Genomic DNA, 267054 nt, shown 5'->3' with positions numbered 1-267054 from the left:
CAGATGTTGGGCGGTGAAGGCTGGCCAGAACTGCCATCAATCAGGTCAGAGAATATGCCGTAATTTGTCATATAAATTCTCTCTTATTTTGTTTTTGTTTTTTTTTTAGTTTTTTTTAGTATGTTTTTATTGATTTGAGAGAGAGAGGAAGGAAGAAATATAGAGAGATAGAAACATGGATGAGAGAGAGAAACATCGACCAGCTGCCTCCTGCACACCCCCTACTGGGCCTCAAGCCTGAAACCTGACCAGGAATTGAACTAGTGACCTCTTGGTTTATGGGTCAACACTCAACCACTGAGCCATACCGGCCAGCTGGTATGTTTCCTAGTTTTCTAACAAGAATGACTCTAATAAGTTGAGAGCATTATGCTAAGTGAAATAAGCCAGTCAATGAAAGAAAAATACCACATGATCTCACTCATTTATGGATAATAAAGAACATTATAAACTGATGAACAAAAAGAGATACAGAGGCAGTAAAGCATCAAACAGACTGTCAAATTACAGCGGGAAGGTTGGGGAGAGGTGGGGGAGATAAGAGATCAAGGGAAGGACTTGTATGCATGCATATAAGCATAACCAATGGACGCAAGACACTGGGGGGTGAGGGCATGTATGGGAGTGGGGTGGGGCGGGGCAATGGGAAGATATGTACACATGTAATACCTTAATCAATAAAAAATGAAAAAAAGAAAAAAAAAAGGTGAGCAACTTCTGTAGGGTCCGTTGATGTTCTCGTCTAGAGGGCGTGGCTGTTGCCATGGTTATTTGTCAATTGAAGAGTGATTGTAAAAGCCACGCCTGAAGGCAGGGCTCCCCTTGTTCTGCACCCGTTTGCACTGCACAAGGAAAGGAGCAGCCTAGTGTCGCTCTGGTTTAGAGCAAACTTCCAGAGCCCGTCCAAGGACAAGTCTCCTGTTAATCAAGGGCTCCACGGCCTTTGGATTAAAGATCTAACAGCTGTGGCGATACAAAAGAAAATACTTTTTGCCTAATGTGCCTAATGTAAGAGCCTCTGTAACATCTGTGCAAAGAGGCCTATTGCCAGCGTGCACTGCATGTTTAGCAAGGCGCCGAGAATTTCAAACTGGAACATGCCGGGCACCAGGCTAAGGCAGCATATTTAATGCCATCCTGAGCTTTCTCCAAGCAGCTGATTGTTTCTAATGTGTGAGAGATATTCCTTCAACCCTTTCTGCTTGTCATTTTTGATGTTTTGATTCTGGCTACCAACTTAGCAATTTGGCCACCAAAGAAGGCCCTGCTATTGCTGTGGTCTCACTTCATTTTGGCTTGCCTGTTCTCAACATTGCTACCCCTCAATTGCTGGGTAGAAAACTGTGGGGTTTCCCCTGGGCTAGACAATGACCAAATGTGCAATCATTGCTCACGCGTCCTCCTCACGTACAATGTTTATTGCTGCCCCGGTGGTACAACCCAGCCTGTTTCTGCCATTGCTTATTCTGAAAATCGTCAGAACCTTCACATTTCCAAGAGGAATGCGCCCTCTTGTGGTACATGCTGAAAACTGCAGTCCTAGCTCCCCCAGGAGAGCTCTGAAACACCACAGCCTCCTGCAAATAGACCTGCGAGGATGCTAGGAGCTCCAGTCTGCCCCGAGTGCTCAAAGCTTTGAGCCTCTTGCTATGAGAGCTAAATCCTCTCTAATTATATCAGGCTTTCAGATATAGTTTGAACCATATAAAATTGCTGATAGGCAAACATTCTTGACCTATAAAATGGCAATTTTATATAGTTCAATGTAATATATAAAGATAAACCAGGGAAACTTCTTCCAGCCCCTATGTTTTAGCTGAGCCCTTGAGCTACCAGCCAAGAATGAAAATCCATTCTATTCTAGTAACTACAGTGAGGAGTTTTAAACACAATAAATAAATATTTTCAAGTCCTAAATACTAGATACTTTTTGTCAAGCTCTGAACATAAACTTCTCATGTTTCTTAATTAATTATAAAGATCAGACTTACAAAGGTGGACACCCCTAGATCTTTCATTTATTTGTTAAAGAGCATTTGCCAAATAAATGACAAAACTACCTCTACCCTAGCACAAGTAGCTGGTGCTCTGAGCAGACTTCTTCCTCTGAAACAAGGCAAATAGAGTAATGCTAAATGGGATGCTCTAATTCTCTCATAGATGTAATCATTGTTGTAAGTGCCGTACATATTTGTTTTTAATATGAGAAATTGGTGTGTGATGAATTATGTTAGACAATCTTTTTCAACAATGTTAATTCATTATATGTTCATAAAATTATAAAATAAAATATTATGTTTAATTATTCAACATTAACTATCATTGACATCAAATGGGGAGATAAATCTGTAACCTCATATCAGAGACTCATTATAATAAATAAAGAGCTTTAGCCCTCGCTGGTTTGGCTCAATGGATAGAGCATCAGCCTGCGGACTGAAGGGTCCTAGGTTCGATTCCAATCAGGGCACATGCCCGGTTTACAGGCTCGACCCCCAGTAGGGGGCGTGTGGGAGACAGCCGATCAATAATTCTCTCATCGTTGATGTTTTTCTTTCTCTTTCTCCTTCTCCCTTCCTCTCTGAAATCAATAAAAATATATTTTTTAAAGAGCTCTAAGAAATTAATAAGAAAAAAAATCAACAACTCAGTATGACAAGGAATGTGATCAGATAATTAATATATTCTGAACCCTATTCATGCACAAATGAAAAGAAGCCCAACTTCACTAAAACTTAGATCAATGAAAATTAAACCTACATTGAGATATTTTTATCTCTCACATGGGCAAAAATTTTTGAAAACTTTGTTGACATACTCCTAACAAGGTTCTGAAGAAACAGACACTCATAACATTTCTAGAGTATGTTTAAATTGGGACATGCTTCCTAGAAAGGACAATTTTGTCAAAACTATCAACATCACACATATATATACTCCAGACCCTGGCAAATGTCATGTCAGGTAATGTAGCTTACAGGTATGCTTAAACACATTTAATATGACATATATTAAATGTTATCAATTGCAGAATTACTTTTAATAGCACAAAATGACAAACAACCTAAAAGTCAATCAAGAAGAATACAGTACAGCCATATAATGAAATATCATAAAGCTGTTAAGAAAAAAAGTAGGACGTTCTCCATGAATCAATATAGAGCAAGATAAATTACTTGGAGGAAAAAGTACAGAAGTGCACAAAACATGCCACTTAATAATTACAGAAAAGCATATTTACATTCTTGCTTTATAAACATAAAGAAACTCTAGAAGGATATCCCCCAAAGAAGTAATAACTGGTTCATTGAAGAAGCAGATTGTGGGAAGAAAACATTTCACTGTATTCTTATGTAAGTGGGAAGATACAGGAAGGTATAAAAAAAAAACACCTCTTTTATCTTCAACAAACTTAATAAATTGTGTGTTGGCAGAGTGTAAGTAAAACTGCTAAAGGGCCATATAATGCTTAATCCTAACTGATAAACCCCTTGTGTGACCTCAACAAGCTAAGGATGCTGCTTTTCAGCACACTAACAGTAACAGAATTTGAAGCCCACTAGAGCACCTGATCCCAAGATAAGAGCATTGTTGGGGGCCTGAGCTTTTTTCAAACCACTTTTAGCATCATGAGCAGATGTCCAACAGCCAGCACATGAGTCAGTGCCACCTGTTTCTGTGTGAAATGAGTTTAATACAGTACTTAGATACTTTCAAAGACAAACGGTTCTCAGTCCTACTGAGCCCTACTCTTCCTGCAGCTGCTTTCATTCAGAGTTAGGGACACCTACTACACTTGGACAGCTCATCAGTACCCCAAAAATGCATCAGCTTCAACAGTATACATCCAAGGGTCAAGACTGAACCCCAGGGCCAGCTCGCTCCTTGTTCTTGACCTCCGAGAAGTCAGAAGTTAGTTATTATAAGCCCACCTACAAACCCAGAAAGAAATCAGGTTTAAGAGGAAGACATTATAAGAAGATTGTTGAGCTCGGCAACATTATAAATGGTCCTTGTGTCTTTTTGTCCCTAAAAAAAAAGTGGATTTTTAAAAAGTAAATGCATGCATATAGGCCACTGACTAGCTGTGTTACCAGGCAGTCATTTTCACTCTGACTTTCCTCATCTGTTCCCTGAACAATGAAGGATATTGAGTTAGAACAGTGCTGCTCAGCCTTTGATCATTATCACCCCTTCAGGGTGATTGGGAAATAAAAGAGGTTTTTTTCCCAATCACCCTCCATCATAAAATGTTAATACCAGTTACACTGCATATTGTGTATGTACTGTATGTATATCTGCGCTTTACATGTAAAGAATACTTTTTGGCCCCGGTGATGGTTAATTTTATGTGTCAGCTTGACTAGGCTAAGGAAAACCCCCAAATAGCTGGTAAGACATTATTTGGGGTGTATCTGTGAGGGTGTTTCTGGAAGAAATTAGCATTTGAAGCCACAGACTGAGTGAAGAAGATGCCCTCACCAGTGCAGGTGAGCATCATGCAACCTGCTAAGGGTCAGAATAGAACCAGAAGCAGAAGGGTGAGTGTGTTCCCCTTCAGTGACATACAGCGGGACGTGCATCTTCTCTGGCCTCATGCACCATACATCAGCGTTCCTGGTTCTCAGGAGTTCAGACAAAACTACACCACTGGCTCTTCTGTGTCTCCAGTGTGCAGACAGCAGATGTTGGGACTCCTCGGCCTCCACAGTCACCTGGGCCAATTCTTACACTAAGTCTCCTCTTATACCAGCTCTCTATCTGGTTGGTTCTATTTCTCTGAAGAACCTGAGTAGTATACTCCCCAAGAATTATTCCCCTATAAAATGCATGAATTACATCCACAAGAATGATCCAGAAGATTCCTTCTAGTTTTAAAATGTGTGTAGGCACCAGATGTACTTGAGTCCAATCCTGACTCTACCACTTGCTATCACATGACCTTGAATAAGTTCTTGAACACATGCTCATGCATAAAACAGGTGTCATAATACCTCTCACAGGGTTGTCACAAACAAAAGGAAGGCAAAGTGGGCAAAACCCCTGGCCCTGGCCCACTGTGAACAATCAATAATTAGCAACTTTCATTTGCTTAATTTAAAACAAATCTATAACTTACATGTGTATATCTGAAAATGAAACACTGATGATAGTAACATAAGCAATAATTATAACCAATGACTCTATGACCCATCCTGTGCTTTTATTTGTGCCTGGAATGTAGGCTCACCCCAAATGCTAGTTCCTATTGTGACTTCAAAATTCTACCCAACTTTCAAGGCCATGATAAAAAAATGTCACCCCTTTCAATGAAACTTTTTCTAGTTTACCAAATGTAATTCTCCCCATCTTTACAATCCCCATACACCATTAGGGTGTCAAACACATTCTGCTTTATAAATTACATGGATTTTAAGTACCTTAAGGATGGGAATTCTGTTACATTCCTCTGTGTTTTACATATGTGCACACACACTCAATGTAATAGATTTTCAGTAAATATTTGTTGGATAAATGAACTAATAATGCTGCAAAGTGGGATCACAAAGATCAAATGTAACATTAGCAAACAAAAGAAAATAGGTAGTCTCAAATTCATATCTATCTATCTACATAAAACCCTAATATGCAAATCGACCAAACAACGGAATGACCAGTCGCTATGATGTGCACTGACCACCAGGGGGCAGATGCTCAGTGCAGGAGCTGCCCCCAGCCCGCAGGCCCTGACAGGTGGTGGCAGTGGGAGCAGGGCTGGTGAGTGGGCGGTGTCAGGCCAGCCAAGGCAGGTGCGAGCAGGGGCCCCCCCCAATTGCCACACTGGTCGCCCCACAGATCGGCCCTGATTGCCAGTCAGGCCTAGGGACCCTACCCATGCACGAATTTTGTGCACCGAGCCTCTAGTGTAAACATAGTGACCTGGAAAAGTAACTAAAATATAGATAGAACTGAGTTTGTTTTGTCATCATTTATCCCTAAAGTCCTAGACATGAATCCCAAGTCACAGCTCATCTTTTTGATTGTAGAGATTGATGAAAAGTCCTGGTAACAGCCAATTTATGAGGCAGAATTTTTTTAAAGAAGCTATTCCAGAGAGGGTTAAGCTGCCTCTTAATATGTCTCAAACTTGAGTTCTATTAAAAGTGTACAGAGTATCTGTGTAACAATCAGAACCGTTTTCTGGGTGTCCTATTCTGTTACTATTATCTGTGGCTGTTCTTTGTGGTACCCCTGCTTTGGCTGGGGGCAAGTTCTGGGATACAAGAAATACATACATTAAATGGAATAGCAGAAAGCAAGGAGAAGCCAGAAAGAGAGAGCGACTATATGAAGCATTTGTTTTTTAGACCCTATGATGTTTTAAACATACACCTAATGCTTTTTGCACATGCTGAATAAGCAGGCTAATTAAAAAGCCCATACAGTTCTTGTTAAAATCTGTTCAAGTTTTTTGGAGCACCTGTTATAACAGAATGCCCACAGACTTGATAGTTTAGAGCCAAGACACCTGCTACCTTATGTCTCACAGTATGTTCAGTTTTATACTGTTAGCAAAAAAATAAACACTTTTGACATTTAGCAATCTTATACAAGTGATATGAAATAATCAGGAAAGATATTTAACCCTTCTTGTGCTGCTGTGGGAAGCCACACCCTTTCCTGTCTAGGAAATGGATTGCAACATTTTCCCATGAAGTTACTTAGGGTTTCTTTAATAATCCCCAATCACACAAGGTTTTCTAAAGAGTCCAGGCATCTTCTTGGGAGCAGCAAATTTTCTAGTTAAAGAGACCTTCAAAAAGCACATTACTGTTTTGACTTTGTCAAATGTTTATGACATTCCCAAACAGGTTTGATGGTATTACTGCTGATGAGATTTTTACCAGAACATTATTTGAAAATACATTTTAAAAGAGAAATATTATAATAGTTTTACAGTTAAGAAATTTTCATAGTCCAGACATGCACATAGGTACATTGAGATTCAATTTTATGGCTGATAAATCTTACGAGGATAATGTGAGAATGTTTTTTAAAATACATCATTTTAAAACAGTTGCCATTTAATCTACTGTATTTAAGTCCATTTAGGTCTGGATCCATGTATTATTTGACTGTTAGGCCAGAGTTGGACAATAGAGTGAACAAATAGTTCACCATGGTGAAAAACTTGTTCAAATTTGTGTTGTTAATTTAAAATTTAATTCGTGCTCATGACATTTCTCCTAAGAATAATCTGCTTTTGATCTAGCAATTCCACCTGTAGAATTATGTCCTACAGTCAAGTCACACATATATAGGAAAACTTAAATATAAAATATCACTTATGGATTGTCCATACAGCAAAATATTTGAAACAACATAAATGTCCATTGATAGAGAATCAGTTAAATAAATTATGATATATCAATACAATAGAATACTATGTAGTTGTCAAGTGAATAAAGCAGCTCTGTATACAGTGATATGAAATCTTCTCCCAGACATATTAAGTGAAAAACAAAGTGTAAAAGCAAACAAATAACCAAGAACACACATGCATGCATGCACACACACACACACGTGCATTTGAAAATTTAATAGAATATCTTTGGAAGGCAGCACAATAAACCGACATCAGTGGTTACCTCTGAGGAAAAATTTGAGCTTTAGGAGACAGGCATAGGATGGCTATTTACTTGTCACTAAAAAATCCTTTGGTAGCTTTTGTACTACATATACATCTTACCTATTCAAAATATTTTAAAATGCAAGTTGAGCCGGGCCAGTGTGCCTCAGTGGTTGAGCATCAACCTCTGAACCAGGAGGTCATGGTTCGATTCCCAGTCAGGGACATGCTGGGGTTGCGTGCTCGATCCCCAGTGTGGGGTGTGCAGGAGACGGCCGATCATCATTGTTGTTTCTATCTCTCCCTCTCCCTTCCTCTCTGAAATCAATAAAAAAAAATTAAAGCAAGTTGAAATGATCCATTAAATTTGGGAAATAACAAGACAGTGTAATATATTATGGGCTATCTTTACTCTAACATAATATCTTAAAGTATTTCTAAAATTCCAGACTGTTACTTTGTTAACTCCAAATCAGTATTTAACAATATAAATCACAATTTAATGTCTAATTATCATGATGAAAACAGCTTTTGAATGTTGAATGTGTATAGCTGTATTCAAATACAAGCTGTTTTGACTTTTAACCAACAGCAGAACTGGGAGTGATTATGTATAATTAGAAAACAACCTAGAATATATTTTTCTAAGATGCTTTTAAAGATAATGGAAAGCATTTTTAAATGTTCATGAGAAAAGATGTCTTAGTTTCTCTATCAAAAGAGAAAGCAGGATTCTGTTTGTCCTGGCGACCAGAAAATCTATTCACCCGTGTCATTCTGTGCAGGAATCATCCCAAACCTGGGGCCACAGAGGCCTATTCCTTAAAATGGACAAGAACAGATCCCAGGACTACTGGAGGCCTTGCAACTGTAGAGCCATACATGGTGCAGAGCCCTATAAATGCCCACACCGGTGGTCAGGACGCACCCTGGACAATATGTTGAAGCGGACGACATACCTTCAGACATCCTGGACCGGGGCTTTAGTCTTTCAATGAACAATGTTTCCACCCTCAAGAGCTCTGCACCAACCAGCTCTCCCAAACCATCAGATGAGCACACTAAAGTTAGAGTATACTTAACGTTCACTTGCATTTTTTAAATGAATATAAAATTATTGGGAATTAGCATAAGTTTATTTCTGATAAAGAAATGAAAGGCTCTATAGGACAGATTAAGGAAGATGCATGAGGGAAGACAGCCTGAGACCAATAATCTCACCAAGTGAGCCATCTGGCCTCCTTGGCCAAGGCTGGATTGACTATAAGGACTCACATGACCACCTCATGCAAGTAGTAATGTCACATTAGTCATGTTAAATGCTCACTAAATATTTCTGGCCCCTGGTAGGATTCTATTCTGTGGCTCTTTTGTGGGGTGGAGCCAGGTGCCCATTCCTGGCCAGTGTGTTGTGAGAAGGGATGATGTGTGATACTTACGGTCAGAGCATCTCACTTGCTTTAGTCAACGGGAGACCCTGCAGAGTTCTCTCTCCCTCTGCCATGGAGACCAGCAATCTTCCAAATAACAGGTATTCTGTCACCTGGGTCCTGGAGATGAAAACAAACCTATGTAGCAAAAAAGTAAACCTTTGTTGTTTTTAAGCCACTAATATTTGGGGGTTGTTACCACAATATATCCCAGCCTCTCTGTACTAACACATATGGGCAGACTCAGTAAACATGCACAAAATGACTCAGAACAGCTTCAGGTTTACAAAGGTAGTAATAACTGCTGAGCTATCACACTGTACATTTGATTTCCCCTCCCCTTAATTTTATAAAATGTGTTTTACTTGATCATTATGGCCTTTTTCCAAACACAGATTTTGATTATATCCCTGGAAGGTGTTAGAATTACCCAATTTAGAAACTAAGAAAATGAGACTCACACAGTGCCTTTTTCTCTTCCTTTCTCCCTCCCTACTATAGTTTGGTGAGAAATTCTCCTTGAAAGAAAAAAAATTAAAAGTTGACATATAACCAATTAGCACAGCTATATACTTTATTAAAGTGTTATGTACAAAATTACCTATCAAGGGAAAAGTTTGTATAATTTCATGGCACTCTAAACTTCTTAGTTTGACCCGTTAACCACATGAAGGACAAGAGGTCAAACAGTTCTGGAATAAACTGTGACAGGCAGAGAAAGTCTTGGGAAAAGCATAATCGGATTCTAAGGATGTCACCATCCCACATTTATAGAGCTCTTTGCAATCTGGAGAGTACGTCTCTTTACTGAGGCCTTTACTGGGCTCTTTATCTTGCATGTGTCTTCTCTTGGTTTATATACATCCATGCAACAATATTGCATTTTCCAGGTTAAGTCCTTTTCATTTCACATTATTGGCATGGAAGTTGAAGTTCAGTTAGTCTGAGTGATTAACTTGTCCAAGACTTCATAAGCAATAAATGACAGAATCAAGATTCAAAATGAGATTTTCCCACTAGGTCCAAGGATCTTCCCATTGTCCTAATCTGCTCCATGGAGATAGGGACAATGGAGAGAAAAATCCAGAGAAGCTTAGCTTATGGTCAGGGAAAGCTTCCTGGAAGAAGTGATATCTGTGCCTGTCCCTGCCCCAGCCCTGCCAGGTGCCTCCCTTCCCACTAGTTCTTGTTACCTTTATCTTCAGCATGGAGCTTTAATATTTGTTGAATAAATGAGCAAATGTATTGAATGAGAAAAGATGTTCTGTTTAGATGTACAAGGAACTTTCATTCTTAAGAAAATGCACTTTTAATTTCTCAACTCAGCATCCCAGGTCTTGACCTCAGACTCACCCCCACATCTGCAGGACCCGGAGCACAGTACACAAGGGGTCCCACATGCCGTACAGCCAGTTACTTTAAAACCAGAAAGCACGTTAGCAAGCACTTAGCTAAAGCATGCTCTGTTTGCCTACCTTGACAAGTTCATCTTCATAATGATAACACATATTTAAAGTATGCGTCAAGCTATAATTTTTACATAACTGAAATGTGGCAAAATACAAAAATGACTGAGTTAATTTTTATCATGTATATCTGTTGGTAGGCCACTGATGTTTGAATGAGAAATGAAATAGAGACATATATAATTTTTAAATGATTGTATATTTGTCCCATAAAATTTTTCTTGCTTGCTTTAACTTCAGTAGAACATGAATACTGTTGCTATAATGAAAATTTCACATTATTTGTGTCTTATTGACAGTAATGCCAAATTAGACAATCTGACTTGAGTCATTGTCGTTTGTAAGTAGATTTTTGTTAGTTCTAGTTTGAAAAAAATTTGCTCTGATGAGACATTAGCAACAGGAATTTTCAAATTATTAATGCAATAGATTTGGAAATTAATAAGATATGCATAACTATTCAGACATTATAATAGAGTCATATGTGATAAATGGTTATTATTATAGAAAATACTACAAAATATTTTTAATTTCATCATATGTATAGCCATTGCTTATATTACAATTTTTATCATCTCTTTTTTATCAATATTCTTTACGTGCTTTGTGCATTTTAAGTTTATACCTACATACATAAACACTTGAGTAATTTGAATTATTTAATACCACATAATTTCTATAGCCTTGCGCAACTGTTTCAAATATTGCACCAATTTATGAGTACTTCTGGAACCATGAACTGGAAGAAGAAGTGAAGCAAGAAAATAGACTCTCGATGCTACTGGGAAACTTCATCATAGAAGAGTCTATTTCATTCATGCTAATTAAGAGGAAGAATTTGACAAGTTAAGACATTTACATTTTTCACTGACCCAAGCATTCCCACTCCTTAAATTACTCCTTGGACTCTGTAGTGTTATCTCCAATATCGATGGTGACTCAACCTACACACCTTCATTTCATTTGAACAGTTGACTTTTGTTTTGAAGACATTAAGCAGATTTTAGAGAAGTGCTTCTCTGGGGCCTAAATTGTGTTTATTCATGAGAATGAGTGTTTAGCATCACCAGGTGGTGGAGGCACCCATGTGTTTTTAATGGCCTTACTTTATGTGTAATACACAGTGCCCTCTCAAATGTGGGACCTGGGCAGAGGCCCCTTTTGTCTGGGCTAAGAGCTATATTGCTCAAGATCCATTGCAGGGATGCCGAGGGACATTTCAAAAGGGATTAAGCCACTTCTGTAAATTCTTCAGGAGAGATTTCACCAGTCCCCTTTCACTTTACCTATTCATCATCAATTATTCATGGTTAGGCTATGAAAGAAGAATAAAACAGTAACAGTACTATTTAGCATATGTATTCTCAAGCATCTATACAAGCATTTTATACACATTATCACATCTAATCCTGACAACAACCAATGAGGTAAATAATTTTACTATCCCTCTTCTTATAAATTAGAAAATTGAGACACATAAAGGTTAAGTAACCTGCCTGCGGTCACAGAGCTGGCAAAGCAAAGCTAGTAGTATTTAAAATAATGAAGCCTGCCTCCACAGCCTTCACTCATAGGACATAAATTAGTCATGACCATTTTATCCCATGACTTCCTCCTTCTTCAGTTCTTAATTTTAGTTTGCTTTTGATTACTTAAAGTAATTATCCAAAAAAAAAGGACATGTGGATAGGCTTGTAGATAGTGTTGATAGTGCTTGGGTTCAAATCCTAGCTCTCTACCACTTACCAACTGCATGAACTTGAAAGTCACACTCTGTGCCCTAACCGGTTTGGCTCAGTGGATAGAGCGTCGGCCTGTGGACTCAAGGGTCCCAGATTCGATTCCGGTCAAGGGCATGTACCCTGGTTGCAGGCACATCCCCTGTAGGGGGTGTGCAAGAGGCAGCTGATCGATGTTTCTCTCTCATCGATGTTTCTAACTCTCTATCCCTCTCCCTTCCTCTCTGTGAAGAAATCAATAAAATATATTTTTTAAAAAAAGAAAGTCACACTCTGCAAAGCAGAGATAGTCATAGTATGGACCTTATAGGGTTAGCATAAGGAATAAATAAGTTATTCATGTAAAGCACTCATAATCGTAGTGCCATGTAAATATTTGCTTTTGTTGGTGTTATATATGGCTTATTTTCTGAGTTCTCCAGTAACAATAAAAATAGTACCTTTCAGAGGTTTGTTGACTATTAGATGAGTGGAAATATGGATGGTACTTAGAACAATGCTTGACACGGAAGAAATGCTGTGTTTGCTAATTAAATGATGATCATTATTTATTATTATTATTTGCGGTGTATTTTCTGAGCCTTCCAACACATGAAAAATTTTTTTTCATTTCCTTAACTCTTGAATGAAAATTCAACTCAATATAACTAATGGGGTCATTGCTTTTAGTATATGACCAAAACTTTTTACCAGTATGTCAATGGTACTCATCTCAACCTTTTCTTTTTCTTTCTTCCCCCACCACTGAGGCATGGGCACACTCCCAGCATTACAGAAACTATTGAGATATTTTGAGACTATTTAAATAGTGAGCAAAAAGAACAAATAAGGGAAAAGAGAGAAGAGAGGGAGAAATAAACCTAAGAAAAGAAAGAAGAATAAAAAGAGTGAGGCCTTAAAGGAACTGTAAGGAATGGGATTCCAAGCAGTTATTAAGGAATTAACCTGAGGAAGGAAGAGGAGCGCATCTACATTTATAACATGAGGTAACAAAGAAGAGATTGTAAAAATGCAGAGTTTACAGGTTTGTTGATGGACTGGGGAAATTTCTCTATGGTGACCACAACGTTCCCTACAAAACAGGAAGTGAAGTCATCTGCTGGTAATGAGGGTGGAAGTGGGGATATCTGGGTTTTGAAGAAGGGAATAGAGGAAGTTTTAAACAGTAGTTGTGGAAATGGGGAGAGATGATGGGCAGTGTTGAGGGCCTAAATGATTTTCCTATGGCTCAGCAGATGTAGTGTGGTTATGTGGTGTCCTTCAGCAGTGTTCATAAAGATAGTACAGATTTGAATATAGTATTTCAGAAGTTAGAAATTCTGGATCATGACAACATCGCGGTGCCTCCTGGGAGAAGAGGAGAGTGCACTAAAAAGGAACAAAAGTAAAGGTCATAGCGATGAGAAAATAAAGAAACAGAGTCCAGGCAATTGGGTGGTGTACTTGTTTGCTAGGGCTGCTCTAACAGAGTGCCACAGGCTGGGTGGCTAAAACAACAGAAATGTTTTCCTCGTTGTTCTGGAGGCTAGAAATCCAAGACCAAGGTGCCAGGAAGATTGATTTCCTTTGAGGCCTCTCCCCTCCACTTGTAGATGGCCATCTTCTCCCTGTGCCTTCACATCGTATTTCTTCTGTGCGTGTCTGTGTCCTAATCTCCTATTCCTATAAGGACACCAGCCGTTGGATTCCCCACCTCAATGATCTCATTTTACTCTTGGCAGACCCTATCTGAGAGTCCTATGCTGAGATACCAGAGGTTAAAACTTCAATGTGTGAATTATGGAAAGACACAATTCAGCCCATAACGGATGGGTCACCCTAGACAAGGCTGAAGGCACTCAGAATGAGGGTGAATAAGGGTGAATGAGGGACTAAACGCTTCAGTGATTAAGGCGATCGACTAATCAGCTTTCTGCTGTTTCCTTGAGACCATGTCTTCTATTTGAGATTCCAACCCATTTCTTTTTGCAGTATTTTTTCATAGACCCATAATCCATGTTAACTTTTTGTTGCAAAGTTAGTTTTCGTCTTTTACCAAAAGACAGGCGGGTGGCTTGCACAACCCTACCCACTTCAGCATCGGTGTGATCCCCTCATTGGCTGTATAACTGGAGACCTGGCTGATGTGAAGGGTTCCTGGCCGTGACCATTATGTGACAAACATACATCTTATGTGACAATACAAAACTAAAATAGAAGCCTCTTTTATCCCATGGCTAGATTCTCTGATACACTGAAAATAAAACACAGCTAATTCTAACACACACACACACACACACACACACACACACACACACTGCTAGAACTGTTAGAACTTTCCAATTTTCTTCTCTTCTTAGTCATTATGAAAATAATACCCATCGTTTATTGAACAGAGCATTGTACCAGACCCTATGCTTTGAGCTCTACATTCATTATCTCATTTAATACTTATAGCAATCCCAGATGATGAAATTAATTAAAAGGGTAAATAACCTACCCAAAATCACCCAGCTGATAAGTCTGTCTTGTTTTCAAGTACTGTACTCAACAACAATGCTTTATTTATGGGGACCAAGTCTCCCCAGATACCTGGCTTACCACCATCCCATTTCCTGCCAGGATGTTTATAAATCGATGTAGAAAGTGGGAAAGAATATGCCTCACAGAGTACTTTTTATGCTTTTCCTTTTTTCCCCAATTGTTTTAAACCCTAGATCAATTCACCAGGGGTCAATAGAGAAATACACAGAATTTTTTCTTACCTTCTTTCAGCTTAGCTAGCCGGTTCTATTTCAGGAGGCAAGGATTAGTTAGGTCACAAATTGTTTTCTCAATCTACTTTTATTTGGTTTGTGGTAATGGGCAAATTCTTCACAGGTTTTAGCAATAGATTATCTGTCAGTTTTAGTTTTCAGCATGAGGTAATGTGAGGTTTTGTCCTTTTTGAATGTTTCATAGTGTGAGATTGAGAGAAACTGAATCTAGGGCTAATATTTTCATGCCATTTTATCATAGAATTTTTACCCTTTGTGATTTGGGAGGTTTTTAAAACCTCTTTCTTTATTAAACATTCTATCGTCTCAGAAAATCATTGACAATTTGGTGTTTGAAGATGCTGAGCTAATGCTGGGAAGGATGTTCGTGTTAAAACATAAGAATCTACCTATTCACAAATTAAGTAGGTTTTTCCTCTTTGTAAACACTTTAGACTTTGGGAATTGGGGATGGAAGAATTCAGACAGACTACAGAGGACAATTTCCTGCCATGGAAATTTGCCTTCACAACACCCTATCTGTTTGACTTGGGCTCAAGTTAATAGTCAAAATCGTAAAACAAAAACTTCACCCATCTCCCAATTTACTTTGTTTTAAGAAAGATCAGAACAACTGACAGCACAGGACATAATGAAGATGAGTGGACACACACACACACACACACTCACACTCTCTCTCACACACACACACACACACACAGCTAGAGGAAGGCACCAGTTCTGGGGCATCTTCAGCTTTTACACCTCACTAGTCATTCAGCCCCCTCAGGGGTTCAGGACTCATGCCCGTTCTCTAGTACAGCTGCATCTCATCAATACAGGTTACTTGTTACTTGATAAATAACTCGGGCATTTATCTGAGGTGCTTGGCTGGTATGTTGCAGGATTATCCTTTATTTTGGATTGGGCATAGGGAAACTCCTAATGAGTTTCATTGAGTTGTGCTGCAAGAAGGATAGACTGAGGAAGACGAGACTCTGGGTGGAGAGCACACGATGCAATAAATATACAGATGACGTATTATAGAATTGTACACTTAAAAATTATATATGTCACCCCAATGAATTTAATATTTTAAAAGACCAATACACAAAGCCTCAAGCACCCTGATGCTACCAAGCCCAGAGACCTATATAAACCCTTTCTTTGAGCCTGCAATGCCAACTATAAAAACAGGTTTCCACTCCCCTAAGTTCACTAACTTTACAGGGAGTATTTTTTATTTTTCAGAAGACAAGTGCACCTTTAAAAAAAAAAAGGGGGGGGGGGAAGGAGAATTTCAATTTCTGAAAGTCCTTTTTCTTTTATAAAATTAACAAATATTGGCTCTCTAACCCAAAACATGTTTCATCCTAATCAGTGTTCTATCAGATAAACATCCAGAAAAGCAATAATTAGATTAAGGTTTGAGGAATTCCAATTGATCAGAAAACCGTATCAAAAATCAGATACACACATTCATTGATAACTCATTTTTGCTGTTTCTCTACTCTTATGCAAAGAAAGATATTGCCTAGGACGTAAATACTTTTTATTTCTATATGTATGTACCATATTTGGGTATGTGCAAAGAACATTATATTGTTTAGTCCATAAAGCATATAATACCTTTCTTTTATATCTTCTTGTCTTCAACCATCTGTTACAGTTATTTATCCTGAAAAAAAATAATAAAAGTTATCCATATATAAAAATACATATATATAAATATATATGTAACCTACATTTAAAATAATTCTTGGGGAAAACTTTATTATGCCTTTAAAATCTTTATTATTTTGACACAATTTATTGCTAAATAAATAAACTGTTTTAATTTAAGCTAAGAAAACTAATTGGTATCAGATACTAAAAGTTCCTGTATGTTGTTGAAAGTGTTAGTTCTGGGAATGGCATTTTTATATTTTTGTTATTGATTTGCCTTTGAGACAAACTGCAACCAGAAAACAGGTGATAAGCCTCCAGGAGAAAATGCTGTAGCTACAGACTACTGTTGATAAACAGATTTTGAATTAATTAGTTCTGCATAATTATGTGAGTCATCAAACCTCTTAAACCAAATACAACTAGTCTTATATTGCTTTATATGTAAAGAAAAGAAAATAAAACTTATTGTTTATAACTTACCTCTTTTTAAGTACAGTTTTAATTTTTTTAAAGCAATGACAGAAATTTTTAAATGGCATGTGTTCAGGCATATTAAATTTTATTTTTAGATTTATAAAATGAGATAAGAAGGGATTCACTTTTTATAAATTGTTATCATTAGTGACAGAACTGGGACTCAGAGTGCATTACTATTCCTGCCTCATACTTAGTAGGAATCATATTTTGTTACCAGAAAATGTGAAAAGTGAACATCTTAAGAAAAATAACCTGACAACTAAAGGACAGTGCTCTCTCTAGGTGCTTTTAAGAATCTTGCCCACATATCTGCAATAGCAACAAAAAAAATTTTAAAGGAAAATGCTTAAAAATAATAAGCAGAAAAAAACTTTAAATATTTCTGACATAAAAGAAGCCTCAATAAATGGAGAGATAACACAAGGAAATAACATAAAGATGTTCAATGTTTTAGAGATATTAATTATTATCAATTCAGTATATGCATTTAATACAATTTAATAAAAAAATAGTTTTTAGAATTTTGGCCAAGTTTTAAATTATCTGAGATAAAAACGTAAGGATTTGAATGAGATAACTTGCTCTATTAGAAATTGACATCTTATGTAATAAAAGCGTAACATGCAAATCGACCGAATGGCCGAACAGCAGAACGACCATATCGATGACCATCCAGGACTACACTATGACACCCACTGGTGCCAGGCCAGCCAAGGTGGATGCAGTGCGATTGGTCGGCCTGGCCATCGCCCCATAATTGCCCTGCAACCAGCCAGCAGCCAGGGGAAGGAAGGCCTACTCTTGTATGAATCTCGTGCATTGGGCCTCTAGTATATTATAAACTATAATACTTTTTTTTAAGTGAGACTGACTAATCTGAGAATAGACAGAAAAATCAATGAAGCAAATTAGATGGCCCAAAGACAGATTAGCATAAGTTAAAATTTACCCTAAGGACATAATCCAAGCTTTGTACCCCCAAAAATATGTTTTAACATTTCCTTAAATAGCAAAAATCTTAAGAAACCCCTAACATAGCCTGCCAAAGAAAGTGATTAAACAATGATGGCACATTTACCTGGGAGATGGAGTATTATATAATCATTTAAAAGCACAGTTTTGACAAATAAATAATTGCATGAGAATATGTTCATGAAAAATTATTAAATGAAAAACATGATTCAAGGTTAAGTATATACTTATATATTTTATATGACCATATATAAATATAAATAAATATATATTCATTTATATTATATATATTTAATTTTTAAAAGATTTAAAGGGAACACATCAATGTATTAAAATTAGTTGTGTATAATAAATTATGTTACTTTTTACTTTCCTTTTTATATTTGTTTGTATTTTTCAAATTTACTGCAATTGTTGGCATCTAGGAAACTTATTCTACCTCTACCTCAATAAAAAAAATGAGACATAAAATATTTTAAAAGCTATTTTATTATATTTTGTTTTCATACTTAGGTTATGGCTTATCAAACTCTGTTGATAATGACTTTAGCAACTTAAAGTGCAAAGTCTGGTTTCTCTATTGAAACATTTCCCCCCCAAATCAAATGCTATGTTTTCATTAGGGTACAACATTGACTACCACACAACCCAACAAGAGCGTATAAATAAGATACATGTCACTGTAAGGCAATAATAATTTGCCATTTCAGATCCTACCATTATACAATTATATTAAGTCCAATGTTATAATTCTCAGTAAAACAAAGCCTACTTCTTTATATCAGGATAATAATTCTCAGTAGAACAAGACCTATTTATAATTCATCTTTGAGTCATTTCATATGTTTTGGCTGCAGTAATAGAGATTCCTAACTCAGATTTATTTGAGCAATGAGGAAATGTATTATCCCACATAAGAAGTCTGGAGCTTGGGTAGCTCCAAGTGTCATGGTCAATGTCTCAGTTATGCCAAAAGAGGTCCAAGAGGCAGCCAATTACCCAGAAATTAGAGGATAATTTGAGTTCGTGGTTTAGGCAACCAAATGGTGACTGGTACTTTATACCGAGATGGGGAACTCAGAGAGTAAAAACAAGTAAGGGGAAAGATTAAGTTTAATTTGGGACATAAGATGTCTCATGCTTATGAGACATCTAAGTGGTAATGTGCAATAGATAATACTGTGTGGTTAGGTTTTTTATTATTGTACCAATATTGTTTAATTACTATTAAATATCTCCATGAAAATTTCATCAAATAATATTAGTAACTGCCAGATTACCCAGGCATTTTTTTTCTTTCTAGCTCTGACATGATTTGAGTGATACGATGAGAAAAAGTCATAGCAAATGTTTTACATGCTGACAATTTAAACTAATAGGTATTTTTAGATGTGTAAGAAAAAGAGCTCTGGGCTAAAAATGATGCTGACATTTAAAGACTCTCTGTAAACTTCGGAAAGGTGTAGCCTGAGACACCAAGGCCAGTAGCTCAGAAATAATGCTTAGCATCTAAACTTAATGCTTTTCTAACTTTGCTTCCTGTTCTGGGCTCAGATGTCCTCTCTACCCCATGCACTTTTAAGATGTTTAAGAGACTCACATATTGGGTTCAAACCTATATTTCTGGCATATCTGTCCTTTGCAATAAAATTTTTTGTCGCTCTTTCAAATCTCTCTGGATGGCAGAAAGTCCCCATTTGAGACAAATGTTCCTCTGTCTAAAGAACATGGATATAAATATTTTTGAAGGTTTGTCTAAACTATGGTTTCAATTATATTTTTGTCTTACATATTTATGTTATGCAGGTTCATGGTAGAAATTTAGAAAATATCAAAAAGTATAAAATAAGTAAAATTTAATCATAATGGTACCACCCAGAGATAACAATGGTTAATGTTTTGTCATCTATCTTTATAATCTTCTTTCTATGTCTGTATATAGCATAAATATATTGTTTTCTTACAAATTGGGATTATGTACTACATAATATTTTGTAAACCCGATTTTTATTTACCATTCATCATGACCATCTTTCAATACCTTAAAATAAGCTTCAGGAACATGACTTTTAAAATGGCTGATCATATTATATATTTCATCATATTATATGATAGAAACAGTATGTTACCAAGCAATCCCACTTCTGTGGACATTTAGGCAATCTCCAAATTTTTATAATATAAGTAAATATTGGGTGAACATATATGACCATATGTTTTTGTGACTTTCTCTGGTTTTTAGGAAAATTCCAAAAAAAAAAAAAATGAATTACTGTGAACATTTTTAAAGCTTTTGGTACATATTGCAAAATGCTTATTTCCAGTAAGTCTGTACAAAACTGTACTCACACCACTAGTTTATAAAACCATTTAGTTATGAGTGAATTACTTATGTTTTTCCCTCTCTAACAAATACCATATGGGCAAGTCTCCTCTGATATTTTCATAGGTCCTAATCAGCTTTCTTAAAACTGTGAGATTGACCAGTGAGGTTCTTCATTTCATTCTGAAACTACAACAACGTGGGAGGATGAAAGAGCCATGATTTGGGACTAGAAATCCAGGTTCTAATCTTAGTTCTTTTATAAACTCAGTGTTGAGTCTAGCACCTGAACTTCCTTGGGCTTTGGTTTTCTTTGCTCAAATGACAAGATTGGCGGGGAGCCAATTTGAGCATGTGATAATTACAAGAGTTTCATCAAAACTTGGGGGCTCAACAAGGGCTGAGTCACATATGTAATTACCTGTTGGAACGGCTAGAAAGGCACTTCCCCCAAACCTGAATAGGATGATTGTCTACTGCCAGACAGCTCAAGGCATCTTAATCTACATGTTATTGCCTCCTGTTGGCCAAACACCTGAACAGCTGTAGGTTATTCCCCAATCTGACAATGCTTCTGTAAACCCTACCCTTTGAAGTGTATTATCTCCACCTTGCCTTAGGACAAATTGTGTTAATAAAAAGTAAGGGTCCTGAGTCAAGGAGAGATCTTTAGCTCCTTTAGCTGAAGCTCCTCTGACCCCCCAGTGCCTTTCAAAACTATCTTTTGTCTTTGAGTTCCTACTTCATCTACGCACAGCCTTTCTCCAGATTGCTGCACCCTTCTTAATACTGGGACAAGAACCCCGGCATCTCTAGTCCCTTTCAACTAAGTAGAAAAACAATAACAACAAAATGCTTATCAATGGAACAAGAATTTTGCAAACAGATAAATGGTCCCAGTAAGTGATGTTGTGGAATCTGACCTATGAACATAGCATAATGGTGTTCTCCAAGTAAATTTTTCTCTTTTTGACAAGCTAGTATCCTTCTTCTACAAGCAGATTCTGAAGCCTAGACAGAGCTAAACTTGGAAGTAGTGGGATGATCAGCCACTTAGGTGATGTGATATGGATAAAGCCACAAATCTCCACTCCACCTCATTTATTCCACCATTACAGCTTTACTCCTTTCATCTTTAATAAAAATAATCCTGGGAGAAAATTCATAACCATGGCCTTCAAGAGGCTTGGCCTCTATTGGGACTAGGAAACCTGGGTCCATTTAAACTCACCTGTAATGGTAGCCAGTGATATAAAAATAACACCAAAATCCCTCAGAAATTATTACATGACAATGTCTATAAACTTCCAAGAGGATTTGATAGTACACCAAAAATCACTTGATTCCATTTCTTCCTTTTTTCTACATCATCACCCATGGGCAACCAAAAGTCTTTTCCAGCCATTTTTATTCTTGCCAGATTTTCAAAGCTTTTAGCTCATCCATATTCAAATCATAAGAGGCAATATATCTGTTGAACAAAATATTTCAGTTATGTTTGGTTGACAGATTTTTTAATAAGTAATTTTTCTAGAAAAAGAAAAGCAAAGCATTAACAACACACAAAAAAAATAACCCAAATGATTCAATGAAGTATCAAGTAATCTTATAGGTAATAGAGTACCAGAGCTATCTTTGGTTCCTAAGAACTTCTGCTTTGCCCATCATTTACTTATGGTAAGCAAGGAGATATGCAATCGCCAAGTGTCTTGTGACTCAAGTGAGAGAACAAAGGATTACAGCAAGAGTTTGAGGTGAAGAGCAGTCAAGCATCATCATGCCGAGCCTCACCAGACTGGACCACAGAGAGAACTAGACCTAGAGTTGTTACTAAATCTCAAACATGCATTGCTCAACTCATAAATCTTGGTAACCATTGAACCACCAAATACTGGTCCAAAGTTAAAAACAACTTTTATAGGCGATTCTTTCTCTCTTTTTTTAAGATTTTTTTATTGATTTCAGAGAGGAAGGGAGAGGGAGAGGGAGATAAAAACATCAATGATGAGAGAGAATCATTGATGGGCTGCCTCCTGCATGCCCCACACTGGGGATCAAGTCCACAATCCAGGCATGTGCCCTGACCGGGAATTGAACCGTGACCTCCTAGTTCATAGGTCAATGCTCAACCACTGAGCCATGCCAGCCTGGCAAAAATCATTTTTTTTTACCTTCTTGGAGAAGGTAATATTCAATGTTTTTACCTACATAGACTCAGTGAAGGTTTTAACAGTGGTTTTCAACCTTAGCTGGCCATTAGAATCACCTGAAAAACTTTTATATCTCTCAAACCTGTGCTGCACTCCTAATCAGTTACATCAACATTTCTAACAGTGGGACCCAGGCATCAGTATTTTTAGAGCTTACCAGTTGATTCTAAGATAGTACGTAGCCAAGGCTGAGACCCAGTAATATAAGATTTACCTCAAGTAATTATGCTATGCATTTGAACCTATTGTGTTTGATTAATATAGAGCCAGAAATTATGGGAATAATTAATGACGTGACTCCCCACACCCAAACTACTTTTGGCTCTTACCTTTGTCATCGGACATCATCAGCTGTGGTGTTTGTCATATCCCAACCTAAATCCTCAATCCCCTGCTTGGGACTCCTGAGGTTATTCCTGCCTGACACACCTTATAATAACGTCTTTTGTCTTTTTCTCAGCCTACTCCCAAACCACCTAGCTCAGAATTCCTGAGTGGGCCAGAATGACCTCTGCCTCTGAGATGCCTAAGTCAGTTAAGGTGGATGAATGTGAAATCTTATGGGCTCTTTATATTTATGAAGCCTTTGGAAAAGCCTAGAACACAACAGCTTCTCGGAATGATTGGGGGAGAGGGGAGGATGAGGAAGAATCTCTAGACTCTCCTTAATTTTCACCCTCTATTCCTTGATCTGGACAGCTTACATTTTCTCTACATCTTATATATCTTTAAAAAGGTGTCATAAGAATACAGCTTCAAAGCTCTAGAATGATTCCCTTGGCAAAAGACAAGCACCCACTCAACCTCTCCATTTAGTCACCTATGCTCTCTTCTTGGGTGTACATAGGTGTCACAGTGCCAAAAAAAATGGTATAGTTTAATTATCCTGTTAGAATTTTTCTCATGATCGTATTATAAATACTCACTATGATTGATTTCTGTAAAATTGGCCTTCCAAACTCAAGGCCAGAATTTTTAAATGTTCTGGGTTATTTTTTAACTTGGAATGACTACATTTACACCTACACATTTAGGAAATAGATAAATGTTGTTTGTGTGCTGCAATTGTGATGAGCATATTAAATATAATGATTTTCATGTGCAATTTCAGAAAGACTCTAAAATGTGACCATATACAATCATGCCTTTCTTAATGAGTTATGGCAAAGCAGGTCATTTTAAAATTGGGTTTAGTCCTGTCTCTTTATCTCAGACAATAAAAATCTTCTTAGCAAAAATCTGTTTTGCTTAACAAATAGCTTCAGTTTCCTCGGAGAGTCGCTGAACCCAGATTTGTAATTCAAACACAGCAGTTCTCTAATTGTCTAGCCTTTGCTTTTCCTAGCTTTGTTTGCAGGCTGAGGTTGCTGTAATCATGTCTTCTCGCTTATCCTTTAGCTCTATACATTGAACATACTCTAATTCATCTGACAATAAAAGGCGAGTTACTCCAGTTTCTGACAATTTACCTATTATGTCTCTGTGATAGATTTCATTATCTCTGGGACTGCATTGTGCTTCTATGATTATGGCTTAATAAAATTACAGCTCAGTTCAGATCTCAACAATATGGAAATAGGTTTGCAGGGTTTGTTTACAAGTAAGGAGGCCATATGCTCCTCTAAGAAAAAACAATATGCTAATTACCAAGAAAGAAATGAGATAAGAAAACATAGAATTGCTGCAGACCTACTAAGTAAACAAGCAAGATACTTTCTGTGCAATGGGAATAAATACGGTGAATCCGCCCTCTCGTGTTATCTTGTTTTGTTGAATATACACGGAAAAGGTTAAAGAGCAAGAAAAGCCACTTTCTAGTGGTTATGTAGTATTGACATATTTCATATTTTAAGGCCAAATTGCCTCACATCCTTGTTTTGATCCTGGTAAAGTTAAATAAAAGTAAGATATTGAATCTAAAAGTCTGTGTAAAGAACTGCCTGAACTGAGTAATTACAAATGGCCAAAACAAAGTATGTTTTTCTCCCCTACTTTGTGTTACTTGAACTTGCTGTTCTTTAAGGTTTTGGTTCACACTAGAACTAGTTGCTGAGGGAAAATGTTAAGTTCAGCCAACGACTGGTCTGCAAAATAGCTGCTAGTGTTTGAATTCAGCTCTTTAGGTGTTTTTTGTTTTTTGTTTTTTCTTTCCTTCACCTGGTTTGGGATTTGTTTAAGGCTTAGGCAAGGCTTTGTTTAAGGGGAGGAGGGGGAAAGAAAGAAGCTACACAACTTTTTTACTCAACAGCACAGTGGCAGAAAATTCTGCACGGTGAGCTATGCCTTCAAGCAGTTTTCCTCCGTGCTATATGCACTCACCACATCTCTCTCTTCAAATACAGATGTCCACAGAAAACTTCCTCCAGAAGAAAACTCAGGCATTGTGACTAATAACCACTTACAACTTGGTATCCCCACAAGTTTAGGATCTTCACTGGCAATTTATAAGAAGGGCCAGCCCTCAGCAATTTTGTAAAGTGGGTACATAAGCATGTTGGTTTTGTCCTATTTACTGACAGAACTAAAATAAGAAAAATACAGGCAAGCTGTCAGCAAGTGGCCCCTTAATGAGGCAAAAACTTCTGGGGCTAACTCTACAACCAATCAGTTTAGTCTAATATCATAAGAATTCCAAAGGGACAAACACCTAATATTGAGCTATGGGGTTCCCAGGAGGCACAAAGCTCTCCATTTCCTAAGCTCTCAATATTCTATCCACCATGGAGTCAGAAAGACATACAACCTTGGAACCACACAAACCCGAGTTCAAGTCCTCTAAGCTGAGTAGCACAGATAAGTCTCAGCCTCAGTTTCCTCATCTTCAAAATAAAGATGATAATTTTGCAGTAGCAACATGAGTATTTGTGGGATATTTTCTCACCACTTATTTGCCTCTGCCCAGAGAGAGGATATAACACCCACCACACTTTCTATCTCCAACTAGAGGGTGAGTGTTGGCTGGAACAAATATTATCTTCCTGTTTGCAGATTCAACAATAGCATATGGGGTCTCCTGCATGGAAATTTTCAGTAGGCTCAGTGATAACGTAAAAAATAAAACACAAAAGTGGATAACTGGCAGAGCAAGACTAGGTTTTGTATGGGAATAGAGTGCAGCCTTAAATGCTGTCATGAGGTTATTCCTCAACGCCATGCTAAATTGGGACAGAGAACCCGCAGTTCGGGGCTACTTTGTCTTTACTCTGCCCAGACTACTGAGACCACCAAACCATCTGTTTGCTTGTTAGATAATAAAACAAAGCAAACGTGACTTTCAGCAAGTCCAAGTCATCATTCTTGATAATGCTCAAATCTGGCTGGATTTTGTGGGTGGGAGTCACTCTCCAAGAAATTCTCTGTCCCAGTAGCCAATGAAGTGGCTTTATGACGGTCCCTTTTACACATGAAAAAAATGAGGTCCAAGGGAGATTTGATGCTCACTTCTTCTTTAAGGATAAGAACCATGTATTTTTCTATGTATACCACAGTGCCTGGACATCATAGGTGTTCAATAAATAGTTTTCAAAGAATGACCTAATGATTGAATGAACAAACTGTCGTGGCTTTTTCTCTTCTAATCTTGGGTATGGTGAGTACCAGTAGCATCACAACTAGAGTCTCAGGAGAGGACACTGGGCATCCCTGGTTCCACATTTCTTTTTTTTTTTTTCAATTTGGATACCTAATGCCTCAAAAATGATGTGGCGTTTTCTGTAAAGTAAATTGTATACCCATCCCATGGCCCAGCGATTTCACTCCTAGGTATTCAGCCAAGATAAATGAAAACATGTATCCACAAAAACACTTGTATTCGAATATTCATAGCAGTTTTGTGCAAAATGTTTATTTAAAATAACCAAAAACTGGAAATAAGCCAAATGTTCATCAACAGGTAAATGGATATACATATTGTGATATGTTTATTCAAAGGAATACTACTCAGCAATCAAAAGGAGCATACCTCTGTTATATGCAATACAATTCACTTTATATAAATGAAATAATGAAGTGTGTACTCTGGCTTCTTTTGCTCTACATAATGATTTTGACATATGTCAAGGGACCACTAGAGTCGGTTTGGAACAGTCAGGACAGCTAACTGTGTACATCTCTTCCCAAAGCTACACTCAGTATTGTCATATTAGTAGTTTAAAATTGCCAATGGTGGGACCATCTTGTAAAGAAAATGGACAAATGCTATGCAAACCTGGGTTGGTTTTGGGGGTGGTTTTTGTTGGTATTTTTTTTTTTTTAGAACCAGAAAAAAACTAACTCTTTATTTCAATCTTTTTAAGTCAAAAAGAAAAATGATTCAGAAGTCCTGAAATCTTCCCTCTAGCTCATCCTCTGATGTTTGCACATTCAAACCATCTCTGAAAATACAGCACCTCACTTGGGAACCAGTGAGCACTAAGGTACTCTTAGGTGCCTTTTGCATGTGGACTTACAGTGTATACAAACTCAGCTCAGCCAAGCTGCCATTGGGATGAGTGCCTGGTCTACAACACCATGCTCCCAAAGACACCGAAAAACCTAGAGACACAGATGCTTCAGACACTCGTTCCTATTTGTATGAGCCAGTCCCCTCTAGAAGCAGCTTTTGTGTTATGCCATTGGGACTAGCATCTTGGTGATAAAGGAAATCATCTTCCCCGCTGCTTTGCCTTGTCAGCTTTCACTTTGATTTCTTCTTACCTTGGTGCTCAAATCCGTGATTCCATAACTTCAACCTGACACACACTCTATTCTCAGACTTGGTGCTTCCCCTAGCCGTCAGTCCTTTGTTTCTGGAGTTTGGCTCTCTATAGACAGCTGTGACTTAGCTCACACCAGGTATCCACCTGTGGAGAGAGCTTTCTTTTTCTCTTGAATAATTCACTCAATAAATCATATAATGAGGCACAGTACAACTTTCTACACTATTGCTCTAAATAATAACAAAAACTTCCATTTGTATGATTCCTAAGGCATTGTTTTTATTAATAATCAATAGTAAAATGTCATTTCACAGCTTACAGAATGCTTTAATATTTATCTCTTTTAGCCCTCATAGCAACCCAGAGAAATAAGTATTATTATTATTCTCACTTAACAAGTGAGAAAACTGAGGCTGGAAAAAAACCACACCCTCTCAGAATCATTTAACCAGTAGGAGGTAGATCTGTGAGCAAGGCACTCAATATACTTTCCTTCTACTTACCATGTATCTGATCTTGAAGAAGGTATGGTAGCTTTGACCTTGTGATTTTAAAGTATCCCCTAGGCTTAAAGGCACCTGAATAATTAAGATCACCTGATGACTGGTTACATACATTGCTATGTCTAAACTTTATTGAAATGGAATTGTGGAGAGGTGGTGGATACATTCCTTGTTCCTTTACTCAACATTTTTTATTATAAAAATAATGTATATGTATCATTATAAATTTTATAGAACTTTCTACTTCAGTTCTCTTTCTGTGCATCCTTCCAGAAAATGTATTGGCAGTTATAAGCGTATATGTAAGAAGACTGTGTCACTGGCCAGCTTATCAAAATTCATGGGCTGGGCTTTCCCTTCCTGACTCCCTGGGTCCTTCTGGACATCATTTGCACTACAGCTCTAGGAGGGAGGAAACCACATGAGGCAATCAGATGGGGCTGGACAAAGTATCAGGTAACAGCTAGGGGCACAACTGCTGAACAATTCACAAGTCATGTGCAGGCAACTATCCATGCAAGACCCTCACCAGAATGATAATACAGAAGCAGCCAAACAAGTCTTCAGCACATGCTATGGGTGGTGTTCTCTGGATGGTGACAGATGGTCTGCACTGTCTGGCTCCCACGGGAGTCCTTTGCTGCCTGTGACTGACAGTACTCAGCTGTCTGACGATGGTGACTGCTATTCTCTATGATTCCCAAAAGTCCGGCTGTCTCACCTTGGGTCCCACCATCTTATATTAAAGTCCTTTCCACCTACTTTTCTCCCATCTCTACCATCCCTGGTAACTCTCCTCAGCTCATATCCATTGCCTAGTTTTATACTGAGCACATTTCTCTTATTGACTTGTAAACATTCTTTGTATATTAAAGAATTAGTTCCTGCTTTGCCACATTTGCTCAAGCTATTTTTTCCCAGTATTTGTCTGTTAATTTTTTTAATAGTGTGGGCTTTTTCTATTCAGAAGTCTTAAATGTATGCCTTTTCCTCTATGATTTCTAGATTTTGTGTCATGCTTAGGAAAGCCTTCCCTGCTCCAAGATTTTTTAGTTGCCCATGTTTTTGTCCAGTGGCTTTATAATTTCAACTTTTACATTCAGTATTTTATTTGCCTGCAATTTATTTTAGCTATGAAATAAGTCAGTAATACAAATTTACATTTTTTAAGTAACTAGCCAGAACCCCAACATTTTTTAAGAATAATGGATATTTGCTCCTCTAATTTGAAATACCAACATACTAAATTCCTTACACACTTGGGTTCATGTCAGGACTCTCCTTTCTATTCCACTTGTCTGTCTAGTTTCAGAGTTTTTAAATTGCTGTAACCTTACAACATAATTTTGGTGTGTCTGTTCTCCATTCCTGGCCCCACCCTCATTACTACTCTTTTGTTTCACAATTTGCCTGGTTCTTTCCCTACCCCAACCACAAGATGAACTTTAGTATCATTTTGCATGATGTCTGACCTCAGGAATGCAGCACAAAATGGAAAATGAGAGGCTAATGCTGCTAGTGAGACTAGCGATTTTCAACCTTTTTCATCTCATGGCACACAGAAACTAATTACTAAAATTCTGCAGCACACCAAAAAATATATTTTTGCCAATGTGACAAAAAATAGGTATAATTTTTATTCCTTCACACTGGACAGCTCTTGTTGTGTTGGCTGTTGTCACTTTTTTATTTGGCAATCTGGAACAAAAAGAGGTCAGTGGCCCTGACTAAATAGTCAGGTATTGCATGTTTTAAAAATTCTTGCAGCACACCCAGTCGATGGTGTAGGCCATAGACTTTCACCTCGGACTCTAATTAGTTTCTTTTATTTTTATAGTTTCTGTAGACTAGCAGGACTTGCTATGTGTTTACTCAAAATTGAACCTGGCCAGTTATTCACTGGCCAGTCCAACCATGTGATTAATTGCTCTTCCAATTGCTGGCATGCAAGAAGGCTATATTGAAATCAGCTCTTAGCTGGACTACAGGTGGCAAGTAAGTCTGGGTAAATTGTTTGCGCCACTGCAATGCTGGTGGGAAACAGTGGGCATGAGAGGGGATAGGCAATGAAGAACACATTTGCCATTTAAACACCATAGAGTTAAGGGAAACTTATGTTTCTCTTCTTACCACCAACATAAAGAACCAAAGTTACTGCCTTGCTTCCTACAGCAAAGAACAATGGATGGGCCATCCAATGAATTCAGAATGGTATAAACCAAGTTTGAGTTGCCAGAAGTGGAGATTTTGACTTGCACACTACTGTGTAGGTCTGGTGTACATTTTCTAGGACTTGCAACCATGCTAGAAAGTCACCTCATTTCCTGCTATGGTAGTACATATTTACAATAACCAGAGTAATACAGGTCTTACTTCCAAAACTTTTAGAAAAAAATGAAAGTATCAAAAAAATGTTTTAGTATAGTTGGAAAACCACATTGAATTTAATTCTGCAAATTGTAATCGAAAGAAAAAAATTAGAGTAGGAGCAAATGACACATCTGTGTAGTGGAAGCAACAATACCTTCCGCAGGCTATAGGTTTCATCTGTGACACTGAAGCCTCCCGTCACTGTTACTGTTTTGAGCTACCAGAACTAGGGCTGCGGCCCCCGCCCTGAGTTACGTTTTATTTAGGTTTTCTCATCACAGTGAAACAGAAGTTTTAAGTCTATTTTTCTTTTACTCCCTGACACATACAACACTAAACAATACCCAAATAATACCTCACAACTTCCAGGCCTCGATGAAGATGGATATTTTGCAGTCTAAGGACCCCCCCCTCCCCCTGGACTGCCCCTCGGCCTTAGGAATGGCTGCCATTCCTAAGGGAAACATTTGACTTCAGACTACAGTCAAGCTCCAAAGGGCGAGTGGGCAATTGCTTCAAATGGTAAAACATTCTGTCCCCTTTTATCATCTCCACTGAAGCAGAAATTTGGAGACTGCAGGGGTCTTATGTTACTTAAGCCAAGATCTAAAGTGATCTCAATCTCAAATTTCTAGATTTATTTAATACACTGAAAGGAAAGTTCCACCTTATTCTCTAATGGAAACATTAGCACATAAACAAGCATACTTTTTGATAGTGAGGGACTTTACATGATCCTTGTACAAACATTACATGATCCCTTCCCTTGCTGCCATATGTATAATTTATATTTTGGGAAGAGACTCACAGATTCATCCCAGGTACCTCACACTTCTGGTCACAGCTTATGAACCCCAAAACATGTCAGGCCTCTTTAAAATGTACATGCCCTTAGACTATTTTATCCAAAGTACAAAATTATTGTCAAAATAAACAAAAACAATTAAATGTATCAAAAATTCTTTCTAATAAAATTGAAAATAACTAATATCCTCAATAGCTGTTTATCCATATGATAAAATATTATGTAACTAATAAAGATCCTATTTTCAATAGTTAATGATATAGAGATATGTACAGAAATTAATATAGAGTATTAAAATATGTACAGAGTTTTTTAAAATGTATACAATGTGACACTCAGTTACACTGGAGATGACATAAAATTCTTCAACCTGCCCCCCAGAGCAACCATTTTAAATAACTCTTCTGTTCAATTCTAGAATGGAAATTGCATTTAACTGCTAAAGTTCTTTCAGAGCATAGCTCTCTCCCTCCCTACATACCAACGTCTCACATCTCTGCTCAGCTCTCCTCTTGGAACATTGCTGTTCCTTCAAGCCCCACTTAACCCATTACATTCACACAGATTTATCTCGCTGAATTCAGGCCATACCCACCCACTCACCCTGATCTCCACCTTGGGAACGTCAAGCTGTTATCTTCCCTCATAGAATTAAATTTCAGTGGGACATTTTTGAAGACTTGAAGAAATCATTTCTGAATAGTTAAACCATAGAGATGGAAAGAATAAGAAATTAAAATATTTGGAAGGAATAGGATTCTCCCAGTAACTCTTAAAGCATGCCATAAGTAACACCTCACTAACTATAACTCTGTTTAGGAGCATGTGTACAAAGAGAAATCAATTAAAGCAAACTTTTTTTAAAAGAGTAGGCACCAGTACTCTGGAAATATTACAAAACTGTAAAATATTTTTTCTATCTTTTCCCCTTCTTGCCTATCTTTTCATCTATCTTTCTACCCCTAGAATACTCAGTATCTGAACATCACATAGAAGGCAAAAATTATTGTAAAACACACACACAATCAAGTATTAGACACATTTACCATTTATCAGTATTTACAAACACAAAAGCACCATCTTCACTTTTTCAGGGGAGAAACAATATGGTTCATAATGTGAAATTTTACCTGTAATTTCCACCAAATGACTTCGTTGAAATAGAAATGTGTATTTATTTAAGCATATTTATCAACATCACTCTGAATAGGGATACTGACATCCTGTATGACTCGTTTACATCTTCATGAGAATCCAGCCCAGACTGAGGTTTCACTGACCTTTAACGTGATCATTTGGTGGGCAGGAAGGAAGTGAGGAGAAAGACTGATAGGAAAGAACATGGTTCTATTTCACTTCTCATTTTACATTAAGGTTCCAAAATGTTTTCTTTTTTTCTCACCTACCCATTTTCAAGAATGCTTTCCTCTCAGTAACTCATTTTCTTGTCCAATTGTTCTCCTGATATTACAGTTCTTTAAAACTTCACAATGTAATTTCTTAGTCATTTGACCTGACATAGTTCTTCTTCCTTCGCTTTTCTTCTTTCTCCCCTGAGAATCACAGATTACAGTGATTCCTGGCAGCTATTCCGCATCTCTCCTTGCAAAGACTGAGACAAAAATTAGATGGGTCTGGGCGGGCAGGCGCCACGGGGGCCTACGAGCAGGTCCAAAAGGGGCCCTTGAAGCTGAAAGGCGTCACAGAGCTCGGCGTGACCAAGCGGAAGAAGAAAAAGAAGGACAAAGACAAGGCGAGCCTCCTGGAAGCCAGGGGAACGAGCAAAAAGAACGAGGAGGAGAAGCGGCGCGGCCTGGACAAGCGGACCCGGGCCCAGGCGGCCTTCGAGAAGATGCAGGAAAAGCGGCAAATGGAAAGGATCCTGGAGAAAGCCTCCAAAACCCACAAGCAGAGCGTGGAGGACTTGAGCAGACACCTGGATACACTCACAGAGCTCTATGACATTCCCAAAGTCAGCTGGGCCAAGTAGCCTCCCCACCGAGTGTGGGTTGGCACCGAGGGGAAACAGAAGGCCAGGTTGGGGTTAGGGTTAGGGTTATGTTTGGTGCCTTTGGTGTTTTCTAGAACACTCTTACATACACACCGCGCCTTCTGCTGAGACAGTGCTTTTCAAAGCAGTGTGCCCTCATTCTGGAACTTGATTAAAGTAAGACTATCCTTTTACTCTATTTTAGTTTCTCAAGCACATTGAAGATGAAGCTTTTTAGTTCGGACTGGAAATTATTGAGAGTTTACCCAGAGATTAAGGTGATTTTTGTGGAAGTGTTTTTGCACCCAAGTTGCATCTAACTCATATTGATAGTTCACCAGCTGTCTCTGCCTGGAAGAAACTGCCCCCAGAGGAGAAGAAGCTGCAAGTGCAGACCCTCATGGGGCCCTGCCTGTGCTGCCCTTCCAAGTTTCCTCTAGCTTGGGGCTTATGCTCTTCCATCCAGGGCCTGGGGAAGCCATTTGCAGCTGTAGCCTTCAGACTGCCTCCTCAGCCCAGCTGGCCAGGGAGAATAACTGCCCAAGGCAAGGATGGAATGAACGCCTTGCCCCTTTCTGAGCTGAGCTAGTGGCTGGCATGCAGCCTGTTCCCATTCCAGACATGTCAGGTGGGTGTTGTCATGGCACACATTGCTAGTCAAGTACCACGTTCTTTGTAATGGAACCCAGACACTGCCTCCTACCTCACTACCTTCACCACTGAGCTCCAGGCAGCCCCCAATGTTTGTTCAGAGTTGGCACATTCATGGAACTGTTTGGCATTCCCGGCCTAAGGACGCCTCAGGGTAATGGGACCCGGGCAGTGACCCACACAGGCAGACATGGGTGCAGTCCCAGGGGAGGACCCAGGTTCCAGTGCTGCAGAGCCAGAGTCTTTGAGGGCCTGCATGTCCCCCCGCATGAGGATCGGACTGCATATGCTACTGGAAGAAATGGTCTCTGTTGATATACATCTGAAAAAACAACAAATTCAGAAGAAAAAAATCTAAGTGTTGGGTTTGGGGCTGTCATATGTGAACTGCAGAATAAAGCAAAACCAGTTATTAAAAAAAAAAATTTAGTTAGGTCTGATACATTTCTTGGTCAAATTACCTTGAGATTTTTACTTATAACTACTATTTCATTTATAATATACAAACTTTTATTTATGTCCCCATTTCCAGCTTCCATTTTCCTGACCTAGACTATCATTTATGAAACACAATAGATAACTAAAACATAGGTAGATTGTTTACTTATTTTTTTTAAAGAAAGAGATGAGGAAGAGAAGGAAGAGGAGAAACGTACTTGATGTGTTTGTAGACATAGTTTTTTAAAAATATATATTTTTACTTATTTGAGAGAGGAAGGGAAATGGAAAGATAGAAACATCAATGATGAGAGAGAATCTTCGATCGGCTGCCTCCTGCACGCCCCACATTGGGATCAAGTCCACAACCCGGTCATGTGCCCTGACATAGAATCGATCTGTATCCTCCTAGTTCATAGGTAGACGCTCAACCACTGAGCCACACCAGGCCAGGCTAGACATAGCTTTTTATAATCCACTAGAGGTGCAGTGCACGAAATTCATGCACGGGGGGGGGGGGGACCTCAGCCCAGCCTGCACCCTCTCCAATCTGGGACCCCTCGGGCGATGTCCAACTGCTGGTTTAGGCCCAATCCCTGTGGACCTAAACTGGCAGTCAGACATCCCTCTCACAATCTGGGATATCTGGCTCCCAACCACTCGCCTGCCTGCCAGCCTGATCACCCCCTAACCACTCCCTGCCAACCTGATCGATGCCTAACTGCTCCCCTGCCAGCCCGATTGCCCCCAACTGCCCTCCCCTGCTGGCCTGGTCACCCCTAACTGCCTTCCCCTGCTGGCCTGATTGTCCACAACTACCCTCCCCTGCCAGCCATCTTTTGGTGGCCATCTTTGACCACATGGGGGTGGCCATCTTGTGTGAGGGCATGAGGGTCAATTTGCATATTACCTCTTTATTATATAAGATGACCCTTTATACATTCCAGGTCTTATACCTTTTTGACTTTCTTAATTAAAAGTTATTATAATGTTTGCATCCATACCAATAAATTCCCTTTATATGTTGATCTAGGTGACTGTGCTAAAATCATCAGTGTCTAGAAAATATTTTTAAAAGATCCTTTCTTTGTTGGAGTCTATTTTTAGCATAAGTTGTCATACTAGGTCACCACCAAGATTTTATTGAACTAGGAACCCTTTCTTTATAGCAAATGGCACATCAAAATGAAGTGGTTGATGCTAATGAAACATTTTTTGCTTTAATAGAGCCCACTTGTATTGTCTCCCCAAAAAGAGAATAGTCCCCACAGATGTGAGGACAGCAGAACTACAGAGAGCTGAGACACGAAATAAGGCTGAATTATTGAAGTGGTGGGCTCCCTCCTAAAGCAGAAAGCATGATTGCTATCTGTTTTGTAATGGGGAGGAAGAGCATTCTTGATGTAAATTTTACAAATCTGTGAACTGATAATAAATAATTAACCAGGGCTACTAGTAAGAGATTTTCTTTAGAGGTTTTTTGTTTTTTGGGGTTTTTTTTGTTGTTGTTGTTAAGGTAAGCTCTATGAAACCATGAATACAGAACATATAGAGAGAAGTTAGTTGCTACTGCCATCTGGAAGGCAGACTAGGGAGGTCAAAGACGTCTAAGGCCTGCAGAAACTGAGATAGGCCAATAAGATGAAAAGTTGCTCCTTTTGAGAAAGTTGTTGATTTTTCTCAACAACCAGCAATTCTAGAGGTTTTTATTAGATGCTTTGTTAATTATTGTTATAGCAGCATGCCATGAAAGAATGTGAAAAATGCAGACAGGTCTTGAATAGTGAATTGCAGGGGAAAAGTGTCAAATTTAAAAAATAAATCTGACCTAGCTGGTGTGGCTCAGTGGTTGAGCGTCGACCCAGAAACCAAGAGGTCACCGGTTTGATTCCCAATCAGGGCACATGTCCCGGTTGTGGACTGGATTCCCAGTGGCAGGCATGCAGGAGGCAGCCAATCAATGATGTTTCTTTCACCCATGCTTCTTCATAAAAATAAATCTGAATTGGGAACATAAATGGGATAACCCATTTTGACATCCAAAACTAATTTCACATTATAAAACAAAATTCACATTTGATTCATGTAATAAATGCTGCCCAGATTTGCATGGCCTTAATACAATAAGATTAAGAATATTCTCTCGTTGTTTATCCTTTGTAATCAGTTGTTTATCCTGTGTTAAACAAATATTGTGGGAAGAATACATGGGAACAGGCTCCAAAGTATTCCTTGGATACTCATCAACAGAAACAGAGAGACAGCAGAGCTCAGAACTTGGACAGATAAAATCCAACAGGAAAACCAAAAGAAAACTGACTAGAATTTTAAATCTTTAACAATGAATAGAGTAGTGGGATTGCCAGTATAAATGCAAACCTGATGCTGCAGAAAATAACTTTGGATTTTTTACTCCAAAAAATAAATATATCAACTTGCCTTTCCAAGGAGATCCTTAATGATACATGTGCCAGGGCAATGTATGCATGTATGTGTATATATATATGTATATGTATATATATGTGTATGTATATATATATATATATGTATATATATATATATATATATTGTGTGTGTGTGTGTGTGTGTTATATATATAGTGTGTGTGTGTGTGTGTGTGTGTGTGTGTGTGTTATATATATAGTCTTTTATGAAAAAAGCAAGATGGGGAAAAAAGCATGAAGAACATATAACATATGGCATTCCCTATCGCCTCAGCTGGTGTTTGCCATTTCCTGCTTGTAACTTTCTTAATTTTACATTTTCTCCTCAATTTCAATATACTAGACATTTTAATCAGATTTGCAGTTTGGCCTTCCCGGTTTCCCCATTTGCTGCTCCTTGTTCTTATTAATCTTTTCAGTTATATGTCTAAGTCTATTTGATTTGAAGAAAAACTAATAATTATAATGCCTAGGGTGTCTTCATGAATAATCAATAATATGCTCATTATGATGTGGCTGTCTGGGTAAGCTATGCTTAGATGCAAGAGGCAATAACATAAAAACATATTCTAATATTTTAATCAGATTTTATAGTATTGCCATACATAATGTTAAAGAGAATAAAAATCAGTGAGGGACATGGAGGCAACTTATGAATCAGAAGTATGTAACTTACTTCGAGTAGCTCAAGCATCACCCCTCAAAATCGGGCCTCAATTGCATTAACTTCTAGCCCTGGCCAAAACTAGGCTACATAATAAAGCAGTTCTGAGAAATACAGGGCTATACAACTGGTTGTTTACCCTCAAGCAAATGGGTTGAATATCAGCTGCCTCAAAGCAACTGACAAGGATATCAGGCCATTCAGACCCAGTCCATGGCAAAACCTTCCTCCCCACTTCCAAGGTCAAAAGTGAAAGCAAACCAAAACAAAACAAAAAGTGAAAGACATTCCACAGATTCTAAAATAAATGCCCAGTTTTTCTCAACTAGAAATCAGAGTTCCTGGGAAGTGTTAACAACTCACGGTGATCCCCATTTCCAAGCTTCTTACTGAAGACCTAATAACATTATAGTTCTCAGAGTCCTTGTAGTTTGCTTTAGCAATTAACTCTGTACCCGTAGACACCCCAAGGACCATGGCTGGCAAATGTAAAGAGTAGTAACCCACCCAAAACACATCTTTCACACTCTGGCAGCAATTCCTAAGATTAGACAATATCAGTGAAAGGAATTACTGTGACCAGCCAGGGCTCAATGTTAACATCTTAGGTGCTATGGTTTTCCTGATGGATCCTGAGCTAATTTCCTAAAAGCATATGTACATAGGCATGGATTCCGTCACATTTCCTCAGCTTCACTAATCAGGGTGGTTAGTGGGGAGCTGGGACTTCACATTATCCTAAATTTCCCAGCACATGTGATTACAAACTCACCCCAGCCCCTTCCTTTTATACCTCCTCACAAGGTTGTCTAATGGTTACCTTGTCACAGGTCCTTCTCCCCATGAGAATGGTCAGGTTTTAATGAAACTCTTAAAGACACTTGTAGAGGAATCTATAAAATGTGGGTAGATAAGAGGAGTGGGAGATAAGAGAAAAAAAGTACACTCCCTAGGCAACAAGTTTTGATGTGGTACTATCAATAGTCACTTCCCATTTATTATCTAACTCTTTTTTAAAATATATTTTTATTGATTTCAGAGAGGAAGGGAGAGAGAGATAGAAACATCAATGATGAGAGAGAATCATTGATCAGTTGCCTCCTGCACGCCCCCTACTGGGGATCAAGCCCACAACCCAAGCATATGCCCTTGACTGGAATCGAACCTGGGACCCTCCAGTCCACAGGCTGACGCTCTAACCCAGGGGTGGGCAAACTTTTTGACTCGAGGGTCACAATGGGTTCTTAAACTGGACCGGAGGGCCGGAACAAAAGCATGGATGGAGTGTTTGTGTGAACTAACATAAATTCAAAGTAAACATCATTACATAAAAGGGTACGGTCTTTTTTTTTTATTTCAATAGTTTTATTCATTTCAAACATTTTAACAAGAAGAATGTAAACACTAATTATTATAATTTGAAACTTCAAAAAATGGAGGAATCATAGCACAATAACATACCTTATATTGAAGATGGCAAAGGCAAAATAAAATTGCCTAACAAAGGAAAGGTACAAAAGCCTTTCAAATTAAACTTAAATATAATAAAATAATTAAAAACTAAAACAAATAGAAAAGAACAAAATGTGTAAACAGTAAATTAAACATTTTCTTTAGTGCAACTTCCAAATTATGCCCGGGACGTAGATGTAGATGGCAATGTAGACTGGGTTGAAAGGTTTTTCGTCTTTAAAACATCAACTTCAGTGGGAACAGTGTTGTTGGTCTCCTTTTTAGCTAATGCTCTCCAGGGGCGTGTCTCCCTACATCACCACGATAACATGTCTACGCATTTCCAGGGTGATGTCGGGGGACACGTCCGCGGGCATTACAAGGAGCCTCTGGAAGATTGAGAGGTTGTTCCTTCTACTGAATGGGCGGTTATAAATCCGCCCACTTAGAAGAAGGAGCTGCGGCTGTGTTTCCCGTCGTTGCCATGTTAACACTGCTGCTGGCGAAGGAGCGGAGGGGAGAGCAAGAGAACCCTCCGCTCTTTCGGCTCCGCGGGCCGGATAGAACAGCCGAACGGGCCGGATCCGACCCTCGGGCCGTAGTTTGCCCACGGCTGCTCTAACCACTAAGTCAAACCAGCTAGGGCTATTATCTAATTCTTGATATAAAAAGTTCATAAACCAACCTGTAAGTCTACAAACAGAGAACCAGGACATAAAACAGTATAGACATACTTCCTCAGTTATAGAAAATAAAACTTTTTTGATCATAAATACCCAGTTTCGAATTTTAAATTTTTTCATAAAAATAGCCTTCATTACCTCATATCAATGTAAAGTTAATTTTTCTACCAAACAAAATCAACAGATAAACTCAAAATTAAAACATCTCAGAATCTCATATTTACTAGTAAAAAAAACAACCTCCAAAACTGGCAGCTGTAATTAAGATAGAAGTGTCAGAATGAAATTTTAAGGCAAGAAAATCTTTGAATCTGTAAGAAATGATGTCTAAATAATGGTAGGTATAAGAATTTACATTAACAAGTGAAATAGGCACAAGGGTAAAAATTACACAGTTGAGGAAGGCCAAAACTTAGCCTGTCCTCACATAAAATATAACATTTCTATTTCTTACCCACATGCCCTACTCTAGCCTACAGAATTCAAAGGAATCTAAGACCTAAGGCAATTAGGTACAACCATTGGTAAATCATCCAGGAAATGATTGAAAGTATAGTATCAAAAGACTGACAAGAAAAATTCTTATGATGAGAATTTACAGCTTTTAGGGGGGAAAAAGGGCAGTGAAGCCAGATGTCAAAATATGTATTTAGTGATTCATAAAATTTCATTGCCCCAAAGTGAAAAAAATAAAACACTTAGGCAACATTTGTAGCTGATGCCCCTAAAATACTTCTAACTTTAAAACAGTTCTTTACACCTTCTTGAAGTGTTTTGTATTCATTGACATTTCTCTTATTTTATTGAGATTTTCTGATTATTGTACTTCAGGATTAGGAGTGGATCCATGAGCAGAAAATAAAGATAAACTAAATGTCAGGTTCCCCATACTCTGCTTATCCACATTTAGCTCAAACTTGTACCAAGTATGGAGTCTAGCCAGACGGGGAAAAGCTGGGGGATAAAATGAGAGAAGGAAATGGATCCATTTAAATCATATTCCTCTCTTCCATCTTTGCAAAAGGCAATCTATAAGACATATCTCTCATATTTAATGTTTTAACATTGTTTTAAAAACCTCAAAAGGAAAATAGTACTGAGTATTTCACACCAGAGAAACTGAAGAAAACTTCAGGCATGAGAAGAATTTCCCCAAATCCCTCAATCCCAGAAGACTTTATACTCGGGTAAAATTATAGACCCAAGGGCCAAATATGTCCATAGATGTGTTTTGTTACTAAAGTGGCCTGAGTGCCTTTCAAAAGAACTTCACTCTCCAATTTGCCACAATCCCCACCACTACCTATTATATTTCACAGAGACACTTCACACATCCACCTTACCAATTAGTCCCTGGATACGTTTCAGATTTTGACCCCTGCAAATGAAGATTTATCTTCATACACTCATATAAACTCAATATCTGTGGGGCCTTAAAGTCCACCTTCTAAAACAGTCTTTCATTGGATAATTAGATCCTTCAATACATTTTTGCCTAGCTTTTTGCACATCAGAAACAGCAGAAAAACATCTTACAAATATAGATGCCTGAGCCCCATCTCTGACCTATTGAATTAAAATATCCAAGGGTGGAAGTGGGGTTGGGGGTAGAGGAGTCCTAAACATCTGTGCAGGTGAATCTGATGAACAGTTAGGGTTATAAATGATTTCTTTTTTTGTATCCAGTAAGAATTCACTGCCTCCCAACATTTTTTTGGGGGGGTAACAATGTAAGAAAGTTCTTTCCTCAGGCAAGTCTTAGTGTTCAAACTAGAGACAGAGAAGTGTTACCTGCCTCTCAGCCCTGGGGTAGTTTGACAGTATATCAGAGAGCCTTGTCAAAACTTGCAGAGGTTTGTTATAGAAACTAGTCTTCACTTCTTCCACTTCCTGCCATATGTTTCATTCCCTGCTGTCTCCATTCCGAGAAATTTTTCCATCCTGATATCCATGTGAAAGCTAAAGCTACCTATTCAGGTGTTACAGCTGTCACCAACAATATCCTGGTGATGGATGAAATAGATTTTGCTTCAGGAACTATAAAAAAAAAATTGGTGCAGAGAAATGACACGTTATGAAATGATGAAATACAACATCTGGCTCAAAAGTGAGTCATACAGGTGTCATTAACAAGACAAACAGGAAGCTTCTTTGTTAAATACCAAAGTTAAATTTCCAGGCTATTTTAGACTTTCTCTTTAATCAATTCAGTCAAAATAACATTACAGTGGATTTGACCAAATGTTTGACTGAATTAGGTAAAATGGCTGGTTATTATAATACTAGAGGCCCGGTGCACAAAATTCATGCAGGGGGGGGTGGGGGGTGACCCTCAGCCCAGCCTGCACCCTCTCCAATCTGGGACTGCTGGCTCCCAACTGCTCGCCTGCCTGCCTTCCTGATTGCCCCTAACCGCTTCTGCCTGCCAGCCTGATCACCCCCTAACCACTCCCCTGCCAGTCTGATTGATGCCTAACTGCTCCCCTGCCAGCCTGTTTTCCCCTAACTGCCCTCCCCTGCAGCCTGGTCACCCCTAACTGCCCTCCCCTGCAGGCCTGGGTCCCTCCCAACTGCCTTTCCCTGCAGGCCTGGTCGCTCCCAACTTCCCTCCTCTGCCGGCTTGGTCACCCCTAACTGCCCTCCCTTGCAGGCTTGATCGCCCACAAATGCCTGCCCCTGCTGGCCTGATTGCCCACAAATACCCTCCCTTGCAGGCCTGGTCCCTCCCAACTGCCCTCCCCTGCTGGCCATTTTGTGGTGGCCTTCTTGTGTCCACATGGAGGCAGGATCTTTGACCAATGGGGGCAGCCATCTTGTGTGTTGGAGTGATGGTCAATCTGCATATTACTCTTTTATTAGATAGGATAGAGGCCTGGTGCATGGGTGGGGGCCAGCTGGTTTGCCCTGAAGGGTGTCCTGGATCAGGGTGGGGGTTCCCTTGGGGTGTGGGGCGGCCTGGGTGAGGGGCCTGTGGTGGTTTGCAGGCCGGCCACGCCCCCTGGTGACCCAAGCGGAGGCCCTGGTATCTGGCGTTTATTTATCTTCTACAATTGAAACTTTGTAGCCTGGAGTGGAGCCAAGCCTTCTGCTTGCTCCATGGCGGCAGCCATTTTTGGGGGGATTTATGTATCTTCTATAATTGAAACTTTGTAGCCTTAAGCGGAGGCCTGGGCCAGCCAGGGTGTGTGGAAAGCTTGGCTTCCTCCATCACCGAGGGCAACCCCAGCCTCCTGCTCTTTCCAGCTCTGTGGCTGCCGCCATTTCTGTTTGCGTTTATGTATCTTCTATCATTGAAACTTTGTAGCTTTGAGTGGAGGCCTAGGCCAGCAAGGGCAGGCGGAAAGCTTGGCTTTCTCCATTGCTGAGGAAACCCAAGCTTCCCTCCTGCTCTCTGTGGCCGTAGCAATTTGGTTGGGTTTATTTGCATATTTGCTCCTGATTGGCTGGTGGGCGTGGCATGTGGGCATGGCTTGTGGGTGTAGCGGAGTGATGGTTAATTTGCATATTACTCTCTTATTAGATAGGACTAGAGGCCCAGTGCACAAAATTCGTGCATGGGGAAGGTCCCTAGGCCTGGCCAGAGATCGGGGCCTTCCTTCCCCTGGCTGCCAGCTGGGGCCTTCCTTTGTTCTGCACCACCCCCTGGTGGTCAGCGCATGTCATAGCGAGTGGTCAAACTCCCGGTCAGTCGAACTCTCGGGACAATTTGCATATTAACCTTTTATTATGTAGGATAACGAAGAGTCATCCACATAATTGCCAACTGAAATTTGATAGCTGTAGGTCAAAAAATACATCACTATAATACCAAGTTAAAACTGTACACACTTATACCTTTCAAAGCACTTGCTCACAAATTACCTCTTTGAAATATTTAAAAAAAAAATCCTTTTGTTAGGTGATAATGATATCATTGTTTTAGCTAGTTATTAATAACTAGAGGCCTGGTGCACAAAATTCATGCACTGGGGGGCTGTCCCTCAGCCCAGCCTGTAACCTCTCCAATCTGGGACCCCCCGGGGGATGTCCGATTGCAGGGATTAGGCCTAAACTGGCAGTCAGACATCCCTCTCACAATCCGGGACTGCTGGCTCCTAAACACTCGCCTGCCTGGTTGCCTGATTGTCCCTAACCACTCTGCCTGCCAGCCTGATAGCTCCCTAACTGCTCCCCTGCCAACCTGATTGACACCTAACTGCTCCCCTGCCGGCCCGATCACCCCCAACTGCCCTCTCCTGCAGGCCTGGTCCCCCCTCCAACTGCCCTCCCCTGCAGGCCTGGTCCCCCCCCCCAATTGCCCTCCCCTGCAGGCCTGGTTGCCCACAACTGCCCTCCCCTGCAGGCCTGGTTGCCCACAACTGCCCTCCCATGCCAGCCATCTTGTGACAATGTGGGGGCAGCCATCTTGTGATGACGTTGGGGCAGCCATCTTATGATGACATGGGGGCAGCTATCTTGTGGTGGCCATCTTGTGATGACATGGGGTAGCCATCTTATGATGACATGGGGTAGCCATCTTGTGACAATATGGGGTGGCCATCTTGTGACAATGTGGGGGCTGGCCATCTTGTGATGTGAGGGTCAATTTGCATATTACCTCTTTATTATATAGGATAGGAAAGAAGCAAAGGGAAGACCAAATATTATAGGCATGGTCATTTGGGCAACTTCACCAGGAAGCTGCAACTTTGCACTCCCCAGGAAATCACCTGCCCATTCCCCACAGATTACTGGGCAAAGGGGTCCAACAAAGAGGAGATGGATGCATGTGCAGTGAAGTTGGAGTGACTAGGAAAGGTGCTTGTCAGTGACACCTAGAGGCAGAGGTGGCTGGCCAGAATGGGTGGGGCTGCTGCAAGCCCACAAAAATTTGTGAACACATAATCCCCTAAACAAAGAAATTTGCTCGTGGGACTCTCTTGTTTCTGCTTCCTTGCACTTGCCCAGGTTTCCTCCATAGCCATGTGGACCCCACATGCATGGACTGATGGACTACAGTGGGGAACACAAACTATGCTAGCCTGATGCTGGACTGACTCTGCTCCAACATGGGAAGGAAACTCTGGACACTGGCTCTGATTTTAACTCTGCTGAAACCCTGGCTGCACTTCTTCTATGACTGGACAAAGGAAAACGGGACTTTGGAAACTCGGGGGTTTAATTCCACAGAAATAAAACTTTCTACAATATCTCATTCTCCCATGCAAGTCTCAGAAAATTCTCTTTCTTGGGATATTTCAAGAATTCCACTCCCAGAGCAACAGATAGGGATGAGGACATTTCCCCACCAGTAACAATAATAACTCATATAATAGATGAAGAAATAGAGGCTTCTGTCAAAGGACTTATCCAAATTTGCTTAGTTAGATAAGAGGTTGCACATATCCCAGATTCTCGGAATCCAAAACCATGCTCAAATTCTGAGGACTTTCAGGTTTTTAGATTACAAGAAGAAGCTTAAAAATAAATAAGTAATGATAGATAAATAGATAGATAGATAGCCAACATACACCTAACCATAATTCTAAAAACCACATGACTGACCAGGAAGAATTGCAGTAAAAAAGAGAATGTGTGAGAAACATCTATCCCTGGCTGCCAAGGGGATATGTCAGTTTTCAAACTGAGCCCAAAATTCAAAATAATAAAATATGAGCCCTACGGGACTGCTGGTGACATAAACATCTGCAATTGATTCCAAGGCTCACTGGGAACCAGCTGTCAAAGGCACAGAAATAGAGCAGAGAACAGAAGAATGCCACCACCTTATGATTCTGAAAAACTGTATATGCTATGCAGAAGAGATGAGACCCATTTCCCTGCCAGGTAAATCCTGGCTGTGGAATATTGGGCACAGGCACTTTGACGGGAAGAACATGTGAAGTGCAGCTGAACAAACTTGTTGAACTTCAGCCATGACAATGCCTTCTGCTGGTTAACCATGATAAGGGGTGAAACTGAGGTCCAAGACAGTAAACAAATAACTATGAAAATATAGTTTATTATGTGTGGTTTGATTCTGTCATATTTGGTTCAACATGCAAAGTTAAGTCATGGTGAAATGTTAAATATTAAGATCTTAAAGCCCTACATGATGAAGCCCCTGGATCATTAGTTGACAAGAAGTTGACAGTGAAAACAGTAGGGCCCTAGGGCCCTCTGTATTAAAATATACGGGAGAGAAATTAAATGTGGATAATTCTTTGCCGTTTATGACATTTTATTAGAACACTGCTATGAAATTGTTAGCAGATTGAAATTTCTTATGGATGTGGTTTAATTTCTTTTTACTCTCCAAATATTGTTTTCAGTGTTGACTTTAAAGATGGAGGAACTAACTCAAAATGTTATGTGTTGGAGACCGGGTGTAAGTTGACACGGTCCTTGCACCTGAAGGGACTAGCAAGGCTGTCCCCTACCCACACAGTTTTCCCAGGCTTGTTTGGATGGAGGTTATCAGTAGAATGAGAGCAACCTTTCATAGCTTACCAAGAAGTCTGTAACTATTTACTGAGATTTGCTGTACTGAGAATTTGTCCTTCTGCTCTGTCTCTCCCTTAGAGATTAAGAGGAACAAAGAATACATTCCTCTTGACAGACCTCCTATTCAGTGTTTTGTGTATAAAAGGCATTACGCAGTTAATAAACTTGCTGCAGTCTCTCGATGACCTGTAGTCCTCCCGATCCCACTCTCCTGTCTTTCTTTCTTTTCTCAATTTCCACCTCCCTGCTTCAGCCCGGTTCAACCTGTCAGGCTGGCCCTGGCAGTTATGTATCTCTATACTAATTTTTTAAAATCTTTATTGTTGAAAGTATTACATATGTCCCTCTTTTCCTCCCCATTGACTCCTTCTAGCCTGCCCTTGCCCCCCAGGCCTTCACCACACTAATTTCTGTGTCCATGAGTTATGCATATCTATATATATAAAACCCTAAGCAACCATTACAACTGGTCAACTGTTCGACCGGTCACTATGATGCGCACTGACTCACAATTAACCTCCTGCAGTCCCTTCTTCTGGCCGGCCAACCTCCCGTGATCCCTCCCCTCAACCAGCCAGCCCTGATTAGGACTGCACAAGAGGGCGCCGACTGGACCCAATTGCTGGCCAGGCCAAGGGACTCCACCCATGCACGCATTTGTGCACTGGGCCTCTAGTATGTATATATGCATATACAAGTTTTTTGGTTGATCTCTTCCCACCCACCCATCCACCCCCATCTTCCCTCTGAGATTTGACAGTCTGTTCTCTGCTTCTATGTCTCTGGATCTGTTTTGTTCCTCAGTTTATTTTGTTCATTAGATTCCACATATGAATGAGATGATATACTTGTCTTTCTCTGACTGGCTTATTTCACTTAGCATAATACTCTCCAGGCCTATACTAATTTTTCTTAATGGGATATATATCTGTTTTAGGAAAAGCCAATTTAATTATATACATATATATTTCAACTTAAGAAAAAGCCAATGTAACAAAATTCAAAATAATAAAATAGGAGAGATTATTTGCTTTCATTATATTTATTAGGTACATATCTTATTTCAGACACTATGTTAGATATAAGGATGCAAAGATGAGTAATAGAGCAAGACAGGACTCTGCCTTCAAGTGCTTTACTAAAGGCAAAGCAATTCAATATTAAAAGAAAGGAAAAACAAAGTTATTCAGGGTATGGTAGAGACACAAACCAGTAATCAAAACTCAGACGTTAAGCAACCTTATAGTCTACTGTGAGAAATCTAGACTTTTTATTGTAGGCAAGGAGAGCCATTGAAAAGTTTAAAAAGTAATTGTCAAAATCATGTTTTTTAAACAGCAACACTCCGGAAATGGAACATAGGGTAGCTGGAAAGGATCAAGACCAAAGATGGTACAACTAAATAGAAGACTGTGTGGGGGTTCACATTAAAAAAAATAAAAATGTTATGGACTTCAACTAGAATCATACCAGGGATAATGGAAGTTAAGCAGGGTGGGGGTGAGGGGTGGTAGGAGAACAGGAAATGAGTGTCATAAGGTACCCTATTGAATATTATTTTCCAAGAACTAGAGTGCAGGAGAGATAAAATAATTAACAATTGGAGTTTCCTGGACCAGGAAAGGGGGACTTCTTCCACAGGGTGTGAGGCGATAGATGCCAGCAAAAAGGAGAAAAGGAAAATGGGCAAAGGACTGGAATAAATAGACATTTTTCCAAAAAAGTTATGCAAATGACCAACATGCATATGAAAAGATGTGCAGTAGCACTAATCATCAGAGAAATGCAAATCAAGGCCACAATGAGATATTGCCTCACAACCATTAGGATGGCTACTTTAAAAAAAAAGAAAGAAAGAAAGAAAGAAAGAACAGAAAAGAGTAAGTGTTGGAAAGAATGTGGAGAAATTGGAACTTTTGTGCATTATTGGTTTGATTATAAAATAGTGCAAATTGTTATGGAAAACAATCCAGAAGTTCCTCAAAAATTAAAAATAGAACTACCATATGATCCAGCAACCCTTCTTCTGGGTATATATCCAAAAGAATCGAAAGAAGTTTCAAAGAGACATTTTACATCCATGTTCTTAGCAGCACTATCCACAATAGCTAAGACGTGGAATCAACCCAAATGTGCAACACAGATGAATGGATAAACAAAATGTGGACTGTCACACAGTAGCAGATTATCCAGCCTTAAAAAGGAAGGAAATCCTGTCACATACTATGACCTGGATGAACTTTGAGAACATTATGCTAAGTAACATAAGCCAGTCACAGAAAGATACTTCCCTTTATGTGAGGTAACTGGAGTTGTCAAATTTATAGAGGCAGAAAGTAGAATGGTGGCTGCTAGATGGTTGGGGGACAGGAAAAGGGAGTTGTGGTTTTGTGGGTACATAGTTGCCAATTTGCAAGATGAAAAACATCGGTAGCTCTATTAACACTACTGAACTGGGCTGCGCGCAGTGTGGTGGTGGCTGTGCCTCGGCCTGCGTGGCCTCCTCGTGGGGCTGGCGAAGGCCCCGAGCCCGGTGGAGCCGCTGGAGCAGAGGCGGCCGTACGCGGTGCTGCGGGGGCAGAACCTGGTGTTGATGGGAACCATTTTCAGCATTCGGCTGGTGACCATGATCCTTATGGCATTTTGTGTCTACAAACCCATTCGGCGTCTATGACAGCCGAGCAAGCGCTTCCAGGAGTATTTGGGAACAGAATAAGTTGTTTTGCATATGAGTCAGTGGAGAAGTTGGAACCCGAACTTTCATGCTTGGAAATGACCTTTGGTCTGGACAATTGGTAAATGCTGAGTTAGAAAAAACATCTAGCAGTTTTTTTGTAACACTGTAATGCAAATAATTGGCCACTGAGTCTGCTTCTAATATTTCTTTTTATATGTGGCTTACTTGTTAAAAGTAAGACCTAAAGCTCAGCGTAAAGTTCTGTGTAAAAATGGAGTGCTCATGAGAAAGGAAACATGGTAACCTTGCGAGTGATATAAAACCACATTGGGAAGGACTAATCATTAACGTCTGAAAAGATTAACAAGACTTAACATGTAGACAGACATTCAGTACTTAAGAACCACTTGGTGACAATAGGTTAAGAATCATAAACATTTGTAATTACAGAGTTGGCCTAGAGCAGTGGTCACCAAACTCATTAGTCAACAGAGCGGCAAACCGAGGCTCACTGGCCTGGAGTACTCTGGTTGCAAAGCAGTGTCCACTGTGGGGAGCTTGCACCGTCATAACTCATGCAGCATCAGCTCTGCACTCCCACTGAAGTCAGGGTCACATCAGGTGGGCTATGCTCATGTGTACGCTTGGGCTGGCAGGCTCTGGGGTTGTACAGAAAATGTTTCTAGTTGACCCATCTGAAAAATAACTCCTTCCTGCTCAAACGTGCGGATCTCCCTGGTACTGCACTTAAATCTTTCCAGCCCTTGGCCTGAAACTTGTGGCAGCTTTTCAGATTTGGACTCTAAGAGACTTAGCAGGAACTCTTTTCCGCCCTGGGTGGGAAAGACTCCCTCACTGTACTAGGCAGAGTGGTGAGTGCATATGTGTTTACACTAATTTAATTTCAGCTTTGGAAATACTGCTGCTTGTTTGCACTGTTTGTGAACTTGATTTCCCCTTATTGAAATGATACTTTTGTACTTACAATGTGGTCATCAGTATTTATTTTATTTTTTTATGTTTCTTTTTTTTTAGTTTAATAAATCTTTATTGTTCAGATTATTACAGTTGTTCCTCTTTTTCCCCCCATAGCTCCCCTCCACCCAGTTCCCACCCCACCCTCTGCCCTTACCAACCCCACTGTCCTCATCTATAGGTGTACGCTTTTTGTCCAGTCCCTTCCCGCAACCCCCATACCCCTTTCCCCCCGAGAATTGTCAGTCCACTCCCTTTCTATGCCCCTGATTCTATTATATTAGCCAGTTTATTCTGTTCATCAGATTTTTTATTCACTTGATTTTTAGATTCACTTGTTGATAAACGTGTATTTGTTGTTCATAATTTTTATCTTTACCTTTTTCTTCTTCTTCCTCTTCTTAAAGAATACCTTTCAGCATTTCATATAATACTGGTATGGTGTTGATGAACTCCTTTAGCTTTTTCTTATCTGTGAAGCTCTTTATCTGACCTTCAATTCTGAATGATAGCTTTGCTGGGTAGAGTAATCTTGGTTGTAGGTTCTTGCTGTTCATCACTTTGAATATTTCTTGCCACTCCCATCTGGCCTGCATAGTTTCTGTTGAGAAATCCTCTGAGAGTTGTATGGGTGCTCCCTTGTAGGTAATTAAGTGTTTTTCTCTTGCTGCTTTTAAGATTCTCTCTTTGTCTTTTGCTCTTGGCATTTTAATTATGATGTGTCTTGGTGTGGTCCTCTTTGGATTCCTTTTGTTTGGGGTTCTGTGTGCTTCCTGGACTTATAAGTCTATTTCTTTCACCAGGTGGGGGAAGTTTTTGGTCATTATTTCTTCAAATAGGTTTTCAGTATCTTGCTCTCTCTCTTCTTCTGGCACCCTCATAATTTGGATGTTTGTACTCTTGAGGTTGTCCCAGAGGCTTCTTACGCTATCTTCATCTTTTTGCATTCTTTTTTCTTTTTGCTTTTCCGGCTGAGTGTTTTTTGCTTCTTTGTTTTTTAACTCTTTGACTTGATTCTTGCGTTCCTCTAGTCTGCTGTTAGGTCTCTGTATAATATTTTTTATTTCAGTCAGTGTATGTTTAATTTCTAGTTGGTTCTTTTTCATATCTTCGAGGGTCTTGCTAAATTTATCGGCCTTTTCTAGGAAATTCTTGAAAAACCTTATAACCGTGGTTTTGAACTCTATATTCAGTCATTTGCTTTCCTCCATTTCTTTCATTTGTGATCTGTTTCTTTGTCTCCGCATTTTTGCTGCTTCCCTGAGTTGATAGAGTAGCTTTGTGTGGTAGGTGTCCTATAGGGCCCAGTGGCTCAACCTCCCCAGTTACCTGAGGTGGACACTCTTGGTGCACCGCTTTGTGGACTGTGTGTACAGCCTTGTTGTAGTTAATTCTTGATTGTTGTTGGTATCACTGGGAGGAATTGACCTCCAGGCCAATTGGCTGTGAGGATCAGCTGTGTCTACGCTGGGGGAACTTCTGTGTTGGAGACACTCTTATGAGACAAGACTTGCAAAATTGCAAAAGCCTCTGTGCTCAGCTTGGATGGGGTGGAGTTTCAGGGCGGAGCAGACAGCCTTGGTTTCCCGTCAGCCCTGCCTTATGAGGCCCCTGTGTCTCAGTGTCCTGTGGTAATCGCTGCAAGCACCTCTGAGAGAAAGCTGCCCTCGAGTTTCGCCCGCTGCCAGACAGTCCAGTTTCTCCCTGAATGAGTCTTGGTTCCCAGAAACTTGCCCCGAACTGGAGTTCAGCGCAGTCGGGATCTTCTGTCTCCCTCCCGCTTTAAAAAGCCAGCCGCGCACTCAGCCTCCCATGCATTCAGCAGTCAGTCCTCTCTGCGCGCGCGCATGCCTCCTGACCTCTGCCTTCCACAGCTCCTAAATCTCAGTGTGCTTTCTCTTTTCCTGACAGTCCAGTTTCCCCCCGAATGAGTCTGGTTTCCCAGCATCTTGCCCGGGTCTGGAGTTCAGTGCAGTCAGGAGCTTCCTTCTCCCTCCCGCTTTAGAAAGCCAGCCATGCACTCAGCCACCCGTGCACACAGCCTCCCGTCCTCTCCGCGTGCAAGTCTCCATGCCTCAGCCTTTTGCAGCTCCTATGAGTCTCAATGTGCTTTCCTCTTTTCTTCTAGTTGTAGAATTTCCACTCAGCCAGCTTTCCTGTGGTTCTGGATGGTGTCTGTTTTGTCTTTTAGTTGTAGTTTTGATATTGCTGTGTGAAACAGCAGATTAGGTGTTTACCTATGCCGTCATCTTGGTTTCCTTGTCATTGATGTTTCTATCTCTCGCTCCCTCTCCCTTCCTCTCTTAGTCTGGCATTTCCAATGACAGGAGAAGCTGCAGACTGCAAGAGGGCAAGACACAGAAAGAAAGTTTAGCCGCAAGGTACCAGTATTTATTTTATTTTAAAGGTGCTAAGTTTAATTGTGTTGTTAAATTGAAATGCATATCTTCTGCTCCTAATTTTTTTTTAAACCTGCACTTAATGTGAAATAACCGATGTGGGATCCTGTAACTCTTTGACTTAAGGATTTTGTTTGTAACCTTAACAATGAGGCATTCAAATGTTAACTGTTCTGTGCTTTTCAGCAAATGTCAATTAAAATTAAAGTAAAATCTTAAAAAAAAAAAAACACTACTGAGCTGTATAGTTCAAAAAATAGTGAAATAGTTAAGATAGTTAAAAACAAAGAGGAAGAAGAGGAAGAGGAGGAGGAGGAAGAGGAGGAGGATAGCTTCCACTTCCCCTTACCTCCTCAGGGTTAAGCTTTAACATGAGCTGTGTAGTAGAAATACTCAGATTGGTTGAGGAGAGCAGTTTCCCAGAGCAGGAATATTTCTCCTGGACAGGCTATAAGCCTCTCAGAGAAGCCCCACTATCACACAGGACCTTGCCAAACCAACAGGGCACCTGAGCAACAAAGGAGAAGCAGCTGGGCAAAGGGCCTGACCAGATGGCCTAGGAGAATTCCTTTGCCCCAGGCCCTGCCTGTGTCTGAGGTGGTCACAGAAACTGTTCAGGCTGTCAAGCTCCTAAGATGTTCACCAAGATCATGGGTGAGGAGACTGTAGTGGATCACAGCCAGAAACCAGAGGTTTTTCTCACCAAAACTAAGGTGAGGGTCAAGTCAACAAAGAAAGGCATTACACCATAATTACGGGGGCCAAGGGCATGTCAGCAGCTCGTTCAGCAAGAATCCAGAGTGCGGCATAAGGGCAGACATTCCGAGGGAAACCAAGATGGTGGCATAGGTAAGCATCTAAACTGCTGCCTCGCACAACAATTTCAAAACTACAACTAGAAGACAAAACAGACATCATCCAGAACCACAGGAAGGCTGGCTGAGTGGAAATTCTACAACTAGAAGGAAAGAGAAAAGCTCACAAAGAATCAGAGAAGCGGCAAAGGGCTGAGGTACGGAGACACGCATGCAGAGAGGAAGGGTGGCTGAGTGCTTGGCTGACTTTCTCTGGCTGGAGGGGGAAGAAAACCCCTGACTGCACTGAACCCCAGTTCCGACTGCACTGAACCCCAGTTCCGGGCGAAACCCCGTGGACCCAGGCTCATACAGGGGGAGTCTGGACTGGCAGGTAGAGAGAAAGGCACACGGAGACTCAGAGACTAGGGGGAGCCGCAGCTGGCAGGGGTCTGGAGGTGCGCGCACACGTGAGTGCTCGCAGAGAAGACTAAATGCGGAGGTTGCCGCAGGCTTTCCCTAGTGGAAGGGAGTCGGAAGCTCCTGACTGCACTGAACCCCAGTTCCGGGCAAACCCCTGGGGACCCACACTCTTACGGGGGGGAATCTGGACTGTCAGGTGGAAACTCAGGGGATCCGCGGAAGGCAGAGGTATGGAGGCGCGCGTGCAAGGTCAGGCTGACAGTAGGCCAAGACTGTCTGCTCCGCCAAGACTCCGCCCCATCCAAGCTGAGCACAGAGGCTTTTGCAATTTTGCAAGTCTGATCCTATAAGGCTGTCTCCAACACCGAACTTCTCCCAACAGAGACACAGCTGATCCACACAGCCAATTAGCCTGGAGGTCAATTCCTCCCAGTGATACCAACAACAATCAAGACTTAACTACAACAAGGCTGTACACACAGTCCACAAAGCGGTGCACCAAGAGTGTCCACCTCAGGTAACTGGGGAGGTTGAGCCACTGGGCCCTATAGGACACCTACCACACAAAGCTACCCTACCAACTCAGGGAAACAACGAAAATGTGGAGACAAAGAAACAGATCACAAATGAAAGAAATGGAGAAAAACAAATGACTGGATATAGAATTCAAAACCACGGTTATAAGGCTTTTCAAGAAAATCCTAGAAAAGGCCGATAAATTTAGCGAGACCCTCGAAGATATGAAAAAGAACCAACTAGAAATTAAACATACACTGACTGAAATAAAAAATATTATACAGAGACCTAACAGCAGACTAGAGGAACGCAAGAATCAAGTCAAAGAGTTAAAAAACAAAGAAGCAAAAAACACTCAGCCGGAAAAGCAAAAAGAAAAAAGAATGCAAAAAGATGAAGATAGCGTAAGAAGCCTCTGGGACAACCTCAAGAGTACAAACATCCAAATTATGAGGGTGCCAGAAGAAGAGAGAGAGCAAGATACTGAAAACCTATTTGAAGAAATAATGACCAAAAACTTCCCCCACCTGGTGAAAGAAATAGACTTATAAGTCCAGGAAGCACACAGAACCCCAAACAAAAGGAATCCAAAGAGGACCACACCAAGACACATCATAATTAAAATGCCAAGAGCAAAAGACAAAGAGAGAATCTTAAAAGCAGCAAGAGAAAAACACTTAATTACCTACAAGGGAGCACCCATACAACTCTCAGAGGATTTCTCAACAGAAACTATGCAGGCCAGATGGGAGTGGCAAGAAATATTCAAAGTGATGAACAGCAAGAACCTACAACCAAGATTACTCTACCCAGCAAAGCTATCATTCAGAATTGAAGGTCAGATAAAGAGCTTCACAGATAAGAAAAAGCTAAAGGAGTTCATCAACACCATACCAGTATTATATGAAATGCTGAAAGGTATTCTTTAAGAAGAGGAAGAAGAAGAAAAAGGTAAAGATAAAAATTATGAACAACAAATACACGTTTATCAACAAGTGAATCTAAAAATCAAGTGAATAAAAAATCTGATGAACAGAATAAACTGGCTAATATAATAGAATCAGGGGCATAGAAAGGGAGTGGACTGACAATTCTCGGGGGGAAAGGTGTATGTGGGGTGCGGGAAGGGACTGGACAAAAAGCGTACACCTATAGATGAGGACAGTGGGGGGCGGGGAGGTAAGGGCAGAGGGTGGGGCGGGAACCGGGTGGAGGGGAGCTATGGGGGGGGGGAAGGAGAAACAATTGTAATAATCTGAACAATAAAGATTTATTAAATTTTTTAAAAAAGGGCAGACATTCCTCTCCATTGCCAGCATTTCCTCTCACCTACATATTATCTTGAGAAGAAGAAAGGGAAAGAGTAGACACTTGAGAAGGGGAAGAGAGGGGCAAATCCAGATTTTGCAGTGCCTGAAGCTTATACAATTTAAGGACTCATCTTCAGGAAAAAAAATTATAAATAGAAAATTGCTAGGGTACCTCCCAGGAACTTTTAAGAGTCACAGGAAAGTTAGGAGCCCTGAAGCATAAGCTACCTTTAATTCACCTCTGGGAGGAGGCCCTGGAAACCTGAGTAATTGCCCAAACAGACTGTTTTGAACCTGCAGAAATGAAGGTATATGTTACTGACATGGCCCGTGTGCTTTGCTCTCATTTGGGAATGGGATCTCCAGAGTACCGTGAAATCAATTGTAGCAAATAAAGTGAAAATATAAGTCTTGATGTGTAAATTTCTACCACTTGCCACATTTTCTATGTTCAGAGATCCAAAAGTCATTTTGTAAATTACTCAAAAAGAAATAAGCTGCTGGAAGTCAGATTTGAGTTTTATTGCTATCTGAGTTTAACCCCATGCCTACCCATAACAATGAGGGATGCAATCCCCTTGCAACTAATAAATGTGAGGATGATAAGATCACCAGATATCTATGTACCAGGAATAGTTTTCGCCTTTCCTAGCACTGTAGTATAGACAAACTGAGATAAAAACCACTCGGTGCCAGAGGGCTCTCAGAGGATGCAGGAGGTCCTCCTTTTTCCAACTACAAAGCTGTGTGTGGCTGGAGTTTTTAAAATATACCCTTCAAGCAAAACAACATTTCACAACAGATTGAATGCAGGAGCAGACATGTGAATCCAGCTGTCTTCTATTCAGCCAAAAAAAAAGGTGGAGATTTGCAAATATGTAAAACAATGTCACTTTCTTCATTAATTTTTTTGTTTGAAAAATAATTTTAAAATATATATGTGAATGTATAATATAGAATATAAATCATGTTAACAATAATAAACTCATCACATGTTATTTTTAAATTCATACATTTATTTTTAAGCTAATAAATGTTTAAACTTTGCTAATTACTAATATTAATATAATATTAATATAATCCACATAACCCAAAGCTCTTTGGGATCCTCAACAATTGTTAAGAGTATAAAGGGAGGCTGAGAACCACTCAGCCACCTTGGTCTATGAAAACCAAGATGTGGGTTGTATAGCAAGCTTTATTCCAAAGAAATCAATAATGAAATATTGTTCTACTTTTATAGCACAAGGGAACCAGTACAGATTAGGGAACACATAAATAACATGTATTATATTAATAGTGTCTTTAGATCTCAGCTTCAATGCCACTTCACTCTCTTAGAAAAGTCTTTTCTGAGCACCTTGTCCAAAGGGGCCTCTCCCAGTTTCTGTGTGTGTGTGTGTGTGTGTGTGCCCATTCATATCCTATTTCCTTCAGAACATGTTATAAAAATCTCTCATTATCTTATTTCTTTTTTTGGCTTTCTATGTGTTTATTTCCTGAGTCTCCCACTCTTTTCTTGCTTATTATCTGTCTCTCCCCTGGAATATCAGTTTCTTGAAGACCTTGGATGTCTTATTCAATGCTCTCTCCCCTACACCTGCATAAAGATCTGACACACAGTAGAAGTTTAACTAATATTTGTTGACTGACTGAACAAACTGATGAGAAGGCTAAACCCTATCTTGTAAAACTACTGTTTGAAATTCTCTGCTATTTTTTAGACAGCCCCTTAATCTGAAAAAATAACATTGCTTTCTAGCCTGTTTGAATAATAAGGAAGATTAAACTTAGCTGTCTGACCTTGCAGGCCAGAGACTAGATACACCCATACTCTCATGCCATGCCAGATGTATTTTTTTAATTGGATAGAACTGTGTTGTTTTCAAGGCCACAAGCTCCCGGCGAGATAACCACTAAGCACACATAGGGCTGGCTCTTTAATAAAAAGGAAATTTCTGCTTGTGGCTCTGCTTAGAATTTGAATTCATTTTTCTCTAAGCCCACCGGTGTATATTAAAGTGTGACTCCAAACTCTCTAAGTGTTGCTTGATTTTTTCCAGTTTTCTGCAACACTGGCATCTATTAAATATTTGCTTCCAGAGCTATGCAATGAAAAGAACTGAGAAGTCTAGAGAGCATCTTTTAAAGAGCATTTTAAAATGTGATCCTAGCTCTTCTTTTCTGAAATAGTACATTTTTCTTAACTATTAAAGGAGCTTCTGTCCTCCTTATACTAGTAGTTTTTCTTGTGAAGCAAGGTTTTGTCAATAGCCCAGTCTATGGGGACTTTCAACTAGGAATGTTTCCATTAGTGCAAACCCCGAGAAAACCTGCCAGAGTGCATCTAAGATTGACAGAACATTGGTACATATTTATCTCTGACCAGATTTACTGCTGCTTTTTGTCCTAATAACAGTAGCCCAGGTTGGACCAGCATATCAAAAAGTCCCACACCTAAACACACACACACGCGCGCACATGTGCACGGGGGCACACCTGAACTCAGGCTATCATAAACATACTAAAGGCCCTGGTGCATGAAAATTCATGCACTGGAGAGGGGGTCCCTCAGCCCAGCATGCCCCCTCTCACAGTCCAGGAGCCTTCAGGGGTGGGAGGCAACCCAGCGATCAGGGGAAGGCGACGCCCCCATCACACCTCTGCTGCTGCCACTGCTGGCAGCACAAGCCTCGGACCGGCCCTGGTTACCTGTGCCTCAGGCCAGCCCTGGGCAGCTGGGCAGCTGCCATCCGAGGATTGTCTGCAACTTTGGCTGGCCATGGGAGGCTGGGAAGCCGCCATCCGAGGCTTAACTGCACCTCGGGCTGGCCCTGGGTGGCTGGGGGGCCAAGGGGACTGGGGGACTCTGGAGGCAGGCACGCAGAGCAGCTGGACCCACCTGGGGGCGGGCCAGCTGTGCTGCGCGCCTGCCGCCCCCCACGGGGCTGAGGTGAATGGGCGCCACCATCTTTTAGGGTGTGGCAGTCAATTAGCATATTTCCTCCTTATTGGCTTGTGGGCACCACCATCTTTGTGAGGGCATGATGGTCAATTAACATATTCCCTCTTTATTAGATAGGATATTTCTATCAAAAGAACAACTTTGTGCTATCTAGAGAAAGGCCTTTAAGTGTTTTCACTCGTGCTAAGGACACCTACTATATTACAGAGACGCATCACTACGCATTTCCTAAGCAGAGGTTCTGATCTTTGCCCACAGTTGCCTTATAGATAATGCTGGTCAGGTCATTACATTTCATCCTGGTCTGGGTCTGCATGGATCTGAACAGTGTAGCTGTCTGGGTCTGCCCGGGCTAACAGTGCGACCTTGCTCAATCACTAAACCCTGTTCCTATTTGTAAAACACAGATAATAATACCTGTCCCAGGCACTCATCCTATCAGGGTGCGTAAAGATAGGTAAGATTAGTGATGGTAACGCTCTTTGTTTGAAAGGTGCTATTTAAATCGCAAGTACTATTATTAGGGCTCTCTGCAATTTCTCAGCTAATGGACTATGCAACAGATGGGGCCCAGAAGACGTTTGATATTACTGATATCTCCCTTGAATTTTTTCCTCTTTTCACTCCTCTTGTTTATTGTTTATTAAAATTCTAGCTCTGAACTACATAATAATAAGAGAAAAAAAAACACAGAAGGCTTCTGTGTTTGGGGTGAATTTGTGAAGATCACCTTATCCAGACAGTTTAAAATGTATTACTCCTGTCATTTGTAAATGCGTGGAGGCCTTACCAGCAGGAACAACTGACACAGTTGGATTAAGCAGTTACAAATGTGTTAGGATTTAATGCAGGCAGGCGAGTGGATGGATTGTGAGTTCTTTTTCTTTCTTTGATAACATTCTTTTTTTATGTTTGATGTTTGGGAAATAAAAATTGATGGGGGAAAAATTTAAAGCCCTACCTATATTAAAAATGTTTGTCTGGGAGGTCTAATGTGAACACTATACTAGGAAACTAAACTAATAGGATAGCATTAACTACTGACCAGAGATACACCCGTCATTTACAATTCCACAAACAAGGGCGATCAGGAAGGCTCAATAATGGGGGCACTGGCCACTCAGAGCCAGGAGAGGAGGGGGAGGTAGAGGGTTAGAGCTGGCAGGTGGAGGTGAGACAGTTAAGAATATAAAAGGTTTCAAAAAACAGCCTGATTCATAGACCTGTCATAATCACAATCTCATGCCCAGCAGCCTCCACCACCAGCTTGCTTTCCGCTTAAAATCACCTCTGGCCAAATCAATTCCATTTTTAGTGTGTGTTTTAGTCTGCCTTTTAATACAAATTATTTCAACAATTAACTCATGGTTAAGATGCAACTTTAAGCTGAAACATACATCTAAGATTTGAGAGGGAGATGCCTAGTAAGACACTGTATTTGACCCAATGTGGCTTAACCAGTCACCTAAAGGCTGCTGCTGCTGCTGCTGCTGCTGCTGCTGCTAAAGTGTGTCTTCAGTGAGCAGGCAGTGCCGGCGGCGGCTGCTGGGCAGAATAAGAGAGAAAGGAACAGGCTGTGCCTGTTTATTGCTGCTTGGTGTTGTTCCCAAATAAATGGATGCTAATTGAGAGGGAGTGTGGCTTCAGATTTTATGACACCCTGGGTATGTATTAGGAAGTCTCAGGAGGGCTGCTTTAAATTAAAGCTAATGTTAAACTGCTTAATTAGCATTGCAATGGTGAATTTCACTTTTCCCTGTTAGGAGAAAAATGTGCTATGTTACAGTTTTCCTATTGCAAAATACTAAACTATATGATGGAGGTAAAGAAGTGATTTTGGAACTGAATGACTGGCTGGCAAGGGAGAACCAGACAGGATGGCATTTTACTAATTAAGATGAGTGGTGTGCTATTCCGATGGGAGGAATACAGAGTGGAACAATGGAATGAAATCCTCAGGATGACACCATTATTTTGGAAACTATTATATATATCAGATGGGGTTGGGGACCTATAAGCAATTCTCAGTAAAAAAAAATGAGCCAGTCACTCTTGAACAGTCTTTGGTAAAAAGCATTAAAGATGCTGAGGACTAAAAGTCCTGAATTCCATGTAAATCATTCGTACCTGATGAGAGTATGATAGAAACAGCAGAGGTGGGAATAGTCTCTACTTTTGCCAAATATCACTACCAGTCAGCACACCGACGGCTCTGTCTTCGACTTTTCTTAATCTCATCTCTGACACTGGCTTTAGCTTTGTTCCCATTTACACATACGCTGTGCAGCCTTTGTGCATTAGTTCAAGTTCCTTCCTTGAGTGCCACAGCAAGTCCCCCAATCTCTGGTGATTTCATCTGCAGCAAATGTGGAAGGTGGAAGTATCAGATGGGTTGTTTGTGGGCTGGCCATCAGTCACTAAGCTCTGGCCATTGTGTAAGGTATAACCACACCAAAGGGGCTTTCACAGACTGATATAGTAAGAAGCTTCCCAGAAAAAAGTAACCCAAACCATAAAAATGGTTTCCTAAGTGAACTGTCCTGCTCACTGTCTCAGGAGAAAAATTCTGAGCATGCCCACCACTCAGTCTGCCAAAAGGACTATTGTCATCCGAGAATAAAGAGATGATTATTTGGCTCTCTTATGCAAGTCAAAACACATCTCCTGCTCACAAGGAGCCAGCATGAAATGGGTACCGAGCTGGGAGAACAGGTGTGTTTGCACTTGTAGGAAGCAGTAGGGATATGAAAATGACTTAGCAGCTGGTGAAAAAGAAGATTGAAGTTGTGCCAGGAAAAAGGGTGTCTTTCCCCTAATTATGCAAAAGCCTTAATTTTATTGATCATGTTGTTCTCTTCTTTCTCCATCGAAATAATATGAAGTCTGTGCAACAGCTCATTTGGGAAGTCAAAATCATGGCAAGGGATGCTTATTAAGGGAATGAGGGTCAAAAAACACTCTTTAGTAGATAACCTTGCTATTTTCACAGGGTTTATGAACCATAGAAGCTTAATTAGAAAAAAATAAAAGATGTAATAAAATGAGATGCAGTCATTAGAGCTGACAAAAATGGCATGAAGAAAGTGACCTCAGAAAACAAAACCGAGGAAACCTGAAAGGCTCTTTTTTTTTTTTTATTTGCACTGTTTCTTAATTGTTGGTGTTTATCGCTTCACTCATTTGACAAAACTTTATGAGACATGTATTTAGTGCCAGGCACTGAGCTACACTTTTAGGATACAAAGATGAAAAATGTGTTTTCTGCCTTCTGCAATGGTTCACAATCCCAGGGGGTGAAAAAATGTTTCACCCTAATTCCGGCGAGGTGGTTGTTGGGTCAGCTACTTCGCCAGAACTTTAATTAAGAAGATTAGTGTGACCTTTCATGTCAGGTGCAGATTCCATTTTTAAAAGTTGAATCTTAGTTGAATTCTTCAGATGATTTGTGAGAAACTTAGCAAATGATTTGCATTGAGGGCAAGAACCTCACTCACCCATATATGACCATGCAACTCAGAAGGCCCATGTTTCCCCCTTGACTTGCTCTGTGATCCTATAAGTGATCCCACATGAGCATGTAACCCAGATATGATCATCTTTTCTAAATGCAAATAAAGTAAAAGACTAAAAACAGCAAAATAAAATAAAAAACACCCCAACATTCACCAAAAAGGAACAACTCTTTGAAAATGTGTTAGTGACATCACTGCCCTTTGCTTCCAATCTCCCCAACTCAAGGAAGCAACGTGTGCCAAGCGACCAAGAAGCTGAGGCAACTTTCCGACTCTACAGCTTGTGGTTGTGAACCAACATTGCACATCTCTCCACACTGTCAGAAACTGTATCAGCAGTCCTCAGAGCTGGAAACAGCAGTCACGGTGTGAGGTTCCGTGTCTCTCTGTTTCACTTACAAAGTGTCAATCATTGTGTGGTCTCAGATACATTGACTTGCTCACTGTTTGGTAACATTGCAATGACAATGTGTTTTAAATATATGCTGGAAGGACAATTTAAACACTTGACAGAAGTGAGAGTCAAGACAGACCATATTTTCCTTTCTGAATCTAGTATGCAAGAGAAGCTGCACATACTGCCAGTGTTTTATTGTCATTTACATAGTCTTCAAGTGTAAAAGTGTTGGCTAAGCAGGCATTTGCTGGATGGTTTTACCTTGAGAGCCTAGTAGAAGGGGGAAACGTTGCTAGTTAAAGAGAACAAAGAGGTCAGGAGCCTAAGGCACCAGCCTCCAAGTTTCCTATTCATTCTCTGGATTCGGCACCTTTTCCCTTAAACTCACACTTATCCCCAGACTACTATCCCGGAACTTACACACTTACAATGGTCCATGCAACACTCTGAAAATGGTCATCCACTTTTACTAGGGGAAAGAATCTAAGGAGAATGTAAGAGAGAAAAGATATAAAACAGTGTGGCAGGATGATTCATTGAGATATTAAATCATGCTTTATTCTTAAACTAGAGGCCTGGTGCATAAAAATTCATGCACTCAGGGAGGTCCCTCAGCCCATCCTGTGCCCTCTCACAGTCTGGGACCCCACAGGGGATGTCCACCTGCCAGCTTAGGCTCACTGCCCGGGGGATCAGGCTTAATCTGGCAGTCAGACCTCCCTATGGCAGCCTAGGAGCCCTCGGGGGATGTCAACTGATGGCTTAGGCCCAATTTCTGCCTAAGCCATCAGTCAGGCATCCTTAGCACTGCTGAGGAGGCAGGAGAGGCTTCTGCCACCACTGCTGCACTTGCAGCTGTCAACCCAGCTTGTGGCTGAGCAGAGCTCCCCTGGTGAGAGTGCACTGACCACCAGGGCGCAGCTCCTGCATTGAGCATCTGCCCCCTGGTGGTCAGTGCGCATCATAGCGACCAGTTGTTCCGGTCATTCTGCCATTAGGGTCAATTTGCATATTACCCTTTTATTATATAGGATTACTTTTCCCTCTTCAGTTCCTTTCCAGGAAAAAGAGCCATGCCCTTTGGACTCGGTTGCCCCAGGGGTCCAAATATATTCCTCCTGCCTTTGTTTTCCAAACATTGTGAGCATTGAAGATATTATGTTATGAGGATGATGAGAAAAGTGTTGGCCTGACAGAGAGAAGGTACACCTTGTCTGTAAACAGAGTGAGGAGCCTGCAACCTGCACCTTCCTCCCCAGGTTGGGCTTCAGCAGAGATGCCTATGGTTGTGGGGAGCACAGGAGACTTGGTTGGAAAGTTGTAAGGAGGAAATTCCGACCTAGCAGAGTTGGCTGAAGGCAACAACCCCTAATTGTTCCTTGACCTTTCCCAACAAGTCTGTGTAGGTGGGGACCCTCGGTGTTTACCAGAGTCTTTATGCTTAATCTTTAGACGTCCTTGCTTAAAGGACACTGCAGACACATGTGTCCTCCCAAGAATGCTTACGCCATTGATTGTCTCTAAAAGTTAAACTTTATCTCAAATTGCTGTTACAATAAAAGCCTGAAGAGGCAGGCAAATGAGGCTGTCTAGTTCCTATAGCCAGGCAGTCCCTTAGCCCTCTCTTTCACAGCAATCATGTGTCAGAGTAATCATTCATCCATCACTCAGAGTCTGCTGGTCAGGTCATCACAGAAGGAGCAGGGTTAGCTGCTTCCAGGGGACTTCACTTGCTCAGACAAAGAGCCTATCAGTGGTGACCATAATGGATCATCCTGGCTCTTCCCCATGTTCTGGGCAAAATTTAATCCCCTGGAAGGAAGGAAAGGGAGCACAATAATGGCAAAATTTGGGTTTCCTACCACTTTAGTAACTTACAGAAAATAAAGTAATATGACATTTCTTTTTTTTTTTTTTAGTTTTTTTTTTTAAATATATTTTATTGATTTTTTACAGAGAGGAAGGAAGAGTGATAGATAGTCAGAAACATGGATGAGAGAGAAACATCGACCAGCTGCCTCCTGCACACCTCCCACTGGGGATGTGCCTGCAACCAAGGTACCTGCCCTTGACCGGAATCGAACCCGGGACCTTTCAGTCCGCAGGCCGACGCTCTATCCACTGAGCCAAACCGGTTTTGGCAATATGACATTTCTTGATCACACAAATTTATGACTCCAAATTCAACAGTTTCAGATACAAGCAAAGTAGACTAATCACATTTGCTCGCAGTTCGTTCTGCTAGGTGTCTTTTTCTCCCAGGGAATGTGTGGCTGCTGTTATTTCTTCTTTGGCTACCCTTTGCAGAAAAGTGCTGACTTCTCCAAGAGCCATAAATTATGGTCAGAAGCCCTAGAATCTGTTATTTGGCTTTTTATTCTACTCCATAATTTTTAACTGAATACCATTTTGTGGTTGTCAAGAACTGTTAATTTTATCGTATTGACTAGGTAACAAGTTAGCCTGCCACAGTTTCATGGATGTTGGCTGATAACTCTTGGGTTAAAGACAAAGGACTTTATTACTCATGACACAGCAAGTAGCATATTGTCGTCTGTTCTTCCTTGTCTTCAAGTCCTACAGAGGCAACACAAATGGACCCATATGGATGCCTGCACATGCAGTGGTTTGCATTTCAGGAAAAGAACCTTGAACTTAGGGAACTTGAATCTTGTTAACTGGGTAGCATGCCTATCTTTTGCTCTGGAGGGAAATACTATCTCAAAATGGTTTGCTATACTAATCTCCTTGAAAAGACAATCCAGGGCAAAGGACAGTCCATGTCTCTGCTCCCAAGATAGGCAGAAATGTGAGAAATACATGGAAAATTACCTCTGAGCAGTGCTAAGCCTCCCATAGCACTTATAAAGGCTAAAGAAACATGGCCTCAACCCCCAGAGACTCCAGTGAAAAAGATCAATTAGCAGGTGTGGGACGATAAGCAGAGAAATCCAGTCTCCAGTGCTTCTCTTTCTGTGATTATAAAATAGGAATGAAATCTTCCCACTCACTGCTTATTTTGAGAAATAAAGGAAAAAGAACAGTCTGACAAATGCTTGAGCTTCATGATGGACACTCTAAAATAGAAGACATCATATAAAAAACATACTGGGTTCTAATCACACTTTTATTCTCTGATGCCTTTGGAGGAAGTGTGATAAACAGGGATATTTATTCTGATAGAGATACTGATTTCTTTAAATGGCAAATATAAATTTAAGCCCTTAGTTTCATCAAACTATAAAGCTGACTAGATATATTTAAATACTCTGTTCTTATTAAAATCACTATTTAGATTTCTTAAGAAATCAAGTAAGTTTGCTGTCTCTTGATCACATCACTTTCTAGCTGGAAAAGAATATTGATGTGTGATTCCACAGTCCTCCTTAGAATGTCTTCCCCTTACCTCTCATCATCTCTCTCTCTCTCTCTCTCTCTCTCTCACACACACACACACACACACACACACACACACACACACACACACACACAGTTGGCAGGACTGCCTCCCTATCTATCTCCCAGCTCAGGGGTAGCTGATTTCCTCTTCATTCTCCCTGTCTTCACTCCCTCTCTGCTGCCTAGTGAGTTCTGACATAAAGCCAAAACTAGACTTAATACTTACAGATACAAGAATCATTAGACTATGCAGGCTGTATTTAAAAGTTTACCTATGCCTGGCTGGCATGGCTCAGTGGTTGAACATCAACCTATGAACTAGGAGGTCAGGGTTCAATTCCCTTTCAGGGCACATGCCCAGGTTGCAAGCTCGATCTCCAGTGTAGGGTGTGCAGGAGGCAACAGATCAATAATTCTCTCTCATCATTGATATTTCTCTCTCTCTCTCTCTCCCTCTCCCTTTCTCTCTGATATCAATAAATATATTTTGGGGGGGTGGGAATAAAAGTTTACTTAGGAGGAAAAACCAAGATGGCGGCATAGGTAAACACCTAAACTGCTGCCTCGCACAACAATTTCAAAACTACAACTAAAAGACAGAATGGACACCATCCAGAACCACAGGAAAGCTGGCTGAGTGAAAATTCTACAACTAGAAGGAAGCAGAAAAGCTCACAGAGAATTGGAGGTACGGCAAAGGGGCTTTGTGCGCGCAGAGAGGAAGGGCGGCTGAGAGCCTGGCTGACTTCCTCTGGCGGAAGGGGGAAGAAAGCCTCCGACCGCACTGAACCCCAGTTCTGACTGCACTGAACCCCAGTTCCGGGCGAACCCCTGGGGACCCACGCTCTTACGGGGGGGAGTCTGGACTCTCGGGCGGAGACTCGAGCTGGGAAAGGCAGAAGTCTGAAGGTGCACGCGGGCCAGTGCGCACAAAGGCTGCGGAGGTTGCCATAGGCTTTCCCTAGTGGAGGGGAGTCAGAGGATTCTGACTGCACTGAGCCCCAGTTCTGACTGCAGTGAACCCCGGTTCCAGGCGAGCCCCTGGGGACCCACGCTCTTGTGGGGGGAGTCTGGACTCTCGGGCGGAGACTCGGGAGCCGGGGAAGGCGGAGGACTGAAAGCGCGCCCGCGCCGGTGCGCACAAGGGCTGCGCACAAGGGCTGCGGAGGTTGCCGCGGGCTTTCCCTGGTGGAGGGGAGTCAGAGGCTCCTGACGGCACTGTGCCCCAGTTCTGACTGCAGTGAACCCCGGTTCCAGGCGAGCCCCTGGGGGCCCACGCTCTTGTGGGGGGAGTCTGGACTCTCAGGCGGAGACTCGAGCTGGGGAAGGCGGAGGACTGAAAGCGCATGTGCGCACAGGGGCGGGGCTGACAGGAAGCCAAGACTGAGGCTCCACCCCATCCAAGCTGAGCACAGAGGCTATTGCAATTTGGCAAGTCTAATCCTATAAGGCTGTCTCCAGCACCGAACTTCTCCCAGCATAGACACAGTTGATCCTTACAGCCAACTGGCCCGGAGGTCAATTCTTCCCAGTGATACCAACAACAATAAAGACTTAATTACAACAAGGCTGTACACACAGTCCACAAAGGGGTGCACCAAGAGTGTCCACCTCAGGTTAACTGGGGAAGCAGACCCACTGGACCATATTGGAAACCTAGCACAAATATCTACCTTACCAACTCAGGAAATCAGTGAAAATGCGGGGTCAAAGAATCAGATCACAAACGAAAGAAATGGAGGAAAACAAACGACTGGATATAGAATTCAAAACCACGGTTATAAGACTTTTTAAGAATATCCTAGAAAAGGCCGATAAATATAACGAGACCCTCGAAGATATGAAAAAGGACCAACTAGAAATTAAACATACACTGACTGAAATAAAAAATATTATACAGAGACCCAGAAACAGAATAGAGGAACACAAGAATCAAGTCAAAGAATTGAAATACAAAGAAGCAAAAAACACTCAACCGAAAAAGCAAAAAACAAAAAAAAAAAATCCAAAAAGTTGAAGATAATGTAAGAAGACTCTGGGACAACTTCAAGCGTACCAACATCAGAATTATGGGGGTGCCAGAAGAAGAGAGAGAGCAAGATACTGAAAACCTATTTGAAGAAATAATGACCGAAAACTTCCCCCACCTGGTGAAAGAAATAGACTTACAAGTCCAGGAAGCCCACAGAACCCCAAACAAAAGGAATCCAAAGAGGACCACACCAAGACACATCATAATTAAAATGCCAAGAGCAAAAGACAAAGAGAGAATATTAAAAGCAGCAAGAGAAAAACAGTTAATTACCTACAAGGGAGCACCCATACGACTGTCAGCTGACTTCTCAACAGAAACTATGCAGGCCAGACGGGAGTGGCAAGAAATTTTCAATGTGATGAATAGCAAGAACCTACAACCAAGATTACTCTACCCAGCAAAGCTATCATTCAGAATTGAAGGGCAGATAAAGAGCTTCACAGATAAGAAAAAGCTGAAGGAGTTCATTACCACCAAACCAGTATTATATGAAATGCTGAAAGGTATTCTTAAAGAAGAGGAAGAAGAAAAAAGTAAAGATAAAAATTATGAACAACAAATACATATCTATCAACAAGCGAACCTAAAAATCAAGTGAATTAAAAACCTGAGGAGCAGAATAATCTGGTGAATATAATAGAATCAGGGGCATAGAAAGGGAGTGGACTGATAATTCTCAGGGGGAAAGGGGTATGGGGGGTTCATGAAGAGAATGGACAAAAATCATACACCTATGGATGAGGACAGTGGGGGGGAGGTAAGGGCAGAAGGTGGGGTGGGAAAGGGGTGGAGGGGAGCTATGGGGGGAAAAGGAGAAATAATTGTAATAATCTGAATAAAGATTTATTAAAAAAAAAAAAAAGTTTACTTAAATTTAATTATAAAACCTCCAGCATTCTATGGTTAATTCTACAACAATTGTGTTAAAATATGTCCTAGCCCCAGGCTGGGTGGCTCAGTAGGTTGGGCACATACCTGGGTTTCCAGCTCAATCCCCAGTTGGTGCACCTACAGGAGGAAACTGACCTATGTTTCTCTCTCACATCCATGTTTTATTTCTTTTTCTCTCTCACATATGTGGAATTTAATGAACAAATGGAACTATCAGGCAGAAGCTCGGAGTGGAAGGTAGGGTGTTGGGGGAGGGGGGGTTGGAGGGATTGAGCCAAAAAGAAAAAAAATAGAGAGAACTCATGGACATGGGCAACAGTGTGGTGATTGTGGGGAGGGAGGGGGGTGGGAGGGCTGAGTGGTAGAGGTGGAAGATGGTATAGAGGGGATAAATGGTGTTGGAAAAAAATAAATTTAATTAAAAAATAAAATCAATAAACAAATAAACATATCCTGAGGTGAGGATTAAAAAAAAAAAAAAAAGATGTCCTAAATTTTCCTGAAGACAGTGTTTATCATATATATGCTCTATAACCCTTACAAAAGAATGCCTAGTCCTACACTCCAGAACTAGTTAATCAGAACATCTGAGGACAGAGCCCAGAAATTTGCATTTAACAAGTACCACAGGTGATCCTCATAGCCACTAAATTTTAAGAACTACTTCTTTACTATAATCACCAATAGGATTTCAATAATTACATTTATCTTCTAAATTTACAATATAAGACAAAAGAAGAGGCCATTACTTGAAAGGTAAAAAAAGGCAAGAAACAACAACAAAAATGGTTTTAATTAAATAGAATGATTTCTAAAGACCAAATGCTTTCTAAAGACCAGACTTAATTATATACATAAATAGCCCCATTTCCTTTATTAAAAGGCAAAGAATCTGAATAGATTAACTATCCAACAATAAGAAAATAATGAACTAAAATATAGCACATCTACTCAATGGAATATTCTGCAGTTGTTATAAATGGTTATTATGAAAACTATTAAGCAATATAGAAATCTTCAAGAAAACAAACAATAATGTAGAGCACAAAATTGCAACTGAATTGCATTTGGAAAAAAACTAAGAGAGAAAAAGTCAGATTATGGGTGAGTCCGCTCCCTTCATTTTTCATGGGGGTTTTTCAAAAATACATTTAATGTTGTATTTTCCTAATATTTTAAATAACATTTAGATGGTGATAGAGGTGGGACTCCAAATGCAGCCTCTGACAAGTCTATCAAGTAGATTAACACTAACTTGGCAAGGGTTATGAAACAATAGGTGAACACTTTTCAGTGTCACATATTAAGATCTTTTTATTTCCTATCATCTTCCTGCTAATTGCCAACTGCTTATCATCAAGACTCCTTAACTCACTTCTCAATCTAGAAATCAAGTAACTCTGCTCCTCCCTCCCATAATGGCTTCAGGGCCTGCATCTGCTCACTGTCTTGAGGGGGAGCACAAAGACCCTCCCTCCAGAAAGCACCTACATTTCCCCTGTAGAAATCCATGGGTCATCTGGCCAAACTTAGAATTCATAATAAATTTTGCTCTGCAGTACAAAAGCCACTGACCTGTTAAAATTAGACACATTTGGTTTTTTATTGCAGTTGTTTTTCTTAGAGTTTCAATTTAGGAAGAGAGAATATTTTTCCCTCTGCTTACAAGTTGAAAATGATATTGAGAATCTCAAGATGAAATACTCTTTGAAAAGTGTAAGCAATAAAATAATACAAATAAAATAAAATCTTATGTCAGGGATGTCATGAAAGGTGTTTCAGGAGGGGCACTGCACAGGGCTCAGGCAAGAGGTTGAGTGGCAGCCAATATCCAGCTGGAACTTGGCTCACCAGCTCTGTTCTTTTGTTGATGCAACACCCAGAAGAGAGTGTCCATTTCTTTCGTGGGAGAAGAAATCGGCTATATGTTTATTTTTAAAACTGTTTGATTCCATGATTTTCACCCCATCAAATACACCTGCCCAGGAAAATATAACAGACAACCTGTGAACACAGAATTGTTCCCTTTATTAGTGCTTATATTTTTCTTGCTCTTTTAACTATACTGAGACACAAAGGATCTGGATCAGATGCTACCAAGTCTACTCCTAATGCTCAATTTTTTCTGGGCACACAGACTCCTGAACAGAGCTTGACTTGTACATAAGAGGGAAATCCTCAACTCTAGCATCTGTCCCATCCAAGTACAATTCCAGAGAAGCTCAATAATAATGATGCTGGTGTCCCTGGAAATGGCCTAGCTCCTTTAGGATGTAGAGTAAAAGATGTAAACCGGCACTCTGTGCCTACCCTAAGTCCTCTTTATTTATGAGTTTTTAACTTCACAGCTAATGTATACAAGTGCCTAACACAATACCTAGGATAGTTGTGTACCTAATGAATCACAGTATTATTAACATGATTATTGTTTCTCTCATCTAAACTCTGAATGAAGAGGAAATCAGTCAAACATTAAATTGGAGGTGGGGAGATCCCACAGTCATGCACTGGGTAAGTTTCAGACCAGTTATACAACTGCATTTTCCACTTAGCTAACTAACCGTTACCCAGCCTAGTGAATGCTCACATCATGCTTCGTAGTGAAACTGTAACTGTGACAGTCATGTGCCCATACAGCTGCCCTAATCCACCACAAGTCTGTTCTTATCACGAAACCCATCTTACAACTGTTATTAATTTTTAGTCGCTGTTATTAATTTTTAGTCACTGGTGGTTTTTTGTGTTGTTTTTTTTTTTTTTTTACAGAATTGCTCATTTTTAACACTTTCTAATCCAACAATTTCAAATCCAACAAAAAATACAGCTTTCTTGGGGGGGTTGGGAGGGTGGTAATGGGAGGATGAGGACACATATGTAACACCTTAATCAATAAAGAAATTTTTAAAAATACAGCTTTCATTTTCATGATTCAACATTGTGTCCATTTGTAGAGTTATTATCAAAAAAGTTTCCCCATGAGCCCAGCCTTCGTGATTCAGTCTGAAATGCATCAAATTGTAGAGAAGAAGCAGCCTCAGAATTAACCTTTGAAAACAGCCTGTTTTATTCAGTCGCATCAATAATTCAGAAATTCACAGGGGCTCAGAAACCCATAATGTTAACTACTGAGTGTTAAGCCTGAACTACTCTCTAAATTAGAGTGTTTGAGGCCACAAATCTTCCCCAGTTCCGCCTGGCTCTACCTCAAATCAAGGCTCAAACACCATGCTTGGACCAATCTGATCCTCTACCTAAACTTACAGACTACCAGGCCACAATCAGCAGCTACAGAATGTAGAGAGAAGCTGGGAGTTCGGCTGACATTTGGCTCTTTAGCTCCTCAGGGAAAGAAGAAACATATAGGATAGGGATAGTCAAAGATTCACCAAAAAAGAGAATGAAGGGAGGTGATGAAAAGTGAGGGGAGCCAGGTCACAGCCCACTCACACGATGTAAAACAGAGCTATACACATCTACCTAGTATGTTTCACATGCAAAACAATTGCTGAATCTTAAAGAAATAATTGTCAGCCATCTTGCATGTGTAGAAAATATCTTTATGGATATAAATAAACATGATCTAACAGGCCCTCTGCCCTCTGGGGAACACAGCATGTGTGCCATACAAAGACCCTAGACTCTGGACACAGACATTCCTGAGATCAAATCCTGATCTGCCATTTATTAACGTACAAGTTACTTAATCTCTCTGAGCTTGTTTTATCCCCCGAAAAATATCTAATTTACAAGGTAGTTGTCAAAATGAAATGAGAAAACCTAGCTCGGCACAGAATAGGCACCCAGTGAGAGTTAGCTTCTTGCTCCTTATCTTCATAAGAATTTGCAAACTAGGCGTTAAGGTAATAAAAAGAATCTCCTTGTTTCCAAGATTAGCCTTTTGTGGAGCTGCTCCACTTCCAGACAGTCTAATTAACACCCAGTCTTCACCTTCACCCACACCTTCATCAGTTTCAAGAACAGTTAATGGCTAGCAAGAAGTCACAGAACAGAACCAGCCTCCCAATTCTTAATCCCAATGGATACTTCTGAGAATCTTCTTGTGACAAAAATATTAAATAAAATTAAAACAGAATATTTTATTTGTAGTTTAAAATACATATACAGATCTTCAAATTCATCCTATCATCCTTCAAGGTTCTGACACAATAAAAAGATATTTCTAATTAAATGTTTACTTTAGTTTTTATATGACTTTGTATAGCAGATATTTATGCTGTAATATAGCTACTTTGTATATATATCTTTTTATTTCAGAGAGGAAGGGAGAGGGAGAGAGAAATGGAAACTTCAATGATGAGAGAGAATCATTGATTGACTGCCTCCTGTATGCTCCACGTTGGGGATGGAGCCTACAACCCCAGCATGTGCCCTGACTGGGAATTGAACTGTTGATGTTCAACCACTGAGCCACGCTGGCTGGGCTACCGCTGCGTTTTTATGGAGTGTAAATACTTATTATTCTCTCTGCAGATCTTTATTTTAAAGTTCTATAAAGAAATAAAATATTACAGACTTTGCAATGCTGTTTGCACATAACTAGGGAAATTTTTTAAATACTGAAGCTTGGGACAAACCTCAGACCAATTAAATCAGAATCTCTAGGGTAGTTCCAGGCACTGGAGGGTGTCCAAGGCTCCCCAGATGATTTTAATGAGCAGCCTGAGGGAAGTGGGATGGAGTAGACATGACTATTTCTCTCCCCCTTTGTTTATTACACCTCAGAGCCCTGCTCCCCACTAATTAATCTCTGAGTGCCAACTCTAGCCAAGGCACTGGTTGGGATTTTAGAAGAGCCACATCATCTCTCCCAGGAAGAAGTCCCATGAGCTGGCAGTGACTTTCCAGGCCCAGCCTGGAAGCATTTCTTATGATGCAGCTGTTCCTTGCAACCCTCCAGATGACTTGGCCTGGTCCTGTGTCACCCCTGCACTGGGCTTATGCCCCCATCTCGTGGTTATAATAGACTTTGTTCTGTCTGCTAGTCCTCCTGGTCTGGTTTCCTGGAGAGAACTAGAAGCATCTGGGGATCTTACTAAAATGCAGATTCATTAGATTCAGGTTGAGAAATGCAAAGGCAGGGCCCTGGTATTCTGCATTTCTAATAATCTAATGGTGCTGATGCTGCTGATCTTCCAACCACATTTAGGTAGCAAAGTCATAGGTGGTCTATTTCATCTCTAAGTTCTGAAGCAGGTACAATTCTTTTGTTTCAAGGCCTTTTTTTCTTCTGTGAGACATTCTTTGTTTGCCATTTCTGGTAAATTTGATGCTGGAAATACATCGCACAATGAAAACATTCCTCATCTGGAAAAGCACAATCCATTTTATGAAAACCCAATTTTACATTCAGCTCACAGGAAGCTCCATGGTGAAGAGTGAGAATTTCCTGTATAAATAAATTGATAAGTAGTTATACATCTGGAGCAATATGTGTTGAGTATCAAATGAAGGCACAGACCTGAAATGGCAAATACACAACAATCACAAGTATGTCCCATTGTCTTCCCTCTGGAGTCTTTGGCAGATATCAATGACCATTCATAACATTCTTTTCTTCCTTTGAGATCATAGTTAGCCTTAGAATCCTTCCCAAAACAGAGACCTACCCAATAGCCAATATTGGCAATATTGGCATCCCTGATATGGATATGATGAGAGCTCAGAGAAAGAAACAATTGACTCCAAGTAGGAGCACTTCCCTAAGGGAATTGATTTTGATTTAGTCTGCCGAGACAATGTTCTTTCTTTGTGAAGCCGAACCTGCCAGTGAAAATAAACTAGAATGTTTAAGTGTTCATACACTTAAAATAACATTAAATATTCATCTTATTTGTAACTATGTAATTATAATGTGTGCTTTACTGATACTTCTCACGAAATCCTTGATTTTCATCTTCCTGATATATTATTAATACTAACAAAACAACAATTTCAAATGGTTCCCAGAAGTAGCACTGATAGAAAATCCATAGGCAACACTTACTTACGTTGGGCTCAGCTCCTGCTGCTGGCTTGGAGAACTGCATCTGGAATTTGCTGCCACTTTTGCTCCACAATCTGTTTGCCACTATCCAAAGAACATGCTCCCTTCCTGATTAGGTTATCTGTGTCTTTGTCAGTTGGTATATCACTGTATAATGAGTGACTTACATCAGAACTTCAAAAATATTTGCTGAGGAAATGAACTGGCTCTTTTGAAACTAGGTTGAAAACTAGTATCTGCTAAATCATCCCTGCACATATCCTGTTTTTTGTGCTCTGTGCAGTAGACACCCAGCCGTCCCTGGAAGGCCAGTTTCTATTTCCATGTGTTACACTTCAGCTTCCCTCTTCTACCTGTTGGTCCATATTGGCCTATCAAGGCCAACCAGTGTTAATCCTATCTCCTATCTATTGAGGAAATGCCAGGCTCTAGTCAAAAAGAACTTTTCCTTTTTTTCAGTTATTGTAGAATATCTGATTTCCCCCTAGTTGCCACACACTGCTTTACACTGTACGAGCTGCATTAATGAACCCATTTATGAGCAGCACACACAGTGTAATTACGTAGAAAAGGAACAAATTTCTGAGTCTGTCAGGATTTAATTCTGCCACCATTTTTAGGAAGTTGTGGTAGCTTTGAAAAGAAGGCAAAACTATGTTTCTCCCATGTTTTAAAAGTGACTTCAATAAAGGTAAAGATTAAACTGAAAAAAAGACTTTGTAGTTAAAGATGCATTAACTTTTGAAATCTTTATCAATCATAGAGCAGTGGAAGCAGTGGCAGAATCCTTCCTTCTGAGTCATGGCAATGGGACAAATCATAGCAAATTCAAGGTCATAGACACCAGAACCCAACAAGGGAGAAGCAGAAATCCAGACAGGTGGCAAATTCAGGGCTGGAAATATGAGCATTGAAATCAAGAGTAAAGCTGCCAGGCTTCCTTCTACAACAGGTATGGGTCACACTCTCACTGTCTCCCTTTCTGCCATCATCTAGGTTCTGCGTTCCCTGCACAAAGAACCCGGGGAAACCACAGAAATCGCCCCTGCTACAGAGCAGGAGTTGCCACAGCCCCAGGCTGAAACAGAGTCTGGAACAGAATCGGACAGTGGTGAATCAGTACCAGAACTGGAGGAACACCACACAGGCAACCACACAACAAGCCCAGCTGGCAGCAGCTGCTGAAATTGATGAACAAGTCAGTAAAGCAAAGAGAGCCAGAGTGAAAGGAAGGCACCGTAAACTGGGTCCTAACAGGTTTCAGAGGTTACTAGGGTCACTATCTAGAAATCTAAGAATGTCCTCTTTATCATCACAAAACCAAATGTCCACAAGAGCCCTGTTTCAGATACCTACATAATTTGGGGAGAAGCCAAAATGTAAGATTCATCTCAGCAAACACAGCTAGCAGCTGATGAGAAATTCAAAGTTCAAGGTGAAGCTGTCACAACATTCAAGAAAACACACAGACCCCAACTATACAGGAGGAGAGTGAAGAGGAAGGGGTTGGTTAAACTTGTTGAGTTCTGGTGTCTGTGGCCTTGAATTTCCTATGATTTGTCCCATTGTCATGACTCAGTGGAAGTTAAAGACATAGACTTGGTCATGTCACAAGCAAATGTGCTGAAATCAAAAGCAGTCCAAGCCCTGAGAAACAACAATGACATTGTAAATATAACCATCTAAAAATGAGGAGTGTGTGTGTGTGTGTTCAATTCCTGGTCGGGGCACATGCCCTGATTGCAGGCTCAGTCCTCAGTGGGGGGTGTGCAGGAGGCAGCTGATCCATGATTCTCTCTGATCATTGATGTTTCTATCTCTCTCCCTCTTCCTTCCTCTCTGAAATCAATAAAAATATTTTTTAAAAGAGTAACTGCAGCTTTGTTTGAAATCTGTACTCTTTCTATCATTAATAAACTTATGGCTTCTTGTGGGATGAAGGAAAAAGAAGAAATCAAGAACAAAGCAGAAATAGCACAGAAACACAGGCTGTTGGAGTTTAGTGATCATGCCAAAATCAGCAATACAGTAGATCAGAACTAAGTCTTTATTTGAGGAGCATTAACACAGAAGACCAGAGATAAGTGAATGCTAAGTGAAGTGCCTTATTCAGAGATTCTGGGAAAGTAGGCTAAAGAGATCTGTCTCTGGGGAATCTCTTCCTTTGTCATCTCCAGCCTACAAAATAACTCCCATTTGCTCTGTCTATCCATTTGCCTGTCCCAAGAAACCACCTGGAAAGAAGGATGAAAGTCTCTGAGACTAATTTTACACACCAAACTGGTCCAACCATATTGACTGAAGCAATACCTTGAGAAAACAAGTCTATAAATTAAGTCATATAATTCTGTCTATAGATAAAGCCTGGATCTAAATGTGCTTAAATTGTCTCAATAGTGAAATTACTGATATATATAGCACTATAAGTAGACTTGTTCCTGTTGCCTCTGGTTTTCATCTGAAGCCCCAGAGTAAAGAACAGTGATAAATTATCCATAAAATTGCTCAAGGGTTACCCAAAAAGATAATCCAGAAACTCAATCTGGAGAGAGTAATCAAAGCAGATGGCATTTTTCTCTATCCATCTCATTGTAGAATTTGGGAGAATATTCATAAGCATATAATGCATCCAGCCAGGTGAGAGGGAGAGGGAGCTTGGATATGTCCACTGACATTGGTTGGGTAGAAACTCAAGCAATAGGCTGGCCTGGTCCTACCTTTGAAGACAGAGCAAGGAAAGAGGTTTGTTGCAGAAGTAGCCCACACTTCTACAATTGAGCAGAGAAATGTCACAGGTTTTCTGGTGGACACTAGAGGAGAGAATCAAGTCTAAGTCAAGGTCCCAAAACAAAGAGTCTGTGTAGGATATACTGTTGAAGCAGAGGCTGATGGGCAATAGTAAGAAATCAGAGATTACATTGTTCATGCCAGGGACAAGTCAAATGACTCACAAACAATTGGTATTAGGGCTACACAGAGGACTTCTAAGTCAGATTAACACTCCAGCAATAGATCTTCTGTCCTTTCATTCTCACAACCTCACACCCATGTCTGGAATACACAGAGTTTCTGTCTGCTGGTCCTGAAGGCCCTGGTGTTCTGGAAAGAGCAACAATCACCTGGGCATCTTGTTAAAATGCAGATTCATCAGATTCAGGTTGAGAAATGCAGAGGCAGGGCCCTGATATTCCGCATTTCTGATGGTGCTGATGCTGCTGACCTGCCAACCACACTGAGGTAGCAAAGTCATAGTTGATATCACAGTGAGATGGGAATTGGGGACTGTCAGAGTAAGTTAGAAGAGTGAAGAGGCCTACCATTCCTTCTTAATGCCCCTTTCCTCACTGTAGATTCTGAGTCCAAGTCAGGCCCAAGTTGGGAAAAAAATTAGTACTTATTTAGATGGAACAAGACTTTTTATTTATTTATTTATTTATTTATTTATTTAATTTTATTGTTTGAAGTATTACAAATAGTAGTACATATGTCTCCTTTGTTTTTTCCCCATTGACCTCCCCGCCGGCCTCCCCTACCCCCCAGTACATGCCTTTACCTGCCCCCACCACCAGTGTCTTGTATCCATTGGTTATGCTTATATGCATGCGTACAAGTCCTTCGGTTGATCTCTTACAGCACCCACCCCCCCAACCTCCCCTGCCTTCCCGCTGTAGTTTGACAGTCTGTTCAATGCTTCTTTGCCTCTGTATCTCTTTTTTCCCCATTTCTTTCCTTTAAAAAATCTTGCCTCTGCAGACTAGAAATAAACATATAATAACAAAAAATGTTTGAGTACCAATTTCAATGTCCAACAGTTCTGAGTCCCCGTTTCAATGTCAAACAGTTCCTTATGTGTACATGCCAGCAATGATATCTGGATGGTGGGCACATGGTGGCAATGCAGGTCCAACCCTCTCTGGTTTGGTCCTAGGCAACCTGCTGCGACGCACAGCTGCTGACTGCTAGCATGGCAAGGCGTCGTCAGTGTCTTCCATCTCTGGACTGTTTCTCCTCTTGTCTTCATGGTTGGAGCAGACCTGTCAATTCCTCTCTGTTGCAGGAATCCACATGGTCTTGGAGTTGTTTTCTGAAAATATACAAACATATTCTCGACCAAAAGTTAATAAAGGAATCTTTTCTATATAATTGATTTAGGATCCTTTTTATTTTTGCCCAAACGATTTTCCTTTGTCTTATTTAGACATCATGTGTGTTTTTCACGGGTGTCTTGCTGTTAGCATTCCAAGTGAAAATTAATTGGAACAAGACTTTTTAAAGTGGCGATAAAAGTAATTAAGTTGCTTTCTGTTTGTCCCATGCCAAGTTCAGTTCTTATAATGTTATGGGCTAAATTGTGTTGCACCAAAATCTTCCATTGAAGCTCTAACCCCTAATTCCTAAGAATGTGACTATATTTGCAGATAGGGCCTTAAAAAGGTGATTAGGGGGGAATAAGGACACATATGTAACACTTTAATCAATAAAGAAATTAAAAAAAGAGATAATCACTAAAAAAAAAAATAAATAAATAAATAAATAGGTGAGTAAGTTAAGATGAGGTTGTTAGGGTAAGCCCCAATCCAACCTGACTGGTATCCTTATAAAAAGAAGAAACATTGCCTAGCTGGTGTGCTCTCAGTGGTTGAACCAGGAGATCAGGTTTTGATTCCAAAAGGGCACATGCCCAGGTTGTGGGCTCCATCCCCAGTGTGGGGCATGCAGGAGGCAGCTGATCAATGATTCTCTCTCATCATTGATGTTTCTATCTCTCTCTCCCTTTCCCTTCCTCTCTGAAATCAATAAAAATATTTTTTAAAAAAGAAGAAAAGTGGACACACTAAGAACTACCAGGGAGACATGTCTGCACAGAGAGACCACCATGTGAAAAGGCAGCAGGGGAGCAGCCATCTGCAAGCAAAAGAGAAAGGTCTGAAACAGTTTCCTCTGCCCAGGGGTCCCCAGAGGAAACCATCTATGCCCGCACCTTGATCTTGGTCTTCCAGGTTTTTGGCAGAACTATCAGAAAATAAATGTCTGTCATTTAAGCCACCTAGCCTGTGGTGCTTTGTTATGGCAACCCTAGCAAACTAATACCTCTAGTAAACCAGTTAATAGAGGGAACGTTTCTTCTGCTTATTAACTTCAATGCTACACATCTTATAGCTTCAGAAAACTTCTGAAGCATACCTCTATTATATTTAAAATCAACCTAAAAAATCAAGTTAGAATTCAATCAGTATCTTTTTAGTAAGCTTACCATCTTCTTTGTCTTCAAATCTTCTAATACATAATGTCTGAAATATTGTAGCCTCATACTGTATCTTATCACATATCAGGAAAATAAACTATTTTCCCCCTACATGAAATAAGTAAACTTTCCTCATTAACATACTAGTACACATATGTTTAAAGAGGAGTACTACCTTCAAGGCTTTAGTCATGTTTCTATAGCTAGAAAAGAAGGGAATATTTGAGAGCAGCTTGATGCCATTTGTTTAAAAGTTTCAAAAGGGACTGGTGATTAAGATTCAGAGCTTCAGTTAAAGTCTTCTCCTCAGACCCTCGTAGGATTTACCATCCTAACAGTTTATGGATGAATTGAAGTCTGATAGACCTCATGCCCAACTACTTGCTCAATACGTGAATGCTTTACCAGCTCCTGAATATCAACTTGTATAAAAATGAACATCTGTCTTCCACTAACATGGTCCTGTTTTCTCTAGATCCTTTCTTCCAGGTTCTAATGTGGTTGGAAAGATTCAGTGAAGTGACATCTTTGTGTGCAGCAGCTGGAATGGTGCCTGGCACCACAGTGACTCTCACAATCACTGGATTAGGGCTTACCTTAATAAACCAACTTTCCGGTCACACAGTTAGAAACCCAGGAGCTTCTTCAACAACTTCCTTTCCTTGGTTTCCCTTATTTAATCAGTCCCATGTTTTGCCAATTTTATAGCAAATATATATTCCTAACTGATCTCCCTGTCTCTAATCTTTCTCCTCTTCATTTGATTATAATGTTTTCTTCCTCTCTGTATCCCACATAGTAGTTCAAAGTAATTTATTCTACTCGACTAGAGTTTTCAGCTATTAAAGAACCATTTCCTCTGAAACCTCAGAAAGGTATGTATATACAAAAGGTGTCTCCTCTAGTTCACAGAAGCCAAACATAAAAATGTAATGAGAAACCCCAAGAAATAAATATTTCATGTACTTCTATCTTCAAACATTTCCCAGGCTCCAAAGCTCTCGCAGCTGTGGTGCCACCTATTTCCAGACCATGCCCCACCTTTGAAAAGGAGCACCCTTGCCCTAGCCGGCTTGGCTCAGTGGATAGAGCGTCGGCCTGCGGACTGAAGGGTCCCAGGTTCAATTCCGATCAAGGGCACATGCCTGGGTTGCGGGTTTGATCCCCAGTAGGGGGCATGCGGGAGGCAGCCAATCAATGATTCTCTTTCATCATTGCAGTTTCTATCTCTCTCTCCCTTCCTCTCTGAAATCAATAAAAATATATTTATTAGAAAGAAAGAAAAGGAGCACCCCACTGGAGAAAATCTTCACCAGCATCCCCCCTCCTTGCTGGGCCACCACTGGACTAAAACTGTTTCCTGTCTAGGCAGCTTTCTAACTAGCCGCCACTCCACTCTAGTTAATTTCATTCAAAGTTACAAACTCAAGCTCCATGAAAAATTTCCCCACTTTTAGAGGAAACTCAGGTCATGGGCCTAAACTAAGTAAGTGAATTTTTCACTCATTCTGATTATTGTAAATTTTCTTCTTAAGCGAGACTGTGTCGTGTGGTAGAAAAAGCATGGGCTTCAGAGTTAGATAGGCCTCAATTCAAATCCTGGTTCCACATTAGAAGCGGTGTGATCCTTCTCTCCTGTTTTCTCACCTATAGAATGAGAATTCAATCTACTTCCTAGTGTGGTTGAGATGATTCAGTAAGGTGATGTATTTGTATGTAACAACTAGCATGGTGCCTGGCACAATAAAGTTACTTGATAAATATGTCTCTTTATCTTCTTTATTCATTTAATTTCTCTCTCTAGTTTTCCAGCAATACTTGTATAAATTCACATTATGATTTCACAGAGACAGTGAATAAAAATATACCAGGGAATAAAGAACAATAACAAAAAACTTACATAGCCTCACCATGTGCTCAGCATTTTATGTTTTACATATAGTAATTCATTCATTCTATGCTCAAACTACCATAAGAGTTAGGCAAAGAATTACTCAAGAATGGAGTCAGGATTTGGAACGTATGGCTCCACCATATGTGTGCCTAACCTTCTGAGAGACTGCCTCTTAACAAAGAGGTGATGTTAATTCCTCTGATGTGCTACAAAGTGCTTGGTTCTATGGCACCCTCTGCGCAGAGGTGATCAACCTAGAGCAACTGATAAATAAATGGATGACATGGGAAATACTAGTAGGTGTTCCTAGAGAGGTTTTTTCCCATTCAAACAATATTTTAAAATATGAAACCCAGTGAAAAGGGATGAGATGGCATTTCCCCAGTAATCAGAAAAAGTTCTCCAATCACACCCCACTCAGCTTCCAAACCTTAACAGCATCCTCAAATTATAAAGTCAGAGCTGACTGAGTATTTTGGAGGCAGGATCTCTAATGCCAGTGGAAATTTCTCAACACCATTAATCAGCTATTTGATATTGAGAAAATCTCTTTGATTCCTGCACTTCTAGCACTGCTTCAATTTTCCCCTTCAAACAATCGCTTGTGATTTTACTTGAAACCCATGTTTATTGAATCTCTCATCATGTCACTGGCATTCCCCAAATACTTTAAAAGGAAACTTAACTCATAAGTCAAAGAATAAAGAACAGAAGGAATCTTGAAATCTCTCTGCGAGCTTCAGCTACTCAGTCTTCCCAACCTCCTCCTGGAGTCAAGCTAAACGGTTTTCAAAGGTCAGATCTTTTTGGAAGTCTGACTTATTAAAGTCACAGATAAACTCAGACTTTATGGATTATCTTTTCTGTCTCTCCCTCTTTTTTCTTCTCTCTAATTTCTCGCTGTTATTGCTATGCATAAGCTCTCATGTTTTTTATCTCCTCATTTATAGAGAATTACAAGTATGAACTATTAATCCTATTAATATTAGAAACTGAATCAGAACTAAATTACTGTATTGTGTGTGCTCACATAGAAAATTATTGATGACCTTAAGCATCTCACAGCCATTGCAATTTCATGAATTTGTAAATCCAAAAGAAATATGTTTTAAGTAATGCAAATTTGTTTTCCAACCATTTATAAATTCTGGATCTCTATGAGGGAGCCAAGTAATTTCTATTTTCTTTATTCTAATATCTGAACCACTTTTCTGGGTTTCTCAATATAGAAAGAAAATGTCTGTGAGACTCATTCTTTTGGGTGGTGGTTCTCATTAACCTTATATAGGAGGAATCTCAGTACATAGATCAAAATAAAAGGGCCATTTGGCAATAAACTAAATGTATTGCTACCTTGACCACTAAAACAGAAAGAAGAATGTGTAATACCTGAAGCAGACCTTTCTATGGAGAGGTGCCTTCACTCCCTGATGAAATTCTGTCAACTCACAGAAATTTTTTATGGAGCTTTAGATAGTTCACCTGGTACCCTGAAGAAAGTATCATGGATTTTTTATGAGACTTACTAAGCTATATATAACAGATTGGAAAGGAAAAATTGAAGGATAAGTAAATCTGCAGAAACAAATTGTGCGCTGTCATCATCCTTAACTAATGGCATTGACTCTGCTCCAAGGCTGCCTGATTTTCCTAAATTGGCATTTGAGAAATAGCAGCAAGTCTAGTTCCCTTTTCCATTTCTCAGCAAAGGTCCCACTTCTGCATCACTCTTCTTTTCTTTTCCCATCCTCTTGCTGTCTCCAATTATATTATCTTTTCATGCCCATTCTAATACCACACTGGTAGATATTGAACTGACATTAGAGATGGCACACTCTCAGTTCATTAACTTCTTGTCAGGTTGGAAGCTTTCAAAATTGGGCATAAGAAGGAATAAAAAGTGGTCAGGTAAACATTTGAGTTTCTTTTCACCTCCTCTAAAATTCCATGCTACCAGCAAATAAGGGACTCTGTATTTGATAAAGCGTGCTATAATGAACATCCCAGCTGCACTACAGTAAAGTTGTCAAGAGTATGGACTCTGGAGACAGATACCTGGGCTCCCACTTACTAGCTACAAGTACTTGGTTAAGTTAATTAACTTCTTTATGCCTTAGTTTTATTTCTATAAAAGAGCACCTTCCTTATAGGGTACTTGTAAGGATTAAATGAAGAGGTACATGTGAAGTATTTAGAATCATGCCAGGACCAGAGTAAATGCTATATTAGTCATTATGATCTCGCGTGAGATGTTAATACCCTTTCAACATTCCCAAGAAGTGGTCCTTTATCTTATGCTTGATTTTCCCCAAGAACAGAGAACTCATTATCTCCCATGATGATTTACTATTATTTTTACTATTGGAATGTTGATCTCTCTGTAGTGTGAGATCAACATTTTCCTTTTAGCTCCTACTTACTAGTCTGAGGACCATGTTGGAGTGATATAAAAAAAGATAATATTTGAATTGATATTTTTCCTCATTTACTCTAAGTTAAATATCCTCCATTCCTGCAATCACACACATATATTATGGATAAGTATTTAATAACTAGTTTGTCCATGGTTTTCTTAAAGACTGGTACCCAGAAAAAGGGTCTGAAAGCACAGTTTCCTTCATTCTAGAAGAACTTCTAAGCATGGCGCGTCTAAGTTCATTTTGGAATTTTTTTAACATCCTCATAACATTACCTCATGTAAAACTCTTAAGTCATTTTTGGTCGATGCTTAACCACTAAGCCATGCCAGCCAGGCAATTAAGTCATTTTTGTATGACTACTACTAAATTGCATTTCATCATCACCTTTCTGGGCTAGTGCAATTTTTTCCTGTATTTTTGTTGGATGGTGGATGGTGTGGCATGGTTGTAGGATGGTGTAGGGCAAGCATGTCAAACTCAAAGGCTTACACGGGCCAAATAAACAAGGCATGCGGCCCACGGGCCGCGAGTTTGACATGCTTGGTGTAGTGCTGTAGTTGGTAAACTGCGGCTCGCGAGCCACATGTGGCTCTTTGGCCCCTTGAATGTGGCTCTTCCACAAAATACCATGGCCTGGGCAAGTCTATTTTGAAGAAGTGGCGTTAGAAGAAGTTTAAAAAATTTGGCTCTCAAAAGAAATTTCAATCATTGTACTATTGATATTTGGCTCTGTTGACTAATGAGTTTGCCGTCCACTGGTATAGTGTATAAGATGGGAGTAGTAACTAGACAACCTTATAATTACTCTTGTTAAATTTCGTGCTGGCACCCACCTATAACCTGAATTTGTTAAGATATTTTTGGATTTTAGTTTGATTAACCTTCTTTTCATCATACATAACTAAGTGTCCTCTTTCTTTTGATAACCAAAAACATGTAGCCATCTATAATAATAAAAGCATAATATGCTTTTGGGTCAATGAAAGACATCCTTCTGGACGAAGCCAGGGCTGCGAGGGAAGCCTGGGTCCCCGGTGCCAGAGGGAAGCCGGTGGCAGCAGGTGGGAGGAGGGGGGCGGGCAGGAGGGGAGAGTCCTACTCTTGCACGAATTTTGTGCATCGGGCCTCTAGTCATACAATAAGGATGAGAGAGTGCTGAGAAAACCTGGGTCTTACTTTTATTCCTAGTCTCAAAAATAATAGGCCTGAGGTACTTCTTAAATGCTCAGGATATCTGTGTACCTCACGGATTTGTTGTTGTTGTTTTGAAATTAAATCTTTATTGCTGACAGTATTACATATGTCCCCTCCCGCTCCCATTGACCCCTTCTAGCCCGCCCCCTCCCCTACCCCAGGCCTTCATCATTCTATTGTCTTTGTCAATGGGTTATAAATATATGCATATAAGTTCTTTGGTTGATCTCTTCCCATCCACCTACCCTCCCCCGCCTTCCCTCTGAGATTCAGCAGTCTGTTCCATGTTTCTATGTCTGTGTAACTATTTTGTTCATCAGTTTATTTTGTTCATTAGATTCCACACATGAGTACTCACAGATTTGTTTACCTCTAAAGGTTAAAAAGCAAACTAAGGTTTTTAGAAAAACTTTACTTATTAAGTTATAGAAATGAGCAAAACGCCACAAGGTTAGCCTACAAAATCATAGGGAACTTACTGAGACTATGGGGGAAAGTATCAAACTTTATCCCTAGATCCTTTTTGCTTGTTCAGTTCCTGGATGTCCATGCTTCTCTTGATGAGTCACTCTAGCTGAGAACTGCCTCTCCCCCCACACAGCACCTTGCACATATCTCTGCTCTGAATCCCAGCCAGCAATTAAGAGCCCTTGCTTTCTTGCCCTCCACTGTCCCTAGGTAAGACTTCGCTTTCCAGGAATTCTTAGGGAGGCCTTTCTCCCGGACCTGCCCTGAGAATCCTGTTGCTCATGGTAGTGATCTCTTCATCCTTTGATAAGCTACCCTTTGGCCATTCCCCTCAGCTTAAATGGGAACCTGACTTTTGCCTTCCATCCTCTCATTTGGGCTTGAAGCACCCCAAGTCCCCTCTCATTTGTACCCTAACCCTTGCCAATTGTGGCTTAGTGCCAGTTTGCTCCTTTCTCCCCTACAGAAATCTGCATTTCTATCTGCCCAGGTTACATAGCTTATGACTCTGAGAGGAAAAAAGGAGGGGAAGGGAGTAGAAAAAGGAACCACTAGAAACAACAAAGATAAAAAGTTCCATCTGCCTCACATGTTTTGCCAAAAGCCAGAACTGCTTGGTGGCATAGGTTTTAAATTCCATTCACTCAGACAGAATTTCCTCAAAAAGATCTCTAACTATAGCTTCTCTGTCTTGGCCTCAGGACCCTCTTACAAGCAGTGCCCCTCCAGGTTGAAGCCAAATAGCCAGGACTGGCACTTCCGCTGGAGCTTGGGCACCAGCCAAGCTCACAGGCCAAAGTGAATAGAAGAGGAAAGGGGCACAGATGGAGAAATCAAAGGGGGCATTTCCCAGTTAAAATGTCAGCACTGTTTTGTGTTTTGTTTTAAAAAGTCTTGTTTTTAACATCCTGTTAATTCAAAATGTAAATTCTTGAGAAGCATGCTTTCCTTCCACCAGTGGCTCACTTTTTTCTTTTTCTACATTTGCAGTAATAGTTAGGTTTTATTTTTCCATTGCACACAAGAAAGCTCAATGTTTGATATCAGTAAGGTGGTTATAAAACACAAGGCACTGAAGGAAATTAATTCTTCATTCTATGTCAGATGAGTAAATGGAACATGTTAAATCATAAGCCTATTCATCATTTTAGATACTTTCAAAATTATTTCCTTTTTATAGAATAATTTCATCATGAAGTAGAAATATCTCAGGCTTATTTAGCATCTAATTTAACAGAGGGCAGCGTTTTCAAGTGGACAGGCCACTAGACTGAGAATCAGAAGTTCTAAATTCTAACCCTTTTACTGATGGAGGAACTTTGGGTAAGGTCTCAGACTCCTTATCTGAAAAATGTAGGAACTGAACCAGGAGACTCTCAGTCTTTTTGTGGTTACAGTCTTTTTCCTAGTTAGTAACTTGAGATGCTGACAGTATAGGACTGTAAAAAAAAAAAAAAGAAAAAAGAAAGAAATGCACTCGGATTCAAAAGATTCATATTTTCATCTGAGTTTTGCCTCTGACTTACTTTGTGACTTTGAGCATTTATCCTTTCCTGTTTCCTTGTCTGAATAAAAAGGAATAGAACAGATGGTGTCTAAGGACATTCCCAGCTCTAAAATTTTACAACAAAGAAAAATGTCAGTGGTGCCTATGCTGCCTTCCATGTGCATGTTTTACTCCAAATAGCCCGAGAAGATGGAACATACACCCCTCCACATGCACCTTAGTTCCCAAGGAAAAAAGCTGTCTTAAGAGCCTCTTCACTTCCCCTCTCTTCTAAGTACCTGAGGTCAGGCTCTGGAATCCAGCATAAACATTATTATTACCAGGCTTCATCCAACTGACCCCTGTTAACCATAAAGCAAAGCCAACTAGTCTTTGCCTTCTGCTTATAAATATACTACTTAGGGGGAGAGTGACTTCTTAGAAGCTAAAAACAAAACAAAACAAAAAACGCTGTCAAATAAACTTATTTTTTAAATTTTCTTACATGGAAATCTGCTTAAACCTAAAATATTTGTGTTTATAATTTCTGGATTTTTCTTAAAATGCCCTAACTATTCAAGTAAAGAGTCTTTGCTTCAAAAGGAAGTCAGAGCTACAGTCACGGGTGGTTTACAGAACAATTTCTGGTAGTCTTTGCTTCATTTCAATATGTTGCCATGATTGGCCGTTGATAGCTACAAATAAGGAAGTTTTCAAGTCAGGGGATTTCTCAGTGGAAGTTCCCAGTTCAACACAAGGGAGAGCTCAGGGAGGTTTGGGCAGCATTCTAGAGCCTGTGTATAAAGCTTTCAGACTCTGTAACTGCCCACATCTTTAAAGAGGAATAGTTTGTGAAGGAAGACTTTTAATCTGAAGAAGAGGTGACCAAAAACTTCAGTAGTTCCCATTGATTCTCAACCTAAGTAAGGTGGCCAGAATGTCTTAAACTGAAGTGTGGCTGACTTGTTCTCCTCTTGCTTCTGCTAAGTGAGTAATTTATGACATGATTCAATAATACCTTTGTATTTATTGTCATAGTTAGAAATTTGATGTTTACAAAATAAGGTCCTTAGCTAAAACTAAAGGAAAATTTAAAATACTGTGATTTTTTTTACATTTTCCCAAAATTTAAAATAGAATTCATGTCTATTTGAAATGATTATTTTTTTCATTTATATCTGGAGCATACACCTTCTCTGAGTTGTTTTTATAACAATGTAAGACTTAAAAGATATGTAGTTAGCATAAGTTAAGTTGCATATAGCTTACTAGGTCGAAAAGTACACTAATACTGTATATAGTCATGCTTCTTTTGGGTTAAAATTTTAAAGATCAATTCCGGTCTCATCCAGTGTATTCATTCAAACATTAAAGTTTATATTTTTCCATTTTCTAAGAAATACATGTTAATGAATATATCTTTACAATAAAGTATTAACCTTATAGAAAACTTTCCATTTCCTATCTTAAAACATTTAAACTTACATAATTAGAGTAATCTAGTCTTCTTCTATTACCAATTGACTTTCATGTTCATAAACAAAGATGAATACTAAAGATTGTATAGTATTTTTTAAAATATTTTCTTAATGATAATCCTAGGAAATGTTGATAGTTCAAAAAGATTAAACATCAAGAATCATTATCACTATTGTTATATTAATAGCTGCCATTTATTGTCTCCTGGAGGAAAACAATCACAAGATCTTCCAGCTCAGGGCAGAACCAGGGCTTAAACATGATCTCATATCACTTTTTCCATGGCTCTCTGTTTCCACTGCCCTGCCTTCTTACAACATTAAAACAATATTTTGAGATGTTTTATCTGAACTGCAAAATGATGGGGGAGAAAGGAAGATGACCTAGCCAAGGGTCCAGAGCAGCCAAGTCATTCATTGAAGCTTAGGAGTTATTTCCAGGTCTTCCTTCTCTTCACTCATCCACCCCATTTCCTCACTCCCTCCAGGGTGGACTTTTACCTGTTCAAAGGCACACACGGTGTCTATCTCCATGCAGGAGGGATGTGGGCTGTATATCAAGTCCAAACCTGACTGAGGTTCCTGCTAGCAAGTGACCAGGGCCCTAAAGGAATGTCCGGTTACTTCTTTTAAACACTTGTGACAATAAAAGAGATGGCCAACTGGAAGATTTAAAACAAATCTGTTAAATTCCTCCCAAAAAGTTCTAGTTGGAATTTCATAAAACATATACTTATTTGATGAAAAGAATCATCCTTACAGTGGAAAACTTGCCTGTCTGCAAACATTCTTTCTCTCCGTGTACTTAAGGCCTCTGGAAACATATAGGTTTTTGTTTATAGTAAACTGTATTTCAGCATGTTTTATTTTCTTTGTGTGGGGTAGTGATTTTAAAAAGTTCTTGATTTTATAATTTTATCTTGCATTTAGCCGTTATATCAATCCTTTATTCTAAATTATTTTGGGCAATTTACATGTGATGTCTAGATAAGAAAAATATAATTTTGTACCCTTTTTTCTTCTTCTCACCACATTGTCCAGAACTTCTAAAACAGTGTTTAATAACAGAAGAGATAGCAACCACCCTTGTCTCATTCTGATCTCAGTGGGAATTTCCCTAGTGGTTAACATTAAGAATGACGTTGGCTATTGGTTTGAAGTAAATAAGCTTGTTATAAAAACGAAATAACTACCCAATACACTTCTAACCCAAGTTTGCTAAAGGTGTATCAAGACTTCATGTAAAACCATATTCAACGTCTTTTTTATATCATTAGAGACAACTGTATAGTTTTCTATATAGTTTTAAACTATATAGAACTGTGCTGTTACACAATACAATAATTTCATTTTTTAAAAAATTCTGTGATATCAAAAATCATGGCCCCAGTATAAAGTTAGATTTATAGTTATAAAGTATATATATTTTTGCTCTGGTTAAAATAATAAGTTGATCAAAACCAACCATACCTACACATTTCCTCATTTTCTCTTCAATCCACATTGCTTAGACGCCTCTCCCCTATTATTTTGGCTTCACAATTTAGTTCACAACTCAGATTAACAGAAAAGAATGAAAACAATGTGGCATAGCCAAAGAGCCCTCTCCCAGCAGAGCAACTGTTCCTGCGTTTTGTGCAAAAAGCTTTCTGCCTATTATGACAGCGCTAGTTGCAGACCACAATTCAGTTACAACCAACAGTGGTATGCAAAATGTGTCCAAATTCACTGATCTTACACCAATGTATGCTGAATAAGAAATGTCTGTAATTTACTGAGAAATTTTGCTTTCATATTCTTAAATGAAATTAATCTGTATTTTTTATTTTCTGGTAAAAAAATACTAGTTTACCATGCTCTCAAAAAGTTTAATGGGCTTTATTTGCTCTTTGAAATGTTTAAAGAGCAAACCTTAACACTATTTATCCTTGGCACCCACTTTTGGTTGTTTTGTTCATGTGATTTTTTTTAATCAAATTTTTCAAATGTATTGGCATACTCATGTATTCTTTTGAACTTTTTAAAAATCATCTCTACAACTATATGGATAATCCTTTTTCATTACTTATTTTGACCATTTATGTTTTCTCTCTCTTTTTTTTTTCCTGATTGGACATGTCAAAGAGTTAATCTCCTGGATGTATCACTTTTATGGTTTTCATTTTTTAATAATTAGTTTTTTTATATTTATTAATATTTCTTAATGCTTTATTTTAGAATATTTTACTTTTACTTTTCTGTTCTTGAGTTGAATGATTAGATCTTTTTTTTTTCTTTCTTGTTTTGTAATGAAAATATTTAAGGCTAGGAATTTTCTTTAAGTACCATTTTAACTACATCTCACTTTTATGTCACTTTCACATGGCCATTATTTTATGTTTTTTCATTGCAGTTTTATTTCCTCCTTCATCCAAAAATTACTTAGGATAAAAAAGGGGGTTATTTTAGTTAACAAGCTTGTTAGAATAACTTTAAATTCAGAGAAAAATTGAGCAAACATTACGGAGTTTCCATATACCCCATCACACACAGTTTCCTCTGTTATTAACATCTTACATTAGTATGGTACATTTGTTACACTTAAGGAACCAATATTGATACATTTTTACTAACTCAATCCATAGTTCATTTAGACTTCCTTAATTTTTCCTTTTTTCCCCCTTTAAAAAAATTGAGGTAAAATTTACATTCATAAAATTATTTTGAATACTATTGTAAATAGAACTATTGTAAATAGAATTATTTCCTTAATTTCATTTTTGGATTGCTCATTGGTGATGCATAAAAACACAACTGATTTTTGAGTGTTGATCTTATATTCAGCAACTGTGGTAAAATCATTTGTCCATTCTTATAGATTCTTTGGGATTTTTTTTATATATAGGACTAGATGCCCGGTGCACGAAATTCGTGCATGGGTAGGATACCCAGGCCTGGCGGGTGATCAGAGCCAATCAGAGCCTTTCAGCTGCCAGCTGGGGCCTTCTTTCGCTCCACGCCACCTCCTGGTGGTCAGCGCATGTCACAGCGAGTGATCGAACTCCCGGTCTCCTGGTTGAACTCCCGAGGGGACACTTTGCATATTAGCCTTTTATATATATAGATAATATCTGCAAACAGATATTTTCATTTATTCCTTTCTAATTTGGATGCTTTTTATTTCTTTTTCTTGTTTAAATGCTTTGGCTAGAACTTCAGGACAATGTTGAACTGCAGTGGCCTTGTTCCTGGTTTCAGTTTTTCACCATTGAGTAATATGTTAGCTATGGAATTCTCATAAATTCTCTTTATCATATTGAGGAAGTTCCCTTCCATTTCTAGTTGTCTGCATCTTTTTATTTAAATCATGAAAGGGTATTGGATTTTGTCAAATGTCTTTTCTGCATCAACGGAGATAATCATGTGGGGTGTTTTATTTTCTTTATTCTGTCATGTGGTATGCCACATTGAATGATTTTCTTTTGTTTAACCACCCTTGCATTCCAGGGATAAATCACGTTTGGTCGTAATGTAAAGTCTACTTAATATGCTATTAGTTTAGTTTACTAGTATTTTATGGAGAATTTTTGCATCTTTATCCATTAGTGATTTTGGTGGTTGTTTTTTATCAGTTCGTTAATAGTTATAAATATATTACAGAAGTGAAAAGGGTTTATAATTCATTTACAAGTGCAGTCTGTTACACCATTAAATGATACTTAACCTGTTGTATAAAGTAAGTAATGCATGAGAATTAGTACTGAAACTGTTTGCTGAAGTTCTATTTCCAAACCAGTGGATTAAAAACACAACTGTGAATGGTACAAAGACATAAAAACTCATATTATGATAAAAATCAATTGCAAAAATAGAGAATCCTCATCCTACCCAGATAATATAAGAACTCAGCAGTTTTCCTCAACTTAAACATGAGCTTCACACAGAAAATATTAAAGATGTCTTTCAACGTGATGCAACCGTATAAAGCTAAAATAAGATCATTAGATGATCAATGTATCAAAAGTCAACAGAATTTAGAAAATACATCTAATTCTAAAGTAAGCATAAGTAAAAAGTACTTTACAAAGAATTATAACTGCTCTCCATCATCAGAGTCCAAATCATATTTCCTTCTTCGATAGTTTTCTTTTCCAGCTTTGGAAAGTTTGTTCCAAATTTCTTTTGGCTCTGAAATGGTGGCTCCCTTAAATTCGCATTGTAATGAAGAATATCAGAACAACCAAGCCTCCATTCTAAAGTTTCTGTGGTGAAGTCATCTGTATTTTCTAGGCCAGTAAGTCAAACACATAATCTTGTGTTTTTCCATCTTTTACCAATGCCAGTGTGGGAATGATTTTGATCCTCAGTCTCTCAAAAAAGGAAAGGTGCTTTTCTACATACAGCTTCAAAAATGTGGTCTCCAGATGTTTCTTGGACAATATTACCAAGTGAATGTCTAGCATTTTACACCTGAATGTGGAGTCTCTGTAGAAATGGCAAACCACTTTTTTACTCTAACTTTTTGAAAAAAGTCTCTCTCACTGGGTATTTCTCTGTATTCCCCAGGTCCTTTTTGAAAGTCATCCTCGTTTCTGCTGTTGAGCTTTTCTTAGTGCCTCAAATCTCTTTTCTTTGAGGTGTTCCAATTCATCCTCATCCATCTAATCCAGTTTCTGAATTTCAGCATCCAAATGTTCTTCCACTAGTTTGGTAGTTTGAAGCAACTGATTCTCCAGGACTTTTAAAAACATCTCAACAGATGCTTTCGCTTCCATTCTTTATAGTTCAGCCTTGCTCTCGGCGATACCTGAGAAATGACGGACTAGTGGCTCCAGAAGAACAGTCCACTCTGGCTTCAGCCTCACAACAACTGCTACTGGCTATGAACCGGCTGTCACTTTTACCTCCAGATTGGCAGGGGTCCTTCTATATCTTACAGCCTGTGACACTGAGGAATTGAGAGGGGAGAGGAATATTGGTTTTTAGTTTTCTTTTATTTCAGTGCTTTGTCTGGCTTTGGTATCACAGTAATCCTGGCTTCATAGAATGAGTTAGGAAGTATTTCCTCCTCCTCTATATTTTTTAAGAGTTTGAGAAGGACTGGTGTTAATTCTTCTTTACACATTTGATAGAATTCACCAGTGAAACCAACTGGTCCTGGACCTTCCTTTCTTAGGAGGTTTTTGATTACTGATTAGATCTCTTTGTTATAAGTATGTTTATGTTTTCTATTTCTAGACTCAGTTTTAGTAATTTGTGTGTTTCTGGGAATTTGTACATTATTAGGTAATCTAATTTGTTGGCATATAATTATTCATAGTATTCTTTTATTATCCTTGTTATTTCTGTTTAGTTGGTGGTAATTTCCACACTTTCCTTTCTGATTTTAATTATTTGTTGTTCTCTCCCATTTTCTTATAAGACTAGCTAAAGATTTTTTTGTCAAGCTTTTTAAAAACTGATTTTGACTTCATTGACTCTATTGTTTTTCCATTCTCTATTTCATTTATCTCTGCTCTGATCTCTATTGTTTTTCTTCTGCTAGCTTTGTTTCTTTTTCTAGTTCTTTGGCATGTCAAATTAGGTTATTGATTTCAGACTTTTCTCTTTTTAAAAAATATAGATGTTTACAGCTATTAATTTCCCTCAGAGCACTGTTTTCATTGCATCCCATGAGTTTTGGCATGGTGCGATCTATTTCTAAGTAAATCTAATTTCCCTTGTGATTTCCTATTGAGCCATTGGTTAAGAATGTGTTGTTTAATTTGCACATATTTATGAATTTTCCAGTTTTCCTTATTTTATTGATTTCTAGCTTCATTTCATTTTGGTTGGAGAAGATATTTTGTATGATTTCAATATTTTTAAATATATTGAGAGTTTTTGTGGCCTAACATTTAATCTATCATGGAGAAGTTTTCATATCCACTTGAGAAGAATGTGTATTCTACTGTTGTTGGGTAGATTGTTCTATATATATCTGTTAGGTCTAGTTCTTTATACTATTCTTCAAGTCCTCTATTTCCTTTTGAGCTTTGTTTTTTCTATCATTTATTAAAAGTGGTATCTCCTTGCCCTAGCCGGTTTGGCTCAGTTGATAGAGCGTCGACCTGCGGACTGAAGGGTCCCAGGTTTGATTCCGGCCAAGGGCACATGTCCGGGTTGTGGGCTCAATCCCCTCTCTCTTCCTCTCTGAAATCAATAAAGAAATACATTTTAAAAAATAATAATAAAAGTGGTATCTCCAACTATTACTCTCTACTGTCTATTTCTCCCTTCAGTTCTATCAATATTTGCTTCATGTATGTGCAGGGACAGGGGGCATTTGTTTGATATGTACATCTGTATAATTGTTATATCTTCTTGATACATGACTTTTATCACTATATAATGCCCTTCTTCATTCTTACAACAGTTTTTTACGTAAAAGCTAATTTATCTGATATTAGTGTAGCTGCTCCATCTCTCTTTTTCTAACTATTTGCATGGAGAATTTTTTCATGCTTTTATGTTTAACTTATTTATGCCTTTTTATCTAAAGTAAGTCTATATTAAACAACATATAGTTTGATCATGTTGCATTATCCATGCTGCCAAGCTCTGCCTTTTGGTTTGGGAGGTTAATCTACTTATATTTAAAGTAATTACTGATAAGAAAGACTTACTTCTGCAATTTTGCTATTTGATTTCTGTATGCCTTACACCATTTTTCTGTTCCTCACTTACTTCCCCCATTACTGCCTTCTTATGTATTTCATTAACTCTTTGCTATATACCATTTTATTCCATTCTCATTTGCTTTTATATGTTTTTTAAGATACTGTCTTAGTGGTTACTATGAGGATTAAAATTAGCAACTTAAATTTATAACAATCTAATTTTAATTAATACTAACTGAACTTCAATAATATACAAACATTCTACTCATATACAGCTTGATTCCCTCCCTTATGTTGTTGTAATCACAAATTTTATCTTTATACATTGTGTGCTCATTAACATAGGTTTATAATTATTTTTAAGCATTTGTCTTTTAAATTATGTTGGAAATAAAAATAAGAGCTCAAACAAAAATACAGTCATGCTGGATTTTATATTTACCTATGTAGTTGTCTTCACCACGGTTAATTTTTTGGTATGGATTTAAATTATTGTCTAGTAGACTTTTATTTGAGCCTAAAGGACTCTATTTATCATTTCTCATAGGGTAAGTCTACTAACAACTACACCTTTACCTTTATTTTTATCTCAGACTATTTCAATTTCTCCTTACTTTTGAAGAACAGTTTTGCCAGACATAGAATTCATGGTTGAGACTTCTTTTTTCCAGCACTTTAAATATGTCATTCCATTGCTTTCTTTCCCTCATAATTTCAAAGTGAAATTGTTTGTATTCTTACTGAGGATCCTTTGTTCACAATGAGTTATTTCTTTCTTACTACTTTCAAGATTCTTTCATCTTGGGCTCTCAACAGTTTGATTATAATGTACCTAAGTATGAATCTCTTTGTGCTTATCCTACTGTCATTTATTGAGCTTCTTGAATGTGCAGATTCAGTCTTTCATCAAACTGGGAAATTTGGGGCCATTATATCCTCAAAATATTTTTTTCTGTTCCTTTTCTCTCACTTCTCCTTCAGAACTTCCATAATGCATGTGTTGGTCCACTGGATGTTGTCTCACATGTCTTTAGGCTCTTTTTTCTTTATTCTTTTTTATGATGGTCCTCCAACTAGATAATTTCCATTGTATTATCATCATATTCGCTGGCTCTTCTGCCTCCTCAAATCAGCTACCAAGCCCCTCTAGTAAATGTTTTGTTTTACTTATAGTATTGTTCAGCTCCAAATTTCTATTTTGTTCCTTTTAATAGTTTCTATCTCTTTATTAATATTCTCATTTTTTCCATTTATCATTTTCCTGATTTTCTTTGGTTCTTTGTCCATGGTTTTCTTTAGCTCTTTGGGCATATTTAAGATAGTTGATTTAAAGATTTTTTTTCTTGTAAGTCGTGTCTAGGTTTTCTCGGGAAGAGCTTTTAAAGACATTTTAAATGACAATTACAACCACTTATTTAAATCAAAAATAACTACATGTAGAACCACATACTTAAATTATAGAAATTATCTTTTATTAATATTATTGAGTTTCTTCTGTATACCGGGCCCTGTTTATATATTATCTCATTGTACATACACACAAACTTTGAGGCAAGTACTACTATAATCTGCATTTGACAGATGAAGAAATTAAGGCATAGGGCTAATAAAGTCATATTGTAAATAAATGGCAATGCCAACATATGAATGAAACAATTTTAGCTCAGAATTCTTACTTATTACCAATATGAATTACCTATCTTAGTTTGAGTTTGGTTTTGGGGGGGAAGCAGACTGGTGTTTGCAGATATCCTTAATATCATTATAATAACCATCCTAACTTCAAAAACATCTATATGTGCATATTGGAATTTTAAGTGTGGAGCATATCATAGAGTGGAAAGGACAGTGAAATAGGGATCTATAGCTGAGCCCATAGTTCTAACCTGGAAGGGGAGTCAAGTGAGGTTCTGCTTAAAATCAGTCCAGTTAGCTGAGGCCTAACAGACCAAGTAAAACATGAGGGAAACATGTTCTGGAATTAGAAAAACACATTAGGAAACACCTGAAAAAGACAGAACAGGGAGTATTTGAAGTATTGAAAAAAGCCCCAAATCAGCAAGAGGAAGAGAGAAGATATGAATCTAGAGAAGTAAGAAGAAGCTTCAAGCTTAGAGTTTGGATTTTATTCTAAGGGTGATATGAAACCAGTGAGTGATTTTAGGTGATAGAGGAACATAACATTTAGAAATTGACAAGACTAAAAGGGAGGAAAGCAGTGAGAAGGCAGATATGGTAAATATTAATTGATAGTGGCTTGAACAGGGGTGACAATAGACATAGTAACAATGACGCCAGAGGGTGACAATAGGGACACAGAGTATATGCAGCAAGAAATGTTTCAGAGGAGTACTTTCATGAGTTATATTATTGGGTGATTGATTAAATGCTGGGCAGTGAGAGTTTTATGTTATATGAGCAATGTTTTATTTTCTTTCTTCTGTTTACATGATAAAAAATGAACATATAATTTTTAATCTACTTGTACTTATTTATCTTTACATTTAAAAAAGCTAAAATAATATATGTTCAATTATAGTTAGAGTGAGACCCTATCTATCATTTTCTTATTTCCACATATAAAATATAAAAAGTGAGTCAATTAGAAATTTTTACTTCCTGCCAGCTTTTTTTCACCACTTGAGTTTTTGTTGCTATAATTAGGAAGTTTAGAATATATTATTATTAAGTTATTATTTATACTTATATCTTATGTCTTAAAATTATTTTTAATATTCTCATTATATTTGCAACAAGTTTTTACTTAATCCAGTATTTAAATTATTTTAAATATTTATAAACATTAATTTTATATCAGAATTTTATCTTTTTTTTTTATTTTGATTCCCTTCTTGACTAACTGAGGTATATCTTCAGTTATTTCAGGAAATCAGTGGTATATTTCTGATCCCTGAGGTATCTAAGAATGTCTTTGTTTTCCTTCCTATATAAATGATAACTTGGGTGGCTATATAGTCTTTGTATAGACCAGCCGTGGGCAAACTATGGCCCGCGGGCCAGATCCGGCCCATTCGGCTGTTCTATCCGGCCCGCGGAGCTGAAAGAGCAGAGGGTTCTCTTGCTCTCCCCTCTGCTCCTTTACTTTGAATTTATATTAGTTCACACAAACACTCCATCCATGCTTTTGTTTTGGCCCTCCAGTCCAGTTTAAGAACCCATTGTGGCTCTCGAGTCAAAAAGTTTGCCCACCCCTGGTATAGACAGTTCCCAAGCAACTGTAAATGTTATTCTATTCAGCTTCTGAAGTTTAATAATGAAGATAAGATGACTTGTCTATATTTTTCTTCCTTTGCAAGTAATTTCTTTTCTGCTTAAATTCTTGTTGATTATTTTTCCATACTTTAGATATAGGCAGTCTTCCCTCCCCCTCTCAAGCCTGGACTAAAGACTTTCCAATGTGTTTTTGGAGAATCCCGCACTTACCCCTATTGTAATATTGTAATACCACATTGTGTAGCAATTGCCTGCTTCTTATATGTAACTCAATCACAAGACACTCCAAATTATTTAGGTAGGAATGTGTCTTGGTCTTCTTTGTATCCCTAACAGTTAGCATATGTCAAGTACTCACAAAAAATTTGCTGACTAAAAGAAACCAAGATGGCGGCATAGGTAAACACCTAAACTGCTGCCTCGCACAACACTTTCAAAACTACAACTAAAAGACAAAACGGACACCATCCAGAACCACACGAAAGCTGGCTGAGTGGAAATTCTACAACTAGAAGGAAAGAGGAAAGCACATTTAGACGCAGAGGAGCTGCAAAAGGCTGAGGTACAGAGACACGCGCGAGCGGAGAGGATAGGCTGTTGAGTGCACGGCTGGCTTTCTCAAGTGGGAGGGAGACGGAAGCTCCCCACTGTGCTAAACTCCAGTTCCAGGCAAGACTCTGGGAACACAGACTCATTTGGGGACAAACTGGACTGTCTGGCAGTGGGCAGAACTCGAGGGCAGCTTTCTCTCAGAGGTGCTTGCAGCGATTACCGAGGGACACTGAGACCCCAGGGCCTCATAGGGCAGGGCTGATGGGAAGCCAAGGCTGTCTGCTCCGCCCTGAGACTCTGCCCCATCCAAGCTGAGCACAGAGGCTTTTGCAATTTTGCAAGTCTTGTCTCATAAGGGTGTCTCCAGCACAGAAGTTCTCCCAGCGTAGACACAGCTGATCCTCACAGCCAATTGGCCTGGAGGTCAATTCCTCCCAGTGATACCAACAACAATCAAGACTTAACTACAAAAAGGCTGTGCACACAGTCCACAAAGGAGTGCACCAAGAGTGTCCACCTCAGGTAACTGGGGAGGCTGAGCCACTGGGCCCTATAGGACACCTAGCACACAAAGCTACTCTACCAACTCAGGGAAGCAGCGAAAATGTGGAGACAAAGAAAGAGATCACAAATGAAAGAAATGGAGGAAAGTAAACAACTGGATATAGAGTTTAAAACCACGGTTATAAGGTTTTTCAAGAATTTCCTAGAAAAGGCCAATAAATTTAGTGAGACCCTTGAGGATATGAAAAAGGACCAACTAGAAATTAAACATACACTGACTGAAATAAAAAATATTATACAGAGACCTAACAGCAGACTAGAGGACCACAAGAACCAAGTCAAAGATTTGAAATACAAAGAAGCAAAAAACACTCAACCAGAAAAGAAAAAAGAATCCAAAAATTTGAAGATAGTGTAAGAAGCCTCTGGGTCAACCTCAAGTGTACCAACATCCGAATTATGGGGGTGCCAGAAGAAGAGAGAGAACAAGATACTGAAAACCTATTTGAAGAAATAATGACCAAAAACTTTCCCCACATGGTGAAAGAAATAGACTTACAAGTCCAGGAAGCGCACAGGCCCCCAAACAAAAGGAATCCAAAGAGGACCACACCAAGACACATTAAAATTAAAATGCAAAGAGCGCCCTAACTGGTTTGGCTCAGTGGATAGAGTGTTGGCCTGTGGACTGAAGGGCCCCAGGTTTGATTCCAGTCAAGGGCATGTACCTTGGTTGTGGGCACATCCCCAGTAGGGGGTGTGCAGGAGGCAGCTGACTGATGTTTCTAACTCTCTATCCCTCTCCCTTCCTCTCTGCAAAACAATCAATAAAATATTAAAAAATAAATAAAATAAAATAAAATAAAATGCCAAGAGCAAAAGACAAAGAGAGAATATTAAAAGCAGCAAGAGAAAAACAGTTAATTACCTACAAGGGAGCACCCATACAATTGTCAGCTGATTTCTCAGCAGAAACTATGCAGGCCAGAGGGGAATGGCAAGAAATACTCAAAGTGATGAATAGCCAGAACCTACAACCAAGATTACTCTACCCAGCAAAGCTAGAATTGAAGGGCAGATAAAGAGCTTCACAGATAAGAAAAAGCTAAAGGAGTTCATTACCACCAAACCAGTATTATATGAAATGCTGAAAGGTATTCTTTAAGAAGAGGAAGAAGACGAAAAAGGTAAAGATAAAAATTATGAACAACAAATAAATATCTACCAACAAGTGAATCTAAAAATCAAGTGAATAAAGAATCTGATGAACTGAATAAAATGGTGAATATAATAGAATCAGGGGCATAGAAAGGGAGTGGACTGACAATTCTCGGGGGGAAATGGGTGTGGGGTGCGGGAAGAGACTGGACAAAAATCGTACACCTATGGATGAGGACAGTGAGCGGGGGGGGGGGAGGTAAGGGCAGAGGGTGGGGTGGGAACCGGGTGGAGAGGAGCTATGGGGGGAAAAAGAGGAACAATTGTAATAATCTGAACAATAAAGAATTATTAAATTTAAAAATAAAAAATAAATAGAGATCATCTACTTCTGAGTGTATGGCAAAAAAATTGTTGAATAAATTGATAAATCATTAATATCACATTTTTACTAGGATAGATCAAAGTTTGGTCTTTAATATTTTCAAAACTCATTGAGTCCTTTTCCTCTCTGCTTTGGACTAAATTATTACTTCAGATACCTTTTGATATATCTTTGGTTGCTATTTTGTTCCATTTATTCTGATCTCTTCTGAAGAAGTTGGAGCACTATCTTTCCACTATTTCATGCAATGGTTTTTATCTATTTGTCCTTTACATTCACATTTTTATAGAGTTTTTTAAGTGTTTACTCTAAATGTTAATTTAATATTCTGCAGTACTGATTTTTTTCCTGGATTACGTCTAAATAATATTTGAATTTTGCCATTGCATATTCTATGTCCTTATAGCCTTAACTTATTAAATTTTTTATTTCTCCCTGCCACTTAACTAGATCTCTCCTAATCTTAATCTAATATCTTGTGTTTCATGTCCTGTTTCATAGAAAATGCAAAGCAGAGTCTTTCCATTTACTTATTTTTTTTCTGACAGTGCTCAGCACCTAACTACCTAACAGTCCATTCACTTATGCTTCTGGTATCATTTTCCAAAGTGTTCACTTTCTCAGCATTTTGAGGATTCTCTCCTACTTCATTCATGCAGCATAATCTTTTAAAAAGGAATACTTTGTCTTGAATTTACTCATTCTAAGCCTCATGTATCCTTTACTAACCCAATGTATGGATTTTCCTTGATTCTCCTTATTATCTGCCTGAATTCTATTAGTTTCTCTGCACAGATCTTGAACTTAGAGACAGTATACATGTACTGTTTACAACTAAATTTTTGGCCTGAAACTAAGATTTATCAATTTTGTCACCACAGGTTTGGCTTGCAGGGAGACTCCTCATTCTAATTGCCTATTTTACTATGAAGAGACTAATTCCTAGTTAATCAGAAACAATCATTGGTCTTTTCCTTGGTTGGAACCATATATGGAAAATTTAAACTCCCAGTGAGAGTCAAACACACTGTTCTGTCTGCCCACCCCCTTTGATATTTTGCTTCACATATCCTTAAATACAGAGCATCATATCTCTCTACTCCCATTGGAATCATGTTGGTATAATCCAAACCATAGCTCCAAAATGAATAATAGAGAGAAGTGCTAATGGGGGATACTGGGGCAAAGAGCTATAAAATACTACTTGTAGGTTACACATAGTAGTGGGGTTACTGTCAATTCATTCATATGTGCCATGAGGCAGATAGGTTTGTTGCTGTTTTTAAATATGTTTGGGGTTTGTTTTGTTTTTTATTGATCTTAGAGAGAGAAGGAAGGAGAGGGGAAGAGAGATAGAAACATTTATTTTCCTTCAGGCCAGCGGATTTGGTCACCTTCAAATAACAAAGTTCATATCTATTTCAGCCCCCACAGTTCTTGCAAATGGTGGAAAATCCTATCAAATTTTGTCACCAGGGTTATAGCTACTCTTTTGATGCTTTTTGTGGCTTAGAAAAAAGCACCCCTCTAGGGATGATTCAAGCCCAAGGGGCAAGTGAGCACCTCTGTCAGCTGGGTACACTGAATAGGGCACAGATTGCTCAGCCATACACCTGGTTATCAATACTGCCTTTCAATACTATTATGAGTTCTCATATTTTCCTGATTTTTCATTTAGTTTAGAGAATCTGAGACACAAACAGCTAGTCCAGATGTCATCTTAAATCAGAAGTCAACCAGATTCTATTAATAGTGATATTTCACACTAAGATTTGAGTGAAATCATTGATGCTTACCTGACATTCCAAATTGTAGTATTTATACTGGCAGTTTTTCTTGTCCCTGCATTTATATTTAGAACTCACAATAAAATATTAAGTAGTTTTGAAAATACCTCCTAAAATATTTTTAATAAGCCTGCAATTATCATTTTCATCCCAACCTACCACACAGTACTGCTTGCTAACCTAAGGTATCTATAATAATAAAAGTGTAATATGCTAATTAGACTGGACAGCCAAATTACCTTCTGGATGTCATTCCGGATGAAGCTGCAGCGGTGGGGGCCGAGGCAGAAGCAGTTAGGGGCAATCAGGAAGGCATGCAGAGTGGTTAGGGGCGATGAGGCAGGAGCCAGCAGTCCCAGATTGCGAGAGGGATGTCCGAGGGGTCCAGGATTGCGAGAGGGTGCAGGCTGGGCTGAGAGACCCCCTTTCCCCCATGCACGAATTTTGTGCACCGGGCCTCTAGTCTATAATAAAAGCGTAATATGCTAATTAGACCAGACAGGCAAATGACCTTCCGGACATCCTTCTGGACGAAGCCCAGAAGGACCGAGGCAAGCCACCACAGATGCAAGGGCCGAGCCCCTTGCATCGGGCCTCTAGTGAAATAATATGAGTAAAGAAAAATTGGAGTGAAATTATGTCATTTATTTAAGAGATTATTTCTCAAATAAATGTCTCAACTAAACTCCTAACCTTAATAAAATATACTGTAGGTCAATTCTAAAAAGGTCATCTTAATTATGGAAAAAGGAAAATGTTTTACACTGTTGTAGGACAGAACTCATGCATCTACCCCAGCATTCATGTTTCACACATTGGGGAAGTATGCAGTCACTTCTCTTCATAACTACAACATCATAGGAGTAGAAAGAGAGAAAAATAGATATTTTAAAAATGTGTATGTTTAAATTTTCTTTCTTATTCAAAGTTTTCAGCACTTCCATCTTTCAAAATGCTTATGCATTCAGTTTTAGATTCTAAGTATTATTAAAGTTGTGGGGAGTTGGCATGCAGGAGGCAGATAATTGATGTTTCCATCTCACATTGATATTTCTCTCTCTCCCCCTCTTCCTTCCTCTCTCTGTTAAAAAAAAAATCAATAAACTATCATTTAAAATAAAATTTCAATTTTCTGCTCTGCATAAGACACTGTTAAGAAAATGAAAAGACAAACCACAGAATGGGAGAAAATATTTGCAAAAGATACATCTGATTATCAAAGATACACAAAGAACTCTTAAAATTCAACAATAAGAAAACACCAGCAACTCAATTTGAAAATGGGCCAAAAACCTTGATAGATACCTCACTAAAGAAGATATACAGCCCTAGCTGGTTTGGCTCAATGGCTAGAGCGTCAGCCTGAAGACTGAAGGGTCCCAGGTTCGATTCCAGATAAGGGCACATGCCTGGGTTGCGGGCTCAGTCCCCAATAGGGGGCGTGCAGGAGGCAGCCAATCAATGATTATCTCTCATCATTGATGTTTCTATCTCTCTCTCCCTCTTCTTTCTTCTCTAAAATCAATAAAATATATTTTAAAAAAAGATATACAGATGGAAAATAACCACATGAAAAGATGTTCTATATCATATGTCATCAGAGAAATGAAAATAAAAAACACAATGAGATACCACTATATACCTACTAGAATGGCCAAAATCTAGAAAACTGACAACACCAAATAATGAAAAAGGATGTGGACCAACAGAAACTCTCATTCATTACTGGTGGGAATGCTTAATTGTACAACCACTTTGGAAGACAGTGTGGCAGTTTCTTACAAAACTAAACATATTCTTACCATACAATATAACAATCATGCTCCTTGGAATTTACCTAAAGCAGTTGAAAACTTATGTTCACACAATAACCTGCACAATAACATTTATACAAGTTTTATTCATAATTGCCAAATCTAAGAAGCAACCAGAATGTCCTTGAGTAGGTGAGTGGATAAACTGTGGTACATCCAGACAATGAAACATGATTTAGTGCTGATAAGAAACGAGCTATCTAGCCATGAATAAGACATGGAAGAACTCAAGTGCATATTATTCAGTGAAAGAAACTAATCTGAAAGGCTACACTTCGTATGATTCTAACCATGTGACATTCTGGAAAAAGCATAACTATGGAGACAGTAAAAAGATCAGTGTTGCCAAGGACTGAGGGGAGGGAGGGATGAATAGGTGGAGCACAGAGGATTTTTAGGGCAGTGAAACTATTCTAGCTAATATGATACCATAGTGATGGGTATGTGCCACTAGACAGCTGTCCAAACCTATAAAATGAATGTTTGTACATAAAACACTGAGCCTGAACCTTAATGCGAACTATGGGCATTGAATGATAATGATGTGTCAATGTAGGTTCATCTACTGTGACAAATGTTCTACTCTGCTGGGAGATGTTGATAATGGAAGAGGTTTATGCATGTGTCAATGCAGGGAGTGTATGGGAAGTCTCTGTACCCTCTTCTCAATTTTGCTGTGAACCTAAGACTTCTCTAAAAAAATTAATTGTTTTAAAAAAGTTTGGTATTGTCATGTTTAACTCAATAACTTATTACAAGAAAACTGTTCAACTGGTCACAATTTATATACAAGAAGTTTGTGTTTGTTTAAAAAAAGTTTTTAAAACTATATTTTGGTTTTGACTTTTAAAAGGAAGCCCAGTATTTTAAAATGCACTGTCATGTTTTTAAATCCTTGGACTTACTAGCTTAAGGAAAGAAGTGCAAACATCCATGGTTCAGGAGTGTAGGGAGAAGTTGGGGCAGCTAACTCCTGATCCTCCTACTCTAACAGAGAAAAAAATTCTATCACAGGAGGAGGAAGAAGCTGGACTTCCCTGGGGAGATAGCAGCTTCTAAGTTATATGGACCATATGACCAGGAAAAAAAAAGAAGTTCAAGAACTACAGAGCTAGGCTTAACATTTTCAGGATGAAGAAAAAAATATGAACTGAAGACCCGTTCAGGCATGGCTTGGCCAAGGTCACTAGGACTGGAGAGTTTGTGACTTAGAAAATTTTGTCATGTCTATGGATATAAAGTTATGTTCTAGAGCAGGCTCTGCCTGACAAAAATACATAGTATTCATGGTCATTTTTTCTTGGCTATTAGATAGCTACTTCAACATGCTTAGTATGCTTGTGTTTGGTGGTGAGGTCTTTTTCAAACACCATTAGTTCATGTCAAATATATGCAAAAGCAGTGAGAGTTTTTAAAAATATTTTTAATTAAATAAATAAAAAGGTCATTATCATGGAAGCTTCTGAGAATGCTACCTGCTTTCAGCCAGATGCAATCATACTGCAGTCAACATGGAGAGTCCCAGCCTTAGGTGTTCTCAGGAAGCTGCGCCTGTGCTGTGGATTTGACTACTTTCATTTCCTGAAAGGAATCCCAGGGAAAACGTTGGTGATGGGAAGGAGCCAGCATGATGTGAGTGACTTAGGATACCACCTTTCATTTATTTGTAGAGCATTCTACACTTTACCACGAGCTTGTGCTTACATTATCGGATTCATCTTCTCAACCATCCATCCAGTAAAGTAGGTTATTATTGTCCTCATTTGTCAGATAAAAAAAAAAAAATTAAGGTTCATTAGGTTAAGCAACTTGCCTTAGCCTGTAGGTGTCAGAGCTAAAACTGGGAGTACAAACACTTTTCTTGAGTTATCTAAAATTTTTATCTTGGACAATATTTAAGCATGGCTGGGAAGTGGCAACATCGTAGGAAATTTGCATTTACCAACCATTCGAACTTTAGCAAGTACAGTTAATGAAAGGCGTTACTTGTTGGGGGAAAACCCAACGTGTGTGTATATGTGTGTGTGTAGTGTTTCTCAGAGTGTGGACCTCAATCATATCCACACGAGGATCTGTCGAAAATGTAGGTTCCTTGGCTTCACCCAGTTCCTCTGAATTCTAGGAATCTCTATGGGTGAGTTGTTAGAACCTTAATAAGCCTCTCGGGTGATTCTGTGTTCGCTAACTCACCTACAGGGTGATTTTAGACCTGGTTGGTTATTTATTATTCGGCAAAAATCTAACCAGGACCTTCAGGTGACCTTTATACTTGACATTGGTCCTCTTTCAGTGGCAGTTTTCCGTGCGGGGCAGGGAGGGGCGGGGCTGCGCTGGGCGGGGCTTGTGTGGGCGGGGGCGGGGCTGCGCTAGGCAGGACTCGTGTGGGCGGAGAGAGGCGGGGCGGGAGAGGCCCGGCCTGGCCCCGGCGGGTGCAGGGTGAGGAGTTAATGGCTCCGCGCGCAGGCGCTGCCCTCTGAACTGGAACGGAAAGCAACTTCCGGTTGGAGTCACTTGGCCGGCGCCGCCGACCCGGGGCGTGGAAGGCCCACTCGGAACCCGACCCACTCGGAACCCCTGAACTGTGAGTAAGAAACTTCGTGAACGAGTAGGTGTGTCCGAGCCCGTCGAGCTCGGCGACGGAGAACTTTGTGTGTGTGAGAGTGAGAGAGGCATACGCTGGCAGTGTGTTGCCGCCGGGAGAGAAACCCGGGAGCTGAGGAGACATCCAGTTCTCTGGACCGGGAGGGACTTTGTGCGAGAGGAACCACCGGCTCTGCGCTCCGGAATGAACCGGGAGGGGCTTTCCGGGCCCCAGACGTCCCCGCCGCGACGTAGCTGGGGAGGGACTCCGTCCGACGCCGTCTTCTTCGATGGGAAACGAGGGAGGCAGGGCTTAGGGGGCCCGAGTGAGCCATGGAGCCGGTCAGGCGTGCAGACTTCCTTCGGCACAGGAGCTGCCTTCCAGAAGCTAGTACTGTCACGGTGACGCTTTCGAAAACTTTTTTCCCAAGTTGTTGCACAATTCTGTTCTCGGCTTTCCCATGGGGTGTCATCATAGTCTTGTCAGTGAGAAGTTGGGTAACTTCCCCGAGGGTGACGGGGAGAATGGGTGGCCGAGACGGAATGAGCAAAGGCTAACCTGCCGGTGCAGGGAACCTGGACGTTGGGTCGAGTCACTGCTAATGGACTAGCAGTGAGGTACAGCTGTGAAAAGCCGGGCTTGTCAAGCAGTGAAGAAGAAGGGGAATTACTCGAGTGAAAAAGGAGTTGTCTCTCTCGTTATGGTGTAACAAGCAAAAATAGAGCAGCCTTGCTATGTCAAGTGTCACTTATCTCAGATGCTTCGATAAAGTTTTCATAAGGGATAAATGGTAATGAAGGAAGTGAAGTGACATGAAACTGAAGGAAAATAAAATGATCTTTTTCTCTACCACGATTGGAATATACATTTCAAGCGAGAGGTATCAGACAAGCATGCACTATATTCTGTTGGAAAATTGTTTTGTCCCTATCTTTTGGGACGGGAGGAAACCCTAATATGATACAACCATGTATAAAGCAGAAAATGAAAGTCTTTCTCAGCCCTACCCCCAACCAAGTACACCAAGGCCTTTGACATCTCTCTCTTATAGGTACATAAACGTGTTATTTCACTTTCTTATGAAGAAGATTATATATGCATACTATTCTGTTATCTGCTTTCTCAGATAAAAAACACGTAGTGGAAGTCATGCCTTATGCAACACTACCTTATCTTAACAGCAGCATGGTATTCCTCTGTCTGGGTGTACCATAACCTAGTTAACTATCGCTTAAAACAGCCTGTCCATACACTGCCCTTTATTCTTCAAATTATATTTTATTAAGATCCAGGTATATTAATCTTTTGTGAAATATATTTTCAAGAACTATCAGTCTTTTGGTTTAAAATGCCTAGGTTTTATAATGCTTAAAGTGATCCCCACTTAAAAATTATTAAAATATGTTTCTGTATTGTCTTAATTTTTTAATAATTTTTATGCTTTACTTATTAAAACATCTGAGTTGTTTTTATACATTGTTCAAGATAGATATTTAGCCATTTTTCCTGAGATCAATTCTTTCCCCCCACTAACTAGAAATAATACTACCTTAAAATAGTAAAAATGTGTACATGGGTCTTTTTTTTAATACTTATTCTTCTGTTGCATTGTTCTATTTGCCTCTTCCTACACAAATACTAATCTCTTTGATAATGGCTTTTTTTTAGTAATTCATAAAGAAAGTCCCTCTTTTCAAAATTTTCTAGAATATTGCACTCTTTCAGTAAAATATAAACTGCTCATATTTCATTAAAATAATCCTGTTTAGCTATTATTTAGTTTCCAATAAATTTCTCTTTACCAGGGAAGTGTCTTTACTGTTTCTAGCTTAGTAGGATTTTTGCTGAGATTAGATTTGGGATTGTGTGCAAAGTCTATTTTGTCTGTGCATTGGCTAGCACTTTGAGAGGACTTTTAAGTAATAGATGTTGGTTGCTCATTTTGTCTATTTCTTCTTAAGATGCTGTCTTTTCATTACTACTTCAATAGATATTTTTATCAGGACTGGAAGTTGAATTCTATCCTGTGGCTTTTTGGCATCTGTCATGACCTATCATGTGTTTTTCTTCTTTGACTTATTTTAGGATGGTAAATTATTTTAGTAGATTTTCAGTTTGTGATCCAAGCTTACACCTGGTTATGGTGTAATATTTAAGCATATAGGTTCCTTTTGGTAACCGTTTTATTTAAAATCAATAATTGAGTTTCATCTGTAGTCTTCTTTTTTCTGTGTTATCTTTGCCAAAGCGATATCAAGGTTATGTTGGTTTCCTAAAAAGAGCTGTGAAGAGTTCCTTCTTTCTCTGCTCTAAAGTAATGTAGATACAGTATAAGAGCTCTCTGTCCTTTGAAAGTCTGAAAGAATTCACTCTTGACACCATCTTGGTTTGAAAGTACGTTGTTCTTAAAACAGCAACAATATTTCGCAAACAGATCCAGAACGTTAAAAAGCAAACAAAAACTTCTCAAAATAAATGAAAGGGTCTGAAACACCAATAATGTTAAGAACAAAGAACTGCTGTACTGATCCTGGTTGTTTTTATCCCTCTCCTTCCCCAGCCCCCTCTTTTTATTGTCCGGGAAAATGCTGTAGGTAGACTGAGGCTGATAATAAAATTCTCTTTCTCACCTCTATTCCAGTTATAGTATAAAAGAAAAGGTGTTGCTTCTACATGGGTAAGGTATTATATGCCCTGAAAGAAACCAACAGTGAAACTCAATTGAAAGAGCATCAGTTTCAGTTTGTTATCATTAGCTTCCTATTTTTGCTGGGAAATTTCTTCCTTTACAGGTAATAACCAAGCTGACATTCTACTGTAGGCAAATCCCATAGGGTGGTTTCAAAATGAGTGAGTGAAAAAATACACAAGCTAAGCATGCTTGTACTTACTTAAATATAAAGTGGAAATCAGTCTCAGTCCAGGTATGTGTGTGGTATGTGCACACATAGAACAGGGCTGGCTTCTAAGGAATACAAACCATCTAACCAAAGACTACCTTTTCACTTGACTAATTAATAGTTGACTGTTAATATGTGGATAATGGTATATTTTGTAATCTTTTGTAGAGTTATTAACTTTTATAAATGATTATTTTAAACACTTTTTGGTTACTTTCAAGGATATGACCTTAGGCAGGTAATATAAATTAGCAGTGTGCAAATATATACTGTGAAGTATACTTCAGAAGACTCATACGTTTACAGAGGGATGCAGGCATTATGTGAATGGTTGGATATTTGAGTATTTTAATTGATCATCTATTAATCTAGAAAAAATAACTATTGACATGATTTGAGGGCATGCTTTATAACAAAACTTGCATGTTTTTTAAACCATACCCATTATGCAAAAGTAAATGGTAGATGAAAATAGATAGCCAATTGATGTAAAACTTTTCCTCCTCTGCTATGGCCTATGCTTGCTGCAGTGGTTTTCAATCATGGGGGAAAAGGAGGATATTATCTGGAATGCGGTATGGAGAATTGTTCCCATGAGCGGCAGAACAAACAACAGGGAATTTTGCTACGAAGAGAGACCTGCTAAAAAAGACAGAAATCAGGAAGTCAGATAATTTCAAGGTAATATATTATTTTAAATTACTTGAAGAAAATCAACTGTTATTGTGGGATATTTAAATGGTTTTACTATTCGTAGCTATGTATTATGTGGCATTTCATAACATCATATATATGCTACCCCTAAACTAGAAATGCCTTTTTTTTTTATATTGATGTTTCTCAATCTTTTTGAGTCCATATTTCCTTTTTTATAAACATTGAAATCTCACATATATTAGGAAATTGTAATATGTGCCCCTGCTTCCAACACAGTCCTCTTATGCCTCCTCATACAGAATATAAGCTTTCTCTTATAGTTTTGCCATTCAAGAATATTCTAAGGAGCCCTACTTTATGTGATTTATAAAAACAGATTTTTAATATTCAATAGCCACTTTTAAACTGCATACCCTACCCCATCTCCAGATTCTAACATGGCACCTACTCAAAGGAGAGGATACCCCTTACAAAACGGAGCAAGTTAACTGAGCAGTACCAATGTTTATGTTCACCTCAAAGGGGTACAACACATGCCCGTTTCCCTTTTGGTGTGATATTGTTTCGTTGTGTACTTCAACTCATCACGTTTGATAAATTGAAAGAAATTTTGTACAACTGGAGAAGAAAAGGGAGTGAGGCAAAGCTGAGACTCATGGGTGTGGTCTCAGACTTTGAAGTCTTCTTTTAATTCTCAGAAGATAGCACAAAAAGTTTCACAAAGTTCTAACATACAGCAAAATGGAGAAACTGGCCTGGGGAGCTTTCAGTTTGATCAGTGACGTTGTCTTACCTTGTTTATCCTTATGCATTTAGCCAACCAGCTTATGGAAAAAATTCAAAATTCAGATTCTGACGATGCTGGCTCTGTAAGTTGCCATTATTTCAGCTGTCTGATTGGGACACAGGAACAGTACTAGTATAGTGCAGTGTGCTATGGGTGTATCTATAACCAAAGTTTACAACCTGGAAAGTGAGACTAGAAATGCAAGCTGTCATTTGGGGAATTGGCCGCTTTTGTCATGGAGCTCTCTTAAAAGTGGAAAACGATCTTAAGTAAATGTTACGAGTGACAGTTTTCATTCATTTCCTTTCTTCAAATAAGGAAAACACACATATTTCTTTAAAGGGTTACCTTAACTATCTAAGACAGAGGGTATCCTTTTATTTATGCTTGTGTACTACTTTATTGACTTATTTTCTGCTATTTGCTTCTGATGTTTTTTGTGGGTGAGGAGGCCAACAGAACTCAGATACAGAAAAGATAGGATATATCTCTCACTTATTCACCTCTTTGTTTGCTAAGGTGGCAACTTTTCTTAAATAGAATTTGAACTCTTATTATTCATACCCCAAGGGGTTGGGAAAAGCAGGTGACTTTCTTTTCTAGGGCATAGTGGAAGAGGTAGGAGGTACTTCAGGTAATTTCTTTTCTCCATCCTGAAACTGCTTTAAATTTTTTTTTAAATATATTTTATTGATATTTCACAGAGAGGAAGGGAGAGGGATAGAGAGCTAGAAACATTGATGAGAGAGAAACATCGATCAGCTGCCTCCTGCACACCTCCCACTGAGGATGTGCCCACAACCAAGGTACATGCCCTTGACCGGAATCGAACCCGGGACCTTTCAGTCCGCAGGCCGACGCTCTATCCACTGACCCAAACCGGTTTCGGCGAAACTGCTTTAAATTTAAACTGTCCTCTCACAAGTGTGAACACTGGCAGAATACTTAGAATAGTGTTAGCAGTGAGGGAAACCCAGCAGAGCAGTCTTTCCTACCTTCCAAATCACTCATGCTGTCTGTCACCCCACAAAAAAAGTAGATCTTAGAATTATAAATCATTCTGGGGTGAAGGTGGTAGGAATCTACCTTTAAGCCTGTGTTTCTTTTTAATCTTGAAATGCATATGTACATGTGTGTATAAATAATCAGAATTGAGCTGCTCTGGTTAAACTGGGCAATGGATTATTACTTTACTAGAGGCCCGGTGCATGAAAATTCATGCATTGGAGGTGGGGGGTCCCTCAGCCCAGCCTGCCCCCTCTCAGTCCGGGAGCCCTCGGGGGCGGGAGGCGACCTGGCGACCTGGCAATCAGGGGAAGGTGACTGCTGGCAGTGCAAGCCTTGGCTGGCCCTGGTTACCTGAGCTTCGGGCGGCCCTGAGCAGCTGGGCAGCCAACATCTGAGGCTTGCCTGCACCTTGGGCGTCGGCTGGGTAGCCACCATCTAAGACTTGCCTGCGCCTCAGGCCGGCCCTGGGGGGCTGAGAGGACTGGGGGACTCTGGAGGCAAGTGCGCAGAGTGGCTGGGCCTGCCTGTGGGCGGGCCCGGCCTTGCCATACTCCTGCCGCCCTGGCGGGGCTGAGGGGACTGGGCGCTGCCATCTTGTGGCTGTGGGCACCACCATCTTTGAGTGCATGGCAGTCAATTAGCATATTACCTCCTTATTGGCTGTGGGTGCCGCCATCTTTGTGACAGCATGAGGGTCAATTAGCATATTTTATTAGATAGGATTTATTCAGGATTGGTTACCTATCACTTGGCAGCATAATACTGATTGCCATAGACAATAGGCTTAAGATATTTTATCTATAAAATAGGAAAAGAAGAAAAGAAGTTCATTTAAAATTGAAAAGGAGGCTGGGAGGAATTAGAATACCACTTTAGAAGTTTCAACATCCGTATAGTTGGAGTCCCAGAAAGGGACACAGAAGAAATGAAATTGCCCAAAAAATAATTCCAGAAAATTTCACAAACTGAAGGATGAACTTCCAGATAGGTTAAGTACAAAATCAGGAATCAAAATGTCTCTGGATTTCAACAAAAACAAATGTATTAGAAGAGAGCATAGCAAGGCTTTCCAAAGTCTAAGGAATAATTACTTCTAACCTAGAACTCTTAACCTGGAAACTATCAGTTAAATCTGAGGCTGGAGTAAAGCTATTTTCAGTTACACAAGGTCTCAAAAAATGTACTTCACAAACACTTTCTCAAAAGTAGCTACTGTGGGGTTAACTTCACCAAATGGACAAGTAAACAAGAAGGATAAAGATTTGGAATACTGGAAATGAGGGATTCAACTAGAGAAAGATAGTTGAGATAGGACATAGATCCCAAAGGGAATTCCCAAATTCAAGGTGAAAGAAGGTCTCCTTTAGGCATAGAGGGCAACAAGTCTAGACTGGAGCAAGTCAGAAAGCTCAAGGAGAGCTTCTTCTAAAAAGATGAAATTGATAAAATAACAAGTGTTTGAGTGGATTGAGGAGTTGTATTAGTGATAATAATAAACTGCCCTAACTGGTTTGGCTCAGTAGATAGAGTGTCAGCCCTCAAGCTGAAGGGTCGAGGGTTCGATTCTGGTCAAGGGCATATACATCAGTTACTGGCTTGATCCCTGCCCAGCCAGGGCACATGCAGGAGGCAACCAATAATGTCTCACGTTGATGTTTCTCTCTCTCCCCTTTCCTTCCACTCTCTCTAAAAATCAATGGGAAAAATATATCCTCGGGTAAGGATTAACACAAAAAAAGAAAAGAAAAGAAATAAAGCAAACGACGTTTTTTCAGGGAAAAGGTTTTTTAGAAAAGGAAAAAGCCATAGTATATGGGATGGGCAAAAGTAGATTTACAGTTGTAATATAAATAAATAGTATAATAGTAAGTAAATAATAATACAAGAATAAACTCTGTGTTTTGAGTATTCACAACTATAAATCTACTTTTGCCCACCCCTCATTTTTATATCATTCAGTAGTGAATAGCATTACATAGTCTTAAGAAAGTAAAAACTGAATGCTACTCTAACCAAAAAATAGGAGAACAGGGAGGACATTAAGTAGAGGGGGGTTGTTAAAGAGACCTTAATCCTTATTTTGCATAGTGGGAAGATGGGGTAAAACTGAAAAATTAATAGTGTCAATGTAATATGTTAGAATACAGAAAGAAATACCAGAAAGAATAAACCAAAAGAGCTGAAAACTGTTGCCAAGGTAAAGCAGGAATGGGGAGAGGAGAGCAAGGGACTGTTGTTTTTCTTAAGCCCTGTGAAACTATTTGACTGATTAAATATATAGATATATATAGCTTTAATTACAAAATAAAAACTTAATTAGGGTGAAAAGAACTAGAGATTAGATTTTAATGTCACAGAGACCTGGATTTTTCTAGGTCTTCCATTTTCTAATTCTGTGACCTTAGTCAATGTATTTTAACTTTTGACGACTTGTTTCCTTATCTAGAAAAAAAAGAAAATATATGCTCCTGCAGACAGAAGATTAAAATAAGATAGTTTATGTAAAACATCTAGCAAGTAATATTACTTCAATAGGTGTCGATCCCTACCTCTTGCCCTAATGTTTCCCATGAGAAAATAGAGAACCACCTCCTTTCTTGTTGGGATGCTTGACATTCAAACAAGACTAAGATTGTCCTTCTGTTCCATGGCTATGTGCTTCTTCGGGACTGAAGACATGCCATTGGGAGCTGTGTCCTATCTCAACTATCTGTAGATAGTTTGAGAATTTAAATAAAATTGAGATGATTAGAGTATTGATAAGGGGAGCATCATGTTAAAAGGGTCACTGCTGCTTGGTAGGAGAAGAGCTGTGGTTACACTCAAATACATGAACTTCAGTGCAAATGCCATTAATGGTAAGACTCTTCCATTCATAGATAAAACACTTTTATAGATAGACTAGAGGCCTGGTGCATGAATTTGTGCATCGGTGGGGTCCCTCAGCCTGGCCTGTGTCTTCTCACAATCCAGGACCCCTCAGGGGATGTAGTAATGCATGAAGCAGCAGGCGGCCAGGGAGGAGCCTGAGCCTGGGCCAGGCGCCTCTCCCGCTCATCCCAGCCCTGCTGTGCCTGCCACCACCACTTAGTAGTGCTGCCGTAGAGGCAGGAGAGGCTCACGCTGCCGCAGCTGTACTTGCCAGTCATGAGCCCGGCGTCTGGTGCCCGTTGGTGAGCTGAGTGGTGCTCCCACTATGGGACCGCACTGACCACCATGGGGCAGCTCCTGCGTTGAGTGTCTGCCCCCTGGTGGTCAGTGTGCATCATAGCTACCAGTTGTCTGGTCGTTTGTCATTCAGTTGTTTGGTTGTTCAGTTGCTTAGGCTTTTAAATATATAGATGAGTTGTGGAAATTTTATGGAACCAATATTATTGGAGTGCTATTGCTCTGGGCCATCTGCCAACATATCAAAATACCTTAAAAATAAAAATCATCTATCTTAGCAACTGCTATTTTTGTTTTCACATTCTATATACTTCTTCTAGAACAATTAAAGATGCAGATTACTGTGAAACAAAAGGACACTATGAAAGCCTTTTTCCCTACCTTGGTGCATATTTGTGTAGTGTTTTATGGAGTACAGTGTTTTCCCAGTTATAACTAGACACTCCTATGGCAGTGATTCTAAATCTGTGTCACAACTGCTTCTCCCCCTCCCTACCACCAAATATGATCCAAGAAGTCTTGGACACTGTTTGCTGATCGTTGTTGTTTTTTTGTGTTTGTTTTTTTAAACTACCCTTGATGATTCTAATGTATTGACAGGTTGGAAACCTATATCCTGCAGCATGCTCTACCCCTACATACTAAACTGGGGCATATGAGGGAACTGAGGTCCACAGAAAGGTTAAATGACTTGCTCACTCTCACCCATCAACAAGCATGTCCAGACTTGACATGTATTCTCTATGCCAACTCTGACTTTATGGTTGACTAGGCTTTTTAAATTTGATTGTAATCTATAAATTATCTTAATAGAGAAATTATTACACAAGATGTGGTCTCATCTAAAAATTGTTTGGAATCTTTATTTTATAGTATTTTTTTGTATTTTTTCCAGATACAAAAGGAAGTAAACAGCAAATCAAAAATCTTATTAAATTTCCCTACAACAGTGTTAGGATTTACTAGGTCTGATTATTCATATTTGAGAAAAAATTGGTATGACCCTGAAAAGAGTGGAAACTTGGGTGATTTGGGCACAAATACAGGTTTGAAAGGTTGGTTTGTCAGGTCACGCAGAGATTTTTGGCTCCTATCTCAGGAGTATTCAGCAGTTGGAGTGTGTTGCATGGTGTAAAAATAGTATGTCTGGTTTTAAACTTTTATCATATTAATACATTTAAAGTCACACCCTAAACATCTTGGGAATGACTGAAAATGTAGATCTGGAGATCTCTGTAATCTTATTTATTTTCTTACTGGAGTTCTCACAATTACTTCTAATAAAACAAGTTGTGACTTGCAAGCATTTGCCCAACAGTCTGTAGGTGTCCTCGGGGAAATTAAAAGCAGGAATATGAAGAGCTGTAGAGTCCCGTGCCACTGGATAAGAGCACAGAGTACAGCTTTATGATTATGTGGGCTTTTACCTGTTCCCATTTATCATCGGTAATATTCTCAAGGCTAAATGACTACTCAGCAATTTAAACTGTGACTTAAGAGAAAACAGGCCTTTTTGTGAAAAGGTCCTCTGTCTGTCTCCTGAAATTTAACTCTTTTTAAAGAAGAGTTCTCTCCTTTTATAATGGTTTTGTTCTCTTACAGTAAATATCTCAAGAGATGCTGGAGAGCCCTAATCTGTTGATTCATGAGATTAACTGCTTCTTTTTCTTTATGAATCTGGTGCATCCTGTGACATCTCTTACATTATTGTCTTCTATTTGAGGGACCTTTTTCAGATAACTTGAAGGTTTGTTTTTTCCCCAAAACTTTTTTGGTTAAGACCAGAGCATAGGTACAATGTTGTCCTACTCTTGTTAAGATCATTAGTAATACTATTTTATTGTCATGAATTTGGTAGAGTGGAAAACAAAGACTTAAGAAAAATCACACACTCAAACTTGCTACAAGAGTTTTTTTGTGTGTTATTTAATAGTATGTAAGGGTTAATACAGTGGTCGGCAAACTCATTAGTCAACAGAGCGGCAAACCTCGGCTCACGAGCCGCAGTTTGCCGACCACTGGGTTAATAGAACAAAGCATTAGCTAACACTCCTACCTATTTGATTAATAGTCTCTTTACATAAAACAGACTTCTACTAAAATGCCTTTCTATTTTATGCATTACCTAGTTTTCCTTCTGACATTATATAGCTAATAAGTGGACCTATTCTCTTTTGGTTTATACTTGGGAGAAAAAAAGTGTAAATTTTATGACATAAAGTGGTACAATAATGCATATTGTTTCTTTTTCTCTCCACTATTTTCGAAAATTTAGGCGTTTTTTTTTTTGACCGGCCGATGTGCCTCAGTGGTTGAGCGTTGACCCATGCACCAGGAGGTCGACAGTTCAATTCCTGGTCAGAGCACATGCCCGGGTTTCAGGCTCAATCCCCAGTAGAGGTGTGCAGGAGGCAGCCGATATTTCTCATCTGTGTTTCTTTCTTTCCCTCTTCCTTCTTCTCTCTGAAATCAATAAAAACGAATATTTTTTAATTAGTTTTTTTTTTTCCTGCAATGGAAAAAAGGTTTTGGTCTGGTTAACTGTATCAAAGAACACTGGACATTCAAATCAGTACTTCAAGAATGTAAGCAGGAGGGAAGGCATAGTCTTTATTTCTTCCTCTAGATTTTTATATCATTTAGTAGCTACATTTTTCCCTGCCTATTGTTAATTATGTCTCTTCAAGCACTTTTGTCCAAAATTGAATACCTTTCCCCCGAAAATTTTTCTTCCTGTTTCTCTGTGTCTGGCTATCAGCACTGTCTGCCAAGTATTTTGAAAATTATGGCTGGTGAACCATCTTCAACAGAATCGCCTGGGTTACTGTGCTTATCAAAATGTAGATTTCAGGGCCCCATCCCAGGTAACTGATTCTGAATGCAGGGACCTGAATGCTGCCTTCTTGTCTAGATCCGATTGGCCAACTAATCCTGTTGATTTTATCTTTGAAATAAATATCTCTTGAATCCATCCACTTTTCATTTCCCCTGCTCTATCCAAGCCCTCATCTTCCATCCAGAATAGAGCAAGTTTCCTATGAATATTCCCGTTTTGTCTCCCTCAGTTTATATTCCATGCTGGTGTCCAGTTTACCTTTCTAAAACTTGTCCATCTTCTACTTGTAAATCCTCATTTCTCCTTAATGTCAGCAGGTTAAAGTCTAAATTTCTTAAAGTCTGAATTTCAAGGTCTACTACAGTCTGGCCATAACTGAGTCTGCTGCATATAGTTTATGCAGTTAGTACACTCTGCATCTCTAGGGGATACTATTCCAGTATGAATGCTGCCCCTAGGGTTTTTGCAGTGGGGCACAATCTTAGATGGTGGCCCTGATTATCCAGTCTGAACTTCCTCTCGTCCCACACATCTGCTAGACTTCCATGAGTAGAATACCTCCAGTCCCTAAATGCACTATAGTAGATACTATTCAGTACTTCTGCCCTTTCAGAGTGCATGTTCTTCCCTCTCATGCTCTACTTGTTGAAATCCTTCTCATATTCAGGGCACAGTCTAATTGTTAGATCCTCTGTGAAGTCCAACAGTTCTCTTTTTCTTTTTGTTCTTTTGAGGTGAAATTTACATACAATTAAATGCACAAATCTTGAGTGAACTATTGGGTGAGTTCCTACATACACTTCTACGTGTGCCTCCCAGAACCCTATTAAGCTATGCTCATACCTTTTTACACATTTATTTTTTTTTAATATATTTTATTGATTTTTTACAGAGAGGAAGGAAGAGTGATAGATAGTCAGAAACATCGATGAGAGAGAAACATCGACCAGCTGCCTCCTGCACACCTCCCACTGGGGATGTGCCCGCAACCAAGTTACATGCCCTTGACCGGAATCGAACCTGGGACCTTTCAGTCCGCAGGCTGACGCTCTATCCACTGAGCCAAACCGGTTTTGGCATTTTTACACATTTATAATTGACTACTGATATGGTTAATCATTTTCATGTGTGTCTGCCTTATGAAATTATGAGCTCCAATTAGAAGGGGAAAAAGGCAAGGATTACCTACTGTGTGTTCAGCACTGAACCAGTCTTGAATATTGTACCAATTAGGGTGCAGCTCAGCTCCTCTCTTAAGAGACCCCCAAACACAGTGGCTTAAGACAAATTTTATTTCATTCGTATATTCCAATTCAAAGTAGAAGACACTCAGAGCTGATCTGGCAGTCCCACAGTGTCAAGAACCTAAGCATCTTCATTCTTGTTGTTCCACCATCTGTTTTGTTTAACCATCCCTGAAGTGTTGCCCTCACCACAGGGTCTGGTTGACTCACCACAACATTTCATCCAGCTAGAGAAGTGAGAAAGGTAAAGAAGGGAGTTCATCTTGGAAATTACATTTACTTTCTGATGACCAGAACATGGTCATATGACCATACAAGTTAAAAATCAGGAATACTAGAAGAGAATGGATATGAGGAACAAATAACATGTTTCATATATCGTCTCTTTTAATCTTCATAATAACCCTACAAGCTATATGTGGTAAGAAAACATAAGTGGAGAATAGGGCAAGACTGAAGAAAGAGGCTCACCACTCCAGTTTATTAATACAGTTTATTATGCAAAATTTGCAAACAAGACATGTCTTGGAAAGCTGCAAGATGAAATGGATTCCCATGCTACTTGGCAGGCATCAAAGAATTATGCAGGATGGGGAGGTGGGGATAGGGATGGAAGAGAAATAGTCAGGAGTGTTAGTACATTAATGCTACCAGGTTAGGACAACAACCTGCTCCAGGAACCAGCACATAGCAGGAGACCAGAGAGTGGTACTGATTTATGACAGAATGAACATCACTTATGATTAGACAATATCTAAGGGGAGTTTACAGAAAACAACCTCCATTCTGGCAGGAGTCCAGCCTGTGGGGCAGACAGCAATAACATCATGGAATAGTCTCTTCTTCACAGGCTAGAAAATTGCAGATCTGAAATCTGAATCCAAAGCCTATACTTTTTTTCATTCTACCTAGTAAAAAGTTAAGAGGGAATTTATAAATATTATTAAATAGTCATTTATTTTCACAGTTTTATATCACATATTTTCATAGTATTGTATTACCTCTTTACTTCCAGGATATCCTATGTACTTGCTTCTCACCATCTTGAAAGGAAAGCTGTATCAACCAGTTTGTAACCAAGGCCTAGTTTATAATACAATTTGAAACAAAATGGCTAGTCATTTTAAATCTCTGGTGTCATTTATGAGGAAAAATAAATCATCATATTTGCCAAGGAAAAGCTCCTATTCTGTATTTCTTTGGAAATGCTATTAAATAATAAAGTTGTAGGAGAGTATATTACTTAACCCCTTAATTTTGAAATTAAGGAAAATTGAGGTCCAAAGAAGATAAAGGATTTGTTCTTTATTTCATTTCCACTCTTGTGTTTCAAGGATCATGGGAAAAGCAATAGCCTAATCAATCATTTCTATGAGTAACCATTATTGTTGTACTTAAGAATTGTCTTAGGTTTGCAGAGTTAACCAGACCAGGAAAATCAAGCTAAACAATGCATATAATCCTGGTTTGGTTTAGTGAAGAATGGATATTATCTAACACTAAAAACATCTTTATAGGTATCTGGAACCTGTTTTACAAAGGATGACTGCTGTTTGATAATCAAAAGGAATCGGTGAGCCTGGCCAGTGTGGCTCAGTGGTTGAGCGTTGACCCATGAATTGGGAGGTCGCCAGCTGATTCTTAGTCAAGGCACATGCCTGGGTTGCGGGCTCAATCCCCAGTCGGGGTGTGCAGGAGGCAGCCAGTTAATGATTCTCTCTCATCGATGTTTCTATCTATCTATCTATCTCTCTCTCTCTCTCTCTCTCTCTCTCTCTCTCTCTCTCTCTCTCTCTCTCCTCCCTCCCACCCTCCCTCCCTCTTTCTGAAATCAATTTGAAAAAACAACAACATATCTTTAAAAGGAATAGGTGAGGTTAAAAATTAAAAACCCAATCCAAATGCCACTATCTCCAAAACTTTTCCTAAACCTTATAAATAGACTAGTGACCCGGTGCATGGATTCGTGCACATTGAAAAGAAATTAATATTTTAATATCACTATTTGCCCTTTCTCTATAATAGAAGTGTCAACCAAATTCATGATTGACAATGACAGGTCGAAACACACGCCTGCGATTGGCACCAGTGAGAGCTTTATATGTATCGTGCATGCGAGAGTCAACTTTGCCTTTTATATATATAGATGAACTTGCTTAATTAGACCTGATTTCTGATGTAGCTAAACTTTTTCCAGCCCAGTGAAGCACCCCAACTTCTCTTTCAGGTAATTGTCAGCAACACAGCAGTAAATATCAACACAAAGCAGATTATTATTATAGATCACTCAGGAAGAACAAAGGATAAAATATTTAACTGTAGCAGTGTTTGACTATATTCTGTGCAGTGAGAAAACCTGGAGTCATTTTCAATGTCCACCGTTTCTTCTTTTCAGTCGGGTCAAGTTTCTAAACTTTCTAAATCTCCATTTTCCATCTAATGAAAAGAAAATAGGATTCTACTGAGTCTCCTACCTACCTACTCCAGGACTTCTGTGAGGATCAAATGAAATGAGGCACTGGAAAACGCTTCACAAACATTTGATTGAACTGTAAAATGTTTGTACCTCGTTATAAAGCAAGTCGGGTTCCTGGGCTGAAGAAACTCCAAGGAGGCTAGTTGCTAGGAAGAGGAAGCCAGGTGTTGCTATGTGACATTGACTGACTCCTACAGCGACCATTTCCGGGCTGGGCTAGGCTAGGCTAGGCTAGGCTGTGGGCCGCATTTTGCACCATGGGGTCTTGGCAGCTGTTGGATGCAATTTGGTCGAGTGTCACTCCGGGGTGGTGGCGAGGCCTGTGTCCCACTTGGGGGAAGCTGAGTGTTGCTTTGTGGGCTCCAGGTTCATAGTGCTGTTTATTTTTAAACTAGAGGCCAAGTGCACGAAATTCGTGCATGGGGGGGGGTGGTCCCTCAGCTCAGCCTGCACCCTCTCCAATCTGGGACCCCTTAAGGGATGTCCGACCGCCCATTTAGGCCCGATCCCACTGGATCGGACATCCCTCAAGAGGTCCCAGGGGCGGTAGGACATCCCTCTCACAATCCAGGACTGCTGGCTCCCAACCACTCGCCTGCCTCTACTTGATTGCCCCTAACTGCTTCTGCCTGCCAGCCAGATCACCCCCTAACTGCTCCCCGGCCGGGCCAATTGCCCCTAACTGCCCTCCCCTGCCAGTCTGGTCGCCCCCAACTGTCCTCCCCTGCAGGCCTGGTCCCCCCCAACTGCCCTCCCCTGCAGGCCTGGTTCTCCCCAACTGCCCTCCCCTGCAGGCCTAGTCCCTCCCCAACTGCCCTCCCCTGCAGGCCTGGTTCTCCCCAACTGCCCTCCCCTACAGGCCTAGTCCCTCCCCAGCTGCCCTCCCTGCTGGCCTGGGTCCCCCCCAACTGTCCTCCCTTGTTGGCCTGGTCTCTCCCAACTGCCCTGTTCTGCCAGCCTGGTCACCTCCAACTGCCGTCCTCTGCTGGCCTGGTCACCCCTAACTGCCCACAACTGCCCACCCCTGCAGGCCATCTTGTGGTGGCCATCTTGTGTCCACATGGGGCAGCCATCTTTGACCACATGGTGGGAGCCATCTTGTGTCTTGGAGTGACGGTCAATTTGCATATTACTCTTCTATTAGGTAGGATGACCAGTGCATATCATGGCAGCTCCTGCGTTGAACGTCTGTCCCCTGGTGGTAAGCATGCATCATAGCTACAGTTGGACGGACAGACACTTAGCCTTTTATATATATAGATGTGACCACTTTCCTCTCCAAATTATATAGCCTTTGGCTATCTCAGGGTAGTCATATATATGTTTTAAGTTGCAGCTAGTGGTGCCTTCATGAGAATAGGTTTCATGTCCGTTTTGTTCTCACTGCATCAATGGTGCCCAAAAAAGCTCTGATCGTAGTTGGTACTCAGTAAATGTTGTATTGAATGAACATCCACCATGGCACTCTGGGAGAATGCTTTGCAGCAGGTTTGAATGAAAATCTTTTAACTAAGGATTTGTAACTGTAGGCAAGTATTTCAATTGCACTGAGCCTTATCAGTGGAAATATGAATAGGAAATGATGACTTGATGAAAAAACTTTGTGAAAGGAACCCAACTCTTAAAGTAGTGCCGTTTCTGAAGCCCCTTGCTGCACCTGACACAGTGCTTTACATGTCATAAGCAAGCAAATACTTTAGTTTTTTGTAATTGAATCAATAGTAATGGGATGTATTTTATTAAAATAAAAATTTGTCCTAGCATTTGGCAAACTTTTGTTGGAGTTGGGCAACTTTACCAAGGGAAGATAAAATTATCTCTCTTGTACAGTGAAGGAGGAAGCAACTTGCTGCCCAGGGATTATCTTGGTACTTCCTCCTGGGTGGCATGTGCTGCACCTGGGAAGCAGAACAGGAACTTACTGCCCCCCATTTTCCTTCTGGCAGGAACCACCCAGGGGAAAAAAGGAACTCCTGATGGAGGTGAGTGGGTGGAAACTACCCTGGCCTCTGGAGAATTGGGCTATCTGAAGAGGGATCACTTTTCTTAGTGTATGATGGAAAGAAACCAGCAAACCAGGTCCAGAAATAAAGAAATTATTATGGAAGGCTTTCCTAAAAATATATTTAAAAGAGTGAAACCATAAGTAGCAGAGTGTTTCCAAGACAGAGATTGCTCTTGCTTGGACTTTCTGGGCTTGGGGAGTGAGAATGGCCATAAGATTTGGGTTTGAGCATGTTTACTAAAAATAAAGCCATTTCCCTAGAGTCTGCGCAGGAGATATGCCAAAATGTAATTGAAATGTGACTGCTTCTTAAATTGTGAAATAAAATTTACATTTAACAAATGCTTTAAAAAATAGAGAAACAAGTGGCTTTAAAGTTCAAGGTGTTAATATTTAAAATCTGTCCAATTTAATTAGCTGGGTCCCAGAGACTGATTCTTTTTTCTCTGGTCAGTGTCACTGATCTAACACCCAATTCTCTTCTTGGTTGTGAGGTAGGAATTAAATGTATCATTTATTTAGTTGTATTGACCTGAATCATATCTACCCAGCATACATTCTTATTTCAAGAAATAGAATGCATCCATGTGGAATTTACTCAGTAACTCAGTGACATTTGTATGATCTAATTCAAGGACCTGAATTAAAGGCTCCACATGATTTTCTTACAAATGATGCAACTATTTTTAATTCTGCATTTACATTTTTAAAAACAAGAATGCACCTTCTTGATGGAACAGACATGCATTTTTAGACTTGCAGATTCAAGAACTGTAGAACAAAGTAGTTTCTTAGAAATCGATTCCAAACATCTTTTTCATATTAGAGAGGAAAAAACTTGGGTACAAAAAGATTTAGTGGTCCTAAACTAAGGTCAGAGGTCAGATAGTGATAGAACAAAACAAGAAACTAGATGAGTTCCCAATTCAGGGCTCTTGTTTGTCCCAGATTTTAAAATATGGGAGAAGCCTTGGCCGGTGTGGCTCAGTTGGTTGAGCGTCATCCCATGTACCAAAAAGGTCTCGGGTTCGATTCCCTGTCAGGGCACATAATCAGGTTGTGGGTTCAATCCCCGGTCCAGATGCATCCTGCATATGGGAGGCAACCAATGGAGGTTTCTCTCTCTCTCCCATCCTCTCTCTCCAAAGTCAATCTAAAAAACATTTAAATATCTATATGAATGAGATTTACATTGACAATTTGTACTTATATGTGCGGCTTCTTAAGACAGTGATAAAATAACTTAAAACGTCTAATTTCTACATTGGCGTATTGCAATATATTATACTCCCTGTAGCTACCTAACCCATATATTTCTTTTCCTGATTGTATGCTTATTTGTAATCTCCTGTGTAAGCTGCCTTAAATCCTCCTTTGATTGATTTAGTATATAAATAAAGTATTCAAAGTGATACATTGTATTAATACTAATTACTTATGTTTCCATCATGTCTATGGCATGTCAGAAATCCTGGCAATGTTGATTATTCTAACAGTATTTCATCTTTTCCATCTATCAGAAGTAGCAATAGAAACAAACTTCCTGAGTGGAATGTTTAAAGAGATTACCATTCTTTTATTTCTTCAGAAAGTAATGACACTGTGGTCCTCATAATAAAAACCTTGAAATTGTTTTTTAGTAAGCCTGAAAATTGACCTCAGAATGTATTTATTATCTTAAAATGAAAGACTGTCCAATAAGATTGAAATGTTACCTAGGTATTTAAAAGAGCATTGTGATTAATGTTCATCCATTTTTTTACAAAGGTGCCAAGGCCATTCAGTGGAAAAAGAACTTTTTAACAAATAGTACTAGGACAGTTGAATGGCCACATGCAAAAGAAGGGATCTGGACATCTACCTCACACCATATACAAATCAATATGGATCAAAGATCTAAAGCTAAAATTACAAAATTATTAAAAGGAAACATAGGTGATAGTCTGTATGACCTTGGATTAGGCAGTGGATTCTTAGATATGGCACAAAAAGCACAAGCAACAAAAGAAAAAAATAGATAAATTGAACTTCATCAAAATTTAAAACTTTGCATATCAAAGGATACTATCAAGGAAATGAAAAGACAATCTAAACAATGGAAGAAAATATTTACAAATTGTATACACACATGTACATATATATGTGTGCATATATATTACATATATACTACATAGATAATACATAAGACATAATGCATATATATGTATATATATACATATATATCTGATAAGTTTGTAGTTTTCAGAATATATAAAGAACTCTTACCAGGTATACCGGTTAATAATGCGGATTTTTTTCAATAGATGGAGTTATATATATGCAATTTGATATTTATGCTATTTTGTTGTTTTGACAACAAGCTTCAAAACTTCATATGTCAAATTTTCTGAAAATGTTGACATCATAGATATTTTTATGCTTAAAAATGTTGAATTTCGTGCCAAAAAAAGAGCATTTGCGGGAAGTTTTAATTCATTACTTTATTTTGAAGAAAAGTGCTGCTGAATACTTTGGGAATCTTATGGTGAACATGTTCTATCTCAAGATACCTGTGAATGCTGGTTTAAACTCTTTAAAAGTGATTATTTTGATGTGAAAGACAAAGAACATCCAGGTCAACCGAAAAAGTTTGAAGACCAACAATTACAAGCATTATTGGATGAAGATGCGTGTCAAACTCAAAAAACAACTTGCAGAAAGATTAAATGCTCAGCAAACTATTTCCAATCGTTTACAAGCAATGGCAAAGATTTTAAAGGAAGGAAAATGGGTGCCACATCAACTGAACGAAAGACAAATGGAAACCGAAAAGTCATCAGTAAAATGTTGCTTCAACAGCATGAAAGAAAGTCTTTTTTGCATTGAATTGTGACTGGGGATGAAAAGTGGATTTATTTTGAGAATCCAAACGCACAAAATCATGGATTGATCCAGGTCAACCATTAACATCGACTGCAAGGCCAAATCGCTTTGGCAAGAAGACAATGCTCTGCGTTTGGTGGGATCAGGAAGGTGTGGTGTATTGTGAGCTTCTAAAACCAGGTGAAACCGTTAATACTGATTGCTGCCGACAACAAATAATCACTTTGAACCATGCTTTGATCGTAAAATGACCAGAATGGGCCAGAAGACACAGCAAAGTAATTTTGCTTCATGATGATGCACCATCACACACTTCAAAACCAGTTAAAGACATGTTAAAAGATCTTGCCTGGGAAGTATTAACCCACCCGTAGTATTCACCAGAACTTGCTCCTTCATATTACCACTTGTTCCGATCCGTGGCACACGCGCTTTCTGAGCAGCACTTCAAAACATATGAAAAAGTGGAAAATTGGGTCTCTGAATGGTTTGCCTCAAAACAAGAGAAGTTCTATTGGGACGGTATCCACAAATTACCTGAAAGATGGGAGAAATGTGTAGCTAGCAATGGACATTACTTTGAATAAAGCACTTTCGATGTTTCTCTTGAAATTAGCGTGTTTTCTTTGATTACAAAATCTGCATTATTAACTGGTAAACCTAGTACAAGTCAGCATTAGAAAGAAAAACTAAGGAACTCTTACCATTTGCAACAGCGTGGATGGACCGGGAGAGCATTATGCTAAGCAAAATAAACCAGTCGGAAAAAAAAACATCACATGCTCTCACTCAACATGAACTGATGAACAAAAGTAGATCCAGAGACATAGAAGCATCGAAAAGACCATCAAACCTCAGAGGGAAGGCCTGGTGGGGTGGGGGTGAGAGTGAGAGATCAACCGAAGGACTTGTATGTAACCAATGGACACAGACAGTAGCGGGGTTGAGGGCATGTGCTGGGGGTGGGAGCTGCTGGGAAGAGGTCATTGGGGGGAAAAGGAGACATGTAATACTTTAAACAATAAAGAGTTTAAATTAAAAAAGGAAGAAGCTAAATAATTTGGTACTCCCAATACCTCCTATAACTGATAGAGAACTTTGTCTACTCTGTGGCCTTCAGCGGGTTAAAAGAAAGGTCCTATGGTATGGTTTTTACAACTGGACAGGAGGAATCAGTTATTGGATGGCTCTCTGCTCAGAGCTAAGGAATGTGGTTAGAGATGTTATGCAAATTGAGATGATAAAACCAAATTACTGTACTTGCACTGAGTAAATCACCTGTAGTTCAGGAACAGCAGGGAGGTTGGAAAACTAATATGGAGTGGGGGCAGTACTTGAAGAAACGTGATTTTTCTTTTTAAATACACAATCCAACAGCAGCTCTCCCTAGATTTGGTGCTAAAATAAGAGCATTTTCACACATCTTAATTGCTCTGTGATAACAACAGTGTGAACTTCATCCACAAACATTTATTGTGTATTTAATTTTGCTCTAATTTCAGTGTAGCAAGAAATCACCTTGTAAGTGGGAGTAACTGTCCATTTAGTAAAAAGAAATCTCTTCCCATGTTGTTAATTCTGTTGTGCATTTCTATAAAGTATTAATAACACAATGGCCTTTTATATTTCTCCATTTTTAGGTTGAACTTCACTATTTTCAAAGTAGTATCTTTATCAACTGGAACCATGTTTGCTTCTTAAACATTAGTAAAGAATATTTTTTAAAATGTAGAAGTTAAGGTTTCACAGTATTTCTTATTAGGATTTAAGATGAGACTTTTATGCCTTTATAAACCTTGATAGTACTTGATGCTATAATGTTCATGATAAACCATATAGAACTGTCTTTAAAGACGCATTTTTTAAATGAGATTTATCTAAGTTAATAGCGATAAATTGTTCTGGTTATTTTCCAGACCTGTCATTTACTCCATCCTTTATAGTGATGCTACAGGACAGAGAGGAATGGATAAAAACATTGGTGAGCAACTCAATAAAGCTTATGAAGCCTTCCGACAGGCATGCATGGATAGAGATTCTGCAGTAAAAGAACTACAGCAAAAGGTATATGGTTTTGGTTTTTAAAGTTATTTATCCTGGTAAATGGAATTTGAGTCTTTTGCTACTGAAAAAAATATTATATTGTTAGAAACTGTCTTGAAGAACTATAATTACTGAAACATGGGGCTATATTAATGGATATAATCAGATTTTTATGTGACCTGTGGGAAGAGTTCATTTAAAGGTGATTATATAAAGAAAATGTTACAAATGGTCTTTCACAAATTTTTTTTCAATTACAGTTGACATTCAATATTTTATATTAGTTTCATAGTTTTTCCATAAAATGACAAACTGAAAGAAGTATCACTGTCTTAGTTTTGTGTTTTGTTTTGTTTTTATATATTTTTATTGATTTCAGAGAGCAAAGGAGAGGAGAGAGAGAAACATCAATGATGACAGAGAATCATTGATTGGCTGCCTCTTGCATCCCCCACACTGGGGATTGAGCCCACAACCCAGGCATGTGCCCTGACCGGGAATGGAACCATGACCTCATTGTTCATAGGTCAGTGCTCAACCACTGAGCCATGCTGGCTGGGCACGTTCTGTTTTGTTTTCACATTGTTATTTGGCAAGCAGGAAGACAGTACAAATTTTAAAATATCCTAGAACTAATTTGTTATTAATTTATAATAGTCTTCCATCTTTAACTCTTAACAGAAAAATAGACTATCTCAGTGAAATATTTAAGGACTTACCAGAAGTTTCAGCTTTGTAAAATTACCTCTATACACAGTGTACTATAGGGTGATCCTATGATTTCTAAAAGAAGCTGTGAAGGTATATTAGGGCCCAGTCATATTAATATATGTCTAAGTAGTTTGTACTTTATTCTTATTCAGTCAGAATTTACTGAAGGATTAATATATGCTTTAGAAAAGTCTAGTATATAGTTATACAAAAAACTGTGGGATAGAAGATAGGATAGAGAACAATATGGAATTCAGCTCAACAAACATATCAATTCTAAGCAATGTTCTAAGAACCAGGAATTTAAAAGTAAGTGGCAACCATCAAGTTGAACTTTATGTACTTTTAATATATAATTAAAAAATGAGTGACATCCATTTCAAGCAATCAAAATATGGAATTAAATTAAGTATTAGGAAATCTAAGAGATCTAAGATTTATGTATGAGATAGAATGGAAAACTGGTGACACCTGAATGCAGGCTACTTCTAAGGGTGACAGCCTGGATTCTAGAATGATAACCAACTATCTGGAATAGAAACTGGGTTAATGGTGCTGATAACTGAAACCAAGAATGAGAGAAGGTGTAAATTTGGAGATAGAGAAATAAGGTGCAAATATGGATCTAGAAGCCTATGTAGAGTTCTGAATTGGAGATTGTAGATGCATATTACAGAATAACAGGTTTGCCCTAGCCGGCTTGGCTCAGTGGATAGAGTGTCGACCTGCAGACTGAAGGGCCACGGGTTCAATTCTGATCAAGGGCATATGCCTAGGTTGCAGGCTCGATCCCCAGTAGGGGGCGTGCAGGAGGCAGCCGATCAATGATTCTCTCTCATCATTGAAGAGTCTATCTCTCCCTCTCCCTTCCTCTCTGAAATCAATAAAAATATAAAAAAATAAATAAAAATAAAATAGAATAACAGGTTTTATTATAGCCTTGAATGTGGATAACATTTCTTAATTAGAGTGTTTAGGGTAAGGAAATAGTTGAAGGACCAAAAGGTAAGAGGAAGGAAATGAGGCCAACCCATTGGTCAGGAATAGGTTAAGGAATTTACTGTAAACAAGAGGAGAAACATCTATTCCTCTGAGAACTGGAGGGAACAAAAGGGAAAGAAATAGCTGTAAATGAAAATAAGTTTGCAGATAGGAGGTGGTGGTGGCCAGAAATTAGAAGGGTTATCATGTATCACTTATATGTAAAATCTAAAAAAGCCAAACTTATAAAAAACAGTTAAATGGTGGTAACCAGGGGATGGCGTGGGGGGAGGGAAATAAGATAGATGGTGTTTAAGGTTACAGACATGTGGTAAATAAGGGTACAAACAAGTAATAAATAAGACAGAGATCTAATGAACAATAAAATGAATATAGACAATAACATTTTACTATAATTATGTAATGTGATAACACTACAATGTTTATTATAATATATACATGTATCAAAATAACATGCTATACACCTTAAACTTGCACAGTGTTACACATCAGATTTATTCAGTAAATTCATCTGAGCCTTCAGTAAGTCATAATCTTTTCGCTGGTAGAGGATCTTGGCTCAATGCTGATGAATAGGAAATATCTATGAATCACAATAAAGCAAAGTGCAATAAAACAAAGTATGCCTGTAATACAAAGAAATAAGAGTTCTGACATTGGGTTTTATACTTTAAATTTCATTTATTTTTAACTTTTTCTAAAACATGTTTGTGTGAAGACATTTATACTTCCTTTTGACATTTCTTGGGATTTTATTATATGAAACATGTATTGTTTTTAAACTTACAGAATCATAAGTACCAAATGCAAATCACTAACTTCTTCTCATGTATCTACTCCCAGAAATAACATTGAACTTTAAAGTAAAGCAAGCTAGTTATTTCTCACTTATAATCCTTAGTAACAAGTTCTCAAACTTCTATCTACACTAATAAAAAGAGTAAGATGCAAATTGACCGTACCTTCGTGATGCCCACCAGCCAATCAGGAGTGAGTATGTGAATTAACCCAACAAAGATGGAAGGTTAATTTGCATACACAGGCACCGAGTGGCCAGGGGCAGGGCAGGAAGCTTGCATCATCGCCCTGGTAATGACACAGGTATTCCGCACCCCAGCCGCTTGGGGCCTCTGGGCAGTGTGGGAAGGCGGAAAGGCAGCTCTGGCCAGAGCGAAGGCGGTGCTGGCAGCCAGGGGAAGGAAGGCCCATTCTTGCACGAATCTTTGTGCATTGGGCCTCTAGTCCAGTGGTCGGCAAACTGCAGCTCGCGAGCCACATGCAGCTCGTGAGCCATGGTTTGCCACTCTGTTGACTAATGAGTTCGCCGACCGCTGCTCTAGTCTATAATAATAAAAGCGTAATATGTTAATTAGACTGGATGATCTTCTGGATGAAGCCAGGGCTGTGAGGGAAGCCCAGGTCCCGGTGCCTGCTGGCAGCCGGAGGGAAGCCCGGGTTCAGGTGCCAGAGGGAAGCCGGTGCCAGTAGCCAGGGGATGGAAGGCCTACTCTTGCACGAATTTTGTGTATTGGGCCTCTAGTATGAAGATAAGAGCAAAGGCTCTGAAGTCAGACCTAAGTTTTAAATACCATTTTGAGCACTTCCAAGATTTTTAGCATGGATGAATAGAAGATTGATGCAGCCACAGAAGTAGAGAATGCTGATTTTAGTAAAGGAAATTATTATTTTATTGGCTTGGATATTTTGAATTCACATGTTGGGTCGAGAGCTAGGGGAAGATGATCAGCAGGCATTTGAAATATGGATCTCTGGAATAAGGTACCAGCTGGAAATACAACTTTGTAAGTTGTCTTTATAGAGATGATACTTGAAGTGGTAAGAGAAAGAAGTACCAGGAGAAAGAGAAGAAGAGAAGCAACAGGACAACCTTGGAAAAGTTGCATACCAGCAAATTGGATAACTTTGATCAAATGGCTAAAAACACTCAAGCTGCCAAGACTAAATCATGAAAAATAAAAAATCTAAGAGATTGAAACAGTAATTAAAAAGTTCCCAACAAACAAAGTCCAGGACCCAGATGCTTCACTAATGAATTCTACCAAACCTTTAAATAAGAATTAATACCAATCCTTTTTCAAATTCTCCAAAAAAAATTGATTAGGATAGAATACTTCCTAACTCATTCTTTGAGCAGCATTACCCTGATACCAAAGCCAGATAAAAACAGTACAAGAAAAGAGAACTAAACTAATCCTTTACAGATGTTGATGTAAAAATCCTCAACAAAATACTATAAATCTAATTCAGCAACATATATTACAAGCATTACACACCTTGACCAAATCAGATTTATTCCTGTAATGCAAGGATGGTTAACATACAAAATCAGTCAAGGTAATACCATCTTAACAGAATGTTTGGATAAACAAAATGCTATATATACATACAATGAAATATTATTCAGCCTTTAAAAGGAAGTAAATCTGACACATGGTACAACATAGTTGAATCTTTAAGATATTATGTTAAGTGAAACAGGACTCACAACAAAAGATGATTCTACTTTTATGAGATACTTAGAGTAGTCTAATTCATAGAGACAGAAAATAGGGTGGTTTCTAGAGGCTAGGGGAGGAGAATGGAGAGTTAGTGTTTAACAGGTACAGAATTTCATTTGGGAAAGATGAAAAAGTTATGGAGATGGATAGTGGTGATGGTTGCACAACAATGTGGGTATGCTTAATGCCACAGAACTGTACACTTAGAACTGGTTACAATGGCAAATTTTATGTTGTATATATTTTACCACAACCTTTAAAAAATCTATTACAAAAAAAATAGAATTGATGTAATCTAGATTTTCTGACTAGCTGTTTTATTGTTATCCATCTGTCATTCATCAGTTTGAACAGACTCACCAGGCTTTTACCATTTAGCTGTTCACATGCCAAGCCAGTCCTTGTCACAGGTTTCTTCTAGTTCACTGCAATCTAAGACTGTGATGCCCCTCTTTGAGAAGTCAGTGTGCTACTTCCATTCAATAACATTCTGTCAATCAGATGTATTTGAGTATTTCAAATTAATAAGGGAGACAAAGACAAGGCAGGTAGGTGATTTTTAAAATATTATTGGCCAAAATTACAAAAGCAGCACATGCTTATTGATAAAAATGCAAATAATTCAAGATATACAGAATATAAAGTGAGGGTCCTCTTTCTCACTCCCCAGAGGTAACCATTGTTAGTAATTTGATATATATCCTCCTAGAATATGTGAATCATGTTTTATCAAAAATAGGGTCATGCTAATCTGAAAAAGGTTTTAAGTTTTTTAAAATACTTTTATCTTCATTGTCATCATCACTAAGATTTAGTGAGGCCTATGTTTGTCAGAGTGCTTTACAATCATCACACAAATCTTATAAGGAAATATTTTCATTTTTCAGATGAGGAAAATGAAGTGCAGAGAGGTGAAATTACTGAACCACAAGCACATAACTACATAACTAATAGGTGGTAAAGCTAGTAGAACTTGGATTTGAAAAAATCTGCTTGACCACAGATTTCATTTTTATAATTGACTAGAGGCCTGGTGCACAAAATTCGTACACTGCGGGGGTAGCGGTATTCCTCAGCCCAGCCTGCACCCTCTCCAATCTGGGACCCCTCAGGGGATGTCCGACTGCCGGACTGTGGGATCAGGCCCAAACTGGCAGTTGGACATCCCTCTCACAATCCGGGACTGCTGGCTCCCAACTGCTCTCCTGCCTGCCTTCCTGATTGCCCCTAACCGCTTCTGCCTGCCAGCCTGATCACCCCTTTACCACTCCCCTGCCAACCTGCTCGATGCCTAACTGCTCCCCTGCCGGCCCAATCACTCCCAACTGCCCTCCCCTGCTGGCCTGGTCACCCCCAACTTCCCTCCCCTGCAGGCTTGGTTCCCCCCAACTGCCCTCCCCTAAAGGCCTAGTCGCCCCCAACTGCCCTCCACTGCTGGCCTGGTCGCCCCCAACAACCCTCCCCAACAGGCCTGGTCTCCCCCAACTGCCCTCCCTTGCCTGCAGGCCCGGTCGCCCCCAACTGCCTTCCCCTGCAGGCCTGGTCCCCCCCCCCAACTGCCCTCCCCTGCAGGCCTGGTCCCCCCCAACTGCCCTCCCCTGAAGGCCTGGTTGCCCCCACCTGCCCTCCCTTGCAGGCCTGGTCTCCCCCAGCTGTCCTCCACTGCTGGCCTGGCCACCACCAACTGCCCTCCCCTGCAGGCCTGGTCCCCCCTAACTCCCCTCCCTCCTCTGCAGGCCTGGTTGCTCCCAACTGCCCTCCCCTGCTGGCCATCTTGTGACCACATGGTGGCGGCCATCTTGTGCAAGGGTGTGATGGTCAATTTGCATATTACCTCTTTATTATATAGGATTTGCCTAAAATTGATAGTCTTTCACGTTCGTACATATTGAGCTACCTCACTTCATTTTATAACTGACTGTATCTCTTATACTACCTCTTCCCTTAAACACTATTTTCTTTAACATTCCAGCACCATGTTTGATTTTTCTTGAGCCCCACTTCCTCAGTCTCTTTTGTTACGTTTCTCTATGGCCAGGCCACTAAATATTAGAGTTTTTCAAGGCCTTATGTGCTTTTTACTTTATAGTCTTATATAAGCTATCGCATCTTTTCCTGTGGCTTCAGATACCTATAAGAATGACTCCTAAATTTTATCTCCTTACTTCATACCTGCCCTCTGAGCTCTAGACTCATATATCTCATCTCCATTTGGAACGCACATTAAATTGATGTCAGACCTGAACTTACATATCCATTCTTTTTTCTCACTTGTACCATTTCAAAGGAGTGAAGAGTTTTATAAGTTGCCTTTTTATGTATCCTAAATTACCTCACTTAAGTTTTAAAGGATGATCCCTCATACTACTATTGATCATCAAGTATATTTTCATTCCCTGACCCCTAAATACTGTTTTTCTCTTTTCTATACCAGATTTTCCATTGTTATGCCTAGGCAGTCCTGCCACTATGCCTTTAAATTGTTTGTCTTAGAACCTCCTAAGTGTCTAGTAAAGTGTTACATACTTTAAATTTATATGTAAATCCTCTTAGCCCTACAAAGTCAGCATTGTGAGCCCATTTTCAGATGAAACTGATACTCAATAAAGTTAGTTTTTCAACCTAAATGGCAGAATCTATACTGAAACTAGGTTTACCTGACTCTAAACTTCATATTCAGGGTAATAACCTGGCTAAACCATAGCCCATTTCAGGTTTTCAAACTGTTTTCTTCCTCTCCCTATGACTCTAATATAGTCTCCTCTTTTCTTGGATGAATTCTTATTTTGTGATCTATACATCTGTTACCAAAAAAGGGTAGAATATAAAGCTGTTAACATTTCTTTCATTCATCCTACAAACAATTTAGGATGTGCCAGGCACATAATAAATGCCTGGGATTCAAAAGTAAATAAAACATAGAGCGTGCACTTAAAGGGTTCACTGTCTAATATTGCTTATTCTTCTTTTTTCTTTGTGTAAGCATTCATATGTATCTGCACTAAGAGGTCTTCTGACTTACAAAATAGAGGAATGTTTAAATCACAATAGCCCCTGACATAGACAACTCAAATACACTTACATAATAAGAGAAGAGACTATTACAGGGGTGGGCAAACTTTTTGACTCGAGGGCCACAATGGGTTCTTAAACTGGACCGGAGGGCCGGAACAAAAGCATGGATGGAGTGTTTGTGTGAACTAATATAAATTCAAAGTAAAGGAGCAGAGGGGAGAGCAAGAGAACCCTCCGCTCTTTCGGCTCCGCGGGCTGGATAGAACAGCCGAACGGGTCGGATCCGGCCCGCGGGCCATAGTTTGCCCACGGCTGGACTATTACAAAGGGCAGTGATAGAGTTGGCTTGGCCTCTGAATTAGTTATTGTAGAGGATAAGCTGTTGTTATGGAGAGACCAAGAAATATTGTGGCTAAATAAGATAGAAGTTTGGTACATCTACACAATGGAATACTACGCTGCTGTAAAAAGGAAAGAATTCCTACTATTTGCAATAGCATGGATGGACCTGGAGAGCATTATGCTAAGTGAAATAAGTCAGAGAAAGATAAATATCACATGATCTCACTCATTTGTGGAATATAATGAACAACATAAACTGATGAACAAAAAACAGATCCAGAGATAGAGAAGCATCAATCAGACCGTCAAACCAAGGAAAGGTAGGGGAGGGTGGGGGTAAAGGGGAGAGATCAACCAAAGAACTTGTGTGCATGCATATAAGCCTAACCAATGAACACAGACACCAGGAGGGTGAGGGCATGAGTGGGGGGTAGGGGGCAATGGGGCGATAAGGACACATATGTAATACCTTAATCAATAAAGAAAATAAAAAAGTTTATTTCTTGCTCAGATAACAGTCCAGAGGTGAATAACCAGAGCTGGTAAGGCAGCTTGAGAATCCTTAAAATGTGGTTTGTGTCTCTGGAATCACAGTGGCTACTCTGTTTGTTACTATTTCCCTGCCAGTGTGGTTGGGGGTCAGGGGGTGAGAAAGAAATAGTCCAGAATTTGTACAGGTTACTTCTGTTCACATGCTGTTAGTCAGCACTTAGTTATGTCGTCACACCTAGTAGTGGGGAATCTGGTAAATATATTCCCTAGCTGGATGACCATATGCCAAGATAATAGTTTATATTACTAAAAAAGAGAATGAGAATGTATATGGGGAAATAATTAGCAGTTTTGCCACATCTTATGGCTGACTAAGCTAAATTTGCCGGGAGAGTTTCAGATATCACAGGATTCCATAATGTGGAATTAAATATGTAGTAAGTTTTGTTAAGTTACCCACTTGCTTGTCCATTTCTGCCACTCTTCTATGGAAGACAACAAATATATTTAATAAAGATTTAAGTGCCTTCTATTCTTTAACCATCTTTCTAAGAGAAGAATCAGTAATAACGTAATAAAAACATCTGAAAATTTTAAAACTGCCATTTAAAAGTCAGATTACCATATTCACATATGATTACGTTACAGAAAACTTTCTATAACTGATCTGCTTGTCCCAGGATCCTTTATACTATGCAATCAGAAAATATAACTCTCCTTATTAAGAAGAAAAATATAGAATAAAGTGACTTTGTCTCTTCCTGCCCAATTCTTTATTAAAAGAGAAAAATCAATGTCTTATAGAAAGAAAGAAATCTTAATTCTAAGATAGTTCAGGTGCTGTGCTATAAAATGCTTTTTCTTTGTACTGATAAGAAAGGTGAAGGATACTAACCAGTGAGTCTAAGGTAAAGACCTCAAATAAGACTAAATTTGACTGTGCTCTTTTTATCATAAATTACAGATCCAAACCATTTTTCTGACAATAAATGTAAAGTCGTAAGGACTGTCTTGTCAGATTATTTTTCTCTAGAGCTGGTTTGGGCCCATCTGAAACGTTAACTTGGCTGGAAGGCTTATGTTCCCTCTAAAAGTTTGTAAAGCATATTTTAAAAGGATTGCATGAAAGCATAAAATGCCTTTTTATAGGTACTATTTTATTTTTTTAATGCCTTTACTTTTACTTAAGATGTAAATTATCTTATTGTTTACCACCCTTTTTTCTTTTCTGTGTTCCCAAAAAACATATTTCTCTGTGTAAAGTATTGGTGGGAACAAAGCAGTTCACTCTGTTTTTTCTACTGAAGTTACTGGTATTACAATAAGGGTGCTTCTGGCTGTTTCTAATCAAAGCCTTACTTCTATTGCACTGTTAGTACTTTGCCATAGACTCATTTGCACCTATCAGAATTTAAAATGTATCCTTCGTTCCAGGTTTTTATTTCCAGAAATATGCCCTGTCAAAACTTTTAGACAGTTATGCTAGGTTCAAGAAAATCCATTAATAATTAGAAAAATTAAAATTCTGATATTTATTCAAAACTATTTTGAGCACCTTACTCAATATAACAGGAACTGCTCTAAGTATTGGGTCTGCAATGATAAGCAGACACGCTCCCTGCGTTGTGGAACGGTGGCACAGTCTAGCAAAGCAGAGATTAGTCAAACAATCTCAGAAATGTAAAGTTTCAAAGTCTAAGTATCAGGAAGAAAGGTAAACTGCTATTAGAATGTCTGCTTCACCTAGTCTAAGAGGTCTGAGAAGACAGTCTTTATGAAGTGATTTTTGAAAGGGCTGGGTTCAGGAGGGTGGTGCTTTCTAGGTATAAGGACCTGTGCTATAAAGATCCATTGGCCTGAAAGAACTGAAAATATAAGGGAAATAGTGCAGTGAGAAGAGCCAGGGGCAAGACTATGTAGAGTCTTAGAGGCCATATTGAGAACTTTTGGTTCTTTATTCTAAGAGCAATAGGAAACCATTTAAGATTTGGGGATGGGAGAGGGAGGTTGGGTATTATGGTTAGATTTGCATTTTGCAAAGAACACAGTAACTAGTGTGAAGAGAATGTATTGACTGATAGATTTAAGTAGTTTATTTGCAGTAGTTTATTAAAGTTGTAATGGCTACATTGAAGGTGAAAAAAGGGATAGATTGGAGAAAATTGACAGTAATGGATTGGCTATAGAACAAGTATAGATGTCAGGTATAGTTATACTTTCTGGATAGACAGTGGTGCCAGATACTGAAAGAAGGAATACTAGCAAAGGACCTAATTTTGCAGGCAGCAGGGTGGGGTGGGGGAGCAGTAAGATGGTTGGAGGGAGGGTAATCATTAATTTTAAGTAAAATTTGAAATGCTTTTCCAGTAGCACTTGGCCACATAGATCTGGAGGTCAGAGGAGAAGTTTGGACTAGGAGGAGAAATCTGAGTCTTGCATATAACCGGCCACTGGGGATGAGATTGTCTAAGGCAGTGGTCGGTAAACTGCCGGTTGCAAGCCGCGATTTGCCGCTCTGTTGACTAATGAATGAGTTTGCCAACCACTAGGATAGGGGCTTAATCACAAGGAACAACAACAGCCTGTAATTATTGGAATCGAAAGTCTAGGTCAGTGGTCGGCAAACTCATTATTCAACAGAGCGGCAAACCGCGGCTCGCAAGCCGCATGTGGCTCGCGAGCTGCAGTTTGCCGACCACTGGTCTAAGGGGAAAGTATATAGCAAACGGGACCTCAGTAGAGCTAGATAACGGTATACTCACATGATATGCCATAATGGTTATTTAGGGGCTTGGACTTTGTGGTCAGGCAAACCTAGATTCAAATTCCATCTCTACTACCTACTTAGAAACTTTGGGCATGTTATTTTATACCTCTTTGTGCCTCAGTTTTCTCATCTGTAACCTCCTCAGAAGGTTAGTATAAGGAATAAATGAGATATAAAGAATATATAACTCTGATTTTGGTGCATAGTAAGTATTCAGCGAAATGATCATATGAAAATAATGTGTTGTGGAAAAATTTGATTGCAGAACAATTTGCATTTTTTAAAAAGTGAGATATATATACATGTACACAGAAGTTCTGAAAGGGTACATACCAAAGTGTCAGTAGTAATTACCTCTGAGGAGGAATGGAAAGCAAATAAAAGGAAGAGGCTGCTACTTTTTACTTTGTACATATCTGGCTTTTTGTTGTGGTGGTGATGATGGACATTTTGTTGTTTGCATTTTTTTCAATAAACATGCTATTTTTGTATTATTAACATTCATTAATTATTCCTTAATCATCTTAGCCTATTTTTATAGGCTTTATGAACTTTCTTTGGAAGCTTTGAACAATCAGAGTTTTTGTTGTTTTTGCTTGACAGAATATTTTTTATTCAACGGAGATACCACTCTGATTTCTCAAAAAGAAACTTCTGAGTTATAGGTTACAATGATCTAGAAGAAAGACTGAAAAAAACTGGCTTAGAGCATGGGGTGGTTGTGTGGTAAGCCTGGTGACAAATTGCCAGTGTTCACTGGTAATCAGAGCTTTAGTTAATAGATGTGTGCACCACAGGCTATGGTAATAGATGTTAAGTAGATACCTTACTCATTATTAAAGGAAAGGAATTAATGTTTATAAGGAGCTTATTATGTGCTGGATATCTTATACATGCACTCTCCTTCAGTGCTTCAGGTAAATACTATTTTCATTTCCAAAGAGAAAGAAACCAAGGCTCAAAAAGACTAAGTAAATTAACCAGGACCAAAACACAGAATTATAAAATAAAAATAGTTTGTCTTTATCATTTGACATGCTGTGAAATTGATGGCAACACTGTCACCTAATAATCTGATTTGTTAAATTGTAGCTCCAGCCTAGATAAATCTTGGTATTGGTGAAGGCAGGACTTCTGCCTATTTATAAGAGAATATAGCAGAGAGTGGGTGAAGAATGAGCTGTGTAAACCAGGATCCTGAGTTGTTAATCCTATATAATCTCTTTTTTTTTCTTTTTACTTAAAATTGAAGTTGATGTTTAGTTTACCAAAGTGCCAAGATATGACAATTAGTTTGTGTCTAAAGTGCTATGTATTGGGATAATTAATATTTAATTATCTTCCTTCATGAACTCTGGAGCTCCCTATTGAAAGCATTTGTGGTAGCCAGGCAAATCCTTCAATAAAGCTTTTGTTCTTTTTGTTAATTTTGGTACAATTTAGAAGGTTTTTAAATTGAGACTGTTTTTTAAATTCATTAAACAGTTGTTAAATTCCTTTTTTTTTTTTAATACTTGGAGGAAAACAGTGGTATTTTTTCAGAATGTTGAGATTCTTGAGGATGAGAAGAGATTATGTCCAAGGAGAGATAACTCATGTTTGATCTATTTACAGTATTATAGATGACTTAAGGACACTGGATTTTTTTTCTTCATCTAGGAATAAGTGCTTTGGGAAATATGAAAAATGAGAATTTTCAGTGTCAGCAATAGAAAAAATTTAATTTATAAAACTCTACTTTAATATTTATGAAACTCATAAAAACTTATGCAGCTATATGTCCAAAATTATGGAAAATATGCTGCCATAGTTTTGAAGATAGATTCAAATTTTGCCTAGATAAAGGGACATTTCTTAAGGTAAGCTTTTGATTTGATAGTTGAGAGTATGTATGGCCAGCCATTTTTAATAAATTTAAGATATGTACTGTATATGATCACCATTGTTTTAACTTGTGCTTTTGAGCACAAAGAAAGAATACAAAGTGCATTATAATAGAAGTACCTAAGAACCTGTTTTGCCTCTTTAGATGCTGGTAGACCACTTGTTTTGCTAGTCTTTAGAATTGGAAGGAGTGTCAAATGCACAGAAGCCAGAGTCATCTTGTCCAGATGGTGTTTGATACAGATGGATGCTTAGTTGTCATGCAGATCTCTTAGTTGGTAACTTGTTGCTGCCATCTGACTCAAAGAATCATTCACACACACTGGCTGTCAAAAGCATCTTCTCTTCTGTCTGTTTTAGCTGTCATGTCTGTGCTCTGTACAGAAGTGTTGACAAGACATTGCTGTTGTACATTTTCAATGCGGTTGTTAGTGATTTTCCTGTTTTATGGGGTCTTTGGTAGTGCTGGAATGCTCTTGCTCTGTAATTGGTTTTCTTTTTAAATACTGTGACAGTGCAATAATTATCTGACCTTTTAAAAGGACTTTTCAGCCCTAACCAGTTTGGCTCAGTGGATAGAGCGTTGGCCTGCGGACTCAAGGGTCCCAGGTTCGATTCCGGTCAAGGGCATGTACCTTGGTTGCAGGCACATACCCAATGGGGATTGTGCAGGAGGCAGCTGATCGATGTTTCTCTCTTATCAATATTTCTGACTCTCTATCCTTCTCCCTTCCTCTCTGTAAGAAATCAATAAAATATATTATAAATAAATAAATAAATAAAAATAAAAGGACTTTTCAGGTTATAATTTCATTCAGATCTGTTCATTGCACAAAAGCATTTAATTTAAAAAACACTTTTTGTTTCTTTTAGTTTCTAAACATAGCAAATAAACTGAATTCTATTGATTATTTGCAATTTGACATAATATTCTCTGGACTGTCCCTCTCACAGCCTTGTGGCCACTTTGTGTGTGTGTGTGTGTGTGTGTGTGTGTGTGTTATACTATTTTCTGAATATTGTGTATTTTCTCAAATTAGTAGGGTTTTTTCTGATGGTATAAGCTTCCCCTTTTTTAAAAAGAAAATTCTTCAGACATTGCCTATCATTTGCATCCATTTTCTCAAACTTAACTTCCTTTTGTCTTATTCACCTGCTGACCTTGTCTCCATTGTTCCTGTTTCCCTTACGGAAATATAAGCAATGCCTGTTGTCCTTTTCTTGAGGTCACTTGTGAAAGCATATCTATTTCTCTGATACTTCTTTAACTACTTAAGTTGTTTATTTGTTCAAGTAATGTTTACTGAGCATCTCAATATGTGCCAGACGCTCTGCTATACTGTGGAGATATCAGGACTAAATAGTCTTTGCCCTTGAGGAGTCATAGTTTAAAGGGAAATTGGGTATATAGAAAATTAGATTAGAATACTATAATTTCTATAACGTAAGTATGTGGAAAGAGCAGTGAGCCATTACTATTCTGTTTCCCCTGCTATGCTAACAAAGTTTTAGTTTTTAAATTATTACACGATTTGCTTGCATTTATAAAGTACTTTATTAAGTAGCTTAAGAAATAATTCAAAACTTCATTTTGAAGTAGTTGTTGATCTGTTAATTTATCTAAGCTAATGAATCCATTTTCAATATTATGCATTTATTATAATATGTTCATATGTACTAAAGTATGTTTTTAAGCCAGAAACTAGAAGATGAAAATTACCTGGCCGAGGCTTTCTGAGTTGGTTCCAAAGAAAAATACAGGTCAATTGGTTTTTCATTAAGATGAGGAATATATATAACTAGAGGCCCGGTGCACGAAATTCATGCACGGGGGGGGGGGGGGGAAGGGAGGTGTCCCTCAGCCCAGCCTGCACCCACTCCAATCTGGGACCCCTCGAGGGATGTCCAACTGCCCGTTTAGGATCGGGCCTAAACGGGCAGTTGGACATCCCTCTCACAATCCAGGACTGCTGGCTCCCAACTGCTTGCCTGCCTGCCTTCCTGATTGCCCCTAACTACTTCTGCCTGCCAGCCTGATCACCCCCTAACCACTCCCGTGCCAGCCTGTTTGCCACTAACTGCCCTCCCCTTCAGGCCTGGTCACCCCTAACTGCCCTCCTCTGCAGCCTGGTCACCCCTAACTGCCCTCCCCTGCAGGCCTGGTCACCCCTAACTGCCCTCCCCTGCAGGCCTGGTCACCCCTAACTGCCCTCCCCTACAGGCCTGGGTCCCCCCCAACTGCCCTTCCCTGAAGGCCCAGTCGCCCCCAACATCCCTCCTCTGCTGGCCTGGTCACCCGTAACTGCCCTCCCCTGCAGGCTTGATCGCCCCCAACTGCCCTCCCTTGCAGGCCTGGTCCCTCCCAGTTGCACTCCCCTGCTGGCCTGATCGCCCACAACTGCCCTCCCTTGAAGGCCTGGTCCCTCCCAACTGCCCTCCCCTGGTGGCCATCTTGTGGTGGCCATCTTGTGTCCACATGGGGGCAATCATCTTGTGTGTTGGAGTGATGGTCAATTTGCATATTACTCTTTTATTAGATAGGATAGAGAATGGGTTGGGCCTGTCTCTAACTTGCTAAGTTTTTGTACTGGTTATTTAATGTCTGGATAGAATGTACATACCTATCAAAATATAATAAAAGAATGGGTAATTATTGGTCAATGTTTATGACAAGCTTTGAGTTCTTAGGAGAAAGTTCTAAATACACAGAAATAGATAGAGAAGACTAACATCAACTTGTTCTCCAATTCCTCAGCCTTGGTGGCTGTGTGTAGCCCAGGTAAACTTAAGGTATTACAGAATTTGCTACAGGTGTTTGAATCCTTCTCTCACTTGACCTACTCACTCTTTCTAGAGCCTTGAACATAAATTTGTCCTATATAATAAACGCCTAATATGCTAAGTGTCCGACCAGTCAACTAGTCGACCAGTCTCTATGATGCGCACTGACCACCAGGGGGCAGACACTCTGATTGGTAGGTTAGCTTGCTGCTGGGGTCCTGCTGATCAGGACTGGGCGAGATGGGCTGGACATGCCCTGGAGCCCTCACGCGGTCCCCCACTGGCCAGCCAACCTCCTGCGGTTCCTGCCCGGCCGGCCCCGATCGGGACTGGGCGAGATGGGCTGGACACACCCTGGAGCCCTCCTGCAGTCCCTCCCCAGTCCCGATAGTGCACCGGTGGGGTCCCTCGGCCTGGTCTGCTTTCTTGCAATCCAGGACCCCTTGGGGGATATCAGAGAGCTGGTTTCTGCCCGATCCCCGCAGGCCAGGCCGCCAGGCCAAGGGACCCCGCCGGTGCACGAATCAGTGCACCAGACCTCTAGTGTAGGAATAAGATATCATGTCCTAGGAAGCCTGGCCTTAGACTGAATTTTGGTATCTGTGGTTCAGTTCAGATCTTCATAGGATATATGGTCCACATGGACTCACAAGACTGGTTCTTCTATTTATAATGAAATTTACTTGGATTTTTTAAACTTGGATTATTTATTTCCTTATTTTTTTTTTTTTCAATAAGTATGTACTGAATACGTCCTATGTATAAGTTACTTTACAGAGCTCTATGGAAGTATCAATTTATATAAGACTACACTCAGGCGGCATGCACATCACTTGGTTTATTTGTCAGCTCTGTCAGTTATGTTTAAAGTGTATTATAGAATTTTACCTTGGAAAAATGTGGTTTTTTGCTTTAATTTCTTAAGCTAACTTATTTTAGGAATCTAGGAATAACTGTGTAATTTATAAGGAACTTTAGGCTTATTAGTGCCTGAAAACAATAGAGGTTTACTGATTTTGAACTTTGGTTAAGAATCAGCTCAAAATCAAATATTTAATATCTATTGAAGGGACATTATGAGATTATTGGGACCCCATCTCACATTTCAAGGAATTTACAATTTAGTCATTTATTTGTTCCTCTGGTGATAGAAATTGGTAAAAAAAATTCTCTATTAATTTTTGGTGATATATTTTTAAGACTTTGTACTAATTTGGTAATGGTTATGCAACATCTTTAAATTTGCTTGAAGGTTTACAGTATCTGAATCTGCAAATTGTTTCTTCTTTCACTACTTAATTCTCAGAGCCATTATAATATAATAGCAAAAGGGATGGATTAAAAATACAAGGGAAATTGAGGTATTTAAGATATCCACTAAAAATTAGTTGTGTTATCGAGTTCTTAAAACTTTTAGAAAGCAAGTTTGTGATCAATGGGATTTTGTAATTTTTATGTGTCCCTTTAGTTTTCATAATGTTTTAGTTATATCCACTTTCTTTTTATTTTGTCCCCTAAGAATAAGTTCAAAAGTGTGATTATTTAAAAGACATAAAATCTTACCTTTTTTAAGTTAGTGGGGTATTTTATAGAAAACTTTAATATGACATCATTTTATTATTCATGCCTTTCTTTGTTATCATTAGGATAAAATTCTAAATTATAATTTTTATCCTAACTGAAGGGCTAGAAACCATCTGTTGAACTCTTAATTGAAATTTTCCTCAAGATTATTTTTTAAATTGTAAAGTGTTTCAAATCACAGATGTTTGTAATGATTATAAGTACATTGCTGGAGCCAATTTTTAGCTCATAAATAAATGCTCAATACCTGGGAAATAGCAATATGGGCAACTCATATCTATATATAATTATTAATAGACAGTAAATATATGTATATATCTGTCAGTAAATATCAGGCTAACTGGTTTTTATGTCAGCAGACTGAAAACTATGAGCAGAGAATACGTGAGCAACAGGAACAGCTGTCACTTCAACAAACTATTATTGACAAGCTAAAATCACAGTTACTTCTTGTGAATTCCAGTCAAGGTATGTTCATGCTAATTTTTTATGTGTTTCTTGAACCACTTCTAGAAAAAGGTGGAAGTCGCGTTTTTCTATTTTGTTTCTCTGATTTACATATGTTTATTTAAGAAATGAACACTTATAGTCAATGGGGAAATGGACATTCTTGTGTTCTTTATGGTGGAACTCTAAGTTGATAAAACTTCCTGGAAGACAATTTGCCAATTAGTAGCAAAAGCTTTTTAAGGTCTAAGAATATATTATAAGAAAATACTTGTTCAAGTACTAAAAAATCTGTATGTAAGGATGCTCATGATAGCATTTCTAATAATGAAAAACTAGAAATAAAGAAATGTCCAACAGTTAAATTACAGTCATCCGTATAAGGAACAGCTATGTAGCCAAGAAAAGTGATGATAATAGATCACCTTATTAACATGACATGTACTTAAGATATATAGCAAAATGAGCAAAACAGGATACAAAAATAAATATTTTATTTATGCCACAAAAAATTCTTATGTGAATTTATATATATAGGAAAATCTGCTAAAATATAAACCAGGAATAACTCTCAGATAATAAAAATTATCGGCAGCTTTTATTTTTTTTATTTTTGGCATGTCAGCATTTTCTAATTTTCCTATAATAAGCATGGAATAGTTATACAAATGAGTATCTTAAACAAGAAATGCATACCTGAAAATACAACTTATATAAATTCTACATATTTTTCATACCATTGATTAAGTAGAGTAAGGATTTTGTATGTTAAGTGAAATGAAAAAATATATATATAAAGAAAATATGCCAAAATCGAAATCAGCAAATCTAAATTGTCAAAGTCTCTACTCTTTAAAATTAGGGGTTTGGATTTCTATTCTGTTTACATTTTCTGGTACTACCAAAAACAAGAGTTTCCTACTAATGTCCAAGAGGGTTTTGTTTTACAGATAACAGTTATGGCTGTATGCCCCTGCTTGAAGACAGTGAAGCAAGGAAGAATAATTTGACCCTTGATCAACCACTTGCTAAAGTAAAATCAGGAATACCAAGAGAAAAAGAATCAAAGGTAGACTGCGCTGCTGGCTTATTCCAATAAGAAATGAGAAATCAGGTTGCATGGCCTTTCTGAATTAGTCAGTATTCTATCATAACTTGGGTGGTCAGGAACAGGGGAGAATATTGGCAAGATTCTTTTCAACCATAACATTGCTTCTGCAAAAAGCAGCATTCAAATGCTGATACATAACATATCTTCTTCATTTTATTTTCCTGAGGTAGATTCATCACTGAATTCTAAACAGAAGTTCTGTATATACAAATAAATGACTTACATGATCCTAAATAGAAGTACCATTTCCAAGTAAAAAAAGGCTTGGGTTTCATATTTTCTGGTATTCTCTTTTCAGGCATTTAACAAAGAAATAAAAAATTATGCAAAGGTAGATAGTAAGACACAGATGATTCTGGATTAAAGAATAGCGTTCTGGGGTTGTTGTTTTTTTATCAGTTGCCTGTGCTTCAGTTAAAAAGAAGAAAAAAAAGCCACATCATCAGCTTAAGCAAAAGTTTTCATTGAAGCAGGATAGGAAAGAATATTTCATATTTGCAGGGAGACAGGCATAAGTATGTGTATGCTGTGTTGGTTAGAAACAACCTAATCATCCATCAATAGCAGAATGGTACATCTTTACAATAAAACACTTTAGAAAATGTAAAATAAACTTAACTTATATATTAATATGCCTAGATTTCAAAAGAAATGTTGAATAAAAGTGGAAACTACAAAATGACAAAGCAGGAATAATTTATGTAAATTTTTAAACATAAAACGTTATGATAATTGTTTCTAAAAACACAAATAGGTAGTAAAAGTATAAGAAGGGTGCACATCTTTAAAAAAAATGACCACCTCTACAGTCCATGAGAAAAGAGAGTGTGACTCTGGGAAGACAATAAGGAGGCTTCAGTTGTATGTATAACTTTTCTTTTTTTTAAAGAAAAGATCTCACCCGGCTGGCGTGGCTCAGTGGTTGAGCATCGACCTATGAACCAGGAGGTCACGGTTCGATTCCCAGTCAGGGCATATGTCTGGGTTGCAGGCTCAATCCCCAGTGGGGGGTGTGCAGAAGGCAGCCAATCAGTGATTCTCTCTCACATTGATGTTTCTACCTCTCTCTCCCTCTCCCTTTCTGTCTGAAATCAATAAAAAATATATTAACAAAAAAAGGAAAAGATCATGGCAGAATGTTAACACTTGTTAAGGTAGTGGATATATAGATGTATATTATTATCCATGTATTTCCTGAATCATTGAAATTTTATGTTTAAAAAGGAATTCTTTAAATGAGGTGAGTTGGGTTTTAGTGGGATGAGACAGCTTTTGAATAAATGGGATCTTCTAACAAATGAGGACACTTAATATTCACAATATCAATTAAGTCAAGAGCACTGTATTTCTTTCTTTCCTTTTATTTTTTTTAAATCTTTATTGTTCAGATTATTACAGGTGTTCCTCTTTTTTTCCCCCCATAGCTCCCCTCCACCTGATTCCCCACCCCACCCCATGCCCTTACCCCCCGCCACTGTCTTCATAGGTGTAAGATTTTTGTCCAATCTCTTCCCGCACCCCTCACACCTCTTTCCCCCTGAGAATTGTCAGTCCACTCCCTTTCTATGTTCCTGATTCTATTATATTCACCAGTCCATTCTGTTCTTCAGATTTTTTATTCACTTGATTTTTAGATTCACTTGTTGGTAGGTATGTATTTGATGTCATTTTGTTGTTCATAATTTTTATCTTTACCTTTTTCTTCTTCTTCCTCTTCTTAAAGAATACCCTTCAGTATTTCATGTAATCCTGGTTTGGTGGTGATGAACTCCTTTAGCTTTTTCTTGTCTGTGAAGCTCTTTATCTGACCTTCAGCTCTGAATGATAGCTTTGCTGGGTAGAGTAATCTTGGTTGTAGGTTCTTGCTGTTCATCACTTTGAATATTTCTTGCCATTCCCTTCTGGCCTGCATAGTTTCTGCCGAGAAATCAGCTGACAGTCGTATGGGTGCTCCCTTGTAGGTAACTAACCGTTTTTCTCTTGCTGCTTTTAATATTCTCTCTTTGTCTTTTGCTCTTGGCATTTTAATTATGATGTGTCTTGGTGTGGTCCTCTTTGGGTTCATTTTGTTTGGGGTTCTGTGCGCTTCCTGGACTTGTAAGTCTATTTCTTTCACCAGGTAGGGAAAGTTTTCTGTCATTATTTCTTCTAATAGGTTTTCAATATTTTGCTCTCTCTCTTCTTCTGGCACCCCAAAAATTCGGATGTTGGTACGATTAAAGTTGTCCCAGAGGCTCCTTACACTATCTTCATATTTTTGGATTCTTTTTTCTTTTTGTTTTTCTGGTTGGGTGTTTTTTGTTTCCTCATATTTCAGGTCTTTGGTTTGATTCTTGGGGTACGTTGATCTACTGTTGAGTTTCTGTATATTCTTTATTTCAGACAGTGTATGCTTAATTTCTGACTGGTCCTTTTCCATTTTTGTTGGCATTCTCATTAAGATCCTTAAAGGTCTCACTAAGTTCCTCAGAGGTTTTTAGAAGATTCTTGAGTAACCTTATAAATGTGGTTCTGAACTCTATGTCGTCCAGTAGTTTGCTTTCCTCCATTTCTTTCATTCGTGACATGTTTCTTTGTCTCTGCATTCTGGTTGCTTCCCTGTGTTGATGGAGTGGCTTTGTGTGGTAGGTGACCTATAGGGGCCAGTAGCTCAGCCTCCCCAATCACCTGAGGTGAACACTCTTGGTACACCCCTTTGTGGGCTGAGTGCAAAGTCTTGGTGTAGTTAAGCCTTGATTGCTGTTGGTACACTGGGAGGAATTGACCTTTAGGCCAATTGGCTGTGAGGACCCGCTGTGTCTATAATGGAAGAACTGCTGCGCTGGAGACACGCTTATGGTGCAGGACTTGTTTCAGTGGGGCTTTGGTGCTCACTGAGTCTGCCTCTTGAATGTGTCACTTATGGATGTGAGGAGTTGAAATCTAGTGTCTCACATTGACCACTAGGTACACTGGCTTCTGGATCTCTAATGGGGTGCAGGTCAGCTACTGTCTGAGGCCATCCAGCAGGAGCTACAGCGAGAACTACAGTTTTCTCCTCTTTGCTTGGGGTTTGGAGGTTTTGGAGCTGTCTGACCTGGGCTGCAAGTTTGCTAGGTTAAGCTGCGATAGGGCAGGTCATTCATATGCTAAAGCCGCTGCTTGGAGCTTGGGTGGGTTTGTAGGTTGTGCGGGGTGGGGTCTCAGGGTGTGACTAGGCTAGGGCATGGCAAACAGCGATGGCTGCCAGTAAGCCGGCTCTGCGTCTCCAACCACGTCCCTGCGCCCTGCACCCCAGCACAGTAAACAATTATTCCTGCACGCAGCCCTGCAAGCAAGCCACCCTCACTTCCCGACCCCACAGCAGACCGTCCAGCTTCTCCCTGTATGAGTTTGGGTCCCCTGCGTCTCCCCAGAAACTGGAGTTTGGAGTAATCGGGAGCTTGTCTTCCTTCGGGTTGAAAAAAGCAGCGCTCCCAGTCGCCCGCAGCCAGCCCGATTCGCCACGCCTCCGTATCTCAGCTTTTCAGCGCTTGTGCACCTCTCAATGCTGTTTGTTTTTTCCTTCTAGTTGTAGAACTTCCACTCAGCCAGCTTTCCCGTGGTTCTGGGTGTTAGACGTTTTGTCTTTTAGTTGTAGTTTTGAAATTGTTGTGCGAGGCAGCAGTTTAGGTGTTTACCTAAGCTGCCATCTTGGATCCTCCCCTGCTTTTTTCCTTTCTTTCCTTTTAATGATGTAGATATTAGCTTTGTGTGTCAGGGTTATTCTTTTACTGATCCCATAACTGAGACTATCTTATTTTTATTTAACATCAAATCTGAGAAATCTGATTTTAATAATTTTCTATAAATAAAAATTTTAGAATGAGAAGCTCCCTATAGTATCTCCCAGTTCATATTTTTTAATTCAGAATCATTTTTTATTTGAATAATTCAGCTCTCTTTACCTTCACTTCAATTTCCGTTTATCTAAAGATGCTGAAAAACACAAGAAACAATGGCACTAGCATTCGTTTAGGTTTCTTTTGTAAGACACAAAATTTAGAAACAATGATTCTGACTTTTAGGATACAATTTTATGATTTGGTTTATTATAGTACATTATAAGTCACTGAATTATAAATGCTGACATAAATTTAGTGCTTAAGTGAATAATATTTACAATCCTTTTCCTATTTCAAAGACTTCTAAATTTCATTATTTAACATTATTTTTTAATCAAAATTCTTATTTTCATTTCAGTTATTACATTTCTTTGAAGATAGTAAAATATCTCTAATTCAAACTATGTAAAAGGTATTTTTTTTAAAATAGCAGTCTTGGTTAAAACATAAGGGATGATGTGAAAGACTAAAATATGTTAATAATTTAGTTTATTTTAAATTGGTTATTATTTATGAAAGTTTTAGATTTAGTTTTCAGTCAGTAAGTGTTCAAAGGAAACCTTCTTCAGAATTTTTTAAATTACATTTGTTTTAACTTTGTAAGATGTTTTTATCTATAATATACATACGTGTGTGTGTGTGTGTGTGTGTGTGTGTGTATACCTATGCTGGAATTAACCATAAGTAACAGAAATCATGTCAGAGGTAGCTTATTACCAAGGAATTACTGATATTGCATCAATTGTAACTTTATTTGTGGACAGACAATAAGAGGAAACAACATAAAGCTTCAGGTAAGAAATAAATCTAAATTTAGTGAGTTCTCTTAATTATTGTTACTAAAAGGGGAAAGATTTATGTGACACCACATATTTAATACCTTCAATATCTCACCTATTCAATCTTACACTGTAACCATTTAGTAAAAATAAAAACCAACTGTCTAATATTTTAGCTTTCTCATCTTCCTTTATATATCTAGAACCAAAGTGCTAATGCACACTAGATAGATAAGGGATTAAAAGAGAAGAGGAAATATATTCTAAAAGAATGAATAAGTTGGATTTATTAAATATTGAGAGCTGGCTATATAGTCATTGAGCTAGTAACAGAAGGAAGCTCCTACTAACCACCCACAGTCCTTTCCTCCGCCTGTTTGGTGGGTGGCTTGAGGATTTGTTTTCTTCAGATTATTTTGTTTCGGATTTGGTTAGAATATTTGAGAGGGGGAAAGACCCGTGGACATTATGGCAAATGGCAACTATTGTCACTTTGGAAAATGAGACGAGAGGAAAGAGGGATATGTTGAGGGGGAAAGAGGCCCTTTAAAAGAAAATTTTATTTGAAAGCACAAAATTTATAGTTTACTTTCTGTTCATACGAATCCTATACAAACAGCACATAATAATTCTTTAACTCGTAAGAAGGTATAAAATCAAGACAACAGAGCCTGTATCATTGGGTGCTTGCAGTTTAAAAACATTAGAGAAGTATTCATTTTAATGGAAAACCTTTCAACTCTTGTATACCATAGCAGTTTGCACAATCTTTCTTGATAAGATCTGATTTTGGAAAGGGGACATTGTATTATATATCATATCATATGTTATAGAAAGTATCCCAGATTTAACCCAAAACTTAACAGCTTAAAACAACAAATACTTATTATCTCAATTTCTATGGGTCAGAAATTTGGAGACAGCTGGGTGGTTCTGATTCCAGATCTCATATGATGGAAGTCAGGATGTGGGCAAAGGCTTAAGTTATCTGAAGGCTTGACTATGGTTGGAGAATCTACTTCCAGGTGGCTCACTCACGTGACTGTTGTTAGGAGACCTCGCATGTGGATCTCTGTTCACAACCTGGCAGCTAACTTCCTCTAAGTAAGAAAGTAAGAGATCCAAGAGAAAGAGAACAAGGAAAAAGCCACAGTGCTTTCTATGATCTGGTCTCTAAAATCACATAACCTTCCCTTCCACTTTATTCTGTTCATTAGAAATAAGTCACTAAGTGCTCCAGAGGCAAGGAAATAAGTTCCACCCCTTGAAAGGAAGATAGATATATTTTTAAAGCATCATCGGGATTGTAGATTGTGGTATAGAAGAGAGGACCAAAGATCAAAGGTGTGTTGGGGGACTAGTATTTTTTTTTAATCCTCACCCAAGGATATGTTTTTATTGATTTTTTTAGAGAGAGAGAGAGAAACTCATGTGAGAGAGAAACATCAATTGGTTGCCTCCTGTATGTGCCCAGACCAGGGATCGAACCCACAACCTTTTGGTGTATGGAACAATGCTCCAACCAGCTGAGCCACCAGGCCACAGTGGAGTGGAGGGAGGCTAGTACTTAATTTACCATATGATAAATATTAATGAAAGGTAAAGGAAGTTGGCAGAATTTAATAATGAATTCAACTTCCTGAATCCTATCATTATTAATCTCAGGAAAGAAATATCATAGTTTATCATCTTAACAATTTCAAAAATTCTAATATGAAATAACCTTTCCAGAGGAGAATAGCTGAACAATGCTTTAGAGAAGAAACTGTTACATGTTATTATTAATTATATTTATAACCAGTTTTAAAAATTAAAAATATTTATATAGTGAAAATCAAATAATAATAAAATACATATATTTATTCTGGCAAAAACTATTTTTTTTCTGCCAAAAACTATTATCTCTTATTTGTAGGACACCATTGTCAGAGATAGTAACATACGTCATGATAGCAGTTATTATTTAAATAACATTTTGTATTTAATGTAAATATACATTGACATTGTTTAATTTGCTTTTTTAAAACTAGAATTGTACCATACTGGGTCATTTGTATGATCTTAGAAATAAGTTATTTTTACCCAGCCGGCATGGCTCAGTGGATTGAGCATCGTCTCATGCACCAAAAGGTTGGTTGCTGGTTCAATTCCTGGTCAGAGCATATGCCCAGGTTGCGGGCTCAATCCCCAGTAGGGGTTGTGCAGGAGGCATCCCATCAATGTTTCTATCTTCTCTCCCTCTCCTTTCCTCTCTCTCTCTAAAAAATCAATTAAAATATTTTTTAAAAAATAAAGTGTTTTTATAATACTGCTTCTGGGAATCACTTCATTTGTCAAACTAAATACTATACTGGGTGCCTGAGGCTTGACAAAACTGTTTGCCCTCATCTTTTGGCCCCATTTTTTATTTTTGTGGCAATTATACAAAAGTCTAATATGTTTGAATACAATAAAATATGTAGAGAGCAATAATATAGAATACATAAAAGAATTTGGTGATCTGGCCAATTTTCTTTACTCATTTATTCAGTAATTCTCAACTGCTGTGTACCTGACACTGTCGGCCACTAGAAGAAAAAAGAGAGATTGTCCCTGCCCTCTGACTGAAAATCTTGTTTTAATAACTCAAGTAAAGATTATAAACCATTGTAAAGATTTTTTTCAGCTTCTAGGACCCAAGACACGAGGTAAATATAGAATGAGTTTATTTGAACTTTTTACTGTTAAATAGAGATTATGTGTTCATGTGTCCAAAGAGCTGATATTGTGTTTCATTACTGATTTTTCTATACATATTTCTAATTTGTTCTTTATATATGTCCTTCTTTATCTGCGTTATATGCTTTAAGCAAAACTTTTAAAATATGAAGAATGTAATTGTTACTTTAAGTTACCAGTTAGAAAGTAGGCAAATTTCTAATGTGGCTTTCATTATGATTAGATCAGCAAGTATGTGGGAGCTTTGAGGAAAGATTTTATAGGTTTAGAGTACTACTACAGTGAAGGTAGCTGTAGAGTTGCCTGCGGTGCTGACTAACATAAGGAAATGTGCTGTACCTGGCAATTGCAAATAATATAGACACTTTAATGTTTGAAGAAAACTAATGTGTAAAAATTCACCTGCAAAAAAAATAAAAGATTATAGTAATGCAAAAAAAAAAAAAAATTCACCTGCCAGTCACTTATACAAGAAATATTTATTGAACCCTTCTTATTTGCCTACTCTTGCTAGTCAATGACAGGAATAGAAAAATAAAAAGGAATAAGAGATGATGCATCCCCTTTAAGGAGTTACAAATTGATTGGAGAAACAGATTCAGAGACTTAAAGCAATTAACAAGCATTTTATACAATGTGAAGTCCTAATTGTATGACAAAATTAAATACTAATTATAACTTTATGGTACAAATAAAACAAAGAATGTTATTTTTAAAATTAAAATTTTCAGTGAGCTGAAGGTAGGCTTGAGCAGGGGTTCAACATTTAGTTCAAGTAGGGAAAAGAAAATAAATTATTACTTGTTTATATCTTGGTCATGTGTGCATAGATATGTAAACTTAAATTGTCTACAAGATTTTAATGGAAAAAAAGTGATTTCCTGACAAGAACCAAAATTATTCCAGGCTACTTTAGAAAGCATCATCTTTACTGAAAGCCAAAACAGAGGATTTTGAAAGAGCAATTTCATTTACTATAACCTTTTTAGGTGATATAATCAGGGCTTCAGAGGAGATGGTGCTCCCTACTTTTTTGTATTAAACAGTCCTTCAGTGAGAGGCATTTGTCTGTGATGTGTTACTTAAGTTATGTATGACAGTTTCAGCAAACAGTGTATGAACTTGAACTCTGTTCTGCTTTCTGGCCTCTGTGGCTTATAAAATACTAGCCTCACAAGTCTAGGTTTTGGATGGCATCCCCATCCTTGAACTGTTGGTATTTCATATACTCTGGATAGCAGGTCTCATTTAGTGATCTCCGTCTGAATTTTAGGGCCCCATAGCTTTTCTCAACATTCCTTTCTCTATTGCAAGTCTCTCAAATTATATTTGTTTGTTAAGTTGCTATATAAGGTACTTGGTTTTATATACATTGTAAAAGTTTTAAAATAGAATACCATATATAGGTTTTATGATAAATTTGTTTTTTGTCATTTGAACAAAGGTTGGAAATCAGACCATTAGTCAAGAGATATAATTACTAAGCAGTTTCTGTGAGAAACTCAGATCTGGTTTACATCATTTAAACACAGTACATTTTATAAGAAAGGAACTTGAAATAAATTTGATTGCTTATGTTCATTACTCAACTTTGTAAAAAAAAAGTTCCTATATTTCTTTAATATTTGATTCTTTCTCTTCATCATCTTTTTATTCAGTAGAAATGGTGCTGTGCCCACAATACGTTGGCACATGTTAACTAGGCTGGGGCTTACAGAAAGTTGGAGAAAACCTGTGTGTCTGTGTGTGTGTCTGTATGTGTGGGAGGGGGCAGGCACTTTGCCGTCTCAGTCAGAGCAAATGTCCCGTTCCCCCTGTTGTATTTCTAGATACTGGATCGAATATACCTTCTTTTTGTATATTAAACTTCTATAGTACTCCTCTTTGGAGACTAGTCTTTGTTTATAGACTCTCTGGTAGAATAATTAGAAGGAAAAATAATTATCTTCAAACAGTTCATTGCTTAAAGTTCAAAGTTTTTTTCCAAAGTGTCATAATAAATATGTCACAATAAGAAAAAAAAAATACTGATATCCAAAGCATTTTAATACTTTCTTCTGCAGAAATTTTGTTTCCAAATATTAATTATTAATTCATTCTAACCCGTTCCTGTTCTGGGTCTCTGTTTTTGTTTTTTGGTTTTTGGGTTTTTTTTAATTCAATATATCATTTTAGGGTTTTTGAGGGGAGAAAAAAATGAGAAGTGGTATATCATTTTTAAAAATCTCTTCCTGGGTTTCTAAGCAAATTTGAGTATCTTTAGTGTGGCTTTTCTCCCCTTAATTCCCCCAATTATCCCCTTTCTCACATATCCCATTTTTCTTTTCTTTTTTTCTACTCTATTCCAGAGCCCACAAAAAAGAGCTAGTATATTTTATTCAGTCCAGATTTCTCTTGACCAAGGCATGAAAGGCTGTTCTCAACCTCAGTAGGTTAGGACTAGCCCTCAAAACAGTCTGGTTTCTCTTATTAATATGACATAATCTTTCATCCTAAAAGTCCTCAAAATTTAAAATATTTGGTTTTCATTGTTACGAAATGCTTCAGCATTGATCTGTTGTAATATTTTGTGTTTTGAGGGGGTTTTTTTTGGTGTGTCTTTTTTTGTTAAAGTATATGAAGAAATTTTAGCCTCACACAGATATGTAGTTGGGAAAGGGAAGAGTATTTTAATAACCCTTGTAGAATTGTTAGGTATTCTTCTTTGATACAGCTCTAAAACTTGATAAATAGTAGTTTCTTAACTGTTAACAGTAGTATAACAGCCGAAACTAGTGAACTTTACTGCTATATTAAAAACTAGTGGCTTATCTTGTACTTTGAATGTATCTTTTACCTATACATGATTTTGTAGCATCATGAATTTAGTCATTTGGAAAATACTGGTTCACTGAACTATGTAAATCTTCCAAATATTGATTTGTTGTAGGATATATTTAAAAATCACATTTAACATCATCACTGATCTTTTCAGAAAAGTCTTTTAAATATTGGGCAGTTGTCAAGCTTATTGTAATGGGTACAAGTTATCCATAATTTTAATTTTCACATGAAAACTTAAATTCTTTTATGGACAGCAAATTTTTTCAGTTGTGTTTGGGGTTTTTTTTTAAGTTAGAGTCTAACTTCATTTGCTTTTCAGAAAATGTCTGCCTAACCATAGCTTGCCTATCTGTCATTCTTTCAAGTAAAAATGGCATTCCATTAAAAAAAAGTGACTAGTTCATTTTGTAATGCAAAAATTACACTAGGTGCTTTCCCCAAGACAACCCTTGTGCTTCACTGTGAAACAGAGGCCCTTGTGTATACTTCCAATTTTGTCATACAATATTAAAAAGAGGTTAACTGGGGAATAAAATTCAAGAAATCTTTATAGGCTCATCAAGGACATTATTAGGTGGAACTGGCTTTTTTTCTTTTTTAACTGAGAGTATGATAGTGAAAAATACATACAATGACTACAATTTGATACCATGGCCTTGGCACCAGCAATTTTACCATCACTTTTGCATCATCAGTATAAATGCCAACACAGTAAAAAAAAAAAAAAGGGGGCAAGTAACATCTAATTGGTATTGTGATAGTAGTTGACCCATGGGTTTGAGGGTCTAGATTTGGTTTTACTCAATGACAAGCTAATAAGTCAGTTGCTACTTCATGAATGCTGGAAGAAGACACAAGACTCCGGGATCAGAGGAAAATGTCTTTATTACTCATAGCACAGCAACCTGCAAGAGCATTTTTTATTTGCACTAGAGGCCCAATGCACGAAATTCATGCACGGGGTGAGGGGGCAGGGTGGACCTCAGCCCAGCCTGCACCCTCTCCAATCTGGGACCCCTCCTCTGGCTCCTAACTGCTCACCTGCCTGATTGCCCCTAACTGCCCCTCCTGCCAGCCTGAACACCCCTAACTGCCTCTGCCTGCCGGCCTGATTGCCCCTAACTACCCCCCTGCCGGCCTGGTCGCCCCCAACTGCCCCCCCTGCTGGCATGGTCACCCCACGCAGCCTGCTGTTGAGTCGTTTGGTCATCCTTCACTAACCCCCTTGCTGGCCTGATCGCCCAGGCAGCCTGCTGGTCGTTAACTGTTACTGTGACGACATCCTAGAAAATTTCAATATTCCTCTATCAATAGATAGATTGGTCTTGCCTGAGGGTGACCTGGTAGACTCACATGGATCCTAGAACATTAAAGGAGAGGGACATTGAGCTTGGGAAACTCGCCATTTTATAACAAGCAGTAAAGTAGCCTGTTCATTATCCAAGAGGGAAACGGACTTCATCCTTCAAGTTTTTCCTTTACAAATGCGACCCTGAGCCCTAGCTTGTTTGGCTCAGTGGATAGAGCGTTGGCCTGCGGACTAAAGGACCCGGGTTCAATTACGATCTAGGGTACATGCCCGGGTTGTGGGCTCGATCCCCAGTGAGGGGGCGTGCAGGAGACAGCCAATCAATGTTTTTCTCTTATCATTAATGTTTCTATCTCTCTCCCTCTCCCTTCCTCTCTGAAGTCAATAAAAATATATTTAAAAAAAACAAAAACAAAACACAAATACAACCCTGAGAAATGTCCCTGATCTTGTATTCTTGCCATGCACAGCAAAAATGTGCAGGGACACTCAGTACTCATGCAGATTTTCTCTTCCAACAGTGGATCTCTTGAACTGATCTCAAGACCCACCCCACCCTCCCCCAGGGATTCTAGACCATATTTTGAGAACCACTAGTTTTACCAGATTATAATTTCCTGTTAGAAAAATTATGCTGTCCTTTTCTCACTAAGTTACTTGCTTTTCATCTACAGGACATATGTCATGCTCTAAGAATACTCTAGCATTCCCTCAGAAACTCTTCTTTATCCATGGAGGTCATATTGCTTGCTCATCAGTCCTCCTCACATTTTTTGGATAAATAAATTGGGCGGGGAACGTCCGCGCAAAATCATTTGGTCAGGCCCTGCCAAGGCATTAGGGGTGAGTTCATTAAATGTTGAACCAAATATGGCAGGCTAATTTTTAAGTTGATAATTCTGTATGGCCCACAAATAATGTTATAAATATCCAGATGGCCCTTGGCAAAAACAGGTTCCCCATCTCTGCTTTAAATCATGACCCTGGTTACTTAGCTATACCTACTACGTTAAATCTAGAGAAAGCGGAGGAGAAACCAAGATGGCAGCATAGGTAAACACCTAAACTGCTGCCTCGCACAACAATTTCAAAACTACAACTAAAAGACAAAACAGACATCATCCAGAACCACAGGAAGGCTGGCTGAGTGGAAATTCTACAACTAGAAGGAAAGAGGAAAGCACATTGAGACTCAGAGGAGCTGCAAAAGGCTGAGGTACAGAGACCCACGCGAGCGGAGAGGACTGGCGGATGAGTGCGCGGCTGGCTTTCTCAAGCGGGTGGGAGACGGAAGCCCCCAACTGCGCTGAACTCCAGTTCTGGGCGAGATTCTGGGAACCCAGACTCATTCAGGGGGAATCTGGACTGTCAGGAGAAGAGAAAAGCAAACTGAGACTCGGGGAGCTGCGGAAGGCAGAGGTCCGGAGGCGCGCGCACGCATGCAGAGAGGACTGACTGCTGAGTGCGCGGCTGGCTTTCTCAAGCGGGAGGGAGACGGAAGCTCCTGACTGCACTGAACTCCAGTTCCAGGTGAGATTCTGGGAACCCAGACTCATTCAAGGAGAAACTGGACTGTCTAGCAGCGGGCAGAACTCGAGGGCGGCTTTCTCTCAGAGGTGCTTGCAGCAGTTACCGAGGGACACTGAGACCCAGGGGCTTCATAGGGCAGGGCTGATGGGAAGCCAAGGCTGTCTGCTCCGCCCTGAGACTCCACCCCATTAAAGCTGAGCACAGAGGCTTTTGCAATTTTGAAAGTCTTGTCTCATAAGGGTGTCTCCAGCTCAGAAGTTCTCCCAGCGTAGACACAGCTGATCCTCACAGCCAATTGGCCTGGAGGTCTATTCCTCCCAGTGATTCCAACAACAATCAAGACTTAACTACAACAAGGCTGTGCACACAGTCCACAAAGGGGTGCACCAAGAGTGTCCACCTCAGGTAACTGGGGAGGCTGAGCCACTGGGCCCTATAGAACACCTAACACACAAAGCTACTCTACCAATTCAGGGAAGCAGCGAAAATGTGGAGACAAAGAAACAGATCACAAATGAAAGAAATGGAGGAAAGCAAACGACTGGATATAGAGTTCAAAACCACGGTTATAAGGTTTTTCAAGAATTTCCTTGAAAAGGCCGATAAATTTAGTGAGACCCTCGAGGATATGGAAAAGGACCAACTAGAAATTAAACATACACTGACTGAAATGAAAAATATTATACAGAGGCCTAACAGCAGACTAGAGGACCGCAAGAATCAAGGCAAAGATTTGAAATACAAAGAAGCAAAAAACACAACCGGAAAAGAAAAAGAATCCAAAAAGTTTAAGATAGTGTAAGGAGCCTCTGGGACAACCTCAAGCATACCAACATCAGAATTATGGGGGTGCTAGAAGAAGAGAAAGAGCAAGATACTGAAAACCTATTTGAAGAAATAATGACAGAAAACTTCCCCCACATGGTGAAAGAAATAGACTTACAAGTCCAGGAAGCGCACAGAACCCCAAACAAAATGAACCCAAAGAGGACCACACCAAGACACATCATAATTAAAATGCCAAGAGCAAAAGACAAAGAGAGAATCTTAAAAGCAGCAAGAGAAAAACAGTTAATTACCTACAAGGGAGCACCCATACGACTGTCAGCTGATTTCTCAACAGAAACTATGCAGGCCACATGGGAGTGGCAAGAAATTTTCAATGTGATGAATAGCAAGAACCTACAACCAAGATTACTCTACCCAGCAAAGCTATCATTCAGAATTGAAGGTCAGATAAAGAGCTTCACAGATAAGAAAAAGCTAAAGGAGTTCATCACCGCCAAACCAGTATTATATGAAATGCTGAAAGGTACTCTTTAAGAAGAGGAAGAAGAAGAAAAAGGTAAAGATAAAAATTATGAACAACAAATATATACCTATCAACAAGTGAATCTAAAAATCAAGTGAATAAAAAAATCTGATGAACAGAATAAACTGGTGAATATAATAGAATCAGGGGCATAGAAAGGGAGTGGACTGATAATTCTCGGGGGTAAATGGGTGTGGGGGGTGCGGGAAAAGACTGGACAAAAATCGTACACCTATGGATGAGGACAGTGGGGCAGCGGTAAGGGCAGAGGGTGGGATTGGAACCAGGTGGAGGGGAGCTATGGGTGGGAGGCGGGGATAGAGGAACAATTGTAATAACCTGAACAATAAAGATTTATTAAATTAAAAAAAAATCTAGAGAAAACTCTGATTTAGACTCTAATCTGTTAAAAGAGTGTGGCACCTGATGCATTTCCAGAATTGTTCCACAAAGCCCTAGACTTTTGAAATGCTGCATAACATGGACTCGGTGGTCGTTTTTAAATGCACAGGATGTATTATAGGATCTAAAATCAATAGTAAGAAAACCAGTTAGGTTCCTTTAACCACAGGATCTCTAGATAGCACTTTTCCTATTATTGTATTTAACAACTTATTGGGTTTGTAGTCCCCTCTAAAATATTACTAGAATTTGGCAGGGGGTGGAAGGGAAAGCTCACTAAATTTTCATTTGCACCTGATTTGTTATCCTCTCTGAACTTCTCTGTTGCTTGTTTAATTGGTCTTGCTATGTTATGAGAGCTTACTTTTTCCCTGATTTTTTTTTTTGCCAAAATGTATCTTTCCATACACTTGATATTTTGCTCTAAGGTATACACATAGATATATCCTATAGTTCTAATAAAACTAAACTGCAAAATATATTCCAGGCATTCTATATATCATTAACCTGTGATTATTTTTTCTTCCTTGATAAGTCCCTTTTGAAAAATCAAATAATTCCAAGATGGATATCTTGTTTTCTTTCTCCCATTTTCCTTATCAATAAGGGCATGATTTTTGTGTTTCAATTAAGTTTTCATCTAAATAATTCCATATTGGATGGGTTTACATACTCTTATTTTTACTCCTAATTGCTCTCCACTATTTAACATTAAGGGCATCATGTTTTACTGTACGTTTCATCCAAATAATGCTGCAGGGGGTCACTGACTTGTTCATATTCCCTGAAAGTATTACCTGGAATGTACTCTTGCTAGATGGCCAAATGGCCACAGTACATCTTGCTTTCCTTCTTGCCTCTGCTGATAAACATTATTGCCGCCGCCTCTTTTCCCATGCTGGAACCCCAGATCCCCATTCCTATCTCTAGCTCTTGCTTCTCATCTTGTCCTGAGGATGAAGTGATAACATTTTTCTAAAGCTAAATCTAAAAACCCCTCCTACTTTTTTTTAACAAATGTCTATTCCTTTTTAGAAAAAAAGAAGATAGTAGATCTTGGTAGTTAGTTGTTTTTACTACTTTCTTGGCAAAATAAAAAGATGGTAACCCTTTGTCACACCCCCAGTCTTGTTTTGGATTTACTATTCTAAGAAAGCCAACCTCAGTTTCTTTAAGGTTTAATCTTGCCTTAAGATTTTTTCATTCTAAGCAAGATGCCTTACATTAAAGAAGGAAAATGAAGATTAGAGGTGTGAACCAGATTTGAGGAAAAGGTGATTGTATTATGTGTTAACACAGTAGACAGCAGAACAAGTGAAACTGTATTGGATCAAAAGAGAATTGAAAGGGTGAGCCTGAAGATACAGACTTTAGGAATGAATACTCCATAGATGTGGTGTGAGAATGAATGATAAGAAGAGTGTATGATGAGGGAAAACAGTATACCCATGTCTTAACCTTAGAGGATGCACACATTTATGACCTGGAAAGAAGGACCAATGAAAATACTAAAAGTTCAGAAGAAAACCTAAATATTATTACACTGGTAACAAAAAAAAAAAGTTTCAAGGAAGAGGAGCTGCTCAGTAGTGTGAAATACTGTTGAATAAGCATTAAACAGAATAAGAGCTTTAGGAAAAGCTATTGGATTGGTGATTAAGTCATCTCATGAAAATCATGTGAAATTCAGAAGAATTGAGGGATTTTTAAAAACTGAGTTTGGGAGTTCAACTTCTGTTATAAAGGAATGAGTACCAAACAAACCTCTATAAATAACAGTAATAACTCTGGACAACATACAAAAATCAACTACCTGAGGACTTCGGAGACTGGACTTTGCACATTTTGGCAGGGAATCAAATGTAATAGCTCAGTAAATTCCAAGTTTTCTGTGGTTTTGTCCTAAGGGTGGCCTCAGTTGCAGTGGCTGCAATTCCAATAGAAAGCCCACAATTATTCTGGCTGGCAGAAGCAGGAAGCCGACTGAGCCCAGAATAACCATGGTTACCATAGAGGGAGGGAAGACCCCCAGAGAGGAGAGAGCCTAAGTTTCTGTGTTTCAACTCAGCCCAAGTCTCTGGCTCTCTCCCAAACCCAGGGATGTGGGGCGGGGGGGCAACCTGAAACTTAAGACGACTGAACTGAGATATGAGCTATTGCTCTTCACAGGAGTGGCATTTTGAAGTCTGAGGCTGACCAACTTAATTGCCTGCAAAAATAAAAACATCAACATCCGCTGGCATCATGTAACATAATGTCTCCACAGCATAATATTAACAATGTTCAGGGTACAGTCCAAAATTATTCAACATATGGAGAGTCAAGATAATGTGACCAATTTTCAAGGGAACAGATACCAACCATGAGATGATCCAGATACTGAAATTATCAGACAAGGATTTTAAATCAGCTACTGTAAATATGCCCACTCTTCTATTCAGAGATAGGGAGGCAAGGAAGGGAGTTAAGATTTTGAGAGGATAAATTTAACAGTAAGATATTCCATTGTCATGCTGTCAAATGGTTAACTTTTAATAAGTTTGAGAAATACTTAGGCTATAAAATTTTGGTTAAGAAATAACTGCCAAATTGTCCCTGTCAGCAAGCGAACTGGTTTGGCAGAACTTGATAAATCTATCTAGGTTGTTTTTGGATGTAAATTTCTACTTGGACATTCTTGAGCACACACAAAAAAAAGGCCATACCAAAGAGTTGTTTTCCCTCAGGCAATATTTAACAGCAAAACTTGGCTTAGGACCACTCCTGAGTAAGGAATATATTTGTTGTATGACAGACAGGTTTTAGAATCTTAAAATTACTCCACATCAGTTCAATGTGTAAATGTTACCATTCAAATGTGTCTACCTCACCATGCTGATAACTGTACCACTCACTTCTCTAGTAGCCAAGCCCTGTGCCTGAGAAGTTAAGAGCCTTGGTTCCAATTGCAGCTACTTCAGCTACTGGACCAGTAGATAAATTGTTTTATCCCCTCCAAAGCCTTGTTTACTACAGCAAACTTTAAAATCAAATTAAAGTACTTAATTCACAAGATTATGTGGATTAAGTTAAATAATACATGCAGATTGCTTAAATAATCATTTTCATGAAGATATTTTTGTTCATGATAATGCTATAATGAAATTTATGGTTAATGGAAAGGATTTTTCTAAATCAGTTTGTTTTCTCCTTTTTATTGAACTTATTGAGGTGACACTGGTTAACAAAATTATACAGGTTTCGGGTGCACAGTTCCACAACCCATTATCCATATACATACTGTGTTTTCACCACCCCAAGTCATGTCTCCTTCCATCACCATTTATCCCCCTATACCCTCCACGTGCCTCCCTCTTTCCCCTCCCCAGGCAACAATCTCCACACTTGTCCATGTCCCTCCATCCTCACCTACCCACCCAATATCTCCCTCTCACCCCTCCCCCAACCCCTGGCATCTGTCAGCCTGTTCTCTATGAATCTGTCTCTATTTTTCTTGTTAGTTCATTTTAAATCTAGTGTTTGGAGAAGGGATGACAGAATTATGGGAAACCTTACTTTTTTTAATTGGTCATTTAATTTATTTTCTATTTTGCACTAGAAGGTATTCCCACAATGAGGTGTTTCTTCCCATTGAGAAAACAAGACATATGCAAAAGGAACCTAATAACAAAGTGAATGACTCAGCCGAAACCGGTTTGGCTCAGTGGATAGAGCATCGGCCTGCGGACTGAAGGGTCCCGGGTTCGATTCCGGTCAGGGGCATGTACCTTGGTTGTGGGCACATCCCCGGTGGCGGGTGTGCAGGAGGCAGCTGATCGATGTTTCTCTCTCATCGATGTTGCTAACTCTCTATCCCTCTCCCTTCCTCTCTGTAAAATACCAATAAAATATATTTTAAAAAAAAAAACAAAACAAAGTGAATGACTCAAAGACAGATAGTGGGAAAGTATTAATCTCACTCTGCTTCAAATTAACTTCATAGAATTGAAATTATAGTAATTGTGGCAGTACTGGCAAAGGATGTTAATGTTTTTTTAAAAGAATGTTTTATTATAACACTAGAGGCCCGATGCATGAAATTCGTGCAAGGGACTTTGCCCTCGCAGCCCCAGCTGCCCCAGCTGCCCTTGCAGCCCATTGCAGCCTCGGCCAGCCCTCACAGCCCTGGCTTCATCCGGAAGGTCATCTGGACAGTTGTCTGGACGGTCTTTCTGATGTTCGGTATAATTAGCATATTAGCTCTTTATTATATAGGATTGAATGATATAGCTTTTGGGGGGATTTACATTAAACCAGAATCCTGTAATGAACTTGGAAGTAATTGGGGTATTTAATTTTATTTTTATATTATTTTCTTGCCACTTCCTTCAGGACTCGGATGGATCCCATTTTGCCCTGGAATTGTTCCCAAACTGGCAGTGGGTTTGCCTAGCACAATGCATCATGCAAAACAGACAAGACTCCTAGGATTTGTGTCTTGCTTTGCTAGATTTTCAGTAATGTTAAGGAGGGTAGAAGAACCGTAGATTTCACATAGCATACATTCTTATAAATACAATTTCTTTGTATTTTTTAATTAACCTTTTGACCTCAAACTTTGTTTACCATGCTTCTGTATTTATTCTTATCAAATCTCTTTTTTTTTTGCTATTCCTATTTTCTACTTTAATAACTTCCCTGTCTCATCCATTTTCTCACTTTCTCACTAATTCAACCATATTCAGTGCTTGACTTTAATCATAACACCCTTGTCTCTGTGTATCTAAAACTGGTAAGTATATACAGAGTGAAGCAAAAGCACGTTTACAGTTGTGAGTACATGAATCCACTTATTTTTGTATTATTTATTAATTGTATTATTTTCCATGTGAACAACTGTAAACCTACTTTTGCCCCTTTCTGTATTCTACCTCAGTTTCTCCTTTTAACATTTTATTCTTAGTTTAAAAAACCTAAGTGATAAGTGAATCCTTTTTTTCAGTTTCTTAATTTACATTGTTCCAAGTAAGAGCATAGTTCTTTTTTTGTTTTAAAAGTATAATTCTGTTAAGCCTCATCCAGAAACAAAATCAAATACTTGCTACACTCAGGAAAATAAATATTCCTTTTGCATGCAAGAATCTCAATTAAAGTTTAAAAGCTATCTTTGATATGAACACTGGAATAGAAGTGATAGTCATCACTGTATTCAAATATGTATCATTGAAAACTTACCACCTATATTCAGTATTAGCCTTTAACGTTTAGATTTCTTTCATATGAGAGAAGATACTTCATATTAATGGGCTTAGGAAAATCTTCAGAAGTTTCATAACTCAATTTCACTGACTCTAGTTGTTTAGAAAAAAATGTGTTTCTGGATTTAAATATTTCATTTTTCCTCCAGCTTTATGTAGGTATAATTAACAAAAATTGTATATATTTACAGTGTACATGATGTTTTGATATATATTCATTATGAAATGATTATTACAATCAATCAAATATATTTGTCACTTCACATAGTTATCTTTCGTTTTTATTGTGGTGAAAACATTTAAGATTTACTCTCTTAACAAATCCAAGTATTAAAATAGTAATATTAACTGTAGTTGCCGTGCTGTATATTAGATCTTCAGAACTTATTTATCCCCTGAAACTGAAATTTTGTCCTCTTCGACTAACATGTAACTGTTCACCCATTCCACAAACCCTCGCAACCACCATTCTATTGTCTACTTCTATGAATTCAACTTTTTTTTTAAAATATATTTTATTGATTTTTTGCAGAGACGAAGGGAGAGGGATAGAGAGTTAGAAACATCGATGAGAGCCCTAACTGGTTTGGCTCAGTGGATAGAGCGTCGGCCTGCGGACTGAAGGGTCCCAGGTTCGGTTCTGGTCAAGGGCATGTACCTTGGTTGCGGGCACATCCCCAGTGGGGGGTGTGCAGGAGGCAGCTGATCGATGTCTCTCTCTCATCGATGTTTCTAGCTCTCTATCCCTCTCCCTTCCTCTCTGTAAAAAATCAATAAAATATATTTAAAAAAAAAAAAAAAAGAAACATCGATGAGAGAGAAACATCGATCAGCTGCCTCCTGCACACCTCCTACTGGGGATGTGCCCACAACCAAGGTACATGCCCTTGCCTGGAATCAAACCTGGGACCTTTCAGTCTGAAGGCCGACGTTCTATCCACTGAGTCAAACCGGTTAGGCTATGAATTCAACTTTTTAAATTCCACATACATGTAAGATCATGCAGTATTTGTCTTTCTGTGCCTGGCTTAGTTCTCATAGCTAATATCCTTCAGGTTCATCCATGCTGTCTCAAATGACAGCTTTCTTTCTTTTTTAAAGTTGATATATTCAGCCTTAAAATGTTCCTTTATATGTGTATGTGTATGATATCCTATTATATCTACATCTATATATAGGAGTATATACACTGAGTGACCAGATTATTATGATCTCTGAACGCATAATAATCTGGCCACTCAGTGTATATCCTATATAATAAAAGTCTAATATGCAAATTGTCCCCTCGACCAGGAGTTCGACTAGCAGGCAGGCTGGCCAACTGCCCATGTCCCCTCCCCCTGGCCAGGCTGGTCGGACCCCACCCATGCACGAATTCATGCACCCGGCCTCTAATATGTATCCTATCTCTGTGGTTGGCAAATTGCGGCTCGCAAGCCACATGCGGCTCTTTGGCCCCTTGAGTCTGGCTCTTCCACAAAATACCACAGCCTGGGCGAGTCTATTTTGAAGTGGCGTTAGAAGAAGTTTAAGTTTAAAAAATTTGGCTCTCAAAAGAAATTTCAATCGTTGTACTGGTGATATTTGGCTCTCTTGACTAATGAGTTTGCCGACCACTGTCCTATCTAATAAAAGAGTAATAGGCAAATTGACCATCACTCCAACACACAAGATGGCTGCCCCCATGTGGACACAAGATGGCCACCACAAGATGACCAGCAGGGGAGGGCAGTTGTGGGCAATCAGGCCATCAGGGGAGGGCATTTAGGGTGACCAGGCTGGCAGAGGAGGGCAGTTGGGAGGGACCAGGCCTGCAGGGGAGGGCAATTGGGGGGACCAGGTCAGCAGGGGAGGGCAGTTAGGGGTGACCAGGCCTGCAGGGGAGGGCAGTTGGGGTGATGAGGCCTGCAGGGGAGGGCAGTTGGGAGGGGGACCAGGCCAGCAGGGGAGGGCAGTTAGAGGTGACCAGGCCTGCAGGGGAGGGCAGTTGGGGGGACCAGGCCTGCAGGAGAGGACAGTTAGGGATGACCAGGTCTGCAGGGGAGGGCAGTTGGGGGGGGGACCAGGCCTGCAGGGGAGGGCAGTTGGGGGCAATCAGGCTAGCAGGGGAGTGGTTAGGGGGTGATCAGGCTGGCAGGCAGAAGCGGTTAGGGGCAATCAGGAAGGCAGGTAAGTGAGCAGTTGGAAGCCAGCAGTCCTGGATTGTGAGAGGGATGTCCGACTGCCCGTTTAGGCCCGATCCTGGTGGGCAGTCGGACATCCCTCAAGGTGTCCCAGATTGGAGAGGGTGCAGGCTGGGCTGAGGGACACACACCCCCGTGCACGAATTTCATGCACCGGGCCTCTAGTCCTATCTAATAAAAGAGTAATATGCAAATTAACCATCACTCTGCTACACCCACAAGCCACGCCCACTAGCCAATCAGGAGCAAGTATGCAAATTAACCCCAACCAAGATGGGTGCAGCCACAGAGAGAGCAGGAGGGCGGCTTGGGTTTCCCCGGCGATGGAGGAAGCCAAACTTTCCACACACCCTGGCCGGCCCAGGCCTCCACTTAAGGCTACAAAGTTTCAATTGTAGAAGTTAAATAAATCCCAGATACCAGGGCCTCCGCTTGGGTCGCCAGGGGGTGTGGCCGGCCTGCAAACCACCACAGGCCCCTTGCCCAGGCCGCCCCACGCCCCAAGGGAACCCCCACCCTGATCCAGGACACCCTTCAGGGCAAACCAGCTGGCCCTCACCTGTGCACCAGGCCTCTATCCTATCTAATAAAAGTAATATGCAGATTGACCACTCCAACACACAAGATGGCTGCCCCCATGTGGTCAAAGATGGCTGCCCCCATGTGGACACAAGATGGCCGCCACAAGATGACCAGCAGGGGAGGGCAGTTGGGGGCGACCATGCCTGCAAGGTAGGGCAGTTGTGGGCAATCAGGCTAGCAGGGGAGGGCAGTTAGGAGGGACCAGGCCTGCAAGGGAGGGCAGTTGGGGGCGATCAAGCCTGCAGGGGACGGCAGTTAGGGGTGACCAGGCTGGCAGAGGAGGGAAGTTGGGGTCAAACAGGCTGGCAGGGGAGTGCTTAGGGGGTGATCAGGCTGGCAGGCAGAAGTGGTTAGGGGCAATCAGGAAGGCAGGCAGGCAAGCAGTTGGGAGCCAGCAGTCCTGGATTGTGAGAGGGATGTCCGACTCCCGTTTAGACCCGATCCCAGTGGGATCGGGCCTAAACAGGCAGTCGGACATCCCTCAAGGGGTCCCAGATTGGAGAGGGTGCAGGCTGGGCTGAGGGACAGCCCCACCCTGTGCACGAATTTCGTGCACTGGGCCTCTAGTGTGTGTGTGTGTGTGTGTGTGTGTGTGTGTATACACACACACACACACACACATATACTGAGTGGCCAGATTATTATGTGTTCAGAGATCATAATAATCTGCCACTCAGTGTATATATATAGAGAGATAGGTATATAGACATACAGATATGATTTTTTTTATTCATCCGCCAATAGACAATTAGGTTGAATATCTTGCCTATTGTGAATCATTTCTGTGGTTTTCAAATTGGCTTATAAAAGGAATAAAATACTTTCACTTTTACTACCAAATATTTTAAAAGCAGGCATTAGGGAAAATATACATTTCTTTCTGTGAGATGTTGGTGTGTGTGTGTGTGTGTGTGTGTGTGTGTGTGTGTGTGTGTGTATTATTGATTTGAGAGAGAGAAAGGAAGGGAGAGAGAAACAGCAATTTGTTGTTCCTCTTATTTATGCATTCATTGGTTGATTCTTGTATGTGCCCTGACCTGGGATTGAACCTGAAACCTTGGTTTATGAGGATGACACTCTAACCAACTGAGTTACCCAGACGGGGAGATGTTGATATCTAACAGGACCTGCACTCAAACACAAAAATATTTTCCATTGCCTTTGCATTAAGAATAAACCTGGTGCCAAAACCGGTTTGGCTCAGTGGATAGAGCGTCAGCCTGCGGACTGAAAGGTCCCAGGTTCGATTCCGGTCAAGGGCATGTAACTTGGTTGCGGGCACATCCCCAGTGGGAGGTGTGCAGGAGGCAGCTGGTCGATGTTTCTCTCTCATCGATGTTTCTGACTATCACTCTTCCTTCCTCTCTGTAAAAAATCAATAAAATATATTTTAAAAAAAATTTAAAAAAAAAAAAAAAAGAATAAACCTGGCTTTGGCCTAATGAAATATTGGCCACTTTGGGGTTTTTTTTCTTCTTAAATATTACTGCTTATTGAAGTAGCCCTTAAACATATATTTTTTATATAATATTCATCTATGAGATGGGTAAATTGATTTACATATACTAAGCTTAAATTGATTTATATATACTAAAACAAAATTCTCCCTATTCACATAAAAGAAAATTTAAGGAATCATTTTACGGTATCTTCCAACTCTTTCAAATGGGTTTATCTTAATGATTTAGTTCAATGATTTATCCAGCGCCATACTGGAAGTGTAAATTAAAGTACGAGGTGTAAAACTCTTATGTCAGTATTCATTCCACAAGTTCAGCATTTCGAAACTAGTACTTGGAACAGTTTATGTTAACTATTTTAAGTTTTAGTACCTCAAGACAAATTTATTTGTTGAGTGATTTAATGTTTAAAACCTCCTGAAGCATGATGTTCAAAATTCCCTTTTTTTTTTTTTTGTATTTAAAGTTTTAATTTTCTCTCTAAAGTGTTTTATTTGATTTTTTTAATCTTTATTATTCAGATTATTACAGATGTTCCTCTTTTTTCCCCCCATTGCTCCCCCCCACCCAGTTCCCACCCCACCCCAGGCCCTCGCCCCCCCACTGTCCTCATCCATAGGTGTAAGATCTTTGTCCAATCTCTTCCCGCACCCCCAAACCCCCTCCCCCCTAGAATTGTGAGTCCACTCCCTTTCCATGCCCCTGATTCTATTACATTCACCAGTTCATCAGATTTTTTAATTCATTTTATTTTTAGAGTCACTTGTTGATAGATATGTATTTGTTGTTACTTTGTTGTTCATAATTTTTTATCTTTACCTTTTTCTTCTTCCTCCTCCTCTTCTTAAAGAATACCCATCAGCATTTCATATAATATTGGTTTGGTGGTGATGAGTTCCTTTAGCTTTTTCTTACCTGTGAAGCTCTTTATCTGACCTTCAATTCTAAATGATAGCTTTGCTGGATGGAGTGATCTTGGTTGTAGGTTCTTGCTCTTCACCACTTTGAATATTTCTTGCCAATTTCTTCTGGCCTGCATAGTTTATGTTGAGAAATCAGCTGACAGTCATATGGGTACTCTCTTGTAGGTAACTAACTGCTTTTCTCTTTTTCTCTTGCTGCTTTTAAGATTCTCTCTTTGTCTTTTGCCCTTGGCATTTTAATTATGATGTGTCCTTGGTGTGGTCCTCTTTGGATTCCTCTTGTTTGGGGTTCTGTGTGTTTCCTGGACTTGTAAGTCTATTTCTTTCACCAGGTAGGGGAAGTTTTCTGTCATTATTTCTTCAAATAGGTTTTCAGTATCTTGCTCTCTCTCTTCTTCTGGCACCCCCATAATTTGTATGTTGGTAGGCTTGACGTTGTCCCAGAGGCTCCTTACACTATCTTCATATTTTTGGATTCTTTTTTCTTTTTGTTTATCTGGTTGGGTGTTTTTTGCTTCCTCGTATTTCAAATGTCTGACTTGATTCTTGGGATCCTCTAGTCTACTGTTGAATCTCTGTATATTATTCTTTATTTCAGTCAGTGTATGCTTAATTTCTGACTGGTCCTTTTCCATTTTTTTTGGCATTCTCACTAAGATCCTTGAAGATCTCACTAAGTTCCTCGGAGGTTTCTAGAAGATTCTAGAGTAACCTTATAACCATGGTTTTGAACTCTATATCCAGTATTTTGCTTTCTTCCATTTGATTTATTTGTGACATGTTTCTTTGTCTCCGCATTTTGGCTGCTTCCCTGTGTTTGTTTCTATGTATTGGTTAGCTGCTAAGTCTCCTTGAGTTGATAGAGTGGCTTTGTGTAATAGGTGTCCTATAGGGCCCAGTGGCTCAGCCTCCCCAATCACCTCAGGTGGACACTCTTGGTGCATCCCTTTGTGGGCTGTGTGCACAGTCTTGTTGTAGTTAAGTTTTGATTGTTGTTGGTATCACTGGGAGGAATTGACCTCCAGGCCAGTTGGCTGTGAGGACCAGTTGTGTCTACAATGGAAGAGCTGCTGTGCAGGAGACACCCTTGTGGGGCAGAACTTGCTTCAGTGGGGCTTTGGTACTCATTGAGTGTGCCCCTTGAGTGTGTCACTTATGGATGTGAAGAGTTGTAATCCAGTATGGTCTCACTGTGACCACTGGGTACACCAGCTCTTGGATCTCCAAGGAGGTGCAAAGTCATCCACTGCCTGAGGCCACCCAGCAGGAGCTACAGAGACATCTGCAGATTCCTCCTCTTTGTATGGGGTTTGGAAGTGCCCAGTCGAGGCCCAGCTGTGAAGCAAGGCAGGCTGGTGCTGGTGGGGCCTTAGGCCTTCTTTTGATAGCTTTGGGGCTCCCTGACCCAGCTGCTGCCTGTTTGACAGGTTTTAGGCTGAGAAAGGACAGGCCATTCATATGCAAAAGCCGCTGTGCACAGCTTGGGTGGGGTTTTAAATTGGGTGGAGAGCGGTCTCCAGGAATCTCTAGGGCGGAGCAAACAGCAATGGCTGCCAGTCAGCCCTTCACCGGGGAGGTCCCAGCACAAGAACAATGACTGTTTCGAGCACCTTCATTTGAAAGAAAGCCACACTCGCGTTCCTGCCATGATGCCAGACAGTCCATTTTCTCCCGTATGTGTCTGGGTGCCCCAGAGTCTCGCCCGGAACTGGAGTTCAGAGCAAGTGGGAGCTTGTATCTCCCTCCCGATTAAAAAAGCAGCGCACCTGAGTGCCAGCTTGTTCCACACCTCCACACCTCCTACCAGTTTCAATGCGCTTTCTTCTTTACCTCTCTGGTTGTAGTACTTCACTCAGCCAGCTTTCCTGCGGTTCTGGATGATAGTTGTTCTGTCTTTTAGTTGTAATTTTGATGTGATTGCGAGAGGCAGCAACTACAGGTGTTTACCTATTCTGCCTCTTGGTTCTCTCCCTTGCTTTCTTTCTATATATATATATATATATATTTTTTTTTTTTTTTTTTCTGGAGAGGGATAGAGAGTTAGAAACATCAGTGAGAGAGAAACATCAATCAACTGCCTCCTACACACCCCCCACTGGGGATGTGCCCCCAACCAAGATATATGCCCTTGACCGGAATAGAACCTGGGACCTTTCACTATGCAGGCCGACGCTCTATCCACTGAGCCAAACTGGTTAGGGCTCTCCCTTGCTTTCTTATTTGAAGTTGTAATGACTTCAACTTCCTGCAGTGCAGAATCCATTTGTATAATATTAAGAGTAGAAAGGAAAATACAAGTTATCTCTTCTAATGTGTACTTCCTCTCTGGGATGCTCAACAAACTGAGAAATCTTCATTAAGATAATTTAGCATTGCCGAAACCGGTTTGGCTCAGTGGATAGAGCATCGGCCTGCGGACTGAAAGGTCTCGGGTTCGATTCCGGTCAAGGACACGTACCTTGGTTGCGGGCACATCCCCAGTAGGAGGTGTGCAGGAGGCAGCTGATTGATGTTTCTCTCTCATCAATGTTTCTAGCTCTCTATCCCTCTCCTCTCTCTTCCTCTCTGTAAAAAATTAATAAAAAATATTTTTTAAAAAAAAGAGAAAAAAAAGATAATTTAGCATTGAAAAGAAATTCTACGTTTCTGAAAAAGTGTTGGAGTTGCCATTGACTATACTAATCCTAAGTCCTTTAAAAAAATAAATGATCATTTTCAGAAAATTGTGTCAATGGAAAATACTACATCCATTTTAGATTAACCCTACTTGTCTTTTCTTTTTCTTTCTCTCTCTCTCTTTTTCTTTTTTTTTTTTTTTTAAGAGAACTAACATGTCAAAAGGTGCGTTTTAAAAATTTTTTCTTGGGGTGTTGGGGACCTAAAATTTTTACTTGAAATATATCAACAGATTTATTTGGTGTTAATCATAAAAGGGGCAGTACATTGCTTAGAACAATCAGTAATACTTTTCTTCAAAAATAATAGTAAGCAGACTGTATTTCTAACCCCAAAGAATAGTAAAAATGCCTCAGAGTGAGTCCTTCCTTACCCCCTGCCAGTACACCCAAGGAATCTTTTCCAGATAAATTCATCCACACCAGTAATCAAATCTAAACATCACAGAAATAAGTTGACATTAGTTATTTGAGAAGGCAAAGATTTATCGTACTTTTCCTACATCTTCTCCCCTTTTAAAGCTTCTTTAGCATCACAAGCAATTATTCCAAGATATCAACCAAAGGACTTATATGCATGCATATTAGAATAACCAACGGATGCAAAACATTGGGGGGTGAGGGCATGTATGGGAGTGGGGAGGGGGGGGCAATGGTAAGATATGTACACATATAATACCTTAATAAAAAAAAATAAAGAAAACAACAAAAAAAAGAAGCAATTATTCCTAGTTTATATCAAAATCATCAGTAATTTGACAATTGAAATAGTGTTTATCACTTTCTGTAACTACCTTCATTTTAAGGTTCAAATTACGGAGTACTTCTTTTTGTTTTTTTCCAGCTCCTAATGAAATAATTGTTTTCATATCAAGAACTTATAGTAGTAAATTTTAAAAGGAGATTAGTTGTTCCATTGAATTTAATTACATATTTTATTATGATTTTTTTAACATGTCAAATGTTTCTATTCTCTTAATATTACTTCACATTTTGTTGATATCGATTTAATATATTTTCAAAGTTTATCATCCTGAATGGTTGGCATGTGACCTTTCTTCCTAATCCACACTAAAAGGCATTGCATGTTCTAATTGCACATAGCATTAAAGAAAACCTTTGCCACTTTTAAAAACAAATTGTGGCCGAAACTGGTTTGGCTCAGTGGATAGAGCATCGGCCTGCGGACTGAAGGGTCCCGGGTTCGATTCCGGTCAAGGGCATGTACCTTGGTTGCGGGCACATCCCCAGTGGGGGGTGTGCAGGAGGCAGCTGATCGATGTTTCTAGCTCTCTATCCCTCTCCCTTCCTCTCTGTAAAATATCAATAAAATATATTTTTATAAAAAATTGTGAATGTGAAAATGTTTTCTGAGTGACTATTTTATAATCTCAATGAAGCAATTTTAATCCAGTAGAAAACATGCCCTAAATGTGGCAAGAAATATTCAAAGTGATAAATAGCAAGAACCTACAACCAAAATTACTCTACCCAGCAAAGCTATCATTCAGAATTGAAGGTCAGATAAAGAGCTGCACAGATAAGAAAAAGCTAAAGGAGAAACCAAGATGGCGGCATAGGCAAACATATAAACTGCTGCCTCGCACAACAGTATCAAAACTACAACTAAAAGACAAAACGGACACCATCCAGAACCACGGGAAAGCTGGCTGAGTGGAAATTCTACAACTAGAAGGAAAGAGGAAAGCACATTTAGACGCAGAGGAGCTGCAAAAGGCTGAGGTACGGAGACACGCGCACAGAGAGGAAAGGCGGCTGAGTGCACGGCTGACTTTCTAAAGTGAGAGGGAGATGGAAGCTCCCGACTGCGCTGAACTCCAGTTCCTGGCGAGTTTCTGGGAACCCAGACTCATTCGGGCAGAAACTGGACCGTCTGGCAGCGGGCAAAACTCGAGGGTAGCTTTCTCTCAGAGGTGCTTACAGCGATTACCGAGGGACACTGAGACCCAGGGGCCTCATAGGGCAGGGCTGAGGGGAAGCCAAGGCTGTCTGCTCCGCCCTAGATTCCGCCCCATTAAAGCTGAGCACAGAGGCTTTTGCAATTTTGAAAGTCTTGTCTCATAAGGGTGTCTCCAGCTCAGAAGTTCTCCCAGCGTAGACACAGCTGATCCTCACAGCCAATTGGCCTGGAGGTCTATTCCTCCCAGTGATTCCAACAACAATCAAGACTTAACTACAACAAGGCTGTGCACACAGTCCACAAAGGGGTGCACCAAGAGTGTCCACCTCAGGTAACTGGGGAGGCTGAGCCACTGGGCCCTATAGAACACCTAACACACAAAGCTACTCTACCAATTAAGGGAAGCAGCGAAAATGTGGAGACAAAGAAACAGATCACAAATGAAAGAAATGGAGGAAAGCAAACGACTGGATATAGAGTTCAAAACCACGGTTATAAGGTTTTTCAAGAATTTCCTAGAAAAGGCCAATAAATTTAACAAGACCCTCGAGGATATGAAAAAGGACCAACTAGAAATTAAAGATACACTGTCTGAAATAAAAAAATATTATACGGAGACCTAACAGCAGACTAGAGGACCGCAAGAATCAAGGCAAAGATTTGAAATACAAAGAAGCAAAAAACACTCAACCAGAAAAGCAAAAAGAAAAAAGAATCCAAAAATATGAAGATAGTGTAAGGAGCCTCTGGGACAACTTCAAGCATACCAACATACAAATTATGGGGGTGCCAGAAGAAGAGAGAGAGCAAGATACTGAAAACCTATTGGAAGAAATAATGACCAAAAACTTCCCCCACCTAGTGAAAGAAATAGACTTACAAGTCCAGGAAGCGCTCAGAACCCCAAACAAAAGGAATCCAAAGAGGACCACACCAAGATACATCATAATTAAAATGCCAAGAGCAAAAGACAAAGAGAGAATCTTAAAAGCAGCAAGAGAAAAACAGTTAATTACCTACAAGGGAGCACCCATACAATTGTCAGCTGATTTCTCAACAGAAACTATGCAGGCCAGAAGGGACTGGCAAGAAATATTGAAAGTGATGAATAGCAAGAACCTACAACCAAGATTACTCTACCCAGCAAAGCTATCATTCAGAATTGAAGGTCAGATAAAGAGCTTCACAGATAAGAAAAAGCTAAAGGAGTTCATTACCCCCAAACCAGTATTATATGAAATGCTGAAAGGTGTTCTTTAAGAAGAGGAAGAAGAAGAAAAGGGTAAAGCTAAAAATTATGAACAACAAATGCATGTCTATCAACAAGTGAATCTAAAAATCAAGTGAATAAAAAATCTGATGAACAGAATAAAATGGTGAATATAATAGAATCAGGGGCATAGAAAGGGAGTGGACTGACAATTCTTGGGGGGAAGGAGTGTAGGGGTTGCGGGAAGAGACTGGACAAAAATCGCACACCTATGGATGAGGACAGTGGAGGGGAGGTAAGGGCAGAGGGTGGGGTGGGAACCGGGTGGAGGGGAGCTATGGGGGGAAAATAGAGGAACAATTGTAATAATCTGAACAATAAAGATTTATTAAATTAAAAAAAAATAAAGTAAAAATACAATTAAAAAAAAAAAAAAAGCTAAAGGAGTTCATCACCGCCAAGCCAGTATTATATGAAATGCTGAAAGGTATTCTTTAAGAAGAGGAAGAAGAAGAAAAAGGTAAAGATAAAAATTATGAACAACAAATACATATCTATCAACAAGTGAATCTAAAAATCAAGTGAATAAAAAATCTGATGAACAGAATAATCTGGTGAATATAATAGAATCTGGGGCATAGAAAGGGAGTGGACTGACAATTCTTGGGGGGAAAGGGGTGTGGGGGTGCGGGAAGAGACTGGACAAAAATCATACACCTATGGATGAGAACAGTAGGGGGGGTTAAGTGCATGGGGTGGGGTGGGAACTGGGTGGAGGGGAGCTATGGGGGGAAAAAAAGAGGAACAACTGTAATAATCTGAACATTGAAGAATTTTTAAAAAAAGTATGAAGCAGGAAAAGATCTTTATTTTACCTCAGTCTGACTATCCTATCTAATAAAGGGAATATGCAAATTGATCGTCCTGCCATAATAAGATGGCTGCGCCCACATCGGAGGCCTAATTTCCATTACAAGCCTTAACGAGCAGTGAGCAGGGACCTGAGACTGTGTGGCGCTTGGCTGGGGCAGGGAACCTGAGGCTGCGCCCCTCCACCTGGTGGGGCTTGACAGGGGACCTCAGGCCACGCCCCCTGCCCTGGCACCAGGCTGGGGGACCTCAGGCTGTGCCCCCCACCTGGCAGGGCTTGACAGGGGACCTTAAGCCGCATCCCCCATCTGGTGGAGCTTGATGGGGGACCTCAGGCTGCCCCCCCACCTTGCAGGGCTTGACGGGGGACTTCAGGATGCACCCCCCGCCCCAGTGCTGGGTGGAGGACCTGAGGCCATGCCCCCCGCCCTAGAGCCATGCGGGGGGACCTGAGTCCGTGCACCCCCAGCCTTGGCCGGGGGACCTCAGACCGCGCCCCCGGCTCCAGGCCAGGTGACCTGATGCCGTGCCCCCCATCTGGCAGGGCTTGACAGGGGTGGGGCCGGCCGGGTTTGGGTCTCATATGATTTTGAGACACACGTGGGTGGGCAGGGACTTGACTCTGGTTCCCATGGCACGCCCCAGACTCTTGACAGGAGGAAGATTTTCATATACATTTTACTAATTTTCTTTCATCTCTGATACTTCTATTATAGAGAAAGGGCAAATGGCAATATTAAAATATTTCCTCTAATTAATTCCCTTTAAATGTGCATACATTTCGTGCACCAGGTCACTACTATCTATACTAATAAAAGGGTAATATGCTAATTAGACAGGAAACCTTCCAGACGTCCTTCCAGACAAAGCCATGGTGGTGGGGCCGAGGCAGAGGTGGTTAGGGGCGATCAGGCCAGGAGGGGAAGGCAGTTGGGGGTGATCAGGCTGGCAGTAGGGGGCATTTGGGGTGATCAGGCCGGCAGGGGGACAGTTGGGGGCACTCAGGCTGGTTGGGGGGGGCAGTTGGGGGCAATCAGGATGGCAAGGGGGACCAATTGGGGGCAAGAAGGCTGGCAGGGGACGAGCAGGTTGGCAGGCAAAGTGGTTAGGGGCGATCAGGCAGGCAGGCAGGTGAGCGTTTAGGAGCCAGCAGTCCCGGATTACGAGAGGAATGTCCGACTGCTGGTTTAGGCCCGATCCCACTGGCAGTTGAACATCCCCCGAGGGTTCCCTGATTGGAGAGGGTGCAGACCAGGCTGAGGAACATCTCCCCCCACCCCATGCACGAATTTTGTGCACCAGGCCACTAGTAATACATAAAATCACAAATTGGGTTGCTAAGGTTTTATTTTACTAATTACTAAAGTAATACTCTACTTTAGAAATGTTAAGCAAACACTGGTATTTAGGAATGTATATTAGAAACGCTGGAAAATATCAATATATATAAAAGCCCAGCAACCGAACAGCGGAATGACCAGAACAACCAGTGGACCAGTCACTATGATGCACACTGACCACCAAGGAGCAGACGCTCAATGCAGGAACTGCCCTCTGGTGGTCAGTGCGCTCCCACAGTGGGAGCACTGCTCGGCTGACAGGGATGAGCGGCTACACCTGCAGCGGAAGCAGCCGCTAGCAGGCTCAGGGTGAGGCCAAGTCTCTGCACCTATCAAATACCTGAGACAATCCAGACTCTGGCCTGACCCCATCAGCTGATGCAGGCCCCCTAAGGTGTGTTCTAGAAAAAGCTTGGGGAGGTGGCATAGGTGGATGGCAAGAAGGGACGTGACTGTGGACCCCCCAGGGAGGCTGTCCTGATGGCTGAGGATCCTGGAGCACGGCTGCCCTGAACATCCCCGAAGGTGTCACCGACCTGGGATCACACATCAAGGACATTCACCTAGTGGCTTTGGGGTGCAAAGCTCTCCACCAGGTTCCTCCAGGACACAGAACACGCCTTTACCCAATACATTACCCCAAAATATCAGCTCAGACTAATTTCCTCATTCAGCAGCCGCCCAGAGGGTGAGTCCACAGCCACTCAGCTGACTGGAATGAGCAGCGCTCCCACAGCTGGCCGATCCCCGCAGGCCATGCCCCCCCACCAGTGCACAAATCCATGCACTGGGTCTCTAGTATATTATAAAAAGCAGGAAAAGTAGAGCAATACACTGAAATAAATTGGAGAAGATATTAATTTTAAGAAAAACAGGAATCAAGTCTTTCTTAAAGAACAAATGAGACTCCTGTGAAATTGAAAGAACATTTTGAAAATCAAGATTAAAGGGAGATATACTCAGATGATAAGAAACAGTGATGTAAAGTCACATAAAAGCTACAATGACCTTAACTGAATAAAATCTTAAAAGTCACTAAAAATAAACGTCCACTGGTTTGAACTTAAATTTAAGTCCTTAACCATTTTGTCTGAATTATAATTTATGATTGTATATTAGTACTTCACATCTTGGAATTTGTCAGTTTATAGCTTTATAAGGCACACAAAGTTTTTTAGGTATGATTTCAAATATTTTTTAAATCTAATCCATACAATACATGATTATATCACGTTTTTCAATGTTGACTTTTAAATGTCAGAATAAATGTAATACCAGTGTAAGCCACAGGGTGGGAGTGAAAGGCAAGAACTTGTAGTAAAGAAGCTTAAATACATAAATTGCTCTATCTTTAAAATGCTTGTTAAATGCTAAGGAGCTGTTGCTTGGTTTCTTCCTCTAATACAGCTGCATTCCCCAGCAAAGAATATATAACAAAATACAGACATTGATTTAAATGTATGGGCTAGTGGAAAAGAAGTGTACACACACACACACACACACACACACACACACACACACACACACACAGATTTTCTCCGCCTAAACTTTCTGGTCCTTTCACACACACACACACACACACACACACACACACACACACACACACACAGATTTTCTCCGCCTAAACTTTCTGGTCCTTTCAGGTGCTACTAGTGATCAGAGTAGCAATTTTGATCAATAGGTGGGTCTGAGGAAATTTCTTGAATTATCAGTATTGGAAATAATTGAACAGAAATACTTTGTCTTCATCCTATTTTTCTACCTTTGTTTTCCTTTCCCCTTATTTTCATTTAAAGGGGGAAAAAATCTATTATATATCTATAAGCTACCTAAACTTATTTTTCAATGAGGAATTTAAATTTTCCATTGTGTTTTTTGTTAACCCATTTTCATTTGAGTTTAGAAGCAATTTAAAGTGTTAATTATTTTGTATCTCTAAGGAAAGAAGACAAGAGGTTTCTTCTCCTAGAAAAGAAACTTCACCAAGGAGTTTTGACATTCCTTTATTCCATGAAAGGTAGTTCTATATCCTTTTTTTTTTTTTTTGGCCAACTCTAAAAATTATAAATGTTGAAATATATTTTTACTTACATATTTTGTAAATATTAGCAGTAGTAAGAAAATACCAGCCTCTTAGAACTACAAGAGACTAATCCAGGTCTCCTGAATGTGAAAATAACCTAAATAAGTTAGACAATTTATAGCAGAGGTGAATCTAAAAATTGAATTTTCTAAAGCATTAATATTTTATATTAATAATTTCTAGACCAACTATTATGGCCACATTGTTTTATACAATGGCTCTTAATGTGAACTTTATCAAAGTAAGGAATATTTAATTTCTTCTACTTAAGAAGCTTACAGAGAACAAAAGCCAATACATTAATATTTCTAATGTGTGAATGAGACAGCCAGCATAAGTGTGATTTTTGAATAAGTACATATGTTAGTCTGCCCTACGTTTATGTATTAGAATTTGTCATTTTTCACTTATTTTGTGCCCGGCTCTCCAAACATTAGAATTGTTTTTGGGGATATTTTCTAGAAATTGAAAACATTTTTTTAACTTTAACTTTTCAGTAATTATTTTATGATAGATAAATATGTGCTATATAACTTTAATTATGATTAAAGAATATTTGAAAAAATATCCTTAAATTTTTAAATATTGATTTATTTTTAGGAGTTATATAGAGAAGACTTTCTGGGATCTGAAAGAAGAATTTCATAGAATATGCATGCTAGCAAAAGCTCAAAAAGACCACTTAAGCAAACTTAATGTCCCAGCCACTGAAGCTGGTAAGGTTTGACCTAATGTAATATTAATATTATTGATAATTTTAATTTTATTGGTTGAAATTTCTTTTTTATTATGGAAATATTTTAAGTGCTCTTTATGTTTTATAATGTATAATTTTATGTAATTTCTTGGCTTTTTCCCTCTATTTTGTGTGTGATACATATAGTAGATTAAATTGAATGACACAATTACTAATCATCTTAATGAGAAGTTTCACCTTGGAAAAAGTACAAAATAAATATAGGCTATATCTCTCATAGTTTTTAGTTGCCTTTCTGGGGTGTTATAAAACATTAATTTATATGTTAGTAAGCAATCTTATAACTGCACTAACATATATGAGCTGAGTTACATTATAACATCAGCTTTGTTTTTAACTTCTGTCTGAAAGTTAATGGAACACTATAGATAGATGCTTGTAATTTGATTTGAGAAATAAACATTACACATTTTGTGAGGCCAATTCTATTGGAGGCACAAAGTACAAACTTAGTATTAAAAATAACTTAAAAGGAGCATCTGTTTTACATGTGTTACAGTGGGGTTTTTTTAAAGCTCCACCCTTTCCTAAAACCTCTGACTGGCTTCCTGATGTTTGCATCAGTAGTTCATATGAATAGCAAAATTCTGGGGATTGAACCTGGCTACCAAGCACTTATGTAAACAAACGGAAGGTAAACTGATCAGTTATGATAAATTCTCCTTTACCCTTGTGATTTGAGATATTCTGTATGCAATTCCCAAGAGATGTGATTTACAGTTTTCACTCTGAGAGATGTTGCAGCAGTGCTAACACCCCTTTAATTAAAGATCACTTTCCATTTCTTATACTATGCTATTTCAAAGTCATTCTGTAGTGTAAATTCACTTTTTGCTTACTACTGCCATTTTATTTTCAGAAAAAGGACACCATGTTGTGTTGGAAAAACAAAACAGTCTTTGTAGATAGACACAATGTATTGCTTCTCTTCTCCTCTCTTCTTCTTACCTCTCCAAAGTAATTTTTCCATCTTAATTTTTGTCGTGTTTGTTAGAGATTGATTGATCTATGCCAACTAAAAACACTAGGTACTTATGAAGCGAAAGAATTATTTTTACTTAAAATATACTAGCTATAGCCCTAACCGGTTTGGTTCAGTGGATAGAGCATCAGCCTGCAGACTGAAGGGTCCCAGGTTCAATTCCGGTCAAGGGCATGTACCTTGGTTGTGGGCACATCCCCAGTAGGGGGTGTGCAGGAGGCAGCTGATCAATGTTTCTCTCTCATCGATATCCCTCTCCCTTCCTCTCTGTAAAAAAATCAATAAAAATATATTTTAAAAATATATATATACTAGCTATATAGAAATAGTACCTGGAATTCATAAACATGCTTTTTTGAACATTAACATCTTATCAAAACATTGAAATGGTGATATATTCATTGGCCTTACCACATTATCAATGGCTTAATACTTTGACCATTTTTAAATTGCACAGGTCTAAATCTAGTATGTATCTGTCAACTAGAACACTGAGTGTTTAACTTCAATTTCTTCCCCATTAAAGCTGCTTCCTAACGTTATTCTTACGCTTTATATTAACTATCACAAATAATAAATATAACATTATTCTTGGAATGTTTTAAATCTGTTGTGCCACAGATTCCACTGAAGTTTTGCTGGGTCCAAACAGAAACCAAAATATCAAATATTAGGCTGTTGACAGTAGTAGATCAAAAGGGGAAAGAAAAAGAAAAAATAAATGTTTTGGAAAAAGATGTCTAGGCATGTTTTTCAAGGATAAAACACTACTTTGAAAAAGCATAAAGAAACTATTTCAAATGTGATTTGCATAATACATCTGAAAAAAAGTACATTTAATGTTATTGTCCCTGTGTTTCTTTTGTTAACATTTGATTTTTACTTTTAAATAAACATATAATTCGTGAAAATTGCTGTTAGTATGCTTGTTTGTTTCCTTTTTATTACTTTTATTTTCCTTTTCACCCACATATGGCAATAGCCTTGAGAAGGAATAAAGTTAAAATGTATATTTAAGCAAACTTAGCTTCAAAAAAAGCACTATTTGATGGAAAGGAGGGTTCTATTTCAGTGGAGATTGGAGCAAAAGAATAAGTGGATTAGAGGGTCACAAACAACCATCGGATTTTTTTATTTTGGCAATATACAAGTTAAACTGTGAAATAGTCTCAGTGGACAGCCTATACTTTTAACTTTTAAAAATGTAAAAATATTTCTTATTTTATATTTTTCCCCCTGCAATAATAAGTTTTCTTGAACTAAACAAAATAGAAAAGCAATTTGCTCACCTGATCATGTTTCTCAGTACACTGTTGGTGCTTTAGTGTACCTTGAGTTTTAAGTTTTCTAAACTTGGATTTCTAGAAGCCTTAAAAATCTTAAGTTTAAATTTTTTAAATTGATTTCAGAGAGAAAAAGAGAGGGAGAAAGAGATAGGAACATCAATGATGAGAGAGAATCATTGATCAGCTGCCTCTTGCACGACCACACTGGGGATCGGCCCACAACCTGGGCATGGCCCTGACCAAGAATGGAACCATGACCTCCTAGTTCATAGGTCAACGCTCAACCACTGAGCCATGCGGGCTGGGCTAAATTTTTTTTTTTTTTTTGTAGAAAGTAACTTTCATTGCTTAAGCAGATTAATTCAGAAGATTTTTTTTTTTAATGTGACTGATCTATGCCAGGTAGCTATGCTGAAAGAAATAACTGCTTTAATACAGCTATTTGGGTTTTTCATGATTTGTTCACAGGGAAGGTAGGAAAAGAAATTCACAGCACATTTCTGTCATTTTGTTTACTCCTCTGTGTATAGAAACTGGCATGTTCAACTTAGCATAATGGTCCAGAGCACAGGCTCTAGAATTAGGTTGCCTGGGTCCCAGTGCCACATCTAGCACTCATCCATTAGCCAAGTGCTTGGAATTGCCTCTCCATGCATGCCTCCTATCCTCATTGGTAATGTGGGGATAATATAGTATCTACAACGTGATTATTTTGAATATTAAATGAATTTGTGTATATATAATTATTATAACAGTGCATAGCACATAGAAGCATTATTAATGTTGGCATTATCAGCAACAGCAGACTCTTCTTGTTACAGTCATTTTGATAAGTGTTTCCTCCTTCTCAGGTGATACAGAATTTGGGTGCCTCAACTGTTGGTTTTCCTTATTATTTTCAATTAGCAAGTATAATCTACAAAGGAAGTACTATTTCCTAGAATTTCTTGCCACTCTTAAATCTATTACTAGGAAAATGACTACTTGAGAGTTAATGGACTTTAAGAACCTCAGCAGACAAAGAAATCTTGCTAACAATTGAGCTTGATCTCAATTACTGTACCACTCCTAGGTCAGATTTTCTAGTAAATGTAGATTCTTATACCTAGTTCTGTGGGGAAGAGAATACAGATTCATTCAGAATGCATTTATTGAGGGCATACTATGTGCCAGGCACTGGGCAAGGTACTGGGAATAGTGGAAAACAAAACATAGTTTAGAACCTTAAGAAACCTACAGAGTGTTTGGTCCGCAGAGCACCTGAGTCATGCCTAAACCAGTCTTGGGAAGTCAGAAGAGCCATCAAGATAAATTAATATTTAAACCAAGGAATGAAGAGCAAATAAGAGTTAGACAAAGAATAGTGGGATGGGACACCAGGTAGTCTGCACAACATGTGTAAAAACCACAAAAGAAGAGAGCATATCTATTTTGGAGCACTCTACCAAAGTTCATTATCGCCAGAGTAAGATGTGAGACAGGTATAGTGAATATGAGAGAGGTGACTAGGGGCTGAGTGTCATGGAGAGCCATGAAAAGGTTTTATTAGGAAGGTAACAGGACCAGATTTGCACTTTAGAAACATTAAGGCGGTAGGGAGTGGGGGGATGTAGAGAATGGATTAAATATAAGATAAATTTAGAGGCAAAGAAGCAGTTCAAAGGGCTATTATAATAATCTAACAAGAGAAGGTGGTTTGTATTAAAAAAAAAAAATGTAGAAGGTATATAACAGAGGGACCAAACAGTTGGATTATTGGAATGTAATTCGGTATGAGACAGCAAAGAGACCCTAGAGGAAGGGAAGGAACTGACATTTGTTAAGTATCTATTAACCTGGACAGATACTGTGCAAGGTTCTTTGTACAACTGTCTGTTTAAATCGGCATCCAAAATTGGTCAATTTTCCATTTGTGAATGTACAACTTCATTGATATTTACCTTGTTAAAGTGATAATCGTTTTTAATTTTTATTGTTTGCCCATTTAATGAAAATACTAGTACGTTATCAACTTCCAACCTCACTGCCTTCTTGAAGTAACATTGTAGAGCATAATGGAGCCTTTTCTAATGTCTCAGGGTCATCAACATGGAGAGCGCTTTGATCATTGTTCTTTTGTTTTGTTTGTTTTTTCATTGAAAAATGTAGCCCCTGCTGGCCCTAAACAAGACTAGTGTTTTCTGAGTTCTTATATCTGCTTTTTAGTTTTTCTTGTCTCCTCTCCTGCCTTTAGGTCTTGTTCAACAACTCATATGCATACCTTTTAATATGCTGCTTCTAACCAGCTATGAGCTAGGGAAACATCATCAAGCTTGTTAGGATAAATCTAAAATGAGAATAAGAGCAAAACTCATATATCTGTGGAGCTTGAAGCTCTAATGCTGACTCTTGAGAAGCTCCATTTACTTACTTTTTAGCTTTGCCTAAGTCCTAGAGAGCTGAAATTGTTGGACAAGTGACTTCCAGGTAAATGAGCTACAGAGGCCCTGGTATCTATCTATCTAGCTGATATCTTCCTGTTATCTGCAGAGGCCTTTGTTTTAAATCTATAAGATGAGATTTTATATATTCATATATAATTTTCTGCTCATGCATTCCAAAATTTCATCCTTCTTTTGCCTCTACTCCCTTCTTCCTCCCCAACCCCACCTCCTCCTCCACCCCTCTCTCAATAGATTATTGAGAGTAGACAGTGGCTAAATAGATTGGTGATATACTGTCACACAGTGATATTAGGGGGAATGAATGACCTAATTCATATAGATTTTTAATTTGTAATAAATGTGTGTGTGTGTGTGTGTGTGTGTGTAATCTTGTAAGGATTTTCCCTTTTAACAAGGTATTTGTCTAATAAGCAAGTTTGCAGTTGCAGCTTCTCTTCCTGACAAAATGTTTAAATGTATACATTACAAGCAAACGTTTTTTGGTGTGTTTTTTTAAGTGTAGAAGAGTAGAACTGTGAACAAGATGCAAAGCTTATAGCAAAAGACCTGGGGAAAAAAAGACAAAGCAGTTAAACTGCAGCTAATAAGCATGTTCCAGTTCACCCACCAGAGAATGCTAATATTTCTGTGTAAAACGGTAGCAAATGTAAAAAATCACAGTTGTCTTCAGTTCCTATAAAAACCAATAGAAAAAAATAATGCTCATCTGTCCAAGGCTAATTGAATTCAGATTTTTAAGAATGATTGGATATGACTGTTTTCCTTGTGTGTTCTTTTCTCTGCAGAAACACAGTGCTCAGTGCCTATACAGTGTACAGATAAAGCAGATCAACAAGAAGCGCTGTTTGAGCCTCAGGCTAACGATGATATAAATAGAAGTGCATCCTGCATCACATCTGTCACACCAAGAGGACTGGGCCAAGATGAAGAAGACACCTCCTTTGAATCACTTTCTAAATTCAATGTCAAGTTTCCACCCATGGACAGTGACTCTACTTTCTTGCATAGCACTCCAGAAAGACCCAACGTCCTTGGTCCTGCCGCGTCTGAGGCTGTGTGCCAGGATAAATTTAATATAGATATCAGAGACGACCCAGGAAACTTTGCTAAAACAGAAGAAACTTTATTTGAAATTCAGAGAGTTGACCCCATAGCTTCAGCTATACAAAACCTTAAAACAACTGACAATACAGAATCCTCAAATCTTGTAAACACTTGTATCAGGACCACTCTGGATAGAGCTCCGTGTTTGCCACCTGGAGACCATAATGCATTGTATGTAAATACATTACCACTTGAGGACCTGTCTCATACACCTTTTCCTTCACTTGATTCCCCAGGAAAAGCTATCCGAGGACCACAGCAGGTAACTGTTTTGCATTAACAAGTATATTATGTGTGGACACACATTTTGCCAAACAGGCACAGATATGCATCTCTTTCAGATTATCGGACATCCTTTTAAACTAATGACTAACCAATTTAAGCTCCCAATAAAAGATCCAAGCTCTATAATAAATGACATGAAATTATAAAAGATGAATATGGGAAAGCTCTATTATAAAGTACCTTAAAACTTATGGCACATTTTAAAATATACGTAAGCCTTATCCATATTGAGCATGTGTCACTTTCTTAGTCCCTTTACAGAGCTCTTTCACTCAGCATCAGTGTTATAATAGGATTCTTTTTTAAATTTCATACTGTGAAACAAATGGCATTTCTCTATTTAACAGTTTGTGTAAATCATACTCATCTTTACAAGAATCTGTAATGTTTCATAAGTAAATAATTGCATTGTATATTCCCATTTATCAAAATAAGTAATCTGTCTTTCAACTAATAATCCTATTACATTCTCATTTATGCAGTGCATAGATTTGTACAGTTCAGTTTTGGTTTTGGTTTTGGTTTCTAATCTGGCACTGAACATGCAGCCTAACATATATCTTTAATAGTCTCTGCATATATATGATTTTAAATACTTTAATGTTCCTAAAACTTGCGGACTTCTTAATGCCCCCCAATCCATTCCTACCATCTTTTTTATTCAGGTACTATCATGGGATAATTTTTTTTTTTTTTTGGGATAATTTTTTTAGTTTAAAAAAAAAAGTTATTAATGCCTGAGGCAAGTGAAGATATATAATTGTTAAAATAAACAGACATTCATGAAAATACAGATTGGTGTAAATGTCTATATAACTTGCAGACATTTGTTTGATTTCTCTTTGTCTTAAACAACTTGATGAATACCCTTTGGCTTTGTAAGTACTCTGATAGGTTATAGACTTTTAAATCAGCATACAAAGGATGCAATAGCCAAGCTGTGGTATATTTTAGTAGTGAGGAAAACTAGGCATCTCTGACAATAAACTTTAATTATAAACTCACTTATGTTCTACTTTGTACCTTATGTCATACCATAGTCTTAGTGATAAGTTACTACTAAATGAAGCAAATTAAGCAATTTCATTTATTGCAAGTAGAATTCCTGTGGAGCTGTGAAATGCATCAGTTCTAATGCTTGTTACTTTTTTCTCCATTATATTTCTTGCTTGTTCTTTTACTAGTTAGCCTGTGCATTCATGTTTCAGTAGATGGCACCCTGCATTGTGCATTTGCTTTCTATGATAGAGCAGGGAAACAGCTGGTATGTGATTACAACTTGATGGAAAAGTATTCAGCTTAAAAATGCAGGAGAATTGGTGTTGAGCTGTCATAAGACACAGTGCATAAGGTTAGATAATTGATATTTTGGCAGGAAAGGCAAAATTAGTTTGTTTTAAAAGCCATGGTACAGTTTAGGATTGAAAAACTATTTCTTAAGATGGGTTTTTAAAAATATTTTTCTATTTTACTTGTATTAATAAAGCTAGTATGATAAATACAAAATTCTTGAGTTGAAATAACAGAGGAGCAAAATTGTGGTTACATCTTTCAAATTTTTACTTTTTATCAATCATTATTACTTCTTTAATACGTTCAGCTGTCATTACAAAATCTAAAATATATCTTGCTTATTTTTGCTCTGTGTGACTTTCTTTTCTTCCTACTTTTGCTGAGTCAGTCATTGGGACCCCATCTGAATTTTATGAGGAGATCAAATCTTAATTAATAGCTCCTAACAAAGAAAGATAAATACAGACTTTGAAGATAAATTGCAGTAGAAGATTGGCTCACCAAATTGAGAAGCTAAATTTCTTCTAAGTCTGTTTCTTAGTATTTTATAGATCTTAATAATAATTATTTTAGCATACCATTTTATTTATATCTAAATCAATTTCCCATTAGGGTGGTAGGTAGTAATCAATTGTACTTTTTGTTTAAACTGCAAGCAGTAAAATTTAAATCTAGCTAACTAGACATTTGCTTATATACTCAAAATTATTACTGCTTCTTTATCATGAAAAAGGTTTCTTCAAAAATTATTTCAAAATGTATGTTTCAGATATTACTGTTTTATGTAATAAAATTACCACTTCTCATAAAAGGAATTGAGTCAGTGTTATTATTAGCCCTCCATACTATCTAAATGTTTCAACTAGTGATATATATACTGTTTTTGTAAATGATTGGCTAACTAGAATGAAAGAGATTGATTTGAGGGAATGAAAACTAACACTGTATTAGATGTTGAACTAGGCTATTACTTTAAAAACATATTTGTAATAGGAGCACAAAGGTATCTCTTTAAATTGAGTTTTTGAGGTGATTTTCCTCAAACTATCAGAATTTAGCTATGTCAAGGTAATTCATCTATGCAAGGTAAGAAAGCAAGTTTAAAAAATAATTTGGCTTGCAACACTTAAGAAGATAAGATAGTCCAATCAACAAGTATTTATTGCTCACCTCCTATGGAGCTAAAAGGCTTTTCCTTGCCCTTCTAGTATTTTTTTTTTTTTTTTACAAATAAATTCAGTTATTTAAGGGTGTTTATGTGCTGCTTATAGTTTTATTGAATCACAATTTTCTATAAGTCTTTAATTAGGTAACTATTAACAGGTTTCACTTTATTCAGCCACTAAAAGGAATAAAGAAGGCCAGGCTATGCACTATATAACAGGAGCAAAATAAGAAAGAATAAATCAGGTGTTAGATTTTGTTGAATGATTAAATGTTTGTGGTGTGTTTTCTTTATATATATATATATATATATATATTTTTTTTTTTTTTTTTCCAGAGAGAAAGGGAATGGGAGAGAGAGAAAAAAAAACACCAGTGATGAGAGAGAATCTTTGATTGGCTGCCTCCTGCACGCCCCCTACCGGGGATCGACCCCACAACCCGAGTATGTGCCCTTGACTGGAATCGAACCTGGGACCCTTCATTCAGGCTGACGCTCTATCCACTGAGCCAAACCAGCTAGGGCTAAATATTTGTGATTTAAAAAAAAAATAATCAATGGAATTTGTTTAGTAGTTTCAAAGAAAAAACTTTTCAAAAATGAAAAAAAATGCATATAACTTATTTATTATGTATTTGTTTATAGGTAGTGAAATTTGAATTTCTCTTCATCATAATGCATGTATATATACATATTATGTCTAGTGGACTATGTATTAATAAAGGCCCTATAATTTAAGGTTTCTATTGTAAAATAGAAAAGGTAGAATTTAATTTTTAAAGTCTCAATTATTAACTGTTGTTCTAAAACTACTGCCTTTGTGGTACTGGTATTAAAATATGCTGGTGTTAAAGTTGGAAGATTTTTAAATATGTGAAGATAAAGTACATGAAAGTATATTTTAAGTGATTTTTTTAATCACAGTTTAGTTGTACCCCTTACGAAAAAGAGAATTGAGTCATATCTCACGCTAACTCTATGGAAAGGTAATTTGCTTTCATATTAGGGAATTCATATATATGCACATACCCATTCAAACTATTTGAATTTGAAATTCAATGAAAATTGATTTTAAATACAAATAACAGGAAATGTTTTTCTTTGTTTCCTGCAGCCTGTTTGGAAACCCTTTCCTAATCAAGACAGTGATTTATCATCGGTACTAAGTCCCACAGACTCAGAACTGCCTATACCTCGAGTATGTGAATTCTGTCACGAAGTTCTCCCACCATCCATTACTTCCATGGGGGATTTCCTCCGGCATCTTAATTCACACTTTAATGAGGAGACTTAAGACGCATTTGAAAACAGACATATCACTGTTCTATGTGATGATTTGGGGTTTGTAATACTGTAGATAATTGATTGCAAAGTTAGTTCAAGATCATTTATTGAAAAATCACAGATATTTGAATTTTTTCTAAACTTATATTGTAACCCTCCTTTATTATCTTTTAAAAGATCAAATTGCAATTGATTGTGTTCATGTTTACAGTGTTTATTACCATAATTCAAAATTATGTATGTGACTTACAGAATTGTATGACCATAATTTATGTATGCTTCAATTGTATGACCATAATTTATGTATGCTTCATAATATTCTAAGCTTATTGCTTAGAATCCTAGTTACATCTATTGAATTTGGTGATGTCAAATGTTTCATTTGTTTTCATTAAAATTTTTAAATTATTTATGCTCTATGTGATGTTCTTTTTTAATAAACCTATAATAGAGAATAGCAGACAACGTGAGCATCTAAATACAAAATCTAAGACATTTGTTGCCCAGTGATAAAATCACTAGTAAAACTAAACACTTTAGATTTTTTAAAATAATATACTTGGTTTTAATTTTTTCTGTGTAGCTACATGATGAAATGAATTAAGTATTTAAAGAGTTACTTATATAGTGATCATTAATGTGTTCTTTGTTCCTGAGTAACGAAATGTAAAGGAAATAAAACACATTTTTGGGAAGTTTATAAAATGCATGTTTTATTTCCAGTAACTTGATAGAAGAGTGATACCAGATCAGATGATATTTTATTAAAACTAGTAGCTCACTTTGAATTTTTAAATTATTTTTCAAACTAACTGAAGAAACGTATTTAATGGGAACAAATCTAAAACTATCCATATTTAATTTTTATTAGTAATATTCACATTCTTGTTGATAAATTTGTTACTCATTGTTAGCAGCCTGGTTGATGGCCACTGGAAGACATTTGAGAAGATACCAGTTCAGAAGGCTGCAAAATGTTTAAAATGATGCTTCCCCTTCATTTCCTTCCCTGTAATTCTTTTAGGTTTCTCTTCCCTCCCTCCCCACCCCCAATTTTTTAAAATGGTTGAGGCATGACTTACATTTTATGAAGTAAACATTGATTTGCAACTCTCAAAACAGAAATTTAAGCCTTCTTTGGAACATGTGTTTGGAAAAGCTGGAGGGTTTAGGATGAGGGAATTGGAGCAGGCCCCCGTGCCACAGTGAAGAGCCTTAACTTGAGGAAGGATGAGAGCAGTGCCTCAACTTCTCAGGGTGCCAAGCACATCACACTGACATCTTCCTCACCAAGGTGACATGGTGGTTATTAGGTATTCACTGTGAAGGTGTCTGAGGCATGTACATCTTTCTTTCATTGCCACTGGGTCTGAATGGAAATGCCTAGACAATTATCCCAGGCTCCCCCTCCCCCCCAACCTCCACCCACCCAGCCTCCCCTCTCACTTCTCCCACCCCATACACACACACAAAATTAAAAATAAAAACACTCCAGTGAGTACCAGCCAGAATATACCACTGTACCTATCGCGAAAGGGGATTCTTTTTCTTTCTCCTTTTCTGGAAGAGGAAAAGCCCCTCTCACACAGTTGACATCTAGACTACTGATAACCCAAAGAAATTACAACCCAGAAAGTGACTCCAGTTACAGTGTATCGCTGACCCCTCTTCACTCTTTTCCCACATCCACCACGTGTGTAGTAAGAGCGGGGAACCCTTGTTTGCTTTTGGGTCCTGGGACTACCAACTTCTGAGGGACAAAAGCCCTCTTGGGCCACGCGGGAGGCAGCCTGGAGAACAGGCTCCTTCCTGCGCTGCAGGGGCGGCGCTGGCTGCAGCGTAAGGTGGAGTGGGCACCCTCCAGGCCTCTCCCTCTGTCTCTGATTACTGAGTCGTGCAGGGGCTGCATCTTGACATCTGCTAAGCGTGGCCGGGTAAGAACAGCTCCCAGGTAAAAAAGCTGCACACGCGAAACGCTGAGTCTGAAAAAAACACCCCCGCCGAGGCGAGGCAGTTGTGAGCGGGATGCCTGAGAAGTGGGAGGTGAATGTCCTCGGGAGGGCCCCCCGGCGCAGCTTTCCCCGGAGGCTGAGGCTGCTGCCAGCGGGGACATCTGCTTTCTTACACTCCCGCCTGCCTCACCCCGCCCCCTCAGCCCGGGTTGCGTGGTTATTTTACCAACACGGGGGGAGGGAGAGCTCGAGGAGGTAGAAAGGAGGTGGATGGAAGCTCGGGAGATGTTCTTCCCACTCCCCACGTCCCCTCCTTTTTCTTTCACATCTTTTAACCTTCAAGGTAAAGACTTTATAAATGTGAACGATGAGCGTGTCCGCCGGCTCCGAGGCCCGCCTTCTGCCCGCGGGGCTCGCGGGTGCGGGGCCTCGCCCTTCTCTCCACCCTCCCCGGGGTCTGGCCGGGTTCCGGCGGTTCCGCGGGGCCGGCCGGGAGCGCCCAGCCGGTGGCGCCTTCTCTCCCGGCTGCTGCCGCGACAGCTGCTTGTAGCCACAGTAATTAGACTGTCAGTGCTTGTTAGAGGAGAGCGGGGAGAACACGCTTCTGACAGCAGATTCCAAGACTCCCCGGTTTGTTAATTTCTAAGAGATCTTTAAAGCATTAATTGAGGTCTCCCCAACTCTCCTCTCCCGTCCCTCGCCCAACTCCTCCCTTCCCAAAAATATCTTAAGGAGAAGAGAATTCTCTCCGCGTGGAAGCGGTGTTTCCCGCAAAACCGCAAGCCCGCCTCCGACTCACGCACATACATCCTATTTTATAGATACACACACGCATACGCGGAAGGGTGACTCGGCGGGGGCCTCGTCCAAGGAGGAACCAGTCTGCATTTAAAATAATAATAATAATAATAATAATAATAATAATAATAATAAATACACTAAGAAGGAACGGAGGGGGGAGGGAAGCAGAAGTCGGGAAGAAAAGAGAAAAGCAGCAGGCTGATTACGAGGTGTCAAAACTGCCAGGAGCAAGAAGGTGATAGCAATCAGGGGTGAGAAGAGTGCGGCATTCGTGCGGGGCAACTAATTATCCGTCTCATTTGAGAAGAGCAGCATTTGAGGCAGCAGCGTTCGCCTGCTGAACGGTGACAGATTGGCGCGGAGGAGAGGGGAGGTGTTAAAACAATGGAGCCGGGCGCGCGAGCGCTGCTGCATGCTAATCAGCCCTCCCTCCGCCTGCCTGCCGCGCTCCCTCCTTCCTCCGGCCTCCCTCCTCCGCGCTCCCTCCTCCCGCCTGCGGCGCTCCCTCCTTTCAGCGCCCGCGTCGCCGCCGCCACCACCCGCTTCCTGCTCCCTCGCTTTCCCGCGCGTCCTTCCCGCCGCTGGCAAGTGGAACCCAGCCACTGCCACCGCGTCCCTCGCGGCCCAGCGCCCCGTGAACCCCCCCGCGGGCACCGTTCGCTGGCCCGGGCCGCGGAGGCCACCCGTGCCGGTGCGCCTGGGGCCCGGCCTGACCGAGGGCCCGGGATCGTGGTGCCACGTCTTGGAGAAGAGGACGGGAACCTGCGTGGTCGCGCGCACTCGCTTTCTGCTGGTGGATTGCACGCGTTGAGCAGCGAACGGGAGCCTAAGCGAATTCAGGAAGGGCCAGGGGCAGGCAGGGGGAGAGAGTAGGGGCCAGAACAACAAAGAAGGCCCCTGGACGGACGGCAGACCCTGGATCGGGCCCCAGAGCGGTTGCCACTACATCGGCCTCCCGCCGCCCCCAGCCCGCCCGGGAGCAGCGGCCAGCAAAGTCGCCCTTGTTCCTTGATCTCCCGCAGACCCCAAAACCTTTCTCCCCTCCCCCCGCTTCCCCTGCGCAGGTCAGAACTATACTAACACACGATTTAGTAAGCCCAGAAGGAAGACAGGCCTGTGCTTCCAAGGCTTAGCCTCCTGACCCAAGACTAGACTAAGGAGCGTCTAGACCCCTCGGAGAAACACCATTAAACTGCCCTGGGTGAGCTAAAGTCCTTAAGAAACCGGCCACGCACCCTCTATCTCAGAGTCTTGGAGGCCTGAGGGGGTCAGGATTGCTGGCTCTGAGCTCTGGCCTGAGAGAAGTTGGTCAAAACATCAGGGCTGTGGCTGCCCCTGGACCGAGAATCCATCAGAACCTGAGGCCCGGAACCTGTGGTTTTGGATATAATTGCCTCCTACTTTTTGAGTTTAAAAGCTGATTGTTGAGCTTACAGCTTTTCCTTAAAATACATTTTTATTCTTACATTTTTACTATTACAGACCTAACATAAACTACCCTTAAAGATTTAAAAACATTGGAACATTACCATTCTAATGGTTTAAGTAGATTAAAGGAAACAGCTATAGAGAACTGGTAGGATTTAGACTGAATGAGAATGCAATTCCTTCTAATGGGTTCCCTGTTATTTAGCTAACCAGGTGTCTAAATTAACATAAACTTCCTTCCCCCAACCCATAGATGGAAAAGGAAAGCAGCTGAAAAATAATCCATGCTGTATAATTTTTTTCCTGTAGCCTTTACCGTTGCACAACTTCACACACACGATTGTTCCTCTAAATCAATTTAAAATGTGCAGATTTGATAAAACTGTCATGCATATTGATACTATTCTCCCTACCCTTCAGTTTGTAATGTTTCACAATAAAAGTATAACACAAAAAAAGTAAAAATCACTTGAAAAGATTTGGGTTTTTTATATCACCATGATTGACCTAGTTATATGAATACTATATAAGCACACAGCAAGCATTTCTCCTTTTAGAATATGCCTCAGCACACCAATACAATAGCTGAATGTAAAATTATTAGGATCAACTAAAATAATACAGAATGTTTAATAGTTTTTAAGTTGAGAATTCTTAAAAGATTTAAGTTAAGCATTGTGTGTAAATAAATGTTAATTCTTTTTGGTTTCCACTCTGGAAAACCACTCAGCAGGCCTCTCTGTCCTTAGTGCCTCACAGACTTCTCAGTGCTGGAGTAGGGTCTGGCATTTGAAAAACTCCCTGGCATCTGAAATCTGTTAATATAGCAACCTATGTAACAGAGAGGAAAATTACCTTTACATATTTATTAATGTAAACTTGGAGACTCAGATGCACCATCAGCATCAAAATTAAGCATTGTATTAACTATTCTAATCAGCCTTTCTTTCATTAACCAATTCTATACAAGCAAAGTATCTCTCTGAAGCAATGAACCTATAGAGTTCAAATAAATTTAATTCAATGCCATGTTACGTGACGTATTTCTAATAGTTAATCAAATTTGTTACTTTCCAACAATTTGGTTGTTATGGGTTTAGTGTAATTTATCCTCAGTCTTTAGATTTCACAAATTTGCAAGATTGTTTTAATGGTGCATTTACAGTTAAGTTTTTATTTGCACATAAGGACAAAAAGGTGAAGTGAAATTTGGTCCCAGTGGAAACCTGTTAGGTTCCCTGAACATATGGCTCATTGGGCTGTTACTTCCTTTTTGAGATCATTTTCCAAGATTTTTTAATATATACATCAATTTGACACCAGTTATAAATAAAATATATTGGCTTGGAAGATGCCTCCACCTGGGGCATATCTCTCTATAACAAACCATCTAGTCAGGTGTACCCCTGAATGTACAGGTTTCCAGTCTCCAAGAACAAGGCATAATCTGAAACCAGTCAGAACTGACAGTTGATTTACGCTGTCTTTGAAATTAAGTGGTTCTTTGGATTCTTAGACTGCCACAATGATTTGATTAATACAGTTTAGGGCTGATTGCTTAAATCTCTTTTCGGAAAGCTATGCATTTGAAATCCACAGTATTACAATGATTTCTCTCAGTAGATACAAGTGATATAAGTCTCATTTCTTGAACGTGTGTGGTGCCAGCTTAAGACTTAAGGGGGAAATCATAGCACATTGAAAAAGATGTAAATGTTCAATTGGTAAAAAAAAAGGGGGGGGAGGGGCGTGATAAAACATGTGCCTATTTCCATTAAGATTAATTTACTATTCAAAACAAGTTTTTCCTAATAAGCTCTATTGTTTCTTTCTGTTTTGTAAAATTTAATATGTGTGAGACAAAAACCAGATTCAGAATGTGAATGAAGTCTGTTTAGTGAAAGCTTGTTGGAGCTTACAGTCCAAGGAGGACCTCAAATTAAAAGACACATCACCTTATAACACAGATAGGATATCAGGAAGCAATTTTCTTAGGTCAGTTCTAGAAGCAATTCCAACTAGATTACTAACCTCCTCCAGCCTCAGAGGTCCTCATGGATGAATTTGTAGACTTAACATACAGAAAACACTAGAATATTCAAAAATGGTATATTTACTAAATAACTTGAGCTTTTGCTCTATTTCAGTCCTCTTCTTTCTGAGGTCTCAATCCCCAATAGGACTGAAGTATAAATGCTCAAACATGTACCTCCGAAGCATGGAGTCAAGCCTCATCGTAATGCCCAAACCACCATGTTCACTTTTTAACAGTCCAAATTCTAAACCAAAGGTTATATAGGGAAGAAAAAAGAAGTAAGCCAGTATGAACTGGAAGTGAGCCTATGCATTTTCCAAACTGTTAAACTGGAACTAAAACATTTTCTACACCAAATTTTTCATTGGGGTCAAAAGTTGGGCCTTTGTCCTGTCTGTACAGGATTGTTTGTCTTTAGGTCACTTTTCCAGAGTACTTGCACCTGATTGTTCAACCTTTTAGGTTGAACTGTTCTCCCTCATTTGAATATCCCCTTGGAATCTGGAATTCCTGGACAACTGGAGTGTGCCGTGCCTCCTTTGCTGTTTAGGGCTATATCATGAATAATTTTTAAAAATATCTTGCTGCCCTAGCTAGTTTGGCTCAGTGGGTAGAGCGTCGTCCTGTGGACTGAAAGGGCCCAGGTTTGATTTCAGCTAAGGGCCCATGCCTGGGTTGTGGGGCTTGATTCCTGGTAAGGGGCATGCAGGAGGCAGCCAATCAATGATTCTCTCTCATCACCCATGTTTCTATCTCTCTCTCCCTCTCCCTTCCTCTCTGAAATAAATAAATAAATAAATAAATAAATAAATAAATAAATAAATAAATATTTTTTTAAAAAATAAAAATATCTTGCTTATCTCCTTTGGAAGCAGTATAGAGAATATGAGTTATTGCTTATTAATTAATTCAAGGAATAACTGCCTTAGAAATAACAAAATCTTAAAGACTGCATAATACAACATTTTTTGTGTGTGTACAAAACAAAATAAAAACTGTCTAAAGGGAATGAATGAGTCCTTCACATCCACTCAAATAGGTAGAACCCACGTCAAGCTCTTCAGCCTTTCAATCCACTATTTTTTCCACAATAATCCCTCACCTCAAAAAAGGATACATTTTTTTCATTGGCTTTGTACTTGGCTTCATAGGAAGCTTAAATCATTATGTCAGAAGTCTTTTGTATACAAAGAGACTAACCAATGTGCTAAACCAATGAGACATAGGGAGCCTGACTCTATCTGACCAGTGGGTGGGGTGTCTTTTTAGGAATTATCCATTTATCACCGGAATACGGGCCCAGAATATTTCTGCTGGGAGTAAGAAGCACTTTAGCACGCTGAGTAAGAGCATTTCTCATGCCTGCCCCAGTGAGGGAACAGCAAGTGTTGGAATATATTTTTGAAGTCTGAGATCCAAACTAAGATAGGAGAGGAGGTAAAAAGTAAGCCAGTATGAACTGGAGTGAGTCTACATATTTTCCAAACTAATAAACTAGGACTAAAACATTTCCTACACCATATATTTCATTTGGGTTAAGAGTTGGCCTGCACTTGTCTAGAGATAACCTTGAGGCTCATGAGGAGGTCTCCATGCTATATTATCTTTTCAACTGTTGATAAATCCACTCTGGAAACAGCTCTCATTAGATAAATAATTTCTCCTTTTTAAAGTTGTTAAATAGCACTAATCGCCAGTGAGAAAGGGGCATTATGCAATGACAAGCAATTGGCTTAGAAGGAAGGCAAGCTCACTGGGAATCCAAAGGATCAGTAAGGGTGATAAAGCTTCCTCGATAAAGCTTCTCTAACCCGGACTGAGGAAGAAAAGCAAGCAGCAGGCTTCCTCTATTAAGCAGCTTTCACTCACACACACACACACACACGCACACACACACACACACACACACACACTGCCGCACTCCAACATGCAAAGGCCCACTGTTTTATTTGTGTTTTTCTGAGGTTTTACCGTTGGCGTTGTGCAAGTCTTTTCTTTCAGCAGCGACAAGGCCTGGATAAGATCTATTTGTAGGTTAGGGCACTTGATGAATTTCAGAGCAGATTGTGCTCTACCCTTCTGCCTTTAAAGTTTTCAAGGCCCAACTTTTTCTTGTTTTGTTTTCAAACTAAATGCCAATGAGCAATGAGACCCTTTAGTAAGAGTTTAGAGAAAATGTATACTCCTGACATGGGAGTACCATAGTAACTTCCACTCTACTTCCAGGCCTGCTATGGCACCTCCCCTGGCCTGGAAAGGAGCCGACCCAGGGAGGAATGCTGGCCCATTTTCCAGTCAACGATGGTACCACTTCCCCCCAAATATAAGGACATTTCCAAGCATTTCAGTCATTTCTTTTTCTCCTCCACCCTAGAAGGTGCTTGGAGAAGTATGCTGTGGGGATAACTCATTTCCTTTCCAAGGCCAAGTCCCAATAAAAATGCCCCGAGTATCCTCATTGATATGCATCACAGCATAAGCCTGTCTTCTTGCATAGTTTCTTCAATAAAGTACTTTTTAAGTTATGCTACCCAGACTTAGCAAATAAAAATACGGGGTGCCCAGATAAATTTGAATTAGAATCCAACAACAAATAACTTTTAGTATAAGTATGCCCTACGCAATATTTGGTGACCCTCTTTTTTAATACATCATTGACTGTAAAGATGTGAAATCAAGTCTTAACAGCTTTTCCTTCTTTTTTTTTTTTTTTTTTTTTTTCTTTTTGTGGGTTTGGGGAGAGGTGGGGCGTGTGATTAAGTGTAGAGCAAATATCCTTTTTTGTGCCTGGAATTTTCTTTCTTCCTTCCTCATTCCGCAGGCAGCCTCAGGGCCTCTTAAATATCTCTCAGCATTTGCTGTACCAACCACCCCCGTCGCTTTGGATTATACACTGTTTAGTGTTGTGTTTAAATGTGTGTTTCTATAGTCTCCAAGATAAGGTGAGCTTTTCAAACGGAGAATGCGTATCGCATCTCTTCCTCCCTCCAAAGAGGGCCCTGCTTTCCGCCCAGGCTGCCCGCTCTGACCCAGAGGCAGAGGCAAACTGAGACTCGGGCGCTGGTCCCGCTGCACGGAGCGCGGAGGGAGAAACCAGGAGGGCTTTCGGGCCGCTGCGGCCCGGCCCCGCGGAGGGGTCAGCCTGAGGCCTGGCCTGGAGGCCTCCTCCCGCGCCCGCCTGTCGGGCCTCGTGCCTGGCTGTCCTGCCCGGCGAGCGGCGCCCGGGGCCGGCGAGGCCGGGAAACCTCGGCTCCCGGCCGGGAGGCGCCCAGGCCCTTCCCGACCCGGCCCGGCCGCGCTGCGATCCTTCCCCTCATTTGTTGCATTGTTTGCATTAATATGAATATCTTGTTCTGTTTGTTTTGTCTCCTGGGAGCCAATAAAGCTGTGATTTTTTTTTTTTTCTTTCTTTGCACCAAATGCAGCTCTACGGGCGATCCATCCATGGGCAGCCTTCGGATGGATGATCTGTGAGAGTGAGAAATCTAAGAAAGCCAGCGACTAAACAAGGGAAACAAAGTCTACTTTTCTCTTAGGTTAACTACGTCAGGGGGAGGGCTGAGCGTGCCCACTTCCTTCTGCTGCTGGAGGTGGGTTTCACTCCTGTTCGTTTAATTATTTATGTTTTTACAAATGCGTCTACATGTCAGGATGGGAGGGAGGTCTGAGAAGGGACAAGGGGGCTGTTGAGGGGCCTCGTCCATTGTCTGGCGACCGGTGGGTTCTTGCAAGAGGAGGAAAGACGGTCCTTCCTGACGTCCCAGAAAGTGAGACGGGGGAGGGTTCTGACAAGAAGCCCTTCGGTGAAGAGTGCTGAGCTTCCCAAGCAGGACCTGTGCATTAATAAGGAAGTCAATTAAGTAGTGATCACAAATCCAGTCATTATCAGTGTCCCCTGCCCCAATGACTTGTTGCTCCCATGCGGTGCTCAACTCCCAAAATGCATTCTTGGGAGGCCCCCCACTCTCCTGAGCGAGGCCAGAAAGGTAGGAACTGCCTGGGCTGCTGGGTCCTCAGCACCGTGCGACCCACGTCATTTGTCCACGCACCAACGTAACAACCCGATTACCTCACATTCACAGCTGAGCTGAAGAGCCCGAGAAGATGTGACGAATTGTTAAATCGCAGTTGCATTGTTTTGGATTGCTAATTAAAAAGGAAGAAAAAAAAAAAAGCAAACCCCATGACTCTAGATATGACAACTGAAAATACCCACAAATTATTTAATAAATGAAGCGTCTAACAACTTTAACACTTCCTGGTCTCCTTGTAAATAAATGTAATTTGAGGTAGATTTTTAAAATCTTCCACCTAAACAGTGAATTCATTACGCGCCATTCAGATCTCTGGATGCCTATGGACTTCTTGGAATTAGGTGTTAAATAGACAAAAGTGAACCAAACTGCCTTTAAAAGCACAGCATGACCATGTAATTCTTTTTCCAGTTTGTGGTAAAAAATGATGAAACTTCTTTCCAAGTAGCTATCACCCAGATTTAGTGTGAAAAGTAGTGTAATTGTAATTCACGCCATCAGGGTCTATCGCTGATAGACGATCAGCTGTTCTGTTGTGGGGAGAGGCTTTCTTTTCAAATAGGAAAGCTGCCAAGTGCTCTGCGATACCTCCAGCAAGCTTATCGGATTGAGTTCAGAGCCAAAACAGCAGCTGCACACATATGCAAATTGGCAATTAATAGTATAACGTTCTGGAAAAAAATGTTTAAAAAAAATTTCTTAAGGAAATAGAAAGAAGCTACCTGAACGTTAACCTTAACTGTAACTGGGGCTTCCAGGATGAATGACTACGGATTAATTACCCTCTGGAGAGGACTTGCTCTTTATTGCCTTCCCTCCAGCAGATCAGGTCTTTGTTGTCTTGCTGAGTTTTGTTTCCTGGAACACAACAATAGACTCTACAGGAAGAAGTTTTGAAATAACTAAAAAGCCCTTCTTGTATTTTGAGTCCAGAAAAGAGGGAAATGAAGTCCTTGCCACTGAGCATCCTTTCTATACACAGAGACCACGAAGGGAGAGCTTTAGCATCCCCGCCAAGGACATTTTGTTCTGGATGTCATCATCTCCTTCCACTCCAGCTTGCAGTAGGAACAGCTTCAGGTCCTGGGGTTGCTGCCTGTCTCTGTCTGGATTTCTGTCTGTCTTTTCCTCCCATGGACAGGAATGCTGCTTGCATGCTGCACGTAGCAGTTTGCAGAAATCCAGCAAGATTTATGGTTTCTGTTGCCCAGCATGTATAAACACAACACTCCCAAATGTTTAAAGAAAAAAAAAATCATCTGACTTTGTTAAATTTCTTAACATTCTGATCCCCCACACTCCCACCTCTCACACGAGTACACCATTTCCCTGATACAGTCATACAATAGTTGTGGCTGGGATTAGGTTGACAACCTAAACCCCTAAAAGGGCCAGGCTGGCGCTTTCTCAGCAGGCTCTCCCTAATGCTTTGAGTCTTCCTCTCCCTCTAGCACAGGGGTGGGGTGATTAGCAAATGTTTCAGATAATCTGTGAATTCTTAATAGTCCTATTTCCAAGGTTGAAGATCTGCCTATTTCTGGGATGTGGCAGGTTTCCGAGACGTTGGTGATGGGGGTTTTACAGAGTTTGAAATTTGGGTCAGGATCCTGATTCTCTTCCATGTGTAAGGGTGAATAAGGTTTATTTTGCTTTATTTTTCTGTTTGTTTGGGGATGCAATTGTATTAATTGTGGCTGTAACATGGACGAGAAATGCAGAGTTGCCACCATTTTTTTTCCTGCCTTTTTCTCCTTTTATCACCTACACTTCTGGTGTTATTACTTTCAATTTTATTACATATCAAGTGTGACTTTAGATTAAAAACATTCTTTTTCTTAAACCCTAGGGACACTTAGAATCCAAGACAAGTTTTGGATTATGAATATTTTACTTGAAAGGATACCGTACACTTTCATTGCCAAGTTTTGAAGCTTGAATACCAAATTTTTAATAGAAAATTCACCCATATTGAATTTAAATACATTTATTTATATTTCTTGGGGAAAAAAGATTTTGGATAACTGTCAATTAAGCATCCAGTCTCATTAGAAATACAGAAAAATTTGAGTCCCTACTTAGGAGGACAAAAATCCCTTCCTCTAAATAACCAACTCTGTGTCCGAAGAATGTACTTTTCTGAATATTTATTATTAACAGAACTGTTTTTGTCTGATTCCAATAGAAGTGTCCTATGTTCTGAAGATCATGAGGTATGGGAGAAAAACTGTCAAACCTAAATTTTACTCAAAACTAAGGTATCATTTTTCTTGACTTGTGATTGAATTTGAATACATTGTTAGGCTTCTTTTTTTCCTGTGACTAAATAAAAAGTGGTTTAAAATGATGCAGCTAGTCAGTTGAAAGTTGCTCTTGAATAAAACAGAACAATGGGAATGCCAACTTTCTTTCTGTCTCTATAACTTCATTAACATGGTTGTATAGACATTTGCATGTAAAATGTAGTTAACAAAGATTATACAGAAGTAAATTTAGTTCTTTAGTGCCTACCTCTATGGTAAAATCAGACCATTTGGCAGAGTTTGAAGTCTTCCAAGAAGCCTGGTTTCCACCTGGAAAATAAATTACTAAATTTGAATGTGTTACTTATACTATGGTGAGTTGTCTATCTGTTACATTTTATTTTAGTGCATACACTAGAAGTTGTATTTAGAGTTTTCTAAAATTGTCACCTGTCAAGGTAGAAAATTATAATAATATAATTATATCCAGAAAAAAGTGTTCTGACTTTAGATTATTTTGGTACTGGTACAAATATGATGCATTTTTAAAAATTCAGAATGTTTGTCACAAATTCATTGAGTTAGAGTAGCTATTACTGTTACAACCAAAGTTTATTTTCTTGCATTTTTTGATGCATAGATAATGTTATGCATAAACTTCAATGAAACCCATATGCACCATTGCAGTCTCTAGCTGGACTTAATATTGCTCCATCTTCAAGTGGAATTTCATCTCAAAATATTCTAAGAGTTTGCTAAATATACGATATTTATCAAATCATTGTTGTGGTCTCAATTCAATATATCCCACTGTTTTAAATTATAAACAGTTTGCTTTATAAGAACTATTTTGATTAATCAAAGATTCCAGGTTGTATGTCACAAAGTATCATGATGTGATGATTGGTGTGATGTCATAGATAGCGAAGACAACACTCAATTAACCTAACCAAAGAGAAATTACGTTTTATAATGCTGCAGGTGCACACAGTGGGAGGAGATGAAGATGTGGGACCATGGCTCAGTAAAAATTTACAACCACAGCTAGTGAAAAGGGGAAACCATGTGTCTCGTTAAAATGTATTTGTAGCTTTTTCTTCATCTGAAAGGAGAGTGCATAATTTCCTAAAGGAAGTGGTATTTCTTTCTGACGTGTACATTTTCTAAAAACAGATGTGGTGACGGAACTCTGTACGCTCAAGCTCAGAAACTTTATAATTCACTACACTATATGAAAATATATCTAATTCCTATACTATTTCCATAATAATTACGTTTTACAGTTGTCATTTTTATTCTAAAATGCTTTGTGAATCCAGATGAATATATAATAGATACCACCTTCTGTAGGAGTGGAAAGAAAAAAAAATTGTTTTCTATTTAAAGGTGCTGTATTGGAGCAATATGTTGTTAAATTATTATATCTTAGCATGGGACATTTGTTTTGAACAATTTATTTGGAGAACTCGGTACATTATCTATACAGTGAACTGGATGGAGAGCCTTTACTTAAGATAAGAAAGGGTAATATTTTTAGAAAATAATGCTTCTAGGACACTTATTTGTCCATTAGATTGTTAGTCTAAGAAGTGATGGTGATAGAATAATAATAATTTCTTGGTTAAGTTCTTTCTTTGTGCTAGTCACTTTCACGCATACTCCCCAATTCATTCATAATAACCACCTTATGAGGCCAGCATTATCATCTTTATTTTACTGAAAACGCAAATGAGGCCAAGTTTAAGTCACACAGATAGTAATGGATGAGTCCCTATGGCCGTGGGAATCTAAAGTCCACGCTCTTACCAGACAAGGCACTTCCACTCTTGTGTCTGAGGGACAGCAGCATGGAGGAGGTTAGAAAACCATCCATCCCCTCTTAGAACTCCATTTATCCTTCACTAAATCAAAAAGAATCAATGACGTCGTCCAGGACTTTAGCAGTGTAGAAGGTCCCTTTGATTAGGAAGTCTTCATATGACTGGAAACAGGATTGCTTTGGCACATGCATAAAGACTCAGGCGATCTCCACGTACATTCTCAATTTTAGCAATTCGAAGCAGTCAGCTACCCGGACAGTTTTGTATGCATTGCTAAATGCAGACACAAAAACTGCATTTTCAAAAAGAGGAAACCCAGTTAAACTAGGTTGCAAATTTGGCCCTAATTTAGCGTAGCATTTGTGATACATATAGGTTAGAGTGACATTTATATAATGGTGTGAAATATGAGAAAGTTCCAATGCTAGACACAAAGACTTTTTAAAATTGCTTTTGCCTACTTTGGTTAGTTTAAGAAACAGGAGGAAGAATTTGGTTTTTCAAGTGATGGGAAGCCTTTAAGGATGTTGGAACACTGTTCGGTCCCCTGAGGTTCTGCCTGCTGTACAATTTTAAATGTCTTTTAGCTAAAAAATTGGCCAACAAGGGAAACAGAGATGAAATCTCTTCTCTCCTATCGGGGAAGTGAGACGCGATAGGTGGCTGGCATGGTCCAAATGAAGGGGTCAGAAAGTCATGAGCATTCCTCTTAGCTAATAGTTCTATTTAACAGAAGTAGCTACCTATATATTAAAATTTACTTAGGAGATTTTGTCCTTATGCTCGGTTGTAGACGGAGCTTTCAGCTTAAGAAATACAGCCAGAAATGAGACTAGAGACATACACGGTGTTTTGTATAAATGCTGCAATCATGGTACCTAAAACTGTTTCCGTTTCTTCAATGAAGACCACTGGAGGGCAGTGTTTTCTCCTTTGGGAACAGCACCTGGTTAAAGATGGAGAGGCATGGATGTGTTAAAAAGGCGTCTGAGTTACGGAAAATCAGTTGCTCTTATCATTCAGGCTGTGCTTGGAATTTACCCCCTCCTGTTTATATGTCATTCAGGTGTTGCTTATCATATTGCCAGTCAAATTAGTTACACCTAAAATCAGATCCTAAAAGAAGAGAATGTGCAGTATTTGTTACTTGGGAGTCTTTTAAAGTTTCATTTTAATTAACCATTTGAGCATTGTGCAAAGTTGGTTCTACATTTTAAAAGTAAATGAAAGAAGGGTAGTTTTAACTAGCTGCTTTGCACTTCAAAATTTCAATATGTCATTAAGTTTACATTAATTTTATTTTCAATATAATATGTGTACCTATGTTTGCCATCAAGTCAACAAGTCAGCTTTTTCTAGAAAGAACCAATCAAGACTTTCTAGAAGCAACTTGCTATATTTTATGGTATGACTTGTTCCCTATGACTAGTGTATGAAAAAAATATTTAGAGCATCCTTTAGAGAAGATACCAGTGGTGTGTTTTAGGAAGTCTTCATATGACTGGAAACAGGATTGCTTTGGCACATGCATAAAGACTCAGGCGATCTCCGCGTACATTCTCAATTTTAGCAATTCGAAGCAGTCAGCTACCCGGACAGTTCTGTATGCATTGCTAAATGCAGACACAAAAACTGCATTTTTTATTAAAAATGATCTATTACTGAGCATTAAATTATTTTTTGGTATTTCCAGTAATTAAAAAGTGAAGCTGAATTATGTAATATTTTTTTTGGTAGGAGTAGGGGGCATTTAATCTCTACTTAAATATACACTGAGTGGCCAGATTATTATGATCTCTGAATTCATAATAATCTGGCCACTCAGTGTATATCCTATATAATAAAAGGCTAATATGCAAATTGTCCCCTCGACCAGGAGTTCGACCAGCAGTCAGGCCGGCCAACCGCCCATGTCCCCTCCCCCTGGCCAGGCTGGCCGGACCCCACCCATACACGAATTCATGCACCAGGCCTCTAGCATATATATATATTTTTAATTATAATAGTTATTTGTTTCATTAAAAAAAACAAAAATATATTTTAGCTCTGTGATTTGTCTAGCAAAAGATGATTGTTATTTTTAACAAAATCAACATATAATTTTATTCTAATGATTTTTTTGAAAAAATGAAATGCCTAGAAGCTGACCTAGAATTATGTCTAAATAAAGTATCCCAAAGCAACCAGTCACTTGACAAAAAAACATAAATTTCAATGTTAGTGTTATAAATAATTGTTTAAAGTATGTTATTGTTCTAAGATTATGTTATTGTTCTAAGGTTATAAAACTAATGTGTTTGTTGTAGAAATTATGGAAATAATATCTCTATATATATAAAAGCCCAGCAACCAAACAGCTGAACGACCAGAACGACCAGTTGACCATTCGCTATGCCGCACACTGACCACCAAGGGGCAGGCGCTCAATGCAGGAGCTGCCCCCTGGTGGTCAGTGCGCTCCCACAGTGGGAGCACTGCTCGGCTGACTGGATGAGCAGCTACTCCCACAGCAGGAGCAGCCGCTAGCAGGCTCAGGGTGAGGCCGAGTCTCTGCACCTATCAAATACCTGAGACAATCCAGACTGGCCTAGCCCCACCAGCTGATGCAGGCCCCCTAACGTGTGTTCAAGAAAGAGCGTGAGGAGCTGGCATAGGCGGATGGCAAGAGGGTATGTGACTGTGGACCCCCCAGGGAGGCTGTCCTGATGGCTGAGGATCCTGGAGCACAGCTGCCCTGAACATCCCTGGTGGTATCACTGACCTGGCATCACACATCAAGAACATTCACCTAGTGGCTTTGGGATGCAAAGCTCTCTGCCAGGTTCCTCCAGGACACAGAATGCGCCTTTACCCAATACATTACCCCGAAATATCAGCTCAGACTAATTTCCTCATTCAGCAGCCATCCAGAGGGCGGGTCCACAGCCACTCAGCTGACTGGGATGAGCAGCGCTTCCGCAGCTGGCCGATCCCCGCAGGCCACGCCCCCCACCAGTGCACGAATCCGTGCATTGGGCCTCTAGTAATAAAAATCACCCACAATGCAGCCAGTTAGAGATAACAACTGTTAATATTTTAGAGTATATCCTTATAGCATATTTTACTATGCAACAATATATATTAAAAATAATTAGAATATATGACATCTCTCATTGTGAGCTATACTATCCATTTGAAATATATCACAAATATGTCCCATTTCATGAAATATTTGTCAACATAATTATTTTGAATGACTACATAGTGCACCATTGTTTATCTAACATGTTCTCTAACACTGTATTTGGTGGTTTCTAATTTTCCTACATTATAAACAATGCTATGACAAACATCTCTATAGACAATATTTTCATATACCTATAATTATTTATTCCCCATAAATTTCTAAAAGAGGAATTTCAGGGTCAAAATGTTTGGTGTGTTTTGTTTTGTTTTCAAATATTATCTTCCAAAATAGAAGTGTCTAAGAATATCCATTTTTCTATATCTTCAGCAACACTAAATGTTTTGGTTGTTTTGTTTGTTTTGTTTGTTTTTTTAATATATTTTTATTGATTTCAGAGAGGAAGGGAGAGGGAGAGAGAAATAGAAACATCAATGATGAGAGAGAACCACTGATCAGCTGCCTTCTGCATGTCCCCTACTGAGGTTTGAGCCAGCAACCTGGGCATGTGCCTGACTAGGAATTGAACTGTGACCTCCTGGTTCATAGGTTGACACTCAACCATTGAGCCACACAGATTGGGCAACACTAAATGTTTTTAATCTTTTCTAAATTAATGTTTGAAAAAAATTTTGTTCTTCTGGTTTTTGTTACTTTGGTTACTTGAAAAACTTAATATATTTCATATGTTTGCTATTTATATTGTTTCATTATGGCTTGCTTTTTTCTATACATTAATCATTTTATTTCTCTTGAGATATTTGTGTTTTTTAAATGAATTTATGAGAGTTCTTTATATAGTAAGAATAGTAACGCTGTACCATACATTTTACAAGTATTTTTCCAAGCTAATATCATATTTTATTATTGATTTTTTCACTTTTAAATGATCAATTTCTGAAATGTTTTTATTAACATGTCTACTCTTGCATGTACATTTGGAAAATATTTCTCCCAAAGATTAAATATTCACTTACTAGTATATTTTTGTGACATACTTGATGACTTTGTTTTGTTTTTGTTTTCATTTCATCCATTTAATGCTTCATTAGTCAGTAATATACTTACCATGTGAGGTGAGGATTTGATCATTTTTCCATTGTTAAGCAATTGTCTCTGATTATTTATTGAATAATATACATTTTCCTACTGATTTAAAAAGACTTTGAATCAAGCTAAAAGCATTTATATTCCAGGATCCACTCCTGAGATTAATTTCTGCCCCATTGATTTCTCTATTCTTCCACCTTTATCACAATGTCTTAATTATACATTCTTATACCTGGTATCTCAAGTCCCTCTTCAGTAGTTTTTTTCCCTAAGTTTTTTCCTTTGTCATTTTTTTCTGTTTAATCTTTGTATACTTCAGAATTACTTTATTAAGTAAAAAAATTCACTTGAGAACATATGTTTTGCTATGGAAAAATGCCAAAGATATATTAAGTGAAAAAAGTCAGTCTTAGAACATTATGTATATGATCTCTCCTATAATTATAAAAATTTGGAAAAAGCATAGAAGTGTATGTCCATGCGTATGTGAGTGGGTGCCTTAAAGAGACATAAAAATTGTTAACAGTGGTTACCTTTCAGGAGTGGGAATGGACATTGTAGGAAGAGGAACTTTTGCTTTTTACTATAAGGTAGACTTTATAGGTAGTTTGGACTTTAAAATTCACCTGAACTCAAAACAGAATTACATTAAATGTATAAATGAATTGGGACATCCTTATAATATTGTCTTTTTCCCATATAGGGACACTTTTCAAAAATTTTTATGCCTCTCAGTAAAGTTTAGTAATTTTCTTCAGATAGGTCCTACACAAGCTCTGTAGTTTATTAGTTTATCCCAGGATTTACATACCTACAAATATATGTAAATTATGTATCTATGTCAATAGACATATTCTATTTAATAAAAGGGTAATATGCAAATTGACCCTAATGGCGGAACAACTAGAACGACCGCTCAACCAGTCACTATGAAGCACATTGACCACCTCTTGGTCCCTTTCCCCTGGCCAGCAGGCTCTGATCGCCCGAAGGCGAACGGGGAACCAGGGGTGGGTGGTGGTAGGGGGCGGGGCTGGGGAAGATGGCCCTGATCGCAGGCCAGGCCTAGGGACTGTACCCACACACAAATTTCATGCGCCAGGCCCCTAGCACATAAATATAGATATATAATGTTATAAATAAAAAAATGCATAATTGCTATTATTTGTAAAGTTAATTTGTCTTATTAAAGATTATTTTCTAGTTGTCTTTTTTCTTTAAGTAATTGAGGGAAACTTGATTTTTAAATAATCTTGACTTTAACTTTAACTTTAAAAATAATCCTGAAGTAATTGGTCAGTTCAAGTTTGTCAGTTCCAATTTAGGCTAAAATTATTGGTTTATGTAGAAATCCTCTAATTTTACTCAATGTAATTGTTTTTATTTATAATTTTTTGAATCAAGTAAACATGGCTTAAGAAAATAGCAATATTAAGAGGAATATTCTAAAATACATATGACTGTCACTTGCTGAAAAGAATTGCAAAGGAACAATGAAAAAAATAATTATTAGTATAGATAGAATTTTCATGAATAATTTATGAGAACCTAGACAAGGAAGAAAAAAATAGATATGACCTATTTTGAGTCCTGTAGACTTGTTTTCATGTTTGTAGTAGGAGATACAGCTATTTTTCATATTTTTCTTTTCAAAAGGAAAGTATTTTATTGCTATTATTCTGATTTAACAAGACTTTGAATCAAGCTGAAAGAATTTATATTGACTATAAATATATAATATTCTTATTGTGAAAAACATTCAAATAATATTTTAAAAAGTACTTTCTTATGTGGTCAACCATATCTCTGTCATCTAGAAAAAAAACTAGCTAATAATATTTTACCTATTCTTCAATAATTAATTTTATATATTTATAAAATGAGACAACACTATACATACTGCTTTTTAGCCTGCTTTTTTTTCTTCTAAAGTATAATCACTGCTATCTCTTAATGTCCATAAATGCAGGTCTTCACAATTCCTAATGGCTACCATTAAAATTTATATTTTATGACATGATATTCCATAATTTATTTGATTAATTCATAGATTAACAGTTGGTTAGTTTCTAATATTTTACAATTAATATTCTAACACATCTTTTTGCATCTGACATATTATTTCCTTAAGAAATTAAAATGCTCAATGAGTCTGCCTAATTTTAAGACCTTTGATAATACTGCCAAACTGTCCTCAAAAGTCATAGTGATTCTGTTTTCAAGCCTATCCAATATTGAATGTTGGTATTTTAAAAATATTTTATAATCTGATAAGTGAGAAATTACATTTTATTGTCCTGTTAATTTTAAAAATTTGATTACTTATGAGGTTTATTGAGGTTTCATATGTTTATGGTCTAGTTATTTCCACATTTGTGAATTAACTATTCTAGTCTAGTCCTACTTTTCTTTTGGAGTATATGTATTATTGTTCTTGACTTTTAAATGGCTTCTTAAAAATTAAAAATATTAATCTTTTGTTTGTAATATGTATTTCAGCATGTTTTAATCTTTTTACAGTGTTGGTGTCATTTTTGACACACAAAGTTTTTATGTAATTATATTTACAAGTTATCACCAAATTGAATGTATTTGTTATCGTTCTTAAGAAGACATTCTTTATAAGATTAATAAGAAAAAATTATCCTATGATTTATTCTATTTTTATGTTTTTATATTTTGCATTTATGTCTTTAACCAATGTAGACTTCTTTTTAACCTATAAGTAAAGATCTAACCATATTTTCCCCCAAATGATTAGTTAATGTTTCCACACCATTTTTTAAACAATCCATATTTTCTCCACTAAGTTTTTGGATATACTGTATTCTAGGTCCAGATTTTATCTGGACTGTTTCATTTATCTGTAGAAATGTGATCTGTATTAGTGCAATTTTGAGAATATTATTCAGGTTTTGCTGCAGTAGTACGTGTAACAAACATCCCCAAAATGTCAATGGCTTAACAATAATAAACATTTATTCCTCTCTCATGGTTATCTGGGTCAACTATAACATTTCAGTGTTCTGTAGTTGCTCCTGACTTCAGGTCATGCTTACAGCTGTTCTAAATGCCTCTTTTTTCAGGCTGAAGTAGCAACAGCTCCCTAGAACATACTAGTATTCTTCTCATGATGAATGGCAGGAGTTTAACAGGGCTGGTCAAAACCTGGCCACACTCCTTAAATCTCAACTTAGCACATTCTATTTTCCACCCATACTCCCACTGGTCTGAGGAAATCACAGGAGATAGGAAAGTATATTGCTTTCATAGGATTTGGAGAAAATGAACATTTGTAAACAAATAATACTTCCATCACACTGAGCTAGTGTCTTCATTTCCTCACTGTTAAAAATTATTATTAAGATTCAATGACATAGATAATAAATATCAAACACAGTGGCACCTGGCACCTAATGATTCAATAAATATGTATCTGCTTTCTCACAGTATAATATAGCTTTGCAAGATACTTTAGTATGTGGAAGAGCAGGTTAACTCTTCACCATCACTATTTTTTTATTTTTTTCATTCTTTGTTTTTTAATCACTCTTCTTCTTACAGAATTTTTCTGACTATTCTCTACCATTTTTTGCAGATAAATAAAGACTTTTGAGTCCATCACATATGTTCATCTCTTGATAACTTGAGGAGAGCATTTTCTCAATCACACTACTTTTAGAAGGATGAGCAAGTTATTTCAAGGTCTTACCAAGAGGAGAGTAAGGGATTACTCTCTCTTTTAAGGTTTTTTTGTTTGTTTGTTTGTTTGTTTTTTGATGATTAGTGAATTTCATCTTTATTTTTATTTTTATTTTTTTTGTTTTTATTTATTTTATTTATTTTTTTTAAATAAATCTTTATTGTTCAGATTATTACAGGTGTTCCTCTTTTTTCCCCCTAGCTCCCCTCCACCTGATTCCCCACCCCACCCCATGCCCTTACCCCCCGCCACTGTCTTCATCCATAGGTGTAAGCTTTTTGTCCAGTCTCTTCCCACACCCCTCACACCCCCTCCCCCCTGAGAATTGTCGGTCCACTCCCTTTCTATGTCCCTGATTCTATTATATTCACCAGTCCATTCTGTTCTTCAGATTTTTTATTCACTTGATTTTTAGATTCACTTGTTGGTAGGTATGTATTTGATGTCATTTTGTTGTTCATAATTTTTATCTTTACCTTTTTCTTCTTCTTCCTCCTCTTAAAGAACACCCTTCAGCATTTCATGTAATCCTGGTTTGGTGGTGATGATCTCCTTTAGCTTTTTCTTGTCTGTGAAGCTCTTTATCTAACCTTCAACTCTGAATGATAGCTTTGCTGGGTAGAGTAATCTTGGTTGTAGGTTCTTACTGTTCATCACTTTGAATATTTCTTGCCACTCCCTTCTGGCCTGCATAGTTTCTGCCGAGAAATCAGCTGACAGTCGTATGGGTGCTCCCTTGTAGGTAACTAACCGTTTTTCTCTTGCTGCTTTCAAGATTCTCTCTTTGTCTTTTGCCCTTGGCATTTTAATTATGATGTGTCTTGGTGTGGTCCTCTTTAGATTCCTCTTGTATGGGGTTCTGTGTGCTTCCTGAACTTGTAAGTCTATTTCTTTCACCAGGTAGGGAAAGTTTTCTGTCATTATTTCTTCTAATAGGTTTTCAATATTTTGCTCTTTCTCTTCTTCTGGCACCCCAAAAATTCGGATGTTGGTACGCTTAAAGTTGTCCCAGAGGCTCCTTACACTATCTTCATATTTTTGGATTTTTTCTTTTTGTTTTTCTGGTTGGGTGTTTTTTGTTTCCTCATATTTCAGATCTTTGGTTTGATTCTTGGGGTACGTTGATCTACAGTTGAGTTTCTGTATATTCTTTATTTCAGACAGTGTATGCTTAGTTTCTGACTGGTCCTTTTCCATTTTTTTGGCATTCTCATTAAGGTCCTTGAAGGTCTCATCAAGCTCCTCAGAGGTCTCATCAAGTTTCTTGGCGGTTTTTAGAAGATTCTTGAGTAACCTTATAAATGTGGTTCTGAACTCTATGTCGTCCATTAGTTTGCTTTCCTCCATTTCTCTCATTCGTGACATGTTTCTTTGTCTCCGCATTCTGGTTGCTTCCCTGTGTTGATGGAGTGGCTTTGTGTGGTAGGTGACCTATAGGGGCCAGTAGCTCAGCCTCCCCAATCACCTGAGGTGGACGCCTTTGGTACACCCCTTTGTGGGCTGAGTGCAAAGTCTTGGTGTAGTTAAGCCTTGATTGCTGTTGGTACATTGGGAGGAATTGACCTCCAGGCCAATTGGCTATGAGGACCCGTTGTGTCTATAATGGAAGAACTGCTGCGCTGGAGACATGCTTATGGTGCAGAACTTGTTTCAGTGGGGCTTTGGTGCTCACTGAGTCTGCCTCTTGAATGTATCACTTATGGATGTGAGGAATTGAAATCTGGTGTCTCACACTGACCACTAGGTACACTGGCTTCTGGATCTCCAATGGGGTGCAGGTCAGCTACTGTCTGAGGCCACCCAGCAGGAGCTACAGCGAGAACTACAGTTTTCTCCTCTTTGCTTGGGGTTTGGAGGTTTTGGAGCTGTCTGACCTGGGCTGCAAGTTTGCTAGGTTAAGCTGCGATAGGGCAGGCCATTCATATGCTAAAGCCGCTGCTTGGAGCTTGGGTGGGTTTGTAGGTTGTGCGTGGCGGGGTCTCAGGGCATGACTAGGCTAGGGCGTGGCAAACAGCGATGTCTGCCAGTAAGCCGGCTCTGCGGCTCTGTGTCTCCCACCGTGTCCCCGCGTCCCGCGCCCCAGCACAATAAACAATTGTTCCTGTGCGCAGCTCTGCAAGCAAGCCTCCCTCACTTTCCGACCCCATGGCAGACAGTCCAGCTTCTCCCCGTAGGAGTTTGGGTCCCCCGGGTCTCCCCAGAAATGAGTTTGGAGTAATCGGGAGCTTATCTCCCTTCGGGCTGAAAACAGCAGCGCTCCCAGTCACCCGTCGCCAGCCCGATTCTTGCGTCTCCGTACCTCAGATTTTCAGTGCTTATGCACCCCTCAGTGCTGTTTGCTCTTTCCTTCTAGTTGTAGAACTTCCACTCAGCCAGCTTTTCCGTGGTTCTGGGTGATAGACGTTTTGTCTTTTAGTTGTAGTTTTGAAATTGTTGTGCGAGGCAGCAGTTTAGGTGTTTACCTACGCCGCCATCTTGGATCTCTCTCTTTTAAGGTTTATAAAAAATTTATTGGAGTGACATTTGTTAATAAAATTATGTAGGTTTCAGGTGTACAATTCTATAATACATCATCTATATATTGTATTGTATGTTCACCACCCTAAGTCAAGTCTCCTTCCATCACCATTTATGCCCCCTTTACCCTCTTCTACCATCCCTCTGGTAATCAACAGCATGGTGATTACTGTGGAAAGCAATATGGAGTTACCTCAAAAAATTAAAATGGAACTGCCCTATGACCCAACAAATTCACTTTGGGGAATATATCCAAAGTAACCCATAACACTAATTCGAAAAAATATATGCACTCCTGTGTTCATTGCAGCATTATTTACAACTAGAGGCCCGGTGCATGAAATTCTTCCATGGGTACAGTCCCCAGGCCTAGCCTGCGATCAGGGCCATCTTCCCCGGCTGCTGGCAGCCAGCCCTGCCCCCTGCTGCCACCCACCCAGGTTCCCAGTTTGCCATTGGGTGATTGGAGCCTAACAGCCAGCAGGGAGGGACCAAGAGGTCAACCGTTCCCACCCGCTCACCGGCCCCACCCTTGCCACGGGTCACCCTCTGTGTGTGGGGTGACCGGTGGGGCAGGGGCCTTGGCCTGGTGCTGCCTGCATCCCCCACTACCCACCCCTGGGTCCCCGTTCACCATTGGGCAATGGGAGCCTGCCGACCAGGGAAAAGGACCGAGAGGTGGTTAGTGCACCTCATAGTGACTGGTCGAGTGGTCATTCTGGTCATTCTGCCATTATGGTTACTGGGCTTTTATTATATAGGATAGTCAAGATTTGGAAGCAGCCCAGTGTCCATCAGTAGATGAGTAGATAAAAAAGCTGTGGTACATTTACACAATGGGATACTACTCAGCTATAAAAAAGAAAGAAATCTTACCCTTTGCGACAACATGGATGGACCTGGAGAGCACTATGTTAAGTGAAATAATCCAGCCAGAGAAAGACAAGCACCATAAGATTTCACTCATATGTGGAATATAGTGAACAAAATAAGGGATTACTCTTGGAACCCGTAATAATCAAGATATTTCCTATTTATTCAAAAAAGTCAAAACTAGAAGTGAAATTTCTCTTTCCACTGAAGATTGAATCTCTCTGGCTGAGCTGAAGCACCGAAGATGTCTGGCTAGAGCAGAGCAAGCAGACCATGGAGGAGTGGAGCAGAGCAGTCTAGCCAGAGAGGGGCTTAGCCCCAGGGCTGCCTCACAACTGTGCCATGCTGTTGTCACAATTGACCTGTTTTGCACTGAATAAAGTTTCCTTCTTCACCACACACAAAATTGGAGATTCCAAATTGGAGATTCTTGTTAGCATTGAATTGGCACTAACACCATTGGTTGACAGGTTTCTTCTCATTTGCTGGTAGCAAAAGGGGCTCCCAGAATATTTGCAGAATATTTAGGGTGACCATATTCATTGTCCAAATTGGCATACTTTTGGAAGTGAAAGGGAACATTATTAATAATTATACTAGGGCAACAGGCATAAATGAAGTCACCTGGTATTACAGTGTTTCCCCGAAAATAAGACATCCTCCGAAAATAAGACCTACTTACAGGTTTCCTTCTGAGTGAAATACAAGGCATCCCCCGAAAATAAGGCCCCAGGCTCTGTCTCAGAATGAAAATTAATTTACCGTAAACTGGTCTCTAGGGCCGCCCCGACTGGCGTCTAGCAACCAGTGACGTTACGCGGAGTCCTGACGTCACTGCTGTGTGGAGGCGGAGAGGAGGTCGGAGTGAGCGGTGAGCACGGGGCGGGAGAGAGGAGGAGACTTTCGCAGATGCGTGTAGAAGAACAGGAGGATTAGAGCGGACGGGACGCGGCGAAGGTGGTGAGTGCTGGTCTGTCTCTGGTGACACTACCTGATGCTCGCGGCCGCCTTCATGATGACTGAAGGTTCTCAGTCAGTGGCAGACCCTGCTCCAGCCCAGATCCAGGCTCCAGCAAGCCCAGTGACAGTCCCCAGGCAGGCCCCAGGGGATAAATGTCTGATAAAGGGGTAGGGGGGATGTCTGGTGAAGGTGTTCAGTGGCACAGGGGTGGGGGGAGGGGAATCACTTAAAATGACACAGGAGGATCAGAGGGGGCAATCAAAATGACACAGGAGGATCAGAGGGGACAATCAAAATGACACAGGAGGATCAGAGGGGACAATCAAAATGACACAGGAGGATCAGAGGGGACAATCAAAATGACACAGGAGGATCAAAAGGGGTTACTAAAATGGTAATCACCCCTCTGATTCTCCTGTGCCATTTTGATCCCCCCCTCTGATCCCCCCTGTGTCATTTTGAGTGATCCCCCTCCCCCCACCTTGATACCCCAATTCCTTTTTTTTTACCCCTAGAAATGAGCACAGAAAGAAAAAGCTACTCCGTGGAGTACAAGAAAGGAATCGTGGAAGACTCTTGGGGCCAAAATCTTACTGCTTTCTGCAAAGAGAAGATGTTGAGTATCCGATTAGTCCGAAAATGGCGAACAGAGTATGGTAACCTCATTGAACAAGTGGACAAGGGAAATGCTAAAAAGCGCAAGTGTGGATCAGGTCGGCAACCATTATTTTCCGAGCTGGAAAACCTGATCTGTGAATGGGTTGTTGACAGGAGAGCAAAGGCTTTGGTTGTGAATAGGGCTCAGATTCAAGAATTTGCCCTTGCAATGGCACCACAGTTTGACATAGCCCCCGAAGACTTCAAAGCATCACAACACTGGCTGGATAATTTCCTTCAGCGAAGTGAACTGTCTTTAAGAAGATCTACAACATTGTTTAGGTTGGAAGATACTAAAGTTATTAAGCGAGCACTTGCATTCAAGTCCTTTATGGATGATGCTGACTTCTCTAAATACAATCTTTCCAACATGATTGCTATGGATGAAACTGCAGTGTTTCTGGGCCAATCATCTCAAACAACAATTGAACAGCGGGGTTCCTCCTTAGCGTACATTCCCTCCACTGCTTACGAAAGTGCACGTGTTTCCTGTATTTTGGCAATTCGTCTGGATGGCACTAAAATCCCACCTTTAATCATTTCTAAGGGCAAGAAGGAAAAGATTGAACGTGTTTTGGGCGTTTTTATTCTTGAAACTGAAAAAGCCTGGGCCACACAAGCAGTTATAAGGAAGTGGGTCGATTTAATGCTGCCGCTTGTTATGCGAGGGAGCCGAAGAGGTCTGCTAGTCTGGGATGCAGCCAGCACTCACCGCGCTAAAGACGTGAAGACATTTCTTCACGAAAGAAAAATAGATCAGATAATGATTCCCGCAGGAATGACGGCCTATCTCCAGACTCTTGATATTGCAATAAACAAGCCATTCAAAGACAATTTGCGCATGGAAATTAATGACTACATTGAAAATAGAATGGAGAGAAATCAGCATGGAAACTTTGTGAAACCTAAACTGAAAGAAGTTGTGACTTGGGTGAAGAATTCATGGGAGAAAATCACTGACAGTTACATTGCAAATGCACTGCGAGCAGGCTACCTTGACAAGAAGTACTCATTTAAAGACAGTGCTATTGCTAAACATGAGAGATTTGGTCCACTGATTCTGAAAGAAATGGAGTCACAAGAAATTCACCAGGAAATTCAGGAATTGGATTGTTATGATGATGTTCCAGAAGATGATGACATGATTGTCACTGAATAAATGAGTAAATTCTTGATACTGTAGGATTCACAGTTTGTCTGGTTTGTGTTGACAACTACCGTACCGTATACAGGTAATAAATTTCCTTTATTTTCATTTAACAATAAATGTGTACTGTATTCTTCTTCATGGAAAAATAAGACATCCCCTGAAAATAAGACCTAGCGTGTCTTTGGGGGCAAAAATTAATATAAGACACTGTCTTATTTTCGGGGAAACATGGTAGGTCAATTGATTTTTATTCATAAACTATCTCTCAACATGGGTAAGGACATGGGTCTTTTTCCTGCCTATTCCTTTCTGGGCAAATCATCACCATACCTATAGTTGTCCTATATGATTACTGGCATCCTTCTCAATTTTTTTACTCAAAAAATCTTTTGTATTGTGTCCATTATTTAAAAAAAAAAAACTGCCAAAACCGGTTTGGCTCAGTGGATAGAGCGTCGGCCTGCGGACTGAAAGGTCCCGGGTTCGATTCCGGTCAAGGGCATGTACCTTGGTTGCGGGCACATCCTCAGTGGGAGGTGTGCAGGAGGCAGCTGATCGATGTTTCTCTCTCATCGATGTTTCTAGCTCTCTATCCCTCTCCTTTCCTCTCTGTGAAATATCAATAAAGTATATTAAAAAAAAAACAAACTTCTGTTCTCTAAGAATTGTTCAAATGGTTAGTGGTGCATTTAGAAGACAAGAAAGGGGACTAAAATTAGCTATAAATTCAAGTAATATCTAAGGAAGGATTTCGGGATGGAGCAGGTTGGGTCCAGTTTGATCAGTAGAACTTCAGTGTGTCTTAGTTGCAACAGGGAATTTTGACCCCTCAGTAATTCAGAACATTTAGAGGCAAGTGGAGAGCACAGTAAGGGAAGAGCAGTGTCCAGTGAATTTCACACAAGAAAAAAAAAAAAAAAAAACAGAAAGAAAAGGTCAAAATTGTACTGCACAAATTTTTAAATGATGTTAAATTAATTAAGGCGGTTAGTATCCTGGAAAAATAAACTAAAATGCATTTTAGGATAATGATCATCCTATATAATAAAAGAGTAATATGCAAATTGACCGTGCCTCCGCTACACCCACAAGCCACAGCCCCAGCCAATCAGGAGCGAGTATGCAAATTAACCCAACAAAGATGGCTGTGGCCATGGAGAGAGCAGGAGGCTTGGGTTTCCCTGGCAATGGAGGTAGCCAAGCTTTCCGCCTGCCCTGGCCTGCCTTGGCCTCCGCTTAAGGCTACAAAGTTTCAATTATAGAAGATAAATAAATCCCAGATCCAGGGCCTCCGCTTGGGTCGCCGGGGGGCGTGGCCGGCCTGCAAACCACCACAGGCCCCTTGCCCAGGCCGCCCCACACCCCAAGGGAACCCCCACACTGATCCAGGACACCCTTCAGGGCAAACCAGCTGGCCCCCACCTATGCACCAGGCTTCTATCCTATCTAATAAAAGAGTAATATGCAAACTGACCATCACTCCAACACACAAGATGGCTGCCCCCATGTGGTCAAAGATGGCTGCCCCCATGTGGACACAAGATGGCTGCCACAAGAGGGCCAGCAGGGGAGGGCAGTTGGGAGGGACCAGGCCTGCAAGGGAGGGCAGTTAGGGGTGACCAGGCCTGCAGGGGAGGGCAGTTAGGGGTGACCAGGCCTGCAGGGAAGGGCAGTTAGGGGTGACCAGGCCTGCAGGGGAGGGCATTTAGGGGCAAACAGGCTGACAGGGGAGCAGGTAGGCATCAATCAGGCTGGCAGGGGAGTGGTTAGGGGGTGATCAGGCTGGCAGGCAGAAGCGGTTAGGGGCAATCAGGAAGGCAGGCAGGTGAGCAGTTGGGAGCCAGCAGTCCTGGATTGTGAGAGGGATGTCCGACTGCCCGTTGAGGCCCGATCCTACCTCAACGGGATCGGGCCTCAACAGGCAGTTGGACATCCCTCAAGGGGTCCCAGATTGGAGAGGGTGAAGGCTGGGCTGAGGGACACCCTCCCCCCCCCACGCACGAATTTCATGCACCTGGCCTCTAGTATAAAAATAATGCTCAAAAGAAACAAATGAAAGGTATGCTAATAAACATTCAATGCAATATTAGATTGTACAAGAGTGTCCAGGCAAAGGGAACTGAAAAAAAGAATTTGAGGCTTACCTGCAAAGTACAGTCAACAATGTGGAAGAAAACAAACATATTTTTATGATTTCCTAAATAACCTTAAATATATAAGGGACAGTTTCTCCTTGTACCATGTGATAATTATACTTTTGTTTGAAAATTACGTCCTGTTAAATCACACTTTTTAAAGATTTATAGATATTGATGAAAGTTCAAAGGACAGAAAAATAATCAAAGAGATGATCTAATTTAAGTTCTAGAGGAAAGCTAAAGGAATTGGCATTATTTAAAGTCTAAGGTGTGACTTGAATGGTATTTAATTGTAAGATGTATTTTAAGAGAAAAGCTGCTGAGCAGGAATTCTCTGTCTAAATAAGAACAAAAACGTATTAAAATAGATGTGGCTTTTATAAGGATGCATTGATTGTTAGGTCAAGGAAATAAATAATTTGTATGTTCTATTTATAACATAGAAATTCCGGGCTTATATGTATTTTTAAGCATTACTTTGAGGCTTAATTTTAGAGCCATATATTTTAAGTTGTCCTTCAAAGACCCGAGTTTGAAGTGCCATTTTAACTGTTATTCGTTAGTCCTGAAAACCTGATTTAAAAACAATGCATTTTAAAAGGGGTTTTTAATACAAAAACATCCAAGCAATTCTCAGTACAAAGGCAGCTGGGAGGAGCTGAGACCTCCTTTGCTTTCAGTGTTATGAGGCACTGGCTGTTTCTTATGAATACATATATATATATATATACATATATATACATATATATATATATGTATATATATATATATATATATATATATATATATATATATATAAAATGAAAAGTTTTAAGAAAGAATAAATGTCAGTTTTCAAAAATATAACACAAACCTGTTCATTAATTTAAATCCAATCGCAAGAAATGTGTTTTGGACAATTGTTAAGAAATTCTATACATATCCATTCTATAATGTATATGTATATCAAATCATCACGTTGTACACTTTATTTTTTAAAATATATTTTTATTGATTTCAGAGAGGAAGGGAGAGAGAGAGATAGAAACATCAATGATGAGAGGGAATCATTGATGGGCTGCCTCCTGCACGCCCCACACTGGGGATGGTGTCCGCAACCCAGGCATGTGCCCTGGAACAGAATTGAACCTGGGACCCTTCAGTCCGCAGGCCGATGCTCTATCCACTGAGCCAAACCAAATATATTTGTCAATTATTCCTCAATAAAGTTTAAAAAAAAGACATGTTTTTGGTAAAAAGCAAGAATGAAGTAACGATGGTTTTGTTTTTATTTAATCATCTGCCAATGGTGCCGAGGAATGTGTGCATGTATGTAGAAAGCACATAATTTATTCCCAACTTTTGGCTCGGTAATGTAATCTTATACAAGAAAGCAGTGCATTTGCATATTAGAAATTGGTCGATTAATCCTGCCCAATTTTTAAAAAGCATTTTTCCCAAACTACTGATATTACCAGCATTGATTTCATTTTGGCCCAAGTGAAGGCCTGTTCTCACTTTGCTTTACTTATCTTTACCTAACTAAATGGCCTTCATTGCTTAAAAGCCTTCCAATGGGTTCCACATTTTTGTTGTTTTAATGGAATTATTCCAATTATTGGTAACTTCACATTTGCATGACTTATAGGCTGTCAATGTGCATTGATGTCTGTGTTAGTTTTAAATTAGTTAATTTGAATATCCCTTAAAGTTTTCTTTGCATTGGAGCTAACAAGATCAATTTATTTGGAGATAGTGTGATCAAAAGTGATAGCCTTGCTATCTTGGTCATAGAATCACCAATGCATGCACATAGGTGCACAACTAGGAAATAATGTAAGCTGTCTATTTCAGTTTTAAAAATCAATCTAGTTTTATATTCTTTTGCATTTTATTCAAACATTCATTCCCCCCCCCCAGTAAAACAAAGGAGAAATTGCATCCTAGGATTCTGCTGTCAGAACTACGATCTTAAGAGTAAAAAAAGTATTTACTTTGCCTTGTAACTTACTGTCCCACCAGTAAACAGCACATGAGGCATGGCAGCAGTCAATACTTATTTGTTGGTTGGATGAACTAGCAATCCTATCTAATAAAAGAGTAATATGCAAATTAACCATCACCCCTAAGCCCACAAGCCACGCCCACAAGCCAATCAGGAGCGAATATGCAAATAAACCCAACCAAGATGGCTATGGCCACAGAGAGCAGGAGGGAGGCTTGGGTTTCTCTGGCAATTGAGGAAGCCAAGCTTTCCGCCTGCCCTTGCCGGCCTAGGCCTCCACTCAAGGCTACAAAGTTTCAATGATAGAAGATACATAAACCCAAACAGAAATGGCGGCAGCCACGGGGCTGAAAAGAGCAGGAGGCTAGGGTTGCCCCCGTCGATGGAGGAAGCCAAGCTTTCCGCACACCCTGGCCAGCCCAGGCCTCGCTTAAGGCTACAAAGTTTCAATTATAGAAGATGCATAAATCCCAACAGAAATGGCTGCCGCCACGGAGCAAGCAGAAGGCTTGGCTCCACTCCAGGCTACAAAGTTTCAATTGTAGAAGATAAATAAACCCCAGATACCAGGGCCTCTGCTTGGATCACCAGGGGGCGTGGCCGGCCTGCAAACCACCACAGGCCCCTCGCCCAGGCCCCTCCACACCCCAAGGGAACCCCCAACCTGATCCAGGACACCCTTCAGGACAAACCAGCTGGCCCCCACCCATGCACCGGGCCTCTATTCTATCTAATAAAAGAGGAATATGCAGATTGACCATCACTCCAACACACAAGATGGCTGCCCCCATGTGGTCAAAGATCCTGCCCCATGTGGACACAAGATGGCCACCACAAGATGGCCAGCAAAAGAAGGCAGTTGGGAGGGACCAGGCCTGCAAGGGAGGGCAGTTGTGGGCTATCAGGCCAGCAGGGGAGGGCAGTTGGGAGGGACCAGGCCTGCAAGGGAGGGCAGTTGGGGGCGATCAAGCCTTCAGGGAGGGCAGTTCGGGGTGACCAAGCCAGCAGAGGAGGGAAGTTGGGGGGGACCAGGCCTGCAGGGGAGGGCAGTTAGGGGTGACCAGGCCTGCAGGGCAGGGCAGTTAGGGGTGACCAGGCCTGCAGGGGAGGGCATTTAGGGGAAAACAGGCTGGCAGGGGAGCAGTTAGTCATCAATCAAGCTGGCAGGGGAGTGATTAGGGGGTGATCAGGCTGGCAGGCAGAAGTGGTTAGGGGCAATCAGGAAGGCAGGCAGGCGAGCAGTTGGGAGCCAGCAGGGATTGGGCCTTAACGGACAGTCGGACATCCCGCGAGGGGTCCCAGATTGGAGAGGGTGCAGGTTCGGTTGAGGGACACCCCTCCTCCCCGTGCACGAATTTCGTGCACAGGGCCTCTAGTGTAATATAATAGTATCAAAACTGGCCCTTTGGTTCTTTGAACTTCTACATAGTTTTGCTGTTTTAAAAGCTGTATTTTTAAAGTTCTTAGCAGACATTTCATTCATTGTGGTTGGCAATTTGGCAGTGTTCATCAAAATTTAACACACAGGCATTTGACCTAGCAATTCCAATTCTTTGACCATATCCTATAAAATATTCAAACACAACCACAAAGGTAGGTATACAAGGCAGCTCATTGCATCATTGTTTTCAATGGAAACTACTTGAAAGAAACTAAATGTTCATCATTGGCAATTAGTGAAATAAATTGAGGTACATCTCTACTTGGACCACTATGCAGAAATCTTATAAGGGGGTGGATCTATATATATGTACATAGGAAGAGCTCCAAGATGGGTTGTTGAGCGTTTTAAAAAAACACAAACAAAACTCTGCAAACAACTTATGTGATGTAAATGCATAAGAATGTGTTTTGAAATGATAGACACCATGCTTTTGATTTTGTTTACCTCTGGGATAGAAAGATATATTGATGATAAAATTAAGTGTTTTAAGGTGCTGATAAGGGCTTTCACATTTACTCTAATGTGTTGGTGTACTGTTTTACTTTTTAAATAATTAAGTAAACCATGGTTTAAAAAAACAATATTTGCCCGGCTGGTATGGGCTCAGTGGTTGAGTGTTGACCCAGGAACCAGGAGGTCTCTGGTTCAATTCCCAGTCAGGACATATGCCCCAGTTGTGGTTGCAGGTTCAATCCCCAGTGGGGGGCATGCAGGAGGCAGTTATTGATGATTCTCTCATCTCATCATTGATGTTTCTATTCCTCTCTCTCCTTCTCCCTTTCTCTCCCTCTAAAAATCAATAAGAAATATATTAAAAAATACTTACTTACACAGAGAAAAATTTCCCTGGGAAACAATTATCTATATATATAAAAGACTAATATGCAAAGTGTCCGCTCAGGAGTTTGATTGAGAGAACGGGAGTTAGATCGCTCACTATGATGTGTGCTGATCACCAGGGGGTGGAGCGGAACATGGCAGGCTACCAGTGGTGGCGGCAGTGGGGCGCTGAGGGAGTGAGGGAAGGAGGAGGCAGGGAGGCAGGAAGGTGGGGGGAACTGCGCAGGAAGGTGGGGGGAACTGTGCAGGAAGGTGGGGGGAACGGGCAGCAAGGGAAGGAGAAAGTGGGGAGGCAGGGAGGCAGGGAACCTGATCAGACCTGATTGCCAGCCAGGCCTAGGGACCCTACCTGTGCACAAATTTTGTGCACTGAGCCTCTAGTTAAAATTTAACATGAAATATTTATTCTCTACATCTCTTTCTTTTTGCCATTCCTCTCTTCACACATCCCACCCATTACAAAACTACAAAAAGCCAAGAAAAGTCTCTTTAAAAACAGAAAAAGGGAAATAGAGATATGTCTAGAAAATGCCTCATTCCGATTATGTCCCTCTCTTTGTTTAATGGCAAATAATAAATTTCTATTTAACCCAGAGGACACTATTCATTCACATGGTACTGAGACCACTGGAGAACCTGAAGTGTTAGTCTCTCTTAGTAAATGTCCAGGAAGATGCAGCTGGTCATTTCTACTGAAGGTTAAAGAGATGAGTTCTTAATTGTTTGTGAATGAGTATATACACCCCATGTTAGCATTTTATCTGATTGTGTTACAGTGACTAATATCCTACTGGGTTAATATTTTTCTTAAGTACATTTTACATTGCTTTAACTTCGCTAGGCATTAATATTTATTAATGCTTGTTCTGTTATAATGCTATTTTCATTTATCTGCCTACATTTCACATGACACTATTTACTGCTGAGACCAAAACTTGTCCATGTCTTTCTTTTTTATTTAATAAATCTTTATTGTTCAGATTATTACAATTGTTCCTCTTTTTTCCCCCCATAGCTCCCCTCCACCTGGTTCCCACCCCACCCTCTGCCCTTACCCCCCCCCCACTGTCCTCATCCATAGGTGTCCGATTTTTGTCCAGTCTCTTCCCGCACCCCCACACCCCTTTCCCTCCGAGAATTGTCAGTCCACTCCCTTTCTATGACCCTGATTCTATTATATTCACCAGATTATTCTGTTCCTCCGATTTTTTATTCACTTGATTTTTAGATTCACTTGTTGATAGACATGTATTTGTTGTTCATAATTTTTATCTTTACCTTTTTCTTCTTCTTCCTCTTCTTAAAGAATACCTTTCAGCATTTCATATAATACTGGTTTGGAGGTGATGAACTCATTTAGCTTTTTCTTATCTGTGAAGCTCTTTATCTGCCCTTCAATTCTGAATGATAGCTTTGCTGGGTAGAGTAATCTTGGTTGTAGGTTCTTGCTATTCATCACTTTGAATATTTCTTGCCACTCCCGTCTGGCCTGCATAGTTTCTGTTGAGAAATCAGCTGACAATCGTATGGGTGCTCCCTTGTAGGTAATTAACTGTTTTTCTCTTGCTGCTTTTAATATTCTCTCTTTGTCTTTTGCCCTTGGCATTTTAATTATGATGTGTCTTGGTGTGGTCCTCTTTGGGTTCCTTTTGTTTGGGGTTCTGTGCACTTCCTGGACTTGTAAGTCTATTTCTTTCAACAGGTGGGGCAAGTTTTTGGTCATTATTTCTTCCAATAGGTTTTCAGTATCTTGCTCTCTCTCTTCTTCTGGCACCCCCATAATTCGGATGTTGGTACGCTTGAGTTTGTCCCAGAGGCTCCTTACACTATCTTAATATTTTGGATTCTTTTTTCTTTTTGCTTCTCCGGTTGAGTGTTTTTTGCTTCTTTGTATTTCAAATCTTTGACTTGATTCTTGCGATCCTCTAGTCTGCTGTTGGATCTCTGTATATTATTTTTTATTTCAGTCAGTGTATATTTAACTTCTAGTTGGTCCTTTTTCATATCCTCCAGGGTCTCGCTAAATTTATCGGCCTTTTCTAGAAAATTCTTGAAAAACTTTATAACCGTGGTTTTGAACTCTATATCCAGTCGTTTGCTTTCCTCCATTTCTTTCATTTGTGATCTGTTTCTTTGTTTCCACATTTTCGCTGTTTCCCTGAGTTGATAGAGTGGCTTTGTGTGCTAGGTGTCCTATAGGGCCCAGTGGCTCAGCCTCCCCAGTTACCTGAGGTGGACACTCTTGGTGCACCCCTTTGTGGGCTGTGTGCACAGTCTTGTTGTAGTTAAGTCTTGACTGTTGTTGGTATCACTGGGAGGAACTGACCTCCAGGCTAATTGGCTGTGAGGATCAGCTGTGTCTACGCTGGGAGAACTTCTGTGCTGGAGACACCCTTATTAGACAAGACTTGCAAAAGCCTCTGTGCTCAGCTTGGATGGGGCGGAGTCTCAGGGCGGGGCAGACAGCATTGGCTTCCCATCAGCTCTGCCCTATGAGGCCCTGGGTCTCAGTATCCCGCGGTAATTGCTGCAAGCACTTCTGAGCGAAAGCCGCCCTTGAGTTCCGCCCACTGCCAGACAGTCCAGTTTCTCCCCGAATGAGTCTGGGTCCCCAGAGTCTAGCCCATAACCAGAGTTCAGAGCTATCGGGAGCTTTTGTCTCCCTCCTACTTGAGAAAGCCTGTCGTGTACTCAGTTGCCCGCCCTCTCCACGCGCGCCTCAGTACCTCTGCCTTCCACAGCTCCTCTGAGTCTCAGTGTGCTTTTCTCTTTCCTGATAGTCCAGTTTCACCCTGTATGAGTCTGGCTCCCCAGAGTCTCACCCAGAACTGGAGTTCAGCACAGTCGGGAACTTTTGTCTCTCTCCGGCTTGAGAAAGCCTGCCGTGTACTCAGTTGCCAGCCCTCTCAGCACGCGTCTCCGTACCTCTGCCTCCTGCAGCTCCTCTGAGTCTCAGTGTGCTTTTCTCTTTCCTTCTAGTTTTAGAATTTCCACTCAGCCAGCCTTCCTGTGGTTCTGGATGATGTCCGTTTTGTCTTTTAGTTGTAGTTTTGAAATTGTTGTGCAAGGCAGCAGTTTAGGTGTTTACCTATGCCGCCATCTTGGTTTCTCTGTCCATGTCTTTTAATTCAAATATAAGAATTACAAAAGCATTACTTATCTCTCTTATACATACTTATATACAATCTAATAGTTAATAAAATTATTTCCTGTTTCTATGTTATCATACGAGAAATACTTTAAATGATAAATAAAGAAGAGAAATACTGATATTAATAGATAAAAATTATTTATTCTAGTTATTTATGTGTAGGTTTACTTATTGTGTAGAGATTTGGATGCATCCATTATATATGACTAGAGGCCCGGTGCACGAAATTGGTGCACGGGGGTGTGTGTCCCTCAGCCCAGCCTGCATCCTCTCCAATCTGGGACCCCTCGAGGGATGTCCAACTACCCACCAGGATCAGGCCTAAACGGGCAGTCGGACATCCCTCTCACAATCCAGGACTGCTGGCTCCCAACTGCTTGCCTGCCTGCCTTCCTTATTGCCCCTAACTGCTTCTGCCTGCCAGCCTGATCACACCCTAACCACTGCCCTGCCAGCCTGATTGATGCCTAACTGCTCCCCTGCCAGCCTGTTTGCCCCTAACTGCCCTCCCCTGCAGGCCTGGTCACCCCTAACTGCTCTCCCCTGCAGGCCTGGGTCCCTCCCAACTGCCTTTCCATGCAGGCCTGGTTGCCCCCAACTTCCCTCCTCTGCCGGCTTGGTCATCCCTAACTGCCCTCCCCTGCTGTCCTGATCACCCACAACTGCCCTCCCTTGCAGGCCTGGTCCCTCTCAACTGCCCTCCCCTGCTGGCCAACTTGTGGCGGCCATCTTGTGTCCACATGGAGCAGGATCTTTGACCACATGGGGGCAGCCATCTTGTGTTGGAGTGATGGTCAAACTGCATATTACTCTTTTATTAGATAGAATAGAGGCCTGGTGCACAGGTGGGGGCCAGCTGGTTTGCCCTGAAGGGTGTCCTGGATCAGGGTGGGGGTTCCCTTGGGGTGTGGGGCAGCCTGGGCGAGGGGCCTGTGGTGGTTTGCAGGCTGGCCACGCCCCCCGGCGACCCATCGGAGGCCCTGGTATCTGGCATTTATTTATCTTCTACAATTGAAACTTTGTAGCCTGGAGTGGAGCCAAGCCTTCTGCTTGCTCCGTGGTGGCAGCTATTTTTGGGGGGATTTATTTATCTTCTATAATTGAAACTTTTAGCCTTAAGCGGAGGCCTAGGCCGGCAAGGGTAGGCGGAAACCTTGGCTTCCTCCATCACCAGGGGCAACCCTAGCCTCCTGCTCTTTCCAGCTCCGTGGCTGCCGCCATTTCTGTTTGCGTTTATGTATCTTCTATCATTGAAACTTTGTAGCCTTGAGTGGAGGCCTAGGCCGGCAAGGGCAGGCGGAAAGCTTGGCTTCCTCCGTTGCTGGGGAAACCCAAGCTTCCCTCCTGCTCTCTGTGGCCGTAGCCATCTTGGTTGGGTTTATTTGCATATTCGCTCCAGATTGGCTGGTGGGCATGGCTTGTGGGTGTAGCGGAGTGATGGTTAATTTGCATATTACTCTTTTATTAGATAGGATTACATATGAACATGTGCAAATGAAAGGGAAATAGTGGTCAATTGTTCTGTATTAATCAGAAATGGCTTCTAAGAGGAGACTCCAAATATCCCAACATGTGGATGGCTTATTATTCCATGCTTAATGAAAGCTTTAAGATTATAGTAGTCCAAAAGACTACCTGAACTTTTTACTTCTAGAAATTGCAGTGCTGTCACAGGAATGATTGCTCTCTATGGGACAGCTACATATATATTATTGACCTGTTTGCTTAAGATGAAAAACTTTGTTTCTTTGAACTTTGTTTCAGATTAAGTTCTGATGAATAGAAAATAACTTCATATATGAAGAAGAAAATTTTCTTTCTATTTTTTGAAATATATTTTTATTTATTTCAGAGAGGAAGGGAGAGAGAGAGAAAAACATCAGTGTTGAGAAACAATGATCGCTGCCTCCTGCAAGCCCCCTATTGGGAACCCAGCCTGTAATCGCAGCATGTGCCATGACTCAGAATCAACTGTGACCTCCTGGTTTATAGGCTGACGTTCAACCACTGAACCAGACCGGCTGGGTTCCTTTCTATTTTTTATTTCTGTACTCAGAACAATAAGCACAACAAACAAAAACAGGTTTTTTGTTTTGTTTTTTAAATATATTTTATTGATTTTTTACAGAGAGGAAGGGAGAGGGATAAAGAGTTAGAAACATTGATGAGAGAGAAAGATTGATCAGCTGCCTCCTGCACACTGCCTACTGAGGATGTGACCGCAACCAAGGTACATGCCCTTGACCGGAATCGAACCTGGGACCTTTCAGTCCACAGGCCGATGCTCTATCCACTGAGCCAAACCGGTTAGGGCCAAAAACAGTTTTTGATAACTGCATTCTACTTTAGGATTATTTTTCACACAGACCTAAAGAGTACACATTAGAAGAAAAGCCTGTGTTGTCATCAGGAATGGAAATTTTAAATTACTTTACTAGAAATATAACCATTCCTCATGTAACTTTCACTCAAAAAGGGCCAAGCACAAGGTAAATGCATCTCATTTACTGAAACCACCATTTATCTTTCTAACATTGATGATCTTAGTAAGATTATACATTTTAAAAGTTAACAGAATAAAAGGATTATTTTTACCTGAATCTGTATGAAGGAATAAATGAGACTATAAGACTAATTTTATCTATTTATTGGCTAGCCTATGTTTCTATAGGAATCAAGCTCCAACAAAATCGGCTTCTAATGACCTTTGTCTTATCCTTGTTGGTGAGCTGGGCTACCATCTTTGATATTTTGGTGCTGAGAATACCTCCATAATACTTCCAAATCCAAGTAATCTTGAAGATCCCAACTAGCACAGGTTTGGTTCAAGATATATTACCTACCTATAATTAAACAGCAAAAGTAAACTTTTGTTCAACAACCAAGTAGAAAACGTGTTCTGTGGTAACGTCTCAAGCTCGTTGCACTGCTCTTTAGGGCACAATGAACCATTCATCACTTTTCTTTCCCAATTTTCTTGGTCAAACGGACTTTTAATAGTAAAACAGGTCACCCAAAGGGTTTTCTTTTGAGGTTAGAGGTAGGGACGTTGGGTTGTCTCACCCAACCCTGTTACTGTGACTAACATATAACATGGTTATATCTGAACTAGATTGTGACCGTGCCTCTCGAGTTCTAATTTATAGGATCTGAGGGATGCGGCTTCTGCTACTTTGCCCAGAGGACAATCCTCCAGTGTCAGATTCCTTTTTTTAATAGTTTTTTTTTATTGATTTCAGAGAGGAAGGAAGAGGGACAGAGAGATAGAAACATCAATGATGAGAGAGAACCACTGACCGCCTGCCTCCGGCAAGCCCCTGCTCTGGGGATTGAGCCCGCAGCCCGGTCATGTGCCCTTGACCGGAATCGAACTGGGACCTTTCAGTTCGCAGGCCGACACTCTGTCCACTGAGCCAAACCAGCTGGGGCCAGTGTCAGATGTTAAGGTAGGTCTTCCTTCCTTTAAACTAGCTGGGTTATTCACGTTTGAAAGGCAACTCCTGCGAAAGCAGCCTGACTTAAACTGACAAAAGCAAGGCAATGCTGGATCCCTAATTCACCTTCCCGCCCTTGACCCCACAACCCGCCATATTAGCGTGATCGCACCAAAATACCAGCTTGTGTTTACAGTCTCAGGCCTCCCGAAGGCGGACCCGCGTGCACGCGGGCGCTCGCTCTGTGTGCACTGAGCGGGATCGCGACCCGCAGAGCTGGCAATGTAAACACAAGCTGGTATTATGGTGTGAATGGCGGTTGGTGGCTCTTTGTTTGGGTACTTTAAAAACGGGCACCCTCGCAAGAACGAGAGAGGCAGAAAGCAGAACTGCTCTTACGTGACTTCTCCCACCTTTGTCCCTCCTCAGGTGGACCCCCAATAACTTACCCGCTTGACCAGGTTTCTCACAACCATTTGTTTTTTCCTACTTGGCTGCACTTCAATGCAACAGTTTTGTTTTCAAATTGCAGGCCGTTCATAGTTAGCCTTTGGTAATTTAAAATTATTTTCCGAGTACTTGCAAGCACTGGACTTGTCTAGTTGATAATTGTATCAAGACCTTCCACGTGGCAAATTCATTGCAATGTGTGGTGTGTTTAAGCAAGAACCGAAATGCCTTGTGGCAAGAACCTGTTTTTGTTTGTTGTTTTATGTCAAAGGAGGATTGGCATCAACATAAGCCTACTAGACAACCTATCTACCTACTGTTCTTGCTTATGCTACTTTAATCGTTGATTTTGAAGTGCAGAAGTTGACCTGAAGAGAAATATAAAGGGTAAAAACCCTAAAATTACAAGCTTTATTTTAGCATAACATCTATTGGCACATGCGCTCCTTTAGTTTTCTCTGTAGTCTTTGTCATTTCTCCATCTTACCCCCAAATAAGTTCAATCATTGGTTCTCCACGGTGAACTTTAATTCTGAAATAAATTTGTTTGTATGGTGAAGATGATCATATATTTCAGAGAGAAAAAGAAGACATATAAAGGAGAGAGGTTGGAAAAAAACCTTATTGCTTGAAAAATGTCAACATAGCTCATGATATGCTTCTTAAAAAACAAAATTTTCTTTTTTTAAAAGTATGTTTTTCTTTCTTTTAAAGTACGTTTTTATTGATTTTAGAGAGAGAGGGAGGGAGAGGGATAAAGAGATAGAAATATCAAGAAAAGAGAGAAACATCAGTCAGCTGCCTCCTACTGGGAATTGAGCCTTAAACCCAGGCGTGTGCCCTGACCGCCAATTGAACTGTGACCTCCTGGTTCATGGGCTGACACTCAACCACTGAACTACACCAGCTGGGGCAAAATTTTCTCTTTGGAATTAGGTATGCCATCACTACCAAAAATCAGTAACTAAAGGAACAGTGGGTAGTTTGGCAGGTCCCTTTTCTTAAATAAAAGTTACAAATTGATTTTACACCTACTGAGGCAGCCATTCACCACTGTAAGCTTATTCCTGACAACTGTTTCTTTTAGAATCCAATAAGTAATTGAAAAACAGAAGTGATTTTCTCAATACAATAGAAAAGCAGTTAATGTAAAGACAACTCCTGGTTGTAGACAGTTTTGATGTAGATTGCAGTACTTCCTAGAGAAATAACAGGGGTTTCAGCTTGAGGGTTTTTAATGACATGCCACTCAAATGGAAGGAAGTGAATTCAGGAGTGTTGTCAGTCACTTTAGACTGAAAAGAAATAACTTTTAAGATATCAAATAATTTGCACTAAAATGCTGTAGGCCAACAATTTACCTTGTTTATTTAAAACCTATTATACTTGATCACTTCACGAAACTGCACAACTTGACTGAACTTTGACATCTTGGATCTTGATTTTCTCTCTCCATGTGAAATGCCTCCCAAGACAGCTCACAAGCATTTCACAAATTATAATAAAGGATCCACCTATGTATACATCAATACTGACAGATCTGGACCATCTTATTTTCACCTGATATATGTTCAGGCTCAATTGAAAACTAAATTATGGAATGAATAGATTTACTAGAAGAGTGAGTATGGCCTTATCTTACACACACATTTTGAGAGCAACTGTAGGAAGCTATTTTGGAGATTCAATATCCATGGTAATATGTTCAGATCCTATATAATAAAAGGCCAATATGCAAATAGACTAAACGGCGGAACAACCAAACATTGAACAACCGGTTGCTATAATGGGCACTGGCCACTAGGGGGCATGTGCAAAATATGGCAGGCATCAGCCGCCGTGGGATGGTGGAGCAGGTGAGCAGGGGCGCCAGACCAAGGTGGGGCACCGGTCGCTGTCATCAGGTGGTTACTGAAAATTCTTTGCTCCCCGCACGGCAGTCACACCTGGCGCTTGCACCTGCTGCCAGCGCCAGCCCCGCTCGCACCCACTGCTGGTGCCGGAGCTGCTGCTGGCACCCACTGCCGGCGCCGGCCTTGCTCACACCTGTTGCCAGTGCCCAGCGCCGGTCCCGATCTCTCAGTGCCATCAGCAGGTGCAAGCGGCAGCTGCTGGCCCTGATTGCTTCTGAGGTCTTCTCCACCTCCCTCTGCTCCTGAGGGGCAATCCGGCAGGAGCTGCTGTGCCTTCAGCGGGTGCGAGTGGGGCCAGCCCCGTCAGCATGTGGGAGCAGCAGCAGCAGGAGCGGGGTTGCTGGCAGACAGGGGACTGGGGGCCACAGTGAGAGGGGCCAGGTAGGGGCGTGGAGGATGGGCCGAGACCTGCCCCTGTGCCAACCACAGCCTCACAGCCCACAGTTCCTTTCAAGGTGCACGAATTTGTGCACTGGGCCCCTAGTATACAAATAATTACTGTACAAAGAATTGATATTTTCACAAGTTTTATCCCTAATACCATATAAATTCATATCTTGTGTGCTAGAGTTCATATTCTAAAGAAAAAATTCCATGCTATAGGATTCCATAGCTTTTAACTTTAGTTTTCAGTTGTTGAGATTTTTAAAAAAATTCTTTACTTCAGCCCAGCCAATGTGGCTCAATGGTTGAGTGTCAACCCATGCACCAAGAGATCTCTGGTTCAATTCCCAGTTAGGGCACATGCCAAGGTCGTGGGCTTAATTCACAGGAGGAGGCATACAGGAGGCAGCCAAGCAATGTTCCTGTTGCATCGATGTTTCTATCTCTCTCTAACTCTCCCTTCCTCTCTCTCTAAAAACATAATAAAATTCTTTACTTCAAATATATGATTATAACTTTACAGAAAATTTAAAATATCTTTGAGCCTACAGACCTTCCTATCACTTCACATAATTTGCTCTGGCTCATCCATTTTCTAATGTCATCACGTTTCTTAGTTACCTTATGCTATTAGTATTTGTGGTTAGCAAATACAGATAAACAAATGTATTAGATTAGAAGGCCTTTGGCAAATTTATCTTATGGAACCCAGCTAGAAAGGTAAGTGGGGGTCAGAAAAGCTGCAGCAATGGCCCAATTCTACATCTCTAGCAATAAGGCTTAAAAAAAAAAGATGGATGGAACTGAATGGTGGTGGTGATTGTAATGCAATGTGAATGCATTTAATGATACTGAACTATGCACTTAAAAGTTACTAAAATGGTAAATTTTATATTATGTATATTTTAAACAATGTTTTAAAAAGAAAGGTTAAGATTGACTTGAATGAAATTAGGGACAGACTCTAAGAACCTACATGCCCCACAAAAAAAGGAATTGCACTGTTGATGCAATTGCAGCAAGGATGCAAACATATCTGAGAAATTAAGCAGAAGAAAACCAAACTTTCTCCCCAGTTTATTGAAGCAAACATTTAAGAATTATTTGTTGGTGGAGTTCATTCAAACACAAATACCATGTGAAGTAGCCAAAAGATAATATTAGAGTAAGACAACGTTTATTAAATATTCTTTAGTCCCTCTTCTATATTTTTTCTAACTGGCCATCTCTTCTTTTCCCCCAGTTGTTGTTTTTAAAGCTAATACACAGGAGCATGTCACTTGTCTGTATAACTATGTATGTACATGAAAAAGATTAAAGTAAAAAGAAGTGAAAAATAGCATTGCCTTAAATACTGGTGAACTTAAGTAGTTGAATTTTTGAAAGTAAACTGTCATACTGTAGGGCCTACTTTCCCACTTTTTAATAGCTTTCTAAAAAAAAAAAAAAAAAAAAAAAACCTCAAACCTTGAGGTGCATGCAATTAGAAACATGCAACAGTGAGGCTAGGCTTAGTCACAGTACTATTTCAATGCAAGCTGCTTCTATTTTTGGTGTCCTACAGAGAAATAGAATTAGAATGTTCTAACCTCTGCTCATTTTGTAGGTGAAAGCATAAAGCTTACTGCTAAAAAAAAAAAAAATTGGGGCAGGGGCAATCCTTTCTAGCCAATTATTTCCCATGTATTATGTATGAGGTAATTATTTTACTATGATGTAGACAATTAAGAACAAACAATTAATTTTGTATACATAATCAGTTCCAAACTCTCCTGGACAGATTGCCATGAATGTATCCTATCTACCTATGAGCCTCAGAACATGGTTTCCGCCTCACAGTATCCTAATGGTTTTGTGTGCTGGCTGTATGGCTTTTAAGACTTCTCCATGATCTAAAACAGAGCAGTGTCACATAAATGTACAGGATCTTAGGGTTGGATGAATCTCTTCAATATTTACATGGCTTTAGCATTATTATTCTTTGTGGCAAAGCGATGGTAATGCTTACTTCTGCTGGAGCATATATAATTGACAAGAAAATGAATAAGCCAGGAGAAAATTATTATTTCTTCATTGGCAAAATGAAGATTGAGATTACCCCTGTGTTTATAAAGTACATTCATTAGTGTAGGAAAACTGGAATAGAATTAATTGGTGTTGGTCTACCCACTTCAAATTAGAAAATAGAAACATAAAAAAAAAATTAAAGACTGTATGTAAAGATTAAGAATTAAATAAAATAACCTATACCTAACACAGTGCTAGAAATATACATACTAAAAATAGTTACATTTAAATCCAGTTATATCACACTCACTACTCGTTATGTTTCAAGTGTCTAATGCTAGTTAATGTCACATAGATTTGTCCGTGATTATGCTAAAGTTAGGATTACTGAAGTGTCATTTTGTCTAATATTATGATATAGAATCAGTTCACAATTTTCCAACATGAAAATAAATAACGATATATTTGATTCTTGTAGTGTTAGGGTTATGGCTGTACCAAGATATATTTGCATAAATATTTATCTGTTCATTAAATTCACCTTCCTGTTTACACTAATGCTAACATCTCAGTTACAAACTATAAAAATCACCTCATATTTTGGAATTTTATGATAGCCTCAATAAGTGCTTGTCTTTACAATGCAAAATTGCTCTTCTACTTCATTCATACCCTTTATTGACTGGTTATTGAGGAGTAGAATACCCTACTAACTTCTTCATCTAAAGTATCCCATATTTCTATTTCTTTTAAAAAAAATCTTTATTGTTGAAAGTATTACATATGTCCCCTTTTCCCCTCATTAACCCCTTCTAGTCCACCCCAGCACCAGGCCCTCCCACCCCGCCCAGATCTTCACCACCCTATTGTCTGTGTCCATGGATTATGCATATATGCATACAAGTTCTTTGGTTGATCGCTTCCCACCCACCCACCTACCCCTATCTTACCTCTGAGATTTGATAGTCTGCTCCATGTTTCTGTATCTCTGGATCTATTAATTTCATATTCAGGTATTAAAAAACCCACAAATCTCCCCTCTTGTAAAATCACATTGGACTAGGTATTACAGTCTTTGAGCTATATTTTTAAATGTTCTTAAAGATTTCTAGTTCTGAGGCTACGATTATTATTAAAGCCATCTGAATATAAGTAGTTTTATTGAAGATAAACTAAGTTGAATTATGAGTGTGTGACCTAAGACTTTTTAAAGTAATTAGCAGCTCTGGTTTACCTGAAAGATGCAGTTATCAGGAGCATGTAGTTTAATAGCAGCACATCTCTAATATCAATGTTATTTAAAGCCATACATTAAGAGTCAGAAGCATCTGTAGTGACAAGAGAAGCATGCAGCAAAGCACTGGAAAACTGGAATAGAATTAATTGGTGTTGGTCTACCCACTTCAAATTAGAAAATAGCAACAGAAAAAAAAATTAAACACTGAATGTATTCGTTAGGCAGGATCAGCAATCATGCTGCCCACACATGATCTGCAATTAATTTGTAAATAAGAAGATCCATTACCTGGTGGGTAATAAACTCTAGTTTTATGACGCAAAAGACTAGACAAGTAAAAAAACACTAATAATGTACTGTTTATTTTTTTTTTTTTTTTTTTTTTTTTTTTTTTTTAAATATATTTTATTGATATTTTACAGAGAGGAAAGGAGAGGGATAGAAAGCTAGAAACATCGATGAGAGAGAAACATCGATCAGCTGCCTCCTGCACACCTCCCACTGGGGATGTGCCCGCAACCAAGGTACATGCCCTTGACCGGAATCGAACCCGGGACCCTTCAGTCCACAGGCCGACGCTTTATCCACTGAGCCAAACCGGTTTCGGCATAATAATGTACTGTTTAAACACAGGGGTGAGAACGTGCATTGGTTGAGTAAGTGAGGATAACAAGGAGACTGTTTTGTTATTAAAGTAAATCAAAAGATACCTGACACATACCTGGAAATTTTCCCTAAGTGTTAATACTTCTCAAAACAGGGTCACTTAAAAGGCACGGAAAAGTGTTACTACCAGGTAAGAAGGGCAAAAGTTCATTTTCAGAAAGAGCATTTCTTAAAATTCATTCTTCAGTTTTTTAAAAATATAAATTCTTTATTGTTGAAAGTATTACATATCTCTCCTTTTCCCCCCACTAACCTCTGCCTAGCCACTCCCACCCCCCAGCATATGCCCTCACCCCCCTACTGTCTGTGTCCATTGGTTATGCTTATATGCATGCATACAAGTCCTTTGGTTGATCTCTTACCCTCCCCCTCCATCCTCCCCTGCCTTCCCTCTGAGGTTTGTGGTCTTTTTGGTCTCTTTCATGTTTCTATGTCTCTGAATCTAATAACAACAACAACAACAAAAAATCCAGATCTAGAAAGAGCATTTTATTTTTTATTTTTTATTTTTTTAATTTTTATTTATTTTTTTAATAAATCTTTATTCAGATTATTATAATTGTTTCTCCTTTTTCCCCCATAGCTCCCCTCCACCCGGTTCCCACCCCACCTTCTGCCCTTACCTCCTCCCCACTGTCCTCATCCATAGGTGTATGATTTTTGTCCAGTCTCTTCCTGAACCCTCCATACTCCTTTCCCCCTGAGTATTATCAGTCCATTCCCTTTCTATGCCCCTGATTCTATTATATTCACCAGATTATTCTGTTCCTCAGGTTTTTAATTCACTTGATTTTTAGGTTCACTTGTTGATAGATATGTATTTGTTGTTCATAATTTTTATCTTTACTTTTTCTTCTTCCTCTTCTTTAAGAATACCTTTCAGCATTTCATATAATACTGGTTTGGTGGTGATGAACTCCTTTAACTTTTTCTTATCTGTGAAGCTCTTTATCTGCCCTTCAATTCTGAATGATAGCTTTGCTGGGTAGAGTAATCTTGGTTGTAGGTTCTTGCTATTCATCACATTGAAAATTTCTTGCCACTCCCATGTGGCCTGCATAGTTTCTGTTGAGAAATCAGCTGACAGTCGTATGGGTGCTCCCTTGTAGGTAATTAACTGTTTTTCTCTTGCTGCTTTTAATATTCTCTCTTTGTCTTTTGCTCTTGGCATTTTAATTATGATGTGTCTTGGTGTGGTCCTCTTTGGGTTCCTTTTGTTTGGGGTTCTGTGCGCTTCCTGGACTTGTAAGTCTATTTCTTTCACCAGGTGGGGGAAGTTTTCGGTCATTATTTCTTCCAATAGGTTTTCAGTATCTTGTTCTCTCTCTTCTTCTGGCACCCCCATAATTCTGATGTTGGTACGCTTGAAGTTGTCCCAGAGTCTTCTTACACTATCTTCAACTTTTTGGATTTTTTTTTTGCTTTTTGCTTTTTCGGTTGAGTGTTTTTTGCTTCTTTGTATTTCAATTCTTTGACTTGATTCTTGTATTCCTCTAGTCTGTTGTTGGGTCTCTGTATAATATTTTTTATTTCAGTCAGTGTATGTTTAATTTCTAGTTGGTCCTTTTTCATATCTTCGAGGGTCTCGTTATATTTATCGGCCTTTTCTAGGATATTCTTGAAAAGCCTTATAACCATGGTTTTGAATTCTATATCCAGTCATTTGTTTTCCTCCATTTCTTTCGTTTGTGATCTGTTTCTTTGATGCTGCATTTTCACTGCTTCCCTGAGTTGGTAGGGTAGATTTGTGTGCTAGGTTTCCTATATGGCCCAGTGGGTTGGCCTCCCCAGTTAACCTGAGGTGGACACTCTTGGTGCACCCCTTTGTGGACTGTGTGTACAGCCTTGTTGTAGTTAAGTCTTGATTGTTGTTGTTATCACTGGGAGGAATTGACCTCCAGGCCAGTTGGCTGTGAGGATCAGCTGTGTCTATGCTGGGAGAAGTTCGGTGCTGGAGACAGCCTTATAGGATTAGACTTGCCAAATTGCAATAGCCTCTGTGCTCAGCTTGGATGGGGTGGAGTCTCAGGGCGGAGCAGACAGTCTTGGCTTCCCGTCAGCCTTGCCCTTGCGCGCATGCACGCGCCTTCAGACCTCTGCCTTCCCCGGCTCCTGAGTCTCCGCCCGAGAGTCCAGATTCCCCCCACAAGAGCGTGGGTCCCCAGGGGCTCGCCTGGAACTGGGGTTCAGTGCAGTCAGAACTGGGGTTCAGTGCAGTCGGAGGCTTCCTTCCCCCTTCCACCAGAGAAAGTCAGCCAGGCTCTCAGCCGCCCTTCCTCTCTGCGCGCACAAAGACCCTTTGCCGTACCTCCAATTCTCTGTGAGCTTTTCTCTTTCCTTCTAGTTGTAGAATTTTCACTCAGCCAGCTTTCCTGTGTTTCTGGATGGTGTTCGTTCTGTTTTTTAGTTGTAGTTTTGAAATTGTTGTGCGAGGCAGCAGTTTAGGTGCTTACCTATGCCGCCATCTTGGTTTCTTCCTAGAAAGAGCATTTTAAAAATAAGCAAGGATCAGTATTTAAAAAAAACCTGAGAAGAGGGATGAGGACACATATGTAATACCTTAATCAATAAAGAAATTAAATAAATAAATAAATAAATAAACAAACCTGAGATAGTTACCTTAATTTTAATTCAATTTTCATAATTGCATGTAAGAAAGTCCAACTAATAAATTATAATCAGATGTGACTTAAGTTTGCCATCTTCAGATATGACTTGAACTATGAAGAGATGTCCTAAAATATTATTTATGAGAAAATAAGTATTAAATTGAATTATCAGTATTGTCTTACTTTGGAAAAGACTTTGACGTGAAAATTAATTTTTTTCCTGTAAGTTACAATTGTATAACACACCTTAATTTTGAATCCAAAATGAAACACTCAACTCTACATCTACTATTCAACTGAGAATTTCTTCTTTAGTTTCAGTTAAGAATTCTGACAAACACAGAGTGGTAAAAGAATCATTTAAGGTGTTTATAGAGTCCTGGTCTCTACCTCATAGGAGTTGAAACACAATCTCTGGAAGTGGGGGCCCTGGCATCTGTAAACATGTGTAACAAAATCTCTACTTGATTCTGATGTATACTAAAGCTTAAGAATAATTTTTTTGGTTAATATCCATGTTTTCATAAATTTATACAAATATTTTCTTTTTATAAATAAAATTATTTTTCAATAGAAATGAAAATACATTTGTAAAGGGTAAAAGATAGACCTGAAATTACTTATATGAAATGAGTTCTTAGACCTAGAGTCACCTTAATGGGATGAATAATACTATTTTTGCAGAAATGAAAAGGAGGAAGATATCAAAGAGAAGTCAATATACTAAATAGCATTTAATTTTTTGAATACTTTGCACATAACATTTAATTATAAATAGAATAATATATTCAAATATGTCACTTATTAAGCAACTTCAGATATCAAAATATCTCGACTCAAACAGATTATAGAGTGCTCAAATCAGATGTCAGAAAAAATTATATGTAGCGCATCAATAGGACTTATATTTAACCCAATTTTAATATGTAATTTCATATTTGGGGTTTATTTTATCAAAATATGTACATTGGAAGTAGCAATGATTCAAAACAAAGTTTGAGCAAAGAAGATATTTGCTTCTAAAAGTTACTTTTAAAAAGTAATATCTGGATGGTTTCTTTTGCTGTGCAGAAGCTTTTTATTTTGATGTAGTCCCATTTATTTTCTCCTTAGTTTCCTTTACCATAAGAGATGTATTGGTAAATATATTGCTATGAGAGACGTCTGAGACTCTGCTGCCTATGGTTTCTTCTAAAATGTTTATGGTTTCATGACTTACATGTTTGTCTTTTATCCATTTTTAGTTTTTTCTTGTGTATAGTGTAAGTTGGTGGTCTAATTTCATTTTTTGTACATACCTGTCCAATTTTCCCAACACTATTCATTAAAGACACTGTCTTTACTCCATTGTATGCTTTTTTTCCCATTGCATGGGAGAATATATTTGCCAATGATACATCTGATAAGGGGTTAATTTCCAAAATATAAAAGGAACTCATAAAACTTAACTAAAGGAAGATAAACAACCCAATTAAAAAATGGACAAAGGACCTAAGTAGACACTTCTCCTAACTGGACATACAGAAGGCAAATAGTCATATTAAAAAATGCTCAGTCACATATCCTCCAAGAGATGCAAAAAAAAAAAAAAAAGACAATGAAGGTATCACCTTACCCCTGTCAGAATGGCTATCATCAACAAATCAACAAATGACAAATGTTGGTGAGGATGTGGAGAAAAGGGAACACTAGTGCACTGCTGGTGGGAATGCATACTGATGTAACCACTGTGGAAAACTGTATGGAGTTTCCTCAAAAATTAAAAATGGAACTTCCATATCACCCAGTGATTCCACTTCTAGGAATATATCCTAAGTAACCCAAAGTACCAATCAGACAGAATATATGCACCCCTATGTTCATAGCAGCACAATTTGTAATGTAATCATAGCAATTACAATAGCTAAGATTTGGAAACAGCCCAAGTGCCCATCAGCAGATGAGTGGATAAAAAAGCTGTGGTACATTTACACAATAGAATACTGTATGGCACTAAAAACTAAGGAACTCTTACCATTTGCAACAGAATGGATGGACTTGGAGAATATCATGCTAAGCGAAATAAGCCAGTCGGAGAAAAATAAGTATCACATGATCTCACTCATATGTGGAATCTAATGAACAAAATAAACTGATGAACAAAATAGATCCAGAGACATAGAACCCATGGAACAGACTGATGAATTTCAGAGGGAAGGCGGGGGTGGGGGTGGGAGAAGAGATTGACAGGGGAACTTGTATAAATACCAGAGGCCCGCTGCACAGATTCGTGCACTGGTGGGGTCCCTCGAAATGGCCTGCAGGGATTGGGCCGAACCAGCTCTCTGACATCCCCTGAGGGGTCCCAGATTGTGAGAGGGCACAGGCCAGGCCAAGGGACCCCACTGGTGCACGATCAGGGTGGGGAGGGACCGCAGGAGGGCTCCAGGGCGTTTCTGGTCCATCTCACCCAGTCCCGGTGGACCAGACCCCAGCAGCAAGCTAACCTACCGGTCGGAGTGTCTGCCCCCTGGTGGTCAGTGCACGTCATAGTGACTGGTCAAACGAATGGTTGGACACTTACCGTAGCATATTAGGCTTTTATTATATAGGATATGCATAGCCCATGGACACAGACAATAGTGTGGTGAAGGCTTGGCAGGTGCAGGTGGGGGTGGAGGTGATCAATGGGAAAAAACAACAACAACAGAAAAAGGAGACAGCTTTAATACTTTCAACAATAAAGATAAATTAAAAAAATAAAAGTAATATTTGGAAGAAAAATGCTTATTAAATATACAAGACTCAAAATATTAGATTAGACTAAAATACTGTAAAAAGTAAGCTTAAAAAGCATACTGTTTAATGTAGGATCAAACACTAGAATAATCTTGTGTAGTATTATAAGTTGATGTTTATAATGATCACTGGAAATCATCAGGATACAGGTTTATTATGCTTTAGTTTAAGAGAGAGGAATGTATAGCTAAATTTAGAAAGATTTTAATTCAAAATGTCTAAAATTAACAAATCTTTAAATCTTAAAGAGATAAATTTTACCCATTATTAAAATTCACTAGCAGGATTTACCTCAAGGAAGACAAGATTATTTCCAAATAGTTTAAGTTAAAGAGTGAAGATTGTGTTATTTTGTTGTTGTTAATCCTCACTTGAAGATATTTTTTCCATTGATTTTTACGGAGAGTGGAAGAGAGGGAAAAACAGAGAGAAACACATCGATTGGTTGCCTCCTACACAAGCCCCAACTAGGCCTGGGCCAGAGAGGAGCCTGCAACAAAGGTACATGTCCTTGACCGGAATCGAACCCAGGACCCCTTTGGTCCGCAGGCCGATGCTCTAGCCACTGAACCAAACCGGCTAGGGCAAGATTGTGTTATTTAGACATAGATGCCATCTAGTGGTAAAAGGTGACAGTTTCAGGGCAATTGTTTTGTCGTTGGATTAGGACAATATGGAACTGGTTACATCCAAAGGTTCTGTTTAAGGTTTAAAATAAAATTTTAAATTGTACAGATTAAACTGAAAATTATTTATTTAATTCCAAAAGAATTGAGACTAATGAATATTACAGAGTGAGGAAGAAGTTGAAGATGGTGAAGACAGGTTGACATAAAAAAATAGGAGGTATAAAATGAAAAATAAACACAAATAGAGTTTAAGAAAAACTATATTGAATATTGATTATGGATACCATGTGGATAAGCCTAACATTGAATTGAAAAGATAAGTATAATGATTATGAGAATATTGAATGCAAGATGGAACTGGACAATAATAATATGGAAGATGAAAGAGGAGTTTATTGGAGTTCAAGCGCCTTAAGATCCTTGGTGTGGGAGAAATGAGAGAAATACTGACTAAATTTATACATTGATAAGTTAAAAAGTCATGTTAAGATATAAGGGTAGTAGTGACTTTTAAAAAGGTTAAATGTATAATGTACTAGCTAAATGAATTGATCTCTAGATTATATGCAATAATTATAATAATAACTTTTACAAATATTAAGACAGTTAATCTTCACAACAGCTCCATTGAATAAGTAGCATAATTATTCCCATTCTGGCTTCAGAATTGATGCTCTTAACCTCTACGCTAGCGATTTTTACATGTCTTATTTGGTTATCATTGCAATGCATGTCAATAATTTTTACACAGTTGACAATAAAGCATAGTAAGTGTGGCATGAAAAGATATACAAAATGCTAACAATCAGTATACAGAACTGAAAGTCTTTATAGCTTAAAAAAATAAGGACTAGAATATAATATTTGTTCTTGGCAATAGATAAAGGATATGGAGAGATGGAAGCATCCCTAAAACTAAAGTACCAAAAACTAGAAATTGATTTGATGATATGTGAGAATTTATTATAGGAGAAGGATGACATTTCAAATCAATACGATAAAAAGAAAATAATAAATGGAAGAACAATTAGGTAGTAATCTTCGAAAATGTGAATTTGGAGATCTTAGTTACTCCTTATATGAAAGTAAAATCCAGATAGATGAAGTTTTAAATGTAAAAGTCTTGGAAGAAAGAAGCTATGATTGTTTAAAAGAAATTTTCTGCTCTAAAATACTTTCCTGAGTATATACAACCCAGAAACAAAAGCCACATCATCAGACTTTTTAAAAAACCTTTTATACAGTGAAAAACAGCATACACAAATCTGCAGAGAGCTCCAGGTGTCCTGTCCACCATCTCCACAGAGGCGTTCTGCATTTATGTGCTTTGTATATTGGTGCTCCATCTCAGACACCACTTGACAAAATGTTCTAACACTAGAAGAAGAAAAAGAAGAGAAAGAGGAAGAAGTTGAGCACTACTTTCCAGTTGTGCACCCAGAGCAGTTAAACAATTTAAAGTCACAAAGTTAGCCCCGTAATGTGGTCCAGATGTGCTGGTTGTTTTTCTTTTACTACCCTTTGTTAACATTAAATGAAACACTACACTAGCCATGGAACTAAATCCTATTTTGCAGTAATTAAATAAATAGCCTATTGACTTTTTCAGTTTGTTTAGTTCTTAGTAGTTTTGATTGGTTTTAAATCTTTTGCATGTGTTCCATTATTGATTATTTAATTACTTGTGATAGCACTATGGAGTCTAGAAGTGTGCAAGTTAGAAAAAAATTGACTAGACTATGCAAAGAAATATACAGTGTATGTGTTGCTTTTAGAGTTGTTTTTAAAATCCTCTAAACAATTAAAAATTCATTAGAAACATTTTACAACCTAGAAAATTGGCATAATGCCAAATTTCCAAAGTATTTTATTTTGAGATGTCATCTTTGAGGAAATTCTGTGCCATAGATACCAGGGTTAGTACTACAACCCTAGGGAGCCTTTTTGTATACTAGTGTCATAAAGTTACATATGTGTTATCATCAATAAAAGATTTGATGTGTTATATGTGAATATTATTTGTAATTTTTTTGGTCAAAACAATTAATAGTTCAATTGCTCTGTTAAGCATTATTGGCCCAATTTTTTTTAAACATAAAGTAAAAAATTATCTCTTAGTGAAGAAAAATAATCTGCCCTTTATTTCATTCTTAAGTTATCTGTTGTCTCAGAATTACACTTTTTGAACCTTTTACTCAGTGGCTGAGATCTATTTAAAATGTGACCATCTCTCTTGTCATTTTGTCAATGAATATTAAATCCTCTCCATGAATGAGCTCATTTTCACCCAAATCGTTAGGAAATTAATTTATTACACTAACATTTTAAAGGATTAAACTTATTGCTTAACTTATTAAATATACAACAATTACAGAAAAAAATCACAAAATGCTAAGAAAACTAATATAAAGATGAAAAGGGTTTCTAGTGAACTAATCTACAAATCAAGTAAGTTCATTATAAAAGTAGTTATACTCTGATAATAATAGGGTTCTTTATAGACCCAATTAAAATCATCCAACAAACATGATCTTGTTTAAGCTACCTCATTAGAGGCCAAGAAAGCTTTTGAAGTTTAACTGGAGCAACATTTTCTGATACTTAACACATTTTGATCTAATTTTCATATTTGTAAATGAATCAAGTTTTCTTATAAAAGGTTCAGAGCTTTATGTAAGTCTGAACCAATGAGTCACTAATATTTTTACACTTAAAGTAGGAGCTAATTGTCAATTGGATAATATCCAAAGCTTTTTTAAAAAAAATATATCTTATTCATTTTTTTACAGAGAGGAAGGGAGAGGGATAGAGAGTTAGAAACATCGATAAGAGAGAAACCTCGATCAGCTGCCTCCTGCACACCTCCTACTGGGGATTTGCCCGCAACCCAGGTACATGCCCTTAACCAGAATCAAACCTGGGACCTTTTAGTCCGCAGGCGGATGCTCTATCCATTGAACCAAACCGGTTAGGGCTATCTAAAGCTTTTTAACTAGCTAGTTAACTGGTTTCTTGTTAACTCTTTGCTTGAGATAGTTGAATCTCAGTTTCCTTCTAAGGCCCCAAGACACAGTGATAAGGCAGATACAGTCTCTGTCCTATGGAGCCTGAGGTTGAGTGGATTATAAAAGCTGGCATTCTTTTTACAGGTCCAGTACTGTGCTAAATGCCTTGTATACTATTTCATTTAGTCACCTAATCCTACAAGGCGTTAGTTAATATTGTTATTTTACAGATAAAGAAAACTGTAAAGAAGCTTATAGACTTTAGGTAACTTGCCCAAAATAAGTAAGAAATGGAAAGGGGATTTCTTTCTGGAACTGTCAAATACCACAATCTGGATTTTTACAGGTGTATAAGTCTTGAAGTCTGCTAGTGTAAGTCCTTCAATTTTGTTCTCCTTTTTCAGAGTTGTTTTGGTTATTTTAAGTCCTTTGCATTTCCATTTGAATTTTAGAATCAGCTTGGGGAGAATCTTAATATTGAGTCTGGTTCAGTTACTTAGAAACACTTAGATTTTTTGGAGTCTTGCTTTAATTTTTTTTTTAAATATATTTTATTGATTTTATACAGAGAGGAAGGGAGAGGGATAGAGAGTTAGAAACATCGATGAGAGAGAAACATCGATCAGCTGCCTCCTGCACACCCCTTACTGGGGATGTGCTCGCAACCAAGGTACGTGCCCTTGACCGGAATCGAACCTGGGACCTTTCAGTCCGCAAGCCGACGCTCTATCCGCTGAGCCAAACCGGTTTCGGCTGCTTTAATTTTTTTAAATCAGGACCAGACCTGCATTTAGTCTAGGGATAATTATTCCCCACTGCTGAAGCATACCCTACTTGGTGCTCTACTGATACTGGAAACGAGTATTATTTCTGGTCCCTACCAGCCAGTCACCATTCCCTCTCCTTTCACGTGGTTCTTTCTCCAGTCACACACATTGCACTGATCACCACTGAACTCAAGGGGTCTCTCTGAAGATCTCTGGCATTCTCCCTCAGCATCTCTCTCCTCTCTAGTTCTCTGCCCTGTGAATTCTAGCAGCACGGCTTCCCCAGACTCCCACCTCTGTCTCCTCAATTCAGATAGACCTCTGGGTTCTCCCTTCCTGTGCTGAGGCCTGGAAACTTTCTCCAGGCATAAGCTAGGACAACTGGGGGAACTAGAGAACTCTCCTTATTTGTTTTCGATCTCTCCAGATTTTTTTTCCTTTGCTGTTTGATGTACAATGTCTTAAGTTCCATTGTTTTCTTCCTTTCTGTTAGATATGACAGTACCTTTTGCAGTTAAGTCCGATTGTAAATAAAAGTGATATGTGTAAGTTCTAGCTCATGCTCTTGGTAGAAAGCTACTTGCCCATACTTCCTCTTTCCCCTTCTGACATGCTGTTGTGAGAGAGGGTGATGGAGCACCTAGGTAGGAGGACCCCAGGCTCCTGGACACCTTCATGGAGCAGTGCCACCCTTACCCTCTCACCACCTTGAAATTTCATGTGAGATAGAGAAATGTTATAACTTGTTTAAGCAATTACTATTTGGGTCTTTGCTAAAGCAACCAATATACTAACCAATTCAGCCAAGAGAGGTAAATAACTTTCATTGAGTCAATTTATAAATCCAGATTTACCTATGATCAAAATCATAGTTCAGTATTTCCCAAAGTTGGGTCATATCTGTATTATTTTCACAATTTTCCCTGCCCACATACTATTTGTGTTATTATTTACTTTATATATATTTTTAAATAGATGATTTTTAAAAATTGAGTGTTGTTTTAAGAAATAATAGACATTAAGTCACTGGTCTTTGATATGCTCTTTATGTATTTTTGTAGTACACATCAAAATAATTATATATCGATTAATGCAAAAAAATGGTCATGGACATTTTGTACCACTTGATTCTCATGATAAACAATGAGAAATACATTGTATGTTGATTTTGCCTCTCAATCATTTTACACAATGACTACATAGATCTCAATGAGTAGAAAGATGAGTCTCAACTGGGGGACTTTATTATATTACTAGAGGCCTGGTGCACGAAATTTGTGCACTTGGGGGGGTGCCTCTTACAGTCCGGGAGCCCTTGGGGATGTCCAACTGATGGCTTAGGCCTGCTCCTGGAGGAGAGTGGGCCTAAGCCATCAGTTGGACATCCTTAGCGCTGCTGCGGAGGCGGGAGAGGCTCCCGCCATCATCACTGCACTGGCCAGCCATGAGTCCGGATTCTGGCTGAGCGGCACTCCCTTTATGGGAGCACACTGACCACTAGGGGGCAGCTCCTGCGTTGAGTGTCTGCCCCCTGGTAGTCAGTGCGTGTCATAGCGATGGGTCGTTCTGCTGTTCGGGTTGGTCAATTTGCATATTAGCCTTTTATTATATAGGATACACTTTCTCCACTTCATCCCCCCAGTTGGAGTTTTCAGGATAGTTGTTAACAAACTTCCTCTATTATTTTGCAAATATAATGAACAGGCCTATGACTTCCCAAGGTTCACTGTGAGGTGTAGCCTCCTTGGAGCAGCATTCCAATCTCAGTGGACAGCTGAGCCCACATACCTGCCTGGCTCAGAGAGGAGGTGATCACATGCAATCCAAACTGTCATAGAAATTTAATATTATACTTGTTTCCATTTTAGAAAAATAAAATTGTAACATAGAAAAAAATGACATTAGATGCACGTAAGTTGCTTTCCACACACAAAATCACTGGCTACTACAAGTTTTGACTTTGCTACTAACTTGCTACATGACCTATCCTATGCTATGTATCCTCTTTGGTTTTTATTTTACTGAAATACAAAATGAAGAGTTTGAAAGCATGAAAAGAAGGATAAATAACTTCATTGTAAAGAATGTGCCAAGGTCATGAATTGGCATTTCAGGAAGAAAAAAAAAGCTTAAATGACAGCAAACATAGGAAAGATGTTCAACTTTTTTAGTAATAAGAAACATTCAAATTAAAGCAAAAATAATGTTATTTTATTCCCATTAGACTGGAAAAAATTAAGAAGTCTAACAAAATTTAAGGTTAGAGATGATGCAGAGCAATGAGAAAGTTTGAACAATATATTCGAATATTATTTGGTATTATCTAGTAAAATTAACAATATGCATGCCTTAGAACCCAGAAATTTGACTTCTAGGTATACATTTTAGAGACTCTCTTAGTAAGATAGACTAGGGGACACAGACAATATTTATGGAAGCATTCATAACAGCAAAAAACTGGAAACAATTCAAGTGTCCATCATCAACTAGAGAATAGATAGTGATATAATCATTCAACAATGAAAAACCTGGATAATAGGCACAGACGATAGAATTTTGCAAGTCTTGTACATGATACAAACTTTAAGCCTGAATGAAATCATACATAGAACCCTGTAGTGTGAAAAGAGAAACTGGTTGAGAATGGTAGCGGATAAGGGACCATCAAACTCTCTTTTCAAAAAGGCAGTGGAAACAAATGCATATATAGTAGTTCCCCTTACCCATGGGGGATACATTCAAGACCCCTCAGTGGAGGCCTAAAACCATAGATAGGATCTAACCCTATATATTTTACTTTTCCCTAAACATACATAGCTAACTTACAAATTAGGCACATTAAGAGATTAACAATAATAATTCATAATGAAATAGAATAATTATAGCAATAAACTGTAATTTTGTGAGTGTGATCTGTCTCTCTCTCTCTCCCTCCCTCCCTTAAAATATCTTATTGTTCCATACTTACCTTTCTTCTTCTTGTGATGATGTGAGATGGTACAGTGCCTACATGATGAGATGAAGTGAGGTGAATGATGTAGGCATTGATGAAGTCCACTAGGCAGGTAACCTATATAGCACAGATATGCTAGACAAAGGGATGATTCACATCCTGAACAGAACAGGATGACAAGAGATTTCATCATGCTATTCAGAATGTCATGCAATTTAAAACTTATGAATTGTTTGTTTATGTGATTTTTCATTTAATATTTCACACTGTGGTTGACCATGGGTAACTGAAACGGGAGAACAAAACAGGTAAGGGAGAACTATTGTAAAATCTTTGTTTTAATAATCATCTAATATGAATTTCCTTTTTAGACTGAATGATATTTTCTATCAGGTGTTTTTTTTTAATATATATTTTTATTGATTTCAGAGAGGAAGGGAAAGGAAGAGAGAGAGAGATAGAAATGTCAATGATGAGAGAGAATCATTGATTGGCTGCCTCCTGCACACCCCCTACTGGGGATCAAGCCTGAAACCCTGGCATGTGCCCTGATTGGGAATCAAACCATGACCTCCTGGTTCATAGGTTGATGCTCAACCACTGAGCAATATGGGCCGGACTCCATAAGGTTTTTTAAAAGTTAGTCCTTATTGGTAGTTGCACATATCTAACATTTTGTAATGTGCAAAATTATTTTGTAATATAATCATTCACTTTTTAAACCTTAATAATAATATACTGGGTTTCTGAACTTAAGCCACATTAATTTGGAATCATTTCAGTTACTCTGTATATTGTATTTACTTTGCTAGAATACAGTAAATTACATTTTATTTTATTTTTATTTTTTTAATATATATTTTATTGATATTTTACAGAGAGGAAGGGAGAGGGACAGAGAGCCAGAAACATCGATGAGAGAGAAACATCGATCAGCTGCCTCCTGCACACCTCCCACTGGGGATGTACTCGCAACCAAGGTACATGCCCTTGACCGGAATCAAACCTGGGACCTTTCAGTCCCCAGGCCGATGCTCTATCCACTGAGCCAAACCGGTTAGGGCCAGTAAATTACATTTTAGAGGCTTCTGGAAAACAGAGGTTATGCTTTTTACCTAGTAGCAAGTGGAATGTAGACTCTAATTTAGCCTCTTTATACTATTGCTTCTTTATAGATGCTAAGAAAACTCTTCGTTAAATTATTTTCTCAAAAGTCAAAGAGAAATAAAAAAATTATTTGAGAAGATTAAATTTTATTGACACAAAGGATACTCAGGCCCCATCATCAAAAATTTTATGGCAATATCAGTAGTGCCTTTTAAATTAAATGACAAATTGGAAGAATTTAACAACATATGGTCGCTTTTTCTTGACATATATCATTAAGAATATATCTTTTTATCAAAATGTAAAATACCATCTGGCAGAAGTAACAATTATCCTATTGGTCTTATACATTAAATTAATTCACTGTACTTTAAAAAGTAAATATTTTCTTATTTTTCCTTTTTCTTGTGTTAGATCTGTATTTATTTATAATACTCAGAAACTGCATAATTCAAAAACTATAATTAGGTATAACAATTAAAACTGATTTTGAATTTTGAAGAAAAAACAATGTGTTTCTTAAATTCTTTCCAAGCATTTCTTAAAAATTCAAATGGCAACAACCCTCTTCTGAGATTCATAATTGTAAAGCTGGGCTATCTGAAAAATTTACTGTTGCAATATCGTATTAGACACATAGTCAGACTTTGTATATAGAAGAAATTATATGTATATGCATATAATGCCCTTTAAAAATGGGAGGAAATTTTTATAAGGTTGATACAACTTTAGCGGGTATGTTAGTAATGCTACTAGCTAGAGATAGTCATTCATTGAACAAACCTGTCAGGTTCAGAAGATACCAAATGAACAGAAAAGTTTCTCCGACACAATGTATATATTACATATTCAATAATGTGAACTTTTGGCAATTTATGATTCTAGGAAACATATCAAACATTTCATAATTGCATACAAAACCACAATGGGAGTTACCCAATGAATGCTTTAAGCATTAGCATGTAATATTCATATCAGATATGTGGTCATTCAAATTCCATAAATTTGCCTTTTTGTTTATTTTTAAAGAATTGATTATTTCAAAAGGGGCTGTATGTGGATTTAAAATGTTTCTGGCCCTGGCCAGTGTGGCTCAGCTGGTTGGGCAACATCCAGTGCACCAAAAGATTGCCATTTCCATTCCTGGTCAGGGCACAAGCCTGGCTGTGGGCTTAATCCCCTGTAGGGCGTGCAGGAGGCAGACAAATGGTGTACCACTCTCACATCAGTGTTTCTCTCTCTCTTCTCTCTCTCTCTCTCCTTCTCCCTTCCTTTCTCTCTATCTAAAAATCAATTTAAAAAATATTTTAACCCTAACCGGTTTGGCTCAGTGGATAGAGTGTCGGCCTGCGGACTGAAGGGTCCCGGGTTCGATTCTGGTCAAGGGCATGTACCTTGGTTGCAGGCACATCCTGCGGGAGGCAGCTGATTGATGTTTCTCTCCCAACGATGTTTCTAACTCTCTATCCTTCTCCCTTCCTCTCTGTAAAAAATCAATAAAATATATTTTTTAAAAAATCTTTTAAAAAAATGTCTTGATCCTTTTGAGTATTCTTAGTAAGCAAAAATTGGATAACTATTATTTTAATTTTTAGTACATTCTGTGCCAGGCCATGTTCTCTGTTCTCAAGCTTAAAGTTTAGATGGGGCCCAACTCGGGTATCTCATCTAAGAAGTCACCAGTTCAATTCCTGGTGAGGGCACATCTCCTGGTTGCAGGCTCAGGCATGCAGGAGGCAGCCAACTGACGTTTCTCTCTCATCGATGCTTCTATCTGTCTATTCCTCTCCCTTCCCTGGTGTTGCTCAGTGGATAGAGCATCAGCCTGCTCATCAAAAGGTTGCAGGTTTGATTTCCAATCAAGGGCAAGTACCTTGGTTGCAGGTTCCATTCCTGCCTCAGTCGGGGCTCATTCAGGAGACAATCAATCAATGAGTTTCTCTCACATCAATGTTTCTCTCTCTCTCTCTCTCTCTCTCTCTCTCTCTCTCTCTCTCTCTCTCTCTCTCCTTCTCTCCTCTCCTCTCCTCTCCTCTCCTCTCCTCTCTTCTCTTCTCCTCTCCTCTCCTCTCTTCTCCTCTCCTCTCCTCTCTCTCTCCCCCTCCCTCCTTACTTTCCACTCTCTCTAAAAATCAATGAAAAAAATCATGCATGAGGATTAAAAAAATAATAATAAAAACATATTTTAAAAATAAAATAACATTAATTGTTTTTTAAAAAAGTTTAGATGGGAAGGCAGATAAGTAAAACAGGGATGATAGAGTTTGATTGTAGGGTAATACACATGGCTGGTATTAACTGACCATGCTCCAAAAAGGTGGGTGAAATATGGGCATAGGAGATGGGAGAGGTACATTTATTTATTTTTTGTAAATATATAAAGTGGAGTTGCTAGGTGAAATGATAATTGTGTTTTTAACTTTATAAAAAATGCCAGAACTTAGGCTCTGGCTGGTGTGGCTCAGTGGATAGAGCGTCGGCCTGCAGACTGAGGGGTCCCGGGTTTGATTCCAGTCAAGGGCACATGTCCGGGTTGCAGGCTCGATCCCCAGTAAGGGGTGTGCAGGAGGCAGCCGATCAATGATTCTCTCTCATCATGGATGTTTCTCTCTCTCTCTCCCTCTCATTTCCTCTCTAAAGTCAATAAAAATATATTTTTTAAAAAATGCCAGAACAATTTTCAAAGTTGTTATACCATTATTGCTACTGTTTGTATGATATATATTCTTATCATCCTCTTAGTTTCAATATATTTGTGTCATTGAATCTAAATTGTGTCTCTTGTGGACTGCATGTAGTTCAATTGTTTTTTTTCTTTTTTATTTACCCATTCTGCCAATTGCTGACTTTTAATTGGAATGTTTAATCTTTACACTTAATATAATTAATGATAAGGTAGTAGTATTTACATTTGCTGTTTTGTAATTTATTTTTTTAACTTGTACTTTTTTTTTCTATTCCTCCATTACTGCTGCCATTTGTGTTAAATACATACTTTGTAGTGTACCATTTTAATACCCGGTTATTTATTTTATTATACATTTTTAAAATATTTTCTTAGTGTTTGCTCTGGGGATTAAAATTATCAAATTATAACAATAGTAGAGGCCTGGTGCACAAAATTTGTGCACTTGAGGGTGGGTGGTCCCTCAGCCCGGCCTGCACCCTCTTGCAGTCTGGGAGCCCTCGGGGGATGTCCAACTGACGGCTTAGGCCCACTCCCCAGCAGTTGGACATCCTTCGTGCTGCCGTGGAGGCGGGAGAGGATCTCTCTACCACCACTGCACTTTCCAGCTATGAGCCCAGCTCAGAGCTTCTGGCTGAGCGGTGCTCCCCCTGTGGGAGTGCACTGACCACCAGGGGGCAGCTCCTGTGTCAAGCCTCTGCCCCCTGGTGGTCAGTATGCATCATAGCGACTGGTTGTTCCGTCATTTGGTCAATTTGCATATTAGCCTTTTATTATATAGGATAGTTCAGATTAATACTAATTTAACTTTAGTAGTGCAGGAAAACTTTGCTACTATATAGCTTCATTCTCTTTACCCTCCTTTATGCTGTTATTGTAATACAAATTATATCTTTATACATTAAATGCCCATCAACATAGATTTATAAATATGCTTTATGCAGTTGTCCTTTAAATCACATAGGAGAGGGAGAAAAATGGCGGCAGAATAGACAGACGTGTTCCGAGACTTGTCCCGTAGCAGAAAGAAAGAACAGCTGAGGGTTGCACGAGGAGTATTTGTTGGCAAGTTAAGGGACAGCTAAACTCCAGAAGAAGGTGGGGGACTGCTAGACAGGGTTGTTCCCCTACCGGGAAGACCCCACTGCGGCTGGGTCCCCTCCCGGAGCTACGGGCTCGGATGTGGAGACTGCGCCATCTTGAAAGGGAAAGTGGAGCTTATCGGAAGTCTGAAAATCCACAACTGCGGCACCCACCAAACAGCTGCGAGCCCCAGCACACCAGACCTCAATTGGCGCAAACACGCGGATTCAGAGGAGCTCTACACTCTACCACGGAAAGGTCAGATTTCACCTGGGATAAGGAGAGAGAGAACTACATAACCAGACATCCAGAGAAGAGAGACCATGGGGAGACAAAGAAACAGCCTGTAAATGAAAGAAAAGCAGGCATCACCAGAAAAGGAAGTAAACGAAATGGAGACAAGCAACCTTCTAGAGAAAGAATTCAGAGAAATGGTCATAAGGTGGCTGAAAGAATGGAAGACAAATTTGACAATATGAGTAAGAACCAAGAGGAAATGAAGAAGAACCAAGAAGAAATGAAAAATGACATCGCTGCTGTAAAGAACTCAATAGAAAGCATCAAGAGTAGACTAGAAGACGCAGAGGACCACATCAGTGAGCTAGAAGACAAGGTAGGAAAAAATACCCAAGTAGAGCAGCTTCTAGAAAAAAAAATTAAAAAGCAGGAGGAGAGCCTAAGGGAACTTTGGGACAACACGAAACAAAACAACAGCCGCATAATAGGGGTTCCAGAAGGAAAGGAAACTGAGCAAGGAATAGAAAACCTATTTGAAGAAATAATGACAGAAAACTTCCCTGATATAGGGAAGAAAAAACCCACACAAACCCAAGAAGCTCACAGAGTCCCAAGCAAAATGAACCCCAAAAGACCAACACCACGGCACATTATAATTAAATTGGCAAACACCAACGAAAAAGTAAAAATCTTAAAAGCGGCAAGAGAGAGACAGAAAGTTACCTACAAAAGAACCCCCATCAACTGATTTCTCAACAGAAACTCATCAGGCCAGAAGGGAATGGAATGAAATATACAAAGTCATGCAAAGGAAGGGTCTGAATCCAAGAATACTGTACCCAGCAAGGCTATCAACCAAAATTGAAGGTGAAATCAGGAGCTTCACAGACAAAAAAGGACTAAGGGAATTTATTACCACCAAACAAGCAATGCAAGAAATGCTAAAGGGTCTACAATAAAAAAAAGAAATAGGAAGCAAAGAAGGAACACAGGAGTAAAGAATAAAAATGGAGACAAATAAGTACCTATCAATAATAACTTTAAATGTAAATGGGTTAATTGCACCAATCAAAAGACATAGGTTAACGGATTGGATAAGAAAACAAGACACATATATCTGCTGTCTACAAGAAACCCACCTCAGAAAAAAAGATGCACACAGACTGAGGGTGAAGGGATGGAAAAAGGTTTTCCAGGCGAATGTAAATGAAAAAAAAAAGCTGGGGTAGCAATACTTATATCTGACAAATTAGATTTCAAAGTGAAGGACATAACAGGAGATAAGGAAGGCCACTTCATAATACTAAAGGGAGCAATCCAATAAGAAGAAATAACTCTGGTAAACATATATGCACCCACTACAGGAGCACCCAAATACATAAAAAAACTCCTGGAGGATATCAAGGGAGAGATTGACAGCAATACAATCATAGTAGGAGACTTTAATACCCCACTATCACATTGGACAAATCCTCTAAACAAAAAATCAGCAAAGAGACATCAGTCCTAAATGACTCAATAGACCAGATGGAATTCATTGACATCTTCAGAACATTTCACCCCAAAGCCACAGAATATACATTCTTCTCAAGTGCACATGGGTCATTTTCAAAGATAGACCATATGTTGGGACATAGGCAAAGTCTCTTCAAATTCAAGAAGACAGAAATCATATCAAGCATCTTCTCAGACCACAGTGGCATAAAACTGGAAATCAACTACAATAAAAACAATCCAAAGAAATCAAATACCTGGAGACTAACAGCATGCTATTAAACAATGACTGGGCCGAAACCGGTTTGGCTCAGTGGTAGAGCGTCGGCCTGCGGACTGAAGGGTCCCAGGTTCGATTCCGGTCGGGGGCACGTACCTTGGTTGTGGGCACATCCCCAGTAGGGGGTGTGCAGGAGGCAGCTGATCGATGTTTCTCTCTCATCGATGTTTCTGGCTCTCTATCCCTCTCCCTTCCTCTCTGTAAAAAATCAATAAAATATATAAAAAAAAAAAAAAAAAAAAAAAAAAAAAACAATGACTGGGTTACCAGAGAGACCAAGGGAGAAATAAAAAACATCATGGCAACAAATGACAATGAAAACACAACAATCCAAAATCTATGGGACACAGCGAAAGCAGTCTTGAGAGGGAAGTTCATAGCTTTTCAAGCATACTGAAAAAAACAAGAAACAATGGTAATAAATTACCTAACCCTACAACTCAAAGAGTTAGAAAAAGAACAACAAGAAAAGCCCAGTGTAAGCAGAAGGAAGGAAATAATAAAGATCAGAGTGGAGATAAACAACATAGAGACCAAAGAAATAATACAAAAGATCAACAAAACCAAGAGCTGGTTCTTTGAAAGGATAAACAAGATTGATGAACCTCTAGCCAGGCTCACCAAGAAGCAAAGAGAGAGGACCAAAATAAACAAAATCAGAAATGAAAGAGGTGAAATAACAACAGATCCCGCCAAAATACAAAGGATTGTTAAAAAAAATACTACGAGCCAAAACCGATTTGGCTCAGTGGACAGAGCGTCGGCCTGCGGACTGAAAGGTCCCAGGTTCGATTCCGGTCAAGGGCATGTACCTTGGTTGCAGGCACATCCCCAGTGGGAGGTGTGCAGGTGGCAGCTGATCGATGTTTCTCTCTCATCGATGTTTCTAGCTCTCTATCCCTCTCCCTTCCTCTCTGTAATATATCAATAAAATATATTTTAAAAAAATACTACGAACAACTCTATTCCAACAAACTGGACAACCTGGAGGAAATGGACATATTTTCCTAGAAAAATATAACCTACCAAAACTCAATCAGGAAGAATCTAAACAGCTCAATATGCCAGTAACTATGGAAGAAATTGAAGCAGTCATCAAAAAGCTTCTGGCAATCAAAAGCCTGGGGCCAGACGGCTTCACAGGAGAGTTTTACCAAACATTCAAGGACGAACTAAAACCTATCCTCCTCAGACTATTCCAAAAAATTCAAGAGGAAGGAACACTTACAAACTCCTTCTATGAAGCCAGCATCATCCTAATACCAAAACCAGATAAAGACAACACAATGAAAGAATTACAGGCCAATATCCCTCATGAACATAGATGGCAAAATCCTCAACAAAATTCTAGCAAATCGGATCCAGCAGCACAACAGAAAGATCATACACCATCACCAAGTAGGATTTATCCCAGGAATCCAAGGATGGTACAATATCCGCAAATCAATAAATGTGATACATCACATAAACAAATTGAGAGATAAAAATCACATAGTCATATCAATTGATGCAGAAAAAGCATTTGACAAAATCCAACACCCTTTCTTGATAAAAACTCTCAACAAGGTGGGAATAGAAGGATCATACTTCAACATGATAAAAGCCATATATGATAAACCCACAGCCAACATCATACTCAATGGGCAAAAACTAAAACCATTTCCCCTAGGAACAGGAACAAGAGTCACACCACTCCCGTTTGACATAGTACTGGAAGTATTAGCCATTGCAATTAGAAAAGAAGAAGAAATAAAAGGCATCCAAATTGGAAAAGAAGAAGTAAAGCTGTCCTTATTTGCAGATGACATGATATTGTACATAAAAACCCGAAAGATTCAATCAAAAAACTAACAGACTTAGTAAATGAATTCGGCAATGTAGCAGGATACAAAATTAACGCCAAGAAATCTATGGCATTTCTATAAACCAATAGTGAACTTACAAGAAAGAGAGACTAAAAAAGCAATCCCATTTACCATCGCACCAAAAAAATTAAGATACCTAGGAATAAACATAACCAAGGAGGTAAAAGACCTATACGCGGAAAACTACAGGACACTAAAAAAAGAGATAGAGGAAGACGTAAACAGATGGAAGAACATACCATGTTCATGGATTGGTAGAATCAACATCATTAAAATGTCCATACTACCCAAAGCAATCTATAAATTCAATGCACTCCCCATTAAAATACCAACGGCATATTTCACAGACCTAGAAAGAACTCTCCAAAAATTCATCTAGAATAAAAAAAGACCCCGAATAGCCACAGCAATCCTGAGAAAGAAGAATAAAGTAGGAGGGATCTCAATACCAGATTTCAAGCTGTATTACAGAGCCACTGTTCTCAAAACAGCCTGGTACCGGCACAAGAACAGACATATAGATCAATGGAATAGAATAGAGAATCCAGATATTGATCCAAACCACTATGCGCAATTAATATTTGACAAAGGAGGCATGAACATAAAATGGAGTCAAGACAGTCTCTTCAATAAATGGTGTTGGGAAAATTGAACAGATACATGCAAAAAAAATGAAACCAGATCACCAACTTACACCATACACAAAAATAAACTCAAAATGGATACAGGACTTAAACATAAGACGGGAAATCATAAAAATACTAGAGGAATCCACAGGCAGCAAAATCTCAGACATATGCTGAAAGAACTTCTTCACTGAGGAGAAACCAAGATGGCGGCATAGGTAAACACCTAAACTGCTGCCTCGCACAACAATTTCAAAACTACAACTAAAAGACAGAACGGACACCATCCAGAACCACAGGAAAGCTGGCTGAGTGAAAATTCTACAACTAGAAGCAAAGAGAAAAGCTCACAGAGAATTGGAGGTACGGCAAAGGGGCTTTGTGCGCGCAGAGGGGAAGGGCGGCTGAGAGCCTGGCTGACTTTCTCTGGCAGAAGGGGGAAGGAAGCCTCCGACTGCACTGAATCCCAGTTAGGTCTGAAGGCGCGCGCGGGCCAGTGCGCACAAAGGCTGCGGAAGTTGCCACAGGCTTTCCCTAGTGGAAGGGAGTCAGAGGATTCTGACTGCACTGGGCCCCAGTTCTGACTGCAGTGAACCCTAGTTTCAGGCGAGCCCCTGGGGACCCACGATCTTGTGGGGTGAGTCTGGACTCTCGGGCGGAGACTCAGGAGCCGGGGAAGGCAGAGGACTGAAAGTGCGCGTGCGCGTGCCAGTGCGCACAAAGGCTGCGGAAGTTGCCACAGGCTTTCCCTAGTGGAAGGGAGTCAGAGGATTCTGACTGCAGAGCCCCAGTTCTGACTGCAGTGAACCCCAGTTCCAGGCGAGCCCCTGGGGACCCACGCTCTTGTGGGGGGAGTCTGGACTCTCAGGCGGTGACTCGAGCTGGGGAAGGCGGAGGACTGAAAGCGCACATGCGCGCAAGGGCAAGGCTGACAGGAAGCCAAGACTGAGACTCCACCCCATCCAAGCTGAGCACAGAGGCTATTGCAATTTGGCAAGTCTAATCCTATAAGGCTGTCTCCAGCACCGAACTTCTCCCAGCATAGACACAGCTGATCCTTACAGCCAACTGACCCGGAGGTCAATTCTTCCCAGTGATACCAACAACAATCAAGACTTAATTACAACAAGGCTGTACACACAGTCCACAAAGGGGTGCACCAAGAGTGTCCACCTCAGGTTAACTGGGGAAGCAGACCCACTGGGCCATATTGGAAACCTAGCACAAATATCTACCTTACCAACTCAGGGAATCAATGAAAATGCGGGGTCAAAGAATCAGATCACAAACGAAAGAAATGGAGGAAAACAAACGACTGGATATAGAATTCAAAACCACGGTTATAAGACTTTTTAAGAATATCCTAGAAAAGGCTGATAAATATAACGAGACCCTCGAAGATATGAAAAAGGACCAACTAGAAATTAAACATACACTGACTGAAATAAAAAATATTATACAGAGACCCAGAAACAGAATAGAGGAACACAAGAATCAAGTCAAAGAATTGAAATACAAAGAAGCAAAAAACACTCAACCGAAAAAGCAAAAAGCAAAAAAAAAAAAAAAATCCAAAAAGTTGAAGATAATGTAAGAAGACTCTGGGACAACTTCAAGCGTACCAACATCAGAATTATGGGGGTGCCAGAAGAAGAGAGAGAGCAAGATACTGAAAACCTATTTGAAGAAATAATGACCGAAAACTTCCCCCACCTGGTGAAAGAAATAGACTTACAAGTCCAGGAAGCCCACAGAACTCCAAACAAAAGGAATCCAAAGAGGACCACACCAAGACACATCATAATTAAAATGCCAAGAGCAAAAGACAAAGAGAGAATATTAAAAGCAGCAAGAGAAAAACAGTTAATTACCTACAAGGGAGCACCCATACGACTGTCAGCTGACTTCTCAACAGAAACTATGCAGGCCAGACGGGAGTGGCAAGAAATTTTCAATGTGATGAATAGCAAGAACCTACAACCAAGATTACTCTACCCAGCAAAGCTATCATTCAGAATTGAAGGGCAGATAAAGAGCTTCACAGATAAGAAAAAGCTGAAGGAGTTCATCACCACCAAACCAGTATTATATGAAATGCTGAAAGGTATTCTTAAAGAAGAGGAAGAAGAAAAAAGTAAAGATAAAAATTATGAACAACAAATACATATCTATCAACAAGCGAACCTAAAAATCAAGTGAATTAAAAACCTGAGGAACAGAATAATCTGGTGAATATAATAGAATCAGGGGCATAGAAAGGGAGTGGACTGATAATTCTCAGGGGGAAAGGGGTATGGGGGGTTCATGAAGAGAATGGACAAAAATCATACACCTATGGATGAGGACAGTGGGGGGGAGGTAAGGGCAGAAGGTGGGGTGGGAAATGGGTGGAGGGGAGCTATGGGGGGAAAAAGGAGAAATAATTGTAATAATCTGAATAAAGATTTATTTAAAAAAAAAAAAAAAAAAAAAGAACTTCTTCACTGATACTGCCCCCAGGACAATGGAAGCCAAAGAGAAAATAAACAAATGGGACTACATGAAAATAAAAAGCTTTTGCACAGCAAAAGAAACCATCAACAAAACAACAAGAAATCCCACTGTATGGGAGAACGTATTTGCAAATGTTATCACTGATAAAGATTTAATCTCCAACATCTACAGGCAGCTTATACAACTTAATAAAAGGAAGATAAATGATCCAATAAAAAAATGGGCAACGGACCTAAATAGAATCTTTTCGAAAGAAGACAGAAGGAAGGCCAAGAGACACATGAAAATATGCTCAAAGTCACTAATTATGCGAGATGCAAATCAAAACGACAATGTGATACCTTCTCACACCTGTCAGAATGGCTATCATCAACTAATCAACAAACAACAAGTGTTGGCGAGGATGCGGAGAAAAAGGAACCCTCGTGCACTGCTGGTGGGAATGCAGACTGGTGCAGCCACTGTGGAGAACAGTATGGAGTTTCCTCAAAAAACTGAAAATGGAACTCCCATTTGACCCAGTAAACCCACTACTAGGAATATATCCTCAGAAACTAGAAACACCAATCAGAAAGGATATATACACCCCTGTGTTCATAGCAGCACAATTTTCAATAGCTAAAATTTAGAAACAACCTAGGTGCCCGTCAGCAGTTGAGTGGATCAGAAAAGTATGGTACATCTACACAATGGAATACTATGCTGCCATAAAAAAGAAGGAATTATTACCATTTGTAGCAACCTGGATGGAATTGGAGAACATTATGCTAAGTGAAATAAGCCAGTCAATGAAAGAAAAATACCACATGATCTCACTCATTTGTGGATAATAAAAAACATTATAAACTGATGAACAAAAAGATAGATACAGAGGCAGTAAAGCATCAAACGGACTGTCAAGTTACAGCGGGAAGGTTAGGGAGAGGTGGGGGAAATAAGAGATCAACCAAAGGACTTATATGCATGCATATAAGAATAAACAACGGATGCAAAACATTGGGGGGG

At 39.4% G+C, this 267054-nt stretch overlaps 2 protein-coding genes and 2 pseudogenes across 10 annotated transcripts; 3 read left to right on the top strand and 1 right to left on the bottom strand.

Annotated features, from left to right (window-relative positions):
• Positions 1-19164: 19164 nt before the first annotated feature.
• LOC308248226 (protein FAM32A-like) lies at positions 19165-32994 on the top strand (the record flags this gene model as incomplete). The annotated part of the gene is made up of 2 exons (XM_080668263.1): positions 19165-19190; positions 32616-32994. 2 exons carry the CDS (start codon positions 19165-19167, stop codon positions 32992-32994), a joined length of 405 nt encoding a protein of 134 aa, XP_080524389.1.
• A 19501-nt stretch (positions 32995-52495) lies between these two features.
• Positions 52496-75792, top strand: LOC308248225 (nascent polypeptide-associated complex subunit alpha-like; annotated as a pseudogene). Its single transcript has 3 exons — positions 52496-52573; positions 75103-75615; positions 75686-75792. The product of its transcript is annotated as a nascent polypeptide-associated complex subunit alpha-like (transcript).
• An 11766-nt stretch (positions 75793-87558) lies between these two features.
• On the top strand, positions 87559-193815 carry TANK (TRAF family member associated NFKB activator). Of its 7 annotated transcripts, XM_080671069.1 has the most exons (9): positions 106867-106944; positions 110375-110525; positions 128804-128951; positions 146387-146495; positions 147425-147543; positions 182663-182739; positions 183406-183521; positions 189060-189640; positions 193236-193815. In XM_080671069.1, the coding sequence occupies exons 3-9, from the start codon at positions 128853-128855 to the stop codon at positions 193413-193415; spliced, it is 1281 nt and encodes a 426-aa protein (XP_080527195.1). In that variant the 5' UTR covers positions 106867-106944; positions 110375-110525; positions 128804-128852; the 3' UTR covers positions 193416-193815. The 7 variants fall into 6 exon arrangements, 5 of the variants coding, with proteins under 5 accessions (XP_080527196.1, XP_080527198.1, XP_080527194.1 ...); XM_080671070.1 differs by lacking the exons at positions 106867-106944; positions 110375-110525 and adding an exon at positions 87559-87800; XM_080671068.1 differs by lacking the exon at positions 110375-110525 and having other exon boundaries at positions 106782-106944.
• LOC308248224 (thioredoxin domain-containing protein 9-like) lies at positions 92361-93045 on the bottom strand (annotated as a pseudogene). The gene has a single exon. The product of its transcript is annotated as a thioredoxin domain-containing protein 9-like (transcript).
• Positions 193816-267054: the final 73239 nt, after the last annotated feature.

The sequence above is a fragment of the Plecotus auritus genome (assembly GCF_963455305.1).
Source record: "Plecotus auritus genome assembly, chromosome: 5".
Lineage (NCBI taxonomy): Eukaryota > Metazoa > Chordata > Mammalia > Chiroptera > Vespertilionidae > Plecotus > Plecotus auritus.
The sequence above is the reverse complement of the archived record's forward strand: the minus strand, read 5'-3'. Positions and strand labels throughout refer to the sequence as shown.

Coding starts and splice junctions, on each gene's coding strand:
- TANK (XM_080671070.1), top strand. CDS start 128,853: ATGGATAAAAACATTGGTGAGCAACTCAATAAAGCTTATGAAGCCTTC. Junction 128,952..146,386: donor TAAAAGAACTACAGCAAAAG/GTATATGGTTTT, acceptor TTATGTCAGCAG/ACTGAAAACTATGAGCAGAG. Junction 183,522..189,059: donor TGTCCCAGCCACTGAAGCTG/GTAAGGTTTGAC, acceptor TTTTCTCTGCAG/AAACACAGTGCTCAGTGCCT.